At 39.7% G+C, this 288358-nt stretch overlaps 4 protein-coding genes across 8 annotated transcripts in view; 2 read left to right on the top strand and 2 right to left on the bottom strand.

The window, feature by feature from the left end:
* Positions 1–7629: 7629 nt before the first annotated feature.
* EPDR1 (ependymin related 1) lies at positions 7630–30637 on the bottom strand. The gene is made up of 4 exons (XM_058179695.1): positions 30249–30637; positions 15138–15346; positions 13890–14109; positions 7630–8429 (listed from the first exon to the last, which is right to left on the bottom strand). Exons 1-3 carry the CDS (start codon positions 30497–30499, stop codon positions 13919–13921), a joined length of 651 nt encoding a protein of 216 aa, XP_058035678.1. The 5' UTR covers positions 30500–30637; the 3' UTR covers positions 7630–8429; positions 13890–13918.
* Positions 30638–36393: 5756 nt separating this feature from the next.
* On the top strand, positions 36394–57302 carry SFRP4 (secreted frizzled related protein 4). Its single transcript, XM_058179690.1, has 6 exons — positions 36394–36847; positions 37344–37421; positions 37530–37595; positions 40130–40328; positions 53953–54016; positions 55439–57302. The coding sequence occupies exons 1-6, from the start codon at positions 36394–36396 to the stop codon at positions 55625–55627; spliced, it is 1050 nt and encodes a 349-aa protein (XP_058035673.1). The 3' UTR covers positions 55628–57302.
* A 3652-nt stretch (positions 57303–60954) lies between these two features.
* Positions 60955–165566, bottom strand: NME8 (NME/NM23 family member 8). Its single transcript, XM_058179689.1, has 16 exons — positions 165551–165566; positions 165224–165265; positions 165081–165138; positions 156897–157003; positions 155900–155971; positions 152219–152335; positions 114838–114904; positions 106824–106900; positions 101747–101839; positions 97285–97535; positions 92863–93041; positions 91615–91759; positions 90424–90531; positions 82483–82631; positions 81141–81285; positions 60955–64776 (listed from the first exon to the last, which is right to left on the bottom strand). The coding sequence occupies exons 2-16, from the start codon at positions 165254–165256 to the stop codon at positions 64527–64529; spliced, it is 1851 nt and encodes a 616-aa protein (XP_058035672.1). The 5' UTR covers positions 165257–165265; positions 165551–165566; the 3' UTR covers positions 60955–64526.
* Positions 165567–239136: 73570 nt separating this feature from the next.
* Positions 239137–288358, top strand: part of ELMO1 (engulfment and cell motility 1) — a 499623-nt gene continuing 450401 nt past the window's right edge. Inside the window, exon 1 of one of the 5 annotated variants that reach the window (XM_058179684.1) lies at positions 239137–239385. The gene's annotated coding sequence lies outside the window, so the exon portion shown is untranslated. Of the gene's footprint in view, positions 239386–239500; positions 239899–241199; positions 241294–244529; positions 244832–260029; positions 260050–288358 lie in introns of those variants that run through there. The other 4 variants (XM_058179685.1, XM_058179687.1, XM_058179686.1 and 1 more) reach the window with 4 other exon arrangements.

Genomic DNA, 288358 nt, shown 5'->3' on the forward strand with positions numbered 1-288358 from the left:
CTTGGAACACTCACGTGGTTTCAGGGGCCTCCTCCACTGGTGGGGAAGTTTCTCTCCCTGATCTTTCCTGTGGAAGTCCCTCTAAATGAGCGCTGACTGGTGCTTCTCTCTTCCTCTAAGAGTTGAGTGCCTCGTCCTCCAAGAGGTGGGTGCCTGTCCATTTTTGCAAACGGCTGTGGCGGTGATAGAATGGAGGTGGGCTGGGGAAGCTATCTTTCAGGTGGTGGTGGCGGGCAAAGAGTTGGGGCCTAAGATGGGGGTGGTACCTCCTTGGTACTCACTCTGTTTTGCTGCATTGGTGGTTTTGGTGGTGGCCGTTGCTTCGGCGGGGCTTCAGCGGCTAGCTTCGGAGCCGAATTTGGAGGGTAGCAGTGGCTTCGGCGTGGCTTCAGTGGCTTGCTTCGGTGGGGATTCGGTGGCGGCGGCCACTTTAGTGAGGTTTTGGCAAAGGCAGCCGCTTCAGCGGGGCTTTCAGCAGCGGCGGCGGCTGCTCAGAGCAGTTTCGCTCTTATCAGGAGTGGTTGCTTGGAGCAGCCTTGCTGGTCGCCATCTTAACTGGAAGTATCCTTCTGGTTAAATATTTTCTTTTAATATTTTAAATATTTTTAAGTATTCTGTTTTAAGTATTTTAAGTATTTAAGTATTAACTATCTTTAAATTATGTCTTAAGTTTGTATTCAACCCTTATAAAGTTGGTCTAGTTATGGTCTCAGTTGATTGGGTTCTTTCCTCTGCACGATCTGTTCCTGCACCTGAAAAGAAAAGAAATGTATAAAGCCATCCTATGGAATTGTTACTTGTTTTTCAGAATTGAAACTGAACACTACTAACACTTGACTACGCTACTTGGCTTCAGTACAAGACAAGCCTAATATTGAACTTAATTCATATATTCCGTTTTTTAAACTTAGGAATAAATTTCAGAAAAAGATTCAGTATTGCTCTGTGAATGTACCTATGAATTTCATTCTTTTTGATCTAAGTTCCTAGATGATTTTGGACTATATCTTTTTGTTTGTCCCCATTTTTTTGGACCCCAATCCCAATCACTCTTAAAAATTTACCACACTAGTGAGGTCATTCTAGTCACAAAGCAACGGCTAAAAGTGATGAATGTATTGTCTCTGAATCTTGTTTTTCCAATTCAACTAGCTCAATAAAAACTGCTGGTGAGGTAACTGAATCCTCAACTTTTAAGAAAAGTATAACAACTGGTTTGCAAGGTATCATTGAGGCTTGATCAATAATCAAACATATTTTCAGATTATTTTCAATAATTTTAGTAAATAGGTTTTTTAAAATTTCTTTTGCAATGAAATCAACTATTTTCCTTGCAGTTTTATGTGAATGTAATCCTATTCCTTTGACAGGTCTTTTATACTCTCGCTGGCTGCGTCTCGACCAATCAGGATGCACCGGGGCTCCTGTGTCAGACACAGACCAAAGAGCAAGCAGGACGCAGCACTCCTCCATCATTAGATGTCACACTCGTAGTCCTGCAGGTAGGCCGGGCATGGTCTGGTCCTCTCGGATCTTCAAAGCCCTTCGTTCGGATGTGGATTAAGTGGTTTCACCGAAGACACCTCTGGAATTGCTGAGGATTGTTCCCTGCCTTTGGTGATTGCAGACAATGCTGAAACAGTCAAATTTGGGGTAAATGTTTTTCTTGTTTCACTGCCCGTGTCAACTTCCAGTTCTGCTTTGTAGTGGTTACCTGTAAATAAACTTTTGTCTGGATGACTGGGGTTTGCTTCTGATGTTTGTAAATGTGCCTTGGATCCCCAACCGTCTCGTAACTGGTCAATGTCGCATTGCCACATTCGCCCATCCTCCAGCCTTAGCCTGTATGATCTTGAGCCTGTTATTTCTGTTATTTGGCCAGCTAACTATAATGGATGGCCAGAATAATTTCTGGCATATACTAATTCCCCTTTTTGGAATTTTCTAGTCTTAGTTGTGGAGTCCCAGGGCTTTTCAGGGGAGTAATTGGGATGTAATCTGTCCAGGTTTGTTTTTATTCTTCGGCCCATTAAGTTCAGCAGGACTTTGGCTGGTTTATGGACAAGGGGTGGCATGCTGCATTAGCAGGTATTTTGCTATTTTTGTGTGCCAGTCCCCTTGGCCGTTTTGTACAAAGCCTCCTTAATTTACCTCACTGTTCTCTCTGCTAGGGATGGAATGGAGCAGTTAGAATGTGTCTTATGCCCTGTCCTGCTACGTACAGTTCAAATAGCCCAGCCATTAATTGTGGGCCATTGTCAGACACCAGCGTCAGCTATGCCATGTGTGGCAAATAGGGCTCGTAGGACTCTGATTAGAGCTTCCACAGTGGTGGAAGCCATCAGCTTAGCTTCACTTCTACCCACTTTGAATAGGCATCCACCAGTACTAAAAACATTTGATCTTGTACTGGGCCAGCAAAATCTATATGAATGCAAGATTATGGGGCTCTAGGTCTTTCCTATTCAATGGGGTGAGCTCTAGAAGGATTTGCCCTAGATTCTTGGCACCCTTGGCAACCTGAGACCCACTCTGCAACTGCTAGGTCCATTTTGGGCCACAACACATAACTTTGGCCAAGTGCTTTCATGCACACAATTCCAGGGTGGCTGTCATGCAAAGCAGTTATTATTTGATTCCTTAAAGGGTTTGGGATGACCACTCTACTACCTCACAACAAACATTCCTGCATAGTAAACAGTTCATTCTGCCTTGTCTTGAAAGGTTTAAATTCGTCTCCTAGTGGCCTGGTGAGCCAGCCTCTCTTGACCTAGTCCATTACCAGGGAAATTACCCTGTCCTTTGTACAGTGTTTTGCCACATCTGCTGCAGTGAGGGGGCCCTGAAGGTCTTCTATGAGTAGCACTGTGTGTGCTGGTGCAGGGTCCTCTACTCGATGGGCAATGGGCATCTGCTTAAAGTATCTGTATGGCTAAGGTGTCATCCTGGACGATGCAGTAATGCATAAGAATAGGCAGCCAGGAACACGATCCATCTGGTCATTCATGGTGAAAGGATCTGGGGTGTTTGATGATCTTCTGAAAGTATTCCTAATGAAGGTTTATGGTCAGTAACTAGGGTAAAGGGGCAACCATACAAATATTTGTGAAATCTCTTGACCCCCATGACCAGTTAATGCCTCTTTTGTCAATTTGTCCATAGTTCCTTTCAGCCTTTGACATAGTCCTTGAAAAATATGCTATTGGTGCCTCTACTCCCATTGGTAGTTTGTGGCTAAGAAGCCAGCACTAGAGGTAATTTTTCATTGTATTAGAGCAAGAGACGTTGCAATATTAGAAGGCTTTTTACTGCCTTAAAAGTGGCTGTCTCCTTTGCGCACCAGAGCTGTGGATGTTTAGAGTCTAGTAGTCAATAGAGAGGTTCGGCCACTGATGCCTTGTGGGGCAGAAAAAATTAATGAGGCCCAAAAACACTTGCAGTTCTGTCTTGTTTTTGGGAGTTGGGACCTCACATATGGCCTTTACCTTTGTATAGGTAGGATGCAGGCCGGAGGCATCTACCCTATATCCCAAGAATTCTACCCCTTGTAAAGCCAATTTGCATTTGTCGCATTTTAATGTAAGTCATGCCATTTGAAATTTAAGTAGAACGGCTCTTAGGCATTCTGTCAGTTGTGCTAGGTTTGCTGCGGACACCAGGATGTCATCAAAATAGGGGACAACACCTGGAATGCCTGGAGTAATCATTCCATTTAGCATTGGAAGATTCTTGGGGCCACACTGACACCAAATTGTAACCTATGGCACTTAAAGGCTCCCCTATGTGTAACGATAGTTTTTGCTTTTGCAGTCATGGTGTCTACAGGGATTTGCCGGTAGGCCTGAGTAAGATCTAATTTAGCAAATATCTTGCCCTCCCCCAGAGAATGCAGTTAGGTGCTGCGCAACAGATACAGGATACGCATAATTTTGAAGTGCCCTATTAAGGGTATATTTGTAATCAAACACAGATTCTGTCAGAATCTTTACTAGCATGACTACAGGTGTTTCCCACTTCGAGTGGTCTACCGCCTCGAGGATACCCTGCGCTAACAATTTATCTATTGCTTCATCTACTTTAGCCCTGAGAGCAAAAGGGACTCACCTGGGTTTCAAAAGGATGGGCACTACCTGGGGATCTAGATTAAAGGACAGGGGTTTGCCTTGTATTTACACAAGCCGGCATTGAAGACTGTAGCAAATTCTTTGACCAGGTCTGACATGACAGGTTGTTGATGTTGTGGATGCCAGAGATAGATAGGACTAGGGATTCAAACTAGTCAAGCCCTAAAAGGCTTGGGAGAGACTCTTCCACAATTATGAAGGGAAGCCGTCCTATGAACTTCCCTATGAATTTGAAATTTGCTGGTACCAAAGATGGGAATGTGCCTTCCTTGGTAGTCTCAAAATCTAATAGGGCATGGTCTAATTATCTTTTTGGAGATTCTAGGAACCAATTGCTTGATGATACTCCAGGACACCAGGGACATGGATGATCCTGTGTCCACCTCCATTTTACATGGAGATCTCTCTAATTTAACACTAATGAAAAAAAAATTCTTACTATCACTACTGGCTTGCCCAATTGCTTCAGGGGAGTATCTAACTCTTGTAATGGTATAGCAGTCTCCTCTGTTTGAATTTTTAAAAGGAGTCTTTCTAAAAAAAAAAAAAGGAGTTCTAGCAGTGGGCCTCAAGGTGGGTTGAGGAGCTCCGCAGATTCTTGCCAGGTGTCCCTTCCATCCATATCTGAGGCAATCTGTGTTTCTGAATTTGCATGTAGCTCATAGGTGATTTCCCCCGCAGCTAAGGCACGTGTTCTGGGAAGTTGATTTTTCTTTGTTGTCACTGTTGCTGGTAGGCAGCTTGAGGAGGAGAACTTCTTCCCTCAGGTCTCCCTCTATCTCTGCTGTCTCTGAATGGATTGACTCAGTTTTGGCGGCAGAACCTGCGGTATTTCTCTGCTAATTTACTGGACAGCTCAGTAGCTCTGGCCTCATCTATAACTAATTATAATGGCAGCTCCATTTTGGTCAGCAGATGGTGCTGTAAACAGAGATCTCTAATGCCATAGACAAGCCTGTCCCATAAATCATTGTCTAAATTCTCAAATTCACAATAAAGAGGCACGGCTCGCAGTGAGGAGAAATATTGATTAATTGTTTCTCCTTCTTTTTGGTTTCTATGATAAAAGGCATGCCGCCTAGCTATCATAGAAGGCATAGGGGAGTAATGATTTTTTAATTTTTCACTTATTACTTCCCAAGCCATGGTATGTAATTTCTGAGGGGCCAGTAAATTCAAGCTGTTTCAACTACCTCATTTCTGCAGAAGGATAAAAAAATAGGGTTTCTTCTATCACTAGAGATTTCTGTAAATTCATTAGCTAATAAGAAGCATTTGAACTTCTCTAGGTAAGTGTCCCAGGATTCGGTTGCAGGCTTGAACCTGGCAAAAGCGGGCAGGGCTGCCATTCTCCTCAGATGCAGGAAACTTGTTGCCTTTTAGTAATGCCGTGCAACTTATTGTCGCTGGACTTCAGCTCTCCAAGTAACAGCTCTGTTTAGTGACTCCCTCCGTGGTTGTCTCTCGCCTCAGTTTGGGAAGTATCCCACCTTTGTCGCCAATTGTTAAGTTCCTAGATGGGCTTGGCAGACTGAGGCGAAACAGAGCCGACTGTTTATTGGCTAACAGTCAATAGTTAACAGTGACAGCTTGTGGTGGCTGCTTGTCTCACAGAGCAGCAGCTTGCCTGGAACTTTGACAGGTCTTTTATACTCCTGCCGGCTGTGTCTTGACCTATAAGGACATGTCGGGACTCCTGCACCAGGGCGGACCGAAGAGCAAGCAGGATGCAGCAAACAGCAATAGCATTTACTTATATACCGCTTCATAGTGCTTTACAGCCCTCTCCAAGTGGTTTTACAGAGTCAGCATATTGCCTCAACAATCTGGGTCCTCATTTTATCCCACTTTGGAAGGCTGAGTCAACCTTGAGCCTGGTGAGATTCGATCTCCCAAACTGCTGGCAGCCAGTGATCAGCAGAAGTAGCCTGCAGCACTGCACTCTAACCACTGTGCCACTGCAGCTCATATATAACAAACGTAATTACTATTAGTCTAATTGGCCTACCTCTAAAGGAATGGGATCCTATTCCTACAGTCAAAAAATGGTTAAGAGTAAATCACAAAGCTGATGATGCTCAAGTAAAAATGAAGAAAAGTGCAAGTGAGGATGCCAATCAAATAGCAATTTAGAAATACCTTACATAACAGTTTTATTGTTTTTTGTCTAGTATTATCTAATAGTTTTTCATTAATACTTTAAAACTCTTTCTTGTAACAAAATTTAGTTTTGTGTACCACTTTTATTGTTCTTATTTAAGTATTAAATGCATGAAATAATAAACTACTTTTTGGTATCTTTTTTTATACTTAAAATGTCATTAGCACAAAGAAGTGACATTGACTTGGCTACGCCAACCCAGTCACATGATCACCCAGCCACACCCACCCAGCCAATCATTAGGGCAGAGAACTGGTTGTTAAATTATTTGAATCCCACCACTGGATCAAACCCTGCAATGGATAGGTTGCATGCGGCTGATGCTGTTTCCTCTCCTAGCACAGACCCACCAGAGATTCTACTGACCCCTTACTGGAAGAAAATCCCCACACGCACACCTTACTTTGGATGCTTGCTTGGAGAGGCTTGAGCTGATCAGGGCAGTGATTTTTTTAAGAGGTTAAATTTAAATTGCCTCCGGAAGTTGTGATTGCCCATTACTAGAGGCTTTTAAGAAGAGACTGGATAGCCATTTATTAGAAATAGTATAGTTGTCCTGTGAGAGCAGTGGACTAGATGACTTCCAAGGTCCTTTTCAACTCTATTGCAAGCTGAGAGCTCTACAAATCCTCCCCCCACCTCCCTCTGGCTGGAGATGCTTCCCCCAAGGCTGGAGATGCTTGAGCTGATTAATGGCAAGTGACTCAAGTCAAGAGCTCTGTAAATTCCCCACCCCATTTTGGCCACCTGCCTGGATTGGCTTGAGATGACTAGCAGCAAGTGATTTAAAAAAAAAAAAACTGCAAGTGGAGAGTTCTGAGAGCATGCTTGGAGGCAATTGTTCCTAAACGGAAGGCTGCACTGGAAACAACTGCTGGGCGGCTGGCAGCATTGGATAAAGTCTCTCCATTTACTTAATGATGGCAGTGATCAATTAACAAATGGGAAGAAATTGTAAGTCAGATCTTTGTTCATTTAACGACCCATTTGACTCAATTAACAAATTTGATTTTAAAAGGTCATAAAATTGAGTCTGATTCATTTGAATCAGACATTTTTGACAGGCTCCATTCGGACTACCTGTATGTGCGAACTAACTAGTAAGCAGATCTAATTAAACCAAGTAAGGTGATCAAGGAGTTTGAATTATATGTCAATTGCTATTAACCCCAGCCTCTATGACAGTGGCAAGGATTTAGAGAATTCAAGTCCAAACTATAGAATTGGAAATAATTCTCATTGGAAGAGGAATTCAGAATAGACCTAGTAATCTTTGTGTGTTGATGTTTTCATGGATTGTTTCATAAGTGTCAAATCCATTTGAAAAATAAATGGCTAAATATCTTTTTTTGTATTTGCATATATTTATTAAGCTACTTTAAGATACACAAGGGAAAAAAGCATTAAGAAAGAAAGAAAATGGGATATTATAAGATAAAGCAGAATGGGAATCTTCCTTCCAAAAGGTCTTCACAAATGAAAAGGAAATTTATTCAAAGAACAATATAATTATAATACAACTGAACAAAAGCAATGGTAGTCCAAAACAAGCAGTCCAATCAAAAACAAAACCAAGTTAAACAAAACGAGCAAGTCTTAATTTCCTTCCACTATTTTCTCCACAGCCATCTCAGAATGACAAATAGTTTTCCATTATAGAGAAAGCTAACCATATTTATAAACTTTCAGTACTGGAGCACAAACTTATCTATTGCAGAATAGTAGCATCTATCTCTCATGGATTTCTTCCAGCTGAGCCTCTGAAACATCTTGATATGCAATTTGATTACAAAGTCAAGTCTCAAAAAAAGGCAAAACACAGTGAGGATTGGGAGCAGCTAGGGCACCACACGTGAAAAGCTTAGGGCGCTGGCAGTCCATGGCAAGGCAGTGGCCAATCTTGCCTTGTGGTGGAGGTAACTGGTGAGCCATGCCAGGTAAATGCCTGTACAAGGAGGTTCTTTCACTTTGGAGCTGGAGGGGTGCCAGACACCTGCCTAGAAGCGCTGTAGTTCAGAAGCGGAGGGCTGCCTCATCTTGCCAGAACATCTAATGAACAGAGCAGTGGTTCCCTCCAGGGCACCATGTCAGGAAGCCCTGCAAATTCTCGAGTCTCTTGATTTACTTAATGATCGTGGAGGTTCCTAATGACAGAAGCAAACAAAAAGCTTGATTTTAGTTCGCTTTACAGCCCAGATGATTCACTTAACAAGCAGGATAAAAAAATGAGTCACTTATTTTATGAGTTTTGACTTACAACACAAATGGCCAGGCTCCATTAGAGTCATACTTCAAGGACTACCTGTAATACCACAATTTTACTTAGAGCATCCTGTGTATTTTGACCATATCACTTAAGAAAGCTATTTATGCTTTTATAGTTTTTTCAGTTTAAACAATATCTGATCTTCTGAGACCACATAATGGCATATTTCACTCACAGAAATATATATTTATTTTCATATTCCATGGCAACTCCTTTCTGTATTCCCTACAATGGGCATCTTTTTGCTCTTGGCTCAATCTTTACTTTCAAATTTTTCCAAGTCTTGCGTACCTGTATTATTCTATTTTCTAAATCTACAATTTAGATTTGGATCCCAGCAATTTATTTTCTTTAACTCTTTCCACAATATTAGTCTTCTGTTTCATTTTTATTCTTCTCCTCTGGTTAATGAAAAACTAATATAATTGATTGAAATATATATCTATTCTCACTTTCCTTCAACTGTTCACTTTTTGTGTTAATAAGCTGTCAACTCCCTAAAGCAGGTATTTACAGTGCTACTTATTATCCTTTAAAGTGCCCTGTGCTTGGTAATAGGGCTGTGCATGCTTCAAAATTTGTTCTGAAGCAGGGCTTTTAGCTTCACTCAACACATAAGCACATTTCTCCCCTACTAATTATAGTAGTAATGTTTTCCTTACATCTTTCAGACAAGCCTGAAAATGATGCCGTTGTTTTCAGAAGTTAAGTAATTCAAGAAACTCTTAAAGCAAAACAACAGATGCAGTTGTTTTAATTAATAGCAGTGTTGTACCAGTAGTGATTTACACAAGGCACAAAACAATACTTGTGAATGCATGCACAGCTCTAATATAAAATACTAGCTGGATACCTGTGCTTCGCTACAAAACTATGTGATCGGGCTTGATAAATCGACACAGCTTGAACATTAATGAGTAGTTACAATCCGCCTCTCCTCTCCCCTTGTCTCCCGCAGCCTTGCCCCACAGAAGCCTCCCCTCTCCTCTCCCCTTTTCTCCCTCAGGCTTGCCCCACAGAAGCCTCTCCTATCCTCTCCCTTCTCTCCTTTAGGTTTGCCCCACAGAAGCCTCCCCTTCTCTCCTTCAGATTTGACCCACAGAAACCTCTCCTATCCTATCCCCTCATTGCTGCTGTGAAAGTAAAACGGAAAGAGAAATTCCTGTCCTCTGCTTGTGTTTTGGAACAGATTTTTTTTCAGGTGGGGAGGGGAAGTAGAACTCCTTAGCATCAGAGCATTTTATTTATTTATTTATTTATTTATTTATTTATTTATTTGTTTGTTTGTTTGTTTGTTTATTTATTTATTTATTTATTTATTTATTTATTTATTTATTTATTTATTTATTTATTTATTTATTTATTTATTTATTTATTTATAAGACTCAGGGCGGCTTACACTATGTCAAGCAATAGTCTTCATCCATCTGTATATTATATACAAAGTCAACTTATTGCCCCCAACAATCTGGGTCCTCATTTTACCTACCTTATAAATGATGTTAATCATAATATAGGAAATACTAATGCTCTGATGCTCATTTTGAAAAATCCTTTCTTATAAGCACCTTAGAAGCCAAAAGGAACATACATGCCGAATTTCAAGTTTGTAGGCTTTACAGTTCTGGAGTTTTTGTGATTACAGCATGAGTAGTTTTCATAGTTCTTTCATATAGTTTATATATATAGATTGTCACCCTGTATTAAATTTGTATTTTTCTAACTGCTCCAGATGTAAATAAAGTGACAATCTCTTTATCTCTTTCACCCTAGGAGATGGTAATTTTCCCCTTCTATACTTTCCACCTGTGAATGATACAGTCATAGAATTACAATGAATGAGCATCTGATCACCTATCTCCAAACTGTACATGTTGAGTGAAAACCAAAGGCTTTTCTCTAGAATTACAAATTCCGTACAGAGCTCCAATTATTGTAAAGACATTTATATGTTAACCCTCTTTTCATTTCATCAAGGTTTTCTGCAAGTACAAGATTTTCCCACAGATATTTAATATTTATAGTAAAAATAAAACTAGCATGTAAACAAAAGTCTCACAATAAAATTAGTTGTTCCAACAATGAATTAATAAGTAGAAGTACATCAGAGTAGAAGGAACACCTAGAATACCTGACCAATTATTGAAGAAATAATTATGGGGAAATTAAAATTAAATTTCAAATCATCACTTGGGAACAAATTATTCTTTGTTAAGAGAGGTGGTTACAATAGGAGATGCTTTCATTTTCTGATATAGGAATAAATGTGCATTTAAAAGATCTTAGTAAATCATGCATAAAAATGTCTTATTCTTGACATTCCAAAATTAATAAGCAGAATTTTCTATGTTGTTTACCACTTTACAAATTTTCAGAAAGAATTAGTACATTATTCACTCTTACAACAACTAAAATTAAAATATATGATTTATATAAACTAGGTTTTCAAGTTGTGTACAGAGAATCCCTGGTTCATAAGTCATTTAACATGGAAAAAAATAGTTGGGAAACCTCTTTAAGGCTATACTGATATCCAAGTTATCATTGTTGTATTCTAATTAAGGAATAGCTTGCTGAGGATAAAGAGACCAAACTAGTCTACAAGAAAAACCCAATGAAGAATAGAAAAGAGGTAACAGCCTATAAGCAAGAACTGGTGGGATCATAAAATAGATAAAATAATAAAAAAGTGCAGAAGCTAAAGTGGTCCAGGACTTTAGAATTCAAAAAGACAAGCACCTGTCACATAACATCCCAGACTTAACAACTGTTGATAAGAAAAAAAGGTCTGGATATTGGACAACTGAAGTAATGGAGACAATAGAATAAAAAAGAATTGGAGAAAATCAAATACCTACAGAACAATTATGGCAAAAGAAAACAAAGACAATACCAAAAGTGATAGGTGCTTTAGGTACAAATTCAAAATATCTGGAGCTTCACATGAACACCACTGGCATTGATGAAATCACCACTAGTCAACTGCAAAAGGATTAGGGTTACAATATGTATTTTCTGGAGTGAAAAAAACTATAATCAGAGTAACAATACACTGATTTTACACATATGTACTTTATTTCTACAGGTAATCCTCGAATTATGAATGTAATGGAGTCTGCCAGTTACATTCTAACTTGAAGATTTGTTAATTGGATTACGTTAAAGGAATGAGCCCATCCCTCCTCTTTCCAATGCATTTGTTAATTGAATGTGCAGGTCATTAAGAGCACATCAGGTACCTCAGGAGTGGAGAAGACCATTGGAGACCTAATGCACGGACAAGACCACTCCCTCCAATCATCCAATTGTGCGGCAGCACAATTGATGACCCCCAGGCAGGTTCAGCACTCCAGTAAAAGGCAGGGCAGGTCTACGCCCACTTGTGAGATAGGCTGGGCTCAGTGGGGAATGGGAGTGGCGAACCCAGTGCTCGCAAATTGCAAAAATGTTTTTCCAAAGAGGATGGATGTGTAAGAACACAAGGTCTAAGGAAAATAGCTTCGCATCAATGTCTTGAGCTCTGGAGATCTTCCAAAGACAAACAAGAGCTTGGTGACAGGTGGGGAGGAGCATGTGGAATGCAGTAGGCTACCAAAACAAACTCAATGCCTGCAGAGACCCAGCAGGGCATGATGGGGGAAAATAGGCAGGGAGCATATTGCAGCATCTCTGCATCTCAGATGTAAGGGTGAACGATCATTGAGGTGCTACAACATATGTAACTTTGGGAGTGGGTCATAAGTACTTTCAGCGGGGATGTCATAACTTTGAACCATCGCTAAGTGAACTGTGGGTAACCGGAGGACTATCTGTAATTTAATTTTGATTAACTTTTGTATGACCCATTAAAAAAATTTTGTTCTTGAATTTGTTTCCCTTTCCAAAACTAACAATGGTGATTCTGGTGATTATTCTTAGTCTTGCTGACATAACAATAATCTTCACTATATTTGCTTATCTTTTGAACTATCAGAATAATAATTATAAGTTGCATAGTTCTTAAAAGTGTTTTAAAGTTTCCTGACAAGACATTGTACATATTTTAATAATGACTATGAAGACAAGGAATCATATATATATATATATATTTATATTTATATAGATTTATATATAGTTTCTCATTCTCTGCATCTGAAAAATTCATATGAACTTTAAATGACTTTTGACAGAAATCTTTTTCATCTACCCAGTTCACCAAAGTGGAAAGGCAGGCTATATTGTGAGTTCCATCTACTAAGAAGGTTCACTAAACAGGACCTAGAAGAAGGGCTTTCTCTATAGTGGCTCCCTTCTTCTGAAATATCATTTCCTCGGAAATAGGTTGGCTATTTCCTTGCTATTTTTCCAGAAAGCTCTGAAGGTATAGTTCTGTCAGCAGGCCTGGGGAACTCAGACTTATTCAGAGACTGTCAATGGCTCCATATGATTGCATTGGTTACCACCATGGATGAGGGGTCTCCCGGGGGTTTTATATTGTTGTTTTTTAATGATGTATGGTACTTGGAGTCATCATGTATGAGTTGGGCTGCTATATAAATCTATTTAATAAATAAGAGATTATTCATTCACTATAGCAGCTTTCAGAAAATCATTTTGCTACAATGTGCCATCTTATGGAGATTCTCAATCATTCAGGTCATAATTGTCCCATAGATGCTTTTTCCAAGAGGCAACTGGATTTTCTTGTTTTTCTTTAAGTCCATATTTTGGACAAAGAGGACCGCTAGTTTGAAAGACAGGCCAGAGGCTATATATGTCAAAATTAAACAGCCCTCTCTCAACAGAGGGGGAGGGATATGACATCACCTATTTCCAGTGTACAACAACTTTTAGCAATTCCAAGAAGACTCCACACCCATTTGCAGTACTCAGATGATCCTGAGGATACAAATAAACCTCCAAGTGCCCTCAATGACTCTCTAAAAGAATGCAAATGACCAAGTGTCTGCAAGGAGCATAAATACTCATTCCCTACCAATCACTCAGAGCTGAAGCAGCTTTTTGGATAAGAAGCAAAATGTACATGAACAGCAAAAACTACATGTAATGTAGTTTTTCCCCAGCTCTCTAAAATTAACACATTTCATATTTTAATATGCTTTTAGAGATATATTGAAAAAACAGAAAAAGCTTCTGCCGGATGATGTTAGCAGCTAAAACAAATAAATATGAATGATCATTTGCTTACAGTTGTAGAATATAAGATCACATTTAGAATAACAACCCTGAAAATATAGTTTATTTCCTCTTTCTAGTCTGTTAGAACCTGCATTCTGCAAAGTGCAACAGTCATATTAGACATTAACAGCTAGTTATTAATAATACATATTGAACTTACATATGTACTGCAGAAGCCAAGATCTACCATCAGCATACATAAGTCATCTTTTCTGACTGAGCTGTCTGGCAAGTGCTGGGAGGGATGAAAACAGATGGGTCACTTATCCCAAGTTTGAGGTCAAAGAAACGAGTTGAGGTTGTCACACTGTAATTCTTGGTGTAGGTTTCCTGAACTGGGTAACAATCCTTGACTGTGTAAACTCCCACCCAATTTTCAACTGTAATGAAAGAAGCACAAATTCTTACTGGTTTTAGAGAAAAGCATGATTTTAAGTTTTCAAAGTCAATTATATAAGACAATAAAAAATAATTTCCATTTTCCTGACCTTAAAAGGACTAACTCTAGGAAGTGGGTTCATTGGTTTCAATGCAATTACTCTGCAGTGAGTGATTTCAGAGTTAACGTAAGAGTGAGAAGTTAGTAAGAGGACCACTAGATAAAAACAAGCCCCAAATACTAGTCTCTTTCAAACACTTTTTTTAATGCTTTCAAGTCAATGCTGATTCCTGGTAGTGCCTGGAAAAATCCCTGCAGATTCCTTGGCAATTTTGGAAGTGATTTGCCATTGCCTCCTTGCTAGGGCTGAGAGAATGACTGGCCCAAGTCACCCAGTTAGCTTTAAGCCTAAAGTGGGACTAGAAATCACCATCTCCTGGTTTCTAACCTGGTGCATTAAAACTACACCAAACTCTCCCCTTGCAAACTTGAGTGTTTTATATATCCAGATCTGTTCAAAATCTACTGGCTAATGCTTTCATATATGACATTTATGCCTGAATGAATATATGTAAGAGAGGGCTACACAAATCTTTATAATTGAATAAGTATATTAGTGAATTTGGAGAACTATGAATTTTTAAGAATAATTTTATTTTGGCCTGTGTATTGTAAAATGGGGACCAGCATCTGGCAAGTCATGTTTCCCATCCTATGAATTAGACTAACTAAACTCTAAACAGTTTGCAAGTCTAGGAGAAACAATGTTATAATGTTTTGTATGTGCCCTGCTGGCAGGTTATTTGTTTTTAAAACTGAAATCTAGAGATATATCCAAAATTAAGACTAGAAAATATTTTTTAAATTCATATTTGAATTTGTCAATGCTTATACAAGTGAGAACATACAACATATTTCTTGTATATTTGCTGATAATCACATAAGAGTGATAACAATATAATGATGATGTTGTTCACATGGGGACAAATTATCTCATTTATGATCAGAAAATAATAATATAATGCTTACATTTCCTAGCTGGCTTCCTGTCAGACCATTCCTGGACCATAATTTGATCACTTGGTCCTCCAATGTAGTACTGATCTTCGTAAGTTGAGTTGTCAGGAATGTCATAAGGATCCCAAGGCTCACTCAAAGAAATCTTGGAACACAGCTTTGTCAGTTGTTCAATCTGATACATCACTGCATCCTTATAAAGATATATGTATTCAAAAAATCTGAAACAGGAAAATTGGGCTAAGATTCTTATTCATATAATGTAATACAACTTAGAGAACATATTTAGTCACATCAATTACATCTGTTCACTACATTTTAATCAATAACTAAGTATTAATTATTGATTTAATAAATATTTACTTATTGATTAAAAGGCAACGGATAGATCTGTGGATTTGTAAGGTATGTTAGAGATTTCAAAGAGAAAGTATTAACTTTACCATCAAACTATAAATCTTAGAATTCCTGAGTATATTCCCGACTATCTTATTGACATAAAAATAATGAATATTTTTACATACCAGGTTTCCCCAAAAATAAGACATGCCCAGATAATAAGCCTAATTGGGCTTTTCAGCACATGCAATAAAAGCCCCACCCCCCACCCCGTGAAATAAGCCCCCCCAACTACTTACATGCATGTGCAGCCGGTCCTGCCATTTCCTCTGGTTGCTTGCAGCACAACCAAAATGAGTTGAGGAGGCGAGGCTGGGGGGTGGGACACAACGGTGAGGAAAGCGACGGAGCTTGAAAGGTAAGACCTGCATTCCGCTTCTTATCCGCCCTACCTGCCACCCCTCTCGATAAAGAGACAGCGGGGAAGGGAAGTAGCCAGGCTGCTGTTGCCATTGGGGTGGCGTGGAACGTATTGGGCTGCGAGACACGCAGTTTACCTTTCAAGCTCCATCGCTTTCCTTGCCGTTGTGTCCAGGGCAATACCTGTAAAAGAAAACCTTCTCGCGAGTTCAAGAAGTTTGATTGAACTTGTGAGAAGGTTTTCTTTTATAGCGTGCTTCCCTGGACACAACAGCAAGGAACACGACGGAGCTAGAAAGGTAAGACACACATCTCTCTCACCCGCTCTACCTGCCACCCCCAAATTACATCCCTAAAAAGGGCGGGTGGCTTAGTGAGGGGCAGGAACCCTGTAATGCCCAATGAGGGAGAGAGAAGAGACAGAAAGGGGAACCATGTTTCGTTCCACGCATCTCACTTCTCCCCTGCCCCACCTGCCATCCCTCTCGATAAAGAGATGACGGGGAAGGGAAGCAGCTGTTGCCACTGGAGTGAAGTGGGATGTGTTGGGCCACTCAGCCGGCGTGAAGAACAGGGAGGATGTGGCAGTGATGGCGCATCCAGTCCCACGCTTGCCACCTCCTGCACCCCCAAAATAAGACCCTCCCAATAATAGTGCCAAACCCTTATTTGGGGGGGGGGGTCAAAAGAAAATAAGACCCTGTCTTATTTTCAGGGATACATAGTAGTTTACATTTTAGTTCACTTTGTCTTTGTAACAATCACTGAAGGTTTAAAACCCACTTTTTGCCTAAATTATAGACAACTGCCACTCCTCTTCACCTCTATTTTTTCAATCTTCAATTGAGTAAATTTGATCAGAAAATCGCAAACTGTGGGCTATAATATGTGCATATATTTTTCAATATTTAATTGGGAATGATGTCATAATATATAGGCAGACATTCAAAAATCAAGATCTAGGCATGAACAGAATCAAGCTGGTAACTATGCAATAATAATCGGAAGAGAGCAGAATTTAAGCTTGAACTATTTGTTTATATATCATACTTCAAAAGGAGTCCATACCTTTTTTTAAAAAAAAAACCTTTACACACTAAAGAGAAGGCTGCACTAAAATACTTTAGTCTTGTGCAAAATACTGATTATAGCCGTGATGGAGAATCTATGGCATCTTTGCCACAGGTGGCGCACAGAGCCCTCTCTGTGAGCATGAGAGCCTTCACCCAGCTCAGCTCAACCCTGCATGGATGCATGCCTCCCACCAGCCAGCTGTTTTCAGGTCTCTGTCACGCAGGTGCAGGGGGTGAGGTGCATGCGTAGAGAGTGGGGTGCATGCAGGAGATATGTGCGCATGCATGGGGGCAGGGGGAGCACAGAGAGGTACGTCCCCGCCCTACGTCCCATTTTAGGCCTAATAGGCCTCTCTGAAGCCTCCTGAGCCCATTTTTCACCCCAAGAGGCTGCAGGGAGGCCTACTAGGCCCAAAATGGGTCACAGGAGGAGTCATGCATGCGCAGAGAACAGGGGGAGCATGGGGGGATCATGCGTGCTTGCGTGGGGGAGCCGGACAATCACACACACATTAAATTATGGGTGCAGGCATGCAAGCGCCATGTGACAACAAAAAAATTAGCCATCACTGAATTATGGTCAAGCAGAATACTACTTTCTCTTGTAGTATAATGCAATATTGAGCATAAAGTGAAAATTGAAAAGGGATTATTTAATTTTATACCCATTAGTTTTCCATGAGCCCATTGATAATTTCACTTACGAAAGAAACCACATCCAAAAATGTGGCCTACTAGTGAGAAAAATGCTAAGGAAATTTGTCAGTTATACTCAACAGATGCAAGAGGAATTAAATATTTCATCACTACTTATTCTGGGTTGACCAGAAATGAGTTGGAGATATTAAATTGCCAAGATAATGTTTTATTTGTTGACCAACATATATCTTTAATCTATGTAAGATTAAAAACACGACAATTTTAAAATTGTAACTTAAACACGCTAACCCATCTGCAGACTAATAGAACTGTCTGGAATTCTATTATCTCAGTTTATTTTATTTTGTATATTGTGTGGACTGAATCAAAAAGGATTTCATTGCAACTATAATTATATAGTTATATTTTGCATACTGACAAAATTATATTTTGCGTTGTAATATTAAATAAAAACTGAACATAAAATGATTCAACATGCAAAATTTGGAATTACTTTCATCTCTAGCTCTTTTGTGCCATGGTCAAGATGGAGTGAGACAACATAGCCATTATTCTTTAAAAATACAGATAGTCTTTGACTTACGACTAACATTTCTGTTGTTAAGTGAAACATCTGTAAAGTGAGTTTTGCCCCCTTTTAACAACTTTTCTTTCCACGGTTGTTAAGTGAATCGCTGAAGATTTTAAGGTTAACATGGTTGTTAAGTAAATCTGGCTTCCCACTGACTTGGCTTGTCAGAAGATAGCAAAAGGTTATCATATGACTCTGGGACGCTGCAACCATCATAAATCTGAGTCAGTTGCCAACCATTGCAACCATGAGGATGCTGCAATGGTCAAAAGTGTGAAAAACGGTAATAAGTCACTTTTTTCAGTGCTGTTTTGTTAACTTTGAACAATAAGTAAATTAAGTGTTGTAAGTCCATAACTGCCTGTATAAAAAAGAACAGGACAGGGCTGCCCATTAACCCTCTTCTGTTTATTTTGGTTCTTGAAAAATTGAATAGATACGTAAGATGAAAGGATTATAGAATTAAAAATTTAAAAGAGACATAGAATTTAAGAGCTTTTCCAGATCCCAACCGGCTCCTTGGTTCTCCGAGGAGCTGAGGGGGATGAAACGCCGGAGAAGACGCCTAGAGAGTTCCTGGAGGTCCAGCCGTTCAGAGGCTGTTCGGACACTAGTTAGATCCTATACTAGGACCTACCTAGTGGCACTGAGGGAAGCGAGGCGTTGCTACGCCTCCTCCCTCATTGCGTCGGCAGATAACCGCCCAGCTGCCCTGTTTCGGGTGACCCCCTCCCTCCTTCACCAGGGGGAGCGGGATGACCCGTTGCGGGGACGTGCTGAGGAGTTTAACGGTTATCTATACGATAAAATCATTCAGCTTAGGGACGGTCTGGACCAAAATTGTGGCGATTCAGACGGGGTATCTGAGGGCGGTCTTGGTGATGTTGTTTGGGATGAGTTTGACCCTGTGACTCCCGAGGACATGGACAGGTTGCTGGGTAGATTGAATGCCACCACGTGTTTACTGGACCCGTGCCCCTCCTGGCTGGTGCTGGCCACTCAGGAGGTGACACGAGGCTGGCTCCAGGGGATTACGAGTGCTTCCTTGTTGGAGGGAGTCTTTCCGGCCGCCTTGAAAGAGGCGGTGGTGAGGCCCTCCTCAAGAAGCCTTCCTGGACCCGGCTGTTTTAGGTAATTATCGTCGGTCTCCAACCTTCGCGGCGAAGGTTGTAGAGAGTATGGTGGCATATCAGTTTCCCCTGCACCTGGAGGAAACTGTCTATCTGGACCTGCTCCAGTCCGGCTTCCGACCCGTTACAGCACTGAGACGGCTTTGGTCGCGTTGGTGGATGATCTCTGGAGGGCCAGGGATAGGGGTTATTCCTCTGCCCTGGTCCTATTAGACCTCTCAGCGGCTTTTGATACCATCGACCATGGTATCCTGCTGCGCTGGTTGGAGGATTGGGAGTGGGAGGCACCGTTTATCGGTGGTTCTCCTCCTATCTCTCCGACCGTCGCAGACGGTGTTGACGGGCAGAGGTCGACCCGCGGCGCCTCACTTGTGGTGCCGCAGGGCCGATTCTCTCGCCTTCTGTTCAACATCTATATGAAGCCGCTGGGTGAGATCATCAGTGGCTTCGTGTGAGGTACCAGCTGTACGCTGATGACACCCAGCTGTACTTTTCCACACCGGCCACCCCAATGAAGCTATCAAGTGCTGTCCCGGTGTTTGGAAGCCGACGGGTCTGGATGGGGAGAAACAGGCTCAAGCTCAATCCTCCAAGACGGAGTGGCTGTGGATGCGGCATCCCGGTACAGTCAGCCGAGTCCGCGGCTGACTGTCGGGAGCGAGTCATTGGCCCCGATGGAGAGGGTGCGCAATTTGGGCGTTCTCCTGGATGCACGGCTGTCTTTTGAAGACCATTTGATGGCCGTCTCCAGGAGAGCTTTCCACCAGGTTCGCCTGGTGCACCAGTTGCGCCCCTTTCTAGACCGGGATGCCTTGTGCATAGTCACTCACGCCCTTGTGACGCCTCGCCTGACTACTGCAATGCTCTCTACATGGGGCTCCTTGAAGGGCATCCGAGGCTGCAGTTGGTCCAGAATGCAGCTGCGCTGGTGATAGAGGGAGCCCTCGTGGCTCCCGAGTGACACCTATCCTGCGAGGCTGCACTGGCTACCTGTGGCCTTCCGGTGCGCTTCAAGGTGTTGGTGAACATCTTTAAAGCGCTCCATGGCATAGGGCCGGGTTACTTACGGGACCGCCTGCTGCTACCGAATACCTCTCACCGACCCGTGCGCTCTCACAGAGAGGGACTCCTCAGGGTGCCGCCGGCGCGACAGTGTCGTCTGGCGACACCCAGGGGAAGGGCCTTCTCTGTGGGGGCTCCCGCCCTCTGGAACGAACTCCCCCCAGGACTTCGTCAACTTCCGGACCTCCGAACCTTTCGCCGCGAGCTTAAAACTTACTTATTTATCTGCGCTGGACTGGGTTAGTTTTTTAAGTTATGGGTTTTTTAATGGGTTTTATCTCCAAATTTTAATTGTGGCCAATTTAAATAAGTTTTTTAATTGTATTTTAATTGTATTTATAGTGTATTGTGTATTTTTACTTGGCTGTGAACCGCCCTGAGTCCTTCGGGAGAAGGGCGGTATACAAATTTAAATAATAAATAAATAAATAAAAAATATTGATTTTGGAAGATCCTTTAAAGGAACTTGGTATGTTAATAGGTAAATTAAAAGAATTTGAGGTATTAGCAGGCTTTAAAACTATAAAAAATAATTTTAAAAAATGGAGATGCTGCAATGGTCAAAAGTGTGAAAAACAGTCATAAGTCACATTTTTAAATCCTGTTGTAATTTCAAACAGCCACTAAATGAACTTTTGTAAGGACTTATAGTATTAATATATTTCTAGGAAATGTAGTTATTTTATGGAACTTGGAGTTAAAATTTGAAAAATAATTATATCTATCTTCTTCAATACATTCTGCAGTGAATGGTTATTTATTTTACCATGGCCATGTGATGCTCATTTTAATGATGCTGTGGAAAAGGGAAGGCTCTGCTGCGCACACACAGTGTGGAATGATGTCTTATTGACTGTCATAGCATGAACAGCATGTGACTGCTATTTACAATTTTGCCCAAAACTGCTATTTACTTCCAGGCTTTTGTCAAAACACCCCAGAGTAATGGGTTCATTTACTTTATCACACTTGCTTAACAGATATACAATTGCTTAATGAAAGCAGCATTTGCTCAACAACTGCCACATTCATTTCACCACCACCACCACCACAACCACAAAAAAGATTGTAAAAGGGGCAGCCATGTGAAGACCCACTTTACGGTCGTTATTACTTACGACTGTAATTGGCAAACTCCATTTGTCATAATCTGTATATTACTAACAATATCTGTATCAACTATACATTTGTTGAACAATTTCCATCTTGAGACTGATTCTGAATGAGAAATCCCATTAATAAAGATAAATAAGGACTACCTACAGCAATAAATTATAGCTATTTTACTCTCATTATTTATTCTTGAGACGTTGGTCCATCTTGCTTTTCCAATACTATAATTATCAGTTAACACAGATTATTTTTGTATGTGCTATATTTTTATATAGTACTTTTAATGGGAAACATTCTATACCAGGGGTCTGCAACCTTAAACACTCAAAGAGCCATTTAGACCCGTTTCCCACAAAAAAGAAAACACTGGGAGCCACAAAACTCTTCCCGTCCCTGACTATTTCTTGAGCAGCCACAAAACTAGCATATGTAGTTGAATTAAAAGTTCTGTTTTCTACTGAAACATTTCTTTTCTTGGATTTATTAATGGTTGGCCTACTGGGGGTTGAAAAGCTCAGTAAATTGTGTGCTGGTGGATGTCGCACATTGGTGGTTGTGATACATATTTTGAGTGATAGGGAGCGCAGCAGAGGGGTGAAAGAGCCACATGCGGCTCCAGAGCCACAGGTTGCTGACCCGTTCTTTATCAATAGCATGAAACATTCTGTGCCAGTAGCATGAAAGGCAAGCTTTATCATGATTCTGTTCATTATATATATTTTCTTTTAGAACTCAAAACATTTTTATCAGTGGCCAAACACTGTTTTCTTAATTTCTTGTTGGTAAGGATGATAGCATTCCTTTATGCTTTTAAAATCTTCATCATGAGTCAATTTTTACTTGTTTAATGTAATTATTTAATTATATGTCAAATTATATACTGAAACTAGTGCCACATAGCTGATATATCCAGTTTTCCATCAACTGTTTAAAAAGTTAGACAAACACTTCAATGCTTAGTTGCGTAATTGCTCCAACACTGATATATATTATCCTATATATGAAAAGGTCACTGCTAAGTAATACTTTGGGTATATTTTCTCCAAAGTGGAATTAATTTAATAAAGCAACAAACTTTTAGCAACTTTCTACAAAACCGTAGAAAAGTTACCCTTGATTTTGCTTTTTGTTACATTTTATTAATTTCATTGTATTTCCTTCTTTCTATGTCCAATATAAATGTACTAAAATGTAGTATTAATTTTCTACCCCAGCGGTGAACTTGTGGCTGATCCAAATTGGAAAAAAAAAAAAAAAACACAGCAAGATGAGGGCTCTTCTTCATCCTTGGGCAGTTGAAATTGGACAGACAGACAGAGGATATATCACATTATCTCTGGAAAGAAATGAAGGATGACAGTCACATTGATACAAGGAAGATGGTGACTAAATCAATAAATGAAGTTATTCAGTAAAGGTTAATAGTTGAAATTCATTGCAAATGTCCTTAATGAAAATCAATTCTGCTTTCTTTGGATAGCTATCCTAAGGCAACATTCTGTGAATCTTGGCTGGAAAGTTCTTGTCCTCTTTGAATCAACTGAAGGTCAAATGATGTTAAGGAACCTGAAGAGAATAATCAAAATAGCGTTTTCAAATAGACAGAATTATAAGTAGTGCCAGATGTAGTCATACTTCAGAGCTGAGTCACTGTACATTATCAAAGTTTATCCTACAAATGGACTACATCAATGTTATACAAGTGAACTTCTGCATACAGAACATGACTACTCTTCTCCCAACTGTAATGACTTCACTGGCGGATGCCATTCCATAGTTGGAGGGGAAAAAACAATGCTCCTATTGTAAATATGATGAATGTGAAACCATTCAAAATAAATTAATAAAAGCAAATCTCATGAATAAATAATAATAAAGTAACTCTAATTAATTGCCTGTATGACTTTCCCACATATGTTTATTGATGGGATTTGTAATTCTGAGTCAGTCCCAGGATGGAAATTGCTCAAAGAATATACAATTGGTACAGATATGGTTAAAAGCATACATATGCTGTGTGCATAATTAGTGAGTATTTTGACCATCATTTTTAATAGCATTTTAATAGTGAGTATTTTGACCATCATTTTTATGCATATTGGCACCTCTGAGCTGTATAAACTTGAATGCTTATTGGATAAAAGCATATAAAGTGATGTGTATTTGTGTAATGAGGGAGGGTGTGGCCTAAGGAGATCAACATCTTATATCAAAGTGTGCATAAGTATTAAGCAGCTTCTTTTCCTCAGGCAAAATAGGCCAAAAATGAAATTTAACTGACTCTGAAAAGTCAACAATTGTTAAAAAGTCTTTCAGAGGGATGCAGCATTCTTGAAGTTGTTAAGATACTGGGGCATGATCATAGAACCACCGAACATCTTGTTGTAAATAATCAACAGGGTCGCAAGAAACGTGTTGAGAAAAAAAGACATACATTAACTGCCAAAGATTAGAGAAGAATCAAACGTGAAGGTACCAGGAACCCATTATCTTCCAGTGCTGTCATATTCCAGAACTGCAACCTACCTCGAGTGCCCAGAAGTAAAAGGTGTTCAGTGCTCAGAGATATGGCCAAGGTAAGGAAGGCTGAAACCCAACCACTACTGAACAAGATACATAACTTGAAATGGCAAGACAGGGCCAAAAAATATCTGAAGACAGATTTTTCAAGGGTTTTATGGTCTGATGAGAGTGACTTTTGATGGACCAGATGATGGGCCCGTGGCCAGATCAGTAATGGGCACAGAGCTCCACTTCAACTCAGATGCCAGCAAGGTGGAGGTGAGGTACTGGTATGGGCTGGTATTGTTAAAGATGAGCTAGTTGGACATTTTCGGGTTGAAGATGGACTCAAAATCAACTCCCAAACCTACTGCTACTTTTTAGAAGACACTTTTTTCAAGAAGAGATACAGGAAAAAGTCTGCATCTTTCAAGACCACCATGATTTTTATGCAGGACAATGCTCCATCACATGCAATGAAGTATTCCATTGTGTGGCTAGCCATTAAAGACCTTAAAGATGAATGAATAATGACATGGCCCCCTTCCTCACTTGACCTAAACCCTATTGAGAACTTATGGTGAAGGAAAACAGTATACCTCTCTGAACAGTGTCTGAGATGGCTGTGGTTGCTGCTGCACAAACAGTTGATTGTCAACAGATCAAGAAACTGACAGACTCCATGAACGGAAGGCTTATGACTGTTATTAAAAAGAAGGGTGGCTATATTGGTCACTGGTGGGTTTTTTTTTTCAAATCTCAGAAATGTTTATTTGTACATTTTGAATTATTTATTATTCTCACTTTAACAGATGTAAATAAATGAGTGAGATGGACAAACTTTCTTTTTCATTTACCTGCATAATAATTCTGCACACTAATAGTTGCCCAATAACGCATATTCTCCTAAGAAAGGAGAATACCTCCTAAGAAAGGAGAATATGTTTGCATCCAATAAGCATTCAAGTTTATACAGTTTGGAGGTGCAAAATATGCAACCTCACTTTTTCTTTCTTAAATATTCAGTTTTGAGGTTTATTAATATTTTGGATTGACTGAGGGCATTAGTTATTCAATAATAAAATTAATCCTCTAAAATACAACTTGCCTAATAATTGGGCACACAGTGTATATAGTTAGTTCTTGGGCTAAGACAGTGGTGAAATCCAATTTTTTTTACTACTGTTCTGTGGGTGTGGCTTGGTGGGCGTGGCTTGTTGGCATGGCAGGGGAAGGATATTGTAAAATCCCCATTCCCTCCCCACTGTGGGGCCAACCAGAGGTGGTATTTGTCAGTTCTCTGAGCTACTCAAATTTTCCGCTCCAGTTTTCCAGAACCTGTCAGAACCTGCTGGATTTCACCGCTGGGCTAAGACTGTAATCAGTTAACAGAGATTATTTTTCTATGTGCTATATTTTTGTTTGATTTCTTTTTATGGGAAACAATTTTTTGTGATTTAGCCTTAAAAGTTGAAGAATAACTTTTTCACTTTAAAAAGCTTAACTACTTTAAACATAGTGTTTGCTTCTTATCAGTTCAGAATAAAAAAATGCAAGTATGTCATTTTCTCCACATGGAAAAAGAAAAGACCTCTCTAATTACCATTGACTCTTCCTGCCTACCAAGCACATCTCAATTCTCACATGCAAGGAGACATATAGATATACTTATATTATAAAAAAGCCACCATTTTGTACATAACTTGATTTGATTTAATTTAATTCTGTGGACAGCAATTATGAGACAAAATGCTGTAGAAATATAATTAAACTTGGACCTCAATCTCATGATCTGAATGCAGAAATTACTTTTGAAAGTGTGTTTCATTACCTCACATCCTGCTACGCTACTGCCAAAAACTCTAATTAACAGAATGAGAATTGTATTCATGTGTTAGATATAAAGGGTATATTAAACTTTTTTCTCTTCTGTAAGTGAATTATTACTTTTCCGTGCTTTAAATATTTATTTGCATGAGTAAAATACATATGAATTTTTTTTGAACATTAAGGATTGTTACAGCTAATTATTCCCTATTGTTTATAAACATGAATGCCTTTTGAGATAATTTTCCATTGTAAACTGGCATTGTTTCAGTTAATTAATCTCCAATTTGTGAGCTGCTAGTCTCCTGGTGCTGGAGAAGATTCCTGCCAGTCCCTTGGTCTGCAAGGCGAACAAACAAGTCAGTCCTAGAGATCAACCCTAACTGCTCTTTAGAAGGCCAGATCCTGTAGATGAAACTGAAATACTTTGGCCACCTAATGAGAAGGAAGGGCTCACTGGGGAAAAGCCTGATGCTGGGAAAGATTGAGGGCAAAAGAAGAATGGGACAACAGAGAATGAGGTGGCAAAGCAGTAGGCATGAGCTTAAGTAGACTCCAGAGGATGGTAGAGGATAGGAAGACCTGGAAGAACATTGTCCATGGGGTTGCAATAGGTCGGACACAACTTCGCAACTAACAACAACAAGTCTCCAAATTAACTAAAATTAATGCCAAGTCTCTATAAAACATCCACAATAGGTTCCTACAACTATTTTTGTGTATTTAAATTTATACTAAATGTATTGTATCATTTCTCCTCAGCTGGATTCACATCTCTGATTTTGACAGAACAATTTTAGGGTTCTGATATCTACTAGAACTCGAAAAACATGTCTCTTTGACTAGCTTTTGTCTTTAGAATAAAAACAAACCTTTCAGATTATTATTATCAGTTTACTTGTTACAGAACTGAATGAACTTGTTTGCACATCGTATCAAGAAGCAGTCACAATATCTAGATATGATCTAAGGCAGGGGTGTCCAAACTACGGCCCGCGGGCCAACTGCGGCCCGCGGGTCAGTTTTTATTGGCCCGCAGCAAATTCTCGGTGGACAGTGGGGTGCGGCCCCCGTCCTGGCCCCAAAAGCCGCCGCCCGGCTGCAGATGCGGGAGGCTCCGCTGAGGCTACCCCGCCCACCCGGGCTGCGGGCCGCCATTCCGCCACTGGGCTGTAGGGGCGCCTGACGCCACGGCTCCAGCCCGCCCACCAGACAGAGGAGGCGGGCGGGCGGCAGAGCTTCCGGCGCTGCTCCGGGCGCCCTCGGCTTGCGGCGCTGTGCAGGTAGGCTCTCCGGCCGGGTCGGCAGAGCAGGGCTGGACGGGCGGGGGAGCGGAGCGGAGGAGGATGGGAGGGTTGAGCTGCTGAGTGGGCCCCGCTGCCGGGGCTGCCGAGGGTCCCGGCGGGAACGGGACGCTTCTGCTCCCCGGAGAACCTCTGGGTGGGGGGCGGCGAAGGCGGGTTGTCCCTCTCCAGCCACCGCCTCCCCCCCCTCCCCCGGCGATGCAGCTCAGTTGGTGGGAATCCCTCGCCTGGTGAGGGGGGGCGCAGCTGAGTTGGGGCCTTGTCCAGGAAGCTGAGTGACCAAGGAGGCTCTGGGAGAGAGCCGAAGAGACCCACCCCACCCCACCCCACCCCCCCGCAGTGTTGCCACAGCTGGGGAAGATGGCAACATCCTGGGATGCCGGGCCCAAGGGGGATGAAGCCCTTCCTCGCAAAGAGTCTTTTGGGCCCAAGGCAGCTTGGCCGGCTGGTGGCCCCTGTGCCCCATGGGGCATTGCCAGGGTCGTTCCTCCAAGGGGCAAAGCCTCCTGGCTGACCCACAAGGCCCTCGGAGGGGGAGAACAGCCGGCCTTCCTAGCACAGCGCTGCCTCTTCCCAAAAGGGAAGTTTTTTTGTTTGTTTGCCTTTGAAGGTGTCTCTCACCCGCTTGGCTTGTTTCTGTTTCATTTTGTCTGCCTCTGAGAAGGACTGGCTGGCTGCAAAACTCTTGTGGCTTGAGGCTATTGTGTGCACTCTGTACATGGGCCCCAGCTGCCCCTCGGAGCAGCTTCAAAGCCCTTTGGGGGCTCTGCTCCCAAACCTGTGCCCAAACCGAGGGACCCTTGGGGGCTTCTTTGCATGCTGCAGGATCTCCCAGCGTGACAGTTTTGCACCCTGCAGACTGATAGAAAGCAGCTGGGACTCCCCTGGCGGAAAAGAAGAAGACCGGCATCGAGAAACAGGTGAGGGCGGCGAGGGGCCGAACAGCGTTGGTGGGGGGAAGTGTGCAGAATGTCTCCAGACAAAACTATATCGCACTTTTGACCAGTCCTCACACTTATGACCGGTCATCATTTATGCCTGTTGCAGCATTTTGTGCATAGGGACTACTCAGAGGGCTGAAAAAGTTATTTTTGACCTGTCCTCACACTTTTGACTGGTCCTCACACCTACAACTATCTTTACATTTTGCACCCTATCTTGTAACCGTGGTGAAGAGAAGCAGTTGTGAAATGAGTGATATGGTTGTTAAAAATGCTGCAATGGGCATAAATGTGAGGATGGTCATAAGTGTGAGGACTGGTCAAAAATTACTTTTTTTAGCCCTCTGAGTAGTTTCTATGCCCATATAGCCACATCCACTCAGTCACATGAGGAGTTAGCAACGCCCACCAGTCACATGACCACCAAGCCACACCCCAAAATAAGCCACACCCACAGAACTGGTACAAAAAATTTAGCCCTCCCCCTTCCCCCCCCCCCCCCGGTGGCCCGGGCCTTTGCTTATTTTTCTGTATTTGGCCCTCACTCAAAAAACTTTGGACACCCCTGATCTAAGGTGTATATTTAACCATGACATGATATTTTGCCTACAACTGTTTACAGTTGTAGGCAAAATATTAGCCAAAGTTCCTTTTGCAGAAGTTTCCCTCTTTTCACTGCAATTCAGATTCAATAGAAACCACCAGCATGTTTTGTTGTATTGCTCCTATTATAAAGGTAACCATCAATTTCTCATATTTCCCATGCTGGAACGTTTTTGTTAAATTTTATCTTGATTTTCTCTTTTCAAACCATAAGCCTAACAATATATATAATGTAGCTACATTTTGTGACCCAGCAGTGAAAGATGCAAACAAATCACAAGAATAAATGCTATTCTTCTAACAAAGAATATGTGGTTACTTAGAATTATAACTGAACAATAGTTTTCAATCGGTTATTAATTATGCTATATTGCTTTCATGCAATTTTATTGTCCAACTCTTTTGTTGTTCTGGACCTTAATGAATATTCTTATGCCACTTCTTCACCATGCATTTTTATTTTAATTCATGTCTATTTATCAATAGGTTATATTGAATAATATAAATCATTCCATTTCTTCTAATGCATTCATCTGCAAGCAGAGACGCTATCTTATAAGTTAAAGACTTTCTATTTAAAGAAAAACTGAATGACATCTACCTTACAAAAGATTACTGTTTTTAATGCTAATTTTTACTTCCTTAATCTCCTCAACTACAAGTTCAAGTAAGGGTCTAGTGTTTTGCAACCAGATATAAAAAGTAGGATGTGAATTCTGCAGAAGAAAGAATTCAATTTACCACAATAGCTTTGTCAGCTGTAATATGCTCTTCTCCATACCTATGAAAAGAACAGGCAACTCTGTCTGTCCTCTTTATTGTTTTAGTTTCTGAAAGCTTGGAATGGAATGTTATGAAGCCAAAATTACAACATGTAAAAATGTACAAGCAAGCCAAATACTAGGTGGAGCAATAAGGGCCCAAATAAAGACTTGGGGAAGAGAATTTAAGTATCTTTAAAGAGGCTGGAATTCTACATAGCATAATCATGACCCAATTAAAAGTGCATATCGATTATTTTTGTGTACTTATACTAACCCAAACAGCTGGAATTAAACTGGGGCGGTGGGAAGATTTTCATCTTCCTTCGTCCTTTGTTTGACCGCTGCTTCTTGCGCTTTTTTTACCCCTGCAAAACATCCTTTTGGGGCACTACTGCGTGGGGCTCTCTTGAATCGCACCGCTGTGATTCACCTGTTAGGTATTCATTCAGCTTGTTGGGAATGGAGCAAAGTGGCACCCTATGCCAACTCATAAATGAACATTTCAGGGTTGGGTGTCTTCGGAGCTGCAGTAAACCACAACCGCCCAGGAAAAGCAAGCTGGATTTGTTACCGACCTGCATGAAACTCCCTCCTCTATTAGCGGATGATTCAATATGCGCGTGTGCAAGTTTTGCAGGTTTCCCCGATCGGGTACAACCAAGCGGCGTATGGGATTGGGTAGAGAATTTATTTCCCGCCTCGTGAAAGGCGAGGCTGGGAAAAAAGCAAATCAGTCTTTCCGTGAATGTGACTAGGTATGGCCATCGTACTGATTTCTCAAACTGCACCAGAGACATAGCAAGGGGAAACTTACTTTTTGCAAGGGACGAACCTCTTTTTTTCTTCCAGAACACGGAGGCGCTGGTTGGGACTGTCGTAAGACACCATGGCACGGATATTCCTGCCGCTGCTGTGGTCGTACTCCACCGTGCGGCCTTCCCATTGCAGCGGGGCCTGGCAGGGGACGACCGGTTGGGCCTTTATTGCCCAGGTCAAGCCTAAGAAAATGCTAATGATCAGCAATGCGGAAAAGCCGAGGCTGACAGCGACGGTTTTGGGGGCCATGCCTTAGCCCACGATCTCTTGCGCTCCGCGCGTTTAATGCTGCAGACTCGGGTAGAATCCGCTCGTGAGCGGTTCTCTTTCCTCCGACGTCGTGCCCCTGATAGTCAATACCGGTAGCAGCAATGTGGGATCTGGAAGGCTCGTCACGCCGCGGTTGGACAGGAACTGCAGAGGGAGCTGCCGCCACCGCTCTGCCAAAAGAGCTTCGATCTTTACCCAAGGAGCTCTGCGCTTCTGCGCGGGGAAAATAACGAGGGTCTTTTGGTTTTCCCAGCTGGATCATAATGGCTGCAGATCGCCGGCGGTGCTCTTGCAGGACTTCGTGGCAACGGTGGCGATGCCCTAAGCAGGAAACATAGTCGATTCGTCAGTTGTGTTTACATCCTCATGATTGTGGTCGTAGGTAGCATTATTAAGCAGGGTGAAGTCTTCTGTCTGCAGAATTTGGTTTCCTTTAGATGTTCCTTTAAATGGCAGCATTTTTTCCCCTAGAAATTATAACAGTCATTCAATTCTAACTCAAGCAATACAGTATATAGAATTGGATCCTAACACTAACTTACCTCCTTGATCTATTTACACTGCCTCTTCATGTGATGTTAGAGCCAGTTTGGTGTAGCAGTTAAGGAGTCAGACTGAAAACAAGGAGATATTGAATTCTGGTTTTACCTTAGACATAAAGCCAGCTGTGTCATCTTTAACAAGTCATTTTCTCTCAGCTCTAGGAAGGAGACAGTGACAAACCATTTCTGAAAAACCTTGCCAAGACAAGGCAGTCTCTGAGAATATGACACAATTGAACAGAAGGAGAAAAAAAAGAAAGAAAAAAAAGGAGAAAAAAATCCATATGATTACATTTGAATCCATTCCATAATGTGATCATGTTTCACATTAGAAGTGCATATGTATTCTGATGATTGTCCATTTGCTAACAATGATATTAATAAGACCCTTTTCACATTTTCTTGGAAATAAACAGAATTTATTTCTTCACTGACTTTGCCCCAACTTATTGGAACTGAGAGGAGGAACTTCCTGGAACTGCAAATCAGAGAAGATTGTGGAACTGTTCTCATTTTTCCTCAATAATCATTTTGTTTGCTTTCTGGTAAGGAAAAGAATCAAAATGGAAGGAAAGCAGTGAATGAGTTCAGTACATGAAAACATAATATAGATATATATTATATACAATATAATGTAGTTTGGTTCCCATTGAAATAAGAGAGACAAGGCATAATTAAGTTAACTTCCAATTTAAGTGCAGCTCATTAGATCTAGTGCTTTACATTTATAATGGAAAATTCTAGACTACTATTCTACTATTATATAAGTTCTACCATATTTTCCTGAAAATATGATCTACCCCGAAAATAAGCCCTAGCCCAATTTTCATGCCTGAGCCTAATATAAGCCCTATCCCAAAATTAAGCCCTGCCCAACATCTGGTTGTATGAGGTGGGGCAAGGTGCAGGTGTAAAAATCAAGCTAGACGGGGGTGGGAAGTTGGAGGTATCCCATGCGCCCTTCACCCGCTTACCTTAGGACTGCTGCAGCCAGGTCTTCCACGCCCCAACACCTGTCACACCACTGTTTTACTTCTGCAGCTGCTTGTGGCCGCTTGCGGCTGGTGCCGCAAGGCTCATTGTGCCGGTGGAGCTGGTCTCAGAAGGACACCACAAGGCTCGTTGCGCTGGTGGAGCCGCTCATGCTCGCAATGTCACAACACACCCCATAGGTCCTGCCACAAACAGCTCCACCCACGTGCTGAGCCTCGCAGCATCCTTCTGAGACTGGCTCCACCAGCGTGATGAGCCTTGCAGTGTCCTTCCAAGAATGGTTCCACTAGGGTGCTGAGCCTCACCATGTTCTGCCACAATTGACTTCACTGGTGCACAGAGACCCAAGCTCCAGTGTCCCAGCAGCCGCAGGGCCAGCAGGCAGGGAAGGTGAGTGGGGTGCACCAAGGTTGGGGTGCACCAAGAGCTTGGCTTGTTGTGGCTGCAGGCAAATAGATGGAACAGAAGGTGGGCCCGCAGTAACAGCATTCCCACACCCATCGGCCCCTGCGCTCACCACCTCCTGCACATCAAAAAAATAAAACCTCCCCGAAAATAAGCCTGAGTGCTTATTTTGGGGGCCAAAACGAAATAAGACCAGGTCTTACTTCCAGGGAAACATGGTAGTTCTATTATTAGAGAATTGTAATTGTGAAAAGACACTCTTGGGGAAGTCGAATAGTATTGCAGTATCTTGTCAAATCCATATGTTTCATTAGATTTAACAAAAATAATGTTATTAAAGGTCTAGATACTATCCAAGTAAATATGCTAGTATGCCTACATGTTTATATGTACACATAAACATTTCTATTGTGAACTGTGTTTCAAATATCTCTTTCCATCCTACTTTCCTATTTCTGTAGATTCACAGTAAGTATAATACAAATATCAGTGATCACCTAAATAGTGTTTCAAAGCACCACTTTAATGTACTTCTAAGGGGTTCATGTTCCCTTTCACTAATATCTGCATATAAGTGTCTATTGTATTTTAATCCTGGAGAAGCCGGGTTAGAACACTATTGTTTTGGAAATAGTAGTTAGCTCAAAGAGACATATTTTTGTTATAAACTTCACTGCAAAGTTGCTCAAACTGGAGGCAGAAAGTGCATAATTATGGTTTTTGGAATACAATACGTGCCCAATAATTTAGACTCAGACATGGGCAGATAAATGCCAACTTGAAGAGGCAAAATGGCAATAAGCTATTGACTGATGATAGTGGGAGTTATGGCCCAGCACCTGGTTGAAAAACAGTAGGATACATTGTTTGAGATGAAGAAGCGACTCACTATGCTGTAGTATGCTATGGGAAGCCAACATTAAAAATGAGTATTCAGAAATAAGAACTCATAAAAAGAAGTGGTAGTTTTTTGATAACACAGTGTATCTCTTACTTATTTTAAAGAATTATGTGAACGTTGTTAACATGAAGTTTATAAGATATATCTTTAATAAATAAAATTCTGAAGTTTTCATTTGTTCTTTGAGGTCGTCATGGGCATTATCAATTAAGGGTCAATTAACTGATTTCCCATCCAGTTAAATTATTGTTATATTGTTAAATTGTTGAAAGCTTGTTCCTTCCTTCCTCAAAAAGAACAAAACATATAAGGATTCTTTCCCTAAGAGCTGTATTAATATAGATTTCATGTAATGCTACCATTGCCTTAAGGCACTCACTACCACTGGATGATTATTTATTGATTTTAATGGCTGAGGGATCCTTGGTGTTCTCTGAGCTTGTTTTTTTGTTTGCTTGCAGACATTTCATTACCAAAACTAGGTAACCTCATCAGTGCTAGTGCTAACCATTTTAATGACTTGCAAAAGAACCTACCCTATAAAGAATAGATCTATCTACGTTCAATAAACATAGCTGAATGGATGCAATTCTGTTGAACTGTTTATAATTGCCAGAAGTTGTTATCAAATAAAATGGGATGGTACTGTTGGTAAACAAAATATATCATTGACCAAATACAACCATCAGTCAACCAATCTCCAGCTCCTTTGATTTTGGTCTGGTATAGGACAGTTCATAATAGAATAGAATAGAATAGAATAGAATAGAATAGAATAGAATAGAATAGAATAGAATAGAATAGAATAGAATAGAATAGAATAGAATAGAATAGAATTTTTTATTGGCCAAGTGTGATTGGACACACAATGAATTTGTCTTGGTGCATATGCGCTCAGTGTACATAAAAAATACCTTTATCAAGGTACAATACTTACAACATTTAATGATAGTCATAGGATACAAATTCTTAGGTTCTTAATAAAAGAGAAATATGAGAACTTAGCAATTCTTAACATGGCTTTTGTTCAGTAAATACCTAGAGGGATAGGGATATCAGCACACCACTATATCAGTATCACAGTTGCGATAATAGAACCTATACTTGGGCTTTTTTTTATTTGATCAACTTTGTTTGACTTGGAAGATAAATAAGGTATAGCAATCAGGTATAATTAATCTTTGGAGACCTTCAAGGGAGTTCAGGGCTGCAATGCAACAGCAAAATATTGCAGTTCTCGTCCACCAAACTGCAATGCTCTCTACATGGGGCTCCCCTTGAAGAACACCCGGAGATTTCAGCTAGTCCAGAACGCGGCTGCACGGGTTATTGAGGGAGTGGTTCGGAGCTCCCACGTAACACCTATCCTGCGCAGACTGCACTGGCTACCTGTTGTTTTCCGGGTGCGCTTCAAGGTATTGGTTACCACCTTTAAAGCGCTCCATGGCTTAGGACCGGGCTACTTATGGGACCGCCTACTGCCAGCCTCTATCTCCCAGCGTCCGGTGCGTTCCCACAGAGAGGGACTCCTCAGGGTGCTGTCAGCCAAACAATGTTGACTGGCGGCCCCCAGGGGGAGGGCCTTCTCTGTGGGGGCTCCTACCCTGTGGAACGAGCTTCCCCTCGGGCTTCGACAATTACCTGACCTTAGGACCTTTTGCCGCGAACTTAAAACCTATTTATTTCATATGGCTGGACTGGCCTGATTCTTAAATTTTTAAATTTTAATTGTGGGTTTTAAATTGTTGTAATTTGTATGGGGTGTAGTGTTATTTTAAATTTCGGGCATATTTGAATCAGTTTTTTAAGGGTTGTTTTAATTATGGTGTATATTTCTGTTTTGTATTTTACTTGCCTGTTCACCGCCCTGAGTCCTTCGGGAGAAGGGCGGTATACAAATTAAAATATTATTATTATTATTATTATTAAACAACTCCAAACTCATGATGCAAAGTTACCAAGATACACAATTTGAAAGATACCATCTTGAAAGATATTATTTTATCTTTATATAAAACACAAAGTCATCCAGAGTAACAGGTAGAACGTAATGCCACAAATTAATTATTCTATCTCTGGCTAGTTGTTGTGATACTATTCTGTTTAAGTTTTAAACATTCTGAATTAAAGACAGAGTGTTAGACTGAACATATAACATTGTTATCAGAACTTATGCAAGTGCTAAGAATTGGTACTACAAACATTTGTTTTACAAATAAGTGGAAGAACATAGCAAGGGAGGGCATATAACTGATAGTTCATCTTTTAAAGAAGGCTCCACATTTTCTGGACATCTTATTTACTGATTAGTACAGTCAAGAGTTTGCTAAAGTAATGGGGTGGGAAAAGGGGTTGTTTCTATGCTGGATTTTTAAACTATCTTTAAGAATTTTATTTTAATGGGTTTAATTAATGGAGAAGGCTTAGTTTCAAAAGTTAAACAAATATTTGCTAAAGCTGTTTTTGACTATTTCCTTCTTTTCTAATCCCAGATGAGGAATTTACTTATTTCTGTTGAAAATAATCTTTCTTCTCTGGAGAAGGGAAAGCTTCTCAGATTAATGCTCCTGGCTTCTCCTATCCAAAAAACTACAGTATTCTGTACCTGTAGCATTTAAATAAACTCCCGCCTCCAACTCACACACACACACCTCTTCTACACAATTACATTGCTTCTTTTCAATGTACTTGGATAATTGGAGAGAGGGAGAGAGCATCAAGTGGAAATTAGGTTCATTCGGGGCTTGCTTCGGAATATGTTCAGCCCGCGCACAAGATCCCCCCCTCCCTTCCAGTAATGACCGGGCCGGCAAACAAGCCAGTTCACACGTCACTGGCACAATCGGTTATAAATAGTGTCGCCAGTCCCTCAACTGTCTATGGTTGCCTCTTGACCGAGCCTCGAGACCCAGCTTCGCACCCTTTGGAGGAGAGCAGGCACTTCCTTGACGGGTCTCCCTCCCAGCTGTCTGTCCACCGCCAAGCACTAAGGTGCAGGCAAGCGGTGAGGCGGCGACCACTCTGTCGAGAGGATGGTCCTGCTAGTCCTCCTGGCCTGGCTCTTGCCCTGGCTTTGCCGGACGGTTGCGGCTCTGCTGCCTGGTTCCCCCTGCGAGCCGGTGCGCATCCAGATGTGCCGCTATATGCCCTGGAACATGACGCGGATGCCTAATCACTTGCACCACAGCACCCAGGAGAACGCAGTCCTCGCCATCGAGCAGTACCAGGAGCTGGTAGACTTCGGCTGCAGCCCGGTGCTTAGCTTCTTTCTATGCGCTATGTTCGCCCCCATTTGCACCGTGGAATTTCTCCACGACCCCATCAAGCCCTGCAAGTCTCTGTGCCAGCGAGCCCGCGACGGCTGTGAGCCCCTGATGAAGAGATACAACCACAGCTGGCCCGAGGGCTTATCCTGCGAGGAATTGCCTGTCTATGATCGGGGCGTGTGCATAGCCCCAGAGGCCATCGTTACGGATCTCCCGGCAGGTGAGGCGAAGAGGCAGGTTAAACTCCAAGCGGTCCCAGGTCAACCCTATAATCCTGCTTCCCAAGAGAAGCTCTTTTGGTTGGTTTGGTTGGCAGTATATAGCAGGGGAATGGTACTGCTGTGGGTGGGATAAGGGGTATCGGGAGCGGGGACTGCCGCTTTCTAGATGGTCATCGTAGACCAGGTCAGATTTCAGGCTCACTTTCACCAGGGCAGTTGGGAGAGAAAAACGACCCGCTTCGGAGCCGGCCTGTTCCGAAAGTGGTAAGAGCGGGGCTGGCCAGCTTGTCAGCTCTCTCACCTTGTGGGGTTAGGATATGTGTGACCTTGTGTGGGGTTAGGGTATGTGTGAACGCAAGAGGATGGGCTTTGGAGTCGGACGGAAGCTGTAAAGTCTCTTGAGAGATGCGAGGAAAGCTTTCCCTGCTCCCTCCTGCCTCTTCTTCCCCTTTCAACCTCTCATTGCCCCTTTGGGGTGCCTTTTTTCTCGTTAAGAGGAGGTGAAGTGGATTGACTTTTCGGAAGACGTGATGCTCCACGAGAAGCCGATGCTCCCAGAGTGCAAGGTGTCCAGTAAGTCACTTTTCTCTCTCCTTATTTCGGTGGGGCTCACTTCTGCTCGGAAGTTGGCAGCAATGGGAATTTACCTTTCTTTTCTTCTGCTTCTAATAAAATTTCTAGATCGCTGCAAATGCAAGAAAATAAAACCCACGCTGGCTATTTACCTGAACAAAAACTACAGCTATGGTAAGAAAGACCACAACTGATGATGATGATGACGATGATGATGATTACAGACAGGCAAAATCTTATGATCCCGATTTCCTTTCTTCCTCCCCTTCCTAGAGAGAAGGAAAGTTCTGGGATTTTCAGCGCGGTGAAATCGGACTCGTTAATTATTCAGCCAGAGAGTCTGAGAGTAAAAAACAACAACCACAAAATAAAATTGTGTTGCCTTGGTTTTATATTTTGTTTTGGTTTTCCTTAAATTTGGAATTTCTTTTATCTTTTATATATTTAAGATAGTTCATCTTTGATCAATGGGTTTTTGAGAGGGAAGATATTTTTAAATTGTTTTTTTTAGATGGAAACATATAATAATGTGGTTGGAAGTGAGAAAAAATATATTGTCATCTGAATTTCATACAGAGAGGGAGGGAGGACTTCAGATTTCTTTGGGAGGAACAGCCAGTCATAATAGTATTTTCTCTCTTTAAGCTGACATTTTCCCTTGTTGCTTCCAGTTGTGTAACATCTGCAATGTCTTGTTATACATTATTTCAGATCTAAGGTCAATTGACTGCTGTTCCTTTATCCAGAAGTGCATTCTGAGAAGATAGAAAAGAGATACACTTCTTTTCTACTGATCTTTAGCCAGCCCCAAAAAAATAAAAATGCAACCATTTCTCTTCAATATATATCTTGGGTTCTTATATGTCTGTCATCTTCCCTCCCTCACCCACTGCTTTGACACCAATAAGCTTATATTAAGATACATCAAAGCAGAGATCTACCACTTTATTTAAAAAAGAAGAGAAAGTGTATTTGATCTTATGTGCTTTTATACTATTTAATGAAATCTTTCTATAGCCTTCTAATTGCTTATAACCTTCAATTGGGTGAAACAGTGCATCGTTAGGAAAACCATTTTTAAATCAGTATACACTAAATAGACATATACAGAATGTCTCCAAAATCTGGGACTCATAAACTCCCATGGGACCAAAATTTTGCAAAGTTGTAGCTGCTTCAGTTCATCCATGGTCATGTGATTATCATTTCCAATGCTCCCTGTACAGGTCCTACAAGGAAACTCAGTGGGAAAGCTGGCAGGAAGTCAGAAGTTATTCCCATTCCCATTGCTTTTTTGCACTATGGTCATTCTTTTGATCTGTTTTGGTAAAAACTTTTCATAGATTATCTAGTTATCTTTAATGTAAGGTCTCTAGTTTTCCTTATCACTGTGTCAAGAAAACAAGGAGGTAGGCTGAACTGGAATTGTTGCTTATTTCCCAGATTCCCTCTATGTGTCAATTTCAATGACTCTCAGCTCTTCATGAAGGAAGAGCCCGATTACCAAGCAGCTAGTTAATTTTATGTCAGTTGTTCTTCTCAAAGAGCCAAAAGTGTAGACTTGATGCATTTCCCAATTGAGGTCATTCCATATAGCTGAAGTCTGAGAAAGCCCTGTTTTGCAAATGATCACTTTCCTGTGTTTTAGGCAATGGCATCAACAGTTGCCACAACATCAGTTGGGACAGATATTCCAGAGTAAAAATGTTGAAGTATTTTTTAAAACTGATCACCACTGTCTTGCATGTGGTCCTCAAACAGCTTTTAAAAATTCCCAATTTTTGCCAGTGCTAACAACTGTCTGGCAAATAGTTTGGCTTATAAGGAAGTTTTAGTAAGGAAACAAACTCAAATACTTATTTTATAAATATTAGTAGGTCTAAGGAAATGTTTGTGTTATTTATAACAACTTTCAGTTGGAGCCTTTGCTCAATTATATTACATGTTATACTTTTTTATGACTAGAAAAACAGCTCCTATATGTTGGTTCTGGAAATCTCATTTGTTTTCAAAAATACTTATCCTTCATTAAACTAAGCAACAGTTTCACATAAAGATTAATTTTGTTTAATACAGATGAGATGAATTGTATTTTAATGGTTTTTCCTGCCTGCCTGAATATAATAGAAAAAAGAAAAAAAGAGGCCATTCTGGTGGGCTCACAACACAATCATAACTATATAACAATGATGGTGAACCTTTTTGGCACCAAGTGCTGAAAAGAGAGCGCATGAGCGCAAACTCGTCTAAGCCGCAACTCGGAAGAGCCCAGGACGCATTCGCTTGCTTGAAAATGAATTTCCAGTTTCCATGCGCACATGTGTGCCAGCCAGCTACTCTTCTGGGTTTTTGGTGCACATGCACACGCAACAATCAGCTGGCCAGTGCACATGCTCATGCAGGAAAATGGAAGACCAGCTCTTCCAGTTTCTGGCACTGCTGCGTGCAAAAAGGCCAGCTGATCATCGCATGCGCACCAGAAACCCAGAAGACGAACGAGTGATGCCGTGTGTGCCAGGCAACATGGTTCCACGTGCCACTTTGGGCATGCGTGCCATAGGTTCGCCATCACAGCTATATAACAAGCATTAGAGATCAGCAGAACATATTTGTAAAGAGAATGGGTAGAGAAATTTTGTATATGTTTCTTAGATGCAGGTTTCAAAATGTTATTCTGTAAGTATTTTGCATTATTTTGCTTCTTGCAGTTATTCATGCTAAAATAAAGAGTGTGGAGAGAAGAAGTTGCAATGAAATAACCACAATGGTTGATGTGAAAAATGTGTTGAAATCTTTGACTCCAGTTCCTCGTGCTCTAATTCCTCTGTATACTAATTCTTCTTGCCAGTGTCCACCTCTTCTTCCAAATCAAGTTGTACTCATTATGTGCTATGAATGGCACACCAGGTAAGTGATGATAAAACAACAAGGAAATCATATTAAGATGTATAGCACCAATATTTTCTATTGATGACACACAGCAAACTATACTCATTACTTGTTTGAGATTTTCAGCAAAATGAATGCATAAAACTTTGAAGACAAGACGTATATCCATCAGAAAACCTACATATTGTAGAAGAAACAGAACTGGACTTGTTGAGACCTAGATTCAAAACATTTTTTAGCTATAGTGTTCAGAAGATCATTTTGAATCAGTTATAAAGCTGCACTGATCTTATCATAAGCCCTGAGCAGCAGTCTGAGCATGTCAGTATCTAATATGAGGCATTGTGATCCAAATACCACATCCATAGGTTTGAGTGCATTAATGCTTAAGAAAGATGATGGTAACAAAGAATAGAAAAGATGTATTTTGAAAAATTAAGAAAAGGTTAAACTTCTGAGTTTTGATTTTGAAAGAAGTGAGAAAGTGGGAAAATGGGAGAGGGGTGGGTAAAGTAATAAGCACAATGTTGGTTAATCTTGAGATATTTTAGAATATCAATACAAAAGGGTGAATGTTTCCAAAATTAAGCTCAGGAATGGAAATGGATTAGAAAGAGTTATACATTTCATGAAACAAACTTGCCAGTGATGTTTCCAAAGCTCTTTGAGGTTTTAATTTTATGTGTTTTGTCAAAAGATTTGAAAAAGACAGTAAAAACAAAACATTGCGTTTCCCATTGAACTCAGCCATATATAAACAGAGATTGAGTTACAGTGGCTTTTAAAAATGTCAAAAGTAACGGTCACTTACTTGGAAAAGTGCTGAAAGAAATACCACATTCTTGTTTCTATCACAATTTCTCCTTTTGTGATTACATTGTGGGTCTTGGTCTTGGATTAAAGGATGTGGAAACCTTAAATTGAACCAGGGCCATTGGAGCAGGATTTAGGTTGCATGTTTCTTGTGTTGTAAGATAGAAACCTTTTAAAAAAATATTTTCAAGAATCGTACAAGCAAATCAGCATGCACATATAGATTAAGGTTGAGTTATCCAATCATGAGTCAATTGAATAGGATATATACAAGCCCATTGGTCTTTCCCAAGCTTGCATTCTCCAACTATGTTCCCTAATTGGATATGCTGGGTGTAATTTATACTCTTAATACATTTTGGGTACAATAGGGTGAGAAAGTTTAAAAGCATTCCTTGATAGATTAAGGACTGTGTTTCACTTGTTAAATAAACAATACTTCAGCAACTCCAAACAACTTAGAACAAAAAGAAAGAATTTGCTTGTGGCAAAACAATGCTGATGGAATATGTTATAAAACACTGACCTTTCATGGCTGTGAGGAGATTTGTACCAAACCAAATGTCTGCTGGGTCAAAAGTAACATAAATATCCAAATAATACTATTTAATAACTTTGGACTAGAATCTAATCCAGTCTCAGTTTTTGGATCCCAATAGGTACCTGATAAACTAATCAATGCACTCTAAATGATTTATGGAATCAATTTCCGATAGACAGTAACCATCCCTGAAGCAAACTAACGCATTTTAAATAATTCTATATATCATAGATCTATACTGTATATTCTCTATATTATTATTACTAAAAATTTAGTACAATATAAAACTGCATATATTGATGTTTTTCATGATTATTGCTTTCATGAATTCCTTTTTGTAAATTGTTTTGGAAGAAAGGCTACTATCTTTGAACAATGCAGTATATAATTATTCTTTTTTATTTCACCATACTATATTTATGGTGAGAACATTGCTAAAGAGAAATTAAAAGTGTAAGTCCCAGTGACAGTATCCAAAGTCTTAAAAAATTATAGATTTCTCCAGTCATTATAGAGAAAGTAACCCAAGGATGGTGAGAGTGATGTTCTGAAGGTCTTTTATTCTTACATTGATTAAAACTCTTTTTTTAAAAAAAAAATTATTCAACATTTTTCACCTTTAAAAACATAATTACACTTTTTCAGCTTTCTGTTATTGGAATTTCTCACAATTTCAACATCCTTTGACAAATTGTGTACATACACATTCTTATTACTAAAGTACTTATTTATATAATATATACGCTATATATCTATCTACTACACATTAAATATATATATTTTTGTTATATTATCTTCTCTTAACATTAACTATACATTAATTTTAGACTTCTTTTCCAACCAATTATATCACCTCCTCCATCTCTCATAATATATTGTTTCCTCTCTGTCCTTTAATTCCATCGTTAATTTATCTAATTCTGCACATTGTAGCACCTTTTTTATAATCATTATGTGTTGATGGAACATGTTTTTGTTTTCAATTTTGGGCAAATAAGATTCTGGCAGCGGTGATTATATGGAGCATGAGATATCGAATTTCTTTACTCATCTTTCCTTTTATAATCCCCAAAAGAAATAACTCTGGTTTCATATCAATTTTTAGTTCAATAATTTCCACCAACCACTTTTTCATTTTTAACTAGTTGTCTCTTGCTTTGGGACATATCCACCACATGTGGTATTATGTCCCTTGCTGGTGGTTACATTTCCAGCAGTTTGGTGGGCTATTAGGAAACACCTTGGCCAATCTAACTGGGGTAAATGCCATCTATAAAACATTTTATAAATGTTCTCCTTGTAAGCAGCTGACATCATCATTTTATAATTTGTTCCCCATACTTTTTTCCAATGCTCTAATTCTATATTATACCCAATTTTTTTTGCCCAAATTATCATTGTTTCTTTCACAGATTCCTGCTCCATTTTGAGTTATAAATTTTGGTGATTATTTTTTCATTAGTCCCTGTTAATATTTTATCCATTTCTTGTTGTTCATTTTGAAACCCGTATTGTTCTGAATCTTTTTTTGTAACTTGTTAGAATCTGTAGGTAAGGCCACCAGTCTATTTTAATTGTGTTATCAATTCCTGATTTGATCTGAATTTCCCTTGCTCATCTAACAGCTCTTTATAAGTTACTGTTTTATTTAAATCAATTAAATTAGGATAGACCAATGTTTCCATAGTTGATATCCATCTGGGGATTTTTGTATAAAAAATTATTTTAATTTTCATCCAAATCTCTAATAGGGCCTCTCTCACATGGTGTCTCTGGAAATATTTGTGGGCTTTTTTCTTCCCCTCCCAAATAAAGGTATGCCAGCCCCTATGTATATCATCATTAATATTGATTACTGTTAATACTTGATCGTTAATATTTTTCTATTTGTTAAATTTATCCACTCTTTGAGCCATGATACTGCTACTGCCCGATAATAAAGTTCCCAGTCGGGAAGACCAAAGCCTCTTTTAGTTCTAGAATCTTGTAAGAGTTTTAATTTAATTCTAGGTTTTTTTCCCCAGCCAGATAAATTTCAAAGTTATTTTATTCAATTTTTCAAAAAAAAATAATCCTAATTTTATGGGTACCATTTGGAATAAATATGAAATTTTTGGTAAAATGTTGATTTTTATGGTCACAATTCTTCCAATCAAAGGTATTTGTAATTTCAAGTCTCTAAATCCTTTTGAATTTGTTGTAATAATTTTAAATAATTATCTTCTTTTATGGAGGAAGTTCTTGCTATTAACCAAATGCCTAAATATTTTACTTTTTTCATTACTTGAATTTCCAGTTTCTTCTTTAATTTTTTATTTTGGCCTTGTGTAAGATTTTTGGTTATTATCTTCATTTTGTTTTTATTTATTTTTAAACCAGTAACCAACTGGTTACCAATTTTCTCTATTTTCTGTATTAATAATTCTCCCATTTCAAGAGGGTCCTCTATTATAAAAACCATGCCGTCTGCAAATGCCTGTGTTTTATACTCTTCTTTTTTAATTTTTAGCCCTTTTATTTCCTGATTATCCTTAACCTGTATCCGTAAAACTTCTAGCGAGAGAATAAATAAGAGGGGGGATAGTGGACATCCTTGCCTAACCCCTTTATTTATGGTGACTTTCTCTGTTAGATCTCTATAAACCATTATTTTCGCTGTTTGATTTGAATATATTGCCTTAATCATTGTGATAATTTTTTGTCCAAATTTCATAGTAATTAATTGTGTGATTAGGAACTACCAATTTAGATTATTGAAGGCCTTCTGTGCATCTACCAATATTAACACTAATTGTTTTTCAGGATGGGATCATAATACTTTAATATGTTCCTTATAATTCTTGCATTGTTTCTTATTTGTTGTTTGGGTAAAAACCCATTTTGGTCCAAATGAATAATATTATTTAATATCTTTTTGAGTCTTTCTGCTATTATTGTCTCCAGGATTCTATAGTTGGCATTTAGCAGCAACATTGCCCTGTAGTTTTGGATAAATGGATTGTCTGTATTTTCTTTTGGGATTAATATTATAATTGCCTCCGTCCATCAGTTTGACATTGTAGTTCGCTCTAATACATCGTTGTAAATTTCTAACATAATTTCCTCTAATGGTTCTTGAAACTTTTTATATATTTCCGCAGGAATTCCATCAGGCCCAGGTGTTTTATTATTTTTTTGTTTCTTAATCGCCTCCTTAACTATCTCTGTTAGGGTAATTTTTTCATTCAACATTTCTTTAGCTTCCTCTGATATATTTGGCAAATTTCTCTCTTGTAAGTACTTTATAATATTTTCTTCTGCAATACTTTCTTGATAATAATAATAACAACAGAGTTGGAAGGGACCTTGGAGGCCTTCTAGTCCAACCCCCTGCCAAGGCAGGAAACCCTACATCATCTCAGACAGATGGTTATCCAACATTTTCTTAAAAATTTCCAGTGTTGGAGCATTCACAACTTCTGCAGGCAAGTCGTTCCACTTATTAATTGTTCTAACTGTCAGGAAATTTCTCCTTAGTTCTAAGTTGCTTCTTTCCTTGATCAGTTTCCACCCATTGCTTCTTGTTCTACCTTCAGGTGCTTTGGAGAACAGCCTGACTCCCACTTCTCTGTGGCAGCCCCTGAGATATTGAAACACTGTTATCATGTCTCCCCTAGTCCTTCTTTTCATTAAACTAGACATACCCAGTTCCTGCAATCGTTCTTCATATGTTTTAACCTCCAGTCCCCTAATCATCTTTGTTGCTATTCTCTCCACTCTTTCTAGAGTCTCAGCATCTTTTTTACATCGTGGCGACCAAAACTGAATGCAGTACTCCAAGTGTGGCCTTACCAAGGCATTATAAAGTGGCACTAATACTTCACGTGATCTTGATGATATAACGCTTGAAAGTAATTTTGAATAATGTTTTCCCCCCATCAATCTTGTATTGCAGATTCCCATGTTCATCTTGTAGGTGTTGTACGAACTGTTTCGTTTTTTCATTTTCAATTTATGGGCCAGCCATCTTCCAGGTTTATTTGCTGTTTTGAAATAATTTTGTTTTGCCATTTTAACATTCCATATCATTGCTTCCTGTTGTCTTAGATTAATTTTATGTTGCATTAAATCTCTTTCTTTTTTAGTTCTATCAGTCTGAGGCACCTTATGCAGGTCTATTTCCAATTTTTTTAGTTTGTCCAATAGTGATATTAGTTGTTCCCTTTTCTCTTTGTTTCTTCTTGCTGCATAAGCTATTGTTATTCCCCTCATATATGTCTTAGTGGTGTCCCATAGGTTCTGTAGTGTTGTATGTTCTTTCCTATTCTCCTTAAAGAATGTATTCAATTCCTTTTCCATTATTTGTATGTAGGATTTTTCTTTTACAATTCAATTTACAAAACCAAATCTAGATGACCTCCAAGGTCCCTTCCAACTCTGTTGCTGTTATCTTTATCTTCTCCCCCCCCCGACCTTTCCATTTTATTGTTAAGGGGCTGTGGTCTGCCCAAATATTTGGCGATATCTCAATCTCTTCTAAATTATTGATCAATTCTGGGTTCATCCAAGCAATAGCTAGATCTCAATTGGCTCCTTGGTTCTCTGAGGAGCGAGAGAGATGAAACGCCGGAGAAGATGCCTGGAGAGTACCTGGAGGTCCAGCCATTCCGAGGCTGATTGGACACTAGTTAGGTCTTTTTCGAAAACCTACCTAGTGGCACTGAGGGTGGCAAAGCATTCCTACGTTTCCACCCTCATTGCGTCGGCAGATAACTGTCCGGCCGCCCTGTTTCGGGTGACCCGCTCCCTCCTACACCGGGGGGGCGGGATGACCCCTTGCAGGGACGTGCCGAGGAGTTTAGTGGTTATCTATACGATAAAATCGCTCAGCTTCGGGATAGTTTGGACCAAGATTGTGATGATCCGGGTGAGATGACTGAGATGCGTCTTGTTTATGTTGTTTGGGATGAGTTTGATTCTGTGGCTCCTGAGGACGTGGACAGGCTACTGGGGGGGGTGTTACATGCCAATACATGTTTACTGGACCCGTGTCCCTCCTGGCTGGTGCTGGCCACTCAGGAGGTGACACGAGGCTGGCTCCGGGGAATTATAAATGCTTCTTTGTTGGAAGGGGTCTTTCCCGCCGCCTTGAAAGAGGCGGTGGTGAGACCCCTCCTCAAGAAGCCTTCCCTGGACCCAGCTATTTTGGGTAATTACCGTCCAGTCTCCAACCTTCGCTTTGTGGTGAAGGTTGTAGAGAGTGTGGTGGCGTGGCAGCTTCCCCAGTACCTGGATGAAGCTGTCTATCTAGACCCGTTCCAGTCCAGCTTCTGGTCCGGGTATAGCACGGAGACAGCTTTGGTCGCATTGGTGGATGACCTCTGGAGGGCCAGGGATAGGGGTTGTTCCTCTGCCCTGGTCCTGTTAGATCTCTCATCGGTTTTCGATACCATCGACCATGGTACCCTGCTGCACCGGTTGGGGAGTTTGGGAGTGGGAGGCACCGTTTACCGGTGGTTCTCCTCCTATCTCTCCGACCGGTTGCAGACGGTGTTGACAGGAGGGCAGAGATCGACTGCAAGGCGCCTTACTTGTGGGGTGCCTCAGGGGTCGATTCTCTCGCCTCTCCTGTTCAACATCTATATGAAGCCGTTGTGCGAGGTCATCGGTGGCTTCGGGGTGAGTTATCGGCTGTACTTTTCCACCCCGGGCCACCCCAACGAAGCTGTCGAAGTGTTGTCCCGTTGCCTGGAGGCCATATGGGTCTGGATGGGGAGAAACAGACTCAGACTCAATCCATCCAAGACGGAGTGGCTGTGGATGCCTGCACCCCGGTACAGTCAGCTGCAACCGCGGCTGACTGTTGGGGGCGAGTCACTGGCCCCAACAGAAAGGGTACGCAACTTGGGCGTTCTCCTGGATGGACAGCTGTTGTTTGAGGACCACCTGGCGGCCATCTCCAGGAGAGCCTTTTGCCAGGTTCGCCTGGTTCGCCAGTTACGCCCCTTTCTGGACCGGGATGCCTTATGCACGGTCACTCATGCTCTCGTCACTTCTCGTCTGGATTATTGCAATGCTCTCTACATGGGGCTACTCCTGAAGTGCACTCAGAGCCTCCAGTTAGTCCAGAATGCAGCTGCGCGGGTGATTGAGGGAGCTTCACATTGCTCCCAGGTAACACCACTCCTGCGCAGTCTGCACTGGCTACCTGTGGTCTTTCGGGTGTGCTTCAAGGTCTTGGTTACCACCTTTAAAGCGCTCTATGGCTTAGGGCCCGGGTACTTACGGGACCACCTGCTGTTACCTTATGCCTCCCACCGACCCGTACGCTCACACAGAGAGGGTCTTCTCAGGGTGCCATCCGCCAAGCAATGTCGGCTGGCAGCCCCCAGGGGAAGGGCCTTCTCTGTTGGAGCACCTACCCTCTGGAACGAACTTCCCCCCGGTTTGCGCCAACTACCTGACCTTCGGACCTTTCGCCGTGAATTGAAAACTTATTTGTTTATCCAAGCGGGACTGGCTTGAGTTTTAAATTTCCAAATTTTGAATTTTTAATAATTTTATATGGGGTATTTTAGTTTGGGTCAATTTGATGGTTTTAATTCGGCCATTATTGAATATGTATTTTAACTGATATTTTAATTTTGTATATTTAATTGTTTTAATCTTGGCTGTACACCGCCCTGAGTCCTTCGGGAGAAGGGCGGTATAAAAATTTAAATAATAAATAAATAAATAAATAAATAATAAATAGCTATATATAACCATGAACTATGGGGGTGGGAGAAGAAGATAAATTGGTTTTTTCCTGTGTTTAATTGTCCCCATGCATCTCTTAGATTTAATTCTTGTACCATCTCAAAAAACATAACCAGTAATTTTCATCTTTTGTTTTTATTTTTCTTTGTAGTCCTGTAATCACTTTTATACCTAAGAGGTCTGTAAGGGGTGTGCATAAGAGCACCAGCATGCCTACCGTTCCTGTCCTAATGTTCCCTTTGATTGTATCCAATTCATATGGTTATTTCATGCTTATACTTATATATACTGTTGTGTTTGACAAATAAATAAATAAATAAATAAATAAATAAATAAATAAATAAATAAATAAATAAATAAATAAAATTATCTATCACCACATTGAAATCACCTATTATGCAGATATTTTCACAGTCTAATTCAGTTATTTTTCTATGTAATTTGTTGTAAAAATTTTCTTGTTTTGTGTTTGGTGCATAAATTGTCAATAAAAGGATTTGTTTGTAGTTTATGGTTATTTCTGTTATCAAAATTCTGCCGTCTTTGTCGCTAAATATTTTCCTTGAATTTAATCAGTCTTTTATGTATACTGCGATCCCTCTTTTTTTTTCTGTGCCAATGCCAAATGTAATTTTTTATTTATTTTTTTGCAGAGGTTCCACAAGGAGTTCTGCCATCAGCTTTGGGAGTTCTTCCTCCTTAATTTCCACTATGTTTTGAAATCGAAGATACAATATTGATTTTTCCATCTCCAAATTTATTATAGCCTCTTCTAAATCTCTATTTGCTGCCACCATTCTACATTCTGTTATATCTTGGTTTTTTACCACTTGTTCTATTTTAGCCTCTACCATTCTTATCTTCTGTTCACTTTTTGTTATCATTTCTTGCCAGTTCTATTGTGCCAGTTCTATTGTCTAATTTATGTATCTCTCCTTTCAATTCTCCCATATCATTTTTAATATCTTCATGATTTTCGTACATCACCTCCTGCATCTTCATCATTGTCTCCTGTATTGCCATCAAGGTTGATTGCATTCTCTGCAGATTGACAGTGGAACCTGCTTTTTCACTTCCCAACATGCTTTCCCCTGTATGTGGTCCTGAGGGGGAATCTGTTATCGAGGTTGCTTTTCCCCTGCCTAATTTTGTAACTGTGATGATCATGTTCTTCATTTTGATGTTTTTTAAAAAATGTTTCCACAATACCATATATCCACCCCTATTTTTCTCTTCTCTTCTTTTAGTCTGTCTCCTAATTCCGCGAAATTCCGTCCCAGTTCAATGATATAATACCCCCAGTATCACTCCCTAAATAGCAATTGAACTAACATTCCACCTAGTTCTACTTTCTCAATATCATTAACATTTAATGCTTCGCCAGTCAATGTCTCTAAGATTCCTCTAAAATTCCTCTATAACACTTACTTTAAATTCAAATTGCTTTAACTCAATAGTACAATTCATAATACAATTAATAATACACTTACTCAAATATTTTGTTGATTGGTTAATAGTTTTTAAATAATTTTTTTACTAAATATCTCTATTCCTTAAATTACTATCTTTGATATATTTCAACTCTAACTTCAAATATGTACATATATCTAGCAGTATCTAACAGTCATTATATTATACTTATTGTTAATTACATAAATGATATCTATTGTTTATTAAGTGAATAATTAATAAGTAAATAATTATATATAAATATAAATAGCTATCAATATAAATATATTAATATCTATATATAAATATAAATAGCTATCAATATATATATTGATATATATATATAAATATATAAATATAAATATAGATATAAATATCAAGAATGTGTAACCAATGTTCAGTTATCTTCTTTCTAAATTTACTGTTAATAGCTATAGTCCATTTCAATCTATGTAAGCTAGTCTTTTCTAGAATTCTGAATCCATACAGTCACCAACAGAAGAGTCCACCACTATCAATGTCAGATTTGATCACTGTCACTTTAAATCCAAGATGTCTCCCTTTTATTTCACCTAGTCACTGTTATTTCTCTGACAGATTTTCTCTTTCAAAGCCTCATATTTATCCCAGTCTTAGTCCAAGCTTGCTGTTTTTTTTTAAAAAAACTTTTCAGAAGATGCCCCTTCAGAATTTTCCTTCACATCTTCCACATAATCAGTTTTTCCAATATCATTCGTTACTTTAACTCTGCTCCCACGCTAAATTGCTGCTTTACAATCTTCTCTGAGTCTCACGCAGCTGCTGATGTAATGCCTTTACTCAGGTTCGCTAAGAGTCTTTCCAGATTCAATCTCTTTTTCGTCCCTCCTCACCGATATCTCAAGCTGCTTTACTTCTTTTTTTCTTCCTACTCCATCAAACAGTCAAGTCATCATGTCTCTGGATTGGCCATAAAGGCTGATTTCTTTTGCATCTGATCTGTGGGTTTCCTCTTGTTTTCCCAGGAGATTGTACCTCTCACTGTCAACTCTGAAGTATCCCCTCTATTCCATTACTCCCTCTGAGAGGCAACTTGTTCTATGGGCCTCAAAAAACATGAAAAAATTAAGCAAACTAAATGAGCATTACCTTGCTCACACCAACATGACGTCACCACTGGAAGTCCCCAAAAACTCTTACCATTCTTTTTTTACTCACTGCTGATTATCTGGCACTAAAAGCAAAACATGCATGGACCATGCACATATCAGTTGAAACCGTGGATCACCAGGTTCTAAAGGTCTCTCATTTCCCATTACAAGAACAGAATCTACTCAAGAGGTGGTATGATTAATGTTTTCTCCTATTAACTTTAATGTTAACGAATTAAGAAAAGAAAGGAACAGTTCTTTAGCTATAAACCATTAAGGCACTCTGTTTTGCCTCCAATTCACTCTTCTTGCTTTGAAATCAAAGGTCATACAAAATAAAAATAGGTAGAAAGTCCTGATCAATCAGGTGAAAAAAAACATTTAGCCCAGTTTTCTGGGTTATGTACATGATCACCAAATGAGGCAGTTGTTCCCTACCTTTGCAGCTTGGCAGCCTGGGGGGGAGCACATGAGGAGAGGGGAACCAGGCCATACAAGTGGTGTTATAATGTTCACATGTGCAGCTCAACTTGTGTGAGCACCAGGCCAGTGCACAGGTGCATGTGTGTGCAGTTCAACTTCTGCAAGTTGAGCTGCACATGCATGTGCATATGTGCTGACCTGCCACTTGCATGGCCCGATTGCAAATAGGCCATGGCTCAGTAGTGGGTCCACTTACCTTCACTACTGGTTCAGAACTGTGAGCGTGCATGCATGCTTCACTTGTGCCTGGGACTTCTGTGCATGTGCAGAGCATCCATGATGATGTCCAGGCAGGTGGGAGGAGCCTTTACCTGTTTGCCCAAACTGTGGTGAACTGGTAGAAACCCACCACCATTGGGGATCCTAAATATAGGAATCTTACAAGTTTGGCACAAAAACATTTTTTCTTCTTTCCCAAAACTGATATTAAACACATTAAGCTATATATATAAGGTAATATAAGTAGCCAACCAATGGTAATTTATCCCCTATGAAGTTGGCCGGTACAGATAGTCCTTGACTTACAACTGTTTATATAGTGACAATTCAAAGTTACAATGGCACTGAAAAAAGTGCTTATGACCATTTTTCACACTTACAATCATTGCAGCATCCCCTTGGTCACATGATCAAAATTCAGAATCATGGCAACTGACTCATATTTATGATTGTTGAAGTGTCCTGGGGTCATGTGATCGTCTTTTGTGACCTTTTGACAAGCAAAGTCAATGAGGAAACCACATTCATTTAACAAACATGTTACTAACTTAACAACTATAGTGATTCATTTAATATCTATGGCAAAAAAGAGTGTAAAATGGGACAAAAACTCATTTAACAAATTAGCAACATAAATTTGGAGCTCAATTGTATTCATGAGTGGAGGACTACCTGTACATTTTAAAGGTATCTAAACTGATGGTAATAAGTCTTTTATTTATTTATTTATTTATTTATTTATTTATTTATTTATTTATTTATTTATTTATTTATTTGTCACAACAGTATATATATATAAGCATAATCATGTAATAAGTATATGATATATAAGCATAAATATAATCATAAGTATGTAATAACTATATGAAATTGGATACAATCAAAGGGAACATTAGGACAGGAATGGTAGGCACGTTGGTGCTCTTATGCATGCCTCTTACAGACTTCTTAGGAATGGTGTGAGGTCAATAGTAGATAGTTTTTGGTTAAAGCTTTGTGGATTTTGGGAAGAGACCAGGGGTGAAATGTTCCCAGTTCGGACCAGCTTGCACGATCCGGTAGCGATGACGGCTGCTGGTTTGGAGGACCGGTAGCAAAAATCCCTGGCCACATCCCCCGCCTCTGCTGAGCTGCACCATCAGCAGAGGGTTTTCTTTTTTACTTTTAAAAGCCGGTTTTTCTTCAGCTGAAAACAGCCTTTAAAAGTAAAAAAAAGCCTTTGAGGATCCCGCCCCTCAGCTGAGATCTTTAAACTTTTTTAAAAAAATGTTTAAAGTCTCCTCTGGCAATCTCACCTGAATTCCTCATCAGCAGAACCTTACTTGTACTCTTACTTATAGAAAACATGTTTTCTACAAGTAAGAGTAGAGAGTCTAAGGCACTTACCTGATTACTGATGAACACTTGGCTTTTTTCCCACCCCGAAAGCAGTTTCACTTTTAGTCCAGACAGAATCAATTGCTTAGCTAATCTATTTCCTCAGTGATCAACTAATGCTGGCTGGCTTTGCTGGCTGAGGAACTCTGGGAATTGAAGTCCAAAATAAAATAATAAAATAAAATAAAATAAAATAAAATATTTTTGCAGCTTTCTGAGATTTGGTGTGTTTCTGTAATGTTTCACTCTAACTACACAAACACACAAAATTTCAGAAAGCTGTATGTGGCATTTTGTGTGTGTGTGTATATCAGTTGTGTTGTGTGTGTTTAAAGTGTGAAAGTTGGTTTTTGAGCTTTTTGTGGCTGTATGAAGTATGAAGTGCAGCTGCTTTTACATTGTGTGTGTGTTAGTTGTGCTGTGTTGTGTTATGTGTGTGTAAAGTGTGAAAGTTGGTTTTTGGTACCTCTTATTGTTTTTATACTTTGTTTATTATTTTTATTATTTATTGTTATTGGCCATGCCCACCCAGTCATCTGACCACCAAGCCATGCCCACCAATTAAACCCCGCCCACAGAACTGGTAGGGGAAATTTTTAGATTTCACCCCTGGAAGAGATTACAGAGTCTGGTAGTGCATTCCAGGCATTAACAACTCTGTTACTGAAGTCATATTTTCTGCAATCAAGATTGGACCGATTCACATTAAGCTTAAATCTATTGTGTGCTCGTGTATTGTTGTGATTGAAGCTGAAGTAGTCTTCAAAAGGAAGGATGTTGTAACAGATGATTCTATGAGTTAAACTCAGGTCATGTCGAAATCTCATGACCAAAATGGGATGGAGATTGTATACATTTCTATTCTGATTTCTTAGTTATGCAATTATTTTAGGTTGATGCTTCTTGATGAGTGCTCAGTGGAAAAGTGGAAGGATCCATTAAGCAAAAGGTTTCAGGTAAGAACAGATTCTTGTAAGATGTAGAATGGATGGAATGCACAATAGCAAGAAGTATGCTAGCCTATATCCCAGGGTCAAAGTAGGCAAGAATCAAGAAATACAAATTATCATAGAATTTAAAAAAAACAATTCATATGTGATATTACATAATTAGAAAAATAGATAGAATTCTGGAATGATGTATAAGCATTTTCAACACTGGATATTGTTATTGTTATGCTTAGTGCCTTAGTTAGTTAAGCACATGTCTAAAAGAAGCCATACTAGGAGCATTGATCATCAATTGTGTTGTAAATGTTGTACCTTGATGAACGTATCTTTTCTTTTATGTACACTGAGAGCATATGCACCAAGACAAATTCCTTGTGTGTCCAATCACACTTGGCCAATAAAATTCTATTCTATTCTATTCTATCTTTGCATAAGTCCTATTAGTATACAAATCAGCTGTTCTTGTTATGAACACAGTACTAAAGTTTATCATTCTGCATCACAGGATTTCAGGGTGAGGTATTGAAATGATCACTTCTTTAGCAGGCTGATCCAACTCTTTTTCCAAGTGTTCTGGGGATTTTTTCCCTTTTCTTTTTGTATTTAATTATTTATATTTCTGGAATTTGTCTCAAAAACCACTCTACATATATATTAGCAGAAGAATCAAATTTAAAAGCCATTTTTACCCCCATTGAGCAATATGTTTTTAGAAAAAGTTATTTAACAGAGTTTTAGCCCTAAGTCATATTGTCACCCCTACCCCAGCCCATATGCTAAGATTTTCACAAATAAAAAGAACAAATGGAGTATTTAAAATATATAGAAGTGTTCGCTAGATCTAACTACTGATATAAAATATTATTTTAAAAGAAAAACTGGATAAGTGAAAGAATAATATAAAGTGCACTAGAATGGATATGCATGGCAATTTAGAACACTTGAATGTAGAACAAATTATCCTCTGACTGGGAGCCTGATGTACTTTCATAGGGGAAAAAAAAGCATAAAGATATCTTGTAAACCATCCTTCACAAATGGGCCATTGTCCCACCCCCAGCCAAGAAGAAAAAGTTGCTCATTCCTACCTGGCAGGATTGGCTCTACTCTCTGGTTTTCTTTTTGTCCAACCAGCTACAAGAACTGGGTTCTAGAAGTGTACAAGGAGACCATCTATTCTTATAGAAGCATGATTTTACAAAGCATCAACTGCCAAGTGCTGCTAAGTTAGGCATTTCTATAAGGATAGGAAAGTGGAAATTATTTTGTTTTATAGTTTGGAATTTAATTCATTTACTTTTTTTCTAACAAGTTAACAGGGCGATTGTCAGTGCTTCACTGATAGTGAATATCCATGAGTAGATGAAGGAATGGCTTCTAGTGCAACCAGTTTTCTGAATGCTAACCTTATTTTACATTGTTTCCTAGCGATGGGAACAGAGACTCCAAGAACAGAAACTACAAGCAGCCTCTAATAGAAAGCTGAATTCCAGAAACTCTGGTCACATTGGGATACCAAAACAAAACTTAAAGAAAAGCAATCCTGTGCTCACCAGTTCCAAGAAGACTAATAAGCTCAGAAATCGCCAGAAAGAAATTAATTCTAAAAAAATATGAGTTCCACCTTTTTTTTTCCTGGAGCAAAGCCAACAAGCTGGCCTGAAAGGCATATGATTTGCTGAACTCCGTAACCTAAACATTTCATTTTTATTTTGTAAAATAAATAAAAGCACATACAGTTTTGCACTAAACTGAGAGAGTTGATTATGCAGCCTACATTTAGCATTGCAAATCATAGCTGATCAACAAGTGTATAGGTTAGTAGCTCTTTGATTTAAATATGCCAATGTGCTTCTAGTATTAAGAGTAGTTTTGCCATAGCAGAAAAGCAGTATCTTATTTTGGCATTTATCTAGGATTTTATGATAATGCTAGCAAAAAGAGAGTCTTTGTCTAGTATCTTGAAATTTGCAGAGTATAGGAATGAGATGCCATGCATTGCTTGCATGCTTCATCCTACCTTCATTGCACAGGAAAAATACAATACCATGGCTTTATTATCAAAAATGCATAAGCAACATCACTGGGTCATTGAGTTATATGCAGATTTCTGTGGCAAAAATATGTAATGCTGCTATCCTAAATATACTTACAAAGGAATAAGGCATACTGAATGTAAGGGGGTTTGTTTTTAAGTATATATATAGGACTGCCAGTATAAAGCATGCTCTATTTTTTTTTTACTTCAACTCTGGTTTTGTTTATAAGTATTCATTGTTATAGTATATTGTTATACTTTAACATTTACAAAAAGCTATTCATTCAAGAATCTACAAAAAAACTGAAAACTTGAACTTGTCACTTATAGATTTATTAAGAATGAGTATTAAAACAAAAACTTTGCTAATTAAAAACATAAAGGCTAATTCACAACTATGTCTCAACATTTTTTAATAAAAATGTGAAGGCATCTCTGAAATTAATTTAGCAAAGGTGAAACATTATAATATCAAATTTATCTTAACTTACCCTCCTCTACAGGTTTCACAACAATAACATGTAGATATTGATTCTCTTTCATGTTTGGGATGTCCCGTTCATTTTACTGGGGAGCACTTTTTAGCAAGCATATTCTGTTTTATGTATGGAATGGATTTTTCAAGTGAACAAGATGAAACTTTAAAAATGGAAGAAATACTTTCATCTCCCAAATTCCCATCTCCTAAATTAAATTGGATTAGGGCAATTGACTACAGTGCAGAAAAGCATGCAGTAATATCTATAGTATAGGATGTTTTTGAATACCCATTGTACTATATCTCAAGCTGATACTAATTCCCATCCAGCTTATTTGGGGTAATAGTATTTGAATGCAATTCTGCCTGTTGAACAAATGATTTAGTTGCTAAGAATCACACAGTCTTAATATTAATTGAAGAATGGCATATGTGAAGGATCTTTGCTTCCCATGGCTTCTGCTGTACATATAGTTTTCCAAAATATAACTACATATTTACTGTATTTTTCTGATACTACATTAAGGATGAAATTCAAAGTGACTCACTTGCATATATTTGAGCTTTTATTAAGAGTGTAATAAATGTGCTTCATAGAAGAATGCCAATTAAGAATCCATAATAGGATTGCTGGCAAGTTCAGAAATGAACTTTTCCTCATTGAAAATTCTGTACAATAAATTTGAATGAATTGTTTAGCTGGGCATAGATATGCATTAGAATTTGAAAAAATAGGATTAGACTGTCTTTTTCAAAACTACCTTGCAATCTTGTGCGATGTTAGAATACATTTAGGACAGGTTTTTTTGTTTGTTGTCTTTTATTGAACACATTTACCATAAATAATGCATAAAGAAGACTATAAACAACTGCCACCATGTGTCTTTTTTATTGATAAACCAACCTTTCATCTTTGTTGATCTGACAATTCTTGATGTTGTTCTATTATGTGTGGTGCTAATTGGCTGGAAGGGATGGAAGGGATGCGGTGGCTCAGGGGCGAGGACATTGAGCTTGTCGATCGAAAGGTTGGCAGCTCGGCAGTTCGAATCCCTAGTGCTGCCGTGTAATGGGATGAGCTCCCGTTATTTGTCCCAGCTTCTGCCAACTTAGCAGTTTTGAAAGCACGTAAAAATGCAAGCAGAAAAAATAGGGACCACCTTTGGTGGGAAGGTAACAGCGTTCCGTGTGCCTTTGGCTTTGAGTCATGCTGGCCACATGACCACGGAGACCTCTTCAGACAGCACTGGCTCTTCGGCTTTGAAACGGAGATGAGCACCACCCCCTAGAGTTGGCAATGACTAACACGTATGTGCAAGGGGAACCTTTACCTTTACCTTAACTGGCTGGAAGTGTGGAATGTACCACACTTAAGGAATGATAACTGTTGACTTCTTTTAGTTAATTGTCTTTTCTGTTTGCTCAAAAAGAACGAAATGAGAATATGGCATCCTCTTTCTGCTTTTACAGGAAAAGTTAATGTTTAAACTGCTCTGGGGAAAGGAAGCAAATAAAGTTAAAAATAATTAAGTCAGCAAGTATTATGCCTCCTGTCTCTGCTCCAAATGTTAAAACTTTGTTGAAAGTCTGTTGAATATAGTTGGAGAAAAGTAAGATAATCAATTGAGCAGTTTATTTGTGTTTTAATAAATGTTTCTATGCTGTATTTCTTTCTAATAAGTGTGATGGTTTGTCTGAAAGTTCTCCAACAATTACAGCACTACTATTTCTGATACTTTATTTCTAAAATGAAATTATTTATTTGAAATGAGAGGAAACCATGTAAAATGATTGCCATCATAGAATTCAAACTATTGTTTCACACTTAAATAATGATTTGGGGGGGGGGAGAAAAAGAAGCATTGATTTCTGTCTCTGTCTGCTAGAGTAAAATAAGGCATTAACATCAGATCACAGCTTTTTGTTTTCCATAATAGTATGAACAAGTCATTTCTATAAAGATCTATCAATCTAATCTGTAAAACTCAGAGTCAGAGTTTCATTCTTTTCCACATTAAGCACAAAGTTCAGAAGCAGTTTCCATGTGGAAACAAAAGTACTTAAGTTCTTTTCTTTAATCAAAGTGGTCAGTTTTACCATTTCAGCCAACTCTATCAACTTCTGCAACCATTTGTCCATGGTAGGAATCAAAGTGTCCTTCCATTTTTGTACATATAATAGTCTTGCTGCTGTCAACATATATAGTAACTAAGTTCAAATTTTTCCCCTGGTTCTTTTTTCATTAGACCCAAAAGGAAAAGTTCTGGTTTCATTTTTATCTCCATTTTTAGAATTTTCTGTATTAAAATATGAATCATACTCCAATTTTTTTTGCTTTTATCACATGTCCACCATAGATAAAGTCCTTCTTTATTTTTACACTTCCAACATTCATTTGACATGCTTTTATACATCTTAGATAATTTATCTGGTGTTAAATACCAATGATACATCATCTTATAGAAACTCTCTTTTAGATTATAATTTAATGTAAATTTTAAACACTTCATCCACATACATGTTCATTTTCCAAATTCAATTCCAATAACATTTTATAAATCTTAGCAACAATACGTTCATCATTGCCACATAATGGAAGTTCCAGTTCATTTTTAACAAAGTGAAATCCATAGTACTTTTTATCCAATTTGAGCCTTTCTTTCAGTTGTCAATAAGTAAACCAATGGCAAGCGTAACCTTCTGATTCGAGTTCTTCCCTTGGCTTTAGTATTGGGTCACCAGAATTAAAAGATAAAATTTTACCATACCTTAACCAATTTGGCTTTGCCACCATTTATTTTTTTTAAAAAGCTTCTTGTGGTGACACCCAAAGGGGCAGCTTTGTAGAGAGCCTTGTTTTATATTTATTCCAAACTCTTTTTATAGTTATTCCAAAGTCTTTTTTAAAATTCTGATCCTGACTGGTAAGAGAGAGAATATCCATCATAAACCATGTCACACAAAGCACCCTACTTTTACATATTAATGTATTTCAGGAAGCTAGTCTGGAATTAGTTTGTCACATCATTTCTTGGAAATTAGTTTACTCTTGAGGGAAAGTATGACTTATCCAAGACAACTTCTTAGCTGAACAGAAAATCCCCAAACAGGTTAACATCAATTTTATGTGATTTGTTCTTCTCCACCATTGGAGGCCTTGAAAAAAAAACAATTTCATATCAAATATCCAGACATTTTTAACAGAGAATGAATAAAACTACTTTTGTACCTCTACTGCTACAAAAATTCTCTTTAAGAATATTGGCATATACACTGGTTAGCTCATACTTGGATTATTGCTCTGCTGTCTGCACAGGGCTACCTTTGAAGACTGTAAGCTACAACTGGTGCAGTATGTGGCTGCATGGGCGATTCTTTGGACCCTAGGGTGGCTCATATTACATAGTTGTTGTCAGGGTTCCAAATACCAAGCATACTCCCACATCAAGCAAAACTCCGAGGCAGCTATTCCTCAAAGAATAGCTTTATTGGAAATATCATATTGGCACAGATCTGGAGAAAAATGACTCTGAAGGTTCTCATGGTTTTCACCTAATTAAAAGAGTTTTCCCACAATCCCAAACAATCAGTCGCATGGTCCAGTCAAGATGCTGTCTCAGTGATGGAATTCAAATAAGTTAACAATCAGTTCTTCGCCCTAATAACCAGCTGGGTAGGCATGGCTGGGTGGTCATGTAACTGGGTAGGCGTGGCTAACTTGACATCACTCATATCGAGGCGCCGCCTACCCAGTGTCTCATGACTATGGGGATGCTGCGATGGTCATAAGTGTGAAAACGGTCATAAGTCACTTTTTCAGTGCCATTGTAACTTTGAATGGTCACTAAATGAACTGTTGTAAATCAAGGCGAACCTGTACAAAAATCCAAAAAGCTTCTTTGTTTGCAAAAAGCTGCCCTAAATACCAATCATTAGATTAGAAATACCTGCAAGCCGGAGTTACAAATCAGGCAGGGTGTCAGAATATCTTGAGGAATTAAAATAGTTAAAATGCAATAATAACTATCAGCAACCAACTTTTGCTCATAAAGTGAAACCCTTTAGCAGAGAGATCATTTAAGCTCTCCAGAAAATAGGTGGGCATATATGGGCTACAAAATGTAGAGAAAGAGACAATAAAGAGATAAATCAATAAATTATATAGGGGACCCAGGTTCAAGTCTCCCAAGCTTGTCAGGATCAAAATAAAATTAGTACATGCCACAGATATATAATTAAACTTCAAGCCTGGTGCCATGTTACTAAACCTTATTATCATGAGAGAAAACTAAAAAGAATTGGAGGGAGGATCCACACCCCTAACTCCTATTTTTTTAAAAGCTTCTTGTGGTGACACCCAAAGGGGCAGCTTTGTAGAGAGCCTTGTTTTATATTTATTCCAAACTCTTTTTATAGTTATTCCAAAGTCTTTTTTAAAATTCTGATCCTGACTGGTAAGAGAGAGAATATCCATCATAAACCATGTCACACAAAGCACCCTACTTTTACATATTAATGTATTTCAGGAAGCTAGTCTGGAATTAGTTTGTCACATCATTTCTTGGAAATTAGTTTACTCTTGAGGGAAAGTATGACTTATCCAAGACAACTTCTTAGCTGAACAGAAAATCCCCATTCAAACAGGTTAACATCAATTTTATGTGATTTGTTCTTCTCCACCATTGGAGGCCTTGAAAAAAAAACAATTTCATATCAAATATCCAGACATTTTTAACAGAGAATGAATAAAACTACTTTTGTACCTCTACTGCTACAAAAATTCTCTTTAAGAATATTGGCATATACACTGGTTAGCTCATACTTGGATTATTGCTCTGCTGTCTGCACAGGGCTACCTTTGAAGACTGTAAGCTACAACTGGTGCAGTATGTGGCTGCATGGGCAATTCTTTGGACCCTAGGGTGGCTCATATTACATAGTTGTTGTCAGGGTTCCAAATACCAAGCATACTCCCACATCAAGCAAAACTCCGAGGCAGCTATTCCTCAAAGAATAGCTTTATTGGAAATATCATATTGGCACAGATCTGGAGAAAAATGACTCTGAAGGTTCCCATGGTTTTCACCTAATTAAAAGAGTTTTCCCACAACCCCAAACAATCAGTCGCATGGTCCAGTCAAGATGCTGTCTCAGTGATGGAATTCAAATAAGTTAACAATCAGTTCTCCGCCCTAATAACCAGCTGGGTAGGCATGGCTGGGTGGTCATGTAACTGGGTAGGCGTGGCTAACTTGACATCACTCATATCGAGGGGCGCTTCGCCTTACCCAGTGTCTCATGACTATGGGGATGCTGCGATGGTCATAAGTGTGAAAAACGGTCATAAGTCACTTTTTTCAGTGCCATTGTAACTTTGAATGGTCACTAAATGAACTGTTGTAAATCAAGGCGTACCTGTACAAAAATACAAAAAGCTTCTTTGTTTGCAAAAAGCTGCCCTAAATACCAATCATTAGATTAGAAATACCTGCAAGCCGGAGTTACAAATCAGGCAGGGTGTCAGAATATCTTGAGGAATTAAAATAGTTAAAATGCAATAATAACTATCAGCAACCAACTTTTGCTCATAAAGTGAAACCCTTTAGCAGAGAGATCATTTAAGCTCTCCAGAAAATAGGTGGGCATATATGGGCTACAAAATGTAGAGAAAGAGACAATAAAGAGATAAATCAATAAATTATATAGGGGACCCAGGTTCAAGTCTCCCAAGCTTGTCAGGATCAAAATAAAATTAGTACATGCCATAGATATCTAAATAAACTTCAAGCCTGGTGCCATGTTACTAAGCCTTATTATCATGAGAGAAAACTAAAATGAATTGGAGGATCAACACCCCTACCTCCTATTTTTTTAAAAAATTCTTACTATCAGTGAGCAATCATGTGCCTTGGCCACTCCAACCAAGAAAGTCCAGTTGCCTCTTGAAAAAAGCACCTTTGGGACAACCATGACCTGGATGACTGGAGAATCCCAATAGACAAGAGACTCCTGTGCTCAGTGAACTGACAGCTCACCCTTTCCCACCCCAGAAAAGCAATCATTAGATCCATTTGCACCACTTAAAGATACCAGCTGGTCTCACTCACCTCACAAGATATCCTAAGGAAAACATCCAGATTTAAGGAAAGATCAATATCCCCAGAAAGGCAGTAAAAAAATCAGTGCCAAGCTTGCATCCTGCCTCTTTGAAGTAGACCCCAAAAGGACAGTGCCAGGAACCACTAAAGCAGTGAAAGAAAAAACCCCTCCCCATATAGAAAAAGAAACCATGAGGCAGGAAAAAATTCAAACACAATACAAATAATTTAAAAAGTGACTTTGACCGTTTTTCATATTTATGATCGTTGCAACATCCCCACTGAACTGCCTGGTTGTCTGGTGACATCACTCCTCCTACCATGGTCCAGGTGTAAGAATGTTCTTGGTTCCCAGGAGAAAGTGTTTTATTCTGGCTACACAACCCCAGCTATCTCTAATCCCCCACTCCCTATCCCTCAGCTCCAGTGTGGCAACACTGAAGCTCCAAGATGGCTCTGGACAGATCAGTTTCAGTCATTTATTTCATTTATTTAATTTTTATACCGCCCTTCTCCCAAAGGACTCAGTGTTGACAGTTGTTCCGTGAGCTGCACTGGTTGCTGGTTTACTTCTTGGTACAATTTTTTTAAAATTTCTTTTGTCACAACAGAATACACAAACAATTGTTATAGATAAAACAACATATTTTGAAGAAAATATACATATACGTATAAAAATATGCATCAACTATATCAATTTGATATGATAAAGGGAATAATAGGACAGGAACGGTAGGCACTTTTGTGCTCTTATGCACACCCCTTATATCTCTCTTAGAAATGGGGTGAGGTCAGTTTTTGGTTGAAGATTTTGGTTGAAGATTTTGGGATTTTGAGTAGAGACTATGGATTCAGGTTATTAAAAATTCAAGGTATTGGTCACTTTTAAAGCCCTTCATGATATGATTTCAAGCTAATGGGATTGATCCATCCCATTAGTGCCAGGAGAATGAGCATTCTGCAGACCCCATGGATTAAGAAAGTTTGGGTCTCCTACCTTTTGGAATATCATACCTTCCTCAAGGTGATATCTGCTTCCACTCTTCTGACCTTTCATAAAGTTATGAAGACCTGGCTGTGGCAGTTGGCCTAGGGCCCCAACAGGGGTTCATCATTCTGGAGGTAGTTACCAATTATAACAATAACCCGCTTCCCCTGTATGCATCTTGCTCCCTTGCTTTCCATCTTTTAATTGTAATTTATAATTCATTGCACAATCAGCCAGGTGTTCAGATTGGATCTGGCATTTTTATCAATCTATCAAACCCTTCCCAAGAATAGGAAGATGTGGATGTTTGATTATGTTAAAGATATTGTCACAGAATCTAAACTGTTCCGAATAAGGTTGCTTTTGCAATTTGTGTGATGGTGATTTTGTCAAGGCTAATGGTGTTCAAGTGATGCTCCAGCTGTTTTTGGAATGTACCCAAGGAGCCTATTACTACAACTACTACTTTTGTAAGAATGAAATAGTCAATAAGGGCTAAATGATCTATAAAACTCCACCTTACATTCTTTCTTCTCATCTTTCCCTCCCTATTCTAACCAATAGGCCAAGTGACTAGAATCCATTGATTCCATATCCTGATTTGAGGCTCTTTTATATCTACTTCCTAGTCCTTCAAAGAAAAATTTGAATATTTGTGATTGCCTTTCTTGTATTGGGATTTAGTACCAATTATTAATAATATTATTACAGGTATTCATGTGCTACCACCTATTTATATTCTGTACGAAATTGATGATATTATAAGTTAAAATTATATCTTAATGGAGGAAATATTCCTAATTTGAAGGGATCTTATGAATTCTAATTAATAACATGTATTTAATAAAAAGATATATGTAAATATATTAATTTGCACAGATCCTTTATTGTTGACAACAGATCAACTCTGAAATTTACATATAAATGTATTTGTATTTTAGGCTTTCCAAATCAATATCTCCAAAGATAAAGTTAATGCTTTTTTTAGCATGTTCCTCATTTGAGGATCCATGAACAGCATTGTGCATAATATCAGTTGCAAATTTAGCACGTATTGAATTAGGATGTGTTACTTTTGCTTTCGTTGGATCTGTCGGTCCCATTAATTTTCGCCATTCTTCCACAGCATTTTCTTTAGTTAGAACCATGAACATTGATGGACCTCTAGAAAAACAATACAACCAACAATGTATGAGATGCTGATAATCTGATTTTACAATGAGAACATTAAGTTGACATAACTAATGTTGCATGAGATAAACAAATCATACTGCCAAGTGCACTGTCTATTTGATTATTTCAAAGTGTCATAGGTTTATGTTACAGAAGCTAAGACTTATTAAACATACATTATGTAACAGTAGATGCAATGGTGGGATTCAAATTTTTTTACTACTGGTTCTGTGGCAGTGGTGAAATGCAGCTGGTTCTATCAGGCTTGGGTAAACTGGTAGCGCCAGCGGTGGGAGGCTCTGCCCACCTGCCCGGATATCATCATGTCTCATTTTTGATGCTCTGCACATGTATTGCGCATGTGAAGAGGTGTTGCGCGCAAGCAAAGTGAGTGCATTTGTGAACCGGTAGCGAAGGTAAGTGGATTTCACCCGTTCTGTGGGCATGGCTTAATGGGTGTGGTTTGGTAGTCATTTGACTGAGTGGGTGTGGCTGGATGGGCATGTGACTGGGTGGGCATGGCCAACTTGACATCACTCATGTCAAGGGGCACCTTGCCTGGCCTCTCCTCAAAGGCCTCAATGAGATACAATTTCCCTATTTACTACTACTGAACATCCAAAATATACTATTTAATCCTATGTATATATGCCATATGTGTACATACATATTATATAGTATAGAGTGTGTATAGGCACCCAAAAAGATGCATTATCTACTATATATATACTGTATGTGTATGTACACACACACATACACACAGCTCTTCTAAAACTATACACATTCAACCTCACTTACTGCATTTGGAAAAACACACCCAGAGTCCATTTTCTGCCACACATTTAACTGTAACCTCTGTACATTAGAACATTACAGATGCCTTCAGATGTTCTTCCCTAACTTACACATGACTGTTAGAGCCAGGAGATGTCATGAATTGAGTAAAATGTGGTGAAACTCATTTAACAATGCTCTTGCTTAGCAACCAAAATTTTGGGCTCAGTTGTGGTCATAATTGGACTATCTCTGCCTTCCTCTGCATGGCAGCTTTGTCCTAGTAAACTCCTCCTTTCTGGCAATTTTCCCTGTTAGAGGCACCAAAATAATCCAGATAAGGTTTCCTGCTGGAGCAGGGGGTTGGACTAGACGGCCTCCAAGGTCCCTTCTAACCCTGCTATTTTATAATTCTGTAAGGATCTCCGGCTGGAGCAGGGTTGGACTAGATGACCTCTGAGATCTCTTCTAGCCATAGATTGCTGTGCTGTTTCAAAGCATCTTCTGAAGCCACATCTAGTGCTAGGGTTTATAGTCCTCCCTCCCTCCCTCCTTTCCTTCCTTCCTTCCTTCCTTCCTTCCTTCCTTCCTTCCTTCCTTCCTTCCTTCTTTCTTTTTCTTTCTTTGCCTCTTTCTCTTTCTTTCTTATCTCTCTCTCCCTTCCTTCCTCTTTTTTCTTCCTTTTTTCTTTTTTTCTTCCTTTTTTCTTTCTTTCTCTTTCTCTTTCTTTCTTTGACTCTTTCTCTTTCTTTCTCTTTTTTTTTCTTTCTTTCTTTCTTGTCTTTTCTGTCTCCCTTCCTCTTTCTTTCTTTTTCTTTCTTTCTCTTTTTTTGTTTCTCTTTCTTTGTCTCTTTTTCTTTCTTTCTTTTCTCTCTCTGTCTCTGTCTCTGTCTCTGTCTCTCTCTCTCTCTCTCTTTTTCTCCCTTCCCTTCCTCCTTCCCTTCCTCCTTTAAAGGCTAGGACAGTGAGACCCACCCAAGACATGCGAGGCAGGAGGCCTGAGAGAAAGCTCCTGGTCTGGGCACACAGCCCTCCATGACGGAGCCCTTCCCGGAGAGCAAAGCAAGAATTTACTGATCCTGATCATGATGGCGAGCTCCAGCTCCAGCCACAGCAGTGGCAGTGGAAGGAGCATGGCGGCAGTAGTGGCAGCAGTGGCAACGGAAGGAGGGCAGCAGCAGTGGTGCTCTGGATGGGTGGCCCTTGGGGCCCTGGGAAAGCACACAGCGAAATTTACTTTAGCAACTGGAAGTTGCTGCTTTGGGTCCTCCTGTAAGTCCCATCCTGGAAAATTTTTCCCAGGCAACAGCAGCAGCAGGGGAGAAAAGCAGCAGGCTACAGGTTGGGTAAATTGCTTTAGCCTGGGGTGGAGGAGGGTGTAGTTTGAGGCCTGCCTGGGTTCTCTAGGCAAGTGTGGGCAATGAGCCTGGCCACAGGGACTGCCAGGAAGGAAGGGAAGCATGGCTGCAGGCCATGTGGAAGGCAGGCAGGGAAAGTGGGGGGGCAGCTAGCTAAGCAACAGCTAGCGCTGCCACCTGGAATGGAGCTCTGCTGGTGGCTTAGCCAGCCAGGTGAGCCTGCGGATAGTGGGGAGGGACAGCTAGCTAGGTCACGAGCAGCATGGTCCACATGGATGAAGTGCAGTGATGAAGCAAGCCAGGCAAGCTGGAGGCTGGGGATGAGGACAGAGGGGGCTAGCATGACTCGCAGGCTTATTTAGCTAGCCAGGCAGATCAGAGCTGCTCAGTTGGGCTGCAGGCACTGCATGGGAAGGCAGGCAAGCCGCAGAGCAGAGATGCAAGGAGCAACAGTGTGTTATGCCAGGGAGGTTGAAGAGTGGCAGAGCAGGGCAAGCGGGGTGGGGCAAGCGGGCAGCCAGAGCGAGTGAGCAAGCGGGTGGGCGGAGGTGACTGGGCAGGAGGGGGTGGGGCCAGCCAGAGGTCATGACCAATTGAGCGGTCAATTTTCTGCTAGCTGTTTGCCTGAACCAGCTGAATACCACATCTGAGAAGATGACTTCCTTAACAGTCCCATCTCTGCTTGTATTTGGGCTTTGCTGTATGTCAGTCTGTCTGTTCTCCATATATATAAAAACCTATGATATTATGTCATATCATATGCTAGACTTAGAGGTGCCATTTTTTATGACTTTCCTTCCCTCAGAACCTTCAGGTAAATGGAGATGCTCCATAGATAAAAGTAGTTCTCTGTTTCTGCTCTTCAAAAGATATATGTTAGGTAGCATTCTTAAAAAAGTTATTGTGGCCATGGCAAAACCAAAACTGTTTACATCACATCACACCACATCATACAATTAAATTCAGTTAATACAATTTTCTTCAGTAATGTTGCCTTTTTGTTACATAGCAAAAATTGCAATTGAGCAATTGAGTTTGGAAACCTCTGGACCAAAACTATTGGAAGGCAAGCAGGTAATATAGACAGCTACAGCTAACAAATTTTTGAAATTGGGATCTACAGAGATGCCAAAAACATGACAGAAATCCAGCAGAGAATACTGTTAAAAATATCCAGTTTTTTTATTTTTATTTTTTAATATAATAATTCCACCTTCAATTAATCAGTGTGTCATCCCAGTACAGATATCTTTGTAAAATAATAATCAAGGTTTACAACTATATTCATTATATTAACATTAATTCTATAATATTAAAATGATAATATTAAACATAATAATCATAATATTTGCTTCTCTCTCTTAACATAAACATTTCACTAATCTTTTTCTTTTGTTTCCCTGTTTCTAACTTTTGTTTTTGTTATTGATAAAATAAGTCCCATGTCATATAATATTCAGTTTGTTCTTTCTCCTTAATTGCTAGTGTTAGTCTATTCATTTCTGCACATTCTAATATTTTCCTGATCATATATTCATCTGTGGGGACCTCTTCACTTTTCCAATTTTGTGCAAGTATAATTCTAGCTGCAGTTAGTGTATGGATAATTAGATATGCATTCCCCTTACTATATTTTTCAGGTAAAATCCCCAACAAGAATATTTCTGGCTTTAAATCAATATGCTGCTTTATCATTTTTTCCAGCCACATATGTATTTTTGTCCAGTATTTTTTTGCCTTTGAGCTTGTTCACCACAAATGACCCAGGTTTCTGGTGGCACTTCCAGCATTTAGCTGACTTATCTTTAAACATCTTTGCCAACCTCACTGCACAAAATGTCATCTATAAAACATCTTGTACAAATATTCTTTGTATGCAGTTGACATTGTTAATTTATAGTTCCTGTCTCACAGTTTCTGCCATTTGTCTAACTCTATTGTATAACCAATAGCTTTTTGCCCATACTATCATTGTCTCTTTCACTTGTTCATCTTCCAATTTAATGCCCAATAAGTAGCTGTACATTTTCTTTATCAATTTTTTTTCTGTCCCTATTAATATCTTGTCTAATTCTGTTAGTTCCTTGTAAAATCTGTATAGTTTAACATCTTTCTCATATCTAGAATGTATCAGCACTTGTGAATACCATGCCATATCAATCCCTTGATCACTCAATTCTTGCTTAGTTTTGAATTTCCACCTTTTCATTTAAAATACCTTTGTACCTAACAATATTTTCCACGTTAATAACTTTTGGGTGAATCAGTGCTTTCATTGTTGAAAGCCAATCTGGTATCCTCAAATAATGTTGTTCTCTAATTTTCTCCCACACTAACAAAAATGCATTCCTAATATAATGTCTTTGAAAGTAACCATGTATTTTATTTTTCCCATACCACAAGAAGGCATGTCAGCCCAATTGTAAATCGTGCCCCTCCAAAGTCTTGTATGCCTCAATACAATCCATTCTTTCACCCATATAAGTATCGCAGCCTGGTAATATAATTCCCAATTCAGTAGCCCAAAGCCTCCTCTATTCCTTGAATCCTGCAGCATTTTTAAGCTTATTCTTGCTTTTTTCCCTTGCTGGGTATATCTTAATATTACTTTATTGCGTTCCTCAAGGTATCTTTTTCCAATTTTATTGGAATTGTTTGAAATAGATATAGTAATATTGGTAATATATTCATTTTTATTGTAGCAATTCTTTCTGTTCATGATAATTGCAGATTTTTCCATTTCTCCAAATCTGCTTTAATTTGTTGCATCAGTTTATAGTAATTATTTTCCTTAATAGTTATACATCTTGCTGTCAGATGAAACTCTAAGTATTTTACTTTCTTAGTAATCTGAATATCTATTCTCTTCATTCCGCATGTCTGTAAGATTTTTAACTAATATCTTAGTTTTCTCTTTATTTATTTTCAATTCTGCCACTTCACTATATTCCTCTATATTTTTATTAATTTAGGCCCTGTTTCTTGTGGATCTTCTAGAATGAAGACTAAATCATCTGCAAATGCCTGTAGTTTATATTTTTCCTTTTTTATTTCCATACTTTTTATCTCTGTGTCTTGTCTAATGTTTCTGTTTAATACTTCCAGTGTCAATATGAATAATAGAGGAGACAAGGGGCATCCTTGTCTTGTACCTTTTTAAATGTTAACCTTCTCTGTCATATCTCCCTTTACAATCACCTTTTGTATTTGTTTATAATATATTGCCTTAATCATGTTAATAAATCTCCCCCCAAAATCCATATCTTTTAGTTGTGCTAGCATAAACTCCCAGTTCACAAAAAATAAGTGAAACTGTTTATTGTAATCCAAAAGAAGAGCAAAAATATAAATTATAATCCAAGAGTTGTTAAACTGTTGACCCTTTGTTCTTCAAAAAGTATTCTCTTCTTCTCTTGTTAAATTTATAATCCATATAGGCCTACCAAGCCCCAACTGTTTTATATCTTCTGAGGGAGAGTTCCCAGAGCAGAAAATAAAGGAGAAGGAAAATATTTTACTGTTCTCAGCTTCTGTTCACTTTATCTGCTTAACTTCCACTTGAGTTCCAAGAGCTACACTATTTTAAAATCTCAGGGTTTCACTCTCTCTCTCTCAGCTATCTAACATAACCAATTTATTGATGCAGGTATTCTTTGTTTTAACAGCCAGTCTTTATCTTTTTCAGCCTCTCAATGTTATTTTTTTCCTTTCTCACTTGCTCCTCTCAACATTTCCTTCTGCCTGTAGTGTCACTGTTGCTGTTTCTCTCCCTTTTCTTCCTTTTATTTTATATATTATCTTGACCAAGTTTTTTCAAAAAAAGTTTCTCTAGATCCAAGTTTTATAATCCCCAAAAGCTTTCAAATTAGTCAATATTATATTTGAGGTCCCCAGTCCAGCTTCCTAGTTTCCAAGTTCTTTCACCCTTTTAAAAAGTTCTCTTATCTTTCTTCCGGTTTTAAAAATGGCTCTCAGGCTTGCTTGCCTCTTTTCTTGGGAGGTGGGAGGAAAACAATTCCACCTCCTCCTTTTAGGGTCCCACTTTCACCCAGGCTAGTTTCCAGGGGGCTCATTTCTCAATAGAAGTCAGAAGTTAGAAATCCCTCACCTAAATCATTCACACTGTTCCTCAGTCTCTTGTGCTTTCTTCATCAGTGGCTATCCTTTTCTTCCTGTCAGATTAAGAGCCTTCTCTGGATCAGTCAGGGAGCTTGCAAACTCCCTGAAATCAGCAGAGTATGCTCTCTTACTTCATCACCCCTCCGAGGTGATTTAGGTCCATCAGAACATCCTTACAGTTCAAATTTTGGCATGATCCCATGGAACCTCGTGGAGATGTGTCATATCATCACAACGTCATCTCTGCCCTCAAAAATGAAATTGGAACTTGGTATTTGCTATAGATGAGAATAATAGGAGATTATCCTACAGGGCATAGCACCTAAGGCTTTTCAGCCTGATTCTGTTTTTCATGATTCTAGGAAAAAAATAGCTACAAAATTAAAACGTGAATTGCTGGATATGGCTGGAATCAGACATTTCTATATTGCCACATTTCCACTCCCTTAATAGATATTTGAAAATAAGCCAATAATTGTTACCTACTGAACAGTGCTGAGAATAAAATGTGTAAATTTCTCACCCAGCTGCCACAAGTTCTGTAAAAACAACTATCCTCTCCCCAAGAAAGAGAAAAAGAGTCAGACACCTTATGGTTTCCATATAGCTTCTTCCTCTTATTGAAAATGTCACCAATTGCAAGCTTGTTAACCTTTGCTGCGCAACTAAGTAGGCAATGCAATAGGGCCAAGCCAATCACATTGGCAATTGAAACTCAGGCCCTGAGATACAGGATAAAATAAGATGGTTTTTTTAGGGAGACATGACCTCTTTCCCAAGTTCCATAAACTTTTATCATTTTTGTTACATTACAATTGAATCAGAAGTCAATCTGCTCAACTATTGAAAAGATGACAAAATGGGATCAAAGCAGTGGTGGGTTGCTACTGGTTCTCCCCAGCTCTGCCCACCCACTTAGATGCTTCTGCGCATGAGCATTAGCATTGTGCATGCGAGCACACAAGCTCCCATGAGCGAACCAGTAGCAACAGGTTTTGAAACCTGTCAAAGGACAGTGAAGTTAGTCCACCTGAAAATATAGTTTAGAAGTAACCAAAAATTCATGACTTCACTTGATGGACACAAAATCATTATTTTCAAAGAACCTTTTCTTGGTAGGCATTTTGGGTTTTTTCATCCCCTTTTCATTGTTCCTTTTTTTAAAATTTAACACTGCTTTTGTAGAATGTGCTTACAAATTGCCTCTGAGAAAATGTATAGGGCTCTTGCAGTTGCTAGTTCAGCCATATTTGATCTGTATGTCCTCCTGGCTGATTAAGGGTGCCCAGAAGAGGACATGTGATTGGAGGAGGGGGTTTCATTTTTTTTCAAAGAGATGATGTTGTGACCTCTCCTGAAGGGGGCATTGATCAACCCAAGTGTCAGATCTGTGTATCTGCATTTCTTCGTGGAAGAAGGGGGAGGGATTTGGAGTGCCACATCTAGTTCTTTTCCTAAGTATCCAATTTCTTGCCTGATCCTTTTTGTATAAACTTTACCCTGATTTGTAACTGTTGCCTGACACCAGGAAACCCTGAAGAAATCTCACACCGTGGAAAAAAGGGGAATGAGTGGATTGTAAAAAGAACCCTGAGAAACTCTTTGTGTCTGTTTCTCAGAGACGCTGATGCAATTCGTATTCACACCTGCGGATTGGCTGGAATCCACATCAGAAGGTGGGCAGGGGTTCTTAATTTCCTTTATCCTGAACTGCATGCCCTGAGGGACCCCAGAGCCTGCTTAGAGTTTTGATTTGCTTTCATCCCTTTCAATAAAAGATTCCTTTTGAAATATAAAGTTCTCAAAAGTTCTTAGAAGGGGGTGGGGGAAGAAGCTGGTCCTTACATAAAGCAGGCTCTACAATAGTGGCCAACCCGAAGAGAAAAAAAAATCCCCCTTAATTTCCACTGTACCGAGGGGCCCCTGCAACAATGTCCGAACAAAGCAGAGAGCAAGGAGAAGCCGAGTGCTGGGGACAAACCTCAACAATCACCCAGCCAGACACTGTCTCCCTATGTCCCATTGAAGATATTGAAGCTGTCCTGGGAAGCCCCATAAAGTTCTGGTGGTCGATCAGCATAGGAAAAAAAGACAGCTGGGATGGAAGAGCCAAAAGGTTGATCCTCACCCACAGCAGCCATAAGCCTGGGTGGAAAAGAGAGCTGGAGGCCCTGTTCAATCAGGAAGAGCTGATTGAGGAACTACTGGTGGATGACTGCCTGAAGCAGTACATCAACTGTATCATGATGGAAGCCCTGAAAAAATCTCAATATTCGAGGTGTACAGGGTCAACCCACAAAGGAAAGTGTGTGGGTCAGTAGCCAAGGAAACTCGAGCTATCACCCGAACTCAGGAGCAGCTGACCAAGCAGATGACCAATCTGGTGGAGCAGCAGCCATGCCTCGTACCCAACCTCCTACAGTCCCAGCCCAGGCAATTGTCCTCGGCCAACCCAGGGGCCCACAGCTAGATAGGAAAGCCCCTCCCTTGGGGTAAAATTTGATGGAGACCCCTAAAAGTTGGAATTTTTCCTGGCTCAAGTCCCCACTTACATGCAAAAGTACGGGCAGAATTTCAGCCTCTACAACTCTGATGCTCCAGAGCTACAAAACTTTGATCAATTCATGACAGCACTGTGCCACTATTTCGAAGATCCCCTAGCTGATTGCAAAGCCTGTGACTGCATCAGAGTCATTAAGCAAGGCCACCATCCTGTAGCAGAATACACCAAAGAATTTCAGGACCTGGTTGGCCAAGTCAACTGGCCAGAAGATATTCTAGTCTGCTGGTTCAAAGATGGACTCAATGACAACCTATACACTGCCTGCCTGGCCAGTGGCACCCCTAACCACCTGCATGAATGATACCTGATGGCAGAGGAGGCAGAGATTGACATGACCCGAAGCCAGTACTGCACTGGCAGTACTGGTTTCCCCACTCCAGGGGAAGCAGGAGCCATTCAAACCCCAAACCACCATGGCACTGAGGCCTCAGGTTGTTTTAAGTGTGGGAAGGAGGGGCACCGTGCAGCAGAATCCAGTTGAAAATCCCCACCGGAAAGCCTGATTGCCTGTCAGGGGGGAAGCCTGCAAAACCCAACCCCCGAGAAAAGAAACTGCACTGAGAAGCGAGAGGCTGCAAAATTCCATTTCCCTCCAAAATCAGAGGAAGGATCTTCGATGCCCCAAGAGAACCTGAGCCACTCTGAAAGCGGTCCGAAAGACAACCCACTGGTAAGCAACCCAATCACCCTACCCCTAAGACTTTTTATCCCCAGCCGAGGGAAAGGGGAGGAAGTAGCAGCACTGCTGGACTTGGAGTGCACCTGATGCCTAATTAGCCCAACCCTGGCAAGGAGATTGGGAATTCACCTAAGAAAAATGAAAATTCCCATCGCTTTTTGCCAACTAGACTGAACTGTAGTGGGGGGGGGCGGAGCCAGCCAATTTTGCAATGGAACCATTGCAAATTATGCTGGGGGATCATAGTGAGACCTCACGTTCATAGTAGCCCCAGGAATGGAATGGCCTAGGACTACCGTGGCTGCAGAAGTGGAACCCAAAAATAAACTGGAAATGAAGAACCGTAAAATTCCAGGGACATGTAGCTTTCATGAACATGAAAGAGGAAGGAAAGGCAAGGAGGGAAACAGCAATGATCAGCCACCCTGCTGCACACACTAGCATCCCCAAAGAATACCAGGATTTGGCTGAAGTATTTAGCAAGGAGGCATTTGATGGACTTCCATCCCATCGTGCCACGGATTGTGCCATTGAGATCATACCAAGGGCTAAATTTCCAAAACTAAAAATGTACTGCATGTTCCCCAGAGAACTAGACAAACTCAGAGCGTTTATCAACAAAAACTTAAAAAGGAGCTTCATCGAACCCACCCAACCAAAAATAGCAGCCCCAGTGTTATTTTGTGGAAAAAAAGATGGCTCTCTACGCCTCTGCATTGACTACTGTAATCTAAACATGATCAGCGTAGAAAATATGTACTCATTCCCCCTCATGAAGGACATGCTGGCTCACCTCTCTAAATCTTTTCAAAGCTGGATTTACGAGAGGCATACTACCGCATCAGAATTAGGGGATGAGTGGAAGACTGCTTTTAACACCCTGCTGGGGTGCTACCAATTTAAGGGTGTTAAACCCCAAAAGGGTACTCCCTTTTGGATTACAAGGGGCCCCTGCCATGTTTATGCAATTAATTAATGAGGTGCTCCATGAACATTTATACAAAGGGGTCCTGATTTATCTTAATGACATTCTTATTTACACCGAAAAAAAGCAGAACACATAAAACTAGTCCAAGCAGTTCTTGCTAAACTCCATGACACCAAATTTATGCAAAACTCTCTAAATGTGAGTTTCACCAAGAAAGGATTGACTCTCTGGGGTATAGAATATCCCATGAGAGGATAGAGATGGATCCACTTAAAGTAAAAGCCGTCATTGATTGGGAGCCACCCCAAACCCATAAACAATTACAAAGTTTCCTTGGTTTTACTGACTTTTACCATCAATTCATCCCAGCCTTTGCTAAAATTGCCCTCCCCATTATGAACTTGCTAAAGATGAAGGGGGGGGGAACCAAAACCAAGGCAACCCCTTATCTGGACAATGGAATGCCAAGTAACATTTGAAAAACTTAAACAGCTATTCTCAGCCGAATCAATCCTAAAACATCCAGACCCAGAACACCCTTGTGTCATCCAAGCCAGCGACGTAGTAGTAGGAGCAGTCTTATTTTAAAACAATGAACAGGGACAATTGGAAACACAGTTATTTGGGTTGTAACAGACCTCTTTTCAAAACAGGTCCATTTCATACCCTGCCAGAAGATCGCAACAGCCAAGGCATTAGCAAAAATGTTTTTAGTCCACATTTACCGCCTCCATGGAGCTCCTTAATGAATTATCTCAGACAGGGGTGTCCAATTTACCTCCAAATTTTCGTGGGCTTTTAAAAATCTATTAGGCTCTGCCCAGAGGCTGTCCTCTTCACATCACCCCCAGATGAATGGGAGAGCTAAAAAAAGGAATGGTGTATTAGAACAATATTTAAGATGTTTTATTAATTACCAACAGGACAATTGGACCTGTTACTTTTTGCTGAAGTAGCTTACAACAACTCTGTACATAGTAGCACTGATTTCACCCCTTTTCAGGTAGCCACAGGACAAGAATTTAATCCCATGCCAGAGCTACCAGCTAAGGAACCTGACATCCCCTCCCTTAAGGAGTGGATAAACAACCTACAAACCATTTGGCCAGTTTTCAGACTGGCACTACAAGAGGCTAGAACAGCTTTTAAAATTCAAGCTGACAAGAAATGCTGTGAACCCAAACCATTCAAGGTTGGGGACCACATATATCTATCCACAAAGTTTCTGAAATCCTTATAACGATCTAAGAAACTGGGACCAAAATTCTTTGGCCCATTCCCCATCACCAGAATCACTGTTGTGGTAGAAGTCCTCCTTCCTAAAACACTTAGGCAGGTTCATTCAGTGTTTAACTGAAGCCTACTCAAGCCAGAAATCACTTCAAAAATCAGACCCTCTTTGCACACACCTCCAAACCCCATTATGGTGGAAGGTGAACAACATTTTGAAATCAAAGACATCCTTGACTCCCGCACTCACCATAGCTCCACACAATATTTAGTGGCATGGAAACACCGACTATCTTCTCAGAATGAATGAGTAGCCAAAAAACATGTATAAGTCCCCACACTGTTATGGAAATTCCACCTGAAATACCTACACAAACCATCCTACTGTATCTTACTGTATTATATGTTTTATGTCTTTCTAGATGGATTTTCCTTTTTTCTGAGGAGGGCAATATGTCAGATCCGTGTATCTGCCATTCTTCGTGGAAGAAGGGGAGGGGATTTGGAGTGCCACATTTAGTTCTTTTCCTAAGTATCCAATTTCTAACCTGATCCTCTTTGTATAAACTTTACTCTTTATAACTGTTGCCTGACACCAGGAATCCCTGAAGAAATTTCACACCTCAGAGAAAAGGGGAATGAGTGGATTGTAAAATGACCCTGAGAAACTCTTTGAGAGGCTGATGCAATTCGTATTCATACCTGCAAATTGGTTGGTTCCTAATTTCCTTTATCCTGAACTGCATGCCCTGAGGGACCCCAGAGCCTGCTTTGAATTTTGACTTGCTTTTATCCCTTTCAATAAAATATTCCTTTTGAAATATAAAGTTCTCAAAAATTTGTACTTTCTTGGAAGGTGGGGGAGGAGCTGGTCCTTACACCAAGTCTGAAGAGGTTTCAACCAGTCTCCAACTTCCTCTTTTGGGGGAAAGTTGGGAAAGAGATGGTCACGTGGCAACTGCAAAAGATTCTGGATGACGTGTGGCCTTTCAGACTCTTTTCAGTCAGGACTGAGACCAGGTTATGGGGCTGGGATGGCATCAATTTTCCTCTTTGATGAGTTCTAGTGGAAATGGGTAGGGCAGTGCAACCATCTTTGCTCTTTTTGACCTCTCAGTAGCCTTTCAAGCCACCAATCATAGTATCCTGGATTAGCTTTGATAATTGGGGATGAGCGGCACTGTGTTGCACTATTCTCCTCCTTCCACTGGCATAATACATTCCTCCAGACTTTGTTCCAGTTGGTGTTGATGGGGAAAAAATCCATCTCATGGTCCTACTTGTGAGGTGCTCTAGGACCCAGTTCTCTCTCTTCTCCTATTTAACATCTACATGAGATGACTAAGATGATCCAATAGTCTGGGGTGAGATATCAACATGCTGATGATACCTATTTTGATATCTTCTTCCTGGTTCATCTGAGTAATGCTGTGGATGTCCTGCCCAAGTGCCTGGAGAAGGCAGGTGGGTGCAATGGGTACAATGGCTTTCATCTGAACCCAAGCAAAATTGAATGGTTTGGGGTATTTGGTCCTCCCAATAACAAAGTTTTTCCACTGCTGCTCTTGGATGGGGGGAGGCACTGCTCCAAATGGTTCTTTGGAGTCCTCTTGGACACACAGCTCCCACTAGAAAAACAGGTGACAGCTGTGATCAGGACAGTCTTTAAACACCTTAGGGGTTTGTGCCAATTGCACCAGTCCCTGGATCAGAATCCAGGAACTGGATTGATCACAACCATTCAGGCCTCTGTGATCTTTCATTTGGATTGCTGCACTGTGGTCTGTATTGGGCTGCCCTCAAAGAGCATTTGGAACTTCAGGTGATGCAGAATGTGGCTGATGGATAATAAATGGTGTCAGATATTTGATATATACAATACCATTGCTATATATGCTGCACTGGCTATTAATGTACCTTCAGGTACAAATCAAGACACTGGTTATCACTTTGAAACCCTTCATGGTTTGGAGCTGGATTACCTAAGAACCATTTTCTCCTAGTTGTTTCTACCTGTCCAATTGATCTGGTAGGTTCAGCATACTACAAAACCTATTAGCCAAGGACTAGGATAAATGCATTCTCTGTTCCTGTCCTCTGGAACATTCAAAGGTATATAGTAGATTCATAATCTTCAGCAACAAGAACAACAACAATAAAGAACAGTAATAATCTTCAGAGATTAAGATAACCCCAAAGCTGCTGGCTTTTCATAAAACTATGAAGACCAGATTATGTTTTTGGCCTGTTTTTAGATTATACTAGCATCTATGGCAATAGTTTACTCAGCAACCATATATTTTTAGTTTGTATTGTTTTAATTATTATGATGCATGCTGTCCAGAGTTACTTATTGATATGGGTGGCTATAAAAATCAAGTAAATAAAATTAAGATAGAAGGAGAAAGAAGGCTTCTGTATGGATAGCAGAAGGATCATAGAGCCTATTCGCCTAAAACATGTTCTATTTTGTAAAAAAAAAAAAGTTAAAAAAAGAGATGAACTTTAATTTTGAATTTGCATATCGAATAGTATTTAGAGGTCCCCAGCCTGCAGGAAGAATGTTGCTTTTTTCTCTCAGAGAACTCTGAATTACTTAGCTATCTATATTCTCTGGGGCAGGAGATCAGCTGCATGGATATAATTAGATGTGGGAGACATTAGCAATTATTGACAAGGTGTGTAGTTGCACATTACTTAAAAATATGCAGCTGACATTCAGAGCTTGATTTTTCCCACTTTGGTTTTGATTATTACTCTGAAGAATTTATAATATTTTTTCAGTCATGATTAAATATAATTAAGGATTCATATGTCACTGAAAACGACATAGAGAGAACTTATACACTAATGATTAAAAGGTGCCCTTGAAACCAAAGCACTGGTTTATTTTCAATGTTTTTGCACAGAAACTTTATCACAGACTTTCCATTTGTTCAAGAGTTTACTGTAATTCATCAATTCAATGTGCTGATTGTGTAAAATTGCCTCTAGTAACCTTTTGATCATCTACTAACAGAGGGATAAAATCAAGATCATGCAAAGTGTTAGTACCACTTGATAATGCCTCGATAAGACCATATTTGGAATATTGCATCCAGTTTTGGTCACCATGATAAAAAAAAGATGTTGAAATTTTAGAAAGAAGGCAGAGAACAGCAATAAAGATGACTGGGGAATGGAGACTATGAATATGAAGAACAATTGCAAGAATTGGATATGTTTAATGAAAAGAAGGACTAGGGGTGATATGATAGCAGCCTTCAATATTTAAACAACTGCCACAAAGAAGAGAGAGCCAACCTTCAGTAATATCCAAAGCATCTGAAGACAGAACAAAAAGCAATGGATGGAAACTAATCAAGGAGAGAAGCAAACTAGAAATAAGGGCAAATTTCCTGACATAATAATTAATCAGTGGGAAAAGTTTGCTCTCAGAAGTTGTGGATCTCCATCACAGGAGGATTTTAAGAAGAGATGGACCACCATTTCTTGGGTGTAATCCATCACCATTGGGATGGATTACACCCCAAGGTTCTGAAGGAATTGGCAGACGTGATCTCAGAACCACTGAACTATATCTCAAAGATCCTGGAGCACAGGGGAGCTGCCAGAGGACTGGAAAAGAGCTGATGTAGTTCCCATCTTCAAAAAAGGAAAAAAAACAGATCCAGGAAACTACAGACCTATCAGCCTGATCTCAATACTGGGGAAGATTCTGGAAAAGATAATCAAGCAACGAATCACCGAACACCTAAAAGCAAACAAAGTAATAACCAAAGATCACGTGAAGTGTTAGTGCCACTCTATAATGCCTTGGTAAGGCCACACTTGGAATATTGCATCCAGTTTTGGTTTCCACGATGTAAAAAAGATGTTGAGACTCTAGAAAGAGTGCAGAGAAGAGCAACAAAGATGATTAGGGGCCTGGAGGCTAAAACATATGAAGAACGGTTGCAGGAACTGGGTATGTCTAGTTTAATAAAAAGAAGGACTAGGGGAGACATGATAGCAGTGTTCTAATATCTCAGGGGTTGCCACAAAGAAGAGGGAGTCAGGCTGTTCTCCAAAGCATCTGAGGGTAGAACAAGAAGAAATGGGTGGAAACTGATCAAAGAAAGAAGCAACTTAGAACTAAGGAGAAATTTCCTGACAGTTAGAACAATTAATAAGTGGAACGACTTGCCTGCAGAAGTTGTGAATGCTCCAACACTGGAAATTTTTAAGAAAATGTTGGATAACCATCTGACTGAGATGGTGTAGGGTTTCCTGCCTGGGCAGGGAGTTGGACTAGAAGGCCTCCAAGGTCCCTTCCAACTCTGTTGTTATATTATATTAACCATTTGTCTGAAATGGCATAGAGCAGGGCTGTTAAACTTATGGCCCATGGGCCAGATGCATCATGCGCTGGCCAGCCCACACCTGGCTTAGCAAAGGGGAAAAAAGTCCCAATACTTCATATGACAATGCTGTGACACTAGTTTGGCACCCCTGCCATAGATTTCCTGCTTGAACAGGGTAGACTAGAAGACCTCCAAGGTCCCTTCCAACTCTGTTATTCTTTTAAAATGATGCAAAAGAAATAAACTGTTTCTTTGATACTTTAGCCTTGCAATTTTTTTTGTCTGACAAATTCAAAGTCAGTTCTGTTTCCATCAAATTTTGTTCTTGTTTTTTTAAAAAAACAAAAAAGCAGGCACTTACTTTGACATATAATCCACTAGTTGATTATAATATGGCTTATCTTCATGATCTTGATAAAACTGTGCTGCTATCTCGGGACTTATGTGTGCTTCTCTCAATTCTGAGATTAGAAATCCAGCATCTTTTACTTCATTTATAATTTTATCTAGAAGAAGAGGGGGACATCAACATTCCACTATTTCAATCTTAAAAGTATAGTATAGTATTGTATAGTATAATATTGAATTATGAAATATATTCAAATGTATGAAAACTGACAAAAAGAAACTTTATTTTCTTGCTAACTACAGAATTTCTGTTTACCTGAAAGTGTTATTTCCAAATGATAGTTGTGAATTGAGAACTTTTACATTTATGAATAAGAAAAAGAAATCTGTTAAAAATAATTGGCAGAAGATGAAAATTACTATAAACCTGACTGCTGAAAATATGGTTTGAGGGTTTGTGTGAGGAAAAAAAAATTAAGATGGCAACCAGAATGGTGCAATTGAAGCCCTGAACCTTTACTATGAAGCTACCATCTTGAGCTTTTAAGAACTCCCCTGCAGATGCCTCTGCTTGGAGATTTTTGCATGGGACTGGTTTGCTTGCCTAATTAAGGTTAACTCTGTATAGTTAGTTGATTTCTTAAAACTGTAAGTAAGCCTGAAATTACAGCTGTAAGTTGTCCCAGTCAAAAAGTTACCATGTGACCCTACACAATTTTATGACATTTTTTGCTGTGATTGCTCAGTGAATGCCACGGTCACATAGTGACTGCCACTGTTGTTCAGTGAAAACTGCAGTTGTTAAGCAAACACATTGTACTCAATGGGCATTTTGTTTACTATGGGACACTGTAAATAGATGTAAGTGTGGATTGGTTGCCAAATGCCCAAAATGCAATCACATGAACACAGGGATACGGGCAATTGCTGGAATTACAAACTAAGTTGGAAATAACTTTGGGGGAGCCCATCACAACTTGAAATGGTCAGTAAGTAACATGTCATAAATCGAGAATTACTTGTAATGCATAAGCAAGGCTTCAATATCTTTTTTTTTTTACTCTGTCCAATTGCCTCTTCCCTTTGCCTTTTAAACATCCACTTTTCTCCCATTTTATTTTTCCTTCTGTTCCCAGGATACCTCTTACCTCTTCCCCTTATTTTGTCTGTTCTCTTCATTTTCTTACTGTTGCAAATAAGTGAAGGGAGGAGAATATGTTTATGTGTATTACTGTGCAAGGAGGAGATTTGTTGGTATATGCAGATGGAGATGAACTAATTTTATAATGGTTTAACTTATTTTACAGGCAATTAATATGTGTATAAAGAAAAATATGAACACCTCATAATATTACCTTTCTCTTCAAAAGCAGAGGGTTTAATGAGAGCCATAGTGTTTTCTACAGGAAAGAAGAATTGTAATTCCTTTGTAGCTTTGTTCGTGTTTGCGCTGCCATGCAACTGATTGATTGGAGAATCATGGATTGCAAACTCAGCACGTAAACTGGAACAATGAAGTCAGAAAATTAGAAAAATGGCACAGAAACTTCATGCTTACAAGTTATAACCTCACTTCAAATATATTAAACTGTGAGGTTATACAGCCATAAAAATTCCTGAAATTAAATGTGGAAGCATGCAATTGTTTTTAGTTTTCTCTCCCTCCCTCCCTCTCTCTCTGTCTCTCCTAGAAGATCTTTGTTCCATTTCTAATTGAATGTATATATTTAGATACACACACATGTACTGTATGTATGTGTATACACACACACAGACACACACACACACACACACAGACACACACACGAGTTACAAGTACATATACATAGTTCTTTGGGATGAATGATGAATTTCAGAGTGAGATGAACTTAAAATTCGTAATTTTCCTCCAAGCTTTCCTTCTTTGCCAGCTTCTGACATAGATAACATTAAAAAATGCATCTGTAATGGAAGTGGTCAAAGCATGAGTCAGTCACTGATATCAGCAATTTGATCAATGCATCAGTCAGAGTGCCAATTAAATCAGTTAAAGTACTGTCCAAGAGCTATTTCAATCTTTTGTTTTCCAACACATTCTCATGGTATTTCTTTTGAGAAAGACAATTTTTTTAAAAAAGACAAAATAACGGTATCTATAAACATTCAGTAAGAAAATTCAGATAAACATTCTGTCCTCAGGCTTTTTTTTATTTTAAAATAAGAAAGCAATGGCAGGGCAAATTCTGAAAATAAATCATGATTAGCTGAATAAATAACTTTTCTCATGAAACAAGTTTTAAGGGATTGGAACAGCGAAGGGGCGTTGAGTGGAGCACCTTCTCGTTGAGTGGAGACACCAGCCAGGTGCTGCTAGGAACCCAGCTTTTGGCGAAGATGAAGAAGCAAACTCGACGTGTCGGAAAAAACAACCACAACAGATTTATTAAACAGTAAAACCAGACCAAAACAGGGTGGGACTGGCTGCTGTCTTCACTCAATGAGAAGGTGCGTGTCAGTTAAGTCCCAATGCCCCTTCTCCATATTGGTGGAGACAGCAGCCAGGTATGGGATGTACCAAAGTTTAGTATCCCTAAGAGTGGGCGGGACTGGGCTGGTCAGCATTTGCTTCTGATGCGATCATCTGTTGCAACACCCTACTTCCAAAAGCTGCATCAGCTGAGGTGAATTTGTCAATCTTGTAGTATTTAATGAAAGGAGAAGGTGAAGTCCAGGTTGTGGCTTTGCAAACCTCCAACAACGGAGCTTGAGTAGCCTACGCCGCTGAAGTAGCTGCACTGTGAGTGGAGTGTGCTGTCAGATGAATCGGTCATGGAAAGGATCAGCCATGGAAGGGAAGCTCCTAAGCCTTGGCGATCATAAGCCTTGGCGATTGTAAGTCCAATCCACCTGCCAATGGTTGATGATGTAACTCTGCGACCCAGGGACACTGGAGTAAAGGAGATAAATAAGGACTCTGTCCGTCGTAAATCAGCTGTCCTTTCAATATAAATCTGTAACACTCTATGCACATTCAACGTATGCCAACGATGGTCCAAATCACGAACTGGGTGAGGAAAAAAATCTGGGAGAATAAGCTCTTGCATACGATGAAAGGCAGAATTAACTTTAGGAATAAAGAAAGGATCTAGGCGAAGAATCACTCAATCTGGGTGAAAAACGCAGAGGTCACTGCAAACTGAGAGAGCAGCCAACTCAGAAATCCTCCTGGCCAAAGTCACAGCTATTAAAAATGCAACCTTGCAAGTCAAAAGGCGAAGGCTGGTGGCCCTCATTGGTTCATATGGATCAACAGTCAGGGAATCCATCACAATAGATAAATCCCAAGTGGGATACCTATGTATAACAGGAGGGCATAAATTTACAGCACCCTTAAGAAATCTCTTGATAGTAGAGTGGTGAACTAAGGAAGGCAAAGACCCCAAGGACAAAACAGTAGACAGAGCTGCCACCTGTTTTCGCAAGGTATTAGGTGGTAACTCTTTGTCCAAACCTTCCTGCAAAAAGTCCACAATGTGGCCTATTGAAACTTGAAGAGGATAAACTCCAACTTTATCACACCAGGAACAAAAAACTCGCCAAGTGGCAGAATAAATGCGTTCTGTAGAGGACCTTCAAGACGCTTGTATAGTCCTGATGGCCCAATTAGAAATACTGTCTCTCCGCAGGGCGCACCACTCAAGCGCCAGGCGGTCAACTGGAATCACTGAGGATCTGGATGAAGAACCACCCCTTGGCTGAGCGAACTGCTGGTGAGAGGAATCCGCCATGGAGGAGCCACTGGCAACAATCTGAGGTCTGCGAACCAAGACCTCCGGGGCCAATGGGATGTGAGAAGAATGACCTCCGCCTGTTCCTCCAGTATGCACCTCACCACTTTGGGAACTAGAGGGAGAGGAGGAAAAGTGTAAAGAAGACCTCGCAGCCACTTGCTGCAGAGAACGTCGACACCTTCTGCACAAGAATGCAGGAACAGGGAGAAGAAAGGAGGAAGATATGTGTTCTGAGCGGTAGCAAACATATCCACCGCTGGAGTGCCAAACCAATGTGAAATGTCCAGGAACAAATCCGGATGTAGACGCCACTCTGCGTGGTCGATCAACTGAAGGCTGAGCCAATCTGCCTGTACATTGGTGACTGCGGAAATATGCTCCACCGTCACAGAAAGAAGTTGTCGTTCCATCCACAGGCACAGCTTCTTCGCCTCTGTCATTAAGAATCTGGATCTGATGCCTCCCTGATGATTGACATGCACCTTGGCTGTAACATTGTCCGTGAGCACCAAGACATGAGCGCCTGCTAGATGGACCTGAAAGTGATGAAGGGCCAGAAATATAGCTCTCAACTCCAGCCAGTTGATATGAAACTGCCTCTCCCTGGAGGTCCACCTGCCTTGCGCTACCAGCAATTGAAAATGAGCTCCCCAGCCGAGAAGACTGGCATCTGTAGTAACCACCAGGTGCTGAGGTTCATGAAACAGGGAGCCCTTGGTGACTGCAGGGGAACGCCACCAGGAAAGGGCTGAGGATCTTCTTTGGTACCTGAACTTTGGTGGAAGAGTTGCCGCTGCTCGCCTTCTGAAAAGGCAAAAGGAACCATTGTAGGTCTCTAGCATGTAATCTAGCCCAAGGAACAATGGCTATGGAAGAGATCATCTTGCCCAGAAGCTGAGGTAACACCAATAAGGACACTCTATGCTCCACCTGAATCCTGTGAGACAGTGCCTTTAGGCTATTCTGTCTCTCCTGGGATAAATACTCTCTACCCTCAATAGAGTCAATCACTGATCCCAAATGAAGCAGACGGGTCGAAGGAATCAGATGACTCTTCTCCATGTTAACAGAGAAACCATGAGCAGTGAGAACCTGATCTGTGACTTGGAGATCTGCCTTGGCCTGAAAAATAGAAGATGACAAAATCAAAATGTCATCCAGATAACAGTGTAGGTGGACCGGTATGTCTCTGATACGTGTCGCCAAGGCAGCTAGGATCTTAATAAAGGTCCTAGGGGCTGATGACAGGCCTATATATATATAGCCCTATATTGATAATGCTTACCCCCATAACAAAATTTAAGAAACTTATGATAATCGGGAAGAATAGGGATATGTAAATAAGCCTCAGTGAGGTCAATAGAAACAAGGAAGTCACCCTTTCGGACGCCATCAAGGATAGATCGCAGCGAGTGCATCTTGAACTTGCGATATATCAGAAAACGGTTCAATCTTTTGAGATCTAGAATAGGTCTCCATCCTCCCAATGATTTGGGGACTACAAACAAATGGGAGTAAAATCCCTGTCCCAACTAATTTCCCGGAACCCGTTGAATGGCCTTAATTTTCAGGAGGTGATTAATCACCAACTCCATGAGGTTCCGCCTGTCCTTATCCTTGAACAAGGGGCATTGTGTGAAAAAGGTCGGAGGAATGGTGACGAATTCCAGAGCTAAACCATATCAAATTGTCTTTCTGACCCAAGAATCTGAGGTAATAATGTCCCATTGGTCCGCAAAAAGGGACAATCTACCACCAATAGGAATGTCAACACTGCATTTAGCGTGGCATCAAAAGGAACGACCTCCTCCCCCTCAAAAGGGATGCTTTGCTGCAAAGGCTCTACCCCGAGAACTCCTATCCTGGGACCCCCTCTGCCTTTGGCTGAATGAGCCCCGAAACCTATTAGAGCCTGCCCCGCAGTCATAACCTCGAAAGGAAGACTGACGGGAAATCAGATTAAACCGGGCTTCCCCTTTCTGATGAACGGTAGGTAAAACCTTCCTCTTGTCCTTGGTCTCAACGAGGAGAGGGTCTAATGCAGCACCAAATAAGGATCCTCCAGCAAAGGGTGCAGAGGTCAAACCCCACTTATAGTGAGTATCCGCTTGCCAATGACGCAACCAGAGTAAACAACGAGCTGGTAAAGCTGAAGCTATAGACCTGGAGGCAGAGCGCATAGAATGTAAGGTGGCATCAGCTGAAAACGGAACTGCAGCAATAATTTTGTTCAGATCTTGATGAATTCTGGTATCATCAGCAGGAGGTTTTGCTTGCAATTGGTGAAGCCACAGCAGAGTGGCCCTGTTGAAGAAGAAGGCTGAAGATGCAGAACGAATAGCCCAAGCAGATTCTTGATGCACCCTCTGAAGAGACAGCTTGCCCGCCTATCCTCTGGGCGTAAGCATTCCTCTGGTTGGCCAGGAATCGAAGAAGAAGACACTAAGGCAGCAACAGATGCATCTACCGAAGGGGTCTGCAGAATGGAAGACAAATCAGCACCAATGTTGAAAAGACGTTTGCCAGCTGAAGAAGGGAAAATGGAAGATCCAGGAGAAAACCATTGACATCTGACAACATCCACAAAGAGACGAGGAACAGGAACCACCTCTAAAGATCATTCAGGTTCTGAGAAAAGGAGATCGGAAGGACCCTTGGAAGATGGGGCCTCAACTAGTCGGCTGGAGGGCCAAGTTGTGCCACGTTGATGGCCTTGAAAAGTAATGACTTAAAGAGATTAAGAGGAAAAAGTCCTGTAAATGCAGGTTGTTCCGGGGATAAGCCCTCATCCTCAGATAGATCTGGATCTCCACGTGCAAAGACTTCCATAAAAGAAGGATGACTCACCATAGAGTGAGATGGTGAAGCCTGCCTGCCTGGGATTGAAACTCTTCAACCTCAGGATCGTCCTCAACAACATACATAGCAGATTGAATAAAAGAAGCCCTACCCGACAGATGAAAGCCGGATAATAAAGTCTGTTGAATAGTTTGGGCTATAATAGTCTGAATATTATCAGGTAAGGGTACTTGATGACCTGTCACCTGGCTAACCCCAGGAGTCTCAGTGGCCGGAGCAGACTGAGGATCAGGTCCAGAAGTGACAGTCATGACCTCGCTCTCAGATTGAATGGCTGGAGAAGGGGATTTCCCCCACCCCACAATGCAGCTGTAGGGATAACAACAGGACAGCTCTGCAAGGAAATCTGTCCAGGTGACTCTATCACTGCACTTTCCTGAGCAGGCACCCCAGCCGGGTTAACAGAAGCTGGAGCAGCCATTGCAGAAGCAGGCAAGGAAGAAACAGTCTTGCTGCAAATCTTCTTTATTGGTTGGCCCCACCTCTGTTTATCTCGTGGAGAAGCCTTAGAGGCAGGCTTAGAATGGCTAGAAGCCGAGATTGATTTGGGGTTATGGCAGGAAGAACGACCACTTCTATCTGAAGGAGCCCTGGAAGGTCTGCTAAAAGATGGACCTGGTTCCTCTCCATTTGGAGATTCTGATCTCCAAGGCTTATTAGATTTAGCCACAGCCTTTGGCATATTAGAAATAAAGCAAGGGAAACAACTCTCAGCTTCTGATAAAAGCAAGGGTTAATGTGTAGAAATAGCCCTTAATGAGAGACCAAGCTCTAGAATGAGGCAGAATGGCCAGAGAATATTAAAGCTGCACCCAAAATGGCGCCCGTCAGCTGCAAGGCAGGAACGCAGGGCTCTGAAAATCGCTAGATGTGATAAGTCAAATCACTAACAGCAATGGCAATTCTGAGCAGGAGACAGCCGCTGTTAATGCCTCCGAGCACAAGGCTTCACAAAACCCCAAACTGCTGCTTCAAATTGGCTAAGGCAGCTATACCAACACACACCTCATGTGAAGCTCTCCAAAGTAGACCAAATGGCGGCCACCACATGATGGAGGGGGGAGCCAAAGATCTGACAAGTCTCCTGATGCTGTTTGAAACAAGCGTGGCAAACAAGCTCTAGATACTGCAAACCAGCCAGAATCTGATCGCAAATGGGAGACAGAGGGTTAGGCACGAAGCAGGCTGCCTGAATGGGAGCGGAGAGCTCCATAGCGATTGTAAACAGCCAGGTGATGAGATTAAGGAACAATTAAGCCACCACCAGGCAAACCCTTGGCAGACACTTAAAACATTGCCCCAAATGGAATGGGAAGTGTAAAACTTCACTATCCAAGTCTCCGCAGCCTTCAGGAGCATTCACACTCCTCTAAAAATATCCCAGAATGCCTGCAGTTCAACAGGATTGAAGCACGGTTATAACATTAATTCTGCAGACAGTGGAGATACTTCAGCCCCAACCAGAATAAAAACTCCAGGCAGAAAAAAAGGGGCTAATAATCCAGTAATGATTAGAAGATCAGTGCAATCCAAGAGTAGGAGAAAACTCACGACACGTCTGTCCAAGCTGAAGGACTGTGACAAAAGCTGGGTTCCTAGCAGCAGGAGGCGGGGTTTATCAACTTTAGCAGTCTCGGTCCTCCAATCTGAACAGACGAGTACAACCCATACCTGGCTGCTGTCTCCACCAATACAGAGAACACAAGGTTCACCTAAAGTTAAAATTCATATAAAGATTCCTATCAACAGCAGGAAATTGAAATAACTCGGTTATTATTAACAAAATGTCTTGTGGTAGAGGGACATTTTTACACCTTATTTGTCCATAGAAATTACCTTAAGCAAAATTCAACATCAGTTCAGAAAATTTCATTCAATAATAATAGTTGACATTTTAAAGGGCAATCTAAGAAATGCGGAACAGTGTAATTCCTCAAGGGTTTTTCCATATGGCAATACAGATGTAGTGGTGAATACTTCTTAAGCATAACCAGTTTCTCTTATTTAAATGGTGATATAGTATTGTTAGGGAGGAAAAAATGATTAAGGGGCTCTGCAAAATGTTTCTTATGGTCTGACCCTTGTTTGTTGGCAATATTTTGATGATGAGGTTCTCTGAAAGATGAAGAGAGGCAACCTTGGAGTGACTTTTTATTCAATAATTTAGGAACCAATCCAAAGGTTATCAATAAATGAGTTTCTGAAGTGATTTTATTCAGAAGTTAAACTTTTCATTGAATAATAAAAAGTCATATTTATTAAATACAAATTTAATCAATAAATAACAATGTGAGAAAAGAATGTAATCATTTTCAGTCACTAAGTTCAGTGTCAGTGATATATAAAATACATACACTTGCTTATTTCACCTTTCTGTAAATGCATGAGTGCAAGTTCCTGCTTGCACAATATTAATGTAATGTCCTTTTTAAAAGATGGACCTTTTAAGTTAACACATGATTTCCTACAGAGAAATGACTACAGAGAAGTGTCTTTTGCAAAGGTATTTCTGTATTGTGTATTATAGTTTGCTATAACATGCTGAAGTAGTATAAGTTACTATCCAGATGATGGCACTATTGTCATAAACATCACAAGAGAGCACAACTTCAATAGAAGAATAAAATACAGTTTTCAGAATGCCATTATTACAATAAAAAATATTACCTTTGTGGGTATTGTTCCTTTGCTTCTTGGATTTTCTTTGGGCCAAGTAAATCCCTCCATTTTTGGATTGCATTCTCTCGTACCAAAGCAAGAGCAAGAGTTGGCCCACTGGTCAAGACAAATATAGCTTTATTTGTTTGTTTGTTTGTTCTTCTGAATGAATATAAATTCAGTAACAAACATTCTGGAATGTAACCAACAAATATTCTGGATAAAAAAGCCAAAACCAAGATTTCTTCATAGAATTAAAAGTGTTTACAATTACAAGGGAAACCATACAAATCTGTTTAAGGCAAAAAAAAAAACAAAGTGGTAAATATTGACCTGAAGAGTTGACGAGATTATCCTTTATTAGAGTTGTTGTTGCTAAAGTGATACTGTTAAAATTGCTTTCACATAAAACATCTTTTGGGAATCAATGAACAATCTCAAATTTCATGAAGTGAGCTGCAAAGTTGGAGACCCTTGCTTTAAGATAACAACATTAATATAAGTCCTCATCAGAACTGATTATATTTACACTGCTTCTCAACAAATTACAAATCCATACCATTTCTGTTATTTTAAACTTCCTTAATGACTTCCTTAATGACAGCAGTCTATAATGATAGTTAAAACCATTACTACTGCTAACAACAAGACTTTCTTCACATAATTTTTGCCTTAAGAATATTTTTCCTTTTGAGACTGACAATCATTGTACTTATCCTGACCAAGGATTCAAATTCTTAATATAGGTCTCCTGCGTGAGCAGTGGTCGGACTAGGTGACCTCCAAGGTCCCTTCCAACTCTGTTACTGTTACAAGAGTTTTATAATGTCTATAGTGCCTGTTTTATCACTGTAAATTGCTAAATTAAATTGATAGACTGCACACTGTGACTGCACAATGAAATCAAACATTGGGCAATAACAGGTGTATCCCTCAGGGACTGAGACAAAAGCAGTCAAGGTGATGGCCTCAATCCAACAACTGAATTTTTACCCTCCTTGAATGATCCTTGATAGTAACAAGATTCACACAGGAGCCCACTGGTGCTAGAAGTTGAACTTTGAGAAATTCTTGCAGATTTGTGATGCTCATCATGGATTTATAGCTTCTGTATATAACATATATGGTACTAGGATTTCCTATTCTATAATAAGTTAAGATGGAATGGAGTATTGTAGAAAATGCATTTAACTTAGGTACCTGGTCATTTGATCCAAAATGTATGGAAAATAATCTTCATTTTCATGTTCTCGGTAGAATTCACGAGCTTGTTCTTCTGATAAGGTGATTTCCTTTTGCATGGCTATTTCAAAGCCATTTTCCATAATTCTATTCAGAATAGACTCTGCATAGCAAAAATTATATTGACCGCATTACTTTTATTTATGTATAATTATTTAAATGACTTGTGCTTCTCTAATATGAGGATGATACAGCTTCACTATCCTATCAATTCTGGCCTCAAATCTTATTCTGTGCTCCAAATATCCTCTTTCATGTTCTATACTTTTTTCTGATCTAACAGCTAAGTTATATTCTAATACCTGGAGGAGTAAACCTGTTAACACTGAAAGGAAAGCTATGAAGGAGGAAACAGACCTATCACAATCATAAAATAAATAACAAGGAGGATTGAGACAGGATTATTTAGATTATTACTTAGATTTTTTAACTGTTTAATTTTGCTGAATGGAAAATTAGGATATGAGTGCAGCAACATGAAGCCATCTTCTATAGCAAAATGACTGTCATTCATCGTGCAGTTAGATATTTGCTGCTTGAGAATAGTCATGTATAATGATTATTTGAAATACACAATATATTTCTGTGATAGCTTTCTGATACATGGGCAGCTTCTCATTAATCCCCAGTATTCAGAATAATACTCATACTAGCTAGGGGATTCAGAAAGGTTTCAAGGTTGGAAAAGGCTGTTCCATAATATTTTCCTGTTGAGCTTTCTAAGACTAGCTTTCCTTTAAGCTTTCAATTAATTTGGGTCATAACTCACACATTTTTCATTTACACTCATGCAAGAAAAGAAAAAGAAAAAGAGAGAGAATAAGTCTGCATGTTTCAAACTACACCACATTTTAAGTGTGCATTTCCTTAGATATTTTTGTTTAAAAATGATTTCAGTTGTTTTTATTTTATTTTTTATATGCAAAAAGATGGGTTAAAACTGTAATGTATACATTTAAAAATAGTGTCAGTCTAATAAAGAAATATGCCAGGACTTTGAATCAAAATAGGTTTCTCAAGCTAAAAAAAGTAACTTTTCAGATACATGCAATCATCTGTCTAAAGTATTGTCAGCTCTTAGCCAATCTCATAAAACACCACGACTTCTGCTTTTCTTCCACTTTCTTTTTATCAAGCCCTAGTAAAAATAGCAAAGTGCCATATATTTCAGTTGTGTGCAAAGTGCCTGTAATAATTGCCACCAACCTCTTCTTTCTTTTAAAAGGGAAGGTCTGATTAATGCCAGTGTTCGCTCAACAGATTTTTCATTCCTTTGCTTGGAAAAATCAGAGAAAAAGAAGGCAAGTTGCCTGCTTGTTTCTTCAACACGATCCTGAATATCACAGTGATGTAACAGGTCTTGATTTTGCAACATCTCTTTCAAACTAACAAAAAGGAAAATAATGTAAAAATGTATTTAATATTAACACAGGACTTACTTTATCATCAACATCTTCAAAATTAAATACTGTGATCCTGAAGAAAAATAACAAATATTGCGTGTCAACATATCAAAGGCAAAAAAGAGATGCGAAAGTGGTGTCTGTATTATACTGAATAAGGTAAATGTCAGACGTGCCTCTGTTCAAAACCCAAGAAAGAAAACCCTCAACTCCATGTTTGTAGAGAAGAGGTACTTTTACTAGGTTTGAAATGATAGCAACGAAAGAAAAGCAAGATCTAAGCCAAAAGGCTCGAAAGTTACATATTAAAAGTTTCCCCAAATCCCTCCCCTCAGGGCTCTTTTGGCTCCTTTCTTGACACCCTGTTTCTTATGGGCTCAATGAGCCTCGTCTAACACATTACAGGTACTCAAGCTGATCAATCCATTCCACTAGAAGATGGGGTTTGGGGCTTCTCCTGCAGCAGCTCTGGAATAAGTACGAAGGCCTAACCAGAAACCACTCTGAACGGGGTGAAGCTGACGCTTCTATGAATGGAGTTATTATAAGTGACCTCTGCAAAAGTCAGTAAGTCGGCCCAGTTATCTTGCTGATAATTTACGTAGCAACTGAGGTATTGTTCTAGGACTGAATTATTCACAATGTTCATAAACCCTGTTAGTTTGAGGGTGGTGGGAGGAGCTTAGGCCTTGCGCGGAGCCTAACAACTTCAGGAACTGCCTCCAGAAGTGGGAGATGAACTGCACCTCCCTATCCAAAGTGATGCATTCGGGAACCCCATGTAACCTATACACATGTTGAATAAATAGTTTAGCTAGTATTTTTGCGGAGGGAATCTTGGAGCAGGGTACAAATGCACTTGCTTGGAAAACAAGTCTGTGACCACCCAAATGACTGTATTTCCTCCACTCTCAGGTAGTTCAATGATGAAATCCATGGATATTTCCTTCCATGGAGCACTAGGGCTTGCAACATTCTGGAGAAGTCCAACCAGCCTTCCAGGACGCCTCTTTCGGAAGCACATACAGGACAACTGTGACATAGGCTTCTATGTCCTTTTAAAAAGAGGGCTACCAGAACTGTTGTTTAACTAAGTGTAAAGTTTTCATGAACCCAAAGTCTCCAGTGATTTTCGAATTGTGGACCTGTTGTAATACAGTCCCCCTAAGACTGTCAGAGATGTATAGTTTTGTGCCCACCCATGCTAGGCCATCACAAATGGTGCAATCATTTGAGTAGGACAAGAACCAGTCATCAGTTTTCAGTGTCCCTTTAATTGCTCATTTAAATTAGTTGGAAGGTCAAGGTCCTTCTTCCCCTGGGCTCTGGTGACCACCAGAGGGGCCAACGTGGTGGATCACTTCTGGCAGAGTGCTATTATACTGGGGTAATTCTAGATAAAACATCCACCATAAAGTTATTTTCCCCAGGGAGGTAGCTCAAGGAGAAATTAAAATGGTTGAAGTTTTGCACCCAACAGATTTGCTTGGGTGACAATTTCTGGGGTGTTTTTAAGGCCTCTAGATATTTATGATCCATCCATACCTCAAAAGGTGTATTTTGCCCTTCAAGGAAATACCTCCAGGTTTGCAAGGGCTATCAGACAGCAAATGCTTCCTTCTCCCATATTGCCCATAGCCTTTCAGTTTTAGTTAATTTCTGGGAGGTGTAGGCACAGGATTGTAAAGTTCCAGTAGCATTGGCTTGTAGTAATACCACCCACACAGCTATTACTGGTGTCAGCCTGCACTAGGAAGAGGGCCTCCATGTCAGGATGTTTAAGGATGGGTTCTGTTGCAAACAACCTTTTCAACTTCTCAAAGGCTGCTTGGCACTCCTTGGTCCACTCAGGGGGACAGCTAGGCCTTGGTTTAGCTTCTCCATTTGTCAAAACCCAAGAAAGAAAAGCCCTAACTCCATGTTTGTAGAGAAGAAGTACTTTAACTGAGTTTGAAATGATAGCAATAAAAGAAAAGAAAGATCTAAGCCAAAAAGCTCAAAAGTTACATATTAAAAGTTTCCCCAAATCCCTCCCCTCAGGGACCCAGGCTGAATGACCAATCCCCATTCCATATGGTGTCATGATATGGGGCACATCTTCAGGTATCTTTGTCCATCTGGTATTCCGGGATGGTTGACCTTGACTGGGTATAAATAACTCCATTCAGCTGCGTAGTAGATCATGAGAACATCCCTCCTGTTTTGTTCACACAGGCTGTCTTCACTCCTGCTCACTTCCCCACCCAACTGCCAATCTCTCCCCCCCTCCCCATTACTATGGCAGCTGATAGCAAGCAAGCATCAAAGACGCTACTTCCTCAAGTCCTTTGGCAACAGCACAAAAATGATTTGATATTGCTTTTTTCTGAGATGTTTCTTCAGCTTCCCAATTTAGCCCTTTGGCCTGGCATTCCCAGATAGTTCCCATTCAGATACATAACAATGTAATAACTGATTTATGCTTGTGAGATTAGCCAAGTTTCCTATTTGCTGTAACAAAATATGAGAATAGCAGGCATTTTAAAAAATCTGCCTCTGAAAATTATCTCAACATTCTGATGAATTGACTGTTTTAGAAGTGGTCCAAATGAATTAGTAAAGTGCTATTCTGGTTTTTTAATTACAAAAGTATTCAAATAATTATATCTGCATATACATTACAGTACTGATAAATTTTGGTTAACCTCTTCTTTTCTCCATCCCTCTCTTTCAGATTATCAGAACACATCAGGACATATTGTATTTTCCAGAATATAAGACGCACCAGAATATAAGAACTACTTTAGTTTTTGGGGAGGAAAATAAGAAAAAAGCTGATTGGCAGGTTGATCGGCCTCCCGGAATACCCCCAATCAGCTGTTCCCAGAGATGAATTTTAGCAACAGGTTTATTGGTTGTGAGCTCTGTGTCTTGCTTTTTTCCCAGCCTCTGAAACTTCTGAAACTCAATTTCAGAAAAAACTTTTTTTCTGCATCTGAAAGCCTCCGAAACAGAGCTTCAGAAAAAAGCTTCTGAAACTTCATCTTTTTTTTCTGAAGCTTCCTTCCAGAGCCTTTTTTTCCTGAAGCTCTGTTTGGAGGCTTTTTTTCTGAAGCTTCATTTCTGAGGCTTTTTTCAGCCTCAGAAACCTCCATGTAAGAGGCTGGGCAGGGCTACATTCGGAGTATAAGACACACCCAGATTTTCACCCTCTTTTTTTGCGGGGGAAAGGTGCATCTTATACTCCAAAAAATACTGTACATTCAAAAATCAAATCTTTATGTGAATTCATGGTCTCTTTTTTCCTTCTATTTTAATGAGCTCTTGCAAATTTAGGTGGACACCATTAGTTTCTGAAATATCTTATACTCCAAAAAATACTGTACATTCAAAAATCAAATCTTTATGTGAATTCATGGTCTCTTTTTTCCTTCTATTTTAATGAGCTCTTGCAAATTTAGGTGGACACCATTAGTTTCTGAAATATCTTATACTCCAAAAAATACTGTACATTCAAAAATCAAATCTTTATGTGAATTCATGGTCTCTTTTTTCCTTCTATTTTAATGAGCTCTTGCAAATTTAGGTGGACACCATTATTTTCTGAAATATATTAAAAGCTGAAGCAACTTATGCGGGAAAAGCTGGCTGTGATTTCTATTATTTCATTGATCACTAGGTTTGATTTTGGTTTGATTTGATTGACTTTCCTTGTTCGCTACTACATGTGAATTCTTTTAAAAGTTATGCACTAGGTGGAAATGACAATTATTCCAGATGGAAGGAGGGGACCAACCTTTAATCAGGGATATGACAGTTGGCCTTGTCTGTTATAATGTCTAAATAATAATTTCTGCAAAAATCAATTAAAGCCTCAATACATTAAATCCTTTCTGCCCCACAATGTTCCTGTGATATATTATGAACATAATCTTTAAAGTCTGTATAAATTATAGCCATTTGCCAAGTAATTGAATGAAGCCAGGTAATTTAAGCTACCATAGAGCAGATTGGGGAACAAGATATTCAAAGTTATAAATCCCATTAATTTCAGCAGAAATTGTCTTCAGTGAAAAAATGGTTGGATCTAATAACATAATGGGATTTACATTAAACTAATGTAATACATTTGGTTCAAATGAATCTGTTTCAAGCCTGAATCCAGCCTGATACTAATTGTGAATTATGAACTTGAAAAATAAATATTTTTCTCATATAAACATACATATAAGTTTACATGACATACCCAATTACAGGTGTCACAGAGTGTTTCCTCCATGCTTCAGATAAAAATTCTCCCCTTTCTTTCATTTCTCCTTTTTCTTCTTCTTCTTCTTCCTTTTCCTCCTCCTCCTCCTCCTCTTCCTCTTCCTCTTCTTCTTCCACTGCTTCCAATTCATGTAAAAAAGGCATATTTTGGCCATGCTTTCTTTCAGATATTATCAGAATATAGGAGGGTGCAGACAGCATATATGAAACAAAGTCTTCAAAATCAAGCTGGAGAAAAAATGTTTTGTGTTAAATACCATGAAAGATTCTGACCTCACTCCATTATCCTTTTATTAATGAGATATAAAATATCACTACATTTATTACCAATTGTCTAACAATCTGTTAATGAAAACTATAATAAAATACAATATTTTAGTTAGCCAGGAAATGTTATGCATGGGAATTTGTGTTCTATATGTTTATACTCTTATAAACTAAATTATAAGGTTCCTATATGGGCAAGTCCTAGACATACAATAGAGAATATAAATATAGAACAGAATCAGGAAATGATTACATATAAAGATCTTTTGTATACTGAAAGAGGTAATTTGCAATTAAAATCTCTGCACGTATTAAAAGAGGAAGGGAAAAATTATACTTGGTTTCAATATGAGCAACTACGTGCTAGATGGAAGGAAGATCAGAAAATTGGTATAGAGCAGAACGAGGGAAATTTGGTAAAGCAAATTAGAAATCAGTCTCAGGAGCATATAAAGAGATTGTATAATGTGTTACTTGAAATAGATTCTGAAAGGGACTTGGTAAAGGACTGTATGATAAAGTGGGCACAAAATTTTCAGGAGCCAATATTATTGGAAACTTGGGAAAAATTTGGGTTAGAAATGTTAAATTCACGCAGGCACAGAATCTGAGGGAAAATTTTTATAAAATGTTTTATAGATGGCATCTAGATCCTAAAAAATTATCGTGTATGTATCCAGATATGCAAGCAAAATGTTGGAGATGTAATTGTGATGACGCTACATATTTTCACATTTGGTGGACTTGTAAGGACATAAAGGCCTTTTGGATAAAAATTTGGTGGATTTTACAAAATGTTTTGAAAAAGAAGATAAAGTTCCTGCCGCAATTTTTTTGTTGGGAATTATTACGGATTGTACAGTAATTGAGACTAAATTGATTTTAAATCTAATAACAGCAAGATTACTAATAGGACAATACTGGAAGAAAAAGAAGTACCTACAATAGAAGAATGGATATTGAAGGTTGCCAATTTGGCTGAGATGGCGAAGATATCAGCCTTTTGAAAGACAATACAAGAAAGATACTTAAAGGAATGGAAAAAATGGATTGACTATATTCAACGTAGATATCAGACTAAGAGTTATCAGACTGTTTTTGAATGATTATGATGTATTATTCTTGATTGTTTTTGGGGGAAGTTAGGAATTGATGATTGTAGGGATATAATTAAGTTGGGATGAAATTTTTTTAGCATATGTTTGTTTTATTTTTAACTATACCTTGTGCCCGTTCCGGGAAGTCGGGGGGGGGAGGGGGTTGTGAAAGGAGGGGAGAGGAGAAGGGGAAAGGGGAAAAAAAAATTTGTAAAACTTTTTGAATAAAAAAAAAATGGTATAAAGCATAAGAAAACCACAACGATACAACAGAATTAAGAACAAAGTTAAAATTAAAATATTACAAATTTTAAAAAAGGACATGCAGTAATCTCACATCAGCATCGTCCTCAGAATGACATATCACTCTTCAACCCCTATGGCAATTTGGCAGAGTCAGGTCTTAATACTCTTTTGGAAGCCCATTCTGGGGATAAGATATTTTAGAGGGCAGGAGAAAAGCAGAGAAGGCTCTCTTCCTGGATTCCAACCAGGGCTTCTTGATCCAGAAAAGGACATAACTAGTGTACAACACAAAGTTGAGTGAAGACCTTCCTAGACAATACTGCCACCTGCTCTTCAAGCAGGAGTGGTGAAACTAGGCAGACCCCCAGATTATATACCAGGTACATCTAGAACAATGCAATCTCATCCAGGGCCAAAGATGGTAAATTCTCATATTCAGAGGAGCCGTCTACATACAGTCACTCCATTCAGTTGTAGCCTGTTGTTCCCCACCCAGATCTCTACAGCTTCACATAGATGTTAGAAAGGTGCTGGATCTTTCATTTCCTATCAACACCAATTGGGATCAGTCCCAGAGAAAGGAAGTGAACCAGCACAAGACTGTGTGTCCCACTCTCAACTCCAAAGTTAACCCTAAAGAAAGCCATGACCAATGATATCGAAAACTGCCAAGAAGTCAAAAAGAGCCTGACTGAATGCACTACCTCAATCCTATTCCTGCCTGCTCCCAATCATCAAGAAGTGTGACCGGTGCTATTTCCATCCTGTATCTGGGCCTGACACCTGAGTGGAAGTGGTTAAGATAATTTGTTTCACTCAGGATGTTCTGAAGCTGCAGCATTACCTTCTCAATCATTTTTCTAAAAAGGGAAGCTAGATAAATATAAATATGATACCTACATATATTGTTATGACAAAATAAATAAATAAATAAATAAAAGTTAGCAGGAATAATAGGGTTCAGTGATGGCTTCTTGAAAAAGGGATATAATGTACTTATCATCCCAAGGATCCTGATGACTTCCTTCCATCCAACAGGATCAAATTGTTCCCAGTTAATGGGTAAGATTGTTCTCCAAGCATCCCTAGTAAACCCATACCTCATTTGGTCTCCAACTGAGAATGGATCTCAGCAATTTTGCCAATCAGATGCTTTATAAATTCCTCAGTACAGCCGTAAAGTTGAACCTCAGAATCCCCTTTACCCAAAAGGGATCAGAAAACCAGGGTCATCAGGCAGCACTTTGTGGAATCAGTAAGAATAGTTTGATGTTTTTATTAGTATTTGTCCTCAATTTTAACATACAATTAATGTAAACATTAACTGTAATGTTTAGTAAAATTACTGTAAGATGGATAAGCTATCTCATTGGGTAGAACAGTAGTGCTTATATCCATTGTTTAAACATTGGTTTAACATGTTTAAAAAAACAAAGACCTAATTTCTCATCTCCCAAATCTAGGAAAATAAAAATTCAGGTCATACTCATTTATATTATTGCCTCATCTCCAGACATTCTTAAACTTTTTCCAGATGTTAAATGCAGTCCTTCCCCATCAAAGCTTGTCTAGTACTGCCATGTCCTACTCTTTAGGTAGACCATATGGAAGTGCTTTGTCAAATGAAGGCTTCTCTAACAAAGAAAATACAATTGCCATGTCAAACTAGCATATCCACCTAATAGCTCCTCTGAATAGGAATGATTGACATCGAAAAACTAGAATTGTTTGTTTATTACATTAATTCTCCATCATTTATTAAGAAAGATTTCCCTCTTATTTTTTCCCAACAACTTTGTAAGACAGATTGCATTGCAAAAATCCATTTTTATTCCAATCTACCCTTTCTCTTTGATCATAACTGTTAAAAAGAAGTCATGCCAGAGAGCATATTGTAACTAAATGCCATATTGCAGGCATGCTCTTACTTTCAGCTCTAATTTGATCATTAAAGCAAAATAAGCATGAGCTTAGAGCACCAAGGGAAGCACCAAAGACCCCCACCTTAATCATGCCCTTAATTCTTTCACTGCCACACTTTAGCCATTTTTTTATTGTCCTTATCTGCTGTGTTCAACTTTAATCTACATTATTAAAAAAAACATATTGTCTTTGGCATGGTTTGTGTCCTTTTTAAAGGTTTGGTTTGAAGGTGTTGTCAAATATTAGATTTATTTCTGCCTCAAGCATGGGATTTTCACTTTTGTTGAGGGTGCAACATTATTGGTCTAGGTTTAAGACACCCATTTGCCTTAATCCATACCTGCTTAATTTGTTTTTTAGTTCCTGATTTGGGGTGGAAGTGCCAAGAATACCTGCAGGCACCAACTGTCTCTATTCAAATCACTTTCAATTGACACTATCGCTTTTGGAGATACTGAGTTGGGAAATCTGAAAAGCATCTAGTGAGACTTTTAAACCAAAGAACCAAAACATCTTTATTCTTGCTATTCTAGCTCTATTCTAGCTCTGGCATTGAAGCCATTCCTCCTAGTGAATTATAACATTTTTAACATCACGAGCCATTGTTGAAATAATAGAAATCTTGTCTCATTACTGTTATATCAGAATAATGATTGTTCATGATTCTAGAAGGCGGCAATTTAAGTCTTTGGGAAGGTAGCCTTCAGAGAAATTTGTTCACATAGTGTTAACTTCTGGGTTATTTAAAAGGCATGATACTGTTGAACTTTCACAACTATGGTAACGTGCAGTTTATATCATAACTAATTTTCAGTAATTACAATGAACAATATTTTCCTCTATATTGAGAGCCTTTTATATCTTAACAGTAACTGTGCCCTCACCTCCCCACCTTGAGCTTATTACCTCTTCTGATTTGCTTTCATAAAAATTCCTCACTTGCTCATCAGTTAAAATCTTCTTGTCTTCTGCAAGAATGACAGAGCCTGCTTCAATAATCTTCAGTTGTAGAAAAATGCAAGTATATTTAAAAAGGGGGAAATGGGTTATTTGTTTCAGTTCTCAAAGTTTTTTTTAAATTAACCAATTATTTAATTTAAGAACATGTTAACTAAATTTAAATAAATGTACATCTTACCATAGCCTTAAAAGAGTTTCTTTCTAAAGAAAAGAAATTTATCCCTTAATAAGCCAGGGATACAATTATTATTAGAATTTAAAATGCTGTTGACACTTTTTTGCTTTTCTTCTACTGTACTCTGTATCAAACAGTAAGGTGGCTCAGTGGCTAAGACACTGAGTTTGTCAATCAGAAAGGTTGGCAGTTTGGAGGTTCAAATTCCTAGTATAGGTCTCCTGTGCGAGCAGGGGCTTGGACTAGATGACCACCAAGATCCCTTCCAACTCTGTTATCGTTACCTTGGCAACTCAATCTTTTCCCTATGGTTAGAAAGCCGGAGGCAAACTATTAGCTAATAGGATTATGCCAAGAAGTTATCAATTCCCACTATTAATTATCTATTTATACATTCATTGGATTTTGCACAAACAATCTGTTCCTAAAATGTTTAATAGAGAGATAGGAATACAGGGATATAAATTAATACTTGGTGGGAATAGGCTCAATGTTTGAAGATATTTTAAAAAGGTTAAATTGTTATAATCTTTGCCGTTCTTTAAAGTGGAGAATGGAACAAAAGTTTCCATTGCTAGATTTGGTAATGATTTTATTAGAATGCTTGACAAGATGCTGCATTCTGAGAACTGGCAAAATACAGTTCAAAGCCAAAGTCTATAGAGTTCTGGGAGAGTTTTGAATAGCAATTGGATTATACAGCAAGGGGTAAATTCGATAATCTATCACTTAGAGTGCAGCTATTTTTTGTTTTCTTTTATTTTTCCAGTGCTCTAGGTTCAGAAGAACCTGTTAGTCATATCATGACTAACATGCATATAGAGGAAACTATAAGTTTAAAGCACTATATTAACAGATTAACAGAGTGTTAGAAAGGACCTTGTAGGTCATCTAGTCCAACCCCCCACCCAAGCAGGAGACCCTACACCATTTCTGACAAATGGCAGTCCAATCTCTTCTTGAAAGCCTCCAGTGATGAAGTTCCCACAATTTCCGAAGGCAAGCTGTTCCATTGGTTGATTGTTCTCACTGTCAGAAAATTTCTCCTTATTTCTAGGTTGAATCTCTCCTTGATCAGTTTCTATCCATTATTCCTTGTCTGGCCTTCAGGTGCCTTGCAACCCCAGCTTGACCCCCCCTCCTCTCTGTGGCAACCCCTCAAATATTGGAACACTGCTATCATGTCTCCCCGGTCCTTCTCTTCACTAGACTATCCATGTCCAGTTCCTGCAACTGTTCTTCATATGTTTTAGTCTCCAGTCCCCTAATCATCCTGGTTGCTCTCCTCTGCACTTTTTCTAGAGTCTCAACATCTTTTTTATACTGTGGTAATCAAAACTGGATGCAGTATTCTAGGTGTGGTCTTACTAGGGCTTTATAGAGTGGTATTAGAACCTCACTTGATCTTGATTGTATCCCTCTGTTAATGCAATTTAGGATTGCATTGGCTTTTCTGGCTGCTGCTGCACACTGCTGGCTCATATTTAGCTGGTTATCCATTAAGACTCCAAGATCCCTCTCACAGTTACTGCTGTTAAGCCTGGTTTCACCCTGTCTATATGTGTACTTTTGGTTTTTCTTGCCTAAGTGTAAGACTTTACTTTTCTGTAAATTGTATTTTATTTTGTTAGATAGGGACCAGTGTTCGTCAAGATCCATCTGGATCTTGAGAATATTTTCTAGGGTGTTAGCTATTCCTGCCAGGTTAGTATCATCTGCAAATTTGGTAAATTCCCCTTTAATTCCCTCATATAAATCATTTATAAAGATATTGAAGAGTACTGGGCCAAAGATGGAACCTTGTGGTACCCCACTACTTACTTCCCACCATGTAGACATAGACCCATTAAGGACTACTCGTTGAGTACAGTTTGTCAGCCAGTTACAAATCAAATCGGGTGGCGGATGCTATCTATCCCACTTTTTTCTAGCTTAGAAAGAAGTAGGTTGTGGTCTACTTTGTCAAATGCCTTGCTGAAGTCTAAGTATATTGTGTCCACAGTATTTCACTTGTCTACTAATTTAGTCACTATGTTGAAGAATGAAATAAGATTGGTTTGGCACTGGGTTTTTAACAAACCCATGCTGACTGCTGGTTATTACTTTACTTGTTTCTAGAAGTTGGCAGATCTGTTTTTTATTATATTTTCCAATATCTTCCTGGGTATTGATGTTAGGCTGATTGGCCTATGGTTTCCTGGGTCTGGTTTTTTTTTCTTTTTTAAGATGGGAACCACATCAGCTCTTTTCCCTGGTACTCCAGGATTTTTGAAAGATGTAGTACAGTGGTTCTGAAATGACATCTGCCAGCTCCTTTAGAATTCTGGGATGCAGCCCTTCAGTTCCCAGGGCTTTTTATTTGTCAAGATCAGATCAGCAGGTGTTCTCTTACTATTTTTTTTGCTTATTTTAACTTTTTTTAAAATTTCTAGTCTGTCTTTTACAATTATTTTTTGGTAGGTTGGGCTATAGTTGCTTTTTTCATGAAGACCCATGCAAAGAATGAGTTAAGCAGCTCTGCTTTCTCTCTGTTGTCTATTACTTTCTTGCCATCTTCTCTCTTCAGTGGACTGACTGTTTCTTTGATTTTTTTCTTGTTATTTATGTATTAGCAGAAACTTTTGTTATTATCTTTGACTTTGTTGTAAATCTTTGTTCATTCTGAGCCTTTGTTTTCCTGCCTTTGTCTGTGCATGTTTTGCTATTTGCTGATATTCTGCCTTAGTTATGTGTTCCTGTTCCCATTTTTTGCACTTTTCCTTTTTGTCTTTCAATTTGTCAGAGAGATCTTTGTGCAATCATGGTGGTTTCTTCTTGGATTTCTTGTTTTTCTTTTTCAGTGGTATTGTGTTGGCCTGGGCTTTTCTGATCATATTTTTCAGAGTTTCCCAAGATTCGTGAGTTATTTTCCCCTTTAGGATTTTCATCCAAGGAATCTTTTCCAAGTTCTCTCTGAATTTATTAAAATCAGCTCTTTTAAAATCTAAGACTCTGGTATCATTGATATCTTGATGAAGGTATCTTTTCTTTTATGTACACTGAGAGTATATGCACCAAGACAAATTCCTTGTGTGTCCAATCACACTTGGTCAATAAAATTCTATTCTATATAAAAAAAATTCTATTCTATTCTACTCTCACCCAAAGTTCCCGCAGTTTCAACTCCCTCTATCACTTCTTCTCCATTTGTAAGAATTAAGTCTAGTATGACTGTCCCGCTAGTTCCCTCCACTATCTTTTGGAAAACAAAGTTGGTTAGGAACTAATCTGATTTCTCACTTGGTGTAGAATTAATCTTCCAATTGATGTCAGGGTAATTGAAGTTCCCCATTACTATTGTAGTGTGCTTCCTACATATATTTTTTAGTTAGTTAGCAAAAAGGACATATATTTTTTCTATTTGATTGGATGCCCTATAGTATACACCTATGGCCATATTGTTGTTTTTTCCTTTTATATTGACCCATATCCATTCTAGGAGGTTTTTGTCTTTGGTTTCATGCATTTCTATAGCAATATAATGGTCCTTTACATACAGTGCAACTCCACCTCCTCTTTTATGGGATCTGGTTTTTCTGATCGTCGAATCCTAGCTTTTTTTAACTACCCATTTAACTGAACTAGTAACTAACTACCGGTTCAATCAACCGTAGCTTTTTTTTACTACCAGTTCATCTGAACCGATAGTTTTTATTGCTACCGGTTCACTCGAATTGGAGTGTGTGTGTGTGTGTGTGTGTGTGTGTGTATTCGCTGAAATAAGTGGTGTGTGTGTGTGAGTTGTTATGCAGACTTTCATGAACACTTCACTTTTAGAGATAAAATTTCTCTTGATTTACATGTTTTTAAATCACTATATTGAAGTGATTTATCATTTTGTTCTTTCTCTAGTCTACAGCTCACAATTTCTGGGTAGTTTTTCAGCTAAATATTAATCAGGTCATTGTTATTCAAAGCCAAACAAGTTGAGCCACATTCTGTTATCTTCCCTTATATATGACTTATTAATTACCTTATTTATTCATTATCTTTACTGCAGTCCATAACAAAAATTATCTTAAACAATACTGCACTTTAGGAGCTGCCAAAAACACATCAAGGCTGCTATCACCTGAATGTCAGAGAGAAGAACATTCCCCAAAAACAGCTGTCACGTCTGGTAGTAAGTTACAATAATGATTTTTCCAATGATCTTAGTACTTTATAGGTCTGTTAGATTTAACAGGCAACATAATGGTTAGAATTTTGAATCCCATTAGAAAAACCTCGACTTGGTTCAATAGTTAATAAGTAGCCAATGCAGGAACTTCAACACTAATAGATGCATAATAAGGTGCTGATTTGAGCAATCTGGCTGCTGCATTCTGTATAATAATAGCTTCTAAACGATATGCATGGTAGCACCACAGAAAGCATATAAAAACAATCTAAATATTGGGCTATACAGTGTGTATGAACTAGACTATCCTATTAAGAAAGGGCATTGCTAATCAAATATCCTTTTTACTGTAGAGGAGGGGATTTGTTGACCTGAGTGGTGGTGGTGGTAAGAGGAGTCAGTAAATAAAATTAATCCCTGTATGATCAAAGCCCCACCCATTCGTAGGTGTCTCATCCATGTCATAGCAGTCATTCATTGATGCATCTAAGAGCAGCAACCTGCCATGTAGGACAGTTTACTTGGGCTCTTAACAAACTTTGGCCTGGCTCACACTAAACTGTCATAACAACATGTCTTCTGTTCAGCTCAGGGGACTCATGAATTTTACAGAGTCAGCTTAGCAAATTCCTTTACTAAGTAGTAAAATTAAAATTGAAATGGAATTGTGTGTGCGTTTTCATGCTCACCAATTGCTTTATTTCTTCAACTTTTCCTTCTGCAACAGCGTCAGGTTTTATAATGACAACCACACATTTTTCCTCCTCTAAAAGAAAAGCAATAATTAATTTACAAAGCTGTATAATCATTCCAAAAGAATAAATAATACAACCACTTAATGCTTATTTGCTACTCTGAAAAGAACTGTCATTGAACTATTTGTATCTGAGACCAATTTATTTGTCTCTGTTATTTTTCAAGCTTTCTGAGTTTAGAGGTGTGTTATGGAAATGAAATAATTAAATACTTTGGTACTGTAATTGAACCTGGAACTTTAATTGTAAGTTGTAGTGGTTGTTAAGTGAGTTACTGTGTGACTGCACCCAATTTTATGAACATTTTATGGCAGTCATTAAGCAAATGCTGCTGTTGTGAAGCAAAAACCATGGTCATGTGACTGCAGGATGCTGCAAATGGCTGTAAATGCAAGCTGGTTGCCAAACATCCCAAATGAGATCACATTTATGCAAGGTGTGTTTGTGTGTGGGGAAGGGCATCAGAACTATAAGTACATCTAGGGAAGTCCTTTATAAGTTCAAACAGATACTAAGTGAATTGTATTCATTTCTGTAACATGTCATGAAGTGTATATGTACAACTGAAGTGCTTATTCTATATGAAAAATGCTCATTTTTTAAAAAAAATGAAAAAGTTGCTTTTTGATCCATCTCCTAACCTACTGCTAATTTTGTACCTATAACACGTATATAATTGAGAACTTCTATCAAGAATCATGGTTGCTACACTGTCTTGGGGGTTTCGTATTGTTGGAAGAAATGTCCATCTAGGTTAAGTGCAGGGGTGAAATCTAAAAAATTTCCCTACCAGTTCTGTGGGCATGGCTTAATTGGTGGGTGTGGCTTGGTGGTCAGATGACTGGATGGGCACGGCCAGTAACAATAAATAATAAAAATAATGAACAAAGTATACAAGACAATAAGATGTACCAAAAACTAACTTTCACACTTTACACACACACAACACAATACAACACAACTGACACACACAATGTAAAAGCAGCTGCACTTTACCCAAAATGGCCCCTGCAACAAGCAGGAACCTCACAGAGCCATAAAAAGCTCAAAAACCAACTTTCACACACACAACACAACTGACTCTCACACTCACACACACACACAAAATGCCACATACAGCTTTGCGAGATTTTGTGTGTTTGTGTAGTGAGAGTGAAACACTACAGAAACACACCAAATCTCAGAAAGATGCACAAATATTTTATTTTATTATTTTATTTTATTTATATTTTTTAGATCAGGGGTCTCCAACCTTAGTAACTTTAATGTTTGGGGACTTCAACTCCCAGAGTTCCTCAACCAGCAAAGGCAGATTGAGTTATTCACTGAGGAGATGGATTGCAGACAGGCAGATTCAGTTGCTAGCTGATGCAACTGATTGCAGCAGCCGAAGCAAAGCAAGGCTTAGCGAGCCCGAAAGAAGCAGCAATTAGGCAAATGGGGACAGGCGATTGGGTGGGCATGGGCGGGGGCTGTTGTAAGAGGTTGTAAAAAAGTGATTTTAAAAGCCTGTGATGATCAGGCAGCTCAGCTGGGATCGCCAGAGGAAAAAAGGCTTTTAAAAGGCTCCTCTGACGATCCCAGCTGAAGTTGCCTGATCACCAGAACCTCTTAAACTGATAGTTTTAACAATCTCTTCGGCCAAAGAGATTGTAGAAAACATGTTTTTTAAAGGTTCTAGTGATCTGGCAACTCAGCTGGGATCGCCAGGGGAGCCTTTTAAAAGCTTATTTTTTACAACCTCTTCAGCCAAAGAGGTTGATAAAAAAAAGAGAATTTAAAGGGTTCTGACGATCCCAGCTGAGTCACGCGATCATCAAAGGCTTTTTTTTTACTTTTAAAATCATTTTTTCGGCTGAAGAAAAAATGCTTTTAAAAGTAAAAAAAAAAACTCTGATGATGGCGCGACTCAGCAGGGTCAGGGGGCGGGGCCAGGGATTTTTGCTACCGGTTCTCCGAACAACCCGCTGCCATCACTACTGGAGCGGGTGATCCGGTCTGAACCGGGAGCATTTCACACTGATTCAGTTCCAAGTTGGGAGAAAGACACTGGAAACATGAAGGCTGATTGGAAAGATGATTTAATGGTGAAGCAGAATCACTAAGCACATGTGATTCTGGATAGCTGACTACCTTGTTTGATGAGCACATGGATTTTATACAGTTCGTTCTACAGCACTTTATAATTTAGAGGCTTGTTTTATGTATTTTGTTATTTGTAATTAGTTTGTCTCGTAAAGGCTGGCAATTAATCAATCTTGTTTAATCCTGTCTTGAATGGATTACCAAATCTGCATTTCTAAAAGTTGACCCCTTAGTTTCTACTTGGGGCAGAGAGCTGAGGCTCTGAGTTTCTGTCTTTAGAAAAATGTTTTTCCTTTAGGGAAAATATAATATTCTGCCTTTTTAATATTTTCTAAAATATTTCATTATTCTAAGACGGGGTGTCCAAAGTTTTTTTGGTGAGGGCCAAATACAGAAAAATAAGCAAAGGCCCGGGCCACACACAAGAGGTGACATATTGACACATGATTACTGTGTGTATTTCTAACTCACCTATAATGTGAAGAACATTGCTCTCAGTGGGAGCAGTGATGCTGTCCTTTGGATTGAAGGATGGCTGGGATGTCAGGAGAAAGTTTGGTGGTTGAGACACGAAGGACTTCACAGAGATGGCTATCAGTCATTCTGGATCTCAATCTGCTTTTGTTCTGATTTAACAGAGAAAATGTTTGTTCACATATGTATGTTGAGCCGAACAGGCTCATCATTCTTTTTGCGTGGCGACTCATCAGAGGAAACTTGGCATGATCCAAACTCTGATAGAAGTCAGGGAGGGAGAGAAGCTGATGTTGACTCTTCAGAGAATCATCACATTGCATTTCAATCAGTTCTAACTGCAGACTCTCCTCCACTTCTTCTGCATCCACCAGGAAGGGAGTCAAGAAAAGCTTGATTTGTTTTTCAATGACAGAAAAATCTTGAAAACGCTGGTTGAATTCTGTCACGAGAGATGTAATTACAGAAGCATATTTCTCCTTTTTAGCAGAAAGGTCTGCCTTTGGAAAAGCAGACTTGATTTCAGACAGCACAGGGAAGTATGCAGCAGTAAAGCTTCGTAGTTGTGTCTCAAACAGGCAGAGCTTTACACAGAAGGCTTTCATGTGCGCATACAGGTGTGACACCAGCTGTTCTTTGCCTTGTAGGTTCTTGTTCAGTGTATTCAGATGATGAGTGAGATCAACTAAAAATGCCAGGTCTGCCAGCCACAGAGGGTCACTCAGTTGATGAAGAGGTCGGCCCTTCTCTTTCAAAAACTTGTCGATTTCTGATCTCAGCGAATAAAACCGCTGCAGCAAAGAGCCGCAGCTGAGCCAGCGCACATCAGAGTGGTAGAGTACATCCCTGTATTCAGCATCCACGTCAGATAAGAAAGCTTGAAATTCCCTGTGGTACAGTCCTCTAGCTCGAATTATGTTGACAGTTTTTACAACAGTGTTCATCACATCGCCCAGCTGGACAGTCTTGGCACACAGTGCTTCTTGGTGGATTATACAGTGCATCTTAACAGCCTCACCTCCGCTCTCTTTTACCTTGACGCACACCATGGATGCCATTTCTTTGCGCTCACCCGTCATGGCCGGAGCTCCATCCGTTGTTACTCCACAGAGCTTGTCCCATTTAAGCCCCATCTTTTCAACTGCCTCTGACACAGCGTCAAAAATATTTCCACCCGTCGTTGTGCCTTTTAGGCTCATCATATCAAGCAGCTCCTCCGTACAGCAAAAATTATCATCGACTCCCTGCAAAAAAATTAAAAGCTGTGCGGTGTCTGTGCTCTCATCGCATGCTATCGAGTAAAAATCAAAAGCACAAGCTTTCTCTCTCAGCTGAAGTTTCAGGTTAGCTGACAAGTCCTCGATTCTCCGCACCACTGTATTTCTGGATAAGCTCACGTTGTTGAAATCCTGCACTTTTTCCGGGCACATTACTTCTGTGACTTTGATGAGGCACTGCTTTATGAAATCACCGTCTGAGAACGGTTTGCCATGCTGGGCAATAAGTTGTGCGACTTCATAGGTTGCTGCTGTGGCGTTTTCCTGTATTTTGTTAGCACGAAATAAAAACTGTTGTTGAGCTTGCAGGCTAGTTGCCATTTGCTTGAATTTCTGTGCTTGTTCGGCACCTGTGTACGATGCGTAGCTCTGATGCTTGGTCTCATAGTGCCGACGGACATTATACTCTTTCATCACGGCAACATCTTCATTGCAAATCAAACAGACACACTTTCTGTTGATTTCTTTAAAGAAATATTCATTTTCCCACCGTGTTTGAAATCTTCTACACTCACTTGCTATCTTGCATTTCTTCGGTGCTGCCATTTCTGGTGACTCATGGTAAATATTTTTCTTTGCTTAATTTTGTTTAGTGGAGAAGCACCTTTTCTGTGACTGGCTCCATCTAGTGTTGAAACTGAGAAGTGCAACAGAGTTGAGCTCAAGCGCCATGTACGGGCCATATTCAATTATATTTTCAGAATTTGCTGCGGGCCAATAAAAACTGACCCGCAGGCCGCAGTTGGCCCGCGGGCCGTAGTTTGGACACCCCTGTTCTAAGAGGAGTGGGTGCTAACTTTCTTCAGTACAGATTGCTCCAGTTACATTTGCAATAAATAACATTATAGAACAACTTTATGAAGGAAGACTGAATGGTTGAAGAAGAAGAAGATCAAGAAAGTCTTGATTAGATTTTAAGTCAGGAGTTTGGAGGAGGAATGTTATTAAAAAGCCTTTACTATTAACACATTATTAAATTTTGTTCATGAGAAAACATGCTATATATGAATATAGACATTTAAAGTACAAAAAGTAATGTATAAATGCATGGATATGGCATAAGTAAAGTGGCTTTGCAAGGATAGAAGGGTTTGGAGAGCTTTTAGCAATTGCTGTGTAAACTACTTTTACACAGATTTCCCTTTCTCCTGCCTTTAATTTCTTTTGATTATTACTTTGCAGTATTTTCCTGGATTTTGTACGTTGTCTACTTTAAAGGTGCAATGATGGGCCTGTATAGCAGGGGTGAAATGTTCCCGGTTTGGACTGGATCAGGCAGTAGCGATGGGGGTGGATTGTTTGGAGAATGGGTAGCAAAAATCCCTACCTTCCCCGTACCACCCATGCCCCACCCATGCCTACCCAATTGCCCCACTTGCCTACTTGGCAGCTTCCTGCTTCTTTCAGTCTCGCTTGTTATTCCAACCTTGCTTCAGCTGCTGCAATCAATTGCAGCAGCTAGCAACTCAATCTGCCTGCCTGCAATCCATCTCATTGGTGAGCAACTCAATCTGCCTGCCTTGTCCCTTGAATTGGGTAAGTAAGGGGGGAGCTTTAAAAAAATAGTTAATTGTGGTTTTTTTAAGGAGTTTTTTTTTAAGACATAGCAATTTAAAGTTAAGGAAGTTTTAAATTTAGCTGCTTTTATCTAAAAATATAAATAAAATAAAATAAAATATTTGTGTAGCTTTCTGATTTGGTGTGTTTCTGTAGTGTTTCACTCTAACTACACAAACACACCAAATCTCACAAAGCTGTATGTGGCATTTTATGTATATATGTGTGTGTGAATCAGTTGTGTTGAGTCCCCCTCCCCCTGTTCATAGGGGTGTTAGCAACTAGAGTAAGATCCTCTGTCTCTGCAAGACCAGTCTCTCCACTGCCTCTCCTTTGTTCTGAGACCCCCAGTCCACACAGGCTGGCCGAACATCATGGGTAAGCTTTGGAATGTGAGCTTTGCTGTTTAATTCTTCATCTAACATTAATATGTTTTCTCATTAGAGACTTTTGTTCTTTAATTCCTCCATTTGCTTCCAGGAGCAGGTCAAATATGGCAGAGACTGTTTCTCTGGAATAAAAAACAAAGAATGTTTTTTACTCCAAGATGGCGCCGACGAAGGCTGCCTCAGTGAAATGCTCTCTAATTGTTTCTTTACTTCTAATTGTTCTCTGTGACTCACTACGGATTTCCTTCTCACAAGACCATCTGCTAAAAATTAAGGAACATTTCTTGATGAACGTCTCTTTTCTTTTATGTACACTAAGAGCATATGCACCAAGATAAATTCCTTGTGTGTCCAATCACACTTGGCCAATAAAATTCTATTCTATTCTATTCTATTCTATTCTATTTTATTCTGCTGTTAGAAGGAAATTCTTAGCAACCAAGTCTCCTTTAAAATTGTTCCTAATATTATTCTTATTCTCCCCTCCAACTCTTACTGGAATTGCAATTCCCTCCTCCATAGAGAAGCAGTCATCTTTTTCCCAATCTAGAAGGGGGCTAGGTTTGTTTGCTGGGATCAAAAGGGGGGAAGAAAAGAGAGAAGGAGACTTACCTGCAGTGTCTGTTATCTGAAAAAAATATTTTATCTTGGGTTGTCTGGGCTATGTCGCAGCATGTTTAGCTGGTTTTATTTGCTTAGTAGAGAACACTTTCCTCTCATTGACTAAATGTTTTACTAGCTGGAGTAAAAGCTGGAGTAAAAGCTAAACCTCTCAAGTGGTAAAATTAAAACTTTTAAAAGTTAAAAATTGTTAAAAATTGTTAAAAATTGATTTAAAAGTAGAAAGAGTATTTTTAAAAAGAATAAAAATAGATACTAAAAAGGAGACCAAAGCTCAGGGCTGCTGCTCACTGTTACCATCTTGGCTCCACCCACACAGAAGAAACGAGACAATATTAAAATTATCTAATTGTGTTTAAGAAAGATAGATTTCATTAAGGATGGAACTGAAAATGTAATTAAATACCATGGCTGGATTGTTGAAACATGATGGATCTTCCCAGTATGATTTATCATATTTTTATTTCTTTTTAATTGCTTTTCCCATCAGATTTCAGTAACTGAGATATGAAATAATACGATCATGTATTATGTGCTGTTGGGGAGGGGATCAAAGTATTTTCCAAAGCATCAGAGGACAAGACAAGAAACAACAGTTTGAAACTAATCAAAGAGAGAAGCAACCTGGAATTAAGGAGAAACTTCCTAACAGCGAGGACAATTAACAATTGCCTACAGAAATCATGGACACTCCATCACTGGATGTTTTTAAAAAGAATCCAACAGTCACTTATCTAAAAGGGTATAGATTCTCCTGCTTGAGCAGGGGGGCTGGACTAGAAGAGCTCCAAGGTCCTTTCCAGCTCATTCTATTCTAAATGCAACACAAACTAACATTTGGCAGAACAGCCATGAAGGCCTTAGAAAAGATATTCAGCTGCTATGATGTGTCTATGACAAAAAAATCTGAACAGTGCAAGCCCTAGTATTCTCTATGATGCTCTTTGAAGACACAAGCTAAGAAAAGTATTAATTGTTTTTGAAGTTTATGCTGGAGAAGATTCCTAAGTATATAGTGGAGAGCCAAGAAAACAAATAAGTGAATCATCAAATAAATCAATCAATCCATAATTCTCACTTGAGGCACAAATAATTATTCTATTTCATAGGTTTCTGGAGAACGTGCTACTGCTGGGAAAGGTGAAAGGAAAAAGAAGAAAAAGACAACCAGCAGCAAGGTGGATAGACTCAGTTACAGTGGCAATTGCAGTGCTATTGGAAGAGCTGAAGAATCAGACTGGGGATAGATCATCAAGGAAAAAAACTATATAGTCACTAAAAGTTATTAATGACATCATGTCACATAATCACTCATTCATTCATTCACTCAATCAATCAATCAATCATATGTATGATGTACATTTAAAAAGATGGCTCTTTGATCACATCCACAATCTCTGAGTCCTCTATGGATGCTGTCCTGAAACCAATAGTATTTGCTGTTAAAACCATTTTGTACCAAAATGTTTCAAACAATCCATCCTGTTTATAAATAATTGTATAATTGTGTTGCTATCCAATAACTTTCATACAGTAAAGACTCACCACCAGCTTCTTCTTCTTCAGGTTCTTCTTCTGATTCTTTCTCTTCTATAAACATGAGCTCTGGCATCTAAAATTAAATATTTACATTGTCAAACTCTGGTGGGATTTATTTAAAAGGTTTATATGGCAGTTATCAGTTTCTACATTTAATTTGACATAATATATTTTAATTTTAAAAAGCATTCTACTGGGATATGGTTTTCAACAGTTTTCAAAATATATAAAATAAAATCAGCTAAGAGATTTTTTATATGAACTAAGGATTGTATAGCAGAAATGACATGCCACCAGCAAAAGTCTATCAACAGGAAAGGTAAAAATGAGAAGTCAGCCAGACTCTTTCAGTGCAGTTAAAAGACTGACTCCTTTTATTATACTTAAATGGTTTCTCTCTAGGTTGTCCTTAGATAAACACTATAACAGGTGGGCACTGGTGGGCCAAAAGGAACATCAAGAAGAATAATTATCTCATCTAGAGGCAAGCTGACTCTGCCAACAAGAGAAAAAGATTTATGATTTTTAACCCCTGCCTTTTTCAACCAAGTAGGCAAAGGCTATATTTCCTTTTAGTGTATTTCTTGGGATCAACTGGAAAGATGAATCATTTTTTCTTGTGAAGAGTTCCATGTTGAACTTCTGCTATCAGTTGGCTGTTATCCACAAACAATGGAAAATTTCTTCATAGAACAGCCTCTTCTAGAACAGTGTGCCTTTCCACTGGCAGACAGTCATTAAGAAAACATGCCTTTTTTTAAGCCATTGATTTCAGACCTAGAAGCTATAGTTTAATTTGCTTCATTTTTCCCTTCTTCCCTTCCCTCCCATTAATATTAATATGCTGGACAAGGATTGCCTAGACAATTGTTGGCAACTGGAGCAAATTTACAATATATGTATGTCAGTTCAAGAATTCCCCAGTTTGCTTGAACTTCACAATTTTAAAGTTCCTAAGGTTGAGAAACAGTATCCTAGGTCACTGATAGCTATCACAGGATCCTTTCTGGCTAAAGCTAATAATTTCATAATGCATAAAATGCAAGCAACACAATAATTTAAATTATTGAATTTAGGACCAGAGAATATTTGACATTGGAGGATCAACCAAAAATATTTTCAAACTGAAAAAACAATAGGAATGAAAAATACATTATATGGGAGTTTCTGGGGAGCTTCCCTCTTTTCACAATTTAGTGCAAAGTTCAAATAAATACTATTAACTATGATGGAGAAAATAGGGGCTGAGGTATTAATTAAGTGCGAGAACAATAAATGAGCATAAAAAGCATGGCAAATCAAATCTCTCCATGACAATATTCTAGGTGTCCATTAAAACCAATTGGAGTTTTGTTGTATTATGATAGATTTGATTTGTCATACTTTTTTATGCTCATTTATTGTCACACTTCTTTTAGACTCTTTTTAGATTTTTTAAAAAGTATTTTTAGATGGAGGCAGAGCTGATGTCGTAGCAATATGACAATTCTTTCATAGTGCTCTATGGAAATTCACCAAATTCCTCTTGCCAGAAGGTCCCAACAGACCTAAGCCACCTTGGAGAAGTAGTGAAGAAGAGAGGAGACCCCTGTTGATCACAAGGAGATAGCTAACTCCTTGTTTGATCCGGGGGAAGCTCTCAATCCAGCAGGAAGGAAAAATGGCCATTGTGTCCTGCCCAAGGCTGTGACAGCCCGAACAGAGAAAAATGAGGGAAGACTGAAGAAAAACAGTGCAGTGGCTGAGTGAGAGTTTTCTAATTTCTGTCAAATTTGCCCCTTTTAAAATTGGTTGAGCGACAGTGGGGCTGTAAAAAAAGGGAGTGGAATTGTTCATCTCCCACCCCATTGAGAATAGTGGTGAACAAGCACAAAGCTGAAATAGATTCAAACAGGAAATTTGAGCTATTTGAATAATTTAAAGATATAAATGCTAAAAGAGGAAAATCAGATTGGTTAACCTGAGAATTATATTAATTGGATATTATTGATCTAAAACTTTACCTGGGATTATAAAACTTGGGCTCTGGAACCCTTAAAGGGAAAAAAATGGCATATGCTAAAGGAAGTTAAAGGAGAGGAGTAGAAGAAAAATAGAGCAACAGTGACACCTACTGGTCAGAAAAAAACCTTTAGAGAAAGTGGAGAAAGTGAAGAAAAGAAAATGTGAACTGATCTTAGGTAGCTTATTGGAAAAACATTGTTGTAAGACTTAGATAAGCTTCTTGCACCTGGAAAATGTTTACAGAGAGGAAGAGAGTGGAAACAGTGTAAGATTTAAATACTGTAGCTCCCTGATTGGATATAGATCTTAACAACTGAGCAACTGAAATTGGGAAATAATAGAGGCTGCTTATAAAATAAAGGAAGATTTTTATACTTTAGCTTTCAGCCTTTCCCCTTGGGGATTTAAAATCTATTGGATATAATTCCAAGGTTTTGGTGAGCCTTTGTGGATTACAATTTAGTGAGCCTTTGTGGAGTATAACCTACAACTTTGTGGATTATAATTTACAAGTCATTAAAAAGAAAACAATTGAAGAGGTCTCTTCAATGAAGAGAACTCTTCAATTGTTTTCTTTTTAATGACTTGTACATTATAATGTACTATGGATATTTTGGTTTTGTGAAATATAACACTCAAAAAAGGGAAGAGACTTGAGGCTTGAAAATAAGGATTGGGAACAAGAAAGGAAATTGTTGGAGTATATCAGGTATACTTAATAAGGTTTATATTGTGGAGTACTGTTATGTTTAATCTATTATTGATTGTTGGGTTACTGATTGACTGTTTTTGTTAAATAATTATTATTTAAAATATTTGACTATCCCAAACTATCAGAATGACAAGTAACACAAATTTAAGTAAAAAAGGGAGGAAAACTCCATCATCTGCACCATCAGCAGCAGTGAGCCCAGCGAGTCAACACTTTATAAATACTATGTTGCAGAATGAAAAATTAAACGCCTTTCAGTCCGAGTTGAAAAATATGTTTCAGTCACTACAGGAATCAATACAAGAAACTATGGCTAAGAATCATGAAGATCTGACAGATAGGACGCAAAAGATGAAACAAAAGATGGAAGATAAAATAGGCAATATTCAGCAAATAATTACTAAAAATGAACAATGAATCCAGAAAATGGAAGAAAAGACAGAATAGATACGAAAGTAGAAGAGATGGAGAATAGACTAACTAAGGTAGACAATGATCTTGAATGATCTATAATTATGTTGGAGATGGATAAGGCAGAATACTTCTTAAGATTCAAAAATATTGATGAAGAAAAAGTGGAAGATCTTGCAGAGAAAATGGTAGAACTACTGACAGAGGTGCTGGAAAAGAACAAACAGAAAGTCCTCTCTGGGATGGAAGAAATATTTAGGATACATACAAGTTATGCATGAAGAAATAAGCTTCCCAGAGAGGTACATGTGAGATTTTCAAAGAAGGCAATGTGAGTGTAAATACTCCAAAGAGCAAGAGATGCACCATTGAAATATAAAGGAAGAGAAATAATAGTTCTGAAACAAAAACTCAGAAGGATAAGAGACACAAGAAAACAGTACCAATTTCTGACAAAACAATTGATAAAATACGGGATAAACTTTAGATGGCTAATACCTGAGGGAATATTGGTGACTTGGATGGGAAAAAGACATAGATTAGATATGGTAGATAGAGCAGAACAATTCTATTATCAGTACTTTAAAGCATATGAGGAAGAAGAGAAAAGAGCACAAGCAGAGATGCTGGAAGTGGCAGCAGAAGGAAATACACAAACAAGAAGAAACTGAAACAGAGAAAAAAAGAGAGAAGGGAAAAAGAAGGAGTAAGACCGAAAAAACAGAGATAAATAAGATCAACTACAAAACCTATCTATAAGTAAACAATGGAAGAAGTAAAATTACTATCACTTAACATAAATGGATTGAGCTCACCAATGAAAAGAAAAAGAATTTTTTAACAAACTAGAAAAATTAAAATCAAATTTAATTTGTTTTCAAGAAGTCCACATTAAAAAGCAATACAATAAACTTTTAGAGTACCCCAAAATTGGGAAACCATTTTTCATTATCACAGCAAAAGAAAAGGGAGGTGGCTTTATATATTAAAGAAACAATGAAGGCAAAACAAATTTTTGCAGATGAAGAGGGGGGTGTCAGGCCTGGAAGCCATACTACCTTGGTGCCTTCAGGATCCAGGCCTGCTACAGTCCTACCGTGGGAAGTTGGGAGGGGGGATTGCATGAGTGAAATAGAATTAGCCATAGCAAAACTTTACAGAGAAGTTCAAGGCCATGGTGTCCAACAGCTGTGCTGAGAAGAAAGTGGAGTTTGTCTTCTGTATGTGAAGGAATTGATTGGAGTAGTGGTGGATATTTGGGAGAAGTGGGCAAGGTCTTTAACTTTCTTTTGGATGAGGAAAACCCAGAAGTTCTCAGATTTGGATTTTCCCAGATGAGCCAATATGACATCTCTAATAAAAGTTAGTGTTGAGGAATCACAAGCCTCCGAGTTTGATTTCATTGGGGGTGTTACTTGGAACCCTGACGGAGAATATTGATGGTGGAGGTAACAATGAACCAAAATCAGGTATTGTTGATAGTGATATATGCACCTAATAATAAACAAGATGAATTTTATGGAAAACTCATAAAACATAAGAAAATTATAGAATTGGAATATGAAAATATTTGTGTGGTAGGTGACTTCAATTCAATTGTAGACATAGAACTTGACTATAAGAGCAGTAAAATAGGCAAAAAAGCCCCCCCCAAAAAAGTCCCAAAAACCTTCCTTAAAAGATGGAAGAAATAGGAACCCAAGATGTATGGAGAGAAACACACCCTAAGAAAAATCAATATTCATTCTGTTCAAACAGGCATTAATCCTGGTCCAGAATAGGCATGTTATGGATGATATCAGAACTGAAAACTGTGTGCAAGAGAGAGAAATAGAGCTCAAATGTTTGAGCAGATCACAATCCAATGAAAGTTGTTGGAAAGGACAAAAAAGAAAATGGAGATGGACGTTAAATCAAGCAATACTGCAAGATAAAGAATTCATATAAAAGATGGAAAAAGAATTGGATTTTTTCCCCAAGGAGAATAGGAAAAAAGAGACCTCCCTGCAAATTGTATGGGATAATGTTAAAGCATAAACCCAGGGATTAGCTATAACATATATGGGAAAGAAAAATAACAAGAAGAAATAAAATAAGAAAATATTAGAAGACGAATGCAAAATATTAGAATCAGAACTCCAGAGAGAAAAAGGAATTGAAAAATCAAATAGACTTAATAAAACATAAAATGAACCTATTGGAAAAAGAAGAATTGGCACAAAAAATTAAAAGTTCAAAACAAAATTTCTTTGAAAATGCAAATAAGCTTGGGAGATGGTTGGCATATAAACTGAAAAAAGAGAGAGAAAAAATTGATACATCAACTAATCGAGAAAGGGACTTTTCACTATCAGAATGAGGAGGAAAAAAAGCTTTATGAAAGAATGCTGTGAGAAATTGTATGACAAGGAAAAAAATTGGAAAATAAAATACAACAATATCTGAAACAATCTGAACTCCCTAAGGTACCTGATATAGTTAAAGATATGCTGAATGAATATCTTTGAAAACGAACCATGATGGAATTGATAGAAAAAAAATGATAAAACACCAGGGCCCAATGGGTTACCAGCAGAATTTTACCAACAACTAGAAGTGGTATTAAGCCCAGTGATGTTGGAAGTTTATAATGAAGTTCTATTAAAAGGAAAAATACCAAATTCATGGATGGAAGGAAATATTACTCTTATACCAAAATATGATTCAGATTTAACACAAATAAAGAACTACATTCCAATACCTTTCCTGAATATGGACTATAAAATATATGCTTCGCTAATAGCAGAGAGATTAAAAAAGTACTTGAACGAATTTATACATCCAGATGAGAACAGATTTCTGCCAAAGAGACAAATTAAAAACAATATGAGAATGATTTTAAATACGTTGGAGTATTATGAAATGCACCTTGGAAAACAAATGGCATTGATGTTTTTAGATGTACAGAAAGCATGTGATAATGTTAATTAGCAATTTATGTTATTACAATTAAAATATATGGACTTTGGGGAGATATTTATTAATATGATCAAAGCAATATACTGTAAACAATCACCCAAGGTGATAGTAAATGGAGACGTGACAGAGAACTTTGATATCAAGAAAGGCACTAGACAGGGTGGGGGGAGCTTTAAAAATAGTTAATTGGGTTTTTTTAGTCACTAGATCCTCGCTGCTATTTATATTGACCTTGGAAGTGTTAACCAGGAAAATGTTATGTTATGTTATGTTAAAATTCAGCAAAATGAAGATATAAAAGGAGTGGAAATAAAAAAAGAGAAATACAAGCTACAGACATTTGCAGATGACTAGATCTTTATATCAGAAGACCAGGGGTGAAGTCTAAAATTTTTTCCTACCAGTTCTGTGGGCATGGCTTAATTGGTGGGCGTGGCTTAGTGGTCAGATGACTGGGTGGGTGTGGCCAATAACAATAAATAATACAAATAGTAAACAAAGTATACAAAACGATAAGACGAACCAAAAATCATCTTTCACACTTTACACACACACAACACAACACAACTGACTCTCACACAATGTAAAAGCAGCTGTATTTCACCCAAAATGGCCCCTGCAACAAGCAGGAACTTCACATAGCCACAAAAAGCTCAAAAACCAACTTTACACACACACAACACAACACAACTGACTCTCTCTCTTTCTCACACACACAAAATGCCACATATAGCTTTGTGAGATTTTGTGTGTTTGTGTACTTAGAGTGAAACACTATAGAAACACATCAAATCTCAGAAAGCTGCACACATATTTTATTTTATTTCATTATTTCATTTTATTTATATTTTTTAGATCAGGGGTCTCCAACATTAGTAACTTTAAGGTTTGTGGACTTCAATTCCCAGAGTTCTTCAGACAGCTTTGCTCAAAGCTGGCTGAGGAACTCTGGGAGTTGAAGTCCACCAGCCTTAAAGTTACTAAGGTTGGAGACCCCTGTTTTAGATAAAAGCAGCTAAATTTAAAACTTCCTTAACTTTAAATTGCTGCCTAAAAAAAAAAACTCCTTGAAAAAAAACCAATTAACTATTTTTAAAGCTCCCCCCCCACATTTACTTACTCAATTGGAGGCAGGCAGATTGAGTTGCTCACTGAGGAGATGGATTGCAGGCAGGCAGATTGAGTTGCTAGCTGATGCAACTGATTGCAGCAGCTGAGCAAAGCAAGGTTTAGCGAGCCTGAAACAAGCAGCAATTAGGTAAATGGGGCGGGGCGATTAGATGGGCATGGGCAGAGGCAGAGGCTGTTGTAAGAGGTTGTAAAAAAATGATTTTAAAAGCCTGTGATGATCAGGCAACTCAGCTAGGATTGCCAGAGGATCCTTTTAAAAGTGTTTTTTTTACAACCTCTTCGCCCGAAGAGGTTGTTAAAAAAAAACTTGTAAAGGGTTCTGATGATCCAAGCTGAGCCGTGCGATCATTAAAGGCTTTTTTTTACTTTTAAAAGTATTTTTTCGGCTGAAGAAAAAATGCTTTTAAAAGTAAAAAAAACCAACCCACCTCTGATGATGCCACGGCTCAGCAGGGGCAGGGGGTGGGACCAGGGACTTTTGCCACCAGTTCTCCAAACCACCCACCACCATCGCTACCGGATCAGGCGATTCGGTCCAAACCAGGAGCATTTCACCCCTGCAGAAGACCCCTTAAAACTGGACCAAAGCTAATTAGAATATAGGGAAGTAGCAGGACTGAAAATAAACAAGGATGAGACAAAGATTTTAGTTAAGAATCTTACAGATACAGACAAAAAAGTGTTGATGGAAAGAATTAATACACAGATAGTAAAAAAAGTGAAGTATTTAGGAATATAATTAACAGCAAAATGTGCAACAATTAAAGAGGATAATTATATGGAATTGATGAGGCAAGTTAAACTAGACCTGGAGAAATGGAAAGATCTGCAACTGTCTTTAACAAGAAGAATAGCTATTATAAAAATGAATATCTTACCAAGGCTATTATATCTATTCCAAACAATACCAATAAAACTGGAGAAAAAATACTTTGAAGAATTAAATAAAATGATATCAAGATATATTTGGTTAGGGGAAAAAGCAAGAATAGGCTTGAAAATGTTGCAGGAAGCCAAAAAAAGAGGGGGCTTTGGGCTACCAGACTGGGTATTGTACTATCAGGCCTCGGTACTCATATGGGTGAAAGAATGGATCAGCCTTAGACATACAAGATTATTAATCCTAGAAGGCCACGGCCTCCAACTAGGTTGACATGTTGGGAAGAATAAAATACATAGTTACAAAGTTTACAAATACAAATAAAAAGTTTACAAATTTAAATACAAATACAAAGTTTACAAATACAAATACAAAGTTTACAAATTTAAATACAAAGACACTACATTAGGAATTCATTGTTACTAGTCTGGTTTTAAATAAAAGAAAAACACTATTTGAAAATACCAGTCTGGCTTTCCACAATGGAAGCATTGGTACATCCTAATGCTATTAACATGGAAAAAATTGTAAGATACAAAGATATTTTGAATGAAAAGGGGGAATTAAAAACCAAGCAGGAACTTAGTAGTCAAGGGATGGACATTGCATGGTGGCCACATATGTAGATACAATCTCGCTATGAGAAAGATGCCAAAACGTATCGTTTTAACAAAGAGTTAACAGAATTGGACCATATATTAACTGAAACAGATGAAAAACTGATAAAGAAATTATACTGGTATTTATTAAGTATTAAATTTGAAAGTGAGCAGGTAAAGAAGACAATGATTACTTGGGCTAAAAACTTTGGACATGCAATAGAATTAGATAATGGCAGAAACTATGGGATAAAATATTAAATTGACTATGTCAACTGCATATAAAGAAAATTTGTATAAAATGTTTTATAGGTAGCATTTCATACTGGCAAGATAGGCAAAAATGTATAAAGATAGATCTGCTAAATGCTGGAAGTGTAATCAATCATCTGGTTCTTATTATCATATATGGTAGACATTTATTTATTTATTTATTTATTTATTTTTATTTATTTATTCATATTTTTATACTGCCCTATCTCCCTAGGGACTCAGGGCGGTGTACAGCCATCTAAAAACAACATAAATATACACAGTAAAACATTAATCTAAAAAACTTATTAAAGGACTTCCGGGTGGCTCCACCTCTTCGCTGAGCCCTAATTAAAGGGGCTCCGCACTGAACATCGTAAAAGCCAGGAAAAGCCGGCTTTAATCTTTTTCCCTGGATGAAAGGGGGAAGATAAGAGCGCAGGAAATGTTGGTAGACCTCCCCAGAGGCTTTGTTTTAATTAAGCAGAGCCTCGAAGGGTCGACGGGTCCCATAAATATTCCTGCCATCTCCGACTTCAGTGCGTGTCTGCAAAAGCAGGAAAAGAAGAAGGTGTCCATCTCTGCTAATTGTCTTATCTTTATGGATCTCTTTAAGCAGACGGAATGAGTGCAAGCGGACGATTATTGGATTGCAAGTATTTTTGATTTCCGGACTTCTACCTTTTAAAAAAGAGGAATTTTTTTCCCCCTTTGTTTTAATTGACTCTTAAAGATGGCGCCTGAACGGGAGTGAAAATGACGAATAAGAAGATAAGAAAAGTTATGTGTGGATTTTAATGAAGTGAACTGAGCTCTCCTATACTTAAAGGGGAAAAGAGAAGTTTCTAGACTTATACTTTGTGAATTTTAAAACTGAAATGGCTACTAAACCACCTAAGACTGGGGGCAGAAGGGGTTCTGAACTAGCTTTAGAAGATCTGATTAAAGAGCAAGGAAAGTGTCTGAAGAAAGGTTTAAGGAGATTATGGATAATAATGAGAAAATAAGAGAAGAAATAAAGAGAATAATAAAAAATAAGAGAAGATATCTTGATGGCTTTTCAAGGTTTGGCAAAAGACTGGAGGTGGTGGAGGAGGAGGTGCAAGAAATTGTTCAGTCAAATCAACAAATAGAAAATAGAATGGGGAATGCAAATCAAATTGGATAAAAATGAAGATCAAGTGCTGGTGATACAGTATAGAAAGGTGGAAGGAGCTCTGGCAAATAGGGGATTGAATGAGGACTAAGGGAAAGATCATTAAAATATTTTATCAGAAGCTCTGGCTGAATTTATTGAACTTGATCCACAAGAGGTTGTTTATCAAATTGACAAAATTTATAGAGTTAATTCTTGGATTGCTAGGCAAAAGAAACTTCCTAGAGACATCGTGGTTTATTTTTTGAAAAGAACAGTGAGGAATCAAATTTTGCAAGTTGCTTTTCAGAAAAACTTGAAAATAGGGGAACAGGAGTTGAAGGTTTTGAAAGAGATCCCTCCCAAGATGTTAAGGGATAGAAAAGACTTTATATTTTTTACACAAGAACTTAAGAAATACCAGATTCAATTTAGATGGGAGGTTCCAGTTGGCTTGACAGTGTATTATCAGGGAAGAAGATATCATATTGACACAGTGCTTAAGGCCAAAGATTTTCTTTCTACAGTGCTGAAATTTGAAATAGAAATAATAGAAAAAAGAATTCAAGAGACTCAAATGGGTGTGGAAGCTGAGGTGATTCCAGTGATGTTACCATCAGAGGAACAACCACAAGAACAAAGACTGACGAGGGGAGCCCTTAAGCGTAAAGAAAAGGAGCAACAAACTCAAAGTAAAGTTCAGGACTCTGCTACAGAAGCGGTGGGAGGAGCACGGCCGAAGATACGGGAGGACGATCTTCAGTTGATTGCCCAAAGGCTTCAGCAGCCCAGTAATGGCAAATAAAATCTTGACTTGGAATGTCAATGGTTTGAACTCAGCTCAGAAGAGAAGAAAAATATTTCATTATTTGAAACAATTTAAAAATGATGTTATTTGCTTACAAGAAAATTATCAGATCAAAATATTAAATTATCAGATCAAAAGTACCTAATAAACTCAAAGTTAGGTAAACATTTTGTTGCTTCAGCTTTGGAGAAAAAACATGGCATAGTGGTTTATTTGAGAAAAGATATACCAGCCAAGTTAATAGAGGCAGATATTTATGGAAGATATATTGCTATTGAACTTACAATAGAAACAAAAAGGACTCTCTTGCTTGGTATATATGCACCCAATCAGCAACAAGAAAAATTTTATAGAATGTTATATGATAAGTTGACTCTATGGGATTATAAATCGTGTATTATATTGGGAGATTGGAATGGAGTAATAGATACACGAAAGGACAAGAGAATTTCTTCCAAGAAGATACCTGCACATGCAAAGCTGCCTAAATCCTTTTTTGATATGATAGAAGATTTTGAGTTAAGAGATGTATGGAGACTGCGGAATTTGGAGGAAAGAGACTATACTTTTTTCTCTGATAGGCATCAATCCTTCTCACGTATTGATTTTATTTTAATTTCTAATGATTTGCTTTTTAGGGTGAAGAAAACTAAGATATTTCCAAGATGTTTGTCTGATCATAGTCCTGTTTGGATGGAATTGCAATATGGAAAAGAGGGTAGAAGAACTTGGAGATTAAATGAAAATTTGTTTAGATATCAGGATAATGTAAATCAATGTAAAAAGCAGATGAAAGAATTTTTTGATTATAATTTGAATAATGAAACATCGATAGAAATGGTTTGGGACTGCAGTAAAGCTTTTATGAGAGGTGTATTAATATATCTTAATAATAGACAGAGAAATAAGCAACAAAGACAGCGTAGGTATTTAGAAGAGGAAATTTATAAGAAACAACAATTATTAATACATAATCCACATGATCAAAAACTTAAAGATGCAATAAAGTTACTACAGAATCAATTTAATATGATAATGGCTGATCAGGTGGCAACAAATATACAATATGCCAAACATAATACTTTTGTAACGCAAATAGACCTGGTAGGTGGTTAGCATACACTTTAAGGAAAAGACAAAAACAACGTACTATAGAAAAATAGAATACAAAGGTAAGAGAGATATCAACAGGATAAAATTAAAAAGCTTTTTAGAATATTATACAAATTTATATCTTAAAGATAATATATTGAATAGGGATATTGATAATTATTTGAAGGAATATAAGGTTAAAAATTTAACTTTAGAACAAACGGATGAATTGAATCGGCCTATAACCTCGGAAGAAATTATTTTGGTAATTAAACAATTAAAAATGGGAAAACTCCTGGTACGGATGGGCTTACAGTTAGTTATTATAGGAATTTACAGGATGAGATGTTAGGTCCACTTAAGGAATTATTTAATCAGATACAACTAGGAGAATTCCCCTCATGGAGAACCTCTTTTATTTCATTGATACCAAAGAGGAACAGGATTGTTCTAAACCTGGGAATTATAGGCCAATCTCACTTTTAAATAATGATTATAAGATTTTGTTAAAATAATAGCTAATAGATTAATGTTGATTCTGCAGCGAAGAATTCATAATGATCAATCTGGATTTATAAAAGGGAGACAGATGAGGAATAATGTTAGGCAGATTGTTAATTTACTGGAGTACTTAGAAAAGAAAAATTTTATTCCAGCAGCATTTATTTTCTCGATGCAGAGAAAGCTTTTGATCGATTGCATTGGGATTTTTTATTTAAATTAATAGAAAAGATGCAATTTGGAGATGGTTTTTTAAGAATAATTAGGGCAATTTATGGAGAGCAAACAGCACAGATTATAATCAATGGTAGCTTAACAGAACCTTTTAAGATTGCGAAGGAACAAGACAGGGATGTCCTTTATCACCATTATTGTTTATTTTAACTCTAGAACCATTATTGGATAAAATACGAGAAGTAAAGGAGATAGAGGAATTAGAGTTAGACAGTATGAATATAAGTTAAGAGCTTTTGCAGATGATTTGGTGATTACTTTAACAAACCCTATAAATTCTAGTAAATCTTTGTTGGAAATAATTGATCAATATGGGAATGTCTCAGGGTTTAAGGTAAATCAGAAAAGACAAAAGTGATAATAAAAATATGGCCAGACAACAGAAAGAAAAACTAGAGGAAGTAACAGGATTTGAAATTGTAAAGAAGGTTAAGTACTTAGGGGTTTATATTACGTCATCAAATGTGAAATTGTATAAGAATAACTATGAGGTTTTATGGCAAAAAGTTCAGAAGGAGTTGATTGTTTGGAAAAATTGCAATTATCTTGCTGGGAGAGGTATGCTGCTATTAAAATGAATGTTTTACCTAGATTTTTATTCCTCTTTCAGATGATACCAATAATTAAGAAAGATAAGAATCTTGAGGAATGGCAGAAGGAATTAATAAATTTATATGGGAAGGTAAAAAGCTAGTTAAAATGAAAATAATTCAAGATTCTCGGAAAGGGAGGTTTAAAATGCCTAATTTTAAATTATATTATGAAGCAGCTGCTCTCTGCAATAAGTGATTGGTTTAATTTAACAGAGGATAGAATTTTGAATATAGAAGGTTATGATTTGTTATATGGATGGCATGCATATTTAATTTATGACAAAAAAGTGGATAAGGCCTTTAAAAATCATGTGCTAAGAAATGCCCTTCTGCGTGATTGGAAAAATACTCTTATAAACTAAATTATAAGGTTCCTATATGGGCATGTCCTAGACATACAGTAGAAAATATAAACATAGAACAGAATCAGGAAATGATTACATATAAAGATCTTTTGTATACTGAAAGAGGTAATTTGCAGTTAAAATCTCTGCAAGTATTAAGAGAGGAAGGGAAAAATTATACTTGGTTTCAATATGAGCAATTACGTGCTAGATGGAAGGGAGATCAGAAAATTGGTATAGAGAGCAGAACGAGGGAAATTTGGTAAAGCAAATTAGAAATCAGTCTCAGGAGCATATAAAGAGATTGTATAATGTGTTACTTGAAATAGATTCTGAAAGGGACTTGGTAAAGGACTGTATGATAAAGTGGGCACAAAATTTTCAGGAGCCAATATTATTGGAAACGTGGGAAAAATTTGGGTTAGAAATGTTAAATTCATGAGCACAGAATCTGAGGAAAATTTTTATAAAATGTTTTATAGATGGCATCTAGATCCTAAAAAATTATCGTGTATGTATCCAGAAATGCAAGCAAAATGTTGGAGATGTAATTGTGATGACGCTACATATTTTCACATTTGGTGGACTTGTAAGGACATAAAGGCCTTTTGGATAAAAATTTGGTGGATTTTACAAAATGTTCTGAAAAAGAAGATAAAGTTCCTGCCGCAATTTTTCTTGTTGGGAATTATTACGGATTGTACAGTAATTGAGACTAAATTGATTTTAAATCTAATAACTGCAGCAAGATTACTAATAGGACAATATTGGAAGAAAAAAGAAGTACCAACAATACAAGAATGGATATTGAAAGTTGCCAATTTGGCTGAGATGGCGAAGATATCAGCCTTTTTGAAAGACAATCAAGAAAGATACTTAAAGGAATGGAAAAATGGATTGACTATATTCAACGAGATATCAGACTAAGAGTTATCAGACTGTTTTGAATGATTATGATGTATTATTTTGATTGCTTTTGGGGAAGTTAGGAATTGATGATTGTAGGGTATAATTAAGTTGGGACGAAAATTTTTAGCATATGTTTGTTTTACTTTTAACTATACCTTGTGCTTGTTCCGGGAAGTCGGGGAGGTTGAAGGAGGGAGGGGAGGAGGGGAAAGGGAAAAAATTTTGTAAAACTTGAATAATAAAAAAAAAAAAAAATAAAAACTTATTAAATAGGCGAATATTTAAAATAGACATAAATAATAAAACCCCAAGTTAAAACCAAATCTAAAATTTAAACAATTAAAATTTAAAAATCTAGTCAGTCATTAAATAAATAGATGTGTCTCAAGCTGGCGGAAGGTCCAAAGGTCAGGAAGTTGGCGAAGTCCTGGGGAAGCTTTTCCAGTAGAGCCACAGAAGGCCCTTCCTGGGCGTGAGAATTGATCGGCACTGCAGCTGGCACTGAGTCCCTCCTGTTGCAATTGGGAGATGGTTGGCAAGGAATTCCCATAAGTAACCCGGCCCTATGCCATGGAGCGCTTTAAAGATCATTACCAAAACCTTGAAGTGCACCGGAAAACCACAGGTAGCCAGTGCAGTCTGCGCACCATTAGGTGTTACATTTTAACCTGAGCCCTCTATTGAGGCATTCTGAACTACCTGAGTCTCCGGGTGCTCCTCAAGGGAGCCCCATGTAGAGAGCATTGCAGTAGTCCAGGCGAGATGTCACGAGTGTGAGTGACCGTGCATAAGGCATCCCGGTCTAGAAAGGCGCAACTGGCGGACCAGGCGAACCTGGTAAAAGCTCTCCTGGAGACGGCCGTCAGATGATCTTGAAGACAGCCGTCCATCCAGGAGAATGCAAATTGTATCTCCAGAAAGAGGCCAATGACTCGCCCCCAACAGTCAGCAGGCTGCAGAAATTGTAAAGGTTGCGGCATCCACAGCCACTCCGTCTTGGAGGGATTGAGCTTGAGCCTGTTTCTAGAGGCGGCTTCCAGAAGGACTTGATGGGCACCTGGAAAACTGCAGTTATGGTTGTGGAAAACTGATGGGTATCATCAGCGTACAGCTGGTACCTCAATTAAGAAAGACTGATGATCTCACCAATTCATAAATGTATAGAACAAGAGGCCAGGGAAAATGATGATTCACCACACAGTGGGGATGCAGGCCGAATAAATTATCTATGAAGCACTGTTCTGCGAGATCGGAGAGATGGAGGAGAGAACCACGATAAGAAGGTTATGAAGGTATAAAGTTTGATAAATAAAATAAAATAAAATAAAATAAAATAAACGGTGCCTCCCTAATCCTCAACGGTGCAGCAGGATACCATGGTCGATGGTATCAAAAGCCGCTGAGAGGTCTAATAGGACCAAGGCAGAGAACAACCCTATCCCTGGCTCATCCACCAACGTGACCAAAGCCGTCTCAGTGCTGTAACCGGGTCGGAAACCGGACTGGAACGGGTCTAGATAGACGGTTTCCTCCAGGTACCGAGGTAGCTGACATGACACCACACTCTCTACAATCTTCGCTGCGAAGGTTGGAGACCGGACGATAATTACCTAACACAGCTGGGTACAGGGAAGGCTTCTTGAGGAGAGGCCTCACCACCGCCTCTTTCAAGGCGGCCGGAAAGACCCCCTCCTGCAAAGAAGCATTTGTAAGCCCCTGGAGCCAGCCTCGTGTCACATCCTGTGTGGCCAGCACCAACCAGGAGGGACACGGGTCCAGTAAACATGTGGTGGCATTCAACCTACCCAGTAACCTGTCCATGTCCTCGGGAGCCACAGGGTCAAACTCATCCCAAACAGTCTCAACAAGACGGCTCTCAGACATCCCACCCGGATCTACCCAATTTTGGTCCAGACCGTCCCGAAGCTGAACGATTTTGTCGTATAGGTAACCACTAAACTCCTCAGCGTGTCCCTGCAACGGGTCATCCCGTTCTCCCTGTTGAAGGAGAGAGCGAGCTACCCAAAACAGGGCGGCCGGGCAGTTATCTGCCGACGCAATGAGGGAGGAGACGTAGCAACGTCTCGCTTCCCTCATTGCCACTAGGTAGGTCCTAGTATAGGACCTAACTAGTGTCCGATCAGCCTCTGAACGACTAGACCTCCAGGAACTCTCTAGGCGTCTTCTCCGGCGTTTCATCTCCCTCAGCTCCCCGGAGTACCAGGGAGCTGGTTGAGACCTACGCCGGGTCAGAGGCCGCAAAGGCACGACACGATCGAAGGCCCCCGCCGCGGCTCGTTCCCAAGCCGCGACAAGTTCCTCGGCCGTGCCGTGAGCCAGACTCTCAGGAAACGGCCCAAGCTCCGTCTGGAACCTCTCCGGGTCCATCAGGCGCCTGGGACGGAACCAACGCATTGGTTCCGTCTCCCTGCGGTGTTGAGTGGCGGTCAGAAAGTCTAGGCGAAGGAGGAAGTGATCTGACCATGACAAAGGCATGAGATGAAAATCAAATCCAGAGTGCCACTCCCACTGTGAGTAGGGCCATCAACTACTTGAGTCAGGTCCAAGGCCGTCATGGAAGCCGTGAACTCCCGAGCAGCTGAAGATGACAAGCCGGTCGATGGCAAGTTAAAGTCCCCCATGACAATAAGTCTGGGGGTCTCCACCGCCACTCCAGCAAGCACCTCCAGGAGCTCGGGCAGGGCTGCTGCCACGCCGCAAGGAGCCAGGTACGTGACAAACAAGCCCATCTGACATCTATGACCCCACCTCACAAAGAGGGATTCACATCCGGCAATCTGAGGTACAGTGGTCTCCCTCGGCTCTAGACTCTCTCTAATCACAACCGCCACCCCTCCACCCCTGGGCCCTCGGCTGATGGAATGCTCGGAAACCCGGCGGGCACATTTGCACCAGGGGCACGCCCCCTTCTGCGCCCAACCAGGTCTCTGTAACGCCCATAAAGTCCGCGGCACCCCCCTGGATAAGATCATAGATTAGGGGGGCTCCGTTGGCAATGGAGGTGATCTTTCTGGTCACCAACCTCTGGATCATGTTGGACTGCTAAGACAGCGACAATCAGCTGTCCAGCAGTTCGGAAACCCCCCTCTTCGGGAGAAGAAGTGGTGGTGAGCAAAAAGAAGCAGAGGTAGAGCTTCCCTAGAGCTCCTGGAAGATACCAGGGGGCTCGAAGGGTTAAGCCCCCTCAGAACTTCAAAGTGCTCCAGATCTGAGGCTTTTTTCCTGCTCCGGCAGACCTAATTGCCGCGACCAACTTCCGGGACCAATTTTAACTTAAAGAAGATAATACCGGACTGAACAGAAACAGGAGAGCTCTAATTATAAAAGCAAGTAATCAATCAATTCCCTGTTATTTTTTTTTTAAATTTTTTTTAAGTTTTAAGTTTTTTTTAAGTTTTGGATTTGACTTCAAAGTGAAAATGGCGATCGTTCTTTAATGAGCTACGCAGTTGAAAACGAAAGTGTTACAATTCTCTGTCTGCTGTTTATTGCTGAAGGCCAGCTGGAAATTTTTTTTAAACATTGTAATGAGAAGGGAGAAGAGATCGAGATATTGAGACTGATTTAAAAAAAAAAAAGACTTAAAAGGTTTATACGTAATATTAGCCGGGACCAATTTTAACTTAAAGAAGATAATACCGGACTGAACAGAAACAGGAGAGCTCTAATTATAAAAGCAAGTAATCAATCAATTCCCTGTTATTATTTTTTTTAAGTTTTGGATCTGACTTCAAAGTGAAAATGGCGATCGTTCTTTAATGAGCTACACAGTTGAAAACGAAAGTGTTACAAGTCTCACTGTCTGTTGTTTATTGCTGAGGCCAGCTGGAAAAAAAATTTTTTTTTAAACATTGTAATGAGAAGGGAGAAGAGATACTGAGACTGGAAAAAAAAAGACTTAAAAGGTTTATACGTAATATTAAGTTAAAGAGAAATTTTAAGAGATGGCAGCAAAACAATTAAAGTCAACTGCTACAAAACTCCAGGAACATTAACACGAGTCTCTCCAGCACATACAGCAGATACAAAATCACTAAATTTGGAAGCACTTCAGGATAACCTGAAAGAATTTATGAAAGAATCTCTTAACGATGCTATGAATTGGCAAACTTCCCAGATAGAGGATAAGTTTAAATTAATTACAGAAGAAATGTCAGAGATGAAAAACAGATGTTAGAAATTCAGACTGGAAATAAAGAAGTTAAAGAAGGTTTGGTGTCAGCAGTACAGGGTCTGGCATCAAATGTGATTTTATTGGAGCAGGAAGTAGAAGAAATAAAGAAGTTAATTTAAAATTGGAAAATGAGATTGAGGCAGTTCAAAGTAAAATGGATAAAGTTGATGATGAAATTGTTTTGGTACAATATAGAGCAATGGAACTTGCTTTACGAATCCGTGGACTGAAAGAATGTTAAAAATGAGAATTTGAAGCAAATTTTTCGGAGGCCTTTGCAGAGATTTTGGCAGTTCGCCAGTAGATGTGGCATTTTATATTGATAAAATTTATCGTGTGAATTCCTGGATAGCAAGACAAAGAAATCTTCCCAGAGACATTGTTATTTATTTTACTACTAGAACAGTGAGAAATGAGATTTTACAAGCTTTTTTAAAGGAGACAAGATTCAAGCAGCCGCCAAGATATTTTAATACTAAAGGAAATTCCCCAAAATGTTGAGAGGTAGGAAGGAGTTTGCTTTTTGGTGAACGAACTTAAAAACGTCAGATTGAGTATAGATGGGACATCCCAATTGGTATAATAGTTTACTATGAAGGAAAGCACATCGTCTTAATACAGTCAGTAAAGCACAAGAGTTTTATGCTTATGTGCTTAGGCTGAAGTCCACCATCTCCGGATGGTAGGAGAAAGGAAGGTGAAATTAAAGAAAAGAAGTGATAGTAATGGAAGAAGACCGTTTACAAGCGTTGGATGTGTCTAAGATGGGATCAGAGATTCCAAAAGAGCCAAGGATGACAAGAGCAGCTGTCAAATGCAAGGAACAAGAAGAAAAGGCTCAACAGGCTCAATCTGCTATTACCAAGACGGAAACAGTGGGAGGAGCAAGGCCCAAAGAAAGATATGATTTATGGCTGGTGCTTCAAAAGTTTCCGATTGCTGATAATGGCAATTAGACTTTTATCTTGGAATGTCAATGGATTAAACTCACCACAAAAGAGAAGAAAGATATTTCATTATTTGAAGCAATTTAAAATGACATTGTATGTTTACAAGAAACACATATTAGAACATTAGACCAGAAATATTTGATAAATTCAAATTGGGAATACATTTTGTTGCATCTGCTACAGAAAAGAAGAATGGACTAGTTGTTTATATAAAGAGTAATTTATCTGCAACATTAATTGAAGCGGATAATCAAGGAAGATATATTGCTATTGAACTTTTATTGGAAGGAGAAAATACTTTTAATAGGAGTTTATGCACCAAATCAACAACAAGAAAAATTTTATAAGTTTTTACATAAAAGAATAACATCTTGGGATTATAAAACTTATATATTAATGGGTGATTGGAATGGAGTGATGGATACCCAGAAAGATAAAAGAAGTCTTAGAAATATTTCCAATCGTGTAAAACTGCCAAAGGCATTCTTTGATTTGATGGAAGATTTAGAATTGAGAGATGTATGGCGAGAACGCAATGAAAAAGAGAGAGATTTTACATTTTTTTCTGACAGACATCAATCTTTTTCTAGGATTGATTTCATTTTAATTACTAATGATTTGTTTTTCAGAGTGAAGAAGACAAAAATTTGTTCTAGAACCTTGTCTGATCATAGCCCGGTATGGATTGAGTTAGATCGGGAAAAAGAGGCCAGGAGGTCGTGGAGGATGAATGAGAACTTGTTTAAATATGAACAAAATGTAAATGAATGTAAAACTCTAATGAAGGAATTTTTCTTTGAACATGGATAAAGGGACACCTATAGAGATAGTTTGGGACACCAGTAAAGCTTATATGAGGGGAATTTTATTAGAGATGAATAATAAATATAGAAATAGACTGCACAAAAGGCGAAAAGAACTAGAAGAGGAAATTAAAAGGAAGGAGCAGTTATTGGTAGGCAATCCAGGAGATAGTAAAACAAAAGAGTCAATAAATATATTAAGAGGTCAATTTAATATGTTAATGGCAGATCAGGTGGCAACTAATTTACAATATGTAAGACATAATTTGTTTAATAATTCTAATAAACCTGGAAGGTGGTTAGCATATTTATTAAGAAAGAAACAGAAACGACGATAATTGATAAAATAGAATATAGAGGTAAGGAAGTATATCAGCAAAATTTGATTAAAAAAGCTTTTTTAGAATATTATACTAAGTTATATTCTAGAGATGTGATTAGTGATAAAGATATAGATAGATATTTACAGGACCACGGTATTTTAGAAATTACAGTAGATCAAAGGAAGAGTTGAATCAATTAATTTCTTCAGAGGAAATAGTGTTTGCAATTAAGCAGCTTAAAGCGAATAAAGCACCAGGTACAGATGGCTTGACAACTACTTATTATAAAAATTTACAAAATGAGATGATTGTACCACTTAAGGAGTTATTTAACAGAATACAAAGGGGAGGAGAAGCTCCTCCTTCATGGAGGACAGCTTTTATCTCATTAATACCTAAAGAAGATCGAGATGGTGTTAAACCAGAGAATTATAGGCCAATATCGCTTTTAAATACTGATTATAAGATATTTGCTAAGATACTAGCGAATAGATTGATGCCACTGATGAATCAATTAATTCATAATGACCAATCAGGATTTATTAAGGGGAGACAGATGAGATATAATATGAGACAAATTGTAAATTTACTTGAATATTTGGAAGGAAACAGCCAGGTTTCAGCAGCATTCCTCTTTTTGGATGCGGAAATTGAGTTTGATAGATTGGATTGGCAGTTTTTGTTTAAAGTAATAGAAAAAATGCAATTTGGGGATTATTTTATTCAAGCAATTAAGGCTATATATCAAAAGCAAACAGCTCAAATAATAGTAAATGGTGGATTAACAGAATCTTTCAAGATTGAGAAAGGGACTAGACAAGGATGTCCCTTGTCACCATTATTATTCATTCTAACTTTGGAAATATTATTGAGTAAGATACGTGGTTTAGATCGAATAAAAGGAATTAGAATTAAAAATCAAGATTATAAATTAAGAGCGTTTGCAGATGATTTGGTTGTTTCTTTATCTCAACCAATACATTCAGCTGTATATTTGATGGAGACAATTGATCAGTATAGTAAGGTATCTGGGTTTAAAGTGAATCAACAGAAGACAAAATGATAATTAAAAATATGAATACACATCAGAGGAAGAATTAGAAAGAATAACTGGATATGAAGTAGTTAAAAGGTTAAATACTTAGGAGTATACATTACAGCATCGAATGTAAAATTATATAAAACAATTATGAGGTATTGTGGGGAAAAGTAATTAAAGAAATGGAGAAATGGAAGAAGTTACAATTATCATTGTTGGGAAGAGTGGCAGCTATAAAATGAATGTTTTGCCTAGATTTTTATTTTTGTTTCAAATGATTCCAATTTTGAAGAAAGATGCAAATTTACAAGAATGGCAAAAGGATTAATAAATTTGTATGGAAGGGTAAAAAACCGAGGATAAAGTTAAAAATAATGCAAGACGTTAGGGAAAGAGGGGGTTTAAAAATGCCTAATTTGAAATTGTACTATGATGCAGTTGTTTTAACTTTAATTTCTGATTGGATTAATTTAACAGAGGAAAGGATTTTGAATATAGAAGGTTATGGTTTGTTATATGGATGGCACATATGTAATATATGACAAGAAAATTGATAAGACATTTAAGAATAATATGGTCAGAAGTGCGTTGTTGAGGATTTGGAAAAAATATCAATATAAGTTAGATGGAAAGATACCAATATGGACCATCCCCAGACATATGATAGAGAATATAAATATATTACAAAAAATGGAAGTTATCACTTACAAAGAGCTTTTGACTATGGAAAAAGGGGAATTACAGTTGAAATCTAGGGAGAAATTGAGGGATGAAGGAAGAAATTATACATGGTTCCAGTATGGACAATTGCAATCTAGATGGAAAATAGATCAGAAAATTGGTATAAGGCAAAGTGATGATAATCTGGTAAAACAAATAAAAGATCAAGGTCAACAGCATATAAAGAGATTATATAATGTATTGGTTGAAATTGATTCAGAAATGGAGTTGGTTAAAGATTGTATGGTAAAATGGGCACAAAATTTTCAACAACCTATAATGTTAGAAACATGGGAAAAATTTGGGTGAGGAATGTTAAATTCACGCAAGCACAAAATTTAAGAGAAAATTTTATAAAATGTTTTATAGATGGCATTTAGATCCTAAAAACTGTCATGTATGTATCCAAATGTGAAAGCAAAATGTTGGAGATGTGATTGTGAGGATGCTACCTATTATCATATATGGTGGACTTGCAAAAAGTTAAAGCCTTTTGGATTAAAAATATGGTGGATTATGCAGAACATTTTGAAAAAGAAGATCAAGTTTGTTCCACAGTTCTTTTATTAGGAATAATCTCAGATTGCACTGTTATAGAGACAAAACTGATTCTGAATTTAATAACTGCTGCAAGATTATTGATTGCACAATATTGGAAGAAAGAAGACTTACCTACAATTGGAGAATGGATTAGTAAAGTATCAAATTTAGCAGAAATGGCAAAATTTCTGCCTACTTGAAAGACTGTACACAAGAAAAATATATATTGGAATGGAGGAAGTGGATTGATTATATTCAAAATAAGTATCAGATTAAAAATATCAATTAGTTTTTGAGTGAAGTTAGGAATTATTATGTATTAGTTTAAGAAAGAAGGAATTGATAGTGTGATGGTGTGAAATGGAATATGTTTTATGTTATATTTTAGATTATGTTTGTTAGTTACAATACCCTGTATTCTGTTCTGGGAAGTCTCGGGGAAGGAGGCGGGAAGGGAAGACTATAAATTGATTGGTTGCCATTGTACAGGAATAATGGTAGAATTAAACAAGTTGAATGGTGTAATGTCGGGACTGCTCGGCAAACACTCCGAAGGAAAGGGTAAGGAAAGAGGAGTAAAGAAGGAAGAAAGTAGGTAGGTAGGTGGGTAGGGAGGAAAGAAGGGAGGAGAAGAAAGGATAGGAGGAGGAGAAGAAGGAGAAGATAGAGGTTAGAAAGGATGGTAGTGAGAAGTGGGAAAGAGGAGGGGAAGTAGGAAAGCGAGGAGAAGGTGGTGGGGGAAGTTTAAGAAGGATGAGAAGGGAAGAAAGGATTAAAGGGGGGAGTGGCAGTCGAGCAGCCCTGACTGAGTATAATTTGAGTATAGGACTGATTGTTGGATAAGTGATTGTATTGTACACTGGTCAAATTGTGGGAATTATTATGGAAAAATAAAAATTTTTTGCAAAAAAAAAATAAAAAATAAATAAATAAAAATAAATAAAATAAACGGTGCCTCCCACTCCCAATCCCTCCAACCGGTGCAGCAGGATACCATGGTCGATGGTATCAAAAGCCGCTGAGAGGTCTAATAGGACCAAGGCAGAGAAACAACCCCTATCCCTGGCTCATCCACCAACGTGACCAAAGCCGTCTCAGTGCTGTAACCGGGTCGGAAACCGGACTGGAACGGGTCTAGATAGACGGTTTCCTCCAGGTACCGAGGTAGCTGACATGACACCACACTCTCTACAATCTTCGCTGCGAAGGTTGGAGACCGGACGATAATTACCTAACACAGCTGGGTACAGGGAAGGCTTCTTGAGGAGAGGCCTCACCACCGCCTCTTTCAAGGCGGCCGGAAAGACCCCCTCCTGCAAAGAAGCATTTGTAAGCCCCTGGAGCCAGCCTCGTGTCACATCCTGTGTGGCCAGCACCAACCAGGAGGGACACGGGTCCAGTAAACATGTGGTGGCATTCAACCTACCCAGTAACCTGTCCATGTCCTCGGGAGCCACAGGGTCAAACTCATCCCAAACAGTCTCAACAAGACGGCTCTCAGACATCCCACCCGGATCTACCCAATTTTGGTCCAGACCGTCCCGAAGCTGAACGATTTTGTCGTATAGGTAACCACTAAACTCCTCAGCGCGTCCCTGCAACGGGTCATCCCGTTCTCCCTGTTGAAGGAGAGAGCGAGCTACCCGAAACAGGGCGGCCGGGCAGTTATCTGCCGACGCAATGAGGGAGGAGACGTAGCAACGTCTCGCTTCCCTCATTGCCACTAGGTAGGTCCTACTATAGGACCTAACTAGTGTCCGATCAGCCTCTGAACGACTAGACCTCCAGGAACTCTCTAGGCGTCTTCTCCGGCGTTTCATCTCCCTCAGCTCCCCGGAGTACCAGGGAGCTGGTTGAGACCTACGCCGGGTCAGAGGCCGCAAAGGCACGACACGATCGAAGGCCCCCGCCGCGGCTCGTTCCCAAGCCGCGACAAGTTCCTCGGCCGTGCCATGAGCCAGACTCTCAGGAAACGGCCCAAGCTCCGTCTGGAACCTCTCCGGGTCCATCAGGCGCCTGGGACGGAACCAACACATTGGTTCCGTCTCCCTGCGGTGTTGAGTGGCGGTCAGAAAGTCTAGGCGAAGGAGGAAGTGATCTGACCATGACAAAGGCATGAGATGAAAATCAAATCCAGAGTGCCACTCCCACTGTGAGTAGGGCCATCAACTACTTGAGTCAGGTCCAAGGCCGTCATGGAAGCCGTGAACTCCCGAGCAGCTGAAGATGACAAGCCGGTCGATGGCAAGTTAAAGTCCCCCATGACAATAAGTCTGGGGGTCTCCACCGCCACTCCAGCAAGCACCTCCAGGAGCTCGGGCAGGGCTGCTGCCACGCCGCAAGGAGCCAGGTACGTGACAAACAAGCCCATCTGACATCTATGACCCCACCTCACAAAGAGGGATTCACACCCAGCAATCTGAGGTACAGTGGTCTCCCTCGGCTCTAGACTCTCTCTAATCACAACCGCCACCCCTCCACCCCTACCCTGGGCCCTCGGCTGATGGAATGCTCGGAAACCCGGTGGGCACATTTGCACCAGGGGCACGCCCCCTTCTGCGCCCAACCAGGTCTCTGTAACGCCCATAAAGTCCGCGGCACCCCCCTGGATAAGATCATAGATTAGGGGGGCCTTATTGGCCACGGACCGTGCGTTCCACAACATCAGCCGGAGGCCCGGGCTCTGAGGGTCTTGACCATCCGGGGAACGGGAAGAGTCTGAGGGCTCGGGGCGCGCGATCGCCTGCAAGCATCGAGCGCGCACCCCTTTAACACGATCCGAGCCCCCACTTCCGCCATATCTGCCCCTCCCCCATACTGTGCAAATAGAACCACCCTCAACCAGTGGAACACAAACTCCCCCCGTGACCCTCAGACCTATTAGCTTACCGCCACGAGCATGCGCAGGAACTGGACCCCCACCCGACGGGTTTCCCCCAACACCCGCTCTTTCCTTCCCACCCCTTAAAAATGCCCTAAAGCTAAAAATTTTTGGACAAAAATACATACTTGGTTGGAAAAAATGATAAAGCAGCATATAGACTTGAAACCAGACACATTTTTGTTGGGCATCCTACTGGAAAAATATGATAAAAGGATTATATGTCTGATTTTACATATACTAACCACAGCCAGAATTGTATTTGCATAGCAATGGAAAAAAGATGAGGTTTCGTCAGATGAGAATGTAATTAAGAAAATACTAGAATGCACAGAAATTGATAGATTAACATTTACTATTAAGAATTAAGAAGAAACTGAATATTTTTTCATATGGGATGTATTTTATCAATTTCTAGACAATAGAAACAGAAGTTAGAAAAGAGGAGACATAAAAAGAGGAAATGTTCAAGTTGAGAGTTAAAGGAGATTAAGTATTACTGCTATTATATTATTATAAAATCAATATTACTGTGAAGAATGCTATAATAAATATGTGGATTATGATTGCTTAAAACAACTGTACCCAGATCATACATGGTTTGATGGAAATTGAAATTTTGTGTTATATAAATAAAATAAATAAAACATGAATTTTTTTAAAAAACCAATAGTTTTAATGGACACCTAGATTATCATTATGGAGTGTTGTTGTATTATGATAGATTTCAGTTGTCATGCTTTTTTATGCTCATTTATTGTTCTCACACTTTTTAAAGACTCTTTTTGGATTTTTTAAAAAGTATTTTTAGATTTTTATGTAATTTTATTTTTGTATTTTGTATTTTTATCCTTGTATGCCACCCTCATTATGCTGGTTTTTGACCATAATAAAGATTGATTTGATCTGACTAAGCTTCATTGTCATCAGAGCAACTCCATGCAAAGAAAAAAACAAAACTTTAAACTCCGTCGCCTTCGACAAGACCTAAGTTTAACTCACAGGATCATCTATTGTAATGTCCTTCCTGTTAAAGACTACTTCAGCTTTAATTGCAATAATACTAGAGCAACTAATAGATTTAAACTTAATGTCAACCGCTTTAATCTAGATTGCAGAAAATATGACTTCTGTAACAAAATCATCAGTGCTTGGAATACTTTACCTGACTCTGTGGTCTCTTCCCATAATCCTAAAAGTTTTAACCAAAAACTTTCTACTATTGACCTCACCCCATTCCTAAGAGGACCATAAGGGGCGTGCATAAGCGCACAAACGTGCCTACCGTTCCTGTCCTATTGTTTTTCTTTTCTTCTTCCTATATATACCTCCTTATATTTATTCATATATGTGTTTATATACTATATAACCTTTTTGTATGATACCTACATATATTGTTGTGACAAAATAAATAAATAAATAAAATAAATAAGTATGCCTAACTTAGTATTGCACCTCCTAAAGAATCAGAATGTGTTTAATGTTATTAGAATTGTTCTAATTATGAATTTGTCTGAACTTCTGTTCATCTTGAAAAAGCTAAAACTTGGTTAGTAATTGGATGAGGAATCAGCAGGGAATTTCAGATAGTCTCATAGACTAAATTGGGAAGTAAAATGAAACTAGCAAACATCCTGGAAGAAGTCAATGGCAAATAACTTTCTATAAATGTTTACATATCATTATCTAGAGAGACATTATCTTTAATTGTTGTTGTTGTTGTTAATTTGTATGGAGCTGTGGAGTCCTTGGTGCTCTTTAAGCTTGGTTGTCTGCTGGCAATTGCTTTATGTCTTGATTAGAAATGTCTCCAAAGTAACAAACAAGCTCAGAGAGCACCAAGGATTTCACATTTCAAACCTGTGCTACATATATTCTATTCTACTATATGGCCATACATACAAACCAATAGCCTAGATCATAATACATTGGAATGTTCTTGGAATGATATTGGTGCAGAATAGATTAGAAGGGAGGGATTTTTTCTCATGAAAGTTCATTTCCAAAGTGATTTGTGACAGAGAAATATGCTAATAGGAAAGTAATAAAAATATAGGATGAGCATAAAGTAAATGGATATAAGCATAAGATAAGCATAGTGGATGGAGTTTTCCCTTTGATCAGAGACTAGGGGTCGAAACCTGACTAGTACTTACTTTATTTTATTTATTTATTTATTTATTATTTTATTTATTTATTTATTTACTTTACCAGTAGGTGTCCTTGGGCAAAGACCCCTAATACTTCATCTGTTTATTTTATATAATAGTGCCACAAACTAAAAGAATCATGCTGGTTTGGACATTGTCTGGATTAATATGGTCTGTGCCAAATGTTGGGGAACCAGGACCGTCTTACAATAGAATAGAATAGAATAGAATTTTTTATTGGCCAAGTGTGATTGGACATACAAGGAATTTGTTTTGGTGCATATGCTCTCAGTGTACATAAAAGAAAAAGAAAAAAGAAAAAAGAAAAAAATACATCAGAAGTACAACATTTACAACACAAATGATGGTCATAGGTTGCAATTTAACCCTTAATGCTAGCAACAAAAAGTTAGTCATACAGTCAAAGTGGAAAGAGATTGGTGATGAAAATGATGAGAAGATTAATAGTAGTGTAGATTTAGTAAATAGTTTGACAGTGTTGAGGGAATTATTTGTTTAGCAGAGTGATGGCCTGTGGGAAAAAACTGTTCTTGTATCTAGCTGTTCTGATGTGCAATGCTCTGTAGTGTCGTTTTGAAGGTAGGAGTTGAAACATTTTATGTCCAGGATGTGAGGGATCTGTAAATATTTTCACAGCCCTCTTCTTGATTTGTGCAGTATATAGGTCTTCAATGGAAGGCAGGTTGGTAGCAATTATTTTTTTTGCAGTTCTAATTATCCTCTGAAGTCTGTGTCTTTCTTGTTGAGTTGCAGAACCAAACCAGACCATTATAGAGGTGCAAATGACAGACTCAATAATTCCTCTGTAGAACTGGATCAGTAGCTCCTTGGGCAGTTTGAGCTTTCTGAGTTGGCGCAGAAAGAACAGTCTTTATTCTCCTATTTTGATTACATTTTTGATGTTAACTGTCCATTTTAGATCTTGTGATATGATAGAAGCTAGAAATTTGAAGGTTTCTACTGTTGATACTGTGTTGTCAAGTATTGTGAGAGGTGGAAGTATGGAAGGGTTTCTCCTAAAGTCTACCACCATTTCTACAATTTTTAGTGTGTTCAGTTCCAGATTGTTAAGGTCACACCATAAGGCTAATTGTTTGACCTCACGTCTATATGCGGATTCGTCATTGTCTCGAATGAGACCAATCACTGTTATGTCATATGCGAACTTCAGTAGTTTAACAGATGGATCATTGGAGATGCAGTCATTGGTATACAGAGAGAAGAGAAGTGGGGAGAGCACACAGCCTTGGGGGGGCCTCTGTGCTAATTGTACAAGTATCTGAAGTGATCCCACTTAGCTTTACCTGCTGCTTCCTGTTTGTTAGGAAGCTTGTGATCCACTTACAGGTCTGTTCAGATACTTGTAGTTGGTTTAGCTTAGTTAGAAGAGTGTCTGGAATAATGGTATTGAATGCTGAACTAAAGTCTACAAAGAGGACCCTTACATAGGTCTTTGGAGATTCAAGATGTTGTAAGATGTAGTGCAGAGCTATATTAACAGCATCATCTGTTGATCTATTTGCTCGGTATGCAAATTGCAAGGGGTCTAACAGCAGATCCGTGATGGTTTTCAAGTAGGAAAGCACTAGCCTTTCAAGGGCTTTCATGACTACAGATGTTAAAGCAACTGGTCTGTAGTCATTCAGTTCCTTGATAGTGGACTTCTTCGGCACTGGGATGATGGTAGAGCATTTGAAGCAAGAAGGAACATAGCACATCTCTAGTGATTTGTTGAAGCAAGAAGGAGTTATCTTGTTTGGGCCTGGAGCTTTTCCTGGCATTTGTCTGTGAAATATTCCTGCACTGCCTTTTCTGTGATCACTAGAGGTTGTGAACCCAATGGGATGAGGTCATTTGTTGTAGGAGGCTTGGCTGTTGTTATGTGTCTGAGATGGGGGTTATGGAGATAGGTGGCTGTAGTTTCCTTTCAAACCTGCAGTAAAACACGTTCAGGTCATCTGCCAGTTGTTGATTTCCTTCAGCCTGGGAGGGAGGTTTGCCATAGCCAGTGATATTTTTAAGAGTTTTCCGCATGTTTGCTGGTTCATTTGCTGAAAACTGATTCTTTAGCTTTTAAGAATATAGTAAGTAGGCTACTGGAACAAACAAACAAACAAACAAACCAAAATATGGTCAAGTAAGAACCAGGAATTGATGGAATGCTGCTATAACAGTAACACTACGGATTAATAGAAGACATCCATACTAACTGAGAAACAGCAAGTTACTCAACACTTCAACATATTGAGCAAGCATTTGCTCCCACAACTTGTGACAGACCAATTTCCCATTATATCCCAGACTCAAGAAGACCCAGAAAAGAAACTTATTACATCTCAGATTTAAAAAGATCCAAAAGTAAAGCAACAGTTGAAGCTGGAACATCACTGCCACCCTCGGAGCATGTCAACTGATATGAGGCATAAAATAATGATAAACTAGCTACTGTTTTGACCCAGCTTTAGTAAGAAATGATAAGCCACTTACTCTCAAGTAAAAACAAACCTCTTTTCAAACAGGGTAAGGTAAAGGTAAAGGTTCCCCTTGCACATATGTGCTAGTCATTCCCAACTCTAGGGAGCGATGCTAATCTCCGTTTCAAAGCCGAAGAGCCAGTGCTGTCTGAAGACATTTCTGGGATCATGTGGCCGGCATGACTAAATGCCAAAGGTGCACGGAGTGCTGTTACCTTCCCACCAAAGTAGTCCTATTTTTCTATTTACATTTTTTACATGCTTTCGAACTGCTAGGTTGGCAGAAGCTGAGACAAGTAACGGGAGCTCACCTTGTTATGCAGCACTAGGGAGTTGATCAAACAGGATAGGAACAGTCTTTTATTCACATGGATAAACAAAAATCAAACATAATTAGTCCCAACAGACCTGGCCAAGAAATCCAAATTGCTTGCCATATCCTAAAATCAAACGGCCACTCCCAAACCCCTACTATTTATTTTCCAGCCAGGGAGGGACTTGCTACAGTCCATGTATGCTTTTCCTTGAGAGCTGGCTTATTGTTTTCCTTTGCTCTCCTCTCCTTTCCTGTCGGCTCATATGCACATCTGGGATGGACCCCGTCTGTTTCTCTCTCTTACTCAGCTCAGGTTCTGAAGACAGCTGCCTCTCCACCTGTGGGGGGATGGAAGGCCCAGGCTCTGCCTCTGTCTCTGATGCTGTTTTCTTATCAGAGTCTTCCAAAGCTAGCCAAGCTCTCCCTCTACCTTCTCATCTGACTTTGCAGCTAGTTCTGCTGGCAGCCGACAGGCCACAACATCTACAGTCAATCCTCAAGACTGGTTATCAAGGTTCAGTGGAAAAGGACCATCAGATAGGATGCTAGAACATGCCAGTAGAGCCATTATAAATATCGCTATTACCACCATAACTCAAAGGATGAACTGCTTTACACTATAACATATGTAATCCTGGAGATGCTTGGCTACAAAATTTAGAAGAACAATTATACATACCACAAACACTACCATTTTATTTATTTTTATTTATTTTATTTGTCACAACATTATATATAAGCATAAGCATGAAATAACTATACGATATATAAGCATATATATAACCATAAGTATGTAATAACTATATGAAATTGTATACAATCAAAGGGAGCATTAGGACAGGAACGGTAGGCATGCTTGTGCTCTTATGCACGCCCCTTATAGACCTCTTAGGAATGGGGTGAAGTTAATAGTAGATAGTCTTTGGTTAAAGCTTTGGGGATTTTGGGAAGAGACCACAGAGTCAGATAGTGCATTCCAGCATTGACCACTCTGTTCCTGAGGTCATATTTTCTGCAATCGAGTTTGGAGTGGTTCACTTTAAGTTTGTATCTATTGTGTGCTCATGTATTGTTGTGATTGAAACTGAAGTAGTCTTCAACAGAAAGGACATTGTAACAGATGATTCTATGAGTTAAGCTCAGGTCATGTTGAAGGCGGCAGAGTTCTAAATTTTCTAAACCCAGGATTTCAAGTCTGGTGGCATAAGTTTTTTATTGTATTCAGAGGAGTGGAGAACTCTTCTTGTAAAATATTTCTGGACACGCTCAATTGTATTAATGTCCGAAATGAGGTATGGGTTCCAGACAGTCAAGCTATATTCAAGAATAGGTCTAGCAAATGTTTTATATGCTCTGGTTAGTAGCGTAGTGTTTCTGGAGAAGAATTCATTTAGCAATACACAAGCAAAATAGAATGTAGTAATTAGAAAATGTATAATCAAAGTGTAAATTATTTAATTATTTAAAACTAAATGTATCTATCAAATGCAGTCCAATATTTCCTCTTAATCAATATATAAGTTTATCTCTATATAGAATATATAATATATATAAATATTACATAGGTAAGTTAGATAGTAAATAATAGCTATAGATATACACAGTAATAAATAATACAAATAATATTAAATGATCAATATACATAGCTGGCCATAAATATTTCCAATCCAAGGTTTTTCACCGATTTTAAAGAGGTCCTTTTCTCTTTAGTCTCACTATACCGTCCATACTGCCTCCATTCTCCACTTTTCAAGTCCAAAATCCAAGATGTCGGCTCCCGTTAATATTCAGTCACTGCCACTTCTCTTCAATCTCCAAGCCTTAGCATCCCAATCTGTATGTCCACAGTCACTAATCACTTGAACCCAATCACCACTGGTTCAGTCTCGACAGTTAATACAATTTCCAAAGCTCTTCTCATTCAAATCATCCAATCTCTCTCTCTGTTCTCTTTCTGCTGCCTTCTAGATATTTCGCTCCCACTGCCAAAGTGCCCCTTTCCCCCCTTTGGAGACTTACTTGTCACTCGTCTTGTTGATTCCACTAATTTAGAGAAGAAGTCCAGTATCTCACTTTGTTCTGTCACTGTCCATCAATACTTCTCGCTGCTTCTCACTCTTTTCTTCCTTCACTAATCAGTCAGGCCATCATGCCTCCGGACCTGACCATTATAGCTGGTCTCTTTCATGCCAAATTCAAGGGGTTCCTCTTTCCACAGTGAGAGATCGCTCTTCTCCCCATCAACCCAAGACTACCCTCTACAATGCCAACCCCTCCAGGGTCAGACCTTGCCTCTGTCAGCTTCCAGACACAAAAAATCAGTCTGAGAGAATGAAGCTCCATTCTCCTGAACCGCACCACCATGATATCACCCCGGAAGTCGGGAAAATTCTTAAAGCTGACAAGCACTACGAATTTAACTAAGATAGGGATGGGGAGGAGACCAGCTGCCCAGAAAGCATCAGCTACATCAAGTCCATCAACACAGAGATCAATAGAAGACATGATTCAATGGGAGGGGTCCAACTCTTTAAAAAATTTGCAGGCTATGCTGCAATCAATGCAGGAAGCGATTACAAAGAACCATGATGAAATGAAGAGATAGGAGAAGAAATGATATGGGAGAACTTAAAGAAAAAATTCAAAAGAAGGATGATAAATTTGAATGTTTTCAGCAACAGATTACCAAAAATGGACAGAAACTGCAGGAGACAGAAGAGAGGCTGGAGAGAGAAGAAAAAAGAGTGGATGAAATGAGTGAGAAATTATTCCAGGCAAATAAAGAATTAGAATCTACAGTTATTTTTCTGGAATCAGAAAAAGTGGCACACTACATACGTTTTCAAAATATAAGAGAGGAGAAAGGAGAAGACCCACCAGATATTATGGCAGAAATAATAACGAAAGCATTAGGAACAGAAAAAGAGGAGATGTCGATGGAAACAGACAAGACCTACAGAATCCACAAAAATTACGCAAAGAGACACAATTTTCCAAAGGAAGTATATTTCAGATTCGTGAAGAAATCAATCCAGGATGAAGTGATTCACAGGACAAGAGATGAATCAATAGAATACAGAGGGAAACAACTGACAGTCCTTAAGCAGGCCCCAAGAAGAGGTTAGAGAATTGCGAAAACCATACAAATTCCTAACATCATTGTTTACTAAATACAACATCAATTTTAGATGGCTGACACCGAAAGGTATTATGGTCTCCTGGCAAGAAAAGAGATACAGAGTGGATACTTTGGATAAAGTGGATGAATTCTATAACCAATATTTTGGTAATGAGGAAGAACAGAAGGGATGGAAGTAATAGTAGAAAAAGACCAAAGAATACCAGCCATGGAAGAAAGGGACTGAAACTGAAAAAGAGGGAGAAAGAAAAAAGAGAAAGACCGGAAAGTAGTGGGGAAAGACCTAAGGAACTAAGAGAGATCAGAACAACAAGAACTATAAGACCTAGATATAAGTAAAGGAATGCAAGGAGACTTTAAGACCTTATCATTGAATATTAATGGACTAAATGCTTCCGCGAAAAGGAAAAAGACTTTCAACAAATTACAAAGATATTCCAAGATGGTGCCACTGAAGGCTGCCTTAACAAGAATAATTCGAAAAGATATGCAGATCAAAGTATTGGAAATTAAAAGAGAGAGTTATAAACTGCAAATTTTTGCAGATGACTTAGTCTTCATTTTAGAGGAGCCACTGAAATTGGGTCTGAGACTTATGGAGGTATTAGAGGAATATGGAGAAGTAGCTGGACTAAAAGTAAATAAGGAGAAAACTAAAATTATAGCCAACAACAAATAAACAGAAATAAACAGATTTGACTAAGGGAATAAATATTCAATTAGCAAAGAAGGTGAAGGTGTACATTGATTAAGGAGGACAATTATATTAAATTAATAAATCAAATAAAGGCAGATCTGGAGAGATGGAAGACCATTCAACTGTCCTTTATGGTCAGAATAGTGGCAATAAAAAAGAATGTTCTGCCCAAACTACTCTTCCTATTTCAAAATATACCGAGAAAATTAGAGGAAAAATATTTTGATAATTTGAATAAAATAGTGTCAAAATTTATGTGGCAAGGGAAAAAGTTAAGATTTAAATTGAAATTACTCCAAGAGTCCAAGGAAAGAGGAGGGTTTGATTTGCCTGACTTGGAATTATATTATCAAGTGGCAACAATCACCTGGGTGAAAGAATGGATAACTTTAAGGAACAAGAGATTATTAATATTAAAAGGTCATGATATTCAAGCAGGATGGCATGCATTCCTCTGGTATGGAAGACAATTGGCACACCAATACTTCCAAAAACACTATTTATGACAGGCCCGATTGGGAGTATGGAATAAAATAATTAAAAAAAACAGAACTATATGAAAATACCGATCTGGCTCTTCACTCTAAAAGTGTTGGTTCATCTGAATCTTATCAATTGGGGAAAATTGTTACATATAAGGATATTCTAGATGAAAAAGGGGGACTAAACAAGACTACAATTAAAAGAACAAGGAGTAGAATTGGAATGGTGGGCATATTTACAAATTCAATCATGCTATATGAAAGATGTGAAAGTGTGGTGTATTAATAGAGATTTAACGATATTAGACAAACTTCTATTGGGAACTGATGAGAAAATGATTAAAGCAATGTATAAATATTTATTAGACTATAAAATGAAGGAAGATCAAGTTAAAGAGACAATGGTGGTATGGGCAAAAGTTTTTGGGTATAATATTGAACTGAAAAAGTGGGGAAAATTGTGGGAAAGGAATAAGAATAGGAATATACCGCTTTGGGTGGGACAGTCCCGCTTTTTAATAATTTGTCCCGCGTCCCGCGGCAATTCCAAAAAGCCCCAATTTTTTTTTTGTTTCATTCCCATTCTGAAAATGGGAAGGGGCAATGCAAGAGGAGGAGGCGGAGAAGGGGGAGTGGCGGAGAAGGGGGCACAAGAGGGAGGAGAGACGCCGCTTGATTTCACCAGAGAGGAAGAGAAGAGCGGAGAGGAGAGCCGAGGAGAGCCAAGCTTGCCTGGAAGAGCCGAGAGGAGAGCCGAGCCTGCCTGGAAGAGCGGAGAAGCAGCCGCCGCTCCTCCTCCTTCAGGCAGGTGAAAAGACTCAGTGCGCATGTGCAGCCCCCCTCCCCCCCGTCAATGGTGTCCCATTTTGCCATTGCTGAAATCTGGTCACTTTACTCTAAAAAGGGAGATAATAAAGAAAATATTAGACTGTGCAGAATGTGATAGATTGACACTAGAACTGAAAAAACAAAGGAGAGAGAGAATACTATGAGATTTGGAATAATTTTTACTGATGGTTGGATTTGAGAAATGGAAGTCGGAACAGGAAATAATTAAGATCTGTAGACCAAAAGATGATGTAATATATGTAAATATAAGGGTATATAGGGGGTCAAATATGTGTATATAATTAGCAAGATATGCTGAGCCTATAAGATACTTGTGTTATACATTAGTATGTATGGCGGAGATAACGTCAGGATGGTCACACCATGTGCTATTTCTTTTTTAATATGGTATAAATAAATAAATAAAAAAGAAAGTAAAGGCTAAAATGGTCCCAGTTATGATAGGAGCACTTGGGGCTGTGACCACTAAACTGGGAATCCAGGAACAACATGAGAACTCTGTCCAGAAGAGTGCTTGGAACAGCTAAAATACTGCACAGAACCTTTAAATTTGCAGGCTTCTGGTTAAGGGCCCAAGTTTGAGGAAGATACATATCACCCATAGAGACGAGAAGCGTGTTTATATGTGTGTGTGTGTGTGTGTGTGTGTGTGTGTGTGTGTGTGTGTGTACACTCTTCTCGTCTCTATGGGTGATATGTATCTTCCTCAAACTTGGGCCCTTAACCAGAAGCCTGCAAATTTAAAGGTTCTGTGCACTATTTTAGCTGTTCCAAGCACTATACTATATGTGTGTGTATGTGTGTGTGTGTGTGCGTGGACGCACACGCGCGTGCACACGCACACACACACACACACACACACACACACACACACATATATATATAAGGGTCCTTGAGTGGCGCAGACTGCTAAAACAGTCTGTTATTAACAACAGCTGCCTGCAATTATTGCAGGTTCAAGTCCCACCAGGCCCAAGGTTGACTCAGCCTTCCGTCCTTTATAAGGTAGGTAAAATGAGGACCCAGATTGTTGGGGGCAATAAGTTGACTTTGTATATAATATACAAATAGGATGAAGACTATTGCTTAACATAGTGTAAGCCACCCTGAGTCTTCGGAGAAGGGCGGGATATAAATTCAAATAAAATATATATATATATATATATATATATATATATATATATATATATATATATATACATACATACACATAATAAAACAGCCAAATAAGAAGAGAAGAGTTACCTCTGGTCTTTGCACTTCTCCAGCTACAATTTTTCTTTCTAGTTCAATTAGTTCTATTACTTTTCTATTTAGAAGAGGTCCATTTGCTCCTCTTACAATATCTATCATCTTGCCATCCTGAAAACAAATAATATTAATAATAAATTTTAAAAATCATGTATTCTGTTTCAGACTTAAGGCTGAATTAACTAATTTAAGCTTGTATGTATTCGTATCTGTCTAACTGTCAGTTTCTGTCACTATCTATCCTGCATTCAGCTACTCTCACATACAACTTACATTCTTTCATTCATAATTCTATAGAATCAGGGAGATAACCTTGAGGGAAACATACAAGAACTGTTATATATGCAAAGAAAGCTGAAACATTCCTTAAGTCCTAGGAAGAAAGGTAGCATTAGGGCACGGCTCCTCAAACTTTTTAAACATGGGCCCAATTCATGGTCCCTCAGACTGTTGGGGGGACTGGACTGGCTGGGTGGGTGTGGCTAGGTGATTATGTGACTGGGTGTATGTGACCAATTTAAAAGTCCATTAAATAATGCACACAAATTAAAGTTTATTTTGTTTTGCTCCTGGGGGTGTTTTATTTGCTTTTGTTTGCATGTTGCTCTTTTGGTTGACTTTTCTTTTTACTAGATCATTTTTTCAGTTGTTTAGGAGTCTAGTGGTTCACTTTAGAAAACTCTAAACTAAAAAAAGTTTTGCAGCAATTCTTCTCAGCTCCAAAGAGCTTACAATCAAGTCTCTCTCTGTGTATTTGTGTCTCTTGTCTCTCTCTCTCACTCACTTTCTGTCTCTCTCTCTCTCTCTGTGTATCTCTATTTTTGGGAGGCAGGAGAGCTGAAAAACAGGCAGTTTTTCACCCATTTTTTTTGCCTCCTGGGGCAACTGTGCACCCCATTTTTCACCTTCCCCACCTCCAGCAGCACTCTGCAGGTCAAAAACAGGCAAAAAAGGCCCTTTTTTGCCCCAAAGTGGGCTGTTTTTGCCCATTTTTTTGCCTCCTAGAGCATGTGTGCACTCCATTTTTCACCTCCCCAATCCTCCAGCAGCATTCTGCAGGCTGAAAACAGACAAAAATGGTCCCTTTTTGGCCAAAAATAGGCTGTTTTTATCCACTTTTTTTTTTTTTTTTGCCTTCTGGGGCATCTGTCCACCTAATTTTTTCACCTCCCCAGTCCTCCAGCAGCATTCTGCAGGCCAAAATTGTTGGCTTTACCTTTCAGTTCCAGCTGTGGGGCTCATGAAGGTAAGTTCTGTGTTTGGCTGAAAGGTGGGCACGGTGATGTGGGCAGGGCAGTTTTGTGGCCAGATTAATAGCTTTGGTGGACTGCATGTGGCCCGCAGGCCGTAGTTTGAAAACCCATGTATTAGAGATTCAAGCTCTTCTTTAATTCATTGGAATATAACAAGTATGGAAAGTAAACACAGCCTTGAAAGATTCTATTACTATAGCCTCAATAAAGTAAAATTCAATTATTTCAGCGTACAGATAGTTCTGGACTTAGTGGCACCATTGGAAGTGGAATTTTTGTTGCTTAAGAAATGTAGTTGTTAAGCAAGAAGTCATTTGACCAGATCTAATTTTATGACCATTTTTGTAGAGCTGTTCATGAATCAATCTAGTTTCCTTGACTGTTTTTTTTTGTCATATAATTGCAAATAATTGTAACAGTCATAAATGTGTTTCTAAGTGCCCAAATTGCAATCATGGGATGTGTGAGTGTTGTGATGATCATAATTTTGAGGACTCCATATACCAAGAGTCTGTTTCCTGACTTGATCTAACCTGAATAGCTGACATAATTATGTAAAGGATGTAACACTCTGGAAAACCACTGGATGTCATTGAAGAGATATAGAAATTCTGATCCATTGTTGTTATCTAGTAGTTGTCCAGAATTATGCATATTATGATATGATATTCTTGCACATAAGACATAGTCAATTCAGCTCTCAGTTAACTTAATTCTGTAATTAAACTTCAGAAAAACCCATTAAAGTCAATGCAAGGCTTCTGATTGTAGGAGACATGTATATATGAGGACCGATACCAGTTTGAGAGAGATCCAGCTGCTGAATGAAGCGTTAATTTTTTTCCTCTCTACTTGTAAATATCTCTTTCAAATAAGTATCCCTATCCTGCAATTAGTTTTGGAAAAGGAAAAAGTGGGGCATTCTATATGGAGGGAAGAGAATCATATTCACAGGGAAGGGAAAATTAAGTCCCCCGCCCTACCCATTTCTGCTGTACTTAAAATTAAGTTGTGAAACCAAAGTTAAGTGTTCCTTTAGTTGGTTTTTTTCCCTCCAAGGCTGATTACTTGCTAGTGGAGCTAAAGGAGACACTGTGAGCAATTGGGGAAGTTTGGCAGACTGTTACTATCCCCTAGGTTGGATAATCTTCACCATGGTGTAATCAGTCTGGTTTTGCAGCAGTTTAAGCCAGCATGGCCAATGGCAAGGGACTGTGGAAATGCAATAGAAAATTTATAGATTATTCATAACAATGTACCACCAACACTTGGCAAAATCTCTATCCCAGTGCTGCCTTCTCAGATAAAAACCACCACCACCTTATTCTGCAGTAGAATTTCTGCAGCTCTGGGCTGGTGGTTTTGTTTTCATGAAAGTTTTGGCTTGGAGTTTTTAAAAAAACTGTTTCAGTTAAGTAATAAAAGTGGAGAAATAGAATAGAATAGAATAGAATAGAATTTTATTGGCCAAGTGTGATTGGACACACAAGGAATTTGTCTTGGTGCATATGCTCTCAGTGTACATAAAAGAAAAGATACGTTCACTTAAATCACTTAAATTGTGCAACTCTAGATCGTTGCATATAAATGTTCACTTATCTGTTTGGTTAAGTAAATAAGGTTTACTTATTTATTTAGAAAATTTATATGGCTGTCCACTTATTCTCAGTGACTCGATGTGGCTTAAAAAAGTAAAAGCCCAATATATAGACAGTAAAAGCAATAACCCTTCACCCTGTCCCCCAGTGGCAATAATTAATCAAACAAGCTCTTGATGGGCTCCATACCACTCGGGGTTCCTAGGCCCATTGGCAAAACCAGGTCTTCAAGACTTGGCGAAAGAGTATCAAAGTGGGGGCAGTCTGATCTCTGTGGTGTTGATGTTCCAAAGGGAAAGAACCATCACAAGAGAAGGCCATTCTTCTGGGTCCTGCTAGATGTACAGTATCTCCTTAGGAGAGGCGACCCACAACATTCTCTGACTCCCTGCTTTGGTGGATCAGTGCCTGTAACTGAGAAGAGATGGTCCTTCAAATAACCTCATCCCAAGACGTGAAGGGCTTTAAAAATTACCTCTAGCACCTTGAATTATACCTGGAATCATTATTTGTTGATTATTACAGGATTTTTTTTCTCTGAAACCTTTTTCTTATGGGGATTATTGTGCCAAGGGCAGTGGAATAAAGACTAGGATGACATGGTTTATCAGTATTGTGAAACACCAGGGCATAACAATAGAAAGGGATTTGCGTGCACAAATATTTTCATATACAGTTTTAGAAATATATGATATAGAAGATTCCAGTCATTCTGAATTATTGTACTCCTTTTATATATTTCACCATGACTCAAGAAAATGTGTTATAACACACTTTTAACCCTATGCAAAGCTCATTTCCAATCCCCATTATGGTGCACTTACCAGACAGAAGACAAAAGCAGGTTCACATTTATCTTTAAATGGGAGCAGGTTCACCACACTATCAGCCTCTGCCTTAAATGAATAATACACAAATATATCTGCTATATTTTTTCTTCTAAATTGTGTTGTACAGTAACAATTATCATATAATTTACAATTGTGGTTTATTATAGCTTTACTAGAACTTGGGCTGCAATATCTAGACCAGTAGATGGAAGCAAAGAGATATAAACTCATTCTATGACCTATCGATCACCCTGTTGTTGTTTTTTTGCAGTCAATATTTGTTAGTCCTATTTATTGGGTTTTGGTTTAGTCTGCTGCTTCTTTTTCTTGTTTCTATTGCCGTTCCCAATGAAAATTAATTAAAATTAAAAGTAATTAAAAGTAATTAAAAGTAATTGCCACTAAAAAAAAAAGCTAAAGAAACGGTTGTGAATGATCTACCCAAGGATAAGCAAGCTACTGTTCTACTATTTAATTTGCTATCCTAATCATAGTAAAACAAATTAATTAATTACATCAGAATTCCATATAGTTCTAAATGCTTTAAATCACTTTAGATTGGATAATATATGTATGATTGTGACACATCCATTGAAATCATTGTAAGTCTAGGCTAACTCTAGTATTTATTTCTTTAAAACCATTCACCATCTTCTCTACAACAGCTTACTTTCAACTTTCTCAAGTTTCAAAATCTATATCTCAATAAGAAGCCATGTTTTAGCCCATTTTAGCCCATTTCTTGTTTGTCTAAAATGTAAAGTAACAAAATGTCAAAATGAGAGTAACTTGGTCAAATGAGATATTAATATCACCAATTGTGCTTCTCCAAAGTATTTAGCATAAGAAAGTACTTAACAGTTTCCCATAAGCTAGTCATCTTTGATATGTTGACTCTTGGATGCACTTGCTTGGAGGTATGGGAAGTGAAATCTAGTTTATAGGGAGGGTGATAGTTTAGAAAAAGCTAGTTGGTTATTCAGATTCTTACCACAGCAAAATGTAGAAGATTATCTTCACCATATTCATTTTTTAGCCTCCTGAACAAGTTTACTACAGCTTTGCAAGGTCCACACCATGCCTGATAAACGTCTACCACTGATAAAACATAGAGACACAACATAAATCCCTATTTTTTAAAAAAATATTTATTTATTTATTTATTTTATTAGATTTTTATACCGCCCTTCTCCCGAAGGACTCAGGGCGGTGTACAGCCAAAAGATAAAAAACCCAATATATATACAATTAAAACAAAAAATTTAAAACAAAGCATAATTATAAAGTGGCCGACATTAAAAATTTAAAATTTAAAACCCTAAAATAATAAAACCTCAATTAAAATTAATAAAACTGTTAAGCCAGTCCCGCTTGAATAAATAAGTGTGTTTTTAGCTCATGGTGAAAGGTCCGAAGATCGGGCACTTGACGTAGGCCAGGGGGAAGTTCGTTCCAGAGTGTAGGAGCTCCAACAGAGAAGGCCCTGCCCCTGGGGGCTGCCAGCTGACATTGTTTGGCGGACGGCACCCTGAGAAGACCCTCTGTGAGTGAGCGTACGGGTCGGTGGGAGGCATAAGGTAACAGCAGGCGGTCCCGTAAGTACCCAGGTCCTAAGCCATGCAGCGCTTTAAAGGTGGTAACCGGAATCTTAAAGCGCACCCAAAAGACCACAGGAAGCCAGTGCAGACTGCGTAGCAGTGGTGTTACGTGGGAGCAACGAGTGGCTCCCATTACTACTCGCGCAGCTGCATTCTGGACTAGCTGCAGCCTCCGGGTGCACTTCAAGGGCAGCCCCATGTAGAGAGCATTGCAATAATCCAAACGAGAAGTGACCAGAGCGTGAGTGACCGTGCATAAGGCATCCCGGTCAAGGAAGGGACGCAACTGGCGAACCAAGCGTACTTGGTAAAAGGAATTAATAATTCCTTTGCTGGAACTCTCATCCATGCATAAAATGTGGATATGATCTCAAATTAAAATAATAGATTAAGATTTCCAGAAAACAAAAATCATACATCAATAATGGACAGAAAGGATGAATTTGCAATTCTTCAAGTCTATTCGAAGGATCAGCAAGTACTTTAGGCTTAATAACGATCTTCTAATGAATGCAATTGTTTATTGCACATTTCCTCCTTAACATAAAGCAATGCATATTTTAGTGGAGATTAAAAAACTTTTCCTGCTTTACTATGTCCAGAATTATTTTTATTTTTATTTTTATTTATATATATTTATATATTTATTTATTTATATATATATATATATATAAATAAATATATATGTAGGTAGGTCTTTGGTTATTCGGGTTTTCTCCCGCATAAAATTGGAAGTGTCTTGGCGACGTTTCGACGAAGTCTCATTCGTCATCTTCAGGCTTCAGCTTCGTGCTTTTGGGAGCAATGTGTGATTGCAGCTGGTTCTTCCTTTTTAACTGCTAGTGGGGGTTTGAACTGATTGGGTGGGAGCTTGGCTGTGCTCTGATTGGATGGGGGTTTTTTGTGCTCTGATTGGATGGGGGTGTGTCCTGTTTGGGTGGGGGCTTGGTTGTGCTCAAATTAGTCTGAGTTGCAGGGGGATTTGAGCTGGTGAGCTGCACTGCTGCTGTTTGGCTTCGTGTTCGTGGTCGTGCTACATCTTCGTAGTGGGTGTCAGTCTGCTGCATGTATGGATTGGAGGGGTTTGAAATGGCTAATGTTGCAGCTGCGGTCTGGCTTCTGGTCCTTGGTCGTGCTTCCTGATCAGTGTGGGTTTGGGTCTGCTTTCTGGGTGGATGTGTGGCGGTGACATTTCTTCCTTAAAAAGGAAGAAACAGCTGCAATCACACATTGCTCCCAGAAGCACGAAGCTGAAGCCTGAAGATGACGAATGAGACTTTGTCGAAACGTCGCCAAGACACTTCCAATTTTACGCGGGAGAAAACCCGAATAACCAAAGACCTACATACAAACACCCGCGAAAACCTCAGAAAACAAATATCTATCTATCTATCTATCTATCTATCTATCTGTCTGTTGTGTGGATGTTTGGGTGGTTTAGGCATGGGGAATTTGTGGTGGGTAGGGGTGTGTTTGGGGATTGTTATGTGTGTTGAACTTGGTCTTTGGATGTTAAGTAAATTTCGTTGTATGGGTATACTGTGTATATACATACAATGATAAAAAAGTTATTATTATTATATGTCAGGATATGTTGGACTAAATAATCCAACATATCTAGAGCTCAGTTTTTAAAACTTTTTTAGTCTGCAGAACCTGGAAATTTAAAAAAAAAGGAAAAAGAAAGAAAAACTATATCCCCAGAAGTCCTGATCAACTTTATGATGTGTAGTCTTCAACTCCCAGAATCTCCCACAATCATAGCACTTGATTATTTTCTCCAAGAAATGAAAAAAGATTAACAGATCTGATACATCTTAAGGTTGCTCTAGAATAGTATTTTTCAACTTTGGCAACTTTAAGATTTGTAGATTTTTAATTCTTGGAATTCCCAGCCAGCACGTTGGTTGGGGAATTCTGCGATTGAAGTCCACATATCTTAAATTTGCCGAGATTGATAAGCACTATCATATAATCTCATAGAATTCCATCAAGTGCTCATTAGGATCTTGGCATTTTGTCTTATGCAATTAACCAACACCATCAGGTCTAAACTAGATTAGGCACTGGCTGCTGCATAAGAGGTGTAATTCTCAAATTAGATTATATATATATTAATAACCGAGTTGGAAGGGACCTTGGAGGCCTTCTAGTCCAACCCCCTGCCCAGGCAGGAGACCCTACACCATTGCAGATAAATGATTATCCAACACCTTCTTAAAAATTTCCAATGTTGGAGCATTCACAACTTCTGTAGGCAAGTTGTTCCACTCATTAATTGTTCTAACTGTCAGGAAATTTCTCCTTAGTTCTAAGTTGCTTCTCTCCTTGACTAGTTTCCACCCATTGCTTCTTGTCCTGCCTTCAGGTGCTTTGGAGAATAGTTTGACTCCTTCTTCTTTGTGGCAACCCCTGAGATATTGGAACACTGCTGTCATGTCTTCCCAGTGCTTCTTTTCATTAAACTAGACATACCCAGAGTCTCCACATCTTTTTTACATCGTGGCGACCAAAACTGAATGCAGTATTCCAAATGAGACCTTACCAAGGCATTATAAAGTAGTATATCATGTGATCTTGATTCCATCCCTCTGTTTATGCAGCCCAGAACTGTGTTGGCTTTTTTGGCAGCTGCTGCACACCACTAGCTCATATCTAAATGGTTGTCCACTAGGACTCCAAGATCCCTCTCACAGTTACTACTATTGAACAAGGTACCACATATACAGTACCTGTGCATCTTGTTTTTTTTTTGCCTAAATGTAGAATCTTACTTTTTTCACTGTTGAATTTCATTTTGTTAGATAGCGCCCAATGTTCTAGTCTTTCAAGATCCTTCTGTATCTTGAGCCTATCTTCTGGAGTATTAGCTATTCCTGCCAGCTTGGTGTCATCTGCAAATTTGATGAGTTCCCCATTTATCCCCTCATCCAAGTCATTGATGAAGACATTGAAGAGTACTAGGCCTAAAACAGAGCCTTGGGGTACTCCACTGCATACTTCCCTCCATATAGATGTAGTTCCACTACGTTGAGTGCAGTTAGTCAGCCAGTTACGAATCCATCTGGTGGTGATGCTATCTAACCCACATTTTTTTACTTTATCTAGTAGTAGGTTATGGTCTACTTTATTAAATACTTTACTGAAGTCCAAGTAAATTATATCTACAGCATTCCTCTGGTCCACTAATTTTGTCATTTTGTCAAAGAATACAATCAGATTAGTCTGGCATGATCTGTTTTTGACAAACCCATGCTGGCTTTTGGTTATTACTTTGTTTGCTTCTAGGTGTTTGGTGATTTGTTGCTTGATTATCTTTTCCAGAATTGCTTGATTATCTTTTCTGTGTGTGTGTGTGTGTGTGTGTGTGTGTGTGTGTGTGTGTGTGTGTGCATCTAATCTGTTTAAGATTAAAATAACCAACTCCCATTATTGCAATAATGGTGGTGGTGATGGGGACCTTATATTGTTCTCTCTTCTTGTTCTAGTTCTGTTAATAATTACCATATTTTTTGGTGTATAAGATGCACTTCCCCCCACCCAAAAAAAGTGGGTGGAAATGTCTGTGAGTCTTAATCAGCGAATGTTGCTGAAGCCTTGCCCGGGGTGAAATGATTCTGATTTGCACCAGTTCGGGTGAACTGGTAGCAATGGCGGCACGTGGTTTGACAAACCAGTTGCGGCAGCAGCGCGAAGCTCCACCCACCCACCCGGATGTTGTTACTTCCTGGTTTTAATCAGGAAGTAACCTGTTTTGACCCTCTGCGCATGTGCAGAGGATCTAAAATTGCACATCATACACTCACAGAGTGCACACTTCTGAACTGGTAGGGAAGGTAAATAGATTTCATCCCTGGCCCCGCCCATCCACCAGCCCCTACCCTTCAGCCTCTGCCTCACAGCATTTTACTTCCTTACAGCAAACAGCAAACAGCCAACAGCCTGGTCAGCTTCAGCACAGCCTGATTTAGCACAAGCAGCTGATTGGCAGTTGGATCGACCTCCCGGAATACCGCCTATCAGCTGTTCCAGGCTGCAGGGATCGCCACTACTAGTTGCTGCCCATCGCTGCTGCTGCCTATTGCCGCCTCTTCATCCCCATTTTTGGCCTCCATGCATCCTGTTTTTGGCCCATTCCAGGTGGCGGGGGCAGGCAGCTGCAACAGCAATAGGCGGTATTCCAGGAGGCTGATCCAACCACCAATCAACTGCTTGTGCTAAATCAGGCTGTGCTGAAGCTGACCAGGATGTTTGCTGTTTACTGCAAGGAGGTAAATTGCTGGGAGACAGAGGCAGATTTTTTTCTCCTTGTTTTCCTCCCTAAAAGCAAGGTACATCTTATACTCTGGAGTGTCTTATATTCCAAAAAATACAATAAATTTAGCTGATGTGATCTGATTACAGTTTTTGAGATATCCGAAGCTATTTAAAAAATGAGGCCAGACAAAGCCTTAGGCCCAGTGGGTCTTACAAGCCAATACTATAAGTGTTTCGAAGATGAACTTCTTCAACCACTAAAAGACACAATGAATGAAAGACTACAGGGGAGGGAACATACCCCAGACGTGGAAAGAAGCCAGTATTGTGTTGCTCCCAAAAGAGGGTCAAGATGTTACAAATAAAAAGAGTTATAGATCAATTTCATCATTAAATAAAGACTATAAACTCTTTGCTACTATTCTGGCAGAAAGACTAAAGAAGATTTTACACGAAGACCAAGCAGGCTTTCTGCCAATATGACAGCTAAGAGATAATGTGAGGACTGTCTTGAATATTATTGGATATTTACAATATCATAATGAAAAACAGGCTGCCTTAATTTTTTGGGATGCAGAGAAGGCCTTTGGCAACCTGAATTGGGGTTTTATGTTTAAGGTGCTGGAAGAAATGGACTTTGGAGTGAATTTTATTCAAGGAATTAAAATGATCTACATGTCCAGAATGCAAAAATTGTCATAAATTGTGATTTAACTAATTCATGTAAAATTTTAAAGGGTATAGGACAAGGATTCACCTTGTCCCCTCTGTTGTTTTGGAAGTCTTGAATAAAGATATCAGACAAGATTACAAAATAAAGGGTAAAAATATTAAGAAAGAAGTTTCTAAATTGAAAGCCTTTGCTGATGATTTGGATATATTTTTACAGTATCCAAAAAATAATATAGAACATTTGATGAGGAAATTGAATGAGTTTGAGGCTTTGTCAGGTTTCAAAATAAATAAACAGAAGAATATGTCTTCTCAGGATAGTGATATATTGAATAAAAAGTTGGGTTTTTGGATTGAAAAAAAGGTGAAATATTTAGGACTTAGGTTGACAAATACAAACATAAAACTGAAAATAACTATGTTTTTCTTTGGAGGGATATTAAACAGGATTTACAAAGATGGGATAAATTGTATTTATCACTACTGGGAATAATCTCTGTAATCAAGAATAATATTTTACCAAAGGTGCTTTTTTAAAAAATTTCAGATATTATCAATACTCATAAATGACCCACTTAAACAACGAAGAATATCTTTTAAGTTCATATGGCAAGGGAAAAAACCAAGAATCCTTTTCATTGATCACTGCCTTGTCATGATGAAGGGGCTTGCACAGTGCAATGACGCTATGAGCTATGCTGTGCAGGGCCATCCAAGATAGACAGGTCATACAGAAAGCTCTGACAAAAAGTGATCCACTGGAGAAGAAAATGACAAGACATTCCAGTATCTTTGCCATGAAAACCCTATTTTGGAAGTGTAAAAATGAAGAAGGGACTGTTTATAATCTATGGTGATAAAGCAAAAAAAAATCTTTGGAGTATGATTCATATTTTAATACAGAAAATTCTGAAAATAAATGAGAAATAAAATAAATGAGATAAAAATGAAACCAGAACTTTTCCTTTTGGGTCTTATAGAAAAAGAACCAGGAGAAAAAATTGGAACTTAGTTACTATATGTGTTGATAGCAGCAAGACTATTGTATGTGCAAAAATGGAAGGACATTTTGATTCCTACCATGAACGAATGGTTGCAGAAGTTGATGGAATTGGCTGAAATGGCAAAACTGACCACTTTGATTAAAGAAAAGAACATAAGTACTTTTGTTTACACATGGAAACCGCTTGTGAACTACATACTTAATGTGGAAAAGAATGAAACTCTGACTTTGGGTTTTACGATTAGATTGATAGTTCTTTATAGAAATGACTTGTTCATACTATTATGGAAAACAAAAAGCTGTCATTTGATGTTAATGCCTTATTTTACTGTAATAGAATCGGGAGTCAATGCTTCTTTCTCTCCCCCCTATTTTTCCTCACATCTCTTCCCCCTCCCCCCCTCACTGCTCTTCTATTTACTTTTGTATTTTGTATTTTATAATACTCTATAACTTAATAAAAAGTTTTTAAAAAAAATTATTACATTTAGCAAAGTTCCCCTTTGTGTCAGGCAGAAATTTCTCTTTGGCACTGAAAGGGCTGGGACTGCAGGGGTGGGTTTGGTGATTTGAAATCAGCAGAAGTTTTAGAAGCTGGATTTCTGAGCATATGCAGAATGTGGAGAGAATACCAAGACTGTAAAACAAATCAAATGCTCATAATGTAGTTGTCCTAGATGCAGAGCACAGATTTAGCCCTCTTATCAATAAATGCTGGAAGAATTCATTCTATCTGAATTAAAATTAGATTAAGAAATAACTTCTATCTAATCTAGGATTGAAAAGAGGGAAACGTAAAAGAGAGTGGAACAAGATTTTTTCTTCATTTGTTAAGTATAGAGATGCATTTAACTATCAACAGGCCAGGCAAAATCAAACAGGGGTGTGTGAAGACCCTTTCCCTCATTTTTCTCTCATCATTTCCCCTAGTTGTCAAAATAGCTCCCTAATGAAAAGAAATGATGAAATATCCAACAATTGATTTCTCTAATATCATATTGGTTTCTGAATTTAATTCTAAAAGGAAAAGTCACTCAGTATTAAAGGGATGAAAAATTGAAAATGGACAAAGCTGCAGAGAGAGCTAATTAGGAGCATAGAAAGGCCATTTGTTGACAGGAAATTTAGATTTAAATACTTGTTTAAAAAGTACTTAAATATATTAAAATTACATGTCCCTTGTGAGTTCAGGAATTTTATTTTGCTTAATTTTGTGCTTTCTATGTTATCTTTTTTCTTCTATAGGCACAGTAGATATTTAACATACAAAGTACATGTGAGCTTTCTTAAATATATATTTGTATCTAATCTGTTTAAAATTAAAATAATCAACTCCAGGAGTTTGTAATAATAATGGGGGGGGGGGACTCTTATGGCTTTCTTTTCTTGTTCTAGCTCAGTTGATAATTAAGTTTAGCAAAGTTCCCTTTTTGTTGCGCAGAAATTTCTCTTTGGCACTGAAACAGCTGGAACTGCAGGGATGGCTTTAGCAAATTTCAAAGGTGGAGTGGTAGGAGGTTACATTCCAAGTTTATAACAAGTATATACTTGCAAATGGCTTGCACTTGGTACACAAAATGAAACACACATGTGCCAAAGTACATGTAAACAATATATAAAAAGTATAGACACAGAGAAAAATTACCTGTTAGGCCTTTATTTAGCAGCATCTCATCCCATTGTGTTTGATTGAGTATTATTGCCTATAGTAAAAACATAAAGAAACATTATTTCCTCAGTTTGCTTGATTATCTAAAGAACAGTTGAGTAATTAAACTCCCAGAATACCTGTAGCTGAATTTCTTTCTTCTTACTTGCCATTGTTATTCTCTGTTATGGTAGAAATAAAGCAAATAGAAATTATTGGGAAATATACTATTACTCTGCTTTAATGCTGGGTTTTGTCTAAATCACTGTTTGCTTATGCTATGAGTCCATACCAGATTGACAAAGATCTTACAATGATAACATGAAGATAAGTGAAGGAGCAGGAACACTTATTCATACAAATACATTATTATCTCTGCCATATCAACAGAAATTCTCACATTCATGTACTTCACAGCTATGTATCATGACACAAATCACATTACAACTATCTTTCTTCCATTATACCTCCTTATTAATTACTCCAAGATAGCTCCTTCCAGAAGGAAAAACTGTTGGCAGGAGGTAACATGAGCAAGAGTGGGCAGGTTTTTACTGCTGTTGCTATGGTCACCAAAGAACATCTAGATAGATCCCAACTGTAAAGAATAGGTAGGAGAGGATATACATAGCAGAATGGATCTCAAGCCAGATATCCTGGGTTCAGAAGATGGGAAATGATGGGCTTCTGGCAAATTAGTAACTGAGAAGAATTAAAACTCAGGAAAAATCTAACGGCTGAAAAAATCAATCTTGAATGTCTCACTTTTCTGTGACATTGAAGAAAGGAAAAGAAGGCTATTATAATCATTTGCATCTTGAAAGAAGATACAACAGTTGTCAAAATACAGGTAGTTCTTGACTTGCAACTACAATTGGGACCAGAATTACTGTTGCTAGACACGGCATTGTTAAGTGAGTCATGCCCAATTTTATATTTTTTTGGCCATGGTTGTTAAGCGAATCACTGTAGTTACATGAATCACATGATCATTAAGTGAATTCAGATTCCCCAATTGAATTTACATCAGATGCCCATTGGGATGGTAACAAATGGGGATCACATCACCCTGGGACACCACAACTGTCATAAATAATGCCAGTTGATCATGGGACCAAGGGGATGCTGCAGTAGTCGTAAGTATGAGTGCTGGTTGTAAGTCACTTTTTTATTGTCCTTGTAACTTCAGTCATTAAATAAATGGTTATAAATTGAGGACTACTTGTATTAAGAGTTATGGCACCTGCTGGGCTGTGTGAGTTGCTGGGGAAGCGCATGAGAGAGATAAATGTATCACCAACAGTAGAGTTGGCTTGCTCATTTCGCCCATAATCCTGCTCACTACTGGCTTACAATTCTATATTTCCTAAGAATTTGGGGGATTGGCACCCTAACCCATCTGGAAAGCACCACGTTGGAAAAGACTTCTTTTTCTTTTTTTATATTAATAAATGGAATTATATTTCATTTATATTCATTTATACATTTATGAACTTCTGTGCCACCCATCTAAGATAGCCTTTATCTAAATTTAATAAAAACAAACATTTCCTTTAAATTCTAAATATTCAGTAAGCACTTAGATTCATCCAGGGTCCATTCCCAATGACTGTATGGCCTCAATAAATATTCCTGTTAAAGACTACTTCAGCTTCAATCGCAATAATATAAGAGCAAACAATAGATTTAAACTTAATGTTAACCGCTTCAATCTTGATTGCAGAAAATATGACTTCTGTAACAGAGTTGTTAATGCTTGGAACATACTACCTGACTCTGTGGTCTCTTCTCAAAATCCCAAAAGCGTTAACCAAAAACTGTCTACTATTTATTTTTATTTATTTATTTATTTGATTTTTATACCACCCTTCTCCCGAAGGACTCAGGGCGGTGTACAGGCAGAATAAAACAAGCAATACAAAATACAATTAAAATGCAATTTAAAAAACTTATTAAATTAGCCTGAGAATTAAAAAAATTACCTTACACTAAAAACCCCATTTAAAATTAATAAAAATTTACCATTTAAAATTCAATTCAAGCCAGCCCCGCGCGAATAAAAAGGTGTGTCTTCAGTTCGCGGTGGAAAGTCCGAAGGTCAGGTATTTGGCGTAAGCCTGGGGAAAGCTCGTTCCAGAGTGTGGGAGCCCCCACAGAGAAGGCCCTTCCCCTGGGGGCCGCCAGCCGACATTGTTTGGTGGACGGCACCCTGAGAAGTCCCTCTCTGTGAGAGCGTACGGGTCGGTGGGAGGCATGTGGTAACAGCAGGCGGTCCCGTAAGTACCCGGGCCCTAAGCCATGGAGCGCTTTAAAGAACGTAACCAACACCTTAAAGTGCACCCGGAAGGCCACAGGTAGCCAGTGCAGTCTGCGCAGGAGCGGTGTTACATGGGAGCTACGCGGAGCTCCCTCTATCACCCGCGCAGCTGCATTCTGGACTAACTGAAGCCTCCGAGTGCACTTCAGGGGGAGCCCCATGTAGAGAGCATTACAATAATCCAAGCGAGAGGTAACGAGCGCATGAGTGACTGTGCACAAGGCATCCCGATCAAGGAAGGGGCGCAACTGCCGAACCAGGCGAACCTGGTGGAAGGCCCTCCTGGAGACGGCCGTCAAATGATCTTCAAACGACAGCCGATCATCCAGGAGGACACCCAAGTTGCGCACCCTGTCCTTTGGGGCCAATAACTCGCCTCCACAGTCAACTGCGGCTGCAGTTGACTGAATCGAGATGCCGGCATCCACAGCCACTCCGTCTTGGAGGGATTAAGCTTGAGCCTGTTTCTCCCCATCCAGACCCGTCGGCTTCCAAACACCGGGACAGCACTTCAACAACTTCATTGGGGTGGCCGGGGTGAAAAGTACAGCTGGGTGTCATCAGCGTACTGTTGATATCTCACCCCGAAGCCACTGATGATCTCACCCAACGGCTTCATGTAGATGTTGAACAGCAGGGGCGAGAGAATCGACCCCTGTGGGACCCCACAAGTGAGGCACCTCGCGGCCGACCTCTGCCCCCCTGTCAACACCGTCTGCGGCCGGTCGGAGAGATAGGAGGAGAACCACCGATACACGGTGCCTCCCACTCCCAATCCCCCCAACCGGCGCAGCAAGATACCATGGTCGATGGTATCAAAAGCCGCTGAGAGGTCTAATAGGACCAGGGCAGAGGAGTACCCCCTGTCCCTGGCCCGCCAGAGATCATCCACCAATGCGACCAAAGCTGTCTCCGTGCTGTATCCGGGTCGAAAGCCGGACTGGAACGGGTCTAGATAGACGGCTTCATCCAGGTATTGGGGTAGCTGTCGCGCCACAGCACTCTCTACAATCTTCGCAACGAAGCGAAGGTTGGAGACTGGACGATAATTTCCCAAAATAGCTGGGTCCAGGGAGGGCTTCTTGAGGAGGGGTCTCACCACCGCCTCTTTCAAGGCGGCAGGGAAAACCCCTTCCAGCAAAGAAGCGTTGATAATCCTCTGGAGCCAGCCTCGTGTCACCTCCTGAGTGGCCAGTACCAGCCAGGAAGGACACGGGTCCAGTAAACATGTCGTGGCGTGAAGCCTCCCCAACAACCTGTCCATGTCCTCGGGAGCCACAGGGTCAAACTCATCCCAAACCGGCTCAACAAGACGTGTCTCCTCTCCCTCGCTTGGATTATCCCAATTTCGGTCCAGACCGTCCCGGAGCTGAGCGATTTTATCGTATAGATAACCACTAAACTCCTCGGCTCGTCCCTGCAACGGGTCATCCCGTACCTCCTGATGAAGGAGGGAGCGGGTCACCCGAAACAGGGCGGCCGGGCGGTTATCTGCCGACGCAATGAGGGTGGAGGCGTAGGAACGCCTCGCCTCCCTCATTGCCACTAGGTAGGTCCTAGAATAGGACCTAACTAGTGTCCGATCAGCCTCGGAACGACTGGACCTCCAAGTGCTCTCTAGGCGTCTTCTCCGGCGTTTCATCTCCCTCAGCCCCTCGGAGAACCAAGGGGCCGGGCGAGATCTGCGCCGGGTCAGAGGCCGCAAAGGCGCGACACGGTCCAAGGCCCCAGCCGCGGCCTGTTCCCAGGCCACGACTAGTTCCTCAGTCGTGCCGTGGGCCAGATCCTCAGGAAATGGCCCAAGCTCCATCAGGAACCTCTCAGGGTCCATCAGGCGCCTGGGACGGAACCAATGTATAGGTTCCGTCTCCCTGCGATGGTGAGTGGCGGTTCGGAAGTCTAGGCGAAGGAGAAAATGATCGGACCATGACATTGGTTCTGTTACTAAATCATCTAATTCCAGATCATTTAACCACTGTCCAGAGATAAAAATCAAGTCCAGCGTGCCTCCCCCTGTGTGCGTAGGGCCATCATTTACTCGAATCAGGTCCAAGGCCGTCATGGAAGCCTGGAACTCCTGAGCTGCCGTCGATGACAAGCCGACTGATGGCAGGTTGAAATCCCCCATGACTACAAGTCTGGGGGTCTCAACCGCCACCGTGGCAAGCACCTCCAACAGCTCAGGCAGGGCTGTGGTCACGCAGCAAGGAGCCAGGTACGCGATCAACAAGCCCAACTGATTCCTATGGCCCCACCGCACATAGAGGGATTCACAGCCGGCAATCTGAGGAACAGTGGCCTCCCTCGGCTCTAGATCTTCCTTAATAACAACCGCCACCCCCCCACCCCTACCTTGGGCCCTCGGCTGATGAAATGCTCGGAAACCTGGAGGGCACAACTCAACAAGGGGGACCCCCCCCTCTGGCCCCAACCAGGTCTCCGTAATGCCCATCAGGTCCGCGGACTCCCCCTGAATAAGGTCGCAAATCAGGGGAGCTTTATTAGCCACGGACCGGGCATTACACAACATCAGCCGAAGATCCAAGCTCTGAGGATCATGGCCCGAGGAACGGGTAGGGACTGGGGGCGGAGCACGTGATCGCTTTCAGACATCGAACACGTGCTCCCAGATCTTAATCGCCCCCTCCGCCATATCTGCCTCTCCCACTTACCGTACTGATTGAAAGTCCTCTAATCCTGGAACTGAGCCCTCCCCTGCCTTCAGACCAGATAGAGTAGTGCCGAACAAGCACAGGGGCTGGATCCCTCCCACGGGTTCTCTCCCCACCCGTCAGATCCCTCCTCCCACCCTCCCTTAAAATTCCCATTAAAATTCCCTTAAAAATCTATTAAAACAATTAATTAAAAACCCTGAGTCTCCTATTCTTGGCATGCCAACTCTCGGGGTTCCAAAACCCGTCCTCAAGATGGGCCCTCGATAGTGTGGAGGGCCAAACCCGCGAGAGAGGGGAATCTCGCAGGGCAAGAAGGTCAGCCGCTGTAAATGCCCGCATGATGAGAGTCCAGCAAGCAGACCCATCCTGGACCTGTCAAGATGGAAATTGACACACCAGTAATCCGGGTGGAAGACAGACGAGATAGTTCTTTGGCGGTGGGTGAAAAGCCGCCATGATTAAGTCAGAGCACCAACCCCTCCTATCCCGAGGGGTGGACTATGGACGAGGGGAAGGGGGAAAGGATGAAGTCCTACAATAGTCAAGCTAGGATTGTCCAGGACCAACCTCAGTTCCCCCACTGGGGCCAAAGATCTTCAAAAGGTCCCCTTGCAGTCAGCCCTTAGGCGTCCTCTAAGATGGTAAAAAAGGCGCCCACACGGCCCGTGATCGTCCTATAAGTTGGCAAAAAGGCCGAAACACGTGCCTAATGGACCAGCCGCTCCACCGACGAGACGCCCCTCTCCCAATATCTGGGGGGGGCAAAGGACTCACAAGAGCCCCCACAGACGGCCATAGACGCCCTCAAGATGATAGGGAGGGCGTCCCCTAGGCCCGTAGATAACCCTCAGAGTGGTAGAGAAGGTAACCATCGGGTCTCTTCATGGCCGCTGAGCCAGGCCACCAGCTGGAGTAGGCCACTCACCCGCCGGGCCTGCTGGGTCATGCCACCGCCGGACCCAGCCGCCCACCGACAGGCTAGGCCCCCACAGACCGGACCAGCCAGGCCGCCGCCACCGCCGCCACCGCCGACAGCACCACCATCGTCGCCGCCGCCGGGGAGAGAGAGCTCCAAGGCTCCTCCCAGAGCTCCTCCCGGAGCAACGCCAGGCCAGGCCGCCGCCGCCGAAAACTCAGCCGCCGCCGCCGCCGTTGGAAGAGGCCAGGCTGCCCCCACCACCGACACCGCAGACAAAGGGGCGAAGAGGAAAGGGCTCTAAGGCCCATCCTAAGGCAGAGCCGAGCCCGGCAGCCGCTGCCGCCATCGGAAAACCGGTCGCCGCCGCCGCCACTGTCGCTGGAAAAGGCCAGGCCGCTGCCGCTACCGCCGCCGGCCATCTCACCACCGGAGGGAGGGAAAGTGCTCCGGGACTCCTCCCAAAGGAACCCGGAGGCGCCTCGCTTCCATCCGCCCATCCTCCGACTCGTCGTGCTGTCCTCCACCCGGGCGGAGGGGTCAAAGCTGTCAGAAAGACCCCCCCCAACCCGGTCGGGTCCAAGATAGGCCCGTCGCCGCAACAGCTGTTTAGCAGCGCGGCGCCATCTTGGACATGCGCATTTTGATTATTGACCTTACCCCATTCCTAAGAGGACTATAAGGGGCATGCATAAGAGCACAAAAGTGCCTACTGTTCCTGTTATATTGTTTCCTTTCATTATATCAAATTAATATAGTTATTGCATACTTTTGCTCATATATATGCTTATACAATATGTAGTTATTTTATGTTGATGCTTGTGTATACTGTTGCGACAAAATAAAAATAAAAAAAGCCTAACATGATTCATAAATTGAACAAAGCCATTTATGGGCTGAAGCAATCAGCCAGGAATTGGAATATATGTTTAGATACTGGGTTCAAGAGTTGCAAGGCTGATGGTTGCACAGGAAAGTTACAAGGTGATGGTTGCACAGGAAAGTTACAAGGTGGGGATTGTCAACTAATAGCATTTGTGGATGATTTTTGTTTCATTTCAAAGGATATATCACAGGTCAAAGAATTTGCTAATAAGTTGGAGAAGGAATTTGAATTAAAGAATTTGGGAGAAATACAAAATTATCTTGGTGTGAAGATACAAAAAACTGAGAAAGGTAGCTATAGAATAGAATAGAATAGAATAGAATAGAATAGAATAGAATAGAATTTTATTGGCCAAGTGTGATTGGACACACAAGGAATTTGTCTTGGTGCATATGCTCTCAGTGTACATAAAAGAAAAGATACGTTCATCAAGGTACAACATTTACAACACAATTGATGGTCAATATATCAACATCAATCAATATAAATCATAAGGATTGCCAGCAACAGGTTATAGTCATACAGTCATAAGTGGAAAGAGATTGGTGGTGGGAACTATGAAACGATTAATAGTAGTGCAGATTCAGTAAATAGTCTGACAGTGTTGAGGGAATTATTTGTTTAGCAGAGTGATGGCCTTTGGGAAAAAACTGTTCTTGTGTCTAGTTGTTCTGGTGTGCAGTGCTCTATAGCGTTGTTTTGAGGGTAGGAGTTGAAACAGTTTATGTCCAGGATGCGAGGGATCTGCAAATATTTTCATGGCCCTCTTCTTGATTCGTGCAGTATACAGGTCCTCAATGGAAGGCAGGTTGGTAGCAATTATTTTTTCTGCAGTTCTAATTATCCTCTGAAGTCTGTGTTTTTCTTGTTGGGTTGCAGAACCGAACCAGACAGTTATAGAGGTGCAAATGACAGACTCAATAATTCCTCTGTAGAACTGAATCAGCAGCTCCTTGGGCAGTTTGAGCTTACTGAGTTGGCGCAGAAAGAACATTCTTTGTTGTCCTTTTTTAATGATGTTTTTGATGTTAGCTGTCCATTTGAGATCTTGCGATACGATAGAAGCTAGAAATTTGTAGGTTTCTACTGTTGATACTGTGTTGTCAAGTATTGTGAGAGGTGGAAGTATGGAAAGGTTTCTCCTAAAGTCTACCACCATTTCTACGGTTTTGAGTGTGTTCAGTTCCAGATTGTTTTGGTTGCACCACAAGGCTAGTCGTTCGACCTCTTGTCTATATGCGGATTCGTCATTGTCTCGAATGAGACCAATCACTGTTGTGTCATCTGTGAACTTCAGTAGTTTGACAGATGGATCATTGGAGATGCAGTCATTGGTATACAGAGAGAAGAGAAGTGGGGAGAGCACACAGCCTTGGGGGGGGGGCCTGTGCTAATTGTACAGGTATTTGATGTGATCTTGCTTAGCTTCACCTGCTGCTTCCTGTTTGTTAGGAAGCTTGTGATCCACTTACAAGTCTGTTCCAGTACCTGTAGCTGGTTTAGCTTAGTTAGAAGAATGTCTGGAATGATGGTATTGAATGCTGAACTAAAGTCTACAAAAAGGACCCTTGCATAGGTCTTTGGAGACTCAAGATGTTGTAGGATGTAGTGCAGAGCCATATTAACAGCATCATCTGTTGATCTATTTGCTCGGTATGCAAATTGCAAGGGGTCTAACAGCGGATCCGTGATGGTTTTCAGGTAGGAAAGCACTAGCCTTTCAAAGGTTTTCATGACTACAGATGTTAGAGCAACTGGTCTGTAGTCATTCAGTTCCTTGATGGTGGGCTTCTTCGGCACTGGGATGATGGTAGAGCATTTGAAGCAAGAAGGAACATAACACATCTCTAGTGATTTATTGAAAATATGGGTGAAGATGGGGGCCAATTGGTCAGCACAGACTTTTAAGCAAGAAGGAGTTATCTTGTCTGGGCCTGGAGCTTTTCCTGGCTTTTGTCTGTGAAATAGGTCCTGCACTTCCTTTTCTGTGATCACTAGGGGTTGTGAACCCAATGAAATGGGGTCAGTTGTAGGAGGCTTGGCTGTTGTTGGTGTGTCTGAGATGGGGGTTGTGAAGATAGGTGGCTGTAGTTTCCTTTCAAACCTGCAGTAAACCTCATTCAGGTCATCTGCCAGTTGTTTATTTTATTTATTTATTTATTTTGTCACAACAATATATGTAGGAATCATACAAAAGATTATATAGTATATAAACATATATGAGTAAATATAAGCAGGTATAAGCATATATATAGAAAGAAGAAAAGAAAAACAATAGGACAGGAACGGTAGGCATGTTTTTGCGCTTATGCACGCCCCTTACCTTCAGCCTGGGTTTGCCATAGCTGGTGATATTTTTAAGAGTTTTCCACATGTTTGCTGGTTCATTTGCTGAAAACTGATTCTTTAGCTTTTCAGAGTAGCTTCTTTTTGCTGCTCTGATCTCCCTTGTTAGTGCATTTCTGGCCTGATTGTACAGCATTTTATCACCTTTTCTGTAGGCTTCCTCTTTGGAATGTCGTAGCTGCTTAAATTTAGGTGTAAACCAAGGTTTGTTGTTACTGTGTATTCGCAAGTTCCTTGTAGGTACACATAGGTCTTCACAGAAGCTGACATATGATGTTACAGTATCTGTGAGTTCATCCAGGTCTGCAGAGGTATCTTTAAAAATATTCCAATCAGTGCAGTCAAAACATGCCTGTAGCTTTAATTCTGATTCCTCCGTCCAGGTTTTCACTGATTTAATTATTGGTTTTGTGGCTTTAAGTCTTTGCCTGTAAGCAGGTACAAGGTGAATCATGCAATGATCAGAGTGTCCTACAGCTGCACGTGGTAAAGACCGATAGGCATCTTTTAGTGTTGTGTAGCAATGGTCTAGAGTATTCTTGCCTCTGGTGGGACAATTGACATGCTGAAAGTATTTTGGTAGCTCTTTCCTTAAGTTTGCCTTGTTTAGATCTCCCAAAACAATGGCCAGTGAATCAGGGTGTTTGGCTTCAGCCTCCATGATTTGGTCAGCTAGAGTTCGTAATGCCTTGTTTACACAGGCTTGTGGTGGGACATAAACAGCAATTAGAAAAAATGAGGAAAATTCACGAGGCGAATAGTAAGGTTTGCAGTTGATAATTAGAGTCTCTAAATTGTTGTCACAGAATTTGTAAATTATATTAAAATTTTGACACCAGTTTCTATTAATATATAGGCATAAGCCTCCTCCTTTCTTTTTACCAGATGTTTCTGGAATCCTGTCTGATCGTTCAATTTTAAATCCTGGAATGTTCAGGCTGCTATTTTCAATTGATTCATTTAACCAGGTTTCAGAGAAGCATAGGACTGCTGAATTGCGAAAATCAGAATAGTATTTGTTTAAGAGGAGTATTTCATCCATCTTATTTGCAAGTGATCGTATATTTGTTAGGAAAATTGAAGGCAGAGGAGTTTTAATGCGAGTTCTTAGCCTGATTAAGATCCCAGATCGTTTACCTCTTTTCCTTCATTTCCGTCATTTGGTTCTTTTAGTAATCCATGGCTCTGTGGGAATTGCCTCCTCCTGTGTTAGAATCTCCTCCGTGTTTGTAAAGACAGGTGGGGGTGAGATTAAAGATTATGTTCTCAGTCAAAAAAGAAAAATTGAACGGTTGTTGGACAGATATAACATGAAAGATTGTAATTCTGCTCCAACACCTATGAGCACAGATTTTCATAACAGTTTGGGTGAGGACAAAAGTGAAGCCTGTGATCAAGAAATATATCAGTCAGCAATAGGGAGCCTGTTATATCTGTCACAGTGGTCCAGACCAGACATAGCTTGTGCAGTAAGCATCTTGAGTTGCTTTACTGTTGCACCAACACAATTGCATTGGATGGGTGTAAAAAGGATTCTCAGGTATTTGAATGTGAATTTGGGTCTTCAGATACAAGTCTCTGAAGAATTCATTTAGGGGCCGTGGTGGCTCAGGCTGTAAGATAGCCTGTTATTAAAACACAGCAGCCTGCAATTACTGCAGGCTCAAATCACTAAGCTGGGGCAACTGGACCAAGTTATTGAACAGGAGCAGTGAATTGGATGAGTCTGGTGGCTCAACAGACTAATGCAGTCTGTTATTAACAGCAGCTGCTTGCAATTACTGCAGGTTCCCTCGCATCCTGGACATAAACTGTTTCAACTCCTACCCTCAAAATGACGCTATAGAGCACTGCACACCAGAACAACTAGACACAAGAACAGTTTTTTCCCAAAGGCCATCACTCTGCTAAACAAATAATTCCCTCAACACTGTCAGACTATTTACTGAATCTGCACTACTATTAATCGTTTCATAGTTCCCATCGCCAATCTCTTTCCACTTATGACTGTATGACTATAACTTGTTGCTGGCAATCCTTATGATTTATATTGATATATTGATCATCAATTGTGTTGTAAATGTTGTACCTTGATGAACGTATCTTTTCTTTTATGTACACTGAGAGCATATGCACCAAGACAAATTCCTTGTGTGTCCAATCACACTTGGCCAATAAAAAATTATATTCTATTCTATTCAAGTCCCACCAGGCCCAAGGTTGACTCAGCCTTCCATCCTTTATAAGGTAGGTAAAATGAGGACCCAGATTGTTGGGGGGGGCAATAAGTTGACTTTGTAAATATACAAATAGAATGAGACTATTGCCTTACACACTGTAAGCCGCCCTGAGTCTTCGGAGAAGGGCGGGATATAAATGTAAATTTTTTAAAAAAAAAATTAAAATTGAAATGCTATGTTGATAGTGATTTTGCAAATGATGTAAAAACCAGAATGTCCAATTTTGGAATTATGGTATTGTTTGGAGGGACTTTAATTGGTCGGAAGTCCAGGAAGCAAACAACTGTCGCCATTTCTACTGTGGAGGCAGAATTTATTGCTTTGTCTGAATTATGTTCAGAGGTAATGTGGTATGTACAACTGTTACAGGATTTAAATGTAAAGATAAATGAAGCTGTAATGGTGAATGAGGATAATGCTGCCTGCATTAAAATGGCAACAGGTGACAGAGTAAAGTGTAGAAGTAAGCATGTGGACCAGGGGTGAAATGCTCCTGGTTCAGACCGAATCACCCGATCCGGTAGCGATGGCGGCGGGTGGTTCAAAGAACTGGTAGTAAAAATCCCTGCCCCGCCGCTCCGCCCCAGCTGAGCCATGCAATGATCAGAGGTTGGTTTTTTTTTTTACTTTTAAAAGCATTTTTTCTTCGGCTGAAAAAATGCTTTTAAAAGTAAAAAAAGCCTTTGATGATCAAGCAGCTTAGCTGGGATCGTCAGAACCCTTTAAAAGCATTTTTTAACAACCTGTTTGGTCGAAGAGGCTGTAAAAAAAAGCTTTTAAAAGCTCCGCTGGCGACCCCAGCTGAGTTGCCTGATTGCCAGAACCTTTAAAAAGCATGTTTTCTACAAGCTCTTCGGCCAAAGAGGTTGTTAAAAAAATCTTTTAAAGGGGTTCTGGCGATCAGTCAACTTCAGCTGGGATCATCAGAGGAGGCTTTTAAAAGCTTTTTTCCCTCTGGCAATCCCAGCTGAGTTGCCTGATCATCACAGGCTTTTAAAATCATTTTTTACAACTTCTTACAACAGCCCTGCCCATGCCCACGCAATCGCCCGGTCCCCACTTGCCTACTTGCTGCTTCTTTCGGGCTTGCTAAACCTTGCTTCAGCTGCTGCAATCAATTGCATCAATTAGCAACTGAATCTGCTTGCCTGCAATCCATCTCATAGGTGAGCAACTCAATTTGCCTGCCTCCAATCGGGTAAGTAGCTATGGGGGGGAGCTTTAAAAAATAGTTAATTGGTTTTTTTTTAAGGAGTTTATTTTTTTAGACAGCAATTTAAAGTTAAGGAAGTTTTAAATTTAGCTGCTTTTATCTAAAAAATATAAATAAAATAAAATAATAAAATAAAATATTTGTACAGCTTTCTGAGATTTGGTGTGTTTCTGTAGTGTTTCACTCTAATTATACAAACACATAAAATCTCACAAAGCTGTATGTGGCATTGTGTGTGTGTGTGTCAGTTGTGTTGTGTGTGTGTAAAATGTGAAAGTTGGTTTTTGAGCTTTTTGTGGCTGTGTGAGGTTTCTACTTGTTGCAGGGGCCATTTTGGGTGAAGTACAGCTGCTTTTACATTGTGTGTGAGTCAGTTGTATTGTGTTGTGTGGGTGTAAAGTGTGAAGGTTGGTTTTTGGTACCTCTTATTGTTTTGCATACTTTGTTTATTATTTTTATTATTTATTATTATTGGCCATGCCCATCCGATCACCTGACCACCAAGCCACGCCCACCAATTAAGCCACACCCACAGAACTGGTAGGGAAAATTTTTAGATTTCACCCCTGATATGGACTCCACTTGGACTCCAAGATCCCTCTCACAGTTACTAATATTGAACCAGGTTTCACCTAGTTTATACTTATATACTTGGTATTTCATCTTTACATTAGCTATTTAATCTCTATTAGACATTGATGAGCAGCCTCAGATGCTAAATAACTCTGGAGTTAGAGCTATATAAGCCTTGTCTTGGGAGCAGACTTATGGAATAATAGCCATATTCTTTTTGGTCAGTTCTTGAGTATTTCAGTACTGGTAATCATTAAACTGATTAGAATATAACTCACTGCTTTACTAAACCTTTCTCAAACTCTTGCTGAAACTCAAAATGTGTGATGTTATCATGATTGTTTTTATTTCTATGCTAAATCAATCAATCAATCAATCAGGCAGGCAATCAGGCAATCCAGAAGAAATATCCCAAATCCAGTATTTGTTACAATAACATGCAGTTTGGTAGAATTCCATCTTCTATGAAAAAAGACAAAACATCTAGTAACCAAGATAAACACAGAGAATAAGAAGAGAGATATGTATGAAAGTGTATCGCAGCGCTCACAAATTTACTTAAAACTGACTAATGATCCAGTTGTTTGTAATGTAATAGTTCAGGTAATCCTCCAGTTATGACTGATCATTTAACAACCATTTTGAAGTTACAACAGATCTACCCTAAAACCTACATATAACCCTGTTTCAAAGTTATAGTGGCTACAGCATCCCACACTCATTTACCCTTACCAGAGATATTGTGGTGCGTCTCCCCCTGCCAAATCCCCCCTTCCATCCTGCTGTGTCAGGTCCTGAGCAGGCACTGAGTCTACTTTGCAATCCTATTGAGTTCCATGTGTTCCTTTCCACTTTCATCATCAATTGCTCACTTACCTTACAAAGCTCTCTGAACTCAGGAGGTTGGGATAGGGAAGGAGAACAGGCCACTCCATCGCTGAGCCACATGGCACAATCCCACAAGCAACCATCTTTTTCTGAGTACAGTTGCAAACCACTTTGACCCAGCAATCCATGCAGTCTAGCAACTAAGCAGTTTGAGGTTGTGCAGCACAATCAAAGAAGTTTTGGCTTGGAAAATGATAACCACTTGCAGAACCCATGCAGCAGCGAGCAGAGTGATCCATTTTGCTCTGCTAGCCAGAATGAATCATCATTTTCTAGCTACAGTATTTAACATAACATAACATCAGAGTTGGAAGGGACCTTGGAGGCCTTCTAGTCCAACCCCCTGCCCAGGCAGGAAACCCTACACCATCTCAATCAGATGGTTATCCAACATTTTCTTAAAGATTTCCAGTGTTGGAGCATTCACAACTTCTGAAGGCAAGTCGTTCCACTTGTTAATTGTTCTAATTGTCAGGAAATTTCTCCTTAGTTCTAAGTTGCTTCTTTCTTTGATCAGTTTCCACCCATTGCTTCTTGTTCTACCCTCAGGTGCTTTGGAGAACAGCCCGACTCCCTCTTCTTTGTGGCAGCCCCTGAGATATTGGAACACAGCTATCATGTCTCCCCTAGTCCTTCTTTTTGTTAAACTAGACATACCCAGTTCCTGCAACCGTTCTTCATATGTTTTAGCCTCCAGTCCCCTAATCATCTTTGTTGCTCTTCTCTGCACTCTTTCTAGAGTCTCAACATCTTTTTTACATCGTGGCGACCAAAACTGGATGCAATATTCCAAGTGTGGCCTTACCAAGGCATTATAAAGTGGCACTAACACTTCACGTGATCTTGATTCTATCCCTCTGTTTATGCAGCCCAGAACTGTGTTGGCTTTTTTAACAGCTGCTGCACACTGCTGGCTCATATCTAAATGGTTATCCACTAGGACTCCAAGATCCCTCTCACAGGTACTACTATTGAGCAAGGTACCACGTATACGGTACTGGTGCATTTTTTGCCTAAATGTAGAACCTTACTTTTTTCACTGTTGAATTTCATTTTGTTAGATAGCGCTCAATGTTCAAGTCTGTCAAGATCTTTCTGTAACTTGAGCCTATCTTCTGGAGTGTTGGCTATTCCTGCCAGCTTGGTGTCATCTGCAAATTTGATGAGTTCCCCATCTATCCCCTCGTCCAAGTCATTGATGAAGATGTTGAAGAGTACTGGGCCTAAAACAGAGCCTTGGGGTACTCCACTGCATACTTCCCTCCATGTGGATGTAGTTCCGTTGAGGACTACACGTTGAGTGCGGTTGGTCAGCCAGTTACGAATCCATCTGGTGGTGGTGCTGTCTAACCCACATTTTTCTACTTTATCTAGTAGTAGGTTATAGTCTACTTTATCAAATGCTTTACTGAAGTCCAAGTAAATTATATCGACAGCATTCCTCTGGTCTACTAATTCTGTCATTTTGTCAAAGAATGCGATAAGATTAGTCTGGCATGATCTGTTTTTGACAAACCCATGTTGGCTTTTGGTTATTACTTTGTTTGCTTCTAGGTGTTTGGTGATTCGTTGCTTGATTATCTTTTCCAGAATCTTCCCCGGTATTGAGGTCAGACTGATAGGTCTGTAGTTTCCTGGATCTGTTTGTTCTACTACTGTGGCACAGAAGCTCGAAGTCAAAAGCACCAGCCTGAAAATGATGAGTGAGACCTCATCGAAACATTGCCAAGATACTCTCAACCTTACCCGGGAAAAGACCCAAATATGCCAAGATGTATATGTATACACATACACACACACACAATCTAACCTCTGTATGTGAGTGTGTGTGTGTGTGCATGAGAGAGAGAGAGAGAGAGATGTGATCCAATCTCAGATAATTATATCTGGGTTGGCGGTGGCGTGCTCTCCCTCCCTCCCTCTCTCTCTCTCTCTCATACACACACACACACACACACACGTTGGATCTTTCTTTCCTCCCACCCCTGGATTCCCTTCCCAACTTTGCCTGTCCCATACAGGCACCACCCACATGAGTGACATAGACTTGGCCATGCCCACCCAGCCACGCCCACCCCAAAAAAGTGAGTGGAAATGTCTGTGCGTCTTATAGAGCAAATATTGTGGTGGTGGGGAGGGGTGGTGGTGGTGCAGCTGCAGTGTTTGCTGCTGCTGGTCACTTTTTGCCGCCATCTGTCACCACTGCTGCTGTTCACCATTGCTGGGGAACACTGGAGCCTTTGCTGTTGAGCAGCTGATTGGTGATCGCTGCTGCCAATGGCTATCACTACCACCACCTAGAGCCTCCACTCGCTGTTGCCACCATTGTGTTCACCGCCTGCTGCCTCTCACTGCTGCCACCTATTGCCACCTCTATTTGGTGGCGGTAATTGGTGGCAGCAACGGCGAGCAGCAGCGGTGAGTGGTGGCAGTGAGTGGCAGTCCTGTTGCCTAGAACAACTGATAGGTGGTATTCCATGAGGCCGATCCAACTGCCGATCAGCTGCTCAGCAGCAAAGGTTTCAGCATTCCCTGGTGGTGGTGAATGGTGGCAGTGGTGACAGATGGCGGCAGCAGTGACAGGAGGCACCACCCCCACCTCTCCCCACCATCACAATATTTGCTCTATAAGATGCACAGACATTTTCACCCACTTTTTTGTGGGAGGAACTGCATGTTATAGTGCGAAAAATATGGTAACTAATCTTGAAGCAAGCAATCATACTTTGTGGTCCTGTTACTGTGTTAATTATTGTTAGCATTTTACAAGTTTAAAAACCATCTACAGAACATAGTGCATTTAGCAGGAATGACTTAAGAACAGTTTCTTCCTACATTTCTTGAAAAACTTGAATATACGATCCATCCATTTATTTAACATGTAATTATATGAATCTGTGTTATTTAATTTGTAGACATTCATTTTGGCAAATGCATCTTATAAATAATAAGTAAATTAATACTTAAGTAATACTACTTGCCTATTTTCTCAGCTTCAATTTGTAACAATTTTTAAACTGAAGTTCCAGAGTAGTTTATTCTCAGTAGCTTCAGTGTTATGAGCAAAGACAAATCCTTCTGATAGAGTTGTGAGGGAAAGATATATTGAAGAAAGAAAGCATAAAGCTTCTGTGTACAGAGTCTGATGTTTACGCATTCAGAGGCAGAGATGCCTTCCAAATCACATCCAGACAATGGTGTGAGAACTTCAATCGCTTTGGAGATCTGAATTTTATTTATAGTCGTTGGCATTATGAGTTCAAGCTTTCAACTGAATATTTTCAAAATGCCCAAGATTTACAAGTGCAAATCCCTTATTTCCCTTATTAGTAAACAGAATACTATCACAAACTTTTATCCAAATGGAAGGAAATTTTCTATTTTCACAGAGATTTTTTTTAATGTAAAAATTATTTTTAAAGAACGTCAACAAGTGGCCTAATAATAATAGCAACTGAGCTTGCAAACTGGGTTAAAGAATGTCCAGGGGTTTGGAGCCTATTCCCTGAGCTTCATCGTTTAAATCTTTCTTATATAAAATAGAACCTATCAAAAAAGAGATCAACAAGAACAATGGTCTGCTTCAATAATCTACCAAGTGACCCTTTTATTTACTCCCATTTAATTAAATGGCTGATATTTGGTTTACAGTACAGCTAGATTTTATCATATAACATCCATACTAAGTCTTTTAAAGGAGATTGCCTGATTTCCACCACAGACCCTGTCATCAGAATGGCATGATTTCTTTATAAATTGATTTTAGAGAGCAATGTTGTAAGTGTCTGTATGTGCAGAATGTTTGATTTTCTATGAGCTGGATTGTTCGGTTCTTCTTGAGATCAGTGCTGATCTAGCCATTGGGCAATTTTCCAGCAGTAATATCCAATTTTCCAGCAGAATATCCAAAAGAGGATATTCATGGTTCTTGGGTATGGTCCAGTCCCAAAACTACACACTTGCTAGGATAAGAATACTTGATTAATTTGAATATATAGTTTCCATTTTACTTGTTCTTGTATATAAATTGTTCTTGTATATAAATATTGTTCTATTCTTCTCTACTCTACTCTACTCTACTCTACTCTACTCTACTCTACTCTACTCTACTCTACTCTACTCTACTCTACTCTACTCTACTCTATACTGGGAACAACTTAGAATTTCACTTGCAGATCCCTTTTTCCAAACCATTCTGCAAAACAAATTTGCACCAGGTTAAACTTCTTGAAACCATCTGTTTGGCATGCTGGAAACCTGAAACCTTCTATCAAAGAGTCTTCCATGCAGCATAATAAAAAACAAAGTCCTTTGGTATTTAGCTCTAAGCCTACTTTTACAGAATTTAACAAACCCTTTTCTAGTCCTAAAATGCAAGGAGTAATTGCACAATCTTACAGTTGTGTGTGGTAGAAAAATGAAATATTTTAATGAAATATTCTCATATTAAGCAAATGAAGGTAAATCCAAGATATAAAATGGAGTTTAGGAAAAATAAGGGAAGAAACAGGAACACAGAAAATTCCAGATAGAATCAATACAATCAATTTAGCTGAACTATACTTAGTACTTGTTTCTGTAAACTTTTGGATTTCAGCACATATTCACACTTCACCACTGAGAATACATCTGAACGGAATTCATCTGGGGCTCTTTTCTACAGACTGAAAGGTAAGCTGTCCTTGCTCTTCTTTTCTTACTATAACCTCTTTAGCAAATAATACAAGATAATTGAAGCCAACCTCTTTGGGGAGACTGACTGTTGCACTGCCCAATCAAGGGGAATGCTCCATTTCAGTGTCCCTATTTTAGTTCATCTATTAGTCATTATCTAGGGCAGTGGTTCTGTGATGACCCGGGGGAGGACACAGAGACAAAACAGGCAGCTGGCAGTTGAAATTGCCCCTTTATTGCTCCAAATTTCCCCAAATGCTCCCATGTTTCTGGCAAGTCCCAGAGTAAAGTGATCACACACACACATTGCTGGCACAAACCTTGACCAGGTTGTAGTCCCCACACAGATCCTGCTTCATAAAGATCTTGGCCTGATGAAGCTGCTCGATCAGTTCAGAGATGAGGAAAAGCAGGTACCGGTTCTGTAATGATCGCATTCAACTTGCGATAATCACAGTATAGTCTCAGCTCTCCCAACTTCTTGACAAAGAGCACTGGCACAGCCAATGGGGAAGTAGAAGGCCAGATAAATCCCTCTGGAGATTATTCTTGATGAAGTCCCGCAACACCGCCAACTCCAGGGAATAAATCCGGCCCATCAGCAATTTGGCATAGTCCACCAACTCTATGGGTAGATCCAGGTCCAAGTGCGTAGCCACACCTCGTACACAGCATGCAGGTGATGGTTGGCACATTTATTGATGTTCTGTGGATCTTGAGGCTGTAATCACTCCAGCCCCAGCACCACAGGGAAGTGAGCACTACGCAACGTAGAATACAGCTTCTTCCACCTGTGGCCCAATGCACATGTGAAAGGGTGTAGTTGCAGCAACCACAGGGCCTGAACAAAAGGGACAACCATCAATCATCTCCACCAAGACTGGCAGTGATACCTGCTGCTGAAGGATGGACCACTGTTCTATCCCCTTCCCCAACTTACGCAGGAGCAAGTGTCTAAACAGTCAATTATTTTGCAACCAACCTGATTTTCTGTAGTGAATGGAAGACTTGGCAGCTACAGTGCAAAGGCCTGCCAAGTTCCGAGTTCCTTATCTTTTACGGAGACAGAAGCCCACGTGTCCAAGATCTGTTGTCAAGAGCTCACAGAAAAAAGTCTTTGCACAATCCAGGACTTTAACTCCCAAACGACCAATCTGCAGTTCACACTTGGTAGCTTTTGTCTGTCACAAGGGCCAGATGGCAACTCCACCCGCTTTTATCCACTGTGGGGTATGGCTCAGTGACTCAGCATTCTCTGGGCCTGCCTAACTCTAAATATATGTAAATCTTAAGTACTAAGTAATCATGCAGAACTGGTGAAATGCCAGATGATTGGAAAAAAACAAATCCTCAGAAAATGGCAAAAGGGACATTAGACATTTTTAAAAATCCTTCATGGGACAATAAATATTGCTTCTGCTACTCAATCAACATCTTCTTTAACAGACACATGTATCCTGTTTATGCTATCCCATTTTCTTGATTAAACAAGCAATGGGCTTTTCAGTTTTGAATCTCTTCCTATGAATTGGGGTTATAGCAATATCAATAGCATTTAGACTTATGTACTACTTCACAGTGCTTTACAGCCCTCTCTAAGTGGTTTACAGAATCATTGTCCCCAACAATCTGGGTTCTCATTTTTTCCAACCTTGGAAGGATGGAAGGTTGAATCAACCTTGAGCCGGTGAGATTCGAACTGCCGAAGCAGTCAGCAGAATTAGCCTGCAATATTGCATTCTGACCACTGTGCCACCATGGCTCTTATCCGCTTCATTTGAATCAGTAATATGAAAATTTTACAAAAGCTATCAAAGAAATTGATTTGATTCACTATAAGAACCCCAGATCATCTATGGCTCTGAGTGTTACTTTGGCCAAAACTTAGCCTCTCTTTTTAGTGTCAAATACAGTTACCATGATAATTAAAGACACATACAATTTCATGAGATTTAACTTAAAAATAGTAGCTAGATGAATTCTAACTTCAGTTATCTACGTTGAAAGTTTTAAAATATTCAGTATTTGTTCAATTTCATTATATTGGGAAAGATGGAGCAAGAATTTAGGTTCAGCCTGAAAGAAGAAATTACAATTGCAGTTAAGCTTCCATAATATGTTTCTCTGAGTATCTACTCACTGCCCTAGTCAAGCTGTTCTGGATATGTCTTTAACTACCAACAGTGCTGCTCCTTTTCAGCTTGGGTCAGTTGAGGTCATGCAGTCCCCAACTGCATCAGCTTGACCAGAGACAGCACCATCTTTATCAGTGTGGGTGAGGCCTCCATCCGTTATCACGTTTGTCGCTGCTAAAGCTATGCAAAGATGCAGAGGCACAGGTACATGAGCTCCTGCAGTGTATGAGGGCATTCAGTGCGCGCCAGCTCATTCAGAAGATCTGATGAAACTCCTTCCTGGAACTGGTCCATGAACACCACCTCGTTTCATTACAGGTACTGGCAAACCCAGATTGTTGGGGGCAATAAAAGTTGACTTTGTATATAATATACAAATGGATGAAGACTATTGTTTAACACTGTGTAAGCCTCCCTGAGTCTTCGGAGAAGGGCGGGATATAAATTCAAATAATAATAATTAAAAAAAACCACCCGGAAGTCAGCTATGTAGTCTGTGAGTGATCCACACCCGTCGCAATGCTCTCAGCTGCTAGTTTGCCATCTGGGGCCTAAGAGGGTCCTCAAACATGGCCCTTAGCTGACTGTAAAACTCGGCATACTTGTCCAGCAGCAGGTTGGACTGGGTCAGCAAGGACTGGGTCAGCCCAATGGGCCACTGACCCCAACAAAAGGCTGATCAAAAATCCCACCTTATCCTAGTCAGTGGGGAAGTCCTTGGACCGAATGCTCATGTAAAGCTGGCACGGCCCCAAAAATGCTGGAAATTGGGCCAGTGAGCCATCAAATTTTTCCAGTACTGCTACTGGGCATTTGCGGTGTGGCTGGGCTGCTTGCATCTCTGCAACCTGCACAGTCAGGAGGGCCACCTGCTGGGCTAACTGATCGTTGTCACATAATTTGGTGCAGAAGAGCAAGTTGGAGTGGGTTAGGAACAAAGTGTGATGACCCGGGGCACAGCACAGAGGCGACACAGGCATCTGGCAGCTCAAATCATCCCTTTATTGCTCCAAATTTTTCAAATTGCTCCCATGTTTCTGGCAAGTCCCAAAGCAACTTTAGAGTACACTTTTATTTTCCAACTCCATAATACATTTAGCAAGAATCTATTCCACTAATTGTCAGAATAACAGAATAAAATTGATCACTGATGGCTTCAAAGATTTTAATAAATAATTTCCAAACTTGAAGAATGTACGTGGCTCTGTTTAACCCACTTAGCTTATTGCAGAAACTCTGACCTACAAAAGGAAGCAAGTTTCTTTATTGGAGATAGATAGACAAGAAAAGGAGAGGGGAGAGAGAAAGATTTTCAAATCATGTTGATCTGCCATGTATCTACTGTAGTGGAGTTTGCAATTGGACAAGCTGTAGACAAAGTAGAGATGTTAACAGATAAATTCAAGTGATAAAGCAACACTAACTAATGGGGTGTATCAAATACGTCAGTTATTATCACTGCTGCCAAAAGGGTCTTAGGAGTCTCATAACTTCCAAAGAATATCAATGAAAAAGTGAGGGGAGGAGGATGGCTTGAATGGTCATCTTTGCCAATGAAGAGATTTGCAGCAGATAAACGTTGTCTCTCAAAACTGATTTTTAGAGGTAGCTTAATACTTTCAGCCAGAGAGGTCTTTTTATGAGGCCTCTCTGTGCGCTTCAGTGCTTCACACCGAGAGTTAGTGCTCTGGTAGAGATTTACTGTTACCATTTGACTTGTTAAGCAACAATCTGTCCTTTCTGTGAGATTAACTGCATCTGTCCAGCCTGATAGAGGCTTGTGCTGCTAATTTTATATGATTTATTGTCCTGATGATACTTTTCATTTCTGATGGAATCACTGGAACCAGGCAGAGGAGAATAATGTAATGGCTTCCTTACAAAACAGATATGTGAAATCAGTTGAAGCAATTTACTCTGAACCAATAACAGTATACAGATGTGCATGTTATGAATTGAAAATTGACTCAGACAGGAATTCATCCCATTCTGTTGTAATCCAAGTTAATTAAAATATAGCAAAATAAAAATAAATTGGAGCCACAAGAAGGTGAGCCACAAAAAAAAAACACTTTTACTTTAGATTTTTCTTCCTTTCCCTTCCTTAATTAGGCAACCAGTGTCAATTTCCAGTAGAGGATGCAAAAGGTGGGGCAGGTATACTATTTCACCCTCCTACATTATTTCAATATTGCTGTCATTTCACAGAGACACATTTTCAGATCCTGCAAAAGATGATGATCAGAGATTGGCAGAGACTGGGCCAGAGGTGGACTTCAGCAGGTTCTGACCAGTTCTGGAGAACCGGTAGTGGGAATTTTGAGTAGTTTGGAAAACTAGTAGTAAAAATTCTGACTGGCCCTGCCCCTCATCATTCTCTGCCTCCCAAGTCCCAGCTGAGAGGGAGGAAATGGGATTTTGCACTATCCTTCCCCTGGAGTGGGATGGGAATGGAGATTTTACAGTATCCTTCCCCTGCCACACTCACCAAGCCACACCCACCAAGCCATGCCATGTCCATCAAGCCACGCCCATAGAACCAGTAGTAAAATAAGAATAAAAATAAATAAATAAATAAAATACCCACATCAACCTACAATGGTCAATAAACTTTTATCTGCTCTTACTTGCTGCTGATCACCTGACTTTCAAATTTTACACAGGTTGCAGTTTATATGAGAGGTTGTTGGCTTAAGAAGGAAACCATGACTTTCAGACTGATCCAGCTAGGACAATTTAAGCCTGCCTCATTCATGGGCTGGAGACAAAGTGAAGGCAATGTCAAGGGGAAGCAATTGGACGCTGTTGTTCAGATCATGTGCAAATCAGTAAAAGTTATATTAAACCTCAAGTTTTTAAGTCTTGGAGATAATCTAGTCCTATTAAACCTTTTAGACCTGAGCTTTAACCTGAGTTCTCATTAGCCAAAGCAATTGAGGGTCTCAATGCCCCAAAGTATGTTGAGACCATACTGCACAATTTTTAAGCTCAGTTCCACATAATTTTTAATGGTTAAGACACCATGTTAGAAGCTAGCAGAGTGTGAGATCTAGATTCACAGCTTAACGTCTCTTGGTCATCCTGCCCCTGTTCCTCCCATTACCATGTGCTCAAAAGCCCAATTGGGCTTACTATCAGGGGATGTCTTACGTTGGGAGAAACAGGGTAGAAAGTCTGCCAGGCCCAGCATGCTGCGGATGCCCCTCGCTCATCCCTTTGCCTGGCTTCCCTCCTCCACAGTCTTCTTGATGCTCGTTCACACTCTGAGGGATGCCACTTTTGGCTTGATGCAGGTATAACGGCAGCATTAACACAAAGAAACAGGAACACACAGGAATGCCACCACCTTCTCCCTCACCCTCCCCGCTGCTGGGCAATCCCATGTGAAGAAGGGTGCTGGCAGAGAGGGGAGAGTGCAAGGTTGCTGCTTCTGGGACAAGGGGACTTAGGAAGCGTTTGGGTCCGGCTTACCCGGCTTTTCTTCCTCTTGCAGCCAGCTTTCCCAGTCTAGCTTGATGCAGGGTTCCTCCACAGGACCCCATCTATTTTTCCCCTGACAGCCAGACAAAGTTAGGCAAAAAGCCAGCCCACACCGGTGCCCAGGCAACAGTGGGCTTGCAAAGGGCAATGTGAGCTGCTGGGCATCAAGCTAGACTGGGGAAAGAGTGCGAGTGAGCTAGCGGTGCTTCCCTCCAACCCGCACATACCTTGGTAATGGAACTGTTTCTCTCTGCCTCCTTTTCCTGTTTTGTCTGCTGGATAGGCACAGGGGGATGAACCTACCTTTGCTGCCCATTGCAGCTAGGAATCTCAAAGCTGAAAACGAATGTTTGTCTTGTAGTCAGCCTGGGTGCTAGATTGGCTCCCTGCAAGCTCAATCTCTCGAGCCCGGCTGAAGTTTTGCATGCCGCATGCTGAGGCAGAGAAAAGGGCTGGAGCTAATAGGGGGCCAAGCTAAGTGCCCGAAGGATCCCTCCCCATCATCAAGACTCCTGATTCCTCAGGGGCAGAAACTTTGGCCAGGCAGACAACGGAGTTTGACCAGATGGGCGGGCTTGGGCCAGCTGGGTAATCGTTCTTTCGCTCGCAGTCCCTGGGAGACTGGCCAAGAGCATCCTTGGTTTGGGCTAGGCTAGGAGGTGGGAGGAAATATCTTTGACTCAATGGCAGGGGAGATGGCTATGGCAGCCATCACTAAGCTGTATGTCCAAATATCAAGATACCTGGCTAGATAATATTTAAGGAAAGGAATCTTGTAATAGTTCTTGAACACAAATTGAGTAAAAGCCATAAATATGACTAGTTGCCGAAAAAAAACACAAATGCAATTTTGTTATGCATCAGTAAAGGTATCATTTTTAAATCTCATGACTAATCATTCCACTGTATCTTGATTTATTCAGCTCTACCTTGAAAAATGTCCTCAACTGTGGGTGAATTTAACCATTCTTTAAGAAGGATTTGGGGAAATGAAAAAAGAAGAATGGGGATGGTCAGGTTATTATAATAATTATAAAGTGAGATTGTAAGAGCTGAATCTTTTAGCACTGAAAATAGTCAATTATCCAGGTGTGCAGGGGGCCTCCCTTTCGTTGAATTCATTCAAGCATGTGTTTGGAATGTTTTAAATTCTGGTTTCTGCACTGGTGAAGAAGTGTTTTTGATAGCCTAAGTAATCCTTTCCAAATAAGTTTTGATGTATGATGGAATGCACTCTTGGAGATTGACATGCATTACCAGCCAAATGATTTAATATTTTGTTAAAACCAGTCCCTTAGCAGAGTTCTTTTAGTTTGGCAAGTTTAACATTGTTTTGGGCTTCATTCAGTTTTTCAGCTGTTTCCTTAATGTGGCCACACAACTTGGCTGTCTCTTGCCTTAATGGAACATTACATATCTGTTCTATTCCTGCCAACACAATTGGAAGTTCAACTGTGCTCTCGGCAATCTAATTTTGGCTCAAGGCTGCTTTACTTTTAAATGCTGCACATTTGGGGCAGGTCTGAGCCTCTTGACAATGAATGCCTTACAGGGACTGGCCTAAATGTTTATTAGAGTGAGGGAGCAATTCTGTGAAAGCTCTTTTCTCCATGTTAGCCATTTTATCTGTGGCCTGTCTATACTTGATTGTTTTGCACTAGTGATTGATCATTTCTTCTAGCGTCGCCCACCCATTGTGCCAAAATAGCAATAATGCAGACAAGTATTGTAATATTTCACCAATGGCTGGATAATGCTATGAAGATACTATAAGTCACTAGAAATCATTTCTGTGGCATCAAATCTGATTATGCCATCTTGTCTTTGCAAACTAATAAACAGCAAGTCCATCAAGTGAAAGGCTGACTTAACAAATCCAGCCATTCATGAGAGGTCCTTTCCATAAGAGGTCAAATTTTGCCAACCAGCTGTGTGACTTTGGACCAGTCACTCTCTCAGCTCAACTTACCTCACAGGGTTGTTGTTGTGGAGGAAATATCTTTGACTCAATGGCAGGGGAGATGGCTATGGCAGCCATCACTAAGCTGGGGCAACTGGACCAAGTTATTGAACAGGAGCGGTGAATTGGATGAGTCTGGTGGCTCAACAGACTAATGCAGTCTGTTATTAACAGCAGCTGCTTGCAGTTACTGCAGGTTCAAGTCCCACCAGGCCCAAGGTTGACTCAGCCTTCCATCCTTTATAAGGTAGGTAAAATGAGGACCCAGATTGTTGGGGGCAATAAGTTGACTTTGTATATAATATACAAATGGATGAAGACTATGTTTGACATAGTGTAAGCCGCCCTGAGTCTTCAGAGAAGGGCGGGATATAAATGCAAATATATATATATATATATATATATATATATATATATATATATATATATATATATATATATATATATATATTTGTTTTCTGAGGTTTTCACGGGTGTTTGTATGTAGGTCTTTGGTTGTTCGGGTTTTCTCCCGTGTAAAATTGGAAATGTCTTGGCAACGTTTCGATGAAGTCTCATTCGTCATCTTCAGGCTTCAGCTTCGTGCTTCTGGGAGCAATGTGGGATAGGGAGCACACAAACCGCTATCTGCACGCACTCTCACACCACCACCCAGCACAGATCAACTCCGTAGCCAAGACACTCATCTCCAGAACAAAATGCTTAGCTGACGAACAACACCTAAAAACCGAACTAGACACTCTCACTAACATACTAACATCCAATGGATTCCAAAGAAATAAGATTACCAAGCTAATCCAAAAAGAACCCCCCACTAAAATCCAAGACAGAGAACAAGAAAACGGCACAGCCCTCCTCCCATATATAAAAGGCACCACAGACAGAATCAGCAAGATCCTCCACAAACACAACATCAAGACAGCATTCTGCACAAACCGAAAAATATCCACCATCCTAAGAAACCCCAAAGACAAAATTGAGTTAGAAAATCAAGGAGTATATGAAATCCCATGCACCGCCTGCCCCACCACATACATTGGACAAACCAACAGAAGAATAAGTGCACGCATTGAAGAACACAAGAACTCATTCAAAAAAGAGGAACCAACTTCTTCCCTGGTCCAACACTTTAAAGTCACAGGACATGATATTGACTTTAAAAGACCAGAACTATCGCCAAAACTGAACACTTTAACAACAGAATAATCAGAGAAGCCATTGAGATAGAAAACACCCACACAGCATGAACAAACGAGATGATACCTCCCGCCTACCAGCCATTGGAAACCCGCCTTATTGACAAACGAGTCCCTAACACGAGGAATGACACCAGACCCACACTCACGAGGTCCACACAGGATGTCACCACCGCACATCCACCCAGAAAGCAGACCCAAACCCACACTGATCATGAAGCACGACCAAGGACCAGAAGCCAGACCGCAGCTGCAACATTAGCCATTTCAAACCCCTCCAATCCATACATGCAGCAGACTGACACCCACTATGAAGATGTAGCACGACCACAAAGCCAAACAACAGCTATGCAGCTCACCAGCTCAAATCCCCCTCCCGCACAGACTAGACTGAGCACAACCAAGCCCCCACCAACACAGGACACACCCCCAGCCAATCAGAGCACAGAAAAACCCCCATCCAATCAGAGCACAGCCAAGCTCCCACCCAATCAGTTCAAACCCCCACTAGCAGTTAAAAGGAAGAAACAGCTGCGATCACACATTGCTCCCAGAAGCACGAAGCTGAAGCCTGAAGATGACGAATGAGACTTCGTCGAAACGTCGCCAAGACATTTCCAATTTTACACGGGAGAAAACCCGAACAACCAAAGACACACACATATATATATATATATATATATATATATATATATATATATGTATGTATGTATGTATGTATGTATGTATGTATGTATGTATGTAATGTATTTGTTCTGTTTCCCTCCCCCTAATACTCCCAGCAAAGAGTCAGTCAGAGGCCTTCTTTTCTCCTTTTATTTACATAGATACATGTCCTGGCCACATCTACCCACGGGTCTGCCAAGTTTCTGGAGATAACGAGCCAATTAAAGGCACCTTGTCAAGCCTCAAATGTCAGCTCTTGTGGCTGATATTGATTCAAGGCTTTGCCAGAGAAAGCCATTGGAAATAATCATAATAGACATGTCAGTAGAAGTCTAGCAATTTGCTGGGTCGTTTGTAAAGACAGCTATGATCTTTGCATGCTAGTAATTAACTTTAGTGGGATTATTCTAATGCAGTAGAATAATCTAATTCATAACAGCAGAACAGTGCTGTTACTGTTTTTAAGATTAACATCTAACTTGTTCCATAATCGAAACAAGCTAAATGTTAATTTAGTTAAATTACTATATATTAACTTTTGTATTCTCCATGCTTCCCCCACCCATCCATCCCAGGCAAATTAGACAGGATTTTCCCCACATGACTGTAATTAACTGGTATGGTTTTGAAAAGCAGCAGGCCTACGTGTTGTATTTAAGGTAAAATTAAAGGTTCCCCTCGCATATATGTGCTAGTTGTTCCTGACTCTAGGGGACGGTGCTCATCTCGGTTTCAAAGCCAAAGAGACAGCACTGTCCGAAGACATCTCCGTGATCATGTGGCCAGCATGACTAAACGCCAAAGGCACATGGAATCCTGTTACCTTCCCACCAAAGGTGGTCCTTACTTTTCTATTTGCATTTTTTACATGCTTTTGAACTGTTGGGTTGGCAGAAGCTGGGACAAGTAATGGGAGCAAATCCTGCACTAGGGATTCGAACCGCTGAACTGCTGACCTTTTGATCCACAAGCTCAGCTTCTTAGCCACTGAGCCACCATACCTCTGTTGTCTTTGGGTGCACCCAAGCCTATATCCTAGATTTCTTTCCTAGCAGCACATCCTTCCCTTTAAGATCAACTGGTTGTTTCAGACAATAGGAAGGATGTTTGGTTGATTGCGCTGGGTGTGAGCAAAATGCACATCTTCTACTGACATGCCAATTCCATAGTGTCCTTTTCTTTTTTCCTCTTGACCACCCCTATGATTATAAATGAAGCAGAGAGACTGAACCGCCACTTTTGAGCCAATTAAAGGCACCTTGTCAAGCCTCAAATGTCAGCTCTTGTGGCTGATATTGATTCAAGGCTTTGCCAGAGAAAGCCATTGGAAATAATCATAATAGACATGTCAGTAGAAGTCTAGCAATTTGCTGGGTCGTTTGTAAAGACAGCTATGATCTTTGCATGCTAGTAATTAACTTTAGTGGGATTATTCTAATGCAGTAGAATAATCTAAATCATAACAGCAGAACAGTGCTGTTACCTTCCACCAAAGGTGGTCCTTACTTTCTATTTGCATTTTTACATGCTTTTGAACTGTTGGGTTGGCAGAAGCTGGGACAAGTAATGGGAGCAAGTAATGGGAGTAATGGGAGCAAATCCTGCACTAGGGATTCGAACCGCTGAACTGCTGACCTTTTGATCCACAAGCTCAGCTTCTTAGCCACTGAGCCACCATACCTCTGTTGTCTTTGGGTGCACCCAAGCCTATATCCTAGATTTCTTTCCTAGCAGCACATCGTTCCCTTTAAGATCAACTGGTTGTTTCAGACAATAGGAAGGATGTTTGGTTGATTGCGCTGGGTGTGAGCAAAGTGCACATCTTCTACTGACATGCCAATTCCATAGTGTCCTTTTCTTTTTTCCTCTTGACCACCCCTATGATTATAAATGAAGCAGAGAGACTGAACCGCCACTTTTGAGCCAATTAAAGGCACCTTGTCAAGCCTCAAATGTCAGCTCTTGTGGCTGATATTGATTCAAGGCTTTGCCAGAGAAAGCCATTGGAAATAATCATAATAGACATGTCAGTAGAAGTCTAGCAATTTGCTGGGTCGTTTGTAAAGACAGCTATGATCTTTGCATGCTAGTAATTAACTTTAGTGGGATTATTCTAATGCAGTAGAATAATCTAATTCATAACAGCAGAACAGTGCTGTTACCTTCCCACCAAAGGTGGTCCTTACTTTTCTATTTGCATTTTTTACATGCTTTTGAACTGTTGGGTTGGCAGAAGCTGGGACAAGTAATGGGATCAAATCCTGTTAGTAAGTAATGGGAGTAATGGGAGCAAGTAATGGGAGCAAATCCTGCACTAGGGATTCGAACCGCTGAACTGCTGACCTTTTGATCCACAAGCTCAGCTTCTTAGCCACTGAGCCACCATACCTCTGTTGTCTTTTGCTGGGTTCACTATAAACTAAAGAGCTGTTGTCACTCACTGGTCTCCTGTCTCTTCATTGCCCGAACTTAACATTGGTGACGAAAGTGGGATCTTGAGGCAGTGAGATCGGGAAAAGAGCTTTAAGGAGCAAAGGAAGTCGCGAACCCAGCCAGTTTCAAGGGCGGAAAGTTAGCGATGTCCAGCTACATGCCGCCAGCGCCATTTGACCCAGCCAAGGAGAAATGGGGGTCGTACATGGCTCGTTTCAAGTGTTTCCTCGAAGCGAACGAACTCCAAGGAGTCTCGGACAATCAGAAGCGAGCGTACTTCCTAAGCCACTGCGGTCCAGAGGTTTTCGATACCGCGGAGTCACTTTCAGAGCCAACACCGGTACAATCGGTACCGTGGCAAACACTACAAACAACACTTCGAGCGCACTACACACTGATACCCTCAAAGTTCGTCCAACGGTTCAAATTGAGGCAACGGGTACAGCGAGAGGGCGAATCGATAAGCGTGTACATGGCCGCGTTGAGGAAAGCCGTGAACCACTGTGAGTACAGAGATTTGGAGGACTCCTTACTCGAACAACTCATTTGTGGGGTCAGGGACATCCGACTGCAAAGGCGGCTGCTGTCTAAGAGCAACCTGACTTTGGCAATAGCCTTGGATGAGGCCAGGGCTCACGAGATGTCCACCAAAGCGGCGGAAACCTTGCAAAAGCCGAACGCGCAGGGTGCTGGAGCGAAAACAACACCGGTCTACAGCGAGGAAGTCCAGGCCGAATCGGAGGGTGAAGAAGAGGAAGAGGTTTTCCACACCGGGAGGCTGGAGAGAGGTGACCGGGATGAGTGCGTGAATTGTGGGGGCCAACAAAGACGCAGTTTGTCGGCGGTGCGAAAAGAAAGGACACATAGCTCAGGCCTGTCGAGCCCCCCTACCTTCCCACCAAAAATTCAAACTGACCAATCAGAGCACCGGAGCAGCGAAGCGGCCGGGGATTGGTCCATTCAAAAAGGGCGCGAAGTTAAATCAGACCACTGTGAGAGTGGGCCACGTATCGACACGACTAGAAAAGAAGATTTTTACCAAAACTTACATTGAAGGGGTACCGTGCCAAATGGAAGTAGATACCGGCTCATCAATCACAATTATGTCCTGGGACACCATCATGAGAGACTTGCCAGCCATCGCTAAGCGCCAGCTACAAATCCAGAAGCTAAGAGTGCAAGACTACCAGGGAAATCATATCCCTGTTTGAGGGGTCACGTCCGTCCAAGTCAAGTATGGACAGCACAAGAAGACCCTGCCAATCACCATAGTAGATGGAACTCTACCGAGTTTGCTAGGGCTGGACTGGTTCCGAGCTTTGGGCATGGGAGTGACCGGGGTCTACAGAAACGACGTCAACCTCAAGGATGAACTACTGAAGGAGTTTGAGGACGTCTTCAAGGACTGCCTGGGCAAGTACGTGGGGACCCCTATTTCTTTCAACTTAGACCCACAAGTTGCCCCTATCTGGTTAAAGGCTAGGAGGGTCCCATTCGCCCTAAAGCCCAAGATTGACCAGGGCTGTGTGCTCTCTCCACTTCTCTTCTCTCTATATACCAATGACTGCATCTCAAAAGATCCCTCTGTTAAAATACTGAAGCTTGCAGATGATACAACAGTGATTAGTCTCATTAACGATGAATCTGCATACAGATGGGAGGTTGAACAACTAGCCTTGTGGTGCAACCAAAACAATCTTGAACTAAATACACTCAAAACCGTAGAAATGGTGGCGGATTTTAGAAGAAAACCTCCTATACTACCACCTCTAACAATACTAGACAACACAATATCAACAGTAGAGTCCTTCAAGTTTCTAGGTTCTACACAGTGGTGAAATCCATTTTTTTTACTACCATTCTGTGGGCATGATTTGGTGGGCGTGGTGTGATTTGATGGACATGGCTTGGTGGACATGGCAGGGGAAGGATACTGCAAAATCTCCATTCCCACCCCACTCCTGGGGAAAGGATATTGCAAAATCTCCATTCCCACCCCACTCTAGGTCCTGCCAGAGGTCGTATTTGTCGGTTCCCCGAACTACGCAAAATTTCCACTACCGGTTCTCCAAACTACTCAAAATTTCTGCTATCAGTTCTCCAAACTACTCAAAATCTCCACTACCAGTTCTCCAAACTACTCAAAATCTCCACTACCGGTTCTCCAAACTACTCAAAATCTCCACTACCGGTTCTCCAAACTACTCAAAATCTCTACTACCGGTTCTCCAGAACTACTCAAAATTTCCACTACCGGTTCTCCAAACTACTCAAAATTTCCACTACCGGTTCCCCAACCTACTCAAAATTTCCACTACCGGTTCTCCAAACTACTCAAAATTTCTGCTACCAGTTCCCCAGAACCTGTCAGAACCTGCTGGATTTAATCCCTGGTTCTATCATATCTCAAGACTTAAATTGGATACCTAACATCAAAAACATCATCAAAAAAGCTCAACAAAGAATGTTCTTTCTGTGCAAACTCAGAAAGTTCAAACTGCCCAAAGACCTGCTGATTCAATTTTACAGAAGAATTATTGAGTCTGTCATCTGCATCTCCATAACTGTCTAGTTTGGCTCTGCAACCAAACAAGACAAACACAGACTTCAGAGGATAATTAGAACTGCAGAAAAAACAATAGCTACCAACCTGCCTTCCAACCTGTATACTGCATGAGTCAAAAAGAGGGCTGTGAAAATATCTATAGACCCCTCACATCATGGACATAAATTGCTTCAACTTCTAACCTCAAAAAGACGCTATAGGGCACTGCATACCAAAACAACTAGACACAAGGACAGTTTTTTCCCAAATGCCATCACTCTGCTTAACAACTAATTCCCACAGTACTGTCAAATAATTTACTAAGATTGTATTACTATTGTTCTTCTCTTCCTTACTACTATCTATCTCTTCCCACTTATTACTATAACCATCTTGCTTCTATCTTTCAATTATATTTGTTTTCTAGTACAAGTTGATAGCTTATTAGTAACCTTGATTATCACTAAGTGTTGCATCTTTTTATTCTTGATGAATGTATTTTATTCTCCTTATGTACACTGAGAGCATATCCATCTAAGAAAAATTCCTTGTGTGTCCAATCACACTTGGCCAATAAAGAATTCTATCCTATCCTATCCTATCCAGGGTAGGGGGCCTCAGGAGATTCAATACATGTGATAACACCCTACCCTAAAGAGAAATGGAGGAGAGATCTATCAATACCCAAAATCATTCCACTTCCTAGAACTATAAATTCACAAAATCTCTGACATCAATACAATTGAATGTGTCCAGAAATATTTTACAAGAAGAGTTCTCCATTCCTCTGTAAACAACAAAATACCTTATCCCACTAGACTTGAAATCCTGGGCTTGGAAAACTTGGAACTCCATTGCCTTCGACAAGACCTAAGTTTAACTCATAGAATCATCTATTGTAATGTCCTTCCTGTCAAAGTTTTCTTAACAACGTTAAAATAGCAAACCACAATATGGTGGTTTAGAACAGGGATCCCCAACCCCTGGGCTGCAGACCAGTAGTGGTCCATGCCTGTTAGGAATTGGGCTGTGCAAGTGACAGGCAAGCTATCAAAGGTTCACCTATGCATTTGTAGGATCTAGGCTGTGCACAGTACCCACCCACCCACCCACTGAGTCCATGGAAGACATTTTTTCTTCCAAAACTGGTCCCTGGACTGGGGACTGCTGCTTTAAACCATCCAATGTGTAATATGTGATCTGAAACTCAAGATCTTAAGCAGGTAATATGTAGTTACCTAGGTTAGACCAACTTTTTGCGTTCCTTTGCTTTTCCTTTTTCCCATTTTTCCCAGATAAACTCAATTTGTATTTCTGGTCACTTGGCTGCACTATTTTTAAAGAATAAGGCAACAATAGCCGAACCGCTACATAAATTACTAGCAAAGAAAGCTGTTTGGTCCTGGGGCAGAGGAGGCTAAGGCATTTGAGGGGTAAAAACCTTTTGTCCAGCGATAGCCTCCTCATCCAGTACAATGGCACGTTGCCACTAGTACTAGTTTGCGATGCTTCTCCCACGGAGTGGGGCTGTGCTCAGCCATAGGTTACCGAATGGAACAGAAGCCCCTATAGCATATTATTCCCGAACAATGTCCTCAGCTGAAAGGAATTACAGCCAGCTAGATAGGGAGGCATTGGCTATAGTCTCCGGGTGAAGAAAATTCCACTAATACTCAAAATTTCCGTTACCGGTTCTTCGAACTACTCAAAATTTCCACTACCGGCTCTCCAAACTACTCAAAATTTCCACTACCGGTTCTCTGAACTGCTCAAAATTTCCGCTACCGGTTCTCCAAACCGCTCAAAATTTCCACTACCAGTTCTCCAAACCGCTCAACATTTCCGCTACCAGTTCTCCAAACTACTCAAAATTTCCACTACCAGTTCTCCAAACCGCTCAAAATTTCCGCTACTGGTTCTCCAAACTGCTCAAAGTTTCCACTCCCGGTTCTCCAAACTGCTCAACATTTCCGCTACCGGTTCTCCAAACTACTCAAAATTTCCACTACCGGTTCTCCAAACTACTCAAAATTTCCACTATCGGTTCTCCAAACCGCTCAAAATTTCCGCTACCGGTTCTCCAAACTGCTCAACATTTCCACTACTGGTTCTCCCAACTACTCAAAATTTCCACTACCAGTTCTCCAAACTACTCAAAATTTCCACTACCGGTTCTCCCAACTACTCAAAATTTCCACTACCGGTTCTCCAAACTACTTAAAATTTTCACTACCGGTTCTCCAAACTACTCAAAATTTCCACTACCGGTTCTCCAAACTACTCAAAATTTCCACTATCGGTTCTCCAAACTACTCAAAATTTCCACTACCGGTTCTCCAAACTCCTCAAAATTTCCACTACCAGTTCTCCAAACTGCTCAAAATTTCCGCTACTGGTTCTCCGAACTGCTCAAAATTTCCGCTACCGGTTCTCCGAACTCCTCAAAATTTCCACTACCGGTTCTCCAAACTACTCAAAATTTCCACTACCGGTTCTCCAAACTACTCAAAATTTCCGCTACCAGTTCTCCAAACTCCTCAAAATCTCTGCTACCGGTTCTCCAAACTCCTCAAAATTTCCACTACCGGTTCTCCAAACTCCTCAAAATTTCCACTACCGGTTCTCCAAACTACTCAAAATTTCTGCTACCGGTTCTCCAAACTGCTCAAAATTTCCACTACTGGTTCTCCAAACTACTCAAAATTTCCGCTACTGGTTCTCCAAACTACTCAAAATTTCCACTACTAGTTCTCTGAACTACTCAAAATTTCTGCTACTGGTTCTCCAAACTGCTCAAAATTTCCGCTACTGGTTTTTCAAACTGCTCAACATTTCCACTACTGGTTTTTCAAACTGCTCAACATTTCCACTACTGGTTTTTCAAACTACTCAAAATTTCCGCTACCGGTTCTCTGAACTACTCAAAATTTCCACTACCGGTTCTCCGAACTACTCAAATTTCCGCTACCGGTTCTCCAAACTACTCAAATTTCCATTACCGGTTCTCCAAACTACTCAAATTTCCACTACCGGTTCTCCAAACTCCTCAAAATTTCCACTACCGGTTCTCCAAACTCCTCAAAATTTCCGCTACCGGTTCTCCAAACTCCTCAAAATTTCCACTACCGGTTCTCCAAACTACTCAAAATTTCCACTACCGGTTCTCCAAACTACTCAAAATTTCCGCTACTAGTTCTCCAAACTACTCAAAATTTACACTACCGGTTCTCCAAACTACTCAAAATTTACACTACAGGTTCTCCAAACTACTCAAAATTTCCCCTACCAGTTCCCTAAACTCCTCAAAATCTCTGCTACCGGTTCTCCAAACTCCTCAAAATTTCCACTACCGGTTCTCCAAACTCCTCAAAATTTCCACTACCGGTTCTCCAAACTACTCAAAATTTCCGCTACCATTCTCCAAACTACTCAAAATTTCCACCACCGGTTCTCCAAACTCCTCAAAATTTCCACTACCGGTTCTCCAAACTACTCAAAATTTCCGCTACCGGTTCTCCAAACTACTCAAAATTTCCACTACCGGTTCTCCAAACTACTCAAAATTTCCACTACCGGTTCTCCAAACTACTCAAAATTTCCGCTACCGGTTCTCCAAACTACTCAAAATTTCCACTACCGGTTCTCCAAACTACTCAAAATTTCCGCTACCGGTTCTCCAAACTACTCAAAATTTCCTCTACCATTCTCCAAACTCCTCAAAATCTCTGCTACCGGTTCTCCAAACTACTCAAAATTTCCACTACCGGTTCTCCAAACTCCTCAAAATCTCTGCTACCGGTTCTCCAAACTACTCAAAATTTCCACTACCGGTTCTCCAAACTCCTCAAAATCTCTGCTACCGGTTCTCCAAACTACTCAAAATTTCCACTACCGGTTCTCCAAACTCCTCAAAATTTCCACTACCGGTTCTCCAAACTCCTCAAAATTTCCACTACCGGTTCTCCAAACTCCTCAAAATGGTTAGAAATCATCCTCATGAAAACCACGACGGTCAAGCAGTAATCACAGTCCTGAGGCATCTATTCGAACACACGGCCTGCCTGACACCCTAGTCTCTGACAACGCCCGCACCACGGCAAACCAGTTTGAGGGGTACTTAGCGGAGAGGGCATCAGACATGTCCTCTCGGCGCCTTTCCACCTGGCGATGAACGGACTTGCAGAACGCTTGCCTCGAGCGCCAAGGAAGCGCTATCTAGGATAAGTCTAGATTGCAGAAAATATGACTTCTGTAACAGAATCATCAGTGCTTGGAATACTTTACCTGACTCTGTGGTCTCTTCCCATAATCCTAAAAGCTTTAACCAAAGACTTTCTACTATTGACCTCACCCCATTCCTAAGAGGACCATAAGGCGTGCATAAGCGCACAAACGTGCCTACTGTTCCTGTCAAAGACTACTTCAGCTTTAATTGCAATAATACAAGAGCAACCAATAGATTTAAACTTAATGTCAACCGCTTTAATCTAGATTGCAGAAAATATGACTTCTGTAACAGAATCATCAGTGCTTGGAATACTTTACCTGACTCTGTGGTCTCTTCCCATAATCCTAAAATCTTTAACCAAAGACTTTCTACTATTGTCCTCACCCCATTCCTAAGAGGACCATAACGGGCGTGCATAAGAGCACAAACGTGCCTACTGTTCCTGTCAAAGACTACTTCAGCTTTAATTGCAATAATACAAGAGCAACCAATAGATTTAAACTTAATGTCAACCGCTTTAATCTAGATTGCAGAAAATATGACTTCTGTAACAGAATCATCAGTGCTTGGAATACTTTACCTGACTCTGTGGTCTCTTCCCATAATCCTAAAATCTTTAACCAAAGACTTTCTACTATTGACCTCACCCCATTCCTAAGAGGACCATAAGGGGCGTGCATAAGCGCACAAACGTGCCTACTGTTCCTGTCCTATTGTTTTTCTTTTCTTCTATACCTTTATATACTATATAACCTTTCTGTATGATAGTTACATATATTGTTGTGACAAAATAAATAAAGACTTAAAAGAGGATGGTGTGCTTCCTAACTGTGTAACATTTCTCAGCTACAGTTATTCTCCCCCTAGAAATATCCTCTGGCAGACTGGCTGTAACACCTTGGAGAGCACTAAATTGGGGTTAGCTTCTCCATAGTAACGTTATTCTTCTCCACTCCTCCTTCAGTTCCATATTTAACATATTTCTAGTCATAAGTGGCAGTTTTCTTGGCATTTTATAATTTAAAAATATTGAGAAACAGATTTCTTTCTAAAATGAAAAATATATATTGGGAAATAGACTTCTTTCTGAAACAGGAAGATTATCATTAGTTTCATTCATATAATGATATCATGAGTATAAATATCCTAGTCTTGCATGCTTTATCTGTTCTCAGAAATGCCATTATGCAGCCAAATCAAATTGGAAACATGACCTTACTGTTTCTAAGAAGCAGACAAAATTGCTTAGAAGCAGACAAAATTGCTTAGAAGCAGACAACTAGACAAAATTGCTTAGAAGCAGACAAAATTGCTTAGAAGCAGACAACTAGACAAAATTGCTTAGAAGCAGACAAAATTGCTTAGAAGCAGACAAAATTGCTTAGAAGCAGACAAAATTGCTTAGAAGCAGACAACTAGACAAAATTGTGCTTGCTCTTCTGACCCAGAGAGTCACATTGAGCAAGAGAGGCAGAGAAAAGTCAAGAGATTCAATGCCAGACACACAAGTCAATCCAAAATTCACTAGGTAAACAAGCGATGATGAATCAAGCACTAAAACCAGTGCTGGGATTCAGCCAGTTTGCACCACTTCGGGAGAACTGGTTGTTAACTTTCTGAGCAGTTTGGCAAACTGGTTGTTGGAAGAAATCATTAGGACAGAGAACCAGTTGTTAAATTACTTGAATCCCACCACTGAGTAAAACTACAGTACCACATCTGAAGGTGATTGAGCTGAAGTATGGAGAAGATGCAGACTAATACCAAGAAATGCAAGCAAAGGAGCAAGAGGTAAAATGCCTATGGAAATAATCATCTAGGTCATAGCTGTCCCTAAACTGCTCTTTTTTTTTTAAAGCAGCTTTGGGAAAGTCAGAGGTGAAAGTTCCAGGCATGATGTGCAAGGCAGGCTGCCCAACACTCAGTCGGTACTTATTAGTGCTTGTGCATGATTCCAACTACTGGCAAAGCAATTTCTCCCAAGGAACCTGACCCTACAGTTTGACAATGCTATGTCATTGCTCCTTAACCCACTGACAGTAGCACTGACACACTGACCCAGATGATGTGAGACCAGATCACGGATTATAGCTGCAGGAACTGGGTATGTCTAGTTTAATAAAAAGAAGGACTAGGGGAGACATGATAGCTGTGTTCCAATATCTCAGGGGTTGCCACAAAGAAGAGGGATTCAGCCAGTTTGCACCACTTCGGGAGAACCGGTTGTTAACTTTCTGAGCAGTTTGGCAAACTGGTTGTTAACTTTCTGAGCAGTTTGGCAAACTGGTTGTTAACTTTCTGAGCAGTTTGGCAAACTGGTTGTTAACTTTCTGAGCAGTTTGGCAAACTGGTTGTTGGAAGAAATCATTAGGACAGAGAACCAGTTGTTAAATTACTTGAATCCCACCACTGAGTAAAACTACAGTACCACATCTGAAGGTGATTGAGCTGAAGTATGGAGAAGATGCAGACTAATACCAAGAAATGCAAGCAAAGGAGCAAGAGGTAAAATGCCTATGGAAATAATCATCTAGGTCATAGCTGTCCCTAAACTGCTCTTTTTTTTTTAAAGCAGCTTTGGGAAAGTCAGAGGTGAAAGTTCCAGGCATGATGTGCAAGGCAGGCTGCCCAAAACTCAGTCGGTACTTATTAGTGCTTGTGCATGATTCCAACTACTGGCAAAGCAATTTCTCCCAAGGAACCTGACCCTACAGTTTGACAATGCTATGTCATTGCTCCTTAACCCACTGACAGTAGCACTGACTCACTGACCCAGATGATGTGAGACCAGATCACGGATTATAGCTGCAGGAACTGTGAATATAAAAGTAAGAGAATCTTCACCAACTCAACCTAACCCATACACTTCAGCAAAACAGAGGTCCCTGATCAATATACTCATTACGCATTTCCTCTTCTGTAGATAGGCTGGTTATGACATATATTGAAATACTAACAGATCAGACTAAGGTTCAGAAGTGAGTCTGCACAGTCTTTTATGATTATTTTGGCCTCCAATGTAAACAATTACATAAGGAAAAATTGCTAAAGGTGAATAGGTTCTACAGAGTGATCAGTGCTGAGGTGAACGTGAAAGTTTGCTTTCACTTAACAAGTGATGTTTTGGACTAATGTTTCCCCAAAGTTAATCAAATATTTCCCCATGATAAATGATTCTGGGATTTGAGATATTTTCTTGAATATATTTGGCTGTGGAAGAGTAAAATGTAACTTCTAATCAATAACTGTTACCAGCTAATTCTTGGACTACAATCCATGGATTTGTATGATTTTGCAGGGTTTTATTAGTGATGGATTGTCAAGTCAACACAATAGGAAGGTGAGACTAGTTTGAAAATTTATAATAAAGCAGAGGTGCATAATTTCCAGTAGTGCAGCAGACTTTGGATGCTATATTGAGAGCCATACTTCTTGTGGATGGAGTTGTGAATTTATTTTATTTATGAGTTATAGTCAGGCAGTTTCATGCAGGTACTTTAGCTTTGGTAAGGAATTTTAAGAAAATGTTGGATAACCATCTGACTGAGATGGTGTAAGGTTCCTGCCTAGGCAGGGGGTTGGACTAGAAGGCCTCCAAGGTCCCTTCCAACTCTGTTGTTATGTTATGTTATGTTAATTGCAATAATACAAGAGCAACCAATAGATTTAAACTTAATGTCAACCGCTTTAATCTAGATTGCAGAAAATACGACTTCTGTAACAGAATCATCAGTGCTTGGAATACTTTACCTGACTCTGTGGTCTCTTCCCATAATCCTAAAAGCTTTAACCAAAGACTTTCTACTATTGACCTCACCCCATTCCTAAGAGGACCATAAGGGGCGTGCATAAGCGCACAAACGTGCCTACTGTTCCTGTCCTATTGTTTTTCTTTTCTTCTATACCTTTATATACTATATAACCTTTCTGTATGATAGTTACATATATTGTTGTGACAAAATAAATAAATAAAAATAAATAAAGACTTAAAAGAGGATGGTGTACTTCCTAACTGTGTAACATTTCTCAGCTACAGTTATTCTCCCCCTAGAAATATCCTCTGGCAGACTGGCTGTAACACCTTGGAGAGCACTAAATTGGGGTTAGCTTCTCCATAGTAATGTTATTCTTCTCCACTCCTCCTTCAGTTCCATATTTAACATATTTCTAGTCATAAGTGGCAGTTTTCTTGGCATTTTATAATTTAAAAATATTGAGAAACAGATTTCTTTCTAAAATGAAAAGAAATATTGGGAAATAGACTTCTTTCTGAAACAGGAAGATTATCATTAGTTTCATTCATATAATGATATCATGAGTATAAATATCCTAGTCTGCATGCTTTATCTGTTCTCAGAAATGCCATTACGCAGCCAAATCAAATTGGAAACATGACCTTACTGTTTCTAAGAAGCAGACAAAATTGCTTAGAAGCAGACAACTAGACAAAATTGCTTAGAAGCAGACAACTAGACAAAATTGCTTAGAAGCAGACAAAATTGTGCTTGCTCTTCTGACCCAGAGAGTCACATTGAGCAAGAGAGGCAGAGAAAAGTCAAGAGATTCAATGCCAGACACACAAGTCAATCCAAAATTCACTAGGTAAACAAGCGATGATGAATCAAGCACTAAAACCAGTGCTGGGATTCAGCCAGTTTGCACCACTTCGGGAGAACCGGTTGTTAACTTTCTGAGCAGTTTGGCAAACTGGTTGTTAACTTTCTGAGCAGTTTGGCAAACTGGTTGTTAACTTTCTGAGCAGTTTGGCAAACTGGTTGTTAACTTTCTGAGCAGTTTGGCAAACTGGTTGTTGGAAGAAATCATTAGGACAGAGAACCAGTTGTTAAATTACTTGAATCCCACCACTGAGTAAAACTACAGTACCACATCTGAAGGTGATTGGGCTGAAGTATGGAGAAGATGCAGACTAATACCAAGAAATGCAAGCAAAGGAGCAAGAGGTAAAATGCCTATGGAAATAATCATCTAGGTCATAGCTGTCCCTAAACTGCTCTTTTTTTTTTTTTAACAAAAGGTAACTGGACTTTCTTGATTTTTTTCCCCCCATTGATGAAAAGTGAAACATTTACAAAGGAAAAAACCAAGAAAGTCCAGTTGCCTTTTTTTTTTTAAAGCAGCTTTGGGAAAGTCAGAGGTGAAAGTTCCAGGCATGATGTGCAAGGCAGGCTGCCCAAAACTCAGTCGGTACTTATTAGTGCTTGTGCATGATTCCAACTACTGGCAAAGCAATTTCTCCCAAGGAACCTGACCCTACAGTTTGACAATGCTATGTCATTGCTCCTTAACCCACTGACAGTAGCACTGACTCACTGACCCAGATGATGTGAGACCAGATCACGGATTATAGCTGCAGGAACTGTGAATATAAAAGTAAGAGAATCTTCACCAACTCAACCTAACCCATATACTTCAGCAAAACAGAGGTCCCTGATCAATATACTCATTACGCATTTCCTCTTCTGTAGATAGGCTGGTTATGACATATATTGAAATACTAACAGATCAGACTAAGGTTCAGAAGTGAGTCTGCACAGTCTTTTATGATTATTTTGGCCTCCAATGTAAACAATTACATAAGGAAAAATTGCTAAAGGTGAATAGGTTCTACAGAGTGATCAGTGCTGAGGTGAACGTGAAAGTTTGCTTTCACTTAACAAGTGATGTTTTGGACTAATGTTTCCCCAAAGTTAATCATATATTTCCCCATGATAAATGATTCTGGGATTTGAGATATTTTCTTGAATATATTTGGCTGTGGAAGAGTAAAATGTAACTTCTAATCAATAACTGTTACCAGCTAATTCTTGGACTACAATCCATGGATTTGTATGATTTTGCAGGGTTTTATTAGTGATGGATTGTCAAGTCAACACAATAGGAAGGTGAGACTAGTTTGAAAATTTATAATAAAGCAGAGGTGCATAATTTCCAGTAGTGCAGCAGACTTTGGATGCTATATTGAGAGCCATACTTCTTGTGGATGGAGTTGTGAATTTATTTTATTTTATTTTATTTTATTTTATTTTGTCAAACAGTATATATAAGCATAAGCATGAAATAATTATACAGTATATAAGCATAAGCATGAAATAATTATACAGTATATAAGCATAAGCATGAAATAATTATACAGTATATAAGCATAAGCATGAAATAATTATACAGTATATAAGCATAAGCATGAAATAATTATACAGTATATAAGCATAAGCATGAAATAATTATACAGTATATAAGCATAAGCATGAAATAATTATACAGTATATAAGCATAAGCATGAAATAATTATACAGTATATAAGCATAAGCATGAAATAATTATACAGTATATAAGCATAAGCATGAAATAATTATACAGTATATAAGCATAAGCATGAAATAATTATACAGTATATAAGCATAAGCATGAAATAATTATACAGTATATAAGCATAAGCATGAAATAATTATACAGTATATAAGCATAAGCATGAAATAATTATACAGTATATAAGCATAAGCATGAAATAATTATACAGTATATAAGCATAAGCATGAAATAATTATACAGTATATAAGCATAAGCATGAAATAATTATACAGTATATAAGCATAAGCATGAAATAATTATACAGTATATAAGCATAAGCATGAAATAATTATACAGTATATAAGCATATATATAAGTATGAGTATGTACTAACTATATTAATTGGATATAATGAAAGGAAACAATAGGACAGGAACAGTAGGCACGCTTGTGCTCTTATGCATGCCCCTTACATCTAAATTAAATTAATTACATTAATTTAATTTAATAAATTAAAGGTTGAAATATTAATGAGATGGGAATATATAAATGTTAACTTTCTGAGCAGTTTGGCAAACTGGTTGTTGGAAGAAATCATTAGGACAGAGAACCAGTTGTTAACTTTCTGAGCAGTTTGGCAAACTGGTTGTTGGAAGAAATCATTAGGACAGAGAACCAGTTGTTAACTTTCTGAGCAGTTTGGCAAACTGGTTGTTAACTTTCTGAGCAGTTTGGCAAACTGGTTGTTGGAAGAAATCATTAGGACAGAGAACCAGTTGTTAACTTTCTGAGCAGTTTGGCAAACTGGTTGTTAACTTTCTGAGCAGTTTGGCAAACTGGTTGTTAACTTTCTGAGCAGTTTGGCAAACTGGTTGTTAACTTTCTGAGCAGTTTGGCAAACTGGTTGTTGGAAGAAATCATTAGGACAGAGAACCAGTTGTTAACTTTCTGAGCAGTTTGGCAAACTGGTTGTTAACTTTCTGAGCAGTTTGGCAAACTGGTTGTTGGAAGAAATCATTAGGACAGAGAACCAGTTGTTAACTTTCTGAGCAGTTTGGCAAACTGGTTGTTGGAAGAAATCATTAGGACAGAGAACCAGTTGTTAACTTTCTGAGCAGTTTGGCAAACTGGTTGTTAACTTTCTGAGCAGTTTGGCAAACTGGTTGTTGGAAGAAATCATTAGGACAGAGAACCAGTTGTTAACTTTCTGAGCAGTTTGGCAAACTGGTTGTTAACTTTCTGAGCAGTTTGGCAAACTGGTTGTTAACTTTCTGAGCAGTTTGGCAAACTGGTTGTTAACTTTCTGAGCAGTTTGGCAAACTGGTTGTTGGAAGAAATCATTAGGACAGAGAACCAGTTGTTAACTTTCTGAGCAGTTTGGCAAACTGGTTGTTAACTTTCTGAGCAGTTTGGCAAACTGGTTGTTGGAAGAAATCATTAGGACAGAGAACCAGTTGTTAACTTTCTGAGCAGTTTGGCAAACTGGTTGTTGGAAGAAATCATTAGGACAGAGAACCAGTTGTTAACTTTCTGAGCAGTTTGGCAAACTGGTTGTTAACTTTCTGAGCAGTTTGGCAAACTGGTTGTTAACTTTCTGAGCAGTTTGGCAAACTGGTTGTTGGAAGAAATCATTAGGACAGAGAACCAGTTGTTAACTTTCTGAGCAGTTTGGCAAACTGGTTGTTAACTTTCTGAGCAGTTTGGCAAACTGGTTGTTGGAAGAAATCATTAGGACAGAGAACCAGTTGTTAACTTTCTGAGCAGTTTGGCAAACTGGTTGTTGGAAGAAATCATTAGGACAGAGAACCAGTTGTTAACTTTCTGAGCAGTTTGGCAAACTGGTTGTTGGAAGAAATCATTAGGACAGAGAACCAGTTGTTAACTTTCTGAGCAGTTTGGCAAACTGGTTGTTGGAAGAAATCATTAGGACAGAGAACCAGTTGTTAACTTTCTGAGCAGTTTGGCAAACTGGTTGTTAACTTTCTGAGCAGTTTGGCAAACTGGTTGTTGGAAGAAATCATTAGGACAGAGAACCAGTTGTTAACTTTCTGAGCAGTTTGGCAAACTGGTTGTTAACTTTCTGAGCAGTTTGGCAAACTGGTTGTTAACTTTCTGAGCAGTTTGGCAAACTGGTTGTTAACTTTCTGAGCAGTTTGGCAAACTGGTTGTTGGAAGAAATCATTAGGACAGAGAACCAGTTGTTAACTTTCTGAGCAGTTTGGCAAACTGGTTGTTAACTTTCTGAGCAGTTTGGCAAACTGGTTGTTGGAAGAAATCATTAGGACAGAGAACCAGTTGTTAACTTTCTGAGCAGTTTGGCAAACTGGTTGTTAACTTTCTGAGCAGTTTGGCAAACTGGTTGTTAACTTTCTGAGCAGTTTGGCAAACTGGTTGTTAACTTTCTGAGCAGTTTGGCAAACTGGTTGTTGGAAGAAATCATTAGGACAGAGAACCAGTTGTTAACTTTCTGAGCAGTTTGGCAAACTGGTTGTTAACTTTCTGAGCAGTTTGGCAAACTGGTTGTTGGAAGAAATCATTAGGACAGAGAACCAGTTGTTAACTTTCTGAGCAGTTTGGCAAACTGGTTGTTAACTTTCTGAGCAGTTTGGCAAACTGGTTGTTAACTTTCTGAGCAGTTTGGCAAACTGGTTGTTGGAAGAAATCATTAGGACAGAGAACCAGTTGTTAACTTTCTGAGCAGTTTGGCAAACTGGTTGTTAACTTTCTGAGCAGTTTGGCAAACTGGTTGTTGGAAGAAATCATTAGGACAGAGAACCAGTTGTTAACTTTCTGAGCAGTTTGGCAAACTGGTTGTTAACTTTCTGAGCAGTTTGGCAAACTGGTTGTTATTGTCTAATCATTTTACTGAAAAATACATGCATTCACTGGCATATTTTGAAGCTATTTATCACAGCATGTTCATTTTGTCATAGTATAAATTAGACTGTGTGCAAGATATGAATTTTAGTAACCCGGAAAACTACCATGGTATCTTGCTGCAACCATGGTATCTTGCTGCGCCGGTTGGGGGGATTGGGAGTGGGAGGCACCGTTTATCAGTGGTTCTCCTCCTAGCTCTCTGATCGGTCGCAGACAGTGTTGACAGGGGGGCAGAGGTCGGCCGCGAGGCACCTTACTTGTGGGGTGCCGCAGGGGTCGATTCTCTCGCCCCTCCTATTCAACATCTATATGAAGCCACTGGGTGAGATCATCAGTGGCTTTCGGGTGAGATACCACCTGTACGCTGATGACACTCAGCTGTACTTTTCTACCCCGGGCCACCCCAACGAAGCTGTTGAAGTACTGTCCCGGTGTTTGGAAGCCGTACGGGTCTGGATGGGGAGGAACAGGCTCAAGCTCAATCCCTCCAAGATGGAGTGGTTGTGGATGCTGGCACCCCGATACAGTCAGCTGCAGCTGCAGCTGACTGTTGGGAGCGAGTTATTGGCCCCTAGGGAAAGGGTGCACAACTTGGGTGTCCTCCTGGATGAACGGCTGTCGTTCAAAGATCATTTGACGGCCGTCTCCAGGAGAGCTTTTTACCAGGTTTGCCTGGTTCGCCAGTTGCGCCCCTTCCTTGATCGGGATGCCTTATGCACAGTCACTCATGCTCTTGTTACCTCTCGCTTGGATTATTGCAATGCTCTCTACATGGGGCTCCCCTTGAAGTGCACTCGAAGGCTTCAGTTAGTCCAGAATACAGCTGCGCGGGTGATAGAGGGAGCTCCACGTAGCTCCCATGTGTCGTGTCCCACTCCTCCGCTGACAGCCGGGTCAGGGAAATCCAAATCAGGTGTGCCTCTGCAGCTCTGCCAAAGTCCTAGCAAAGTCCTCAGGGCACGCAGAAAGCGACTTCAGCAAGATATGTTTAGACTTTGCCTGACTCAGAGAATGCCAGAAAGCAGATCCCTTATATAGGCCATGGGGTGTGGCTCCATGACTCAGCACTTATCCAGGCCTGCCCCTCCCTTCCTTCTGTTGCCTCCGCCTATCAAGTCTTCTGACGCGAGGGTCACTCCAGTCGGCAGCTGTTGGTAATTGACCTCCCTCAGGCTCACATGCTGTGGAGGAGGGGGAGGGCTCTAGTTGCTCCGTTTGCCTGGGCATGGAGCCAGAGCTGGGGGCTGGAGGTATTTCTTCCTCTTCTCCACTTCTCCACCCCGGGCCACCCCAGTGAAGCTGTCGAAGTGCTGTCCCGGTGTTTGGAAGCCGTACGGGTCTGGATGGGGAGAAACAGGCTCAAACTTAATCCTTCCAAGACGGAGTGGCTGTGGATGCCGGCACCTCGGTACAGTCAGCTGCAGATGCAGCTGTCTATCGGGGGTGAGTCATTGGCCCCGATGGAGAAGGTACGCAACTTTACTTACAGCTACTTTTCGTTTCTGTTCTCATTGGCCCTTCTTTCTAGAATTGCTACATGCCTCATGCTTGAAATTTGGCAGGTTGATCCCTAAAGGATTAGCTAAAGTCCTGAAAATTTAAAGAGATTGGGCATTTAGAAAAATATGAAATCCCAGTTTTGAAATCCTTGACTTTCAACTTTACTTACAGCGACTTTTCGTTTCTGTTCTCATTGGCCCTTCTTTCTAGAATTGCTACATGCCTCATGCTTGAAATTTGGCAGGTTGATCCCTAAAGGATTAGCTAAAGTCCTGAAAATTTAAAGAGATTGGGCATTTAGAAAAATATGAAATCCCAGTTTTGAAATCCTTGACTTTCAACTTTACTTACAGCTACTTTTCGTTTCTGTTCTCATTGGCCCTTCTTTCTAGAATTGCTACATGCCTCATGCTTGAAATTTGGCAGGTTGATCCCTAAAGGATTAGCTAAAGTCCTGAAAATTTAAAGAGATTGGGCATTTAGAAAAATATGAAATCCCAGTTTTGAAATCCTTGACTTTCGACTTTACTTACAGCGACTTTTCGTTTCTGTTCTCATTGGCCCTTCTTTCTAGAATTGCTACATGCCTCATGCTTGAAATTTGGCAGGTTGATCCCTAAAGGATTAGCTAAAGTCCTGAAAATTTAAAGAGATTGGGCATTTAGAAAAATATGAAATCCCAGTTTTGAAATCCTTGACTTTCAACTTTACTTACAGCTACTTTTCGTTTCTGTTCTCATTGGCCCTTCTTTCTAGAATTGCTACATGCCTCATGCTTGAAATTTGGCAGGTTGATCCCTAAAGGATTAGCTAAAGTCCTGAAAATTTAAAGAGATTGGGCATTTAGAAAAATATGAAATCCCAGTTTTGAAATCCTTGACTTTCGACTTTACTTACAGCGACTTTTCGTTTCTGTTCTCATTGGCCCTTCTTTCTAGAATTGCTACATGCCTCATGCTTGAAATTTGGCAGGTTGATCCCTAAAGGATTAGCTAAAGTCCTGAAAATTTCATGGCAATTGTATGGTAAACACAAATATTACAGGCAGCAGTAAAGTGGCTTGATCTCTCTTTGAAAGAAACAGGACATGAAAATAATGAAATATTGTGACCTTATGCAGCTGTTAATGGAAGGAAAATGAATTTTGATAATGTAGATCGGGGTCCCCAACCTTTTGGATCTCAGGGACCACCAAGTTCATAATTTTAAATCCCGCAGACCACTAATATGAATCCAGCATGCCGGTTGTTGAAGTGCTGTCCCGGTGTTTGGAAGCCGTACGGGTCTGGATGGGGAGAAACAGGCTCAAACTTAATCCTTCCAAGACGGAGTGGCTGTGGATGCCGGCACCTCGGTACAGTCAGCTGCAGATGCAGCTGTCTATCGGGGGTGAGTCATTGGCCCCGATGGAGAAGGTACGCAACTTGGGCATGCTCCTGGATGGTCGGTTGTCCTTTGAAGATCATTTGGCGACCGTCTCCAGGAGAGCTTTTCATCAGGTTCGCCTGATCCGCCAGTTGCGTCCCTTCCTGGACCGGGATGCCTTATGCACGGTCACTCATGCTCTCGTTACTTCTCGTCTGGACTACTGCAATGCTCTCTACATGGGGCTCCCCTTGAAGAGCACCCGGAGATTTCAGCTAGTCCAGAAGCGGCTGCGCGGGTTATTGAGGGAGCGGTTCAGAGCTCCCACGTAACACCTATCCTGTGCAGACTGCACTGGCTGCCTGTTGTTTTCCGGGTGCACTTCAAGGTATTGGTTACCACCTTTAAAGCGCTCCATGGCTTAGGACCGGGCTACTTACGGGACCGTCTACTGCCGGCTTCTATCTCCCAGCGTCCGGTGCGTTCCCACAGAGAGGGACTCCTCAGGGTGCCGTCAGCCAAACAGTGTCGACTGGCGGCCCCCAGGGGGAGGGCCTTCTCTGTGGGGGCTCTGACCCTGTGGAACGAACTTCCCCTCGGGCTTCGACAACTACCTGACCTTAGGACCTTTCGCCGCGAACTTAAAAGCTATTTATTTCATATGGCTGGACTAGCTTGATTTTACCTTTAAAATTTTAATTGGATGATGGGTTTTAAATTTTGGTAATTTTATGGGGTGTATTGTTATTCTAAATTTCTGGGCAAGTTTAAATCAGTTTTGTAAGGGGTTGTTTTAATTATTGTGTATGTTTTGTATTTTATCTGCCTGTTCACCACCCTGAGTCCTTCGGGAGAAGGGCGGTATACAAATTAAAATATTATTATTATTATTATTATTATTATTATTATTATTATTATTATTATTATTATTATTATTATTATTATTATTATTATTATTATTATTATTATTATTATTCAGCCTGTCTGGGCATGGAGCCAGGGCTGAGGCCAGGAGGCATACTAGAACATTCCTCCGTGTTCGGAAGCAGATAAGAAGGCCCCGGCTGTGGTGAGATCGGGTGAGACACAACACTATCCCTCACCGCAGGGCCCTTCCCCCGGGGCTGACGATTGGGATGCAGCTGTTTCTCCCCCCTGCTGTAGCTTCCTGTTGACTGAACCAGTGGCTGTCCCCTCCCATAGCAAGGGAAGGGCAGGGAATAGAGATTCGCTCCATATTCCAGAGCGGGAGCAAAGCTTCGTCTCTTGCTGGATCTCATGTACATTTCTTCCGCCCTTGTTGGTGCTCCATGCACCTTGGTCTCTTGGGGAGATAGTTCACTTCCTCTCAGCCCCATGACACTGGCTGGGCCATGAGATAAGGGACATAAAGAGAATGAAAGAGAGGAAGAGATGACTTGTAACAAACACAGCTAGTTTGTTAAAAAAAATCTCTCCTCTGACAGATTAGCCTACAAATTTCTACACCATCCTGAAAATTTCATGGCAATTGTATGGTAAACACAAATATTACAGGCAGCAGTAAAGTGGCTTGATCTCTCTTTGAAAGAAACAGGACATGAAAATAATGAAATATTGTGACCTTATGCAGCTGTTAATGGAAGGAAAATGAATTTTGATAATGTAGATCGGGGTCCCCAACCTTTTGGATCTCAGGGACCACCAAGTTCATAATTTTAAATCCATGACCACTAATATGAATCCAGCATGCCGGTTGTTGAAGTGTCTGGACTCCCAATGAAGGGATGAGGTCCTTCAGGCACTCCTCCTCCTCCTCTCTCTCTCTCTGATTCTCCCTCTGTCTCTTTCTTTCTCTCTCTCTCTGACTCATTCTGATTCTCTCTGTCTCTTTCTCTGTCTCTTTCTCTCTCTTTCATTCTCTCTCTTTCATTCTGTCTGTCTCTCTCTCTGATTCTCTTTCATTCTTTCTCTCTTTCATTCTCTCTCTGACTCATTCTGATTCTCTTTCATTCTTTCTCTCTCTCTTTCATTCTTTGTCTTTGTCTCTTTCTTTATTTCTCTGTCTCTCATTCTCTCTGTCTTTCATTCTGTCTCTTTCTTGGTGACCACTGATGTAGATGAATAGAAACTAATGGTATTTTCTTTTCCTTAAAAGAAAGTACTTCTTAGATTAGTGGTCACCAACCAGTGGTCCGTGGACCACTGGTGATCCATGAGAAAATTTTGGTGGTCCGCGGCACACCCAGGTAGATGAGCTGCTCCTGGATGAGCAATGGCCAGTCCTGTGACTAGAGCTCTGGAATATGGGACTGGTCCACTGTAGAGGGAGGTTTGTGCAGTCTTCGGAGAAGGGCGGGATATAAATGTAAATTAAAAAACAAACAAAAAAAAACTTGCAACCTTGCAGTGCAGCCCTCACCAGCTGGAATGAGGTAATGGTGCAAGGGGGGGGGGTCGGTGGTGCAGGCGGGCTGAAGCAATGGGTGGCAGGAACCCCAGCTGTTTCTCCCCCCTGCTGTAGCTTCCTGTTGACTGAACCAGTGGCTGTCCCCTCCCATAGCAAGGGAAGGGCAGGGAATAGAGATTCGCTCCATATTCCAGAGCGGGAGCAAAGCTTCGTCTCTTGCTGGATCTCATGTACATTTCTTCCGGCCCTTGTTGGTGCTCCATGCACCTTGGTCTCTTGGGGAGATAGTTCACTTCCTCTCAGCCCCATGACACTGGCTGGGCTATGAGATAAGGGACATAAAGAGAATGAAAGAGAGTGAGAATGAGAGAGAGGAAGAGATGACTTGTAACAAACACAGCTAGTTTGTTAAAAAAAATCTCTCCTCTGACAGATTAGCCTACAAATTTCTACACCATCCTGAAAATTTCATGGCAATTGTATGGTAAACACAAATATTACAGGCAGCAGTAAAGTGGCTTGATCTCTCTTGAAAGAAACAGGACATGAAAATAATGAAATATTGTGACATTATGCAGCTGTTAATGGAAGGAAAATGAATTTTGATAATGTAGATCGGGGTCCCCAACCTTTTGGATCTCAGGGACCAGCAAGGACCAGTGGAAGATGGGATGGATCCGCATGGAATGCGGCAGGGTCAGCCGGTAGGCCACCGGATTGATGACTGCCTCGACGGGGAACGGACCGATGAACCGGTGGTCCAGTTTCTTCGCCGGCCAGTCAGACGGGAGATGCTTTGTGGAGAGCCACACGCGGTCTCCAACCACCAGTGGGGGTGTTGCCCATCGGGAATGATCGGTGACCCGCTTGTAGTCCTCCTTCGCCCGATTCAGCTGCCGACGCACCATCTGCTGGACCGCATGCAACTCGGAGAGAAAGGACTGTGTCTCAGGAACCGGGGAGTCCAGGGGCGCCAGAGGGAAGAGCCACGGATGGTACCCCAAGTTGGCCAGGAACGGGGTGGTCTGGGTGGAGGTGTGTTGGGAGTTGTTGAAGGCGAACTCCGCCAGGGACAGGTAATCGGTCCAGTTGTCCTGCTGCTGGTTCACGAAGCACCGGAGGTACTGCTCCAGGACGCCAATGACCTTCTCCGTCCAGCCGTCGGTCTCCGGATGGTGCGCCGACGACAGGCACACTTGCACCTCCAATGCGGCCATCAAGCTCTTCCAAAAGCGAGCCGTGAACTGCGCCCCACTCTCCGACACCACCCTGTCCGGCAGACCGTGGAGACGGAAGATGTGCTGCAAGAAGAGACGGGCCGTCTTGGTGGTGGTGGGCAGCCCGCGGCACGGGATGAAGTGTGCCATCTTGGTGAGCATGTCCACCACACCAGCACCGTGGTGAACCCCGAAGACGGTGGCAGGTCCGTCAGGAAGGCTTTATCTCTCCATTAGTGCATGTTTCTTTGAACTGAAACCATCCTTTAAAAGTCTGGAAGGAGGAGGAGGAGGAGGAGGAGGAGGAGGAGGAGGAGGAGGAGGAGACAACACTTGCTTTGAATAGGTGTCCTTTATTGTGCCTGCACTTGAGGAGGAAAAGGATATTCAATTATTGCTGAACAAAGATTCTCTTTCATTCTGTCTCTTTCTTGGTGACCACTGATGTAGATGAATAGAAACTAATGGTATTTTCTTTTCCTTAAAAGAAAGTACTTCTTAGATTAGTGGTCACCAACCAGTGGTCCGTGGACCACTGGTGATCCATGAGAAAATTTTGGTGGTCCGCGGCACACCCAGGTAGATGAGCTGCTCCTGGATGAGCAATGGCCAGTCCTGTGACTAGAGCTCTGGAATATGGGACTGGTCCACTGTAGAGGGAGGTTTGTGCAGTCTTCGGAGAAGGGCGGGATATAAATGTAAATTAAAAAGAAAACAAAAAAAACTTGCAACCTTGCAGTGCAGCCCTCACCAGCTGGAATGAGGTAATGGTGCAAGGGGGGGGTCGGTGGTGCAGGCGGGCTGAAGCAATGGGTGGCAGGAACCCCAGCTGTTTCTCCCCCCCCTGCTGTAGCTTCCTGTTGACTGAACCAGTGGCTGTCCCCTCCCGGGGAAGGGGAGGGCAGGGAATAGAGATTCGCTCCATATTCCAGAGCGGGAGCAAAGCTTCGTCTCTTGCTGGATCTCATGTACATTTCTTCCGGCCCTTGTTGGTGCTCCACGCACCTTGGTCTCTTGGGGAGATAGTTCACTTCCTCTCAGCCCCATGACACTGGCTGGGCCATGAGATAAGGGACATAAAGAGAATGAAAGAGAAAGAGAAAGAGAGAAAGAGAGAGAAAGAGAGAGGGAGAGAGAGAGAGAGAGAGAGAAAGAGAGGATGAGTGCCTGAAGGACCCCATCCCTTCATTGGGAGTCCAGGCACTTCAGCAAGTGGCACGCTGGATTCATAGTAGTGGTCCGCAGGATTTAAAATTATGAACTTGGTGGTCCCTGAGATCCAAAAGGTTGGGGACCCCTGTCTTAGATTGTCATTAACTATACATGCCCAAAGAGACCAGTACTGCAATGTAGACTGCAGAAAATATGAAATCCCAGTTTTGAAATCCTTGACTTTCAACTTTACTTACAGCTACTTTTCGTTTCTGTTCTCATTGGCCCTTCTTTCTAGAATTGCTACATGCCTCATGCTTGAAATTTGGCAGGTTGATCCCTAAAGGATTAGCTAAAGTCCTGAAAATTTCATGGCAATTGTATGGTAAACACAAATATTACAGGCAGCAGTAAAGTGGCTTGATCTCTCTTTGAAAGAAACAGGACATGAAAATAATGAAATATTGTGACATTATGCAGCTGTTAATGGAAGGAAAATGAATTTTGATAATGTAGATCGGGGTCCCCAACCTTTTGGATCTCAGGGACCACCAAGTTCATAATTTTAAATCCCGCGGACCACTAATATGAATCCAGCATGCCGGTTGTTGAAGTGCCTGGACTCCCAATGAAGGGATGAGGTCCTTCAGGCACTCCTCCTCCTCCTCTCTCTCTGACTCATTCTGATTCTCTTTCATTCTTTCTTTCTCTCTCTCTCTCCCCCGTCTCTTTCTCTGTCTCTCATTCTCTGATTCCCTTTCTGTCTCTTTCTCTCTCCAACCCTTTCTCATTCTGTCTCTTTCTTGGTGACCACTGATGTAGATGAATAGAAACTAATGGTATTTTCTTTTCCTTAAAAGAAAGTACTTCTTAGATTAGTGGTCACCAACCAGTGGTCCGTGGACCACTGGTGATCCATGAGAAAATTTTGGTGGTCCGCGGCACACCCAGGTGTCCAAAATCAGGTGCCGAGGGGGCCCGGGATTCACGTCAGCCATGTCTGGCAGGGGCTTGATCCGTTTCCAGTCTAAGGTTTCCCCGAGGCCGGGCCTGCCCCGTTTCCCGACTGGTCAGGCTGGGATTCGGGGACGGGCGCATGTGCTCCGCCGCGCTTCCTGGGGCATGCGGCGGCGAAATGGCCGGGCTCCCCACAGTACAAACACAGCCCCCCTTGGCGCCTCCGGCTCCGCTCCTGGGCCGTCAGGCGAAGCCTGGCCACTCCTAACTCCATGGGCTCCTCGGCGGCGGCCACGAAGTGCGGGGCGGCATGGGGCAGGGGCAGCACGGGTCGAGGGAGTGCGACAGTCTTTGATGGTTGCTGGCGGCGACGGGAGGGGCATTGCTGGAGACGGGTGTCGAGGCGCAGGCAGAGGGGCACCAGGTCAACGAGGGTCTGTGGCGCCTCCACCCGAGCCAGCTCGTCCTGGAGCTCTTCCGAAAGGCCCCTCTTGAACGCGTCCGCCAGTGCCGTGTCGTTCCAGTCCGAATCGTGGCACAGCAACCGGAATTCAGCGATGTACTTCCGGAGGGGGCGGGGCCCTTGTTGAATCTCTCCTAGGCGCCAAGCGGCCATCTGGGCCCGCATGGGGTCCTCATACATTAGGCGTAGTTGCCCCCAGAACCCCTGGTAGTCTGCCAGCAAGGGGCTGTCCCTGAGCACCAAAGGCGTGGCCCACTGAGTAGCCTGGCCAGACAACAGGTTCATCACGAAGGCCACCCTGGCCCAGTCATCTGGAAAGTCCCCCGGCCGCATTGCCATGTAGGTCTGGCACTGGGCCATGAAGGCTGGGAACATCTCCATCCGTCCTGAGAACTTCTCTGGCACTGGTACCGGGCTGTGGCGCTGAGGAGGAGGAGGAGGAGGAGGTTGGACTGCTGGGGCATTCCCAGCAGCCAGTTGAGCAGTCAGCTGGGCGACTTGCTGTTGCAGTTGCTGGTTATCTGCTTGTAGCTACTGCACAATCAGCGCCAGCTGTTGCTGATCCATCTTGTGGTGTAGATGTGTGGGAGTCAGGCAAGATGTCGTGTCCCACTCCTCCGCTGACGGCCGGGTCAGGAAAATCCGAATCAGGTGTGCCTCTGCAGCTCTGCCAAAGTCCTAGCAAAGTCCTCAGGGCAGGCAGGAGACCAGAAAGCGACTTCAGCAAGATATGTTTAGACTTTGCCTGACTCAGAGAATGCCAGAAAGCAGATCCTTTATATAGGCCATGGGGTGTGGCTCCATGACTCAGCACTTATCCAGGCCTGCCCCTCCCTTCCTTCTGTTGCCTCCGCCTATCAAGTCTTCTGACGCGAGGGTCACTCCAGTCGGCAGCTGTTGGTAATTGACCTCCTCAGGCTCACATGCTGTGGAGGAGGGAGGGTCTAGTTGCTCCGTTTGCCTGGGCATGGAGCCAGAGCTGGGGCTGGAGGTATTTCTTCCTCTTCAGCCTGTCTGGGCATGGAGCCAGGGCTGGGGCCGGGAGGCATACTAAATAAATAAATAAATAAATAAATAAATAAATAAATAAATAAATAAATAAATAAATAAATAAATAAATAAATAAATAAATAAATAAATAAATAAATAAATAAATAAATAAATAAATAAATAAATAAATAAATAAATAAATAAATAAATAAATAAATAAATAAATAAATAAATAAATAAATAAATAAATAAATAAATAAATAAATAAATAAATAAATAAATAAATAAATAAATAAATAAATAAATAAATAAATAAATAAATAAATAAATAAATAAATAAATAAATAAATAAATAAATAAATAAATAAATAAATAAATAAATAAATAAATAAATAAATAAATAAATAAATAAATAAATAAATAAATAAATAAATAAATAAATAAATAAATAAATAAATAAATAAATAAATAAATAAATAAATAAATAAATAAATAAATAAATAAATAAATAAATAAATAAATAAATAAATAAATAAATAAATAAATAAATAAATAAATAAATAAATAAATAAATAAATAAATAAATAAATAAATAAATAAATAAATAAATAAATAAATAAATAAATAAATAAATAAATAAATAAATAAATAAATAAATAAATAAATAAATAAATAAATAAATAAATAAATAAATAAATAAATAAATAAATAAATAAATAAATAAATAAATAAATAAATAAATAAATAAATAAATAAATAAATAAATAAATAAATAAATAAATAAATAAATAAATAAATAAATAAATAAATAAATAAATAAATAAATAAATAAATAAATAAATAAATAAATAAATAAATAAATAAATAAATAAATAAATAAATAAATAAATAAATAAATAAATAAATAAATAAATAAATAAATAAATAAATAAATAAATAAATAAATAAATAAATAAATAAATAAATAAATAAATAAATAAATAAATAAATAAATAAATAAATAAATAAATAAATAAATAAATAAATAAATAAATAAATAAATAAATAAATAAATAAATAAATAAATAAATAAATAAATAAATAAATAAATAAATAAATAAATAAATAAATAAATAAATAAATAAATAAATAAATAAATAAATAAATAAATAAATAAATAAATAAATAAATAAATAAATAAATAAATAAATAAATAAATAAATAAATAAATAAATAAATAAATAAATAAATAAATAAATAAATAAATAAATAAATAAATAAATAAATAAATAAATAAATAAATAAATAAATAAATAAATAAATAAATAAATAAATAAATAAATAAATAAATAAATAAATAAATAAATAAATAAATAAATAAATAAATAAATAAATAAATAAATAAATAAATAAATAAATAAATAAATAAATAAATAAATAAATAAATAAATAAATAAATAAATAAATAAATAAATAAATAAATAAATAAATAAATAAATAAATAAATAAATAAATAAATAAATAAATAAATAAATAAATAAATAAATAAATAAATAAATAAATAAATAAATAAATAAATAAATAAATAAATAAATAAATAAATAAATAAATAAATAAATAAATAAATAAATAAATAAATAAATAAATAAATAAATAAATAAATAAATAAATAAATAAATAAATAAATAAATAAATAAATAAATAAATAAATAAATAAATAAATAAATAAATAAATAAATAAATAAATAAATAAATAAATAAATAAATAAATAAATAAATAAATAATAAATAAATAAATAAATAAAATAAATAAATAAACTAGAATTTGGAATAACACTTATCACAGTGTGTGGACTTTAATATATTTCATGATCCTATAGTGTGGATCCCTCCACAATCTAACAATTATAACTTTAAGCTGAAAGCAAAAACAGGAGATTTCCATAGCTGCGGGGTGGGAGTGGGACCTCAGTTAGCAGGAAAGGTTTGGCATGGCTGGATGCATATTGCTCAAATCTGCAGTTTGCACACTCAAATAAATCAGCTTTATTTTGCAGATATAGTGGTACCTGTAAAGATATACAGTTAAAATGGTATCATAAATTATGCTATTTAAATACTGCCCATTTCCTATAATGTGAAATATCATTTCTTTCCCAAGGTCATTATTCAGCTAGAATTTTTGTACCAAATACACAGGATGTGTGTCCCCATCTAAGAAGTGTTGTTATCGTTGGTAAGCTGTTCCAAATAAAGCTGTCTTTTGCAATGGACTGATGCTGATTTTTTCAATGCTGATTGTGCTCCACATGTTTTGCAATACTATTGATACTATCTATTTTCTTTTGTCACAGTTGTTCTGCTTCTGTTTGCAGATCTTTGTATTTTTTATTTTTTCCCTCCTTTCTCTTCTCTTCTGCTGTCTCCACGTATTGTAATGTCTTCTGTCCAGACTTTTTTTTGTCATTCTTACTGATAGCTGTTGAGTTTGGGGTATTTATCTGGCAAGTCTGCTTGGATTCTTAATTTTACGGCCCCAACTTATCTTGTCTGCAGGCACATGGTTATTTCTTGAAGATATTCCAATGCACCATTGTTGCTACATGCCATTGTTTGTAATCAGTCTGTAATTCTTTGTTTGCCCATAGCTGAGAGCAGAACTGCACAATTTTTTCTTTGTCAGGTGTTGACTGGCTCCCTGCAGACTCTCTACTAATGGATTTGTAGAAACATTTCTGATTTGAATGAAATTAGATGTCAGGCCTGCCTCTTTTCAAACCCCAAGAAAGAAAAACCCCAACTCCACTGATGTAGAGAAGGAGTACTTTTACTAAGTTTGAAATGATAGTAGTGAAAGCAAGGCAAGATCTGAATCAAAACATGCGAAAGTTACAGATTGAAAGTTTCCCCAAATCCCTCCCCCCAGGGTCCCTTGCTGAGTGCCCAATCAACATCCAGTATGATGTTATGTGAAGCTTATCTTTAGGTATTTTGCCCATCTGGAGTCCTAGGACGGTTGGCCTTGAAAGCGTGTAGCATCTCCACTCAGCAGAGCAGTAATTCTTGAGAGCCAACCTCTCTTTTAGTTCACAGGGGACTTCACCTCACCAGCTCACTTCCCCAACCCAAATGCTATGCCCCCCCTCCCCTTTACTATGGCAACTAGGAGCAAGCATGCATCAAAGTAGAATCCCATGCTGGAGATCCGGCTGACATTGGACATTCTGCGTATAGTATGCAGTTGAGCTTCATATCTCCTGATCTTGGCTATAGCTGTTACTTGCTGCTTTATTTCCAGTGCTTCCTTAATCTTCCTTGTTTCTAGATGATATTTCATGATCAGATATTCTTTGGTCTTCTTCTTCAGCTTCTTCTTTATCTGTTATAGCTTGCTTGCATCTGATTTTAGCATACTTATTTCCCATCCTGTATTTGGTAGCGCAGTCTTTTTTTTCTTCTTTGTTAATTTTGCCTCCAAAATATTCAGTTATTAATTTCTATTAATTGGCTTGCTTGTAGTGGTCACTGATCGCTGAGATATCTGAATTGAAAGAGCCGCTAAAGTGACTTGGACTCCAATCCTTCACACCAATTGCAATACCGGTGAGTCACCTATCCTCTCAACCACCTCCATCCACCCTTCAATCACTCTATTTGTCTTTTCTACTGATGAGATGGAGAGTTAAAGTAACTCATCCTCATCCATCTGTCCATCCTCCATCTTCCATCTATCCATCTATCCATCCTCCATCTTCCCAACACTGCTATCTTGTGGGAAAGAGAGGAAAGAGAGAGAGATTCTAAAATCTTACCTTACCATCTATTATCATTAGTCTAATTACAGTTAAATTAACTGTAAAATACAAATAGAACATCAATCATGCCAAGCAGAAATTCCAACAAAAATACAAAATGCTCTCGATCAATAGATGCCACTGCAAATAATGATCAATATGAATCAAAATTATGCCATAATTGTAATAATCTTATATCAGAAAACCTAAATTACACATCTGATAATACACAAAACATGGATACAACTATTAAATCTCAACAAAATATCATTGAATCTATTCAAGCTAACTTAGAAAAAACTATCACTAACTCCATTCTAACAAACATAGAAAAAACTGTCATTAATTCCATTCAAACAAACCTAGAAAAAACTATCAACACCATTCAAACAAACTTAGAAAAAAGATTACTAGCACACCCTGATACACGTTTCACAAACCTTGAAAAAAAAATTATAGCACAAGTAAATGGAAACGCAACTGATCAAAAACATTTCCCAATCCAACAAACGTTACCTGGTACACAAACTAAACCACAAACATCTACCAATCAACCAACTAACCTCCAACCACCCATACAAAACCTCCATCCACCCGTTCAATCAACTGTCAATCAACCAAACAATGTAGCAATACTAGTAAAAGGTACAATTGAGAGAGAGAAAAAAGCGTCAAAATGCTATATTATTTGGACTAGATATTACAAATGAACCAGATATTGATAAAATACGTAACATCATTTCAAATTACAAATTATCAACCTTCAACCCTAGTGAAATAACTGAAGTCTCCAGAGATGGACCCGAATTCAAATACAGTGATGGTTCAGTAGTGCCTAAATTCTGTAGAGTCATATGCAAAAATGAAACCAGCAAAAGAAATTTCATCTATACTATAAACACAATTGCCAGAAACAACATGAGCCTAAACAAACTTAGAGCTAGACCAGACCTATCATTCCTACAACGTATTAGATCCTGTGAACTTCGTTCAGAGCTCAAACGATGGCAAGAAGAAGGAGAAACTAACCTTTACATTGATTACCATGCTGACTGCATAAAAAGAAAATCCTACAATCAAATCTCCATCACTCAACCACACTTCAATCAAAACATCCAACCATCCATCAATCAAGGCATCCATCCATCTGATAATCGAAACATCCATCCACCCGTTCAATCAACTGTCAATCAACCAACTAACCTCCAACCACCCATACAAAACCTCCATCCATCCAATGATCAACCACTCATTGCTCAACCAACCTTCCTTCAACCACCTGTTGTACATAACCCTCAATCACCTATCAATCAAAACTAGGTATGCACGCCCCTTACCTCTCCTACACCAAACACTACAGGTCTCAAATATAAATTAATAAATGCAAGAAGTATTGTAAACAAATTACCCGATCCTCTTGTTAAACAATGGTACATTTGATATTATATTTGTTTGTGAAACATGGCTGAACTCATCCGTCCCTGACTCCATTATTTCAAACAAAGAGTATCAAGTTTTTCGATCAGATCGTGAAAACCGCAGAGGTGGTGGAGTAGCTATCTTTTACAAAAAATCACTGAACTTAAAAAATATTCAAGTTGCACATAAACTTTCTCTTCCTGAAACTATTGTATGTGACCTGTCCATTAACATCACATTTCGATTCTTACTATGCTGCAGAGCCCCTGACTATGACATCGCTCATGCAAATATGTTAACCACACTGCTAACATGGGCTACCTCTTGTCCATATCCTCTCATCTTCCTGGGTGACCTAAATCTACCTTCTATTAACTGGATAGCAAATGAATGTACAACTGAACTAATCCATACTACACTATACAACGCCGTTACAAACCTAGGTCTTGAACAACTAGTAACTAACAATACAAGACTCAACAACTGCCTCAACGTCATCTTTTGCAATAACACGAACTCAATTTATGGACTACAAATAAAAGAACCCTTTTCAAACAGTGACCACTGCATGATAGACTTTTGTCTCAATATACGCCCTCACATAAATCGTCATAATAATAGTACTCCTAACTACAATTTTAAAAAAGCCAACTATGACCTTATAAACAATGATCTCTCATCTCTCAACTGCAAAATCTATTCTCAACCTGTATCACTGCCGAAGACCACTATAAAGTCTTCCTACTTGAAATCAATAGAATCATCAAACTATACGTACCACAAATCACCACCAAAAAAAGAAAAACAAATTACCCATATCTATAAAAAAGCTTCAACCCAAAAAAAAAAATCCCTCTGGAGAAGAAACAAAAAGGGCTATGTAACAAACTTCAAAAACCACTACAGAAATATTTGCAACCAAATAAAAACTGAATACACCATTTACCACACCAAGCAAGAAGAAGACCTTCTACGCACAAATTCCAATCGTGCTTTTTATAATTTTGTGAACAATAAACTTAAAGAAACAAGATCCATCCCACCTCTAAAAGAATCTAATGGCAAAGAATGTACTGATGTAACAGTTAAAGCAAACCTCTTTAACACATTCTTTGGCTCAGTCTTTGTTAACAGTGATGGTTCATATCCGACATTTCCCAATCGTACTAACAATGAGTACAACGACTTAACACATATAGACTTCACAGAAAATAATGTTGAAAAAGCTCTTCATAACCTGAAACCATCTTTATCTATTGGGCCTGATGGACTATGTGCATACTTCTTAACAAAACTTTCAGTTAATATAGCAGAACCCCTAAGCATAATCTTTGATAAAGCATTCACAACTAGTTCCCTTCCCAAACTTTGGTCTCTATCCACAATCATCCCTATCTTCAAAAAAGGAGATCCCAGCCTAGTTGAAAATTACAGACCAATCTCTCTATGCTGCGTCACCTGCAAAGTAATGGAATCTATCATCAACCAATCTATTACCCTCCACCTAGAAACAAACAACCTACCCTTTAATAAACAATTTGGTTTCAGAAAAAAATTATCATGTAACTTACAACTTCTACACTGCAAAAACATATGGACTACTAATCTTGATCAAGGCAAAGCAATAGATGCAATCTACATAGACTTCTGCAAAGCTTTTGACTCAGTAGTACATGATCAACTTCTCCTAAAACTAAAATCCTATGGCATTTCAGGACCTCTTCACAATTGGATAAATGCCTTCCTGTCAAACAGACAACAAGTGGTCAAAATTGGCAATGCTCTATCAAATCCTGTTCCTGTCAAAAATGGCATTCCCCAAGGCAGCATTCTTGGACCAACGCTCTTCATACTATACATAAATGATCTCTGTGACCTTATCTCGAGTTATTGTGTTCTCTTTGTTGACGATGTCAAACTATTTAACACCACCAACAATACTTCTACCCTTCAAAAATACCTTGACTTTGTATCCGATTGGTCTAAAACTTGGCAACTGTAAATCTCAACCAGCAAATGCTCAGTCTTACATATTGGGAAAAAGAACCCAAACACTAAGTATAAGCTTAATGGACATTATGTTACAGACGACCCCCACCCTGTTAAAGACCTTGGAGTTTACATATCAAATGATCTAAGTGCCAAAGCCCACTGCAACTACATAGCAAAAAAGGTTCTAAGAGTTGTAAACCTAATTTTGCGTAGCTTCTTTTTAAAAAACTCTACACTACTAACCAGAGCATACAAAACATTTGCTAGACCTATTCTTGAATACAGCTCACCTGTCTGGAACCCACACCACATCTCTGACATTAATACAATTGAAATATTTTACAAGAAGAATTCTCTGCTCCTCTGAAAACAACAAATTACCTTACATCACCAGACTTGAAATCCTGGGATTAGAAAACTTAGAACTCCACCAACTCCGACAAGACCTGTGTATAACACACAGAATTATCTATTGCAATATCCTTCCTGTTAAAGACTACTTCAGATTCAATCGCAATAATATAAGAGCAAACAATAGATTCAAACTTAATGTTAACCGCTTCAATTGCAGAAAATATGATTTTTGTAACAGAATTGTTAACGCTTGGAACACACTGCCTGACTCTGTGGTCTCTTCTCAAACTCCCAAAAGCTTTAATCAAAAATTGTCTACCATTGACCTCACCCCATTCCTAAGAGGACTATAAGGGGCGTGAATAAGAGCAAAAAAATGCCTACCGTTCCTGCCCTAATGTTTCCTTTCATTATATCAAATTAATACAATTATTATACACTTTTGCTCATATATATGTTTTTATGATATTTTGTTGATTTATGTTGATGCTTGTGTATACTGTTGTGAAAAAATAAAAAAAATTGGTGCTTATAGTTGATATTACCATATTGGCATCTTTTAATACTTGTACAAAGGAACACCTTTAATACAAAGCTGTTTCTTTGAACAAGCTTCAAAGCTTGTTATTGTGTTGTTATTCTGTTCATTCTAGTACTTTTGTGCTGTTCTTAATGTTCAGTTGTTCTTTGTTTCAATTTGTTTTCTTTTTCAGTTAGAGGACTTTGCTTTTTTCTGAGAAGACAGAGGAGAGGATGTCTTGTTTTGGAATGAAAATGATTTAATAGCTACTTCTGGCAAAGCTTTGATTTCTTTGCTTTTGGTAGATCTTTGCAGTTCTTCCATTTCTATGTATGTAAATTGCTATAGAAGTGCTATGTATATTTATTTTGGACATTTTTATTATTTTATATTGTTTAAAAATGGTTTTAGTGTTTTGTGAAATATTTTTTGAATTGTAAGCCTCCCAGAGTTATTGACTGAGATGGGCAGCTATAGAAAATGAATAAATAAATTCTATTACTATGAATAAGTTATTTTGTGCAATAAATCAATGATTTTCTGCTAGCTTCTGTTTTGTTATTTTTAATTCCGGATGTTGTTTTTTTCTAGAACTAGTGTACTGGTTTCAGATATGTTCTTCTTATTGCACTTGTTTTGTAATAACAAATTATTATTTAATTTTTTTTTAGGTATATTTTTATTGTTTACATATGAATATATTGAATACAGTGTAATTGTCCTGGCATTCCACTTAGCCTAAAACAAAAGTAAAAAAACAACAGAGTAACATATCATATTTTTCAGAATATAAGACGCACCTTTTCCCCCACAAAAAAGGGTGAAAATCTGGGTGCGTCTTAAACTCCGAATGTAGCCCCGTCCAGCTTCTCAAAGGCAGGTTTCAGAGGCTGAAAAAAGCATCAGAAATGAAGCTTCAGAAATGAAGTCCCCAAACAGAGCTTCAGAAAAAAAGCCCCTAACAGAGCTTCAGAAAAAAAGCCTCCAAACAGAACTTCAGAGGCTTTTTTTCTGAAGCTGTTTTGGAGGCTTTCAGAGGCAGAGTTTCAGAAGTTTGAGGCAGGAAAAAAAAGCAAAAAAAAGCAAGGCACAGAGCTTATTCCGGGAGGCCTATCCACCTACCAATCAGCTTTTTTCTTATCTTCCTCCCAAAAAAGTAAGGTGCGTCTTATACTCCGAAAAATACGGTGCTTGTGTTGTATAATAGTTTTTGACCATCATATTCTAGTATGTCAGTTTAGCTATCATTCTAACAGTTACATTCCTGTATTAAAAATAATATCTCTTTCCATGTCTACCTAACCTGATTCTTTTGCATTCCAAATTCTACCTCATGTTTCTAACCATTGATAGAATCTATTCCATGTTGAATAGTATTCTGTATCTCCTTCATCTTTTATTTTTAGCATTAATCTGTCCATTTCCTCACATTCTAGTATCTTCCTTGTCATTTTACCATTCTACTGCTGCGCATATGCAATTCTTGCTGCAGTCAAGATATGTAATATTAGACATATTGTCCCTTTGTCATAGCCATCTGATACAATGCCTAATAAAAACAATTCTGGCTTAAAATCTATATGTTGTCTGATCATTTTTTCTAACCACGTATGGATTTGTGTCCAAAATTTCCTTGCCTTTATCCATGTCCACTATATGTGGTAATAGTGCTTTCCTACTTGAAAACCATCATTCTAGTCTAGTTTTCAGTTCATCATTCTCGTTTAATATATCTTTATAAGAGTCCATTTTTCCCATATTTATAAGATTTGGATGTATCAATGCTTCTAGGGTGGAGAACCAGACTGGCATTTCCCTATAGTTTTGTTTTTTAATTTTATCCCACATCGATAACAGTGCATTTCTCACATAATGCTTTTGGAAATATCGATGTGGCATGTTTCTTCTGTACCAAAGAAAAGCATGCCATCCTAGTTGAAGGTCATGACCCTCCAAAAATAGTCTTCTATGCCTCAAAGTTATCCACTCTTTCATCCATGTGAGTGCAGCTGCTTGGTAATACAGTTCCGAGTCTGGCAGACCAAAACCTCCCTTTTGACTCTTGCAATAGTTTCAGTTTTATTCTTGTTTTTTTTTTCCTTGCCAAATGAATTTTAACATTATTTTATTCAACTCATCAAAATATTTTTTTCTAGTTTTATTGGTATTCTTTGGAATAAAAAAAGTATCTTTGGTAGTATGTTCATCTTTATTGTAGCTATTCTAGCCATCATAGAAAGGTGCAAGCTTTTCCATCTCTCCATATCCAGCTTAATTTGATGCATTAATTTTGTATAGTTGTCCTCTTTAATTGTTGTACATCTTGCTGTTAGATAGATTCCTAAGTATTTCACTGTTTTCCTATCTAGATATCCATTTTCTTTATAAATTCATCCCTCTGTTTATTTCTAAGATTTTTAACTATAATTTTAGTTTTTTCCTTATTTATTTTTAATCCAGCAACCTCTCCATATTCCTCTAATTTCTCTATGAGTCTCGGGCCTGATTCTAATGGTTCCTCTAAAATGAAGGCTAAATCATCAGCGAATGCTTGTAATTTCTACTTTTCTCTTTTGATTTCCATTCCTTTGATTTGCTCATCTTCCCTGATATGTCTACTTAGTACTTCCACTGTTAAGATAAATAACAATGGCGATAATGGACAGCCTTGCCTTGTACCTTTTCGTATTGAAAAATTTTCAGTTACCTCGCCATTCACAATCACTTTGGCTTTCTGATGTGTGTATATTGCCTTGAACATATTTATAAATTTTTCTCCAAAAGCCATATTTCTTACTTGGCATAACATGAATTCCCAGTTCACATTGTCAAACACCTTTTGGGCATCCAGAAACAACAGTGTCAATTGCTGTTCATTTTGTGCTTTGTAGTATTCCAATGAGTCTAATATTACCCTCATATTATTTCTTATCTGCCTTTTGGGTAGGAAGCCAAAAGGTCAGGGTGTACGAACTCCTTCAAAAATCTCTTCAGTCTTTCTCCTATTATTGAGGCAAATATTTTATAGTCGGTATTTAGTAGGGATATGGGTCTGTAGTTCTTAATTTGAGTTGAATCTGAATCTTCTTTTGGTATCAAAGTAATTTTAGCTTCCACCCATGATGGTGGTATCTTCACTTCAGATAAAACTGCATTGTATACCTCTAATAATGATTGGCCCAGAGTATCTTGTAGCTCTTTATATATTTCTGCCAGTAGCCCATCTTGGCCAGGTGTTGTTTTTTTGTTTTTTGATCACCTCTGGCGATCAAAAAACAAATTATTATTTCTTGATAATAATTCTTGATTCCTGATAACCCATCTCTGCATATTTGCAGTAAGTAAACTTTTCTTCCAGTAGTCCTGCAACTGCTGGCACTGACTGCTCAGCCAGCAATCTTGCATATTATAGCCATACCAGGTGTCCAGGAACTCTAACACTAGCGCAGTCCTTATTGATCCTGGAGATGACCAATCTGGTTTCTGTAAATAATGCCCCACCATAATGTTTATAGGAGAGAGACTCTTTTTCTGGCTCCTCTTATGAGACTTGTCCAGTATGGTTGAATTTCTGACATAATTCTCTTCTATGCCATCTATGCCATACAAGTCCCACAACCTCATTAAGGTAATACCTCAGTGGAAGATTATACAGAAGTTTTTTTACACGGTGGCTTAGGGGCTAGGACATTGAGCTTGTCGATCGAAAGGTCGGCAGCTCAGCAGTTCAAATCCCTAGTGCTGCCGTGTAACGGGATAAGCTTCCATTACTAGTCCCAGCTTCTACCAACCTAGCAGTTTCAAAAGCAAGTAAAAATGTAAGTAGAAAAAATAGGGACCACCTTTGGTGGGAAGGTAACAGTGTTCTGTGCGCCTTTGGTGTTGAGTCATGCCGGCCACATGACCACGGAGACGTCTTCGGACAGCGCTGGCTCTTCGGCTTTGAAATGGAGATGAGCACCGCCCCCTAGAGTCAGCAACGACTAGCACGTATGTGCGAGAGGAACCTTTACCTTTACCATATAATCACATCTGATTCCTGGACAAACCCCTGCAATTTTCTTGGCAAGAAAATCATGACAAGAAGTGGTCTTTCATTGCCTTCTTCCTAGGCTTAAGAGAAAGTGACCAGTTCAAGATTATTAGCTGTACTTTATCTCTAGGGCAGCATTAAAACTCCTAGTCTCCTAGTTTCTAACTTGTTGTCTTAATCATTACAACAAACTGATTGTCTAAATAATACTACATTATTAATATGATTTATTTATGCAGCAGCAATTCGTGGACTGGAATATTTCCTTTCCAAAAATAAAATTGAGAAAGTGCTAGAGAGGTAGAATCATTTCCCACAGTATGAAAGAGAAGGCCTCTTTCATCCTGCTAGTGCTATTCTTGTCATTTCCCATATTTGTTAATGATTCCGCTATATTCCCATATTTGTTAATGATTCCGCTATAGAGCACTGCACACCAGAACAACTAGACACAAGAACAGTTTTTTCCCGAAGGCCATCACTCTGCTAAACAAATAATTCCCTCAACACTGTCAGACTATTTACTGAATCTGCACTACTATTAATCGTTTCATAGTTCCCATCACCCATCTCTTTCCACTTATGACTGTATGACTATCACTTGTTGCTGGCAATCCTTATGATTTATATTGATATATTGATCATCAATTGTGTTGTAAATGTTGTACCTTGATGAACGTATCTTTTCTTTTATGTACACTGAGAGCATATGCACCAAGACAAATTCCTTGTGTGTCCAATCACACTTGGCCAATAAAATTCTATTCTATTCTATTCTATTCTATTCTATTCTATTCTATTCTATTCTATTCTATTCTATTCTATTCTATTCTATTCTATTCTATTCTATTCTTCTTTGCATCTCCTGCTATTGTCTTCCTACTGAAATGCCTCCCACTTTAGAGCCTTATTTCTAAATAAACTAAATCATAAAATTAAAAGCACACAATATTCTCATCGTTCCCATCACCAATCTCCTTCCACTTATGACTGTATGACTGTAACTTTGTTGCTGGCAATCCTTATGATTTATATTGATACATTGACCATCAATTGTGTTGTAAATGTTGTACTTGATGAACGTATTTTTTCTTTTATGCACACTGAGAGCATATGCACCAAGACAAATTCCTTGTGTGTCCAATCACACTTGGCCAATAAAAAATTCTATTCTATTCTATTCTATTCTATTCTATTCTATTCTATTCTATTTTATAAGGGAATGATATTGATAGCTAGTAGCACGGAAGAAAATTAAAATACGATCAATGCAGGCTTACCTGGGGCAAAATCAAAGATACCAAACCTTTGCTAAAGACCACCAATAAAGACCACCTTTGGACAGGCAAATAGAAAAAACCAAGTTCATTCTTCAGTTGTCTAGATGTTGCACAGGATCACTTAATGTAAATGTCAGTATATTCCAACTTTCTAATGTGCAAGAGAACTGTAGTTTTTTAAAAAATACCTGCTTACTATTTTTACTAAGAACATTTCTCAGTTAATCAGATGTAATCTATAAAACTGTCTGATAAAATTACCAGGCTATGCAATAAGATTCCACCTACCAACCCCCCCTCTAATTTCTAGGGCCTACATAATGAACTCACTTATTTCTAAGGAATTAATGATCAATGGAACATAAAGTGTTAAATTGTGAGTGATTGAAGAGACAGACTTTTCATTGCAACAAGCAATAGCCCAGCAATTGTCTGTCTGACAGCTTGCCCTTTTATAGGGAGCTGTCAAATGGCTTAGCCAATTGGAATAAACTATTTTTCCTGCCTAGACCAGAAAAAGTGAAGCCTATCTTCTTCGGCTTCCCTCTTTCATTTGAGTAGTCAACACCACTCCTAGACAGGTCATTGACCAATCGGGAGTCAGCTTAGCTGACATAGTTGTGTAGGTAACTGGGGCATCGGTAAATTCATTCCGACCTGCGCAGTTCTGTTGGAGTAGCGGTGGCCAGGTCAGTCGGATCTGCTGCTGCTCCCTGGTTAGCCAATGAAATCTTCTGGATGTTGGCCCTGGCCATCTGTCCTGGAACTGGCTCTCTGCTGGACTCCTAGTTCTCCAGGTGCATTCAGCCATTCGTTGTTTGGGTTTGTGTCTGCTGCTGGTGGGATTTCAGGACTTTTATTATTTTCTGATGGGGCGTTGTTTTTATTATTTTGTGTAAGTTCAGATTGCCGGTGTATTGATGTACGAAATCAGCTTGGAGTTGGTCGATATGTCTTTGCCATAGTCACATACCCACTAACTCTACCCTATGTGAGTAGGGACCAGTAATAGTTACCACCATGGCAGAGACCCAGAGAGCACCTCTAGCATACTTATGGACATACACCACATCCCCTATGTTAAATGACTGGAGCTTGCTGGTTGAGTGGGTGAGTGCTTCTGTTGTGTAGTTTGGGTATAGACGATCTAGCTCTGTTCTAAGCCTGCAGCCCATTAATAGCTCAGAAGGGTTTCGGTTTGTAGTGGTGCTAGGAGTTACATGTTGGACTAGTAAGAACTTATCAATTCTTGTTTACCAGTCCCCTGGACACATACTTACAAGCACCTTCTTGGTTGATCGTACCATTCTTTCTGCCTGTCCTTTGCAGGGGTGGAACAGCGCAACCAGGGCATGGCGGATTTCCTGTTCAGCCAAAAAGAATTTTAATTGTTTGGCCGTAAACTGGGGCCCATTGTCAGATACCAGGACTTCTGGTAGGTTGTGTGTTGAAAACAGCCTTCTTAATACCTTAATGACTGCCTCAGTTGTTGTGGTGGGCATGAGTATTATCTCTAACTATTTTGAATAAGCGTTCACTATTACCATAAAGATTTGTCCATGGAAAGGCTCCCTTGACCATGATGCTCTTGGTGTCTCCCATTCATACACCGGGGCAGAGTTACAGGTTATTGCTTGTTTGCAATAAAGAGTTTTATTGTTGCAATAAAGAGTTCCTGGCATCGGTTACAGGTTACCCACTTGGCTATGTCTGTGCCCATGTTTGGCCACCATACCTAGCTTGCAGCTAGTGCTTTTAGTTGTGTGTGCTGAAACTTCAGCTGTTTTTTGGAATTGCCTGGCACTAATTTTCTAATTGTGGCCCAGGACACAATTGACATAGATAACCCAGTGTTTACTTCTATGCTGCATGGTGAACCATCAATGAGGACCGTGACATGGATTTTTTTTGCGCGCAGTGAACTCGCTTGCCCAATGGTTGTTCAGTAAGTGTTCTTGGGCTCTACATAGCACTCTTCACTCAGGGGACTTTGCACTTTCTTGGGACCTGTCTGGTAGGCAGGCTGGTTTGCACAGTAAACAGTTGGTTGACTGGCACGACAGACTCTCGCCAAATGCCCCTTCCTGTCATATCTCTGACAAATAGCATCTTTGAACTGGCAGGCTGATCTTGGATGGTTACCGCCACACCCAGTGCACACAGCCTCTTCTGTTTCAGAAGTCTTCTTCTTTGACTGATCAGAGGTGGAAAACCTCATTATCCTTGTCTGTCGATTCTTCATGTTCGGTGCGGTCTTGGTGCACAGTGACAGCTCTGTGCAAAAATGGCGAGCTAGTTGTTTTCTGAATTGCTGTCATTGACTTGATCAACGTTCCTGTAACCTGGGCTTCATCTAGTGCTATCTGCAGTGTGAGATTAGGGTTGGCAAGCAGGCACCTTTGGAGGTTTTAGTCCTTCACCCTACAGACAATTCTATCCAGAAGAACTTCACTGAGGTCCCTGAATTCACAATACAATGTGGCCTTTCGTAAGGCTGTGATGTATTCATTAATCGACTCACCCACTTCCTGGTTTTGGCGGTGAAACACGTGTCATCTGATGATCTTTGATGGTGTACGTGCGTAATGTGTCTGGAGCATGTTCTGCAGTGTAATCCAAGGCACAGTCTACACAGACTTGGGGGCCAAGAGTGCCCTGGCTGTCTTGAATATTTCCAAGCCACAATAGCTCAGGAAAAGTGCCCACTTTCTGTTACCAGAAAGCCTCAGGAGGTCATTGGCCTCTAAGAAACATTCAAACTGGACGATGTAAGAGTCCCAGTTCTCCGAGGCTGGGTTGAATGGAGCGGGGGGGGGGGCGTGCGTAGTCATCTCAAGGGGACCGATACAGATCAGTGATTTGGTGCCTGCATGATGGTCACAGAGTAAGGTTCTGTAGTGGCCCGTCTTCTTTGTTCTGGCTAAGATCGAGATCAGTTCTATTTATTCTTCTGATCCCACCCCTTCGCCAGTGTTAAATTGTGGGCGATTGAAGATACAGAGACAGATCTTCAACTTCAAACTCTTTATTGCAACAAGCAATAACCTAGCAATTGTCTGTCTGACAGCTTGCCCTTTTAGATGGCTTAGCCAATCGGAATAAACTATTTTTCCTTCATGGACGGTGGACCTGAGTGAAGCCTATATTCTTCACCTTGACTCTTTCATTTGAGTATTCAATATAAAGAAAGTAATCTATGACTTGAAATGTCAAAAATGCTTGCAATTTATGACTTTAGGCTTCCTCATCTAATGTTTATGGCAGAAACAGCCAGCTTAATGAGCTGATCATAATAAAAGCAGCTATTCTTAACTTGAACAATTCAATGTACAGCTCAAAATCTGACACAGCTTTTCAACCTGTAATTTAAAGTTACTGTACATCCTCAAAGAAGTCCTCTCTACCTCCTAAACTTCTATTGAGAATAACTTGCACTGGGAAAATCAGCTGAAATTTTGTAATTTAGAAATTACATGCTGCTGGCAATAGTTTTAGGCACTACAGGATCCACCTCTGCTAGTAGCTAGCAAAATACATTTTGTAATCGCAACATTAATTAGAAATTTAAGCCTGGAGCTAAATGGAAAGAATTAATTTCACTGTTTTTATTTAGTGCCGCCCTCTTTTGGAGATCTTCTGAATAGCGATACTGTTCTGAAGCTGAAAACTGCTTGAGATAATGTTTGACAGCGATTTTCCGTTACTAGCACAGAACATCCTATTGCAAGATCACAAGTCGATCAATACAACAGTTTTTACACATACACGCACATATATATTAAGAATTTACTCTAGAACATTTCAAGATATACCTTAATTAGAAAGGCAGAAACACGCACACACACAATACATAAATGCAGGCGAATTTGATTGTATCGTGTCCTGGACAAGATTGTCCCAATTTTACTGAGCTCTTTGCAATTTACGTTTCAGTAAATGATTAAGGGTGAGATTGCGATTCGAAATTTATAGCACGAAATCCCCAAATGACTTAATTCTTCTTCCCCACTGAGATTCGCGCCTATCTAGATAATTTTTAGTAGCTTCTTGGAAATGCAAATCGTGCCTCCGGCCAGCAGGAGGGAGGAAGAGGAAGTGAGAGCAGCGACAGCAGTAGCGGCTGCAGCGACGACGGCTGGGAGCTTTATAAGTGCTCGAGAGGCTGAGGATGGGATAGAAAGAGAGGATCAGAAACATCAAAACAAGCCGCGGCAAAAGGCGAACTTCAGTGGTGGAGGCGGTAGGAGGTACTGCTGGTGGTCTCGCCTTCTGCCCCAGGGCAGCCAACTTCATTGTTTAGCTCTGCACTTTGTGGAACTGATTCTACTTTAAAAAAAGGTACTTTAATTTCTGGTTAGTGGGAGGAGGAAGGAGCGTGGCTTGCCAGAGGCGTGTGTTCGTATGGGGATGGTGACTACTGAGGGAAGGGGAAGGGCAAGAGCTACAGCATTTTGTTATTGCTTATCAAGAACGTCCAGTCCCTCTGAGTTCAGTGTAGACTACTGAATGTGAACGGCGCTTGCAAGCCTCAAGGCAATATGATGCTGTGCGGGTATTGAAACAAGAATGACGCCACCTGCGCTGGCAGGACTGTAGCTCGTATTGAAAATGCGTGGGAAATGCGATGCGTGGCGACAACAGATGGACCCCCGCCCTTAATTGCAGCACTGAGAGGGAGGCGGGGGTCAGGGTGCGATAGCTCCTGCGAATGAAAACGTCAAAGGGGTGCTACGCCGATGGTGTCCCGGCGTTGCGAGGCAATATATGGGGAGGTTGCTATCGTATCAGTATCCAGTACTGCTTTCTCCCCATTGTTGGTTGTAAAGAACCTGAACAGGTCTCAAGGGAAAGGTTGGTTCTTGAATTCTGCCACGATTGCCTTCTCCTGAGATAGGTCCGAAATCCTAGCAACGGCAAAAATAAAAACAAAAGAAATGGGGAGGGGGGATTCTGTTAAACATAGTAAGAGTTCGTAGTGGCTGCGGGGAAAAGCCCCGTGGCTCAGGACATTGCTGTTGATTGCATTGGTGGAAGAAGAAACGCGAATTCCCGCGGTCTTCGGGGTGGCTGGTACTTGCCCGCAATTGGCCCACTTCGAGAGTCATCTTGCCGAGGAGGGGGGGAGGCTCATTTCCCAACTTCCCGCCTTTAGGGTACTGCCCCAAGTAGCGGCCTCTGGCTATTGTAAGCCACTCTACGTTGGTTTCAAGAAGAAAGGAAGAAAGTGCTTCCTTTCTCAGCAAATCTTTCATTGTTTTTTTTAAAACAAGAACCTCTGTTTCTGCGCTTGACTCTTAATTTCGCACGTGTGAAACGCCTGTTCCCTCCCCCAAAGCAAGCTGCCTTTTATTACCAAAATTTCTAGAATACTAATGGCATGTGAAAAGGTAAAAGAGTCGTAATGATTGGATTAAAATGATCCACTTTGACATTTTATAAAAGGTAAACAAAAAGAGGTGTATCCAAAATATTTGAGTGTGTGTGTGGAGCTGAATATCTAAGCTTCCTCTTCCATATAGTAGCACAGATATAATCTAAATAATTGACTTATTTGTTACCTGAACTTGGCTATCTCTACTGAATGTGAGGCCAATCATCTATAGAGATTCTCAGTCATCCAAGTGTCCCAAAAGTGCTTTTCAAGAGGCAACTGGACTTTCTGGTTTTTCTTTGAAGATGTTTTACTTCTCATACAAGAAGCTTCTTCAGCTCTGACTGGATGGTGGGGAATGGAAGGATTTATACTCCTTGCAGACAGCTGGTCATTTGCATCCTTTTAGAGCAGAAGTCTTCAAACTTGTAAGATTTAAGACTTGTGGACTTCAACTCTCAGAATTCTCCAGCCATTTATGCTGGCTGGGCAATTCTGGGAGTTGAAGTCCACAAGTCTTAAATCTGACAAGTTTGAAGACCTCTGTTTTAGAGAGTCCTTGAGGCCACTTGGAGGTCTATCTGTGTCCTCATGGTCACCTGAGAAGTGCAAATGGGTGTGGAGCCTTCTTGGAACTGTTGAAATGACTCTGTTGTGGACTGGAGATAGATGATGCCGTATCCTTCCCCTTCTGTTGAGAGAGGGCTGTTCAATTTTGACATAGATGGCCTCTTTGACCCTTCTTTCACAGCAGCAGTCATCTTTATCCAAAATGTGGACTTTGCTCCAAGGCCAATCCTGAATATAAATTATACTTAAAAGTCAACAGCCTGGAAGCAAAGTTCATTCAACTGGTTGGCTCAGGTTTTATCTTTGTAAGTGCCATTTACTATGACTAAGATCTCTGACATGATAATTCTGTAGTTCCTTGTTTTGTAATCTTTTTTCAAGTGTTCCTTATTTCTTACTGACCAATATTTTTGGATTTGCCGTCTAAACAATTCTATGAAGGACTTGCTTTTGGCTTCTTCAAATCCTCTTTCCCATAAAACTTACGTTTCTTATGATTTCTTATGATTAACTGTAAACTCATCCGGTTAGGGAGCTTTATAAATTACAGTATACTCTGAGAATAATGTATTTTGTGCAAGTTTGTATTTTTGAATTTAATAATGTAACATTTGTAAGACCGGAAGATGTCCTGGAATATTATCCTATATGTTAATTTTATTGGGTATAGCTAAGCAATATATAGAGTTAAAAATGAAACAAAGTTTAGAAATGGACAGCAATAGACTAAAATACAGAACTTTATAAAGAATCTGACTCTTTCCCCTATCGTTCTATTTCTTTGTTGAATTTATTGTACCATTCTTATGGTAATTCCAACTAAATAACTAAACTTATTCCATTTAAATGGTAAGGTTTTACAGTGTTTTGCCAATCTTTCTTATACATTTATTATAAGATTATTTGAGGTTTCCTATTTTTGCACATTGTATTGAACACTGCTTTAAGCATCTAAGGCTTGGGTCAAAGCAAAATTATATGGGACAGTATGATTATTTTAACTTACAGAACAAAACAATATAATTAGCATTTCAAAGTATTAATTTGTATATTATTTAGCACTGAATGGCATGAGACAACAACTGCTTAGATATGCTCTGTAAACAAGTAATACATACTAATACGGTACAAGAATATACATATCAAGTAATTTTTATATTTGGGTATGTTGTATAAACATTAACCTTACCAAGAGTAATAAGTAATATTTAACTTACGTGTTTAAGATTTCTTCCTTTGTTTTATATGAATGGTATATATATGGTATATATCTCCCAAAATGATGTGGGAGGCACTTTTGACAGTGTGTGTAAAATAGTCATATTACTTTCCAGTTTGGCTACAGTCTGTAGCTTCTTTACTCCATGGTAAAGGTTCTGTTGCAGCTTTGGAGCATGTGGGTTCTCCTTGTAATTTCTGTAAATGTATACTTCTAGTCACAATGCATATTTTATAATAATCATTTCTAGTCTCCATTTTACATTTTTGGTATGCTATTTATTCAGTTTTTGGCTTGTAGCTGAAACAATGGTGTATGTAATGGCACTTCCTGACAGTGTCCTTCTACAGCAAACTACCAAGCAAATGTTTGCTTGTGTGGTGCTGCTCCACCCTTCCTTCCTCTCTTTGTTTACTGAAATCTTTTGGATTGTGAAATGTGAATTCATGCAGGATTTTTTTGCCATGAAGTTTAAACTATTGAAAATAGTTTAGGATGTGATCTCATTTCCATATTGACAATCAAGGATTATGCATTTTCCCCTTCTTTCAGTTCTTATTTTTAAAACATAAAGTCTGTGAGATCTATGTTATACTGCTTGAAAATAGAATGTCCTTTGTGTTCGGAGAGCCTTTCATGTTACTGAATAAGAAAAACTGTTAACAGTAATGGGACATCTGGAAATTCTGTTCCTTTGCAGCCTTGAATAATTAGGATCACTCCAATGAGCCCTTCTAAATTTCTTCTTACTAATAGGGTATCATGTTGATCTTCCTTTAATTAGACTTTAGGGTAGGCTGTCAATCTCTGTTTACAACTGTTCTATATTTTGAACAAAATATCTAATTAAGGTTGTTTTTAATTTAGATGGCTTATGTAATTCAAAGAAGCCTTATTGAGATAATAACAGTTGAACAAATATGATGGATGTTTTGTGTTCCCATACGTACTTGCAGATTATGTCTTTAGATATCGATGAGGTCATTGAACATGTTACAGTTAGTTCTCTGTAACACAGATGTGTCTATTCCAAGCTCAGATGCTACATATTGTTAATATAAGTTTCTTTTTGGCGGTGCTGTGGATCTGAACCTATGAAATTTCCCAAACTAAGTTAGACCATTGGTCCAACTAACCAAGTAATCTTTTTTACCTTAATCATTTTCAGTCTTTTCAGAATCAGAACTTTTTTGCCCTAACATTTGGTTTGTATAATAGAAATAATATTATTTATGTTTGCTTTAGATCAACCTGTTTAGATCAACCTGTCCAACACATGTTAAACAACAGGTTCAAATGTTTCATAAACCTGTAACATATATTGATTTTTAGTATATTCAAGATTTGAAGCTAATGTTCTTCCCTTGTTTAATTTCAGATCCTGAACTATCTTTTTTTGTATTCTAGTATCTCTAGATGTGCTGGATAAACATTCACATTTCCTAGCTTGCAGTATGGTGTCCTATACATAGTTTATAAAAAGTTTCCCTTTTATAACAAATGCAAAAAGAACCCACCCACCCCGCATAATGCAAAGCCATTTATGACTTAAGTAATAAACTTTGTGTGTAACACAACATTTAATTTGTAAATCTTTTTTTAAATTTATCTGACTTTCTAAATTCAACTATTTTATCTTTTTAGTTTCACCACATTTGTATCCATGAAATTGCATTAAAATGACAAATATGTTTATCCAGTTTAGGAAAGGCTATGCAGAGAAAGAGAAAATATAAAAAGAGAAAGAACTGCTTCAGAGATTGTGTAAGGTTCCATTCCAACTTGTTGGCATTGCCTGAAAGCAGTTGTAACTTTTTCCAGAATGATGTAGTTAATCTTTCTTTTTGGTTTAAGGATTTGTGCTCTGGAATACCTTTTTCTCTTTATATCTAACATTCAGCTCTGTTCTAGTGAGTGCTTTTGTTTTTCCCTAATCTCAATTTGCTTTAGCTTTAGTATCTTTTGATGGCTGTTTCTAGTAAATTATTTTATTGCCTTTTGTACATCATCATGCAAACCATTTGGTAATATGGTTTAGAAATAAAAGACCCATGTGTTAATGTCAGTGATATCGATCCATAAGATAACAATATAGGTAATACTTTAGCGAACATTCAAAGTTATGCGATAAGCCCCCCCCCACCCATTTATGAACAAGTCCTGAAACTATGAATCATGCAGTACTACAGCAGTTGTTCGCCGTTATGAATAACTGCAGAGGCTCTGCAACATTCATCTTGCACATTGCCAGCTGAAATGAGCTTCTGAGGGATGGATCTGCCCCTCAGAAGCTCTATTCGGGCATTCAGAGGCTTTGCCCAGCATGTTGCTGGCAGAAATGGAGCTTCTGGGGTGGATCCACAACATGCCAGGCAAGGCCTCTGGATGCCTGAACATTTCAGCCGACAATGTGCAGACCCGGGATGCTTTGCAAGTTGACACAGGCAATGTGCCAGGCGAGGCCTCTGGATGCCTGAACGGAGCTTCTGAGGGGCAGATCCACCGCTCATAAGCTCCATTTTGGCCAGCAATGTGCCAGGCGAAGCCTGTGGAGGCCCAAACAGAGCATCTTGTGGGCACGCACGGCTGAGAGGCTGAAGAGGAGACTGCTAGATTTTCACAAGGTAAGTGACCCGCCACTGCAGTTGGGTGGGTGGGGAAAAGTAACTATGGAGAGCATGAGGTATTTCAGTGGGTCAGGAAGGCCTTGGATGGTCTTAGGTAGCCTGTTCCATCACTAGGCCTCCCCATGGCCTCCCCACCTTGAAATACCTCATGTGCATTTACTGAGCCTCGTATTTGATTAGCGAATGCGTGGGCGAAAGGAGGGAGTGATCCCATTCAAGGTACGAGATTCACTCCAACAAATCCTTGGATTATGAATAGAGTGGGCAGGCTCCATTACATTTGTAATTTAAGGGCTACCTGTATGCTGAAACACTGGGGGAATTAGGTTAAGATTGTCTGCAATTGGTGTATGTGCTAAAGCAGTTGTGGCATCTTCACTGTGCTGTACACTCTCTGTTGATAGGATGCAGGTTACTGTATAGATAAATGCAAACATTTAGGCGCTCCTGGTCAATTTGTTTGTCTCAGTAACTATAAATGAACAAATAGCGATGTAACTTCCACATGGCACAAGAGGCAGCTCATGGTTAGCGTCTTATTTTCAAGTTTGATACAGTTTTAAAATATTTAATTACCGGTAGGTCATATACAAAATCATTATTTTTTAAGAATCAATATATACCTGTAATTAAAATAACCTTACATTGATTTGAAGGAAAAGTCTGTATCTTTAGATTAAAAATCAGTGACTTTCCTATTTCAGTGATGAAACACATATGGTTTGAGCTGATTTGTTCAGCTTTGTATGAAATATGGACAGGAGGGAAAGATGTCTAGAGAGTTGAGTTCCTTCTCATATAGAGAAAGTGCAAAAATAAATAAAAATTAAGTTTGCTGCTTTATTTTCTTAAGTAGGTTGGATGGCATAGTCTAAAAATTGGGAACAGGAAGGACATTAATTGAAAGGAATAAAAAGATAGGCTTCGATTTTGTAACTGCTAGCTCATACTTTAGGATTATGTTGAAGTATGGTATTTTTTTCTGATAAAGAGATTCTAATTTAAATTGATTTTTCATTGGATGATAAAGTATTATCGTTGTTTCATTTATCAATTTGTTTTAATAGTTTTTGTTTCTGGAAGTTGTTTGGCAGATAGGTGATAGTCTCTGTAGATGCTATCTCGCTCTTCTGATCTTGGTGATAACTCAAATATATATATAATAAGGCTCAAATTTATTTCTGTTGTTACTTATGATTAGAATACTTGGAACATTTCAGTTTTACTTCAATGAAATACCTAGTCCCGTGATGGTGAACCTATGGCACGGGTGCCGCAGGTGGCACACGGAGCCATATCTATGGGCACGCGAGCGTTGTCCTAGCTCAGCTCCAGCGCGCATGTGTACACCGGCCAGCTGATTTTCGGAGCTTCAGGGCCCACCGGAAGTTGGAAAATGGGCTGTTTCTGGCTTCCAGAGGGCCTTTGGGGGGGAGGCTACTTTTATGCCCCCCCAAGCTCCAAGAAAGCCTCTGGATCCTGGAGAGGGCGAAAAAAGAGCCTAATGGGCCCAACAGTAAACTTTTTGCTGTCACGTGCAACAAACCAAGGGGCAGGTGGGAGATGGCGCATGCATATGCGGGCGCATTGAATTATGGGTGTGAGCATGCACGCACGCAACCCCCCGTGCTCCCCCCGCTTTTGGCACGCGACGGCAAAAAGGTTAGTCATCACTGACCTAGCCATTTCAAGTTTTATTCTGTCAGAATATGAAAACACATTTTACCAAAAGCTTCAGGTTGGACTGTTTTATTGAGGTTGAAACAAACAAGTTTTTGTTTTATTTTATGCAGTCGAATATATGATGCTGTTATTTATTTATAAAAAGTTTTTAGAAACATGTGGGGGTTAATTGCATTTTAAAGAAGTGTACTTCCAGGTTGTTAAGGATTATAGCCACTTGTCTTTTTTCTTGACTCCAGATTACATAAATAATTCAAATAAATGAAGTTGCTTTCTAATTTAGATCTCCATCTAAATTATCTTTTATTTGAGATCAGATACTGAAATATCTTCCAGATTTTATTTAATTTACAAACGCATATTAAAAGTATTTTTCAGCTTTTGAGAGATCAAAAGGCTACAAAAATTGAACTATAAAAATGGTAGAATAATTAGATTAGCATTATTTCTTACAAAATGGGGTCCCCAATACAAAGAAGCATATTATTTCTGTGATTTATGCACTAAACTTTGTGCATTCTATTATGCTTTAGCAGTAAAATTAATACTATAAGAAGCCATAATTTACCTCAAAAGTTAATTTTACTGCTAGAGTGGAGGTTAGATATTTTATTTGATACTAATATATGTTTATTTGTTGACTCTAATAAATTATATTTCATTCTAGTTACTCCCCCTGGAATCCAAATACAGTACAATTTGCAGAGAAAATACTAATTTAGGAAGTTTAGTTTGTATTATGAACCCACATAGCTTATGGTTGCTTAATGCTTCCTGTTGCTGGCTTCATTTTTAGTATAGCTTAGAATTATTGCATACTGTAGCCATTTGAACTAATGGGTAAAATAAAAGAAGGAAGGAACATTGGGCATGAAAATCTGGTGTGCTATAATAAGATAAAGAGGAAAGATATGAAAAAGGATGTTATAGGAAGATTTGCATGAACTGGTGTAAGAAGAAACTAATACATTATCAGGAGTAATGTATAACATATTTGAGGATGTTTTAGATACTGTTGAAAAAGAGGGCCTAGATTTCAAGACATAGGAAGAGTCATTTGTGACACGTGAGTAGGAATAGTTGACAAAATGAAAGTCAGTTACCTCCACAGTTGTTTCTAACATGGAGATTGAAGTATTTATTTATGAAATTATTCACAGTATTATCAACAAATTATGATGATATTTTTCTTTCTTCTTTTTTTTTTATTTTTTTTTACACAAACCACATACAATATGTTTTTTGAACAAAATATCAGCCAGGTACATAATCAAATCCAATTCAATTTCCCCCTACCATCTTGTATATTTTCTCAATATATTTCCCTTCCCCCCTTTTTTAATTTCACTATTTGCATATCTCTAATATAAAATTCTAGTCTAACCCTCTGTCCTGAATTTAACTGTTTAATCAAGTCTATCCCCCCTTTCCCCCCCTTTCTTATTTCTTCCATCTATGTTAAACCCCTATATTCCCATCTACTAATGTCTTTCTTTTCAATCTTTGTTACATCAACATCATAATCTCATTACATTTCAATAAACATTTTTTAAAAAAATCATTATTCTTAATCTTATAAAAAGAAAAAACAAATACAAAAAAGAAGAAAAAATGATACATGCTAACATTCATTATTTCAAAAAATCTCTTATGCATTAACTCTCATCTCTTTAATATTTTAATCTTAATCTATATTGATTCTCTTCTTGTTTTTGTTTAAAGTTCTTTGCTTTACAACAGTGTATCTTATTTTTCTATCAATTCTGTCATCTCCATAACATCATTATCGATCATTTCTTTATCAATGAAGGTTTTAAAGTTATTATTCTTAATCTTATAAAAGAAAGTAAAAAGGAGCAAACATTTTTCTTATTTCAAAAAGTTTCATGCTTATGCTTATATATTCTCCTCTCTTAGAAGTTTTAATCTTAAATCTATTTCAATTCCATTTTTATTTTCACTTAGAATTTCATGCTTTCTTAACTTATCCTATATTTCTATTGATTCTCCTTTTCCCTCTTCCCCCCTCTTTATTTCTCTCTATTAACCTCTGTGTAGTCCTTTAAATTTATATTTTAACATTATAAATTATTTATTCACTGTCAGTTCTAAAACAGCTGTTGTTTTTTCTGAATCTTATTTTCCATCCAGTCTTGTAATTATTTCTTGTATTCCTTGCTTAAAAATCATTTGTGTGTCTCTCTTATTTTCAGTTGTTCTCTGCTTCATTCTTATGAAGTTGTAGCTCTTATTCTTGTGAAGGTCAAACAGCTTGTTGATAGAGACCTCCCTTAGAATTCTCACCAGTCTTATCACAGCCATAGAAGGATTTCAACAATGACCAAAGTGCTTGTTCCTCTTCTGCCTTTAGGTGCCACTTTGCAGTCCACAATTCCAATCTCAAATAACAAAAGTATCCATTTTGTTTCCTTTACTTAGAGCTGGGTCTTGTTTCGTTTCAACTCATTTTTTACTCTTTCCAATTAGTCCCATTTAAAGTCCATAGCTTTAATTTTAAAGTTTACTTAGTTTCAATCCATAGAGGAAAAAGGAAGTCGGAGATATTCCATCAAAGTCAAATTTTAAATCCTCCGGGTTTTTTTTCTTTCCCCCTTTTTATGATCTGTAATCAATTATTAAAAGCTTCCGAATTGTCCAAATTCCAGCTTTAGTTAAAGGTTCCATTTTCCCCTTTTTGTTTAAAGGATCTGGCCTTCAATTTCAAAGATGATGATAGTTTTCTTAAAAAACACTCTTCTGAATATAAACATTGATTGTTTATACTGGTAGCAGTTATTAGCAAGCATATAATATACCTTCTTTACAGTTAAAAGAGATTAAGGCTTCATTACTTTATCAGATATGATTATATGTACTGAAGTTGTACATTTTGATATTTTTTTTTGTAATCACAGCTAAAGAATGAGAATTGTGTTCATTCTCGGTTGCTTGGATCTTTGATTTTACATTCTGCTAAGCAGAGTCAAATCAGATTGTATCGGTGCTCTTGAATTTTGAAAGCATTTGGGAGTGTTTATACTGTTTTAGATAACTATCTAATTTTACTTACCATATACTGCATTATAAGAATATAAGGGGGATGCTGAATTGAAAGCATTCTAAATATAACCTTTCTTTTGAAGGTGATGTTTTTATTTATGAATAAATAGCTTTGTTATCATGTTAAAATAATAGATTTTGTTTGAAAACCTTGGTAATAATTGTGCAATTTGAGTTGCTATCTTCCCATCCAGGCATGGTAATTAAGATGTTTATTTGCAAAATTAAATAAAATATTACCTGGTGCATGAAGAATTACAACTTTGGAAAATCTTTGCTTTTAGAACTAATAAAAATAGGAAGGGAAAGAAAGATATTGCACCCCTTCCTAGACTGGGACTCCTTGCGCACGGTCACTCATGCCCTCGTTACTTCCCACCTGGACTATTGCAATGCTCTCTACATGGGGCTCCCCTTGAAGAGCACCAGGAGGCTCTAGCTAGTCCAGAATGTGGCCGCGCGGATGATAGAGGGAGCACCCCGTTGCTCCCATATAACATCTATCCTGTGCGGCCTGCACTGGCTGCCGGTAGCCTTCCGGGTGCAATTCACCTTTAAAGCGCTCCATGGCTTAGGACCGGGCTATTTACGAGACCGTCTTCTGCCACCGATAGCCTCCCAACGGCCTGTGCGCTCCCACAGGGTGGGCCTTCTCAGGGTGCCGTCGACCAAACAATATTGGTCGGCGGTCCCCAGGGGGAGAGCCTTCTCTGTGGCAGCACTGGCCCTTTGGAATGAGCTGCTTCCGGGGCTGCGCCAACTCCCCAACCTCCGGACCTTCAGATGTGAACTTAAGACTTTATTATTTCATCGTGCGGGACTAGCCTAAGAGTAATTTTTAAATCAAAATTTTTAAATGGGTTTTACGTCAGTCTATGACCGTTTTAGTTTAATTCGGCCTATTAAATATTTGGTTTTAATTCTGTTTTAAATTTACTGTTTGTATTTTGTGTTTTTAAATATAGATGTAAACAGCCCTGAGTCCTTCGGGAGAAGGGCGGTATAGAAATTAAATTATAAATAAATAAAAATAAATAAAATATTTATAAAGCCTCTTTGAAATAATAGCAAGCATATCTTAACAAAAATATTTTGTTACTCACTGCTGTTCAGAATAGTTATATATTTAATTACAAAACCATCAGAGTATATATTATAAGAGTGAACTTGCTAAGAATTGACAGTTTCCTCAAATCATTCTGATTTTTTTAAAATTACAAAAAATAAGTGTTGGGAATACAAGATTATTGCAAAAAAAAAAAATGTTTGTAAAACCAAAAGGAATTTCTCAGTAAGAGGACAATGGAAAAACTGGGTTATAATACTTAGCTGTCAGAAATCAAGGATACAGATATCTAATTACACAGAAGGTTGTAACCTATGAAAGGTGCTGATCTGCATTTTCATATAGTTATTGAAAAATGCCGGTTTAAGATTGTATCTGAATGAGAAAATGTGTTATCATGTGGAGCGATTTTATTAGTGGACAGAATACTGTGGACTTGGATTGGGGAGATTTATATTTGTATATTCTACTTGGCTTTGAAATTTACTGCAGGATCATAAAACACTCTTATTTCTCAGCTAAGTGTACTGTTTGTAAATTGTTGTGATGGGAAATGGGAAAAATCATTCATATCTTGCTTTGAGAATTTTTATAGGAAACACAAATACAGTGTGAACACAATACATACCGTACTTTTTGGAGTATAAGACGTACTCCCTCCCAAAAAGAGGGTGGAAATGTTGGTGCATCTTATACACCGAATACAGTCATTTTTGGCCTCCCGAAACCCTGCCCCGCACGTCCCATTTTCACCAAAATCAGGCCCTTTTTAGTAAAAATGGGGTGTGCAGAGGGTTTGGGAGGCCTGCAGAGTGCTCCTGGGGACTGGGGAGGGCAAAAACGCGATGTGTGGGGGGTTTACCTCTTCGAAATCATGATGTGTTTTATAGTCCGGTGTGTTTTATAATCTGAAAATACGGACTATAACTCACATCCTTACTTAGGCAATCTGCTCTTACGGTTTTTTTTTACTTTGACTACCTTTCTAAGAAATGGAAATGTCTTCCCTTAGATTCATTTTCCTTAAAATTACCCATTGCTTCGCATTATTGCTTACATGTATACACATAGAAGTAGCCCTTGACTTATGACCCATTACTTAGTAACTGTTCAGTGTTATGAGAGACACTCTCATAACTACTTAAAGCTATAAAAGCTACTTAAAAGCTTCAGTTTCAAAGTTATGGCCACTGCTGTGCTCCCATGGTTGTTCATCCTTACAGTCAACCACAGGAATGCTTCAGTGCCCCCATTTCCACCATCTATCCCACTTGGTCCACCTTTGGCCTCTTTCCAACCTGGCCACTCAGGCCATGCTGCAGAAGCTATCGGTGTATGGGGACATTAAAGCTTATAGATCTTGGTTTGGTTTTCACTTAGCCACTCAAGGGGGAGACTAAAGCTAGGTAGCTGTTGGTGTGTTACAGCTTGTAGGCCTTGACTCAGGCACTTGGAGGACTTGGCCAGATTTTCAACCAGCTCCTTTTTGTTTTTTTGCAGACAGCTACCCCACCTAGATATAGGTTCGGAATTGACAAGTAATCATTGTGAATATTTCTAATAGTTTTTCCCTATTCGTACTTGGAAACTCTTTCTAAGAAACACGGGAATGTGCATAGTTTAACCAGATAGATGTGCATTTCTGTGTTTGACAACTAATATGAATAGGGGGCATATAATAAAATAGGAGCCTTCCTCTCTTGCATCATTTTGACAAGTATATTTAAACATCAATTTAGTCTTCTGAAAGGACACTAAACCTGTGTTTAAAAGTAGTCCACTAACAACTCATTGGAGGAGGTAGTGCTTGATGCAGTGAGAGCCCTTTTATACAGACTGTAGAGTTCCTTCTCCCCGTGGTACCTATTTGAGCAAGGATGCAATTCTCAATACAAAATAGCCTAAATAGCACCTGTTTGTGTGTATCCTAAGCCATGAAGCAACAGCCAGAAATGTCTGTTTTACAACAACTCCCACTGCTGATCAGCTACAGTTTGAGTGGATCCAAATCTTTGAGTAAGGCTGAAAAGTCTGCTGGGGTAAAAGGAAGCTTGGTTTGAATAAATTACCCAAAGCAAAAGCTATTCTGGAGGATGATGCCCAGAAAATGGAAATGAGGATATGTATCCATTCCATTCTAAAGTGGCCAGGTAGTACCAACTGATCTCCCCTGCCTGAAAGTGCCATGAGCAGAGTATAGGCCTAAGGTTGCCTGCTGAGGAACAAGGCTCTATAGGTTTCCAAATACATAAAAGGTAGAGGCTGGGAAGAAGAAGTAGACAATATCTTGAGGACATGTGCAAAAAATAAAAACAAAGGTTGCTAGGACATATTAATTAAAATTTAATTGGAGTATAACAATGAGTAACATTTCAGCCTTTATGGTGTGGTGGGAATCAGTATTGCTAAGAATGATCTGCAGTTCTGTTTTTCAGTTACATTTATTTTGGTCTTTTACGTTAAGCTTCCATGTTTTCTTATGGAGTGTCATGATTTATAAATAACATAACCAGATATAGTAAATAAAACTTGATAATTGCTTACTTAAAAGAATTCAATTCATGATCTAAATTATGTCAAAAATAGGCTTATGTAGCATTTGGGGAATTTCAATTTTGAACATTTTGTTTAAACTTTCACCTACATTTCTGTTGGTTTTGATTTGCATTCATCATGTGAATGAAATTAACACCAGCTCAAGGATTTTCCTCTATTTTTGTGATTTATTTATGTGATATCTGCATTTCAGATTCGTAGTTTTAATGGCCAAGTTGATTAATCTTCCCCTTCATATGTCAAAACTTGATTTTACACAAGCAACACATGAATTCTAGAATAAATCTCCAAATGAGCTGATTAAAAAAGAAAAAAAGCTTTGTTATATTTTTTACATGTTAATTTTTTAGCCAATTCATTTAATTTTTGAGTGTTCACTCACTGTTGAAGTAGGCTTGGTCCAGAAGCAAGGGTACTTAACATGTCATAAATAAGAGTATAAGGGGCATACATAAGAGCACCAGCTTGCCTACCGTTCCTGTCCTAATGTTCCCTTTGACTGTATCCAATTCGTATGGTTATTTCATGCTTATACTTATATATACTGTTGTGTTTGACAAATAAATAATAAATAAAAATAAAGAATAACGGATAATTGTCGGCTTATATCATCTAACTATACACTATTTAAACTCTTGGTGTCATGATCTTTAATTGGATGAAATGGTGAATCATGGGGCAATAATTTTTGAACCAAGGTACCTCATAGGGGATAACTTATAGAATATGTCTAAAACAAACAAACCCGAGGATTTTACCGGAAGCATCACAGCGAGACAGTTGGGTTATAGCGAGCTCTGATGAAATCCCGGGCTGATGAACTGATGCCAAGGGACCAGATCTGTCCTGTAGGGACGGGGAAGAAAGAGAGGCATCTAGGAAGACCAAGAGGAACCAGCAAGTTCCTCGGAGGTCAGAGAAAACTCTTTGACATGGCGTCAGCGGTGGGTGGCCATAGCGGCCATCATTAAGCTGGGGCAACTGGACCAAGATTTTGAGCAGGAGCGGTGATTTGGATGGAATATTGAAGCCAGGTGAGTGAATGCCAACTCACTGGAAAATAAAATTAACTTTAATTTGGCAAAAGATGTCTCGGCAGTGAGATAGGGGCCATATTGAATGGGGAATGTGAATACAGCAGGAAAAGATAAAATGGAAATACTAAGCCCTAAAGCCCAAAAGGGAATTTGGTTTTTTGGAATATAATTTGTGGAGATACCCAAAACAGCAGAAGGGAGGGGGGAACCCATAAATAGATTTGGATAATTGAGAACTTTCAAAACATCTTTTTGTCTATAAAAGAAAGAATCGGGGGAACTATAATTAAAAGCCTGTGAAATCTCCTTTTACTTTCCCCTTTTCCCTTCAAATTGGATTTGGATTGGACTTTAAAATCAATAGATTTGGACACGGACTTTAAAGTGAATTTTTGGGAAAGAAAGAAGGAAGAAGTAGAAGTAAAATGTGGTTTTAAAAAACAAAAAACAAAATGGATACATTTGCAGCTTGTTTATTGGAATTGTGGATTGGAGAGAGACACCCTCAGGTGGAGGAAAAAACTACAACTAAGTTGTGTTTTGGAAAAAGCTTTTTCTTTAAAATGATAAAACCGGTGGGAACTTTGGGGGAGGATTTGTGTACCTGCAAGCTGTTTGACTTTGATATCAAGGAAGGTGAAAAACAACCCAAAAAATACAGAATGGCGCAGAAAATAATTGAAATGATGAAAAGGATGCATATCTCTTTAAAACGGGAAATAAAGGAAATAATCACAAGGTCTCCTGGAAAACTGAAATCGGATGAACTGGGAACTGTGCTGGAATATACCCAAGAAGACATGGAAATTATGAAGAAGAAACAAGAGTGTTATTGAAGATAAAGGAAAAAATACTAATTGTGAAAAATTAAATGATTATGTGGGGAGTAATTAGAGGTGGGTTTCAGCAGGTTCTGACCAGTTCTGGAGAACCGGTAGCGGAAATTTTGAGTAGTTCGGAGAACCAGTAGTAAAAATTCTGACTGGTTCTCTGCCTCTCAAGTCCCAGCTGATCGGGAGGAAATGGGGATTTTGCAGTAACCTTCCCCTGGATTGGGGAGGAAATGGAGATTTTACAGTATCCTTCCCCTGCCACGCCCACCAAGTCACGTCCACCAAGCTATGCCACGCTCACCAAGCCACACCCACAGAACCGGTAGTAAAAAAAATTGAAACCCACCCCTGGGAGTAATGATGAAAAAATTAATGATGATAAAAATAGAAAGGTTGGAAAGAGAGAAAGGGAGAAAGAAGGGGGGGAGAGAAAAAAACAAAAAACTCAATTGATTACACTCGGATTAACAGTGGCAAAAGAATAATAATTAAAAGGGGAATAAGGAGAGCAACTGGAAACAGTGCAAACTAGGAGAATAGACAAAAATAGGGCAGAAAGAGACAAGGAGGAAAAAAAGGGGGAAGAAAAAAAATACAAAGTTAAAGGACCACTTTGGGAGTAACAGTGAGAATATAAGAACAAGGGAAAGGGGAAAGAGGAGAATGGATAGAAATACAGGGCAAATAAAGAGGGTAAAGGATTTTAAGAGAAAGAAGAAAAAAAGAGAAAAGAAAAAAATAGCTGACAATATATTGAATGGCTTAAATATTAATAATGGAATTTGAAAATATAAAAAGTCTTAATTGTAATTATGGAATTCACTTAAAGCATTAGAAATGATATTATGTTATGAAGATTAACTAAGGTTTTTTCCTTTTTTGATTATGGTTTATTATAACAGTTATAAATTATAAACAGTTGAACACTATATGAATTGCTATGAATTGTAAAAATATGAGTGATTTTAATGTTTGATAAGTAGTACATATAAAATTTTATAAATACCAATTCTGAAAACCATTGATTTGGAAATAAAGGGTTTAATTTAGAGGGAGTAATGAGAAGGGGGGGAGAGAGGGAAGTTGATAAATGACTAGAATTCAGAGCGAAGGGTAAGATTAGATATACAACATAAATAAAGGTTAGAAAACAAAAATGAGAGAGAAAAGGAAAAATATATTAATTTAAACATATAAAATGTGTTGGAAGAGAACTAAAAGTTGTATAAATCTGAAATCTGGCCAATACTTTGTTCAGAAAAAAATTATGTTTGTGTGTGTATTAAAAAAATAAACTTTTTGCAAACAAACAAGGACTAGCTATCAGAGGTCAACACTGATTTAAAGATGCACGTGCATGCACATAGAATATTTAGATATTCAAAAAAAATGCATGAACCATTCAAAATGTTAACCTAATTCTTTGATGCCTGTAAGTTTCTTGTTTACTTACTGTTTCATTTTTACCTCCTTTTTTAACATGCTTTTTTGCCTCTTTTTTTCTTCTGTCTTCTTTTCTTTTAAAATGTTTTAAATGATTATAGGTAATAAAAGATGAGCCCAGCCCAGAAGCTTAGTAGATATCATGGTAGAGAATATTGAAAACTGTTGAGAGGTCTAACAAGACTAGGAGGGGCATACCTTCCATCTCCAGATACCAAGAAAGATAACTCATCTGAACAACTAGTGCAATTCCTGTCTCATATCTAGGTTTAAATCCTAACAGGAAATGATCCATTTAACTTGCTTCATCTACTATCTCTTGTTGCTAATTCTCCATCCTCTTTTTTAAAGACTTCCCTGAAAAAAAGGGAAGATTGGAGACTGAGTTTGAAAGATGATCTTATCAAAAGTGGGCAGCCCATTGCTTTTTTTAAGGCTGAAGGTACCACATCTTTCTTGATTTGCACAGATGTTTCCAGGTCATTCAGAGAAGTTAGATTGGACACGGGTCCAATTTTCAGATTACAGAACTCATACTACTACTACTACTACTACTACTACTACTACTACTACTATTTTAATTTGTATACCGCCCTTCTCCCAAAGGACTCAGGGCGGTTTACAGCCAAAATAAAATACAGCAACAACGCATACAATACTAAAAACAAACATTAAAAAAGTTATTCAATTTGGCCCCATTTTAAAATACAATCAACCCTATAAAATTAATAAAAATTTAATTAATAAAAAATTACAGAACAGTATATAATAAGGTACTGTTTATCACTTTGATAGGTACTATTGTCTCTGTGGTAGCTTTTCTATAATGAGATATGTTCAAAGTCTATTAATAACTAAACAAATGGTTACCAATTATTAAAGAAGTATGCCTGGCTAGAATTTCATGTTCTTTTTTTTATTTTTACTCAAGCAGAAGAATTTGTGCTCATGATTATAAAATATGAGTAATAATTTCTTCAAGAACATGGCAGCTTCTTTTTTAAGTTGATCTGCTTCTAGGAAGCAAGCATGCTGAATTGTTGTATAAGTGTGCTTTGTTCCCACTGATGGGTAGGGAAATCCTTTGTACTTTTTACTTGAAATGCTCCCAGTGATAGAACTGAGGAGGCAAAAATATGAGAAAACAATAGTTCCTTTAATCAGCCAAGAAGACAAATGATTTCTGTTCTGATAATGAATGCAGCAAAACAAATTTGTGTCAGAGTGCTGAAAAGCAATAGTTTTAGTTAAAAATCGCATCATAGTTCTGCCAGTTTAAATACTTCTTTGTTGGCACTGTATTTATAGTGTTTATGACTACATGGCAAATGTAGATTAAGTGCAATAGTTTTACATCTATTTTATGTATCTGAGTTTTTAATTGTTAAGAATATTGAAAACTACAGACCCAGCTATAAATGTCAGGTCAGGTCAAATCAGTCCATACTGCATTCACAAATGGATTTATTTTTGCAGTAGAAATAAAAACAATGGCATAACCTCCTTCAGTTTATTGTTTTAAAAGCTACCATGTCCAAACCTGGCTGAAGCACTTGGGTACACTGAAATTCTGCTTCTGAAACCTTAAGATCAAAGTACATATTCATATTGTATAGTAGCCTTGTGTAATGTTGGCCCAATAGGTGCTATTGTTCAATGTCTACTTTAAATAGGCAATTCCTACCAAAAGCAAGGAAGCATGTTTATTTACCCTTGTGTCAGAATTGCCTGCCACCATTAAATTGGGTGTCAATCCATCTCTTGGCTTGCCCGCTGCTGTGATGGGGCAGAAAGTGATGCGGTGCATTGGAATCATCTCCTCCCTTGTCTCTGCCTGGCTGCTGGGCCTGCTTCGCCTCCTGCTGCTGCCCTCGCGGGAGCTCTTCACCCTCCTGGCCATGCTGCTCTGCTAGGCTGCTCCTGCCTGATGCAAGGCAAGTCAGTCCAGATCTACAACCTCCGGAGTGCCCCCATGCTGCTGGCCTGCCTAGGCCCTTGCACTGCAAGGCACTGCAGCTCTCATGCTGGCTGTGCAAAGTGGGCTTGGGGCCTCTACCTCAGCTGTGGCTGCTCTGCTGCCACCACCTTGCCTTCTGCCCAGCCCGCTGCCAAGCCCAGGATTCTACCAAGCACCCTCCACTATCTTCCGCTGTAGCTGCTCCATGCATCATGCAGGCCAGACTGTGTACCCCTCCCCTGCCCTACGCAGTCTGGCAGGAGGAGAGAGACAGCTCCACTCCCTGCCACCTCACTTCATCTCGTGGTGGCTGCAGTGGGTCGGGCCCGGCAGCGGCAGCAGAGCATCTGCAGGTGAAATAGAGGCCAAAGGCACCCATGGGCAACCCTACACCCACCTTGCACAGCCAGCACAAGAGCTGCAGTGCCCTGCAGTGCAGGGGCCCTGGCAGCCTGCCGTGGGAGGGCACTCCGGAGGTTGTAGATCTGGCCCCCCTGCCAGGCAGGAGCAGCCCAGAAGGGTGGCTTGAGAGCAGTGCGGCCAGGAGTGAAGAGCCCTGACAAGGCCAGCAGAAGCAGGTGTAGCAGGCCCAGCAACTGGACAGAGGAACGGGGAAGGTGATCCTAATGCATGTGGTGCATTGCAACAGCAGGCAAACTGGGAGATGGTGGGACAGGTTGACACCTGATTAGATAGAGAGAGGTGATTTCACTGTGTGGTGGCACTGGCAGCAGGCAGAGACATGGGGGTAGGGCAGGCAATCCTGATGCTGCATGGCCTTCTGCCTCATTGTAGCAGCAGCCTAAGCAAGATCCGAGCTCCAGTGTCCCAGCAACAGCAGGGTTAACAGGCAGAGGCCAGGGCGTGCTGAGATCTCGGTGAGTTGTGGCTGCGGGCAAAGTACCAGCCTGGCTGTAGCAGCGCTCCCACTCCCATCGGTCCCTTCGGTTGCCACTTTCTGTAGGTGTAAAAAAATAAGACTTTCTCCAAAAATAAGCCCCAGTGCTTATTTTGAAGCCCCCCCCCAAAATATAAGACCAGGTCTTATTTTTGGGGAAACATGATATCTTTCTCAGCACAAAGAGCCACCATACTGCCTTAAGAGACAGAAGTTATAGTCCAGTAAATCTGGAAGTATGAAGAATAGAAAATTGTTATTAATGCATAAATCTCTTCCTTGGTCAGATTGATATGGCATTAAGAATTTTAATATCTATTTAGTATTAAAGCTTACTGAGCTTAATCAGTGTTATTGTCAGGCAAGTATATATAAATCTTTTTCTTATTTATTCTCTAAGATTATTTTCTATTTCATTTATGTTCTGGTATCAAATTCAACTCAAAAACCCTTTTGCAACATGCTTAATTTCACCCTGGGGATTATCCTTTGTTGTGGTCATGAGTTGGAAGAACATTTCTCTTTTCCCAGGAATCAGCTGAGAGTAGAGCTGAAGAAAATTCTCAGGTCAGGTTTCCTACCCTGTGCTCTGTTATTCTTCTATCAAGAATGCAGGTAGCTCTTCTTTTTTTTTCAGTTTTAGAGTCTAAATACTGTACAACAGCAAGATGGCTGCTGAATGGTAAGAAGCGTTTTCTCTCTTGCTAGTGATCTGCTGATTTTGGTGCCAAAGCTGGCATTTAAGAATGACCAAAAATGATTTTTGGATGGCTGTGGACCCATCTGGGAAGGGGAATCTTGAAGATTCCAGGTTCCTTTGGGAAAGGTCAGAAAGTCATGAGCATCCATCTTTCTTTCAGCATTTTGGTTTTTCAACATGCCTAGATTCTAACTTTACTTTTTGAACATCTACTTTGCTTTTAATCTTTAAATTAGACCGTCTGATTGAATGCTGATTTATTTCAATCCTCTGCTGGACTCTAGCTGTTCTTTTTTTTTTGGATTTATGCTATTGTTCCAACTAAGTTTCATTTTCCTATATGGAAACATAGCATGCCTTTATATGATAGAATGCTTTCATTTGATTTACATTAATATTGCACATATTTTTATGTGCAAAATACTTGGAATTTATTTCTTTTTAATTTTTTAAAAAATATTTTTTTTAAAAAAAATTCTTTCCATCTTGGATTGAAATATCCAGAAAATATCTTTGCTGTTTCCTTCTGCTTCAGCATTCTTTATTCCCTAGTTAAATTTCACAGAATAAAAATATATCAGATTACAGACAAGCAAGAGTAGCTGAAATCTGAGAAAATAACTTTTGGTGATATGCAGCCTTTAATTGAATTTTTTTTTTAAAGTTTGATGAGATGTTAATGGATGTGGAAAATATTCAGAGGCATGTAGCTTAAGATTCATAAAAGGAATTAGATTTGAAAGCTGCAGACCAAAGAGATATGCATTATAAAGACATTCTGTACAGACATTCTGTACAGAATATACACAACTAACTGCATTGATTCCATATATCACTTCAAACTTCAAGTCTGCATTCTCTTACAATAGCAGAAGCCTGACTTAGTGAATTGGTGTTATGATTTAAAACATTTTAGACCCCAAATTTGCTCCACATAGATCTTTTCTCCAATCTAAATAAAAAATCATGGTATTTGGCGCATCCTCCTCTTCCTTCTCCACAGACTCACTTTCCCTTTCCTCCTAGCTAGATCTGCTGCCTGAAATTTGAGGGGATTGCAGCACTGCCACCCGAAAATGCTTGCCAAGATCGTGGCAACAGTGTTTTCAGGTGGCAGTGCCTTGCCTTACTTGCATAGTGTCTGCTTCACCAACTGAGTCCTGACCTCTGCGCTTCCCCGGGCTGCTTCCAGAATCAGGCTCTGACCGAGGCAGCAAAGGTGCAGGGAGCTTGCTGGGAAGCCCGACACCCAGTGGGGAGGAGTCCTGGCAAGGGTTCAGGTTTGCAGCAGAACAAACAGCCAAAGCCCTTCTCTACCGGTGCGCCTGCCTCTACCCTCCTCTTCTCGGAAGAAGAGCTGCTTGCCGGCCCTGCGCACCCGAGGGAAGTTGAAAGGGACGGGAGCAGTTTATGCAAGCCGTGGGATACAGCCTGAGTGTCCTCGATTGGGGCACCTCCCTGGGAATTACTGCCTGGCCTGGCCTGGGTGTTTGGAAAAACAGTACACTGCTGGAAGGTGAAGGGGAGAGGACTTATAACTTAAGGGGCTGCCACAAAGAAGAGGGAGTCAATCTATTTTCCAAAGCCCCAGGAGGCAAAACAAGAAGCAATGGATGGAAACTAATCAAGGAGCGAGCCAACCTAAACTAAGGATAAATTTCCTCATAGTTAGAACAATTAATCAGTGGAATGGCCTGCGTCCAGAAATTGCGGATGCTCCAACACTGGAGGTTTTTAGGAAGAGATTGGACAGCCATTTGTCTGAAATAATAGGGTTTCTGTTTGAGCAGGGAGTTGGACTAGAACAATGGTAGTCAACCTGGTCCCTACCACCCACTAGCGGGCGTTCCAGCTTTCATGGTGGGCGGTAGTGGTTTTGTCCAACACTGAAGCACTTTCCTTTTTTTTTTATTTAATTGACTATTTAAAAAGTTTTCATAGCATTATTTAAAAACATTTTCATTAGGTTTTCATAAAATTCCCTGTGACAATTTAAATTTCTGAAAATATACTATTTGTATCTCCTGCGCATAAGTTTAGTTCACGTTACGTAAGTGAAAATAAATGGTGCTATAGTGCGACCGCAAATAAAAGAGCCTCATCCCAGAATAGCTCGTGCATCTCCTCCCACACCATCCAGCTGTAACAGACAAGCAGAGCTGGTAGCGGGCGCCCCCCCAATCCTAATTCACGATGTGTGAGAGGCATGCGTAGACGACAATACATGGCGCATTACTGTGGAACTGGTGGGCGGTTAGAAAATTTTACTACTAACAGAGAAATAAAAGTGGGCAGTAGGTATAAAAAGGTTGACTACCCCTGCTCTAGACATTCATTTTAATAAGATTTTTAGAAACCTATATTTGAAAGTTCTTCATCTCTCCTTATCCTGAAGATGCAATTTCATTTGGAATTTAATCCCAATTAATTTCCCTTTTAGCATTTCTCTTGATACTTCTCCAAAATGCACCCCCAAGAAGTCACATCTCTCTCTCTCTCCATCTCCTCTCTCTCCCTCTCTCCCCCTCTCCCTCTCTCTCTCACTCACGCACACACACATACTCACACACACTCACTCACTCTCACTCTCTCACACACACACACTCACACACACACTCAAGAATTTAAGCAAATTCCCTTGTTTTGGAGACTTTAGGTATCTTGGAGGTCAGTGGTGAAAAAATTAAGGTTCTACATTTAGGCATGGAAAACAAAATGCACAGGTACAATATATGTGGTACCTTGCTCAATAGTAGTAACTGAGAGGGATCTGACCATGTGAGAGTGGACAACCATTTAAATAAGAGCCAGCAGTGTGCAGCAGCTGCCAAAAAAGCCAACACAGTTCTAGGCTGTATAAAAAAAGAGCGATAGAATCAAGATCACGTAAAGTGGTAATATCACTTTATAATGCCTTGTTAAGGCCACACTTGAAATACTGCATTCAGTTTTGGTCACCACGATGTAAAAAAGATGTTGAGATTCTAGAAAGAGTACAGAGAAGAGCAACAAAGATGATTAGGGGACTGGAGGCTAAAACATATGAAGAACGGTTGCAGGAACTGGGTATGTCTAGTTTAATGAACAGAAGGACTAGTGGAGACATGATAGCAGTGTTCCAGTATCTCAGGGGCTGCCACAAATTAAGAGGCAGTCAAGTATTTTCCAAAGCACCTGAGGGCAGGGCAAGAAGCAATGGGTGGAAACTAATCAAGGAGAGAAGTAACCTAGAACTAGGGAGAAATTTTGTGACAGAACAATTAATCAGTAGAACGACTTGCCTCCAGAAGTTGTGAATGCTCTAACCCTGGAAGTTTTAAAGAAGATATTGGGTAACCATTGGCCTAAAGTGATGTAGGGATTCCTCTCTAAGCAGGGAGTTGGACTAGAAGGCCTCCAAGGTCCCTTCCAACTTTGTTATTCTATTCTATTCTTAACCTTCTGCTCAAGGCAGAAGACTTCATACATACAAGTTCACAGATATCTCGGCTTTGGCTGCAAAAACTGCAGGCAGCCTTCCCCATTACACACTTCCTCCTCCAACTGCCCCATGCAAGGCAGGAGGCCCAAGAGAAAGTGCCTGGTCTGGGCACACAGCCCTCCACGATGGAGCCCTTCCTGAGGAGCAAAGCAAGAACTTACTGATCCATCCTGAAGTCAAGCCCCAGATTGGTGATGGTAGGAGACCAGAATGGCAGTGGAGGTGGTAAAAGGAGACCAGAGCAGTGGCAGAAGGAGACCAGAGTGGTGGTGGCAGGAGACTAGCATGGCGGCAGAAGGAGACCAGAGTGGTGGTGGAAGGAGAGCACCAGAGGGGTGGCGGCAGTCTCTGGGCGGGTGGCCCTCAGGGGAGGAATTTTCTCTCAGGCCTCCCAGCCATCTTGATCCCGCTTCTTGCGGCCCTTGTTGGTGCTGGGCATGCCTTGGGCGCTTGGGGAGATGCTCCATGTGCTCTCTGGGCCAGTGGCTGTTCTCTCCACCATTGCTCTTGCTGGGAGAGCATCTGGCAGAGCACAGCAAAATTTAACAGCCATGAGCCTCCGCTTTCCTCTAAGTCTCATCCAGAAAGCGCTGCAGCAGAGAGAAGCAGCCAGGTTGAATGCTGTTTCTTTCAACCGCAGTGCTTTCCGGATAGGACTTAAAAGAAAGTGGCGGCTCACAGCTGCTAAATTGCACAAGACAGCTCTCCCAGCAAGAGCAGCAGCAGAGAGAAGCAGCTGCCAACCCAGAGAGCACAAGGAGCAGCTCCCCAAGTGACTGAAGCTTGACAAGGGATGGAAGAAGGGGCTGCGAGATCTCCGCAGCAGCACTTTCTGGATGGGACTTCTTACAGGTGCTGTAGGCCCCAAGCTGAATAAATTGCTTTGGCCCAGGGGGTCGTAGTTTGACGCTGGGGTGTGTGTGTGGTGGCATGATGACGGAGGCCCAGGGCAAGGCTGGAGCAGGGGAATGGTGTGATCCCCGGCTGAGGCGAATGGCAAGCGGGTGGAGGCTCTGGGGCAAGGCCGGAGCTGGGGAATGGCACATTCCCTGACTGGCTGAAGTGAACTGCGAAGCAAGCCAGGCAAGTTCCAGGGACGGTGGGAGGGCAGCTAGGTAGGTCGCAGTGCTGTGTGGGATGGAGCTGTGGTAACAAAGCAAACCAGGCAAGCTGGAGACTGGGAATGGGGGGGGGGACAGCTAGGTAGGCCGCAACTTGTAGGCTTACTTGCTGCTCAGTTGGGCCGCAGGCACCATGTGGAAAGGCAGGCAAGCCACAGAGACTGTGTGATCAATGCAAATGAGGAATCACACATTGTTCTATGCCAGAGAGGTGATGAGCTGGGCAGGTGGGGTGAGCAGATGGACTGGGAGAGTGGCGGGTGGGCAGGAGCAGGGCCAGCCCGAGATGATATTTGCTGGTTCTCCAAACTACTCAAAATTTCCACTACTGGTTCGCCGAACGAGCTGAATACCACCTCTGAACTGCAGCCCCTAAATTTCCATCAACATTGCTTTTACAAGTCAAAAGTGAAAGCGGAGCTTTGAGAATAGGCCATCTACTTAAATTATTGCAGTTTCATTTTTATAAGAATTTTATATGAAGTAGGATTTAAGAATGTACTAAGTGCAGATCATCCAAAAGTTATGAAGGATATTTATTCAACCTCTTGCTTCCTAATAATCCATCTGTAAAATAATTATATTTCTCACTTGTTTTTACTGATTTATGTTGATTTTGGGTGTTTGCTAGAAACCATAACCACCCAATATCTCAGTCTATGTATAAATTTCTTTGTCCTTTTTGGAATACTAACGTTCTTATGCAGCAAATTACATACTCAGAATCACTGAAATTAGTTACAAATGCCTCTTTATTTTCGGAAATCTTCAAGAATTTGTTGAGGCTATGAATTAGCACTAAAAACACTCAAGATTGTGGTTCAGACAGCTCAGTTCCTACAGAAGAGGCTTTCTTGCTGTACACATTTATCTATTTGAAAATAGAATGAGGAAAAGTGAAGGGTTGTATCGGTAATTCTGGTGCTCCATTTAATAATAATATATTTTAGGGCTTTTCTACACTAAGCTGTTAGTCTCCCTTGCTTAAACTGGCTGGAAATGCTGGCTTAAGAAATCTCTTCCCCATTTTCTACCTCTTCCTCACCAGCCATGATAATGAACATCTGTGCAGATTATAGCATGTGATAAGTGGATTCCCCATTTCTTTACCTCTTTACCTTTCCTGGATTACAGTAGGTAAACACATACATATTTTCCACTGTGCTGCTCCGATATTCCACGTATGGGTTAATCTCTCATCTATTTGCTCAAGACTGAGTGTAATTTTTTTCTTTTCCATGACCATGCCTCCTGTGGTCTTCAGTCTTTTTCACTCAGTCTATCGATCAAGACCTGAGTTCAGTTCTCTGGCAAATAGATGTCAGATTAACCTCTTTTTTTGTTTTACTTTGGATTGATTTAAGTTTATTTTTTGTGGGGGAAGTTTTCCTTGATATCTGGAGCTGCGCATCTGGAATAGGTAGGAGATATTGCTCTCCTTAGCTGCCGGTGGGTAGTTAGACTTCCCTGGGAACTCGAGGTTGTCTTCCCCACCCTGGTTCTTTTGTGGGGCAGCATTCTGGAGTTGTGTCCCATTTGGGCTCCTCCAATGTTTAAATTGCTGCTGGTGGGTGTGTGGGTTTGCTGGTCTGCAAGCTAAGCCTCCTCCACCATCACAGCTCCACCATCGCAGCTCCACCATCGCAGTTTGCTTAAGGGTGGCTCTGGAGTCACTGACTGGGACGTCGGTGCAAACTCTGACGATCAGGAAAAGCTTTGCAGCGCTTGGGAGGCTTGGTTTTGCTTCTGCGCCTGTTTTCTTTGCTGGAGGACAGCAGTGGCACTTCTAAGAGGCTTTTTCCAATCACGTCCGCTATTTTGGAAGTGTGGATCGGTTTGGCGCCAAATAATTTGACTGTTTTTCAGCTGGCGCAGTGGAGTCCTTCCTGCTCACAGCCTCCATTTTGGAAATACTCTGGGCATTGTCAGAGTTGAGAGAAGTCTCGAGTGCTATTTGAGTCAGCTTGCCTAGTATTTGGCCAAAGCAGCACTTAAAGAATCATTTGACTGCGCCTATTGTTCTGGTCATTCTGTGCCTGGATCTTTCTGCTAGCTGTGGATCTTGCAGTCTGTATCCTGTGATTGGAGCAGCTTCTTGGTGGACAGGCTTGCCTGGGAACAACGTGGTCCATTATCTACTGTGATATTTAAGCCCAGCCTATTTATTGAGCTGGCATTGTCTGTATGGTGATTGGGAATTTCCCTTGCCATATTTTCTTCTGATTGAAGACATATTCCTTGAGAAATTTTTCTGGACTTATTGAGAAGGGTTTTTTTCACCTGCTTATCATGTCTGATTCTGCTTTATCATCTGATTTGGAGCATGATGCTAGCCCTCCAAAAATCCATAAGTCCACACGTGCTGGATCTAAACATGCTGCAAAATCTACCAGAAGTAAGTCAGCCAAAACTAGATCTTCATCAGGAGGAGCTACAAAAAGGTCTGCAGTGGCAGACAAAGATGCTAGCAGGCGTCACAAAGCCTTAGAGAAACAATTTGATAAGGCACAGCGCACTGCTTTGATTGCAGAGCACCTGCGTACTTCTATAGCTGAAGCCATATCAGCTGCTCCAGCTGTTTTTCTCCCATTGCAACCTGTTGCAGCTGCTGGAAGCCAGGGTTGGGCTACATCTGAGGCTGGTGTTTCTTCTCAGCCGTTACTTGAGATTGCGCATGCTGATTCTGTTGTAAGCCAGAGTGCAACGCCTGTGGGATTTACTGGACACTTGGCGCCAGGGCATCAGGCTCCTGAGGCCATGTTTACTTGGACTGCAGCAGGGCTCCGTGCGGAAGGAGGGCCTTCTTATAGACCTGTGGATATTCAGGCTTTAATTTCTGACACCCTATCCAAGATGATGGCAACAGGGATTCAGCAAACCAGTCAGGTATGTTTGATAGCGACCAGACCTCATCAGCATTTGCAACCTGCTTTGTCAGGCAGACCTTTATCCCCTTCCCAGCATGATTCCTCCAGCAGTGAGGATTCGTCATGGGGGGAGGAATGCCCAGAAGATCTGGAATTTTCTGAAGACGAAGGGTTGCGGCCAGGTAGGCTGGCATATATTGGACTATTTCGCCCATCACTTTTTAAGTCCTTACTCCATAAGGTTAAGGTGGTGACCAATATGGGGGTGGTTGAAGATGCTCAGGACCTACATCAGGAGGTGATCTATCCTAACAATGATTTCTCTCTCATTCCTAAGAACAGAAATTCATTCCTTGTCCTAAACTTTTTTCTGAGGTCATTCAGCGACTGTGGAGTCAGCCTGGTTCACTTGCGGCTCCTAGTGGACATGAGAAGAAAGTTTATTGTTCAGCGCCCGAACTTAAGGAGTCACTTCTCTTGCCTTCTGTGGATGCCCCGGTGGCTGCTCTAATTTCCTCCACTATTTTTTCCAACGATATGGTGGAAGGTCTTAAGCCTGAGGATAGGAAAGCAGAATTGACCTTTCTAATGTCTCACAAGGCAGCTGCTTGGGCCATTAAGGCTGCTATGTCGGCCTCATTTTTTAACTGGGCTTTTTTGATATGGTTTTGCCAAATACAACAACTGCTTTTACAGGATGACATTGGACTTCATCAAAAGGTTAATAAACTTATTGTAGCCACTGAAAATTTGACAGATGCATCCTTAGATGCTGCAAAATTTGCCTCTAGGGCCTTGGCCTTCACTGTTACATCACACCGTTATGGCTGCGCAATTGGAAGGAGGACATGAAGTCAAAGTAGAAGCTTGCTTCAGCCCCTTAAAAAGGTTCAGCCCTGTTTGTAGAGAGTTTGGATCCAGTTCTCATAGAAGACAAGGACAAACGGAAGGTGTTGCCTTCCTCTTACAAGAGGACCGACCGCAGATATTTTCCTTACTTGCGGTGGCAGCTATTTTGCCAGGATTCTGGACCAATGGGTCCTATTTCCAGCAATCCTATTCACAAGGCTTTGATAGAACCTTCGACAGGCAGTCTTTCCAGGATCGGAGTAGACACTTAGCCGCACAGAAGAAGCCCTTTCGTGGGGGTGAAACAAAGCCTTTTCGTTATGGCAAGCTGTCACTTCCCATCGGTGGTCGTCTACAACATTTCCACCACCAGTGGGTGTCCGCCATGACAGATGCTTGGATTCTTCAGACAGAGTATGGTCTCACCTTGGAATTCCGATCCAGTCCTCCCAACCAATACCTGCAGCGTTCAGTTTCCCGCTAGACCAGCAAGAAACAACTCATGGAGGCAAAGATCCAACATTTCTTGGATATCAGAGCCATCGAGTCGGTGCCAAAAGGCCAAGAAAGAGCAGGCTTCTATTCCATCCTTTTCTTGGTACCCAAAGTTTCAGGAGGCTGGAAAACAATTCTGAATCTCAAACAACTCAGTCAGTTCATTGTACACAGGAGATTCAAAATGCAATGCTTGAAATCTATCCTAGGGTGCCTTTGAGAGGAGGACCTTTTGTAATCGGTGGACCTCAAAGAGGCCTACTTACACATCCCAATCCACCTGGAACATCGCAAATTTCTATGCTTTGCATACGCCAATCTCCATTTCAGTATGGGGCAATGCCATTTAGTCTTTCATCAGCTCCTCGGACATTCACCAAATTACTAGCGGCAGTAGCAGCGTCTCTCCGGGTGGTTCCAGTAGGCATCCGGTGTTACTTAGATGACATTTTGATCCTGTCATCATCTCTGTCGCAAGCCAGGGTGGACAGCGAGACAGTGGTTCTCATTCTGCAACTTCATGGGTTTACCATCAATTTGCCAAAGAGTCATCTGCAGCCTACCACCCACATTTTTTATTTTTATTTGCATTTATATCCCGCCCTTCTCTGAAGACTTTGTACTTGAGAGTGGTGATAGACTCGCTCAAGGGCCAGGTCTTCCTGTCGCTCGACCGCTATTGCAGCATCAATTGTTTTTAGTGGGCTTTTAAATAGGGGTTTTATTCTATTTTTGTAATTTTCTTACTTAATATTTTTAACATACAGCGATTGAATTAGATTTTTAAACCGGATATTGTATTTTAAAATTTTTGGATTAATGTGTTTTATTTGCTGTACACCGCCCTGAGTCTTCGGAGAAGGGCGGTATAAAAATTTGAAAAATAAATAAATAAAATAAAAATAAATAAATAAATCAAGGAATTGGCATCACAAGTAGTCACCAGCAGGTCAGTTTCCTTGCTCCTGCTGTCCCAACTACTTGGGAAGATGATTTCCTGTATAGCCATTGTGCCCTGGGTTTGCTGTCATGCTCGTCCACTGCATACTGCCCTTCCAGAAGGCAGGACACAGCAATTTGAAGGCCACAGTGGTTGTAACGTCTCGGGTTCAATGCTCACTTCATTGGAGGCTCTGTTACGGGTGTGTGTGTTCCAGGAACCCAACTGAGTTGTTCTGACAACAGATGTGAGTCTTCAGAGCTGGGGCACATACATTCTGTCCCAGGTGGCTCAAGGGCACTGGTCCCCGGTGGAACAGAAGAACAGTATCAATTGGCTTGAATTGAGGGCAGTGCGACTGGCCTTTCGCCATTTTCAGTCAGAAGTGACAGGTCAGCATGTATTGATTTTCACGGACAATATGGCCACAAAGGCGCATATCAATCGAGAAGGGGGCACCCAGTCCAGGGCACTGATGGCCGAAGCAGAGAAACTGATGCATTAGGCAGAAACGTATACACTGTCAGTGAAAGTGGAACACACATCTCAGGCTCTTCCAATGTCAAGGCGGACTGGCTGAGCAGAGTGCGCCTGGACCCGATCGAATGGCGATTACATCCTCAGTTATTCCAAAAGCTTTCTCAAAGGTTTGGTGTCCTCATTCTTGACCTCTTCGCCAATCCAGAGAATGCACAGCTGCTGAGGTTTTTCTCCCGATTTCTGAGTCCAGGAGCAGAGAGTCACAATGCCCTTCACTGCCATTGGCCTCAGGGACTTCTCGATGCCCATTTCACTCATTCCATGGGTGCTTTGAAAGCTGTTGATCAAACGAGCAGATTCTCCTTGTTGTTCCTCATTGGCCTCGCTGGTCTTGGTTCACCGATCTTGTCAGCCTCTCCATGTCCAGTCCCTGGCAGATTCCACAGGACAGGATTTCTCTCAGCCAAGGAGGTTGTTCTCCACCCGGAGCCACAGTGACTCCATTTGACCGTCTGGCATTTGAGAGGGTCCTCCTGAGCAAAGCTAACCTTTTCAGAAAGGTGATCCACACAGTGCAGGCGTCCAGACATCTGTCGACAAACCAAATTTATGACACTTCCTGGTGAGCTTTCTGTCAGTGGTGTGCAAAGGAGCATGTGGATCCTCCATGGCCTCGGTTCTAGAAGTGCTGAGGTTTCTACAAGTGGGGCTGGACAAAGGTTTTGCCCCCACCACTCTCCATCGACTGGTGGCCCCCTTATCAACAATACTTACTTGTGACTCTCACCATTCCCTATGGCAGACCCCGGCTGCGGTGAGAGCGGACAAGACATAACACCCTATCTCAACATCCGAGGGTTCGTTGTTTCCTTCAAGGAGCTGCTGATCTTAGACCTTCGGTGGTTCATCGTTACCCCATGTGGGATTTGTCTCTTGTCCTTCAGGCTCTGACATCTTCTCCGTTTGAGCCACTGGGCTCTGTCAGCCTCTGCTTTCTGACTCTCAAGTTTGCTTTTCTTCTAGCAATTACATCAGCTAGGAGAATATCGGAAGTAGCAGCCTTATCTATCCGGAAAGACCTTTGCATTTTCCATACTAACAGAGTGGTCTTGCGAATGGATCCAGCCTTTCTGCCTAAGGTAAATTCTTGGTTTCACTGGGTGCAGGAGCTTATTGTTCCTGAAACAGGAGGCGTGGTCATGGAAAAGAAAAAAAATTACACTCAGTCTTGAGCAAATAGATGAGAGGTTAACTCATATCTATGCAGTGCCCTGAAAATGGACATTCAGGTGAGTCAACGTCCATTTCAATCTCATCTGCTGGAGGGGGGAATTCCATTATTTCATAGTTCTATCAGTATAGTCTATGATTATATGTGTTTTCCCCAGATTTTATAGTTCTTTTATTTTTATTTTATTTTTATTTTATTTATTTATTTATTTATTTATTTTTGTCATAACAATATATACAAGCGTTACATAAAAGGTTATAAATATATGAACGTATATATGAGGAGAAATGAGGTACTAAAAACGTGTATATACATAGGGAAAGAAACAGTAGGACAGGAACGGTAGGCACGTTTGTGCTCTTATGCACGCCCCTTTAGAGTCCTCTTAGGAAAGTGGTGAGGTCAACCGTGGACAGTTTTTGAGTGAAACCTTTGGGGTTATGAGAAGAAACCACAGAGTCAGGTAATGCATTCCAAGTATATACAATTCTGTTACAGAAATCGTGTTTTCTGCAATCTAAACTGGAACAGTTGACATTGAGTTTGAATCTGTTTGTAGCTCTTGTGATATTGTTATTGAAACTAAAAAAGTCATTGACAGGAAGGACATTACAACGGATGATTTTATATGCTAAACCCAGATCCAGTCGAAGGCGACGAAGTTCCAAGTTTTCTAGACCCAAGATATCAAGTCTGGTGGAATAAGGTATTTTATTAGTTTCAGAGGAATGGAGAATTCTTCTCGTAAAATACCTTTGGACACGCTCAACTGTGTTGATGTCAGATATATGGTAAGGGTTCCAGACAGGAGAGCAGTAATCAAGAATTGGCCTAACAAATGTTTTATATGCTCTGGTCAGTAGCGTGGTGTTTTTTGAAAAGAAGCTACGTAAAATTAAGTTGACAACTCTTAGAGCCTTCTTAGCTATGTAGTTGCAGTGGGCTTTGGAACTTAAATCGTTAGATGTAAAAACTCCAAGGTCTTTGACAGGGTGGGGGTCATCTGCGAGGCAATGTCCATCAAGCATGTACTTTGTGATTGGGTTCTTTCTTCCAATGTGCAAGACTGAGCATTTACTGGTTGAAATTTGTAGTTGCCAAATTTTAGACCAGGCAGATAGATGATCAAGGTCCTTTTGAATTGTGGATGCATTGTCAGTGGTGTTGAAAAGTTTGACATCATCAGCAAAGAGAACACAGTTACTTGAGATATCAATACAAAGATCATTTATGTATATTATAAAGAGAGTAGGTCCAAGAACGCTGCCTTGAGGAACACCACTCTTGACAGGAACAGGATTTGAAAGAGCATTACCAATTTTAACTATTTGTTGTCTGTTTGACAAAAAAGCAGATATCCAGTGGTGTAAGGGTCCTGAAATGCCATAGGATTTTAATTTTAGGAGAAGTTTATCATGTACTACTGAGTCAAAAGCTTTGCAGAAGTCTATGTATATTGCATCTATTGATTTACCTAGATCAAGATTAGTAGTCCATAGGTTTTACAGTAGAGAAGTTGTAGATTGCATGATAATTTTTCCTGAAGCCAAATTGTTTATTTGAGAGAAGGTTGTGCATTTCTAAGTGTAAGGTAATGGATTGGTTGATGATGGATTCCATAACCTTGCAGGCGACGCAACATAGGAGATAGGTCTATAATTATCAACTAAGCTGGGGTCGCCTTTTTTGAAAACTGGAATGACTGTGGCTAGCGACCAGAGACTGGGAAGGGAACTGGTTCTAAAGGCTATATTAAAGATTATACTTAGGGGTTCTGCTAGATTACTAGAGAGTTTTTTTAAAAAGTAAGCACAAAGACCATCAGGTCCAATGGATAGAGATGGCTTCAATTTACTTAGAGCTTTACCAACATTTTCTTCTGTAAAATCAACAATTGTTAAGTTGTCATGCTCATTGATTGTACAAATTTGGAATGTTGGATGAGTGCCATCACTGTTGACAAAAACTGATGCAAAGAATTTATTAAAGAGGTTTGCTCTAGATTCTTCATCATTGTATTCATTGCCATCAGGATCTTTTAGAGGTGGCATGCGTCTAGAGTTTTTAAGCTTGTTGTTGACAAAATTATAGAAGGCACGACTGGAATTTGTGCGCAGAAGATCCTCTTCTTGCTTGGTGTGGTAATTTGTGCATTCAGTTTTTATTTGGTTGCATATAGTTCTGTAGCGTTTTTTAAAATTAGCTACATAGCCCTTTTTGTTTCTTTTCCAGAGGGATCTTTTTTTAGATTGAAGCTTTTTTATTGATATGGGTAGTTTGCTTTTCCTAATCTTGATGGTAGTTAGTGGTACATATAGTTCGATGACTCTGTTGATTTCGAGTAGAAAACTCTATAGTGGTCTTCAGCAGTTATACAGGTTGAGAACAGATTTTGCCAGTCTAGAAATGAAAGATCATTGTTTATAGAGTCATAATTGGCTTTTTTGAAGTTGTAAATGGGAATGCTATTGATATGATGGTTTAAGTCACAACGTATATTAAGATGGAAGTCAATCATGCAATGATCACTGTTGGAAAAGGGTTCTCTTATTTGTAGTCCATAAATGGTATTGTTATTGTTGCAGAAGATGAGGTCAAGGCAGTTGTTTAGTCTTGTATTATTGGTTACAAGTTGTTCAAGACCTAGGTTAGTAACAGCGTTGTATATTGTTGTGTGGATTGGATCAGTTGTACTTTCGTTAGTTATCCAGTTGATGAGAGGTAAATTTAGGTCACCCAGGAAGATGAGTGGATATGGGCAAGAGGCAGCCCAAGTTAGTAATGAGGTTAAAATATTAGCATGAGTAATATCGTAGTCGGGGGCTCTGTAGGGCTCTGTTCTGCTAGTAAACTTGCAAAAACAAAACAAAACAAGTGATTTTAAAAATCTTATTAACTTTAAGATGTCACTGGGGTTTTTTGGGAGTTGAATTTTACTCATCTTAAAGTTGCCAAGATTGAGAAACATTGTTATAGACGGTTGGGAGCAGTAACAAAAGAGGGGAGGTGTTTCTGGCACAATGCACAGTGGAGTTGGAAGTGTTTGGCTCTAATGAAATGGGAAATGGTCACTGGCCCATACTTGCGCTGAGTTAAGCCAATCATGTGAAATCTTTACTGAATATATCTCTTACAAAATATAAATGCTCACATTTAGAATGATATGTAAAACCCCTAAGTGTATTTTATGTTTCTAGATTAGAGATGGCTGCGTAGTTAAAAATGCTTTCTATTAGACTTTACTTGCAATTGAATGTTATGCTTCTCGTCTAATTCAAGGATAAATTTTTGTAGGATTAGAATTGTGTAATGTTAGGGTTTATTAAAAATTAATAAGCAAGGTGGCTTTATTTGTCTAGAGGATGAGTTTAATCCTTTTTCATCTCATGGCCCAATGATAAGGTACTAAAATTTCCACAAAACCAGAAATCACATGATATCACAGGTTGCTGAGAAAAAAGGAGGCAATCTACCCCCAGTGTTATCAAAGGTGATCTTCTGGTTCAACAGCTCACAGCACTTCCTGTCATTTACTTGTGGCTCACCCATGCGGCACACCTGCAGATCTTTCACAGCACACAAAATATGCCTTGATACAGCAGTTGAAAACCACCGATCTAGAGTTTAACGCACCCCCTGAATACACAAATGGTGATTGTAGCTTAGCCCCATGCTCTTCCATGCTTTCCTCATGGGAAAGGACAGAAGCAGAAATATGAAGTGCTCCATTTTAAGATAGTCAATCAAGATGTCTTGGATGTTTTTGTAAAATAATTGTAATTTAGTAAATCATAGAAAATTTGTAACGTTTTATAACCAGTGGTTCTTCAAAAATTCCTTTTAAATGACTCTTCTTATCAGTTTTAAAACATGCATTTTCATTGCCATGATAACTCATTGATTTATTAAAAGTATATTCCTTTTCATAATTGAACTAAAACAATGATGATGTAATAAAAGATCATTAAGAATATATCCTTTAGGACCATAAGCTGTTCTAATTATTGTAGCATCAGAAATATAGTCTTCTGAGACAAAGTTAGCTTTCAAGGTTCATTTTTTCCCCACAAAAGGGCATTTAAAAAATAAGTTTACAACAATGAATAGAGTATGTAATTTCACTTCCACAGAATTATATTTGAGAAGAGGATTGAGTTGGATTTATGAATACACCAACATTCAGCAACAGTAGAGCATTGAAAATGCATAAACGTCAGGCAGAAAGAATTCAACAGCATAGATTGGTTTGGTACCTACTTAGATTCACATGAAAAAAATGACTTTTAAGGTATGTTGTCTTGAATACAAGTACTTTTTCAGACATTTAGCAAAACATGAAATATGCAGGTCAGTTTTCCTTTCCTGTCTTTTAAATGAGAGGCCAAAGCAATCAATATTTTCAACTCATGGTCATAATGTCTTTAAAAGCTATTCCTCTCATGAGTTGTAGGATGGAGAGGCATTAATTTGTTTGCTTGATTAGCTTATTAAAATCTGTTAACAAGACAATATCTATATAGAGAAGAAAACCAACATAAAGCAGAAGAAACTATCTGTACTCCCGACATTATTGCAGAAAGTAAGTCAGCATAAAAAGTATAATTTATTCAAATTTCTAAGTATAATGCCAGGTTTTTAATTTGTCACAATGCTATGTAAATGATTACATGAAAGATTTTTATACATATGTCAGTATATATTAATAGGCTGAAATTACACCCTCATATAAATTTGCCCACAGATTCTTCTGTGTGAGATGAATAGTTATGTCAGTATGTTTAATAATCTTCTGGATCTGTGATGGTCATAAGCCATTGGTGGTCCACTGTGGTATACTTTTATTTGATTACACAACATACTTAAACTGATTATAGAATTAATCAATTTTCTGTCTTTTTACAACGTATTCAATCGCAAAGTAAGCTATCAGGCTGGATTCATCCAACCAGCTAGGTCTTGAAAAAAGTAATCAAAATTAGAAATAAAAGTGAGCAGCTGCTTACTTTGTAAATAATCTGATTATGTATGTTGTATGAACACAGTCTTTGTGTTTATATCATCTGCAAACTAGTTGCAGGAGAAGCAGATGGTTTTGTATCTTTTGCATCTTTTTAATTTTATATAGTTCTACTTTCACAGTTCGTTTTTTAATCCTTTTTTATTCCTATTATTTCACTGTTTATTCCTTTACTATTGTTATTTTTATATTTTTATTATATTTTTCCATTTCATTGTTGTAAGATGCCCTTGATGACATAGGTGGCAAATAAATTTAACAAACAAAATAAAATAAATCATTTTGTATCTTTTAACACTATTTTGTGTCCTATCATTCCTGTCTGTGCTTGAATTAAATTAGAGGTAAGAAGTGATTTTCAATAAATTCTGTCTCAAGGCTGGCCTGCCTCCTTCCTTCCTTCCTTTCTTCCTGCCTGCCTGCTTCCTTCCCTTCCACACATGTTAATGGTTGATAGCAGTGGGTTTTGGTGATAAGACTTGGTTGTGCAGTGACGTTGCAATTAGCTATGAAAGAATTCTGGTTGATAGAATCTTGGTTTAGTTACAGTCCTGGAGTGGAGGTAGTTTTTTACAGTGCCTGGAAAATGATTAATTGGGTGGGAAACATTTTAGAAGTTACATGTACAAGTATTCTGACTTTGGAATCTGAACAGGTAAATGCTCTTGGTAAAAAATGCCATTAAAACTTCCTGATATTAGATTGTTGGAAGAGTATCCTGGTATGCCAGTGTGAAAGTTCTCCTATGTGATAGGATGAGTAGATAATAAAAATATTTAGGGATGCTAAAGGGAGTAACAGAATAACAGAGTTGGAAGGGACCTTGGATATCTTCTAGTCCAGGGGTAGTCAACCTTTTTATACCTACCGCCCACATTTGTATCTCTGTTAGTAGTAAAATTTTCTAACCGCCCACCAGTTCCACAGTAATGCGCCATGTATTGTCGTCTGCGCATGCCTCTCGCGCATCATGGATTGGGTTGGGGGGAGGCGCTGGCTACCAGCTCTGCTTGTCTGTTACAGCTGGGTGGTGTGGGGGAGATGCGCGAGCTATTCTGGGAAGAGGCTCTTTTGTTTGTGGTCACACTATAGTACCATTTAGTTTCACTTACGTAACATGAACTAAACTTATTCGCGAGCGATACGAATAGTATATTTTCAGAAATTTAAATTGTCACAGGGAATTTTATGAAAACCTAATGAAAATGTTTTTAAATAATGCTATGAAAACTTTTTAAATAGTCAATTAAATAAAAAAAAAAGGGAAAGTGCTTCAGTATTGAACAAAACCCCTACCGCCCACCATGAAAGTTGGAACGCCCGCTAGTGGGTGGTAGGGACCAGGTTGACTACCATTGTTCTAGTCCAACTCCCTGCTCAAACAGAAACCCTATTATTTCAGACAAATGGCTGTCCAATCTCTTCCTAAAAACCTCCAGTGTTGGAGCATCCGCAATTTCTGGACGCAGGCCATTCCACTGATTAATTGTTCTAACTATGAGGAAATTTATCCTTAGTTTAGGTTGGCTCGCTCCTTGATTAGTTTCCATCCATTGCTTCTTGTTTTGCCTCCTGGGGCTTTGGAAAATAGATTGACTCCCTCTTCTTTGTGGCAGCCCCTAAAGTTATAAGGTGTAGGAAGGTATATGAATTTGTTGTAGTGAAGATATGAAGGGCCGTGGTGGCTCAGGCTATAAGAAGCCTGTTATTAAAACACAGCAGCCTGCAATTACTGCAGGTTCAAGCCCCACCAAGCCCAAGGTTGACTCAGCCTTCCATCCTTTATAAGGTAGGTAAAATGAGGACCCAGATTGTTGGGGGGGGCAATAAGTTGACTTTGTAAATATACAAATAGAATTAGACTATTGCCTTACACACTGTAAGCCGCCCTGAGTCTTCGGAGAAGGGCGGGATATAAATGTAAATAAAAAAATAAAAAAATATTAGTTCTGTTTCCCAGGGGAAGAAGACTGGGTACAAACTTGTCTAAACATGAATAAGAACTCATTTGAGTTTGTATTGTGGAAATAAGGATGATAAATTGTGCTTACCTTTCTGCCGTTATAGTGTAAGTGGATGCCTTAGTAGCCAGATTCAGGCTGACCCTTGTGGAAGTAGGGTTCAGGAGGCCCTCTGTGAAGCTTTATTCTCACACAGTGAAAAGCAAAATAACAAAATGACTATTGCAAAAATAGGGAAAAAATGAAAAAAATGACAGACTGATGGTTTATTCTACTTTTGATTTGCTGGCTGTTACTAGATTACCCTTATATTGTTTCTTCTAAGATACATTGGCTTCCTTCATGTATTAATTCATAACAGTAGTTCCTGTAGTAGGATTGTCTATGCTTGTAAAACTATTATTCTGTATAGAAATTGGCCATACTTTTATTCAGTGCCGATAGTTGCAGTAATTGCATCTAACCAGATAATATAATCAAATTGTATTCTATGAAGAACCATGTGTCTCTAGCTAGTTTCAAGAAAAGTTGTCATTCATTTGCCCCAGCCAATCATCGGAGGGACCAGCAGGTACATCCTAACCGCTGTGGACTAGTCCTGATACGTCACTTGATACCGCTGTGATGATGTGAGTTTGACACCCCTGGTCTAGTGGAATAATCAGATCACTCTTAACTGCAGTATTTGAAATGGTAGCAAAAACATATCACCTTGTTTTTCATTTTCATTATGCTTTCCAATAAATTAGTCTTCTTTTTGAATCCAGCAAATTTAATACTGATGAAAATAATGGAATCATTCTTCAGCTTTTTCTTGTTTCTGCCCCCTGTACATTTTATTTTGGATTGCTGCAATAAAGTAATACTATCTGGGCAGTGAATAACATGTGGCTGGTTTCTGTATTTTTATAGTCATTAAATTGATTTTGTTTCTGCTTTGTATCTTGTCAGAGATACAGTCTCATCAGGAAGTATCAGTATTTTTTGAGTCAGGATGGGATAGCAAAGGTTAATACATTGAAAATTTTATTTATTTTATTTATTTATTTTGTCGAATACATATTAAATAATATAAGCATGAATTGAATATATAAAATGAATACAATTAAAGGGAACATTAGGACAGGGACAGCTGGTGCTTTTATGCACACCCCTTACAGACCTCTTAGGAATGGGGTGAGTAGACAGTCTTAGGTTAAAGTTTTGGGGGTTTTGGGATGAGACCACAGAGTCTGGTAGTGTATTCCAGGCATTAACAACTCTGTTACTGAAATCCCATTTTCTGCAATCGAGATTGGAGCAGTTCACTGTAAGTTTGGATCCTCATGAATCGCGGCAGGGTTAGCCAGTAGGCCACCGGGTTGATGACCGCCTCGATGGGGAACGGGCTGATGAACCGATCGTCCAACTTCTTCACCGGGCAGTCGGACGGGACACACCCAGTCTCCAACCACCAGCAGAGGCGTCGCCCTTCGGGAGCAGTCGGCGACCCATTTGTAGTCCTCCTTCGCCCGATTCAGCTGCCAATGCACCAATTGCTGGACCACGTGCAACTCTGTCAGGAATGTCAGCATCTCAGGAACAGGGGAGTCCGGAAGGGCCAGAGGGAAGAGCTGCGGATGGTACCCCACGTTGGCAAAGAATGGGGTCATCTGGGTGGAGGTGTGCTGGGAGTTGTTAAAAGCAGACTCCGCCAGGGACAGGTAATCTGCCCAGTTGTCCTGCTGCTGGTTGACGAAACAGCAGAGGTACTGTTCCAGGATGCCAATGACCTTCTCCGTCCCACCGTTGGTCTCCGGATGGTGCAATGATGACAGGCATACCTGCACCTCCAACGCGGCCATCAGGCTCTTCCAAAAGCGAGCCGTGAACTGAACTCCGCGGTCCGAAATCACCCTGTCCGGCAGACCATGGAGGCAGAAGACGTGCTGCAGGAAGAGACAGGCCATCTTGGCAGCCGTGGGCAGCCCACAGCACGGGATGAAGTGTGCCATCTTGATGAGCATGTCTACCACCACCAGCACCGTGGTGAATCCAGAGGACGGCGGTAGGTCTGTCACGAAGTCCATGGAGATCGCCCCCCCCAGGGTCTGTTGGGTATCGGCAGATGCTGGAGGAGACCGGGAGGGGCCCTCGTGGTGGACTTGGCTTGCCGGCACGGCACACAGGACATCACGTACGTGTGCACGTCATGCTGCACATGGGACCACCAAAAGATCCGCGTTACCAAGTTGAGGGTTTTGAAGAACCCAAAATGTCCCGCTGCCGGGTTGTCATGGCACTGGGCCATGACAAGGGTTTGGAGTGGTCCCATGGGCACATACAATCGCCCCCAGAACTTGAGTAGGTCGTCCTCCAAGGCCCAGGGAGACGTGGAGCCCACCTCTGCTCTCCGCTGTTGAGACCAGGCATCTTGGCATTGCGCCTCTCGCATTCGGGCCCATAAGTCCACCAGCTCTCGTGTTGTGGCCAGGGCTTCTGCTGGAAGCACCGTCCATGGAGGAAGAGGGTCCTTGGGGCCAAGGTATTCCGGCTTGCGGGACAGGGCGTCCGCCCTCCGGTTGTGAATGCTGGGAATGTAGGTCACACGGAAGTTGAACTGGGCAATAAACAGCGACCACCAGATCTGCTGCTGATTCAACTTCCGAGCCGTGGTGAAGTGCTCGAGGTTCCAGTGGTCCGTTTGGACCTCTACCTGATGTTGGGCCCCCTCCAGATGGTGCCGCCAAGCCTCAAACACGGCCTTGATAGCCAGCAATTCTTTTTCCCAGATGATATAGTTGCGCTCGGAAGGATAGAGTTTTCGGGAGTACTAAGCTCAGGAAAAAAGAGTGCCGCCATCCGCCGGGGCCTGTAGCAGCACCGCTCCAAGGGCCATGTTGGACGCGTCTGTCTCCACCACGAAAGGCCGGTGCAAATTGGGGTGCCTCAGGACGGGTTCCATGATGAAGGCCTTCTTGAGGGCCTCGAACGCCTCCTGCTGCGGGGGACCCCACCGGAACGGGACATTCTTCTGGAGGAGCTGGGTGAGCGATGCCATCAGTGTGGCAAAGCCCGGGATGAAGGTCCAGTAGTAATTGGCAAAGCCCAGCAACTGCTGAACATCCTTCACCCCACGAGAGGCTTCCCAGCTGCATAAGGCCTCCACTTTGCATGGGTCCATGGCGATCCCCCTGGGCGAAAGGATATGCCCGAGGAACTCTATGGAAATCTGGAAGAGAACACAGTTACTTATAATATGACCACAAAGGTCATTTATGTATAATATCTTGTTTATCTTCTTGTTCTCTAATTTCAAATGTTAGTTTACTCATCTCTGCACATTCCAACATTTTTCTAATTATTTCATCTTGCAAAGGTAACTTTTCATTTTTCCATTTTTTTGCAAATACAATCCTAGCTGCTGTAATAATATTCACAATCAAATATTTTATATCTCTAGTATATATTTCCAGTATAATTTACAACAGAAAGATTTCTGGCTTAAAGTCAATATGCTTTTTAATCATTTTTTCCAACCATGTGTGTATTTTAGTCCAATATCTTTTAGCTTCAATGCATGTCCACCACATGTGGTAATATGATCCAGGTATCTGATGATATTTCCAACATTTTTCAGATTTGTCCTTAGACATTCTAGCAATTCTTGTATGGGGTAGATACCACCTATAAAACATCTTATACAAATTTTCTTTAAATGCTGTTGACATCATCATTTTATAATTATACATCCACAATTTCTGCCAGTCATCTAGATCTATCCCATGACCAAAATTCCTCCCCCAAGCAATCATTGTCTCTTTAACCTGTTCTTCCTCTAACTTCACCTCTAGTAAGTATCCATACAGTTTCTTTATCAGGTTGTCATCTGAACCTGTTAAAATCTCATCAAAATTCGTTAGGTTATTATAAAAGCCTTCTGTTTTAACATCATTATCATATCTGGATTGTATTTGCAAATATGCAAACCAATTCATTGTTATACCCTCTGCCTCTAATTCTAATTTGGATTTTAACTCACCCTTTTCATTCAACAATTCATTATATCTAACAATATGTTCCTTTTTAAATGTTATTGAGTAAGAGAATGCCTCAATGGGTGAAACCCACATTGGAATTTTTTAAGAAGTGACTTTTCTTAATCTTTTCCCAATTTAATAACAATGTTTCTCTGACTATATGTCTTCTAAATAGCCCTGTAATTTAGCTTGTGTGCCATCCCAACAACAAATCATGGCCTTCCAGAGTCAATAGTCTATTATTTTTTAGGGTTATCCATTCTTTAATCCACATCATATTTGCTGCTTGATAATATAGTTCCCAATTGGGTAGCCCAAAACCGCCTCCAACTCTCTTATCTTGTAATAATTTTATTTTTATCCTTGCTTTTTTTCCCTTGCCAAATATACTTCTTCATCGCTTTATTCAGCTCCTCAAAGTACCCTCTGGTCAATTGAATAGGTATAGTCTGAAACAAATACAGAATTCTAGGTAATATATTCATCTTAATTGTTGATATTCTTCCCAACAAAGACAATTGTAGATGTTCCCACTTAGTCAAATCCGCCACAATCTGCTGTTTGAGTTTACCATAGTTATTTTCTTTTAAAATGCTACACCTTGGAGTAAGATATATCCCCAAATATTTAACTTTATTTGCAATCTGCATCCCAGAATATTCTACCAACTCATTTTTTTTGATTCATCAACATATTTTTTGTCAAAATTTTCATTTTGTCTCTATTAATTTTCAAGCCTGCCACTTTCCCATATTCATCAGTTCTTTCTAACAAGCAAATTATAGATTCCAAAGGATCCTCAATAATAAAAACCAAATCATCAGCAAAAGCTTGAAGTTTGTATTCTTCCTTCTGAATTTTCATGCCTTTTATTCCCATTTCCTCTCTAATATTTCTATTCAGTACTTCCAAGGTCAAAAACAAACAGCAGTGGTGACAATGGACAGCCATGTCTTGTACCTTTTCCAATTTGAATCGCATCCATCAAGTCACTATTATTTTAGCTGGTTGTTTATAGTATATAGTTTCTATATAATAATCTTTCACCGAAGCCCATTTGCTTCAATTGTAGGAAGATAAAATGCCAATTAACATTGTCAAATGCTTTTTGTGCGTCTAAAAAGATCAACGCCATCTGTTTTTCGGGATGAGCCTCATAATATTCTAAAGTATCCAAGACTACTCTCATATTATTCCTAATTTGTCTTTTAGGCAGAAATCCATTTTGATCCGAATGTATAAATTCAATCAAATATCTTTTAAGACGTTCTGCAAGTATTAAAGCAAATATTTTATAGTCCGAGTTCAACAGTGATATAGGTCTGTAATTTTTAACTTGATTTAAGTCAGAATCCTCTTTTGGAATCAAAGTAATATAAGCCTCTGTCCAGGTCTCAGGTATTTTCCCTTTCTGCATCACTTCATTCATAATATCTAAAAGTGGGAGACCCAGTTGTTCTTGAAATGTCACATAGTATTCAACTGACAATCCATCTGGGCCTGGAGCTTACCCCCTTTTTTTTAGTGTTTGCATTAATTCCATCATTGTTATATTTTCCTCCAACATAATTTCAATATCTTTAGGAATCTGAGGTAAATTTGCTTTATTCAAATATTGTTTCACATTTTCCTTATCGATTCCCTCTTCTTTATATAATTGCGTATAAAAGTTCTGAACAATTCTTTTCTTCTCTTCGTTCATAAATTGAATCTGGCTGTTGCAATCTTCTAAATGTGAAATTCTATGTTTTTCTTTCTCTTTTTTAAGTTTATAAGCTAGCCATCTACCTAGTTTGTTAGCATTTTCAAAATAATTCTGTTTTTCCCCTTTGATTTTTTGTGCTAACTTTTCCTTTTCAAGCAAAGCCATTTTGTGTTTAATTAAATCCATTCTCATCTTAATATTTATCTTCTCTGGAAATCTTTGTAATTCCTGTTCCCATTTTTCTAATATTTTAAAGGTTTGTTTTTTATTATGGTTCCTTTTCTCTACATAGTCTATGAACAAACCTCTTACATATGCTTTCATTGCATCCCAACGGTTTTGTATTGAGGTATCTTCTTTTTTGTTTTCTTTGAAGAAAAAGGTCAGTTCCTTCTCTATTTTTTGTGTAAGTTCTCTATCTTTTAGAATCATTGTATTTAAAGTCCATCTAGATCTTTTCCTTTGGCCTTTCCATATCAACATCATAGGGCTGTGGTCTGCCCAGGTCTATATCAATTTTTCTTATATTGAAGCTCATTTCTGTTGTCGTCCATATCATATCTATTCCAGAACAGAATAAATGTCTACTTGAGTAAAAGGTATATTGTCTACTCTGCTGATTCCTTTCTCTCCATACATCTTTTAAATTCATTTCCTCCACCATCTTAAAGAAGGACTTTGGGACGGTCTTTCTATTTTTCCTAGTTGTTTTCTGAGTTTTATAATCCATCTTTACATCAACAATGCCATTCCAATCACCAAGGATACATATATTTTCATAATCCAATTCAACAATCTTTCTGTGGAGTTTCCTGTAGAACTCTTCTTGATTGTCATTTGGAGCATATATTGCTATTAAAAGTATATTTTTCAACTAGGCTAGGGTCTCCCTTTTTGAAGATAGGGATGACCGTGGCTAGTGACCATAGATTCAGAAGGGAGCTGGTGCTGAAAGATTTTTCAAAGATTATGTTTAGGGGTTCTGCTATAACAGTGGAAAGCTTTTTTAAAAAGTATGTGCATAGTCCATCAGGTTGAATAGATAGAGATAGTTTCAGTCTACGTAGTGCCTTTTCAACATTATCTTCTGTGAAATCTATTTGTGTTAGATCATTGTAGCTATTAGTGGTACGACTAGGGGATGTTGGGCATGAGCCATTGCTATTAACAAAGACTGAGCTGAAGAATGTGTTAAAGAGGTTTGCTTTAACAGCTTCATCATTGCATTCTTTACCGTTAGTTCCTTTTAAGGGTGAGATAGATCTTGAGTCTTTAATTTGTTGTTTACAAAATTATAGAAAGCACGATTGGAATTTGTGCCCAGAAGGTTTTCTTCTTGTTTGATGTGGTAATTGGTGCATTCAATCTTTATTTGGTGGCATATATTTTTGTAGCAGCTTTTAAAATTAGCTACATAGCCAGTTTTGTTTTTTTGCCAGAGGGATTTTTTTTTTTGGATTGGAGCTTTCTTATTGATATGGGTAATTTGTTTTTCCTGGTTTTGGTAGTGATTTGTGGTACATATAGTTTGATAACTCTATGGAAATGTAATGGAATACAGGTAATAACTGAAGCTTTTTGTTGTGGAAGCATAGCAAATGCAATCTATTATCTAGCTATTGGTCTTGATTTCTAAAGATTGATTTTCACTGCACAGAAGCACTGGCTTCAAATCAAAGGTGGGTTTCAGCAGGTTTTGACCAGTTCTGGAGAACCGGTAGTGGAAATTTTGAGTAGTTCAGAGAACTGGTAGTAAACATTCTGACTGGCCCCGCCCCCATCTATTCTCTGCCAAGTCCCAGCTGATTGGGAGGAAATGGGGATTTTGCAGTAACCTTCCCCTGGATTGAGGAGGGAATGGAGATTTTACAGTATCCTTCCCCTGCCAAGCCCACCAAGCCATGCCCACCAAGCCATACCCACAGAACTGATAGTAAAAAAAATTGAAACCCACCACTGCTTCAAATGTATAGCTTGATTGAGCTTAATTAAACATTAAGAGGTTTGGAAATACTGAAATTATTCATAAATTAAGTCATATGTTTTTTTGTCATACATTGACCCATTTAATAATAACCACACCATTTGTTCTGTTTCGTTATTCTGTCCCTACCTTTATCCAACTATGTATGTAAGGACAATTCAATATGGCAGCAAATTGAAAAAAAATGGTGGTTGAGTCTCCAAAAATAGTCAGATAATTTATTTTTTGATGAGGTTTAGAATTGTATTCATTAGATTTATCTCCTACTTATAATTTGTGGGCTTTTCTATTTTTCTCTCACATCAACAACCCTGAAAGACAATGTGACTGGTCCAAAATCAGATGTATGAAAATTGATAGCAGTCATCAGAGAAAAGTAGTTTGTATATACTGATTCTTTATGGCATTGCTGAAAGTTTAGAACTCAGTTCCAAGGATCTTTTCTTGGGTCCCCCAGATGGCATTCCTTGGCAGACAGGATATGGAGCAAACATGCCTCTCTTGCTGTTTCTGATCAGATAATTAGCTGCAACTGGGGAGAAGTGGTCCTCAAATAATCTAGCATAAATGTTATTTCAAATATATTTACATAACTATATAAACACGAAAAATTCAATCAAAACCATTTCTTAGTGCAATATTTATAAAATATCTCTCCAAGGATAACTGCCCCTCAGGTCTTGCTGTATTACCTCATTATGCTGTGGTGTTGATGGTGATGGGAGGAACAAGCAAAGAACTTCATTAATAAAGGCCAAGAGATATATATTCCCAGCAGGGTCATCTAAGGTGAGAATGTAATTCCACTAAAACAAGTAGGCATCTATATTAGGCAAGAGTGATATAGGAAGGACTTCCTGGTTGGCTCCGTTGGCAATGGAGGTGATCTTTCTGGTCACCAACCTCTGGATCATGTTGGACTGCTAAGACAGCGACAATCAGCTGTCCAGCAGTTCGGAAACCCCCCTCTTCGGGAGAAGAAGCGGTGGTGAGCAAAAAGAAGCAGAGGTAGAGCTTCCCTAGAGCTCCTGGAAGATACCAGGGGGCTCGAAGGGTTAAGCCCCCTCAGAACTTCAAAGTGCTCCAGATCTGAGGCTTTTTTCCTGCTCCGGCAGACCTAATTGCCGCGACCAACTTCCGGGACCAATTTTAACTTAAAGAAGATAATACCGGACTGAACAGAAACAGGAGAGCTCTAATTATAAAAGCAAGTAATCAATCAATTCCCTGTTTTGTTTTTTTTTAAGTTTTGGATTTGACTTCAAAGTGAAAATGGCGATCGTTCTTTAATGAGCTACGCAGTTGAAAACGAAAGTGTTACAATTCTCTGTCTGCTGTTTATTGCTGACGGCCAGCTGGAAATTTTTTTTAAACATTGTAATGAGAAGGGAGAAGAGCTCGAGATATTGAGACTGATTTTAAAATTAAAAAAAAAAGACTTAAAAGGTTTATACGTAATATTAGCCGGGACCAATTTTAACTTAAAGAAGATAATACCGGACTGAACAGAAACAGGAGAGCTCTAATTATAAAAGCAAGTAATCAATCAATTCCCTGTTATTTTTTTTTTAAGTTTTGGATTTGACTTCAAAGTGAAAATGGCGATCGTTCTTTAATGAGCTACGCAGTTGAAAACGAAAGTGTTACAAGTCTCACTGCCTGTTGTTTATTGCTGAAGGCCAGCTGGAACTTTTTTTTTAAACATTGTAATGAGAAGGGAGAAGAGATACTGAGGCTGAAAAAAAAAAGACTTAAAAGGTTTATACGTAATATTAAGTTAAAGAGAAATTTTAAGAGATGGCAGCAAAACAATTAAAGTTAACTGTTACAAAAACCCCAGGAACATTAACACCGGGAGTCTCTCCAGCACATACAGCAGATACAAAATCATTAAATTTGGAAGCACTTCAGGATAACCTGAAAGAATTTATGAAAGAATCTCTTAACGATGCTATGAATTGGCAAACTTCCCAGATAGAGGATAAGTTTAAATTAATTACAGAAGAAATGTCAGAGATGAAAAACAGATGTTAGAAATTCAGACTGGAAATAAAGAAGTTAAAGAAGGTTTGGTGTCAGCAGTACAGGGTCTGGCATCAAATGTGATTTTATTGGAGCAGGAAGTAGAAGAAATAAAGAAA

The sequence above is a fragment of the Ahaetulla prasina genome, chromosome 4 (assembly GCF_028640845.1).
Source record: "Ahaetulla prasina isolate Xishuangbanna chromosome 4, ASM2864084v1, whole genome shotgun sequence".
Taxonomy (NCBI): Eukaryota; Metazoa; Chordata; class Lepidosauria; order Squamata; family Colubridae; genus Ahaetulla; species Ahaetulla prasina.

What these genes read in the sequence shown, in the direction of transcription:
- EPDR1 (XM_058179695.1), bottom strand. Translation starts at nt 30,499, where the DNA reads ATGGCCCCCAAAACCGTCGCTGTCAGCCTCGGCTTTTCCGCATTGCTG. An exon ending in AGGTTCGTCCCTTGCAAAAA is followed by an intron (nt 15,347 to 30,248) that starts GTAAGTTTCCCC and finishes TTCCTGTTTCAG; the next exon opens with ATTTTTTGAATACATATATC. An exon ending in CAGGAAGCCAGCTAGGAAAT is followed by an intron (nt 14,110 to 15,137) that starts GTAAGCATTATA and finishes CTTTCATTACAG; the next exon opens with TTGAAAATTGGGTGGGAGTT.
- SFRP4 (XM_058179690.1), top strand. Translation starts at nt 36,394, where the DNA reads ATGGTCCTGCTAGTCCTCCTGGCCTGGCTCTTGCCCTGGCTTTGCCGG. An exon ending in CGTTACGGATCTCCCGGCAG is followed by an intron (nt 36,848 to 37,343) that starts GTGAGGCGAAGA and finishes TTTCTCGTTAAG; the next exon opens with AGGAGGTGAAGTGGATTGAC. An exon ending in GAACAAAAACTACAGCTATG is followed by an intron (nt 37,596 to 40,129) that starts GTAAGAAAGACC and finishes TGCTTCTTGCAG; the next exon opens with TTATTCATGCTAAAATAAAG.
- NME8 (XM_058179689.1), bottom strand. Translation starts at nt 165,256, where the DNA reads ATGGCAAGTAAGAAGAAAGAAATTCAGCTACAG. An exon ending in TCTGTGACACCTGTAATTGG is followed by an intron (nt 93,042 to 97,284) that starts GTATGTCATGTA and finishes CCTTTTTGTTAG; the next exon opens with TTTGAAAGAGATGTTGCAAA. An exon ending in AAGGAACAATACCCACAAAG is followed by an intron (nt 82,632 to 90,423) that starts GTAATATTTTTT and finishes TCATTGTTCCAG; the next exon opens with TTTACGTGCTGAGTTTGCAA.